General features: G+C 46.5%; 4 protein-coding genes and 1 pseudogene across 4 annotated transcripts in view; all 5 read right to left on the bottom strand.

The window, feature by feature from the left end:
- The window catches only part of DNAH6 (dynein axonemal heavy chain 6), a 247,355-nt gene extending 233,429 nt beyond the window's left edge, over positions 1–13,926 (bottom strand). Inside the window, exons 1-3 of the mRNA XM_048504422.1 lie at positions 13,911–13,926; positions 12,747–12,888; positions 10,685–10,853 (exon numbers count right to left, since the gene is read on the bottom strand). Coding sequence (XP_048360379.1) covers positions 10,685–10,853; positions 12,747–12,877 — 300 coding nt within the window. The 5' untranslated portion in view covers positions 12,878–12,888; positions 13,911–13,926. The remainder of the gene's footprint in view (positions 1–10,684; positions 10,854–12,746; positions 12,889–13,910) is intronic.
- Positions 13,927–16,238: 2,312 nt separating this feature from the next.
- Positions 16,239–28,233, bottom strand: LOC125437051 (dynein axonemal heavy chain 6-like). The gene is made up of 6 exons (XM_048504421.1): positions 28,203–28,233; positions 25,514–25,789; positions 22,754–22,930; positions 18,979–19,226; positions 16,627–16,894; positions 16,239–16,298 (listed from the first exon to the last, which is right to left on the bottom strand). The coding sequence occupies exons 2-6, from the start codon at positions 25,781–25,783 to the stop codon at positions 16,239–16,241; spliced, it is 1,023 nt and encodes a 340-aa protein (XP_048360378.1). The 5' UTR covers positions 25,784–25,789; positions 28,203–28,233.
- Positions 28,234–37,976: 9,743 nt separating this feature from the next.
- On the bottom strand, positions 37,977–137,332 carry TRABD2A (TraB domain containing 2A). The gene is made up of 7 exons (XM_048504474.1): positions 136,777–137,332; positions 120,113–120,673; positions 73,786–73,932; positions 70,582–70,756; positions 51,602–51,692; positions 47,039–47,305; positions 37,977–38,482 (listed from the first exon to the last, which is right to left on the bottom strand). Exons 1-7 carry the CDS (start codon positions 137,095–137,097, stop codon positions 38,266–38,268), a joined length of 1,779 nt encoding a protein of 592 aa, XP_048360431.1. The 5' UTR covers positions 137,098–137,332; the 3' UTR covers positions 37,977–38,265.
- On the bottom strand, positions 54,354–54,479 carry LOC125437322 (annotated as a pseudogene).
- A 79,535-nt stretch (positions 137,333–216,867) lies between the features above and the next one.
- On the bottom strand, positions 216,868–217,868 carry PFN1 (profilin 1). Its single transcript, XM_048502620.1, has one exon. The coding sequence runs from the start codon at positions 217,626–217,628 to the stop codon at positions 217,206–217,208; it is 423 nt and encodes a 140-aa protein (XP_048358577.1). The 5' UTR covers positions 217,629–217,868; the 3' UTR covers positions 216,868–217,205.
- Between the last annotated feature and the right edge of the window lie 41,270 nt (positions 217,869–259,138).

Raw genomic sequence — 259,138 nt, 5'->3', positions numbered from 1 at the left:
CCCCCCCCCCCCCACCCCCCCCCCCCCCCACCCCCCCCCCCCCCCACCCCCCCCCCCCCCCACCCCCCCCCCCCCCCACCCCCCCCCCCCCCCACCCCCCCCCCCCCCCACCCCCCCCCCCCCCCACCCCCCCCCCCCCCCACCCCCCCCCCCCCCCACCCCCCCCCCCCCCCACCCCCCCCCCCCCCCACCCCCCCCCCCCCCCACCCCCCCCCCCCCCCACCCCCCCCCCCCCCCACCCCCCCCCCCCCCCACCCCCCCCCCCCCCCACCCCCCCCCCCCCCCACCCCCCCCCCCCCCCACCCCCCCCCCCCCCCACCCCCCCCCCCCCCCACCCCCCCCCCCCCCCACCCCCCCCCCCCCCCACCCCCCCCCCCCCCCACCCCCCCCCCCCCCCACCCCCCCCCCCCCCCACCCCCCCCCCCCCCCACCCCCCCCCCCCCCCACCCCCCCCCCCCCCCACCCCCCCCCCCCCCCACCCCCCCCCCCCCCCACCCCCCCCCCCCCCCACCCCCCCCCCCCCCCACCCCCCCCCCCCCCCACCCCCCCCCCCCCCCACCCCCCCCCCCCCCCACCCCCCCCCCCCCCCACCCCCCCCCCCCCCCACCCCCCCCCCCCCCCACCCCCCCCCCCCCCCACCCCCCCCCCCCCCCACCCCCCCCCCCCCCCACCCCCCCCCCCCCCCACCCCCCCCCCCCCCCACCCCCCCCCCCCCCCACCCCCCCCCCCCCCCACCCCCCCCCCCCCCCACCCCCCCCCCCCCCCACCCCCCCCCCCCCCCACCCCCCCCCCCCCCCACCCCCCCCCCCCCCCACCCCCCCCCCCCCCCACCCCCCCCCCCCCCCACCCCCCCCCCCCCCCACCCCCCCCCCCCCCCACCCCCCCCCCCCCCCACCCCCCCCCCCCCCCACCCCCCCCCCCCCCCACCCCCCCCCCCCCCCACCCCCCCCCCCCCCCACCCCCCCCCCCCCCCACCCCCCCCCCCCCCCACCCCCCCCCCCCCCCACCCCCCCCCCCCCCCACCCCCCCCCCCCCCCACCCCCCCCCCCCCCCACCCCCCCCCCCCCCCACCCCCCCCCCCCCCCACCCCCCCCCCCCCCCACCCCCCCCCCCCCCCACCCCCCCCCCCCCCCACCCCCCCCCCCCCCCACCCCCCCCCCCCCCCACCCCCCCCCCCCCCCACCCCCCCCCCCCCCCACCCCCCCCCCCCCCCACCCCCCCCCCCCCCCACCCCCCCCCCCCCCCACCCCCCCCCCCCCCCACCCCCCCCCCCCCCCACCCCCCCCCCCCCCCACCCCCCCCCCCCCCCACCCCCCCCCCCCCCCACCCCCCCCCCCCCCCACCCCCCCCCCCCCCCACCCCCCCCCCCCCCCACCCCCCCCCCCCCCCACCCCCCCCCCCCCCCACCCCCCCCCCCCCCCACCCCCCCCCCCCCCCACCCCCCCCCCCCCCCACCCCCCCCCCCCCCCACCCCCCCCCCCCCCCACCCCCCCCCCCCCCCACCCCCCCCCCCCCCCACCCCCCCCCCCCCCCACCCCCCCCCCCCCCCACCCCCCCCCCCCCCCACCCCCCCCCCCCCCCACCCCCCCCCCCCCCCACCCCCCCCCCCCCCCACCCCCCCCCCCCCCCACCCCCCCCCCCCCCCACCCCCCCCCCCCCCCACCCCCCCCCCCCCCCACCCCCCCCCCCCCCCACCCCCCCCCCCCCCCACCCCCCCCCCCCCCCACCCCCCCCCCCCCCCACCCCCCCCCCCCCCCACCCCCCCCCCCCCCCACCCCCCCCCCCCCCCACCCCCCCCCCCCCCCACCCCCCCCCCCCCCCACCCCCCCCCCCCCCCACCCCCCCCCCCCCCCACCCCCCCCCCCCCCCACCCCCCCCCCCCCCCACCCCCCCCCCCCCCCACCCCCCCCCCCCCCCACCCCCCCCCCCCCCCACCCCCCCCCCCCCCCACCCCCCCCCCCCCCCACCCCCCCCCCCCCCCACCCCCCCCCCCCCCCACCCCCCCCCCCCCCCACCCCCCCCCCCCCCCACCCCCCCCCCCCCCCACCCCCCCCCCCCCCCACCCCCCCCCCCCCCCACCCCCCCCCCCCCCCACCCCCCCCCCCCCCCACCCCCCCCCCCCCCCACCCCCCCCCCCCCCCACCCCCCCCCCCCCCCACCCCCCCCCCCCCCCACCCCCCCCCCCCCCCACCCCCCCCCCCCCCCACCCCCCCCCCCCCCCACCCCCCCCCCCCCCCACCCCCCCCCCCCCCCACCCCCCCCCCCCCCCACCCCCCCCCCCCCCCACCCCCCCCCCCCCCCACCCCCCCCCCCCCCCACCCCCCCCCCCCCCCACCCCCCCCCCCCCCCACCCCCCCCCCCCCCCACCCCCCCCCCCCCCCACCCCCCCCCCCCCCCACCCCCCCCCCCCCCCACCCCCCCCCCCCCCCACCCCCCCCCCCCCCCACCCCCCCCCCCCCCCACCCCCCCCCCCCCCCACCCCCCCCCCCCCCCACCCCCCCCCCCCCCCACCCCCCCCCCCCCCCACCCCCCCCCCCCCCCACCCCCCCCCCCCCCCACCCCCCCCCCCCCCCACCCCCCCCCCCCCCCACCCCCCCCCCCCCCCACCCCCCCCCCCCCCCACCCCCCCCCCCCCCCACCCCCCCCCCCCCCCACCCCCCCCCCCCCCCACCCCCCCCCCCCCCCACCCCCCCCCCCCCCCACCCCCCCCCCCCCCCACCCCCCCCCCCCCCCACCCCCCCCCCCCCCCACCCCCCCCCCCCCCCACCCCCCCCCCCCCCCACCCCCCCCCCCCCCCACCCCCCCCCCCCCCCACCCCCCCCCCCCCCCACCCCCCCCCCCCCCCACCCCCCCCCCCCCCCACCCCCCCCCCCCCCCACCCCCCCCCCCCCCCACCCCCCCCCCCCCCCACCCCCCCCCCCCCCCACCCCCCCCCCCCCCCACCCCCCCCCCCCCCCACCCCCCCCCCCCCCCACCCCCCCCCCCCCCCACCCCCCCCCCCCCCCACCCCCCCCCCCCCCCACCCCCCCCCCCCCCCACCCCCCCCCCCCCCCACCCCCCCCCCCCCCCACCCCCCCCCCCCCCCACCCCCCCCCCCCCCCACCCCCCCCCCCCCCCACCCCCCCCCCCCCCCACCCCCCCCCCCCCCCACCCCCCCCCCCCCCCACCCCCCCCCCCCCCCACCCCCCCCCCCCCCCACCCCCCCCCCCCCCCACCCCCCCCCCCCCCCACCCCCCCCCCCCCCCACCCCCCCCCCCCCCCACCCCCCCCCCCCCCCACCCCCCCCCCCCCCCACCCCCCCCCCCCCCCACCCCCCCCCCCCCCCACCCCCCCCCCCCCCCACCCCCCCCCCCCCCCACCCCCCCCCCCCCCCACCCCCCCCCCCCCCCACCCCCCCCCCCCCCCACCCCCCCCCCCCCCCACCCCCCCCCCCCCCCACCCCCCCCCCCCCCCACCCCCCCCCCCCCCCACCCCCCCCCCCCCCCACCCCCCCCCCCCCCCACCCCCCCCCCCCCCCACCCCCCCCCCCCCCCACCCCCCCCCCCCCCCACCCCCCCCCCCCCCCACCCCCCCCCCCCCCCACCCCCCCCCCCCCCCACCCCCCCCCCCCCCCACCCCCCCCCCCCCCCACCCCCCCCCCCCCCCACCCCCCCCCCCCCCCACCCCCCCCCCCCCCCACCCCCCCCCCCCCCCACCCCCCCCCCCCCCCACCCCCCCCCCCCCCCACCCCCCCCCCCCCCCACCCCCCCCCCCCCCCACCCCCCCCCCCCCCCACCCCCCCCCCCCCCCACCCCCCCCCCCCCCCACCCCCCCCCCCCCCCACCCCCCCCCCCCCCCACCCCCCCCCCCCCCCACCCCCCCCCCCCCCCACCCCCCCCCCCCCCCACCCCCCCCCCCCCCCACCCCCCCCCCCCCCCACCCCCCCCCCCCCCCACCCCCCCCCCCCCCCACCCCCCCCCCCCCCCACCCCCCCCCCCCCCCACCCCCCCCCCCCCCCACCCCCCCCCCCCCCCACCCCCCCCCCCCCCCACCCCCCCCCCCCCCCACCCCCCCCCCCCCCCACCCCCCCCCCCCCCCACCCCCCCCCCCCCCCACCCCCCCCCCCCCCCACCCCCCCCCCCCCCCACCCCCCCCCCCCCCCACCCCCCCCCCCCCCCACCCCCCCCCCCCCCCACCCCCCCCCCCCCCCACCCCCCCCCCCCCCCACCCCCCCCCCCCCCCACCCCCCCCCCCCCCCACCCCCCCCCCCCCCCACCCCCCCCCCCCCCCACCCCCCCCCCCCCCCACCCCCCCCCCCCCCCACCCCCCCCCCCCCCCACCCCCCCCCCCCCCCACCCCCCCCCCCCCCCACCCCCCCCCCCCCCCACCCCCCCCCCCCCCCACCCCCCCCCCCCCCCACCCCCCCCCCCCCCCACCCCCCCCCCCCCCCACCCCCCCCCCCCCCCACCCCCCCCCCCCCCCACCCCCCCCCCCCCCCACCCCCCCCCCCCCCCACCCCCCCCCCCCCCCACCCCCCCCCCCCCCCACCCCCCCCCCCCCCCACCCCCCCCCCCCCCCACCCCCCCCCCCCCCCACCCCCCCCCCCCCCCACCCCCCCCCCCCCCCACCCCCCCCCCCCCCCACCCCCCCCCCCCCCCACCCCCCCCCCCCCCCACCCCCCCCCCCCCCCACCCCCCCCCCCCCCCACCCCCCCCCCCCCCCACCCCCCCCCCCCCCCACCCCCCCCCCCCCCCACCCCCCCCCCCCCCCACCCCCCCCCCCCCCCACCCCCCCCCCCCCCCACCCCCCCCCCCCCCCACCCCCCCCCCCCCCCACCCCCCCCCCCCCCCACCCCCCCCCCCCCCCACCCCCCCCCCCCCCCACCCCCCCCCCCCCCCACCCCCCCCCCCCCCCACCCCCCCCCCCCCCCACCCCCCCCCCCCCCCACCCCCCCCCCCCCCCACCCCCCCCCCCCCCCACCCCCCCCCCCCCCCACCCCCCCCCCCCCCCACCCCCCCCCCCCCCCACCCCCCCCCCCCCCCACCCCCCCCCCCCCCCACCCCCCCCCCCCCCCACCCCCCCCCCCCCCCACCCCCCCCCCCCCCCACCCCCCCCCCCCCCCACCCCCCCCCCCCCCCACCCCCCCCCCCCCCCACCCCCCCCCCCCCCCACCCCCCCCCCCCCCCACCCCCCCCCCCCCCCACCCCCCCCCCCCCCCACCCCCCCCCCCCCCCACCCCCCCCCCCCCCCACCCCCCCCCCCCCCCACCCCCCCCCCCCCCCACCCCCCCCCCCCCCCACCCCCCCCCCCCCCCACCCCCCCCCCCCCCCACCCCCCCCCCCCCCCACCCCCCCCCCCCCCCACCCCCCCCCCCCCCCACCCCCCCCCCCCCCCACCCCCCCCCCCCCCCACCCCCCCCCCCCCCCACCCCCCCCCCCCCCCACCCCCCCCCCCCCCCACCCCCCCCCCCCCCCACCCCCCCCCCCCCCCACCCCCCCCCCCCCCCACCCCCCCCCCCCCCCACCCCCCCCCCCCCCCACCCCCCCCCCCCCCCACCCCCCCCCCCCCCCACCCCCCCCCCCCCCCACCCCCCCCCCCCCCCACCCCCCCCCCCCCCCACCCCCCCCCCCCCCCACCCCCCCCCCCCCCCACCCCCCCCCCCCCCCACCCCCCCCCCCCCCCACCCCCCCCCCCCCCCACCCCCCCCCCCCCCCACCCCCCCCCCCCCCCACCCCCCCCCCCCCCCACCCCCCCCCCCCCCCACCCCCCCCCCCCCCCACCCCCCCCCCCCCCCACCCCCCCCCCCCCCCACCCCCCCCCCCCCCCACCCCCCCCCCCCCCCACCCCCCCCCCCCCCCACCCCCCCCCCCCCCCACCCCCCCCCCCCCCCACCCCCCCCCCCCCCCACCCCCCCCCCCCCCCACCCCCCCCCCCCCCCACCCCCCCCCCCCCCCACCCCCCCCCCCCCCCACCCCCCCCCCCCCCCACCCCCCCCCCCCCCCACCCCCCCCCCCCCCCACCCCCCCCCCCCCCCACCCCCCCCCCCCCCCACCCCCCCCCCCCCCCACCCCCCCCCCCCCCCACCCCCCCCCCCCCCCACCCCCCCCCCCCCCCACCCCCCCCCCCCCCCACCCCCCCCCCCCCCCACCCCCCCCCCCCCCCACCCCCCCCCCCCCCCACCCCCCCCCCCCCCCACCCCCCCCCCCCCCCACCCCCCCCCCCCCCCACCCCCCCCCCCCCCCACCCCCCCCCCCCCCCACCCCCCCCCCCCCCCACCCCCCCCCCCCCCCACCCCCCCCCCCCCCCACCCCCCCCCCCCCCCACCCCCCCCCCCCCCCACCCCCCCCCCCCCCCACCCCCCCCCCCCCCCACCCCCCCCCCCCCCCACCCCCCCCCCCCCCCACCCCCCCCCCCCCCCACCCCCCCCCCCCCCCACCCCCCCCCCCCCCCACCCCCCCCCCCCCCCACCCCCCCCCCCCCCCACCCCCCCCCCCCCCCACCCCCCCCCCCCCCCACCCCCCCCCCCCCCCACCCCCCCCCCCCCCCACCCCCCCCCCCCCCCACCCCCCCCCCCCCCCACCCCCCCCCCCCCCCACCCCCCCCCCCCCCCACCCCCCCCCCCCCCCACCCCCCCCCCCCCCCACCCCCCCCCCCCCCCACCCCCCCCCCCCCCCACCCCCCCCCCCCCCCACCCCCCCCCCCCCCCACCCCCCCCCCCCCCCACCCCCCCCCCCCCCCACCCCCCCCCCCCCCCACCCCCCCCCCCCCCCACCCCCCCCCCCCCCCACCCCCCCCCCCCCCCACCCCCCCCCCCCCCCACCCCCCCCCCCCCCCACCCCCCCCCCCCCCCACCCCCCCCCCCCCCCACCCCCCCCCCCCCCCACCCCCCCCCCCCCCCACCCCCCCCCCCCCCCACCCCCCCCCCCCCCCACCCCCCCCCCCCCCCACCCCCCCCCCCCCCCACCCCCCCCCCCCCCCACCCCCCCCCCCCCCCACCCCCCCCCCCCCCCACCCCCCCCCCCCCCCACCCCCCCCCCCCCCCACCCCCCCCCCCCCCCACCCCCCCCCCCCCCCACCCCCCCCCCCCCCCACCCCCCCCCCCCCCCACCCCCCCCCCCCCCCACCCCCCCCCCCCCCCACCCCCCCCCCCCCCCACCCCCCCCCCCCCCCACCCCCCCCCCCCCCCACCCCCCCCCCCCCCCACCCCCCCCCCCCCCCACCCCCCCCCCCCCCCACCCCCCCCCCCCCCCACCCCCCCCCCCCCCCACCCCCCCCCCCCCCCACCCCCCCCCCCCCCCACCCCCCCCCCCCCCCACCCCCCCCCCCCCCCACCCCCCCCCCCCCCCACCCCCCCCCCCCCCCACCCCCCCCCCCCCCCACCCCCCCCCCCCCCCACCCCCCCCCCCCCCCACCCCCCCCCCCCCCCACCCCCCCCCCCCCCCACCCCCCCCCCCCCCCACCCCCCCCCCCCCCCACCCCCCCCCCCCCCCACCCCCCCCCCCCCCCACCCCCCCCCCCCCCCACCCCCCCCCCCCCCCACCCCCCCCCCCCCCCACCCCCCCCCCCCCCCACCCCCCCCCCCCCCCACCCCCCCCCCCCCCCACCCCCCCCCCCCCCCACCCCCCCCCCCCCCCACCCCCCCCCCCCCCCACCCCCCCCCCCCCCCACCCCCCCCCCCCCCCACCCCCCCCCCCCCCCACCCCCCCCCCCCCCCACCCCCCCCCCCCCCCACCCCCCCCCCCCCCCACCCCCCCCCCCCCCCACCCCCCCCCCCCCCCACCCCCCCCCCCCCCCACCCCCCCCCCCCCCCACCCCCCCCCCCCCCCACCCCCCCCCCCCCCCACCCCCCCCCCCCCCCACCCCCCCCCCCCCCCACCCCCCCCCCCCCCCACCCCCCCCCCCCCCCACCCCCCCCCCCCCCCACCCCCCCCCCCCCCCACCCCCCCCCCCCCCCACCCCCCCCCCCCCCCACCCCCCCCCCCCCCCACCCCCCCCCCCCCCCACCCCCCCCCCCCCCCACCCCCCCCCCCCCCCACCCCCCCCCCCCCCCACCCCCCCCCCCCCCCACCCCCCCCCCCCCCCACCCCCCCCCCCCCCCACCCCCCCCCCCCCCCACCCCCCCCCCCCCCCACCCCCCCCCCCCCCCACCCCCCCCCCCCCCCACCCCCCCCCCCCCCCACCCCCCCCCCCCCCCACCCCCCCCCCCCCCCACCCCCCCCCCCCCCCACCCCCCCCCCCCCCCACCAAGTGTATTAAGGTGTACTAAGGTGTATTAAGGCAGGTATATTAAGGTGTATTAAGGCAGGTGAATTAAGGGGGATGCCCGGGGACATCGGTGCCGCTAACTTTAAAAATGCGCTCCCTGCAGGCCAAAAAAACACCAAAAATACCCCCCCAAACCCAAATACCTTCACATTTGTTCATATTTGGGCAGGACATAATCGGACAATTTTTGTCCAAATTTGCCCAAATTTGCCCAGATTCCAGCCAAATGTGCTATTTGTTTCATCTGAATCTCCAAACCTCAAAAGTAATGCTGTTTTAGGGTGGGGGAAAATCCACCCCCAAACAGCATCACTTTCAATTATGTTTTAACCGGGGACCCCAGATTCTCCCTTTAAGGTAGATTTAAAAGAAAAATCTGAGCTCCCTAGTTTAAACACCATTGAAAGTGATGCTGTTTGGGGGTGGATTCCACTGGAGGTGTTTTGTGAGAGATGATGCTGACATTTGTTTGGTAAATGTTTTGCTGGGGTAATTTGTGAGAGCTTTACATGCTTAATACCCACTTGCACTGGCTTGGAGTTGTTTCTCAGGCTAACAACCTACCTCATAGGGTTCTTGTAATTAGGAAATTAGGAAAAGAGTTGGTGGGGAGAGAGCCATATATGTTTTGATGGGAGTGGGAGGTGTTTTGTGAGCGGCTACAAAAAATCATTGTTTGGTCATGGTGGGGGAGGGTGGCCGCCCATACGCCAGGTGAGGGGGCGCCAAACTCAGGTTTTGTCCCCGGGCGCCAGTTTACCTAGGTATGCCCCTGCTTATTAAAGAGTTCAGCATTTTCAATACTGTACAGTTTAACCTGGTATCGAAGTATGTCAGCAGTGTAATTACAACTCTACAAAACGGTTTTTCTTCAAATAATACACTTTCTTTTCTCAACCACAAAATGTTTTCTATTTCCAACTTTTTGTTTTTTCTTGCCTCTCAGATGATAAAAATTAAGACACCTGTTTTAAGGTAAGATAGGGTGCAGCAGTTTGCAGTTCTCAAGCATTGGGTATATTTAAGTTTTGCTCCTAAAAACCGAAGCATTTATACTCCTTTCACAATATAATCCCCCCCCATGTTATATACACGAAGTTTTTTAATTGAACATAGCTGTAACTTATATGCAAATTTAAGACACCCCCTTTTCCTTTTAGCGGCATATTTAGAAAAATAAAATGACATATTTCATTTTGTTGAAGTAATAACATTTACTGTATATACTGGCGTATAAGACTACTTTTGAACCCTGGGAAATCATCTGTAAAGTGTGGGGTCGTCTTATACGCTGCGTACTCTTATATGGCGAGTATATCCCAAACTCTATATTTTAACTGGAAAAGTGGGGGGGTCGTCTTATACGCCCAGTCGTCTTATACTCCGGTATATACGGTATCTGGTTGTGGTGGGTTTTCCGGGCTGTGTGGCCGTGGTATGGGCTGGCATCTTCAGAGGTGTATCACAGATGCCACAGATGCAGGCAAAACGCTAGGAACAAGATCTACCAGACCACGGCCACACAGCCTGAAAACCCCACCACAACCAGTTGAATCCAGCCGTGAAAGCCTTCGGCAATACATAATAACATTTATGTTTGATGGGAAAAAATATCATAAGAACATAAGAACAAGCCAGCTGGATCAGACCAAAGTCCATCTAGTCCAGCTCTCTGCTACTCGCAGTGGCCCACCAGGTGCCTTTGGGAGCTCACATGTAGGATGTGAACGCAATGGCCTTCTGAGGCTGTTGCTCCCGATCACCTGGTCTGTTAAGGCATTTGCAATCTCAGATCAAAGAGGATCAAGATTGGTAGTCATAAATCGACTTCTCCTCCATAAATCTGTCCAAGCCCCTTTTAAAGCTATCCAGGTGAGTGGCCATCACCACCTCCTGTGGCAGCATATTCCAAACACCAATCACACGTTGCGTGAAGAAGTGTTTCCTTTTATTAGTCCTAATTCTTCCCCCCAGCATTTTCAATGAATGCCCCCTGGTTCTAGTATTGTGAGAAAGAGAGAAAAATTTCTCTCGGTCAACATTTTCTACCCCATGCATAATTTTGTAGACTTCAATCATATCCCCCCTCAGCCGCCTCCTCTCCAAACTAAAGAGTCCCAAACGCTGCAGCCTCTCCTCATAGGGAAGGTGCTCCAGTCCCTCAATCATCCTTGTTGCCCTTCTCTGCACTTTTTCTATCTCCTCAATTTCCTTTTTGAGATGCGGCGACCAGAACTGGACACAGTACTCCACATTGCACATTGTTCGCACTCCATATCGCACATTGTTTCAACATTTCCCCAAATTTCTAAATTTATTTTAGGGAACAAATGTGGGGAAACTATTTTCCACTGTTTCAAACATTCAGTTCAATCTTACATTTCCAGACAGAACCAACTACAGCAAGCCTCCATGTTCTAACACACACAGCGAGCATTACCTTCTTTACTGTCATTTCTGGTTCCTCTTCTGTATTCATTTTTTGTATGACATCCGAAGGAGGTGTCCTTTTCAACTTATCAGTGAGATAATTCAAGAGAGTAGCGACAGATTTCACTGCCAGGACATGCATTGTGTTGACTATAAGGTAGTCAGCAAGACGAATGAAGCTGGGACAAAACACAATTTAGTCACGATTTAGTCCTTGGGTTGAATTAAAAGACTGAATACTTTAATGGGACCTTTCCAGAAGTAACCATCAAGTAATAGCTGTGAAAAGTTTTCATCATTTGATGAGGGGTAAGGGGAAAACATAGCCATAATCTATAAATCAATCACAGAAGATTTTCTACATGTCCCCTGGCCCAGACCCTACAGGTAACTGCACAGACTTTCATGGTAAGGAAAAAATACTATTTTGGCATGACTTAAGCCAATTCCTTTCATGGATTCAGGAAGGTTTTAACTCCGCTTAGGACTGCACTCATTTATAGCTTGGGCCAGTGGTGGGATTCAGCCGGTTCACATCACTTCGGCAGAACCGATTGTTAAAATAGTGCTTGTATACAACCAGTTGTTAAATTATTTGAATCCCACCACTGGCTTGGGCCTCAGTATATGATCTATTAATATGATCACTGAAAATGTTTTTGAAATGTTACCATGTTTTTACACTTCTGCTCCCCGAAAGAATTACAACGTATAAATTGGAAGACATTTAAAGAACAGTTTTACAATTCAAAGGAAAGAGTGCCTAAAAGGAAAAATCACACGTGGTCACTGTTTGATAGCAATACTTAAGTTCAAATATAGGTTGCTATTCATGCAATAGTAATATATAACAATGGTTATATTGTTATATTTTTTTAAAAACCAAGGGCCTTTTTCATACAACCAAAATAAAACGTTTTGAGGTAGGAAATAAACGTTTCCTCCGAGGAATTTCACAACGTTTTAAGCCCAAAACATTTTATTTCGTAGCATGAGGCTTTTACGCATCGAAGTATCGTATACAGATACGTTTTTTAAAAATAGAACAAAGCACAAAATGGCACCCAGGAATTGTTTTGAGGGGATGAGTGCGCTCGAATGGGGGATTGAAAACGTTTTGAAAACATTTTCATTGACCTGTGCAGAAAGGACCAAGGATGGGCTATGATATATATACACAAACATGGAGAAATTTTCCCTAAGCTACTTGCCAACCTACAATATGCCACCTCTATCTGCCTGGCTCCAGCAGTGGTAGAAGCACCACCTGGCTCACGTGGCAGCAGAAGGTTGCTTCTCCCTTCTCCAAAATGGAAACCAAGATCTTTGCCTTTTCCTAAAAATGTCCTGCATGTTGTGGATTTTCCCGCAAAACAGGGGGTTCCCTGGGTCTTGTAGAAAAATTCCATCTGCACAGGGACCACCACACTTGATTATGTAACTTATGTAACTTAGTTTCAGAAAAATGTGAAAATCTTAAAAAATGGGGAGCAGGAATTGGAACAGTGGTGTCTGGTCATACACAGAAACCATGGGAAAATAAATCAGTGCTCCAAAAAGTGCTCAATTACCTGCCTGGAGGGTGGTTTATGAGGTCAGCTTTGGGTACTGACACTCGGCCCGAAGAATCTTAAGCAGTGGCTTTGGTCTCAAGGTGCACAGCATGTGCTTTCCATCCCAGTCTAGATCCCATGTGCCAACCATGGCTTGGTCGTCAGCCCCAAACTATAATTGATCATCTGGCCAGTGGCCAGCTCAAGGCCAGGGCCCCATAGGGGAGCAGCAAATGAGAATTCCTTTCCCCATTCGTATTTATTTATATTACGCCTTTCTCCCAGGGACTCAAGGAGGATTGTACTGTTCCTTGATATATGCAGGGGTCTGCAACCTGCGGCTCTCCAGATGTTCATGGACTACAATTCCCATCAGCCCCTGCCAATTGGCCATGCTGGTGGGGGCTGATGGGATTTGTAGTCCATGAGCATCTGGAGAGCCGCAGGTTGCAGACCCCGTATGCTAATATCATGTCAAGCAGATTGTTAGATTTACAAAAATGAACACCTGATACCAACCTTGTCAACCTTATACACTGAGCTCTTTTGCTGGCTTGTTCTGTATATGTCATTTTTTCAGGTTGTTCACCAAATGCATCTTTTTCAACATGAGGAACAGGCATATGGGCACTGGCTAGTCTTGTTACCATTGTTACCTGTTCTGAGAGAGGTATAAGTGCATATTACTGAAACTGTTGCAAGTATTCAGATAAATATATTTTTGATTAAAAGAATCAGCCATTTCTAATTAGCAATTACAAACAGAGATTAAAACCAGAATATTGGGTTTTGCTATAAAAGGCGCCTGTGAATTTGGTGCGAGTGAGTTGCTGATCGAGGGTGGGGGGTTAGAACGAGGCCAACTGACACTACTTGAACAAAGTCGGAACTGGAAAGGGAGCCACTTTGGGAAGGGGCAGCATCACCGGAAGAAAGGAGGAGCGAGCCAAGGCTTTAAAGGGGCTCGGCCTCCTTTGTTCAGGCCATGTGCTTGCCGACTGACGATTTGCCCACCCACCTCACCCTAATTTTGTATGTTAATGCATGCTTATTATGTCATAGCCTAGTGCACGGCGGTTTGGCACATGGGTATTGATCTGGAAGGGCAAGGGCAAGGGGGCTAGGGAGCTGCGCCTTCCCCTCGGGAACGCCAACAGCAACAAGAGGCGGCCACCCCTGCTGAACCAGGCCGAAGGGGAACATCTTTGGCCAGGAGCAGCCGCCCGGCAGAGCCCCACAGTAGAGCGAAGCTCGGGACCGGGCACCCGCCCTGCTGAGCTGTAGCACGTACCCGCATGACCAGATCCAGACCCATGCTTAGCCTCCCGCTTCTGCTCAATAAAATGGCTATGGCCAATTTATTACCCCAGCAATGGTGTGATGTGTGTCGTTATAAAGGGGCCTCACACAAGAAGTGATCCACCCTCAGACAGCAAACAGTAAAATACCCCACAATACTAAGAAATAATTGAAATGTAATATGCTCTAGGAGTATACATAGAAAGAAAGCCACAATATATTTGTTTTTTGTTCTAAACATTAACTAGCCCAATCTTCTACAATACCAAACAGAAAGTTGCAATCATTAGAATCTGTTAATGGTTTGAGTGCTGCAATTAGAACAAGATACGGATTAAAAATACATTTTTCCCCCCAATCATTTTCAATAGCTTAGTTTTCTACCTGAACTAGCAATCGAATAAAAGTAATCATCAGGGGTGAAACCAGTCTCAAGCAACGCAGTTCGACACGCACTTCTGACCACTTCTTTAGCTAATTCTCTGAACTCTGACAGTTGTGATGCCACCTGAAAATGTATGGCACAGTTAGAGAATCACTGATACAAGATCTTCAAAAAGACACATGCATCAAATCCTTCCATCGTCCCGTTGACACCCACTTACATCTTCTAGCTGTGAAATCTGAGCACCTTTAAATTCAACCAGTGTGTATAAGTAATTCTTTTCAACTTGACAAAACGCCAGGTCACCGATTCTATAACACATGTCTTGGATGTTAAGTATCGCTGGTCTCAAACACTGCAAAACAGTTTGGGATAAATTAAGGAGGCAGAACTTTGAAATACTACATCAAAACCAGTGAAACGAGATCCCGGTATTGCAAGCAACACTCAAATCCAGCTATAAAACCTTCTTTGATAATGGAAGCTGGGGATGGTTCTCCATAAAGTGTGACGAAGCACAGGACCGAGTCCCCTTACACAAGCAGCTGTATTTCTCTACAGAAGTGGATCTAAAAATTGTGTAACAGGTTGCTGGCTGGGCCATTCTTCTTAGGCAGAGATGGGCCACTGTGGTTAAATAGCTACGTGTCAACAAATTCAAACTGAATCCAAAGAAAATAAAGGCGAGGGTGGTTGGGAAAGCTGACGTCTATGGAAGCCATCATGCTTCCCGCTTTTGAAGAGGTCAAGTGACCCTCATTGGCTCAGTAAGCGTCTAGGGGCCGTTATTACTGGGGAAGTAAATGAATTAAATTGCCAAAAAATACTTTTTTCCATGTCATTTAGCCTAAAGCAGGGGTCTGCAACCTGCGGCTCTCCAATTGGCCATGCTGGCAGGGGCTGATGGGAATTGTAGTCCATGAACATCTGGAGAGCCGCAGGTTGCAGACCCCTGGCCTAAAGGATGTCTGACCCAAGTTGATCTAGCCATGTGGATCCATGCCACAGTCACCTTCAGCCGAGACTATTTTAAAGCACTCCAACTGAATCTGTCCTTGGAGAAAATGCAAAGACCACGTGGCACCGCATGCTGCAGCTAAACAATACATACTATATATATTCTGCAATTGTTCCATTGGTTAACCATTAGTTTCCAACTTCAGTCCTAGTACCGGCTATTACCCACAAAGTTGTCCATGGTCTAAGACAGTGATTCCCAACCAGGGTTCCGTGGTACCCTGGGGTGCCGTGAGCATGTCCCTGGGGTACCGCGACAATGCTACCAGCCCCCCTCACTTTTGCAGTGTCTTCCGCTGGTGCCAGCAAGGACATGGAGCTGGCCCAGGGGGCAGGACCTGCTGCAAGGTCAGCAGCTGCTTCTTGCCCCACAGTGCTTCCCTTTGCCCTGGGAGAAGAAGGGGGTGGGGGTGGCAAGCAGGGGCACTGGGAGGGGAAAGTGGGGGGTGGCAGGGGTACCGTGAGATATGAAGAGTGAGGTCAAGGGTACCGTGATGTCGAAAATGTTGGGAAGCACTGGTCTAAGAGCTGCACAGCTGCAGAACAGCTTTACTCAGCTGAGCAAGATCTGAAGATGCCATCAGGCAAAAGGATAAGATCCACAGTTGCCTACATCTGAATATTCTCTATTGTGGCTCCCTCTTGATGGAACAGCCTGGCAAGGAGATCAGGAAGACTCCCACCCTTCTATGACTCAGCACAGCGTGGCAAAAGGGAATTGCTCCGGTCAGCATTTCGACAAAGAGGATAGGGTTGCAGTTTTTCCACCCCATCGCTTATTTATGTACTACGCTGCCTTTACAGAATTGATCTTCAAAACGGAACTACTCTTTTGTTGCACTGTATACTGTTGTGTATACTGTTTTGCAGAGGCGTAGCTTCAAGGGGACAGGGGGGTTGCGACGGGGTGGGACGGGGGCGGAGGACGCACCAGTACACTGGGCGCTTTCCCCCTTGCTACGCCTCTGCTGTTTCGTATGATGTTGTGTATGCCTGTTCACGCTATCCTAACTCTCCTCTTTACTACAGCTGCATTCCAACATGACTTTTGTCCATGCAGGTCCCATGATCTTCAGTGTAACTTTTTGGGGTGGTCTAAGGAGGTGCCTCCCTTTTCTCAGTAGTTAAAAAACAACAACACAGACTGGAGCTAATCTGTCATACTGTCAGTTTTGTGACCTCTGATGTTGTAATTCAGTTTTTATGCACTGCTTGCTTTTATTGCATTTTTAAACAAAAATTATGTCATTTTCCTTGAGCCTCATCAAGAAAGGTAGACTATAAATGAAGCAAGGCAATAGATGTCAAAATCACAAAAGCTGCTGAAACATGCCCACATCACCAACTTGCGACTCTGCAGAGTCAATGCTCTGGAGATGTAATGCATGCGCAGAGCACACTAGTGCCACTGCAGTAGAAATCAACACCTTTAATCAGAGTCAATCCCAAAAGGTTGGTAAGACTATTCCATTGCTTAGAATCTGAGGATGTATGTTTTCCTCCATACATTTCAACACTAGGAAAATTATACTTGTAATATACTACGCATACCTTTAAAAATATGCTGACCTTTTCACTATTTTCTTTAGCCTTAAGCAACTATTGTTTCAAAAATAATATCTTTGCATTTGTACAGTGCTTTAGAATGTTCAACCGACTTCAGGTATATCATCTCAGTAACAAAATCACAATACATACAGGATTAACAATGAACAAGTTCTTCTGCAAAGCTCGGCGGCATGAATTAATTTTCTTAGAGCGGACGTTCTTTCTCCACACGTTAAATGACTTCCATTTGCGAAATATAGCAAATATAGGAATTTTGGAGAGGCTTCTGTGATATAGATATTCCTGTTCCCAGCGGGCCAGTTCCAGATATTCAACTTCTCCATTACATGTATGAATAACTGCATTTGGGCTAATTGTGTAGTAGTCGTTTTTATTAATGCAGTCATAAGTTACAATTCTAAAAAAAGAAAAGAAAATTAAACTGAATAAGGCACACATTAACAGAATTCATGCGGGTCCCAAGTTAGGAAGAAGACAGAAATCAATGACTAATTTCTCTGCCTGTTTTTTAATCTCTAGCGCAGGGGTCTGCAACCTGAGGCTCTCCAGATGTTCATGGACTACAAATCCCATCAGCCCCTGCCAGCATGGCTAGACTACTGATTGCCTGCACATACATGTTACGGTTTCCTATTTCAAAACAATATGCACACATAAATATACACATGTATACACACACACGCACATATCAGTCAGTTGCAGATACTTTTTTTAAAGGCATATCCAGGGGAAAAAGTACGGCAAAATTGCACAACTTCCCTAATTGCGTCAGACCTTCTAATATATGTCTGGTTTACACTTTGTGATTGTAATTATTAGGATATCTCTGACACCCTTTCCCAAACATCTGTTAACAGTATATCAAGACTGCTAATGGTATTAACCTACTAACTAGAAAGCTACATGAAGGCGTGTCTGCTATTTACCGTATTACCGTGTTTCCCCGAATATAAGACAGTGTCTTATATTAATTTTTGCTCCCAAAGATGCGCTATGTCTTATTTTCAGGGGATGTCTTAGTTTTCTGTGTTCTGTTCATCGGGCATGCTTCCAAACAAAAACTTTGCTATGTCTTACTTTCGGGGGATGCCTTATATTTCGCACTTCAGCAAAACCTCTACTATGTCTTATTTTTCGGGGATGTCTTATATTTGGGGAAACAGGGTAGCAGGCTATATCCATTTTTTCAGCCATAAGCAACTAAAGGTGACACTCTGGGTTCTTAACAATGACTATACACAATGCAAAGGTTAGTTGGATGGACTTGAACCAGAGAGATCCAAGTTCGAACCCTCACTCTGATTTGAAAACCAAAGAGTGACCCAGGGCCCGTCATTATCTCTTATATAACGTACATCATAGTATTGTCGAAGGCTTTCATGGCTGGAATCACTGGGGTGCTGTGTGGTTTCCGGGCTGTATGGCCATGTTCTAGCAGCATTCTCTACTGACGTTTCGCCTGCATCTGTGGCTGGCATCTTCAGAGGATCTGAATAGAGGATCTATCAGATCCTCTGAAGATGCCAGCCACAGATGCAGGCGAAACGTCAGGAGAGAATGCTGCTACCGTGTTTCCCCGAATATAAGACAGTGTCTTATATAAGACAGTGTCTTATATTAATTTTTGCTCCCAAAGATGCGCTATGTCTTATTTTCAGGGGATGTCTTAGTTTTCTGTGTTCTGTTCGTCGGGCATGCTTCCAAACAAAAACTTTGCTATGTCTTACTTTCGGGGGATGCCTTATATTTTGCACATCAGCAAAACCTCTACTATGTCTTATTTTTTGGGGATGTCTTATATTCGGGGAAACAGGGTAGAACACGGCCATACAGCCCGCAAACCACACAGCACCCCAGTACATCATAGTGTTGCTGTGAGGATGAATTTGGGGGGGGGGGGGAGAGAACTGTTCATGCCATCATCACCTCATTAGAGGAAGAACAGGGTAAAATTAGAAGAACAGGAATTAATAATAACTGTGCTTAGAGAACACAAAGTATTAAAAGGCAAGTTAAACTGTCACATCCCACCCTAACTGTAATCATGCCTGGGCTGATTTTGTAACACAAATGCAATAGCTAGTACTTTGTAATAATCAGAATGGAAGGCGTTCTTTGAGCTTAAAAACTGATGTTAGCCTGTCAGTTTTCCCTGGGCAGTTTGCAGCCAATTCCTTTTATTTCTTCCCTTTCAAAATAAGGAGAAAAACAGCAAGTAACAAAACTGCCATATTTTAGTGCCAGGGTAAATACGAAAACAAATTCAACCGAAACATCAATTACCTGCGTTCAGCATCACAGCTACTGAATGAGAAAATTAAATTAAGTGATGCAAGGTATGTTACATTTTATACTCCCTTGAGAAAAGGCTATTCGTGGCAGGACTGTCAGAACAGCAGAAGTAGATTTATAATTCATGTTAAATCAAAATGCGTTATATAAAGTAAAGTTGATCAACATAACAAATAGAAAGTAACTCACTTTAAGTTGTATGCATCATATTCAATGGATGACCGAGGCATTGCAGGAGTCATGTACAGAAACCCAAGATGTTTGTTGCCACATACTATTTTGATAATTTCTTGGGGTTCTGTAACATTAGCTTTAACCACATCTTGTGCTTCTTGAAATGGAAAGGCAGGCGGAATAGGGTTCGGGAGGCAAGCACTTATCTTGACCGTGCTACGAGGCTGTTTGGCGGGAGTCGGAAGGATTTTTGAACCCAGTAACTGAAAAGGTAAAAGAAAAGGAATGCACGCATTACGGTTCTTTCTAAAAACCCAAATCTTTTTATTCAATTGATTGATTTGTAACATTTGGATCTTGCTTCCCCCCATAAGAACATAAGAACATAAGAACTAGCCTGCTGGATCAGACCAGAGTCCATCTAGTCCAGATTCTGCTACTCGCAGTGGCCCACCAGGTGCCTTTGGGAGCTCACATGCAGGATGTGAAAGCAATGGCCTTCTGCTGCTGCTGCTCCTGAGCACCAGGTCTGCTAAGGCATTTGCAATCTGAGATCAAGGAGGATCACCCCACCCTCCCCGCCCAAATCATTTGTGGTCGGGAACGGTTTTTTAAAAATCCTACACTAACAACAAACTTAAAGACGAACAAACAAAAACACATGACCTTATAAGGTTATGAGATTGATCTAAAGTCTAGAATTTGCTCAAGACTTTTTTTTTGGAGGAGGAGGAGGAGAGTTATTTGGGGGAAACTGTAAGCATGAACCTGCCTTGTACTGCCTTGGTTCATTAAGCCCGGTATTATCCACTCAGGTTAGAGGTGGCCCTTCGGAGACTTCGGCAGAGGTCTTTCACATTGCCTATTGCTTGATCCTTGAAACTGGAGATGCTGGAAATTGAACCTGGGACCTTCTGTATGCAAAGTAGATGCCCTACATCTAAGCCACAGCCACTTTAATCATCAGCAGATTCATATACAGATTCATAATATGTTATAATGTAACACTTTCCTGTTGCTCCTGTAAAACTGGTGATGTCTCCACAGCATAATTATACCATCTTCGGCAGAGGCCAATTTGCTGGTGGTCCCCAGCCCCTCAATGATGCGGCTGGCCTCCACGCAGGCCAGGGCCTTTACGGCTCTGGCCCCGGCCTGGTGGAACACTCTCCCTCCAACTGTCCAGGCCCTGCGGGATCTTGGTGAGTTCCGCAGGGCCTGTAAGACTGAGTTGTTCCACCGGGCCTTTGGAGAGTCCAGCCGCTGAGTGAAGTGCCCCCTTCTGCTCCCTTACATCAGGGGTCTGGTAACATCGATGGGACCCACTGTTCCTCCCTCTTGGGGAGGGTTTTTAAACAATGGGTTTTCGCTGGACGCCATTGTATTGCATTAACTGCTGTTTTTAAAGGGATTTAGCTATGCTATTTTATAACTAGTGGAGCTTATGTAATTTGTACTTTATCTATCTGTATTTAGTTCTTGCTGCCCTTGTTCTGGTTGTATTTCTAGTGCAGGGGTCTGCAACCTGTGGCTCTCCAGATGTTCAAGGACTACAATTCCCATCAGCCCCTGCCAGCATGGCCAATTGGCCATGTTGGCAGGGGCTGATGGGAATTGTAGTCCTTGAACATCTGGAGAGCCACAGGTTGCAGATCCCTGTTCTAGTGGAACTTTATGTTGTACACCGCCCGGAGCCCTTCGGGGATAGGGCGGTATATAAAACCAAATAATAAATAAATAAAATAAATAAATGTTACAAATGAAGCCATTTTCCTTTTTTTTGTTTGCTTGTTTGCACAGTGCCTTTAGTAACTATCTGGAAGTGTTTGAAGCTCATGAAAATAATTTGGGTTGGTTTTCACAGGAAACACTTTTTATTTATTTATTATGTTGCTATATAGGGGTGGGGGGGAGAGAAAGCACGGCTTCCATACCTCCAGAACACAGGGCTTTCCCCCATTCTCATGTTTCTAATTTCTAAGTTCATGTGTGTTTGTTTGTTTAGGGGTCCAATTTCACATGTGCTTTGCTCCCTCTAGTGGCCAGATATAGGACAACATTAAATCTGGCACTTAATTTTTAAACCTGTGCTGAATTTTAAATATGTTTTTTATCAAGTGGACCACGAGAGGGTGTAAAGCATGTGCAGAACTGAAAAAAAAAGCACCTCAAAGAAAAAGGAACTTGAAAGCGAAGAAAATGAAAAATACACAAAAGCCCCCAATTTCCTGTCCAGTTCTGAGGATTCAAAAAATCTTATAGCCTAATTTAAAACAGTCATTTAAAAATTGTAAAAATGAAACACAAATATGGACCTAACAGCAGCCCACCAAGGACCATTTTATGGCTTCCAAGACATGTATTGTTTCAATCCCAGAGTGGACCAACGTGAGAGGCCACGTTCAAAGCTGTCCAGCTTTTATTTGCTTTTTCTTTGGCCCACTTGACGAAAACAGAAGAGTTATTACATCTGTCCCAGGCAACAGGTTTTTAAAAGTCACAGCACTGCCCTAGGGTACCGGAAAACCGTGTTTGCAATTATCAACCGGAAAAGTCATCTTCGCTTCCATCTGTGGCTGCACATCAGCGTAACATTCTTCTAGCAATGGCCGTTTCAAGCCACAGGCCCCACCAGGCAAGATCCTTGCCCATATCCCTGAAATAGGAGGCAGATGCCGCATGGGGGAACTGTGCTCAGAAGAGCTGCAAACGACAAGCCAAAGAACCACAGGTAGAGCCCAAGCCACTGCATCCCAGGCCTGTGCCAGTTATGCATACATCCCGTGGTGTAAGGGTCTGTTACTCCGGTCAACAAACAAGACTCGAGAAGGGTTCAAGAGCTTTACTGGAACCGTGTCAGCCCAAGGATCGATAGCCGAAACTAAAGTTTGGCTCTCTGGCTTCGGAATATACATGTAAGTTACAGAAAAGCTCAACCCATAGTACCCCCACCCTCGCATTCCCATAATATCAGCATTAGAAAGGACGGTGGGAACAGAGGCATTGTCTGGGACAGACAGTTCACTCCTTCATAGGAAGGCAGATAAGAATGAACGTTTAAGCTCCATTGACTAGTTATTTGCAAGCAGGGGGAGGCCTCCTTAGCCTCGGGCGATGATAATAGCAGAGCCATCGATGACCTTGGTGTGGACCAAGCTGCCAGCCCGAGCATGGTGCAGGCCTAACACGTGGTGATCTTACAGCATTTCATGCAAGTACTTCTGAGTATTACTAAACCCTTGTGTGACAATCAAAGACTTAAACAGGAAAGAAGAACCCAACTGCATACACCTGAATGTATCTATTTATTTATATGTATTTTTACCCTGCCCTACACCCCAAACAACTCCAGCCAGCTTACAACATAGGATAAAAGTCATACAGTCTGATAATCTAAAAGCAGTTACACTCTATAGCACTAAAACACATTTTAAATTCTTAAAACCTATTGACATTCATAAAACCTATTTAAAAATTTGTATTACCAGAAGGGGGAAAAAACCATAATAAAATCTCTTCAGCTGAAGGCCAGGAAAAATAGTTTACTAATTTTCTAAATACACAGAAAGAATCATAGAGTTCGAAGAGACCCCCAAGGGCCATCAAGTCCCACCCCCTGCAGTGAAGGAACACCCAATCAAATGCTTGATGCACCTTGAGGGGGAGGTTGTTCCACTGGAAAAGCCCTATCTTGGGTCTCCCCGTTTTTTTTTACCCTTCCGCCTGGGCAATATTTCATCAGCTCCAAGAACATAAGACCACTACAATGATATGTTTAGTCAGCAAGTACCTGGATTTCCCTGAATTCTTCTGGAATTTCTGGCACGAGTGTTTCCACAGCAACAGGCCACTTCATTTTCTCAGCTGAAGTGATTGGTTGTAAGACTCCACCAGCTAATAATCGTTCCCTGTTCTTCCGGTATATATATTCAGGTTGTTTATGGCTTTGATGAATCTTCAATGCAGGCTTAATTAAGGAGAAAGAAAGATAATGTGAGATCTATTTCGCCATCAACCTGGCAAATTCGGCAAATTAAATTAACAATTAAAAAAACTTAGTCCAGCAATGATGCATCAGCGGCTAAGAGACTGAGAACGTGAGAAAGAATGCACAGTCATGCAGACCCAGTGACTTTCTGATATTTATGACTTGGTCAAATCTCTCCTTTAAAAGATCCTATGGCCGTGGTGGTGAACCTATGGCACTCCAGATGTTCATGGACTGCAATTCCCATCAGCCCCTGCCAGCCAATTGGCCATGCTGACAGGGGCTGATGGGGCCAATTGGCCATGCTGGCAGGGGCTGATGGAAATTATAGTCCATGAACATCTGGAGTGCCATAGGTTGGCCACCACTGTCCTATGGCAATGGTCCAGGAATACAGACTTGACCAAGTCATAAAAATGCAAATAATAACATGGCCACTTTTAACAGCCCTCTCTACAGCTGAACTCCTACAGTAAACTTAGAAGCCAGTGAGGAATGTACAGTTGCCACCTTGTCAATTTCTACCCAAACACCAGCTGTTTCTTTTTTGCCAGAACCTGGAAATAAGCTGCTGCACTGGAGAAAGCAAGATATACCCAGACAAGCAACGGGGCAGTCTCTTCAACCCCCTCATCCCTACCTCTCAGAGATGACAACCCCCCCCCCCCTTAAAAATAACATTTGTATCACACAGTTTCTAATAAACATTTCGGATTTAGGATTACAACCTGGAAACCAGAACATCTACAAACACCTTTAGGAAGAGGCACCTTAAGTAGGGGATAGACTACACAGTTTGAAAATACCTTCATGTTTACATATTTCTCTACTTATCTCAGATATCTTATCTTTTGTTTTTATACTACTGACTCCCACCACCACCACCACTACCAAACACACACACACACACACACACACACACACACCCCAACACCATTTTCTGGTTAATATTTGTTCAACACAACAATTACATTCATCTTTATACATTCACGACTGCAAATATTTCACAATGAAACATCAAGCTACAATCCTTTGTCATGGAAAGCTGCAAAGTTGCAGCCAACTCCATACAGCTTTCAAGGCATGAGATGAACAGAGATGGTTTGCCACTGCCTGCCTCTGCCCAGTAACCCTGGACTTCCTGGATGGTCTCCCATCCAAGTGCTGACCGGGGGCCACCTTTCTTAGCTTCCAAGATCTGACCAGATCAGACTAGCATGGATCAATCAGATCAGGGCAATGTATCCATGGGTACAGCAGCAGTGGCGTGGTGGTTAAGAGCAGGTGCATTCTAATCTGGAGGAACCGGGTTTGATTCCCTGCTCTGCTGCCTGAGCTGTGGAGGCTTATCTGGGGAATTCAGATTAGCCTGTGCACTCCCACGCACGCCAGCTGGATGGCCTTGGGCTAGTCACAGCTTTTCAGAGCTCTCCCAGCCCCGCCCACCTCACAGGGCGTTTGTTGTGAGGGGGGAAGGGCAAGGAGATTGTAAGCCCCTTTGAGTCTCCTACAGGAGAGAATGGGGGGGGGTATAAATGTTGACCCATGTGTTACTATGTGCAAGGCTGCAGTCAAAAGGTAAGGAAAAAAATACAAGAGTGTGCTTGCTGATAGGTTGCCTACCAAGAACATTCCTGGCGCCTGCCAAGTACTTTTGGAAAGAGGATGGGGACTTGGGTTCAACTGTTCACACAATTTTTTAAAAACACGGCTTTGGCAGCAGCTGCTGTAACACAGGGATTTTCACTGCGCAACTGAAGGTAAGAATGCAACGTCACCTGCTTCCTGTGGTAGCCACTCTCTGGCAGCCATGCACCCACAATACTGTGTCAGAATTTCATCATAATTATTAACAACCTTTGTTGGCTTTGAGCATAAAAAGTTACAGAGTATTGCATTTTGAATCGCGTATTCTCATAGCGATTGAGAGAAACTTGGCTACTTCCACGGTTGTATAAGAGTACCGATCGCTTAAAAGGAAATGCACTGTATCCTTTTCAGTAAAAAAGGGACTCCTTTTACCTGAGGTCTGATATGTGTTCCCCGCTGGAGTACATAAAACTCACAGTGGAGCAACAGGTGTGCTATGATTTCAGGCTGTCTCTGCGAACAAGAGCAAAGTCTTTCGCTAGGAGTAAATACCTACCCCAAAGAGTGGCTGTGGGGAGAATATTAAGGCAGCTGACAGAAAAGATAGTCGGAGCTGAGGGGATGTAAGGTGGGAAAAATTGAAAAGGGAGAATTCCATGAGCAGAGCTTATTCCCAGATTCATCAGTGAGCAAAATTTCAAAAGTGCCCACAAACCCAAAAAGATTGGAAACCCTGAACAAGACCTTCAATGAAATTCGCTGAAATCCAGGATTCACAAATACCACCACTCATGCTCAGAGGCACAGCAAGGGGGGAAAGCACCCGATGCACCGGTGCACCCTTCGCCCCCGTCCTGCTCCCGAACGCCCTGGCCACATCCCCACAGGGACGCGCGCCTGGTGCGTCGCACACACCCCACCTGTCCCCTTGTAGCTACGCCTCTGCACAAACTGGTTTTAAAATCAGCCTACCAAAGGCTCCAGCTTTATGGGCTGCTGTCGTTCTCTGGTTCTTTCTCGTGCTTTTGTATTATGTATGAATTTCAGAGCTTGAGGACTTGCTGCCCCCTCATGTGCAGCCATGCTTGCCAGTCTCTTTCGTAATTCATTTCTTGAAGGAGAAATCCTCAAATCTGAAGAGGAAGGTTCTTCACTGCAGATGTCACAATTGCTTCCATCATTGACAATGTCGGGCCATTGTGGGCTAGTTTGTATAGACGGTAATGACACCCTTTTAGACATAATTACCTGAAAGTTTAAAAAAATGTTTTCAGCATAATTCAGTGAAACCATATCTGAATTTTAATACAATATAAAATATTTTTGCCTGAGCCATCAGCAAAAAACTGTCAGAAAGATAAAACAAAACCCAGCAACATAAATGCAGTGTAAAAAGGTAAACTTCAAAGGGACCGGTTGGGGTGGGTTTTCCAGGCTGCGTGGCCATGGTCTGGTAGATCTTGTTCCTAGGAGCAGCAGTGGCGTAGGAGGTTAAGAGCTCGTGTATCTGATCTGGAGGAACCGGGTTTGATTCCCAGCTCTGCCACCTGAGCTGTGGAGGCTTATCTGGGGAATTCAGATTAGCCTGTACACTCCCACACAGGCCAGCTGGGTGACCTTGGGCTAGTCACAGCTTCTCGGAGCTCTCTCAGCCCCACCTACCTCACAGGGTGTTTGTTGTGAGGGGGGAAGGGCAAGGAGATTGTCAGCCCCTTTGAGTCTCCTGCAGGAGAGAAAGGGGGGATATAAATCCAAACTCTTCTTCTTCTTCTTAATGTTTCGCCTGCATCTGTGGCTGGCATCTTCAGAGGTGCATCACAGAGAGAAGTCTGTTACATACTGTGTCAAAGGGACTGTTCGCTTGAGAATCTTGTTGAGATAACATATGATACTCTTCAAAGAAACTAGAATATTAGAAAGAAGGAACAGGCATCTCTAAATGCAATATTTATTTTCCATTTTTGTCTGTTATTTATTTACGTTAATGTATACAACAAAATAGAAATATATGCATATTTTACCATTACTGCTAGCAATTATTTTAATATTTATTTAGATATTTATACTCCACTTTTGTTTCTAATGACAACTCAAAACAGCTTCACAGCATCATTTCCCCTCATTAGCCCTTTTCCAATGTTCAAAGGACTTCACAATCTTTTACAGAGACTAAGTATAAAGCATGGTATCAATAGGATAGTAGTGCAGACAGGGAATCTGACACACGCACATATTTATCATAAGCATTACTCAAACAATTCATAAAGTCATTTGAACACACTGAAGTTCCATAAAATTATATTGCCAATTACAAGTTGTGCAAAGGCACTCATAATGAGATGTGGGAGAAAAAAATTTCAGACACAGTTTGCCAAGCAGTGAAAGAAGAAATACTGATTCTGCTAAAATTCCTTCTTCTACACCACTGCTTTCCAGCCTCAAAAGGATTGCACATTTTCTTCCTTTTCCCTTGTTTGTCTGGGATTCTTTTCGGCAAGAACAGAAAGCAGATTGAAAGAAAACAGAGTTCCTTTATGTTTAACAGCTGTACAGATTTTTTCCCCAAAAAACATCTTTAACGGCTGTGCGTTATTTTGGATAAGAGCGCGCGGCCTTTTTTTAATCCCGACATAAGAAATAACACCTGCAGGGGGGAGAAAACTCACAGCCGTTAAAATATACAGACACTCACACTTCTAGGGGAGCTCCCCCCTCTGCATTTGGCCCCCTGAAAAACAAAAAGGAAGCCCCTGAGACAATTTGGCAATTGAAAACTCTGTTCTACACAGGTATCAAAGGCACAGAGGAAGCCATCACATCCTTCTTTGCATCTTGTGTTTGTCCTACAAATGCCCTTTCCCAGCAGTTCACAGAATAGGCAATTTCCCTTTAGTGCTGGGGGTCGGTGGGTAGGGAGGAGCAGGTTGTAGCAATGGGGATGGGGGTGAAGATGCTGCTCTTGAGGAAGGAAAGCACCTGTGCTATGAAAGCCCTTTTGCTTGCTGCTGAATGGGGATGTGGATATGGAGGAGAATCACATATCCCTCCCCCCCCCCCAGCCTAACCACCACCAAGTTGCAGGATTTATTATTATTATTATTATTATTATTATTATTATTATTATTATTATTACAGTCAAAGACCAGAACAAAAACGTATACGGCAATTAAAACGTTCAATTTTAAAAGTAACATGGATATTAAAATAGCAAATATAGTTAATTGAATTAATACAGAGGGTCAACAGACCTATAAAACCTAGGGACCCTATCTAAGGCTCATGATCTAACAGTGGAAGGGAAACCTACAATCCCTTGGATCTACCAGAGTGTTTAGGGAGTAAGGAAATATCTAAGAATGACATAAAAGGGAAATACAGTAAATCGTGCTCAACTGTTTCAACTTCTCCACTTGCATAAGTATATACACATGCCTAGTATGGTACCCAATATATATTTGGTCTTGGACCAAAACATTTGTAGTACAATTTAAGATAAAGCAACTTAGAGCCATCTTAACAGTTGCAGGATTTGGAAAGAGAAGCAATGAAGGAACTAACTGCACGATCTCTTGTGAATTAAAAATCAGCATTTGGGGAGGTGGGGGGGAGAAGAGGGTGCGAGCTCCGAGGCCACCTGCTCCGCAAACTCACTTCGCCCTACCTGTAACGACACAAACTCTGGACCCTCCGGAGAGTCCTCCCGTCGCCTGGCAACAATCCCCCCACCCCCGCCCTATCCCATCGTTCCCCGGGCGGGACGCGAGGAAGGTGCGAGCCTCCCCCGTCTCCATGGTGACTGGAAGCGGCCGGTCGCGCTCCTTGTTTGCGACTGTCAATCAGCTGGCTTCACTGGCGTGGGCGGGCCAATTTCCCGACCCGAGTAAATGATGGACAGCCCGGCTCAAAAGCGCGGGAAAGGCTTTTTCTTTTTTTCGCTCGGGGATGTCCAGGATCGTTTTTCCCCCACTCACTTTGGAACGCCCTCTTTATAGCCTGTTTTCTTTGCTTCTGTGTTTTTGCGCATCATCCATCGCAGACCTCTTTTTTTTTTTTTTTTGTTTATCAGCAGTTGGTGCAAAAACAATTTTAGGTGTCTTACAGTGCAACCCTAAAGCCATCATTATAGCGTAAGAGTTCATTCGTCTCAATCAGTGGGTAGTTTTTTTTCCTGTGCAATTTCGATGCCGTCCAAGGCAGCAGAAATGTTAAAATTAAGTTGTTAAAATTCCACAGGGCTCTTTGTAATTTTTTTAAAATGCCACGAAACCGACACACTGACCCCTCTGTTACTATAAAGCCATTAACATTGATCTCAGACCTGACACTTTGTTCATTAATTTGGCAACACATTCATTTCCAAATTTACTATGTTAATATACAGACTTGGTGTCCTTTCTGAAAGCAAATATTTAGTAGAATGCTTCATCTCATTTAATATCATTCTCATATAATGAGGTATTTGCCGCTGCAAACACATTGAGCAACTGGTTACTGTCCTAGAGATAGCTTCAGAGAGTAGCTGTATTTGGTCCATAGAAGAGCGAGCAAGCTTCGAGTTCAGTAGTGCAAGGTTTTGAAGATATCAATTTTGGAGAGTATCAGATGAAGGTAACTTTGACTTGCCAAAGCTCATGTGCCTAAAATCTTGCTGGTCTCAAAGATGCTACTGGACTTCCATCTAGTTGTTACCAAGAGGTACAGGGGGAAGTGTTATCTTCCCTCTCCATTGAGCAAAATTTGATGCCTTCTTCCAACTGAAGTGATTCCTGCTTCACCCAGAAAAGCTACTTAAGTTGGAGTAAGGTGAAGTTTCTCCTGGCCTAAAATTGAGATTTGTCAAAACTCTCTGCAAACTGCTTTAAACATTTGACCTGCCTAGGTTAAATTTATATGCCTAAATTTAGCCAGAGTGTTACTTTTTGTTGCATGTAGACGGATCGTGCTTGCATGATCATTTTCCAGCCATTAAAAAATTCTAAATCGCTTGAGCGACATCTAGTGTCAACTGAGAAGTATACAATGTTAAAAGTGCAGAGACTACGTATAGGTATAGGCCGTTCACAACCTAAAAGACTTGAAATGACTGCTGCTGGAAGTTAGAGGAGAAGCAGAACTCCAGTTGAATATCAAGAAGACAAAAGTAATAACTACTGGGGAATTACTCGTCTTTAAAGTGAACGATGAGCAAACAGAAATAGTTCAAGACTTTCTGTTCCTTTGTTCTTTCTTCAACGGATCTGGAGACTACAATGGAGAAATGAGAAAGAGATCGAAACTGGGGAAGGCAGCCACAAAGGAGCTAGAAAAGATTCTTAAGTGTAAGGATGTGTCACTGGCAACCAAGATAAACTTGATTCATGCCACAGCATTCCCTTTTACTATGTATGATATCCAAACTGTCTCAACCAGTTCCTCTGGAGAAAATGGCTGCCCTGGAGACTGAACTGTATGAAATTATGCGTTACTGAGGTCCCTTCTCAAACCTTCCCCTCTCCAAGCTTCACTTTAAAATCTCCAGGAATTTCCCAACTCAGAATTGGTAACCCTTGAAAGAAAGAATCTGGTTCAAACTGAGGCTTGTGTTATGGCATAAACATGGATCACTTCAGGACTTTCTCCTCCCTGGGTTATTGTTCTTTGCAGTTTGCCATCACCTCAGGTCATGTCTGTCCATTCCAGTAGGCATATCAACAGCCACTAGGGTCGTTTCCCCACTTACCTAGACCACCCTTTGCTGCACGCTACTCCCAGCGCGTGTCATTTCTGGTGTGCTCCCGGGCTTCCCCATGACCCCGCGCAGAGCTGGGAGTAGTCATCAAAAGGCACCGTTTTCAGGAGCGTCAGGAATTATATGAGCTGAGGGGGCGCGACAGCGACAGCATCGGGACAGCTGCGTTGTCGCCGCCCCTGTAGTGGGGAGTGCCGGGGGACCCCGCACTACTTGGGGAGAGTGGCGTGCAGCAGCAGTTAAGTGGGGAAACGACCTAGGGCAGTAGTTCTTTACCTTTAATTCACTACTGCCTGCCAAGCAAGCACTGTCATCAGTTTATTTATATATTTATACAGTATTTCTATCCTTCCTTCTCTCTTTGAATTTAATGTTGTCATCACATCATCACATATGGGGGAGGGCAAGGCTCACCAGTAGAGAATCTGCTTTGCAAATAGACGATCCCAGGTATCCCTACTTTTTAAAAAGGATCAGGTAAAAGGGGGAAGGAGAGACATCCACCTGAAGCCCTGAAAGGCTGCTCCCAGTCAAACACAGGCTATTTACAGACTTGTGGTCTCCTTTGCACTGAGCATATATTCCCTTCTGAATGGATGCTTGGTTATGCATACATTTCTCCTTCTTTAGAACTCACTGCCCTGTTTCCCAAACCTGTTTGAATGAGACTTTTTCTCTGCCTTTGCAGAAAAGTGAAAAGAAATCCATTTGTATTAGGCTTTCTTTGGGTTTTCTTGCTCCTCCCTACCTTTCCCCAAACACACCGCAGCAACTCCTTTCACTCTTCAAGACACCAATGCAGAACAATCCAGAAGGGCTTTAAAAAATGCTGGAGATCTAATGCTGCAGCAATAAACTCAGTGAAACTGACATGAAATTGACCAGGGCCCTTTTTGTACAAATCACCAACACATTTCAAAAATGTTTTCAATCCCCTCCCACCTTTCCATGATGTATTTCTGCACTTATCTCCTCAAAATGATTCTTGGCTGCTGTTACATGATTTTTCTTTTCTTTTTTCCTGTGGGGCCGAGTTCTGTGTTGAGCTGATGTTTCAGTGCTTCAAAGCTTCTTGTTATGATTCTCTATTTCTCATATAAAAGAATCGAAGATTAGCCCCCCCCCCCCTAATGTAAAAAACTATCAGAAATGATATAAAACAGGCAAGGGTGAATGGCAAGAGCTCAGAAAATGGCGCTGAGGAGGAAGTCTAGAGAAGCAGAGAAGCATAGTAGTAAATAGCTTGCACAGCAACTGAAGACATTTCAAAATACTTTAGCCAGAGAAGCGTTTAAAAAGGGGATTCATTTTTAAACGTTTTGAGGCTGGAAACATTTTGTGGTAAAAACAATGCTGAACTCCACAGAGGAAGCATTTTCTTTCCTGCCTCAAAATGCTTTAAAAAGTGTGTGCGGAAAGGGCCCAGGTCTAGCAAAGAAATGCTATACCAAAGGCGGTAACCAAAAACAAATGAACAAAAAGGCAGCGGGCAACATCCCCAAATAGAGATTGTACAGAAACAACAAGGAAGCGGCCATCAGGTAAAATGGTGGTCAGCTCCACTAGAGACATTGTGCAGGAAGAGAATCCCCATTCAAACAACAACAACAAAAAAAACCACAGGAAAACCTCCCTGCAATACAAACAGCCATGGGGTAAGCAGTAAATGCACAAAAGGCCACAGTAGACCAATGGTCTGATCCAGTAGAAAACAACTTCATGCATGCTCCAGTTGATTAATTTAAATGCTTATTTCTACCTTCTCTTACCAACCACAGCAGCTCAAGGCAAATTACAAAAAGGGAGGGGGGGAGCCACATGAAACAATCACAAGAGAAAACAACTTTCCCACAAAATAATACTCTTATTAAATTAATGGTCAACTGGTTGTTGTGGGTTTTCCGGGCTGAGTGGTCGTGGTCTGGTAGATCTTGTTCCTAAAGTTTCGCTTGCGTCTGTGGCCGGCATCTTCAGAGGTGTATCACAGAGAGAAGTGTGTTAAGCACTGTGAAACATTAGGAACAAGATCTACCAGACCACGGCCACATAGCCCGGAAAACCCACAACCACCAGTTGAATCCGGCCATGAAAGCCTTCGACAATATAATGGTCAACTGCTCACCTAAAAAGAATGGTCTTAAGCTCTTTATGGAAGGCAACCACAAGGAGGGTATTTCAAACCTGTAGAGCCACTGCCAAAACAGAGTGGGGGTTTACTGTGGGTAGAGAACTGAAAGGGTGGATTTAACCAGAAAGCAGCTGGGACAGGGAGCCTGAAGTGACAAGCAGGCAGGCCAATTTTAAAATACTGGGTCATGAGAACAGCTCTACAAATAGGACTTTATTTATACATCTATACTTATGAAATATATATGATACACATGATATGTTCAGGAAGACCAAGGTGCCTGAAGGCCAGCAGCCAAGTCTGTAATATTAGGTTTGGCTCCTATTTTTAAGGGGATGGATAAGAAACCCAGGATCTGGGATTTTATCCTGAGGATGAACAGTCTGAAATTCTCCTTCACTTGATGTCAGAAGCCATCGTGAGAGAGAAGCAGCTGCCTTCCCCGCCCCACACCCAACTTCTAAATGCCTCTTCAAGATCATAGACTCCTATTCAACTAGTTAGTTGTTTAATAGCTGTTGTAATCTGCTGTTATGGATGTGCTTTGTTGTTTTGTCTTGACTGGCCTTTAGCTGTATTAAACTGGCCTTTGGCTGTATTAACTACTTATATTCTATTTCAGATTTCAGATCATAGACTGCCCCTTGGAACAGATCATAGACTGCCCCTTGGAATCACTGAACTACAGAATCTGTAATATTGGCAGTCTGAGAATTTCCCTGATTTCTGTACCATGAAACAATGTTTATACTGACGGAGTTGAGGAAAATCTGCCTACCGAGGGGTGGGGGGGATGGGGTTGGTGGGTGTCAGTATATATAACAGCATGACAAGCAGCAATGACAAAATTCCTTCATCTACACAGCTATTCAACATTTAGGAACCAAATTTTCCTTTGCGTCCAGCCACCTCAAGCAGTGCTTAATTCCTCATCTGGCTCCAGTTGCCTGCCCTTTCCCCATTTGAGTCTTTCCAAAATGTTTTCCTACAATAAAAGCAAAGCAGAATAAATTATGCATTTTCTTCACTTACACACACTCAACGTTCTCCTCCGTTAGAGGTCAAACCATGGGGCGGGGGGGGGGGGGCTCATAAGCTGGAGTTGTCTCAAACGCAAGCTTTCCATGTGATCGCTGCACACTCCGTGTAGCCACATTATAAAATCGATGATCAAAAGAACCCATAATAACCCAGTGAACTCAACCAGTATGTGTACCTTTTGCTCATGAAAGTAATTGCAGCTCTACAGGGAAGAGAACCAGTCCTTTGACTAGCCCCAGCATCTGAAGGGAAATTTATCACTCCCGTGTCTTGGCCCCTGAGCTCAGTTTGAGACTCCTGTACTCTTCTGCGGCATTCCAGTACATTGTGCCAAAAAGTTGAGGGGCGTGGAAAGGACAGGCTCAGCTAAGCTGGGCACAAAAAAAATGGTGAGAAAAGCCACAGTTGACTTCTTAGTGCATGTTTCCCACAATAGGTGGCTCTTGCCCTCTTTCTTTGGTCTTCCAGGCCAGTCTGAAGGTCTGTACTTAATGATAAAATAGTAATCTATTTTATCTGTTGCCCTTTTCAAAGAACACACCGAAATCCTAGCAAGGAGTGAACAAATGGGAAAGCAGGTAAACAAGTCAGATGTTTACACAGGGTTTTAGCACCCGGACACTCCCGAGTCAAATCTCCCTGAGAGATACCTCTCACACTCCACCCCCAGGACCATGTAAAGAGCAAAAACAAAGGCACAAACAAAAAAAGGAACAGAGAAAATTGTGTCGTTTTGGCTGGCAGGTGAACAGGTGGAACTGAAGCGCCGGCTTGTAAAAAAATCGAGGTAAGAGCTTTCTGTAAGAGCTTTGGTGGGAAGAACAAGCTGCTGATCAAAACAGTCTCAGCCACTTTATAGCCCCCTTGAAATGTTTCACACTTCGTACTTCATGCTCATCTGGAATCAGAAACCTGCAGCCAATACACTGGGCGCTTAGTTGAAGCCGGGATATGTGCGACATGTGGAGAAAGTTTCCGCTCAAACGCCCCCTCTCCAGGATTAGTAACATTCCAAGCAGACCCTTCTTCCATGCAGACCCTTCCTCCATGCTTTCGTACAACTTGGTCAATGTGCTCATGCCAAGTTCCCTCCCTGCACATTCAGTCAACTCATGGACATTTTGATTGGGAACAGAGCAGGGTGATTAAAGGGTGCCATGAGATAGCTATCTACAGTAGTGGGATCCAAACATTTTAATAACAGGTTCCAATGGTGGTGGGATTCAAACAGGGGTGCCGCTGCACCCACGCACATCAAGTCCCTATTGGGCAGGGAGGTTGCTTTAGTAACCCCTTCTCGGCACTCAGAAAAAATTAGTAACCACTTCTAGAGAAGTGGTGAGAAATGGTTGGATCTATCAGTAGACCAAAATGAAAATAATTCCAACACACGCATACACACCAAAAAGGCTGATCAACATAGGGGACTTCTCAGGCGCCTTATATTTGTATTCTACCTTTCTTTGCAATAGCATCAATCTCCAAGTGATTCACAGAAGCAATATAAAATACAAATGGGCAACACAGGTTAATAGAAGGACCAACTCCTGAGCATGACTGGCTGCAGGCTGAGGGATGGCTGGCACGTGAGCCAATGATCCAGTTTTAAGTTTCCACGGTCAAAGTTGTGTTCCAAAAATCAAGCACAAAAGTTCCAGCACTCACAGCAACAAGTCCAAGGGTAAAACAGAAATACAAGCCCAGGGATTCAGGCCAAGGTCAAGCCAGAGCAGATCATTCAAAGCAGGAGCCACAAGGTCAGCAGCGATTTGATGTGTTGCTTCCACGCAGCTTTGCCCTGTCCGGCTGCTTATAAAGGCAAGGCTACCAAGACAGCTTGTAATGTTGCGTACCTGCCGGCTACCTCAGGCCAACTTCTGCAAAGACTCCTCTTCACTCTCCACACAGCACCTGTCCTAGGCTGCAAGGTGCACACTTCATCTTCTGTTCTGTAGGGCCCTGCGTGGTCTCCTCCTCCTCTGTTCCTGAGGCTTTGGTGATGATGGAATTGAGCAGGCTGACATCTGGCTTTCCACAGCTAGCTCAGAGCTGGGGGCCACTACACTGGTACATAGCTGCGGGTTCATGTCTGGGCCCACAGGGGCTGCTTCTCTCCGTGCCACTTCTACTATTGGCTGTGGACAGGAGTCTGGACTTCCTGCTGATTCTTCAGAACTTCTGGATCCAGCTGGTCCATGACAGGGACTGCTAAACCAGAATAAAGTGGTGTAGCTTTGCATATGTAAGATGTCAGTTCTGTAGAGTTAAATGTTGGGTGGACGGAGTCTCAGAAAGCGCCTTGGCTTATGTTAGTTAACAGCTAACTTTGAAACGCCTCGTAGGGATCTAGAATCTATTGTGCTACGTAACGTCAACAAAATGGATTGTTCACAACAAGAGGTACTACACAGATTTTACTATTTGGATTCACATATTCCCTTTGAAGTATATCTATGTGTTAGGGTTGTGCTACCTTTAGTGTAAAAACTTTAGGATGGCTAGCAACCAAGGAGGACAGAGAGCCTGTACTTTTAACACTTGCCCGGGAAGAAGATACAGTGTGTCATGAGACGATGAGAAAAGTAGGACTAAAACCCTCTTTCCTACATCACTCTTTAAGGTAAGCAGTTCCATTTGCTTTTGAATCTGGTCATTCTAGCTGCCTTCCATGCAAATTGTTTCTCATGTTAAATCAAAGATCAATCAGGTCCAATGCATTACAACCTCATGAGAGTCTTCAAGAAGTTGCGAAGTTTCTTTTACAGGTATCTGCACATTCTTCAAAAGAGATATCACCATGAGCTTTTTAACACATATTTATATTTTTTAACAATGTAAATTTATGCTTTTATTCCTTTTTATATATATATATTTTACAGAAGACTTAACTTTTATTTCCTTTGGATAATGTGTTTGACTTTTGTCAATTTGTTGCCACCCGATTAGCAGTTCTCGATCAGATTGTAAACAACTTTTTAATATTTGCCTAATAAAGGCTACTGTATTGCATTGCAACCTTTCGCATCTGACAGCAGCCAGCCAGAAGCCACTGTGCAATTACCGATATTTTGTTTTGGGGAAAAAACTGCATGTGGGAGATAATAGGCAAAAAGTAGCTGGATCCCCCCTCCCCCACCCCCCAGATTACTTTTTGAATGATATGGTTGCCAAGACCTCCAAGGGTTGAAAATGGTTGCCAAGATTCTCCAAGGGTTGCAAATGAACACACTCAAAGCATTTACCTTCCCAGTTCAACCACTCGTCCTTCTTCCGCACTCCTCCCTTCACCTGCTATAGAGCAAGACTAAGATTCTACAGACTACAGGAGAAGGAAGTGAAATGAGTAAGTGACCCAGAAGACTCGGAACAGGTCAGGAGAGGAAGCCATGGTTGGAAATCATTTAAGGCACAGGGAACCATCTTATGGCAAGGATCTAGTGACCCTTCCAAGTAAAAGTACCAAACAGCACTTTATTGCAAACAAGTTTCCGCATAATTCGGTCCATACCTTTCAGCAAACCAGCTGGAGAAAGAAGATTTTGAGCTATCAAACCCTGAAGAGTAAGGTCACTACTTTTTTTTTTGTAGCCCTACATGTTTACCAGAAGTGAGGTACACCAATATCTGTGCTCTTTTCAACGTAAAGATCAAAGTAGAATTGTAATTTCATCTGCCACTTGCTGGATTGTTTTTTGTTTTAGAATGCTCTGCTTGGGTCCTAGTGCCTACCTAGTTCTGTTAGGTGAGAGCCAGCATGGTGAAGTGGTTAAGAGCAGGTGCACTCTAATCTGGAGAACCGGGTTTGATTCCCCACTCCTCCACCCACGTGGCAGAGGTTTATCTGGTGAACCAGATGTGTTTCTGCACTCCCACATTCCTGCTGGGTGAGCTTGGGCTAGTCACAATTCTTCAGAGCTCTCTGAGCCCCACCTACCTCACAAGGTGTCTGTTGTGGAGAGAGGAAGGGAAAGGAGCTTGTAAGCCACCTTGAGTCTCCTTACAGGAGAGAAAGGTGGGGTATGAATCCAAAACTCTTCTTCTTTATGTGGAAAAAAAGTTTAGCAGATGAACCTTTTCCTGAGAAAAGATGGTGGGAAATGCTTCAACTGCTACATTTCTGGGCTGTGTTGAGCTACTGATAAAGCAAGGAAAGAGGGCCAGCAGAGACATGGCAAGGGGGGAAAGCGCCCAGTGTACTGGTGAATCCTCCGCCCCCCGTCCCACCCCGGAACGCCCACGCCCTCAGAATGTCCTCACCACACCCCCATAGGGGTGCACACCCGGTGTGTCGCGGACACCCCGTCCCCGACCCCTTGGAGCTATGCTTCTGGGGCCAGCAAGGGGTAACTTTTTCAGTGTTGTTTGACAGGAGGGGGAAAGCAAGGCAAAATACACTGAACAACACGACTGTATCCACATTCTAGGCAACGGACGAAACTTCATTCCGGGCAATATAAACGGCAACCAAAACGGCTCTTTCCCAGCTCAAGGAACTGCAACTTTAGTGGTGCTCAAAGAGATTAAGCAGAAACCAGAAACCAACCCCCAAGAAAAACTGTATTCAAGTCAGTTTCATACAACTAAACGCAGCAACTATGTTACATATTTATCTCCCAAAAGCATTATGGGATAACATGAAATAATTCTTCTGCAAGAGAAGGGATAAATAATGGCTGTCATTAAAAATATCTTCTCCTGGATTGGGCATAGTCCAGCCAGTAAATCATGTTAATGGTCCAGATTCAGGAAAAGGAGGAGCCCTTCAAAAAAATTCAGCACAGACGATCTTCCGTTGGACAAAAGTCCTTGTTTCCCCCTCGGCATCCTTCACCAAGGGATGTGAAGTTCTGCTTGGAAGACAAACTCTGGCACCGTCATCATCAAGGCAGGCAGCACCAAAGTCAAAGTCAAGAGGGACGGAAACAGACCACTGGAGCAGCTGGTTTCTGTCTGGATGTGACTGGAACGCCCGTGTCCCCGTGGCTGGGGCTCCACAGTAATGTATCCATTAATTATTCGGATTCGAGGAGGTGGATCAGTAGCACTGAAAGGCAAAAGGGACACACACAGCAACTCTAATCAGAGGTTATTCTGAAAGCAAGAGCTCAAGAAAGCAGGTTAAGAAACTGAAAGGCATGTTCATGTCAAGAAGTATAAACGCAAGGACTTTTGCTGAAAATTGCAACCCTGCCACGAGTTATCTGCTTTTCCCTTCATAACAGGCAGTAAAATCAGTTCCGAAACTAAAGGCACAGAGCCAGGGGTTAAGACCAGATGCACTCTAATTTGGAGAACCGGGATTGATTCCCTGCTCTGCCACTTGAGCTGTGGAGGTTTAGCTGGTGAACTAGATTAGCTTGTGCACTCCAACACATGTCAGCTGTGTCACCTTGGGCTAGTCACAGTTTTTCAGAGCTCTTTCAGCCCCACCTAATAGGATTTTGTTGTGAGGGGGGAAGGGAAAGGAGTTTGTAAGCCCCTTTGAGTCTCCTTACAGGAGAGAAAGGGGGGATATAAATCCAACTCTTCTTCTTCTCTTCTTCACACTTACAATCCTCCACTCTAGCCAACTCTGTGCTCTACGCTACAGAGGTGAGGCAGGTGGTGACTAGAGAGAAGGGATTTCCAGTGGTGGCAGCTGGCCTTTGGAATGCCCGCCCCCATGAGGCTCACCTGGCATGTCTTACTGTATTTCAGATGCTAGGTCAAAATATTTCTTTTTACCCTGGCTTTTAATTAGGGGTTCCCTCTTTTCAGCTGTTCTGTACAGTCTGCTTCTAGCCTGAGGACTGTTTTAAAGGTAAAGTTTTCTCTTCAGTCATGTCCGACCCTGGGGTACCACTGCGAGCAGTGATTTCATAGGCAAGCCGTTTTTGTGGGGTAGTTTGCCAATGCTTTCCCCGGCTATTCTTTACCCCCTACCTATGAGATAGGCACTCATTTACTGACCAAGAAATGGATGGATGGCTGAGTTGACCATGAGCCAGCTGCCAGGATATATGACCCACAGGGGACTCGAACTCCTGACTGTGCGAGTGGCACTGCAAGCACTTAACCACTATGCCACACGGCTCCTAACGAGGACTGTATTACAATGATCTTATTGGGCTTCACCACATTTTAATGCTCCAGCTTGTTTTTAAGTGACTTGTTTGGTTTAATCATATTGTTTGAGTTGAGAGCTGCCCTAAGCAGGGCTCTGGGGAGGCAGCATGTAAATTTCCTCAATAAATAAAAAAAAGGAGCAAGGCAGGGTGCTTTATAGCGCAATCCTACATGTAGTTGCTCCAGTCAAAGCCCATTAACTTCAGACTGAAGCAACTCGGCACAGGATTATGGCCGTTAAGCACCCGATCAAAGAAAAGATCAAGACAACTTCTACGCCACTTTATGCCAAGCCAAGGGGATTGGACATTGAGTGCTGGGGAAGTAATTCGGTACCAACACTCAGTTCTGCTATGGCAGTTAAGCCTGATTAACTAGACCTAGACTTGGCTTGAAGAAGAAGAAGAAGAAGAAGAAGAAGAAGAAGAAGAAGAAGAAGAAGGAGGAGGAGGAGGAGGAGGAGGAGGAGGAGGAGGAGGAGGAGGAGGAGGGGGGGAGGAGGAGGGGGGAGGAGGAGGAGGAGGAGGAGGAGGAGGAGGAGTTTGGATTTATATCCCCCCTTTCTCTCCTGCAGGAGACTCAAAGGGGCTTACAATCTCCTTGCCCTTCCCCCCTCACAACAAACACCATGTGAGGTGGGTGGGGCTGAGAGAGCTCTGAGAAGCTGTGACTAGCCCAAGGTCACCCAGCTGGCGTGTGTGGGAGTGCACAGGCTAATCTGAATTCCCCAGATAAGCCTCCACAGCTCAGGCAGCAGAGCTGGGAATCAAACCCGGTTCCTCCAGATTAGATACACAAGCTCTTAACCTCCTACGCCACTGCTGCTCCTTGAGAATGGGGGGAGCCAATTGCCTAGTGGTGGTGGTTGTTTTTTAATGGTTAGAACAGGGGTCTGCAACCTGCGGCTCTCCAGATGTTCATGGACTACAATTCCCATCAGCCCCTGCCAGCATGGCCATGCTGGCAGGGGCTGAGGGGAATTGTAGTCCATGAACATCTGGAGAGCCACAGGTTGCAGACCCCTGAGTTAGAAGGTTTGAATTGCAGATTTTAGCTAAGTGTGGATTTAGCCAGGCTTCAAGGGGGGGTCACATTGCTCTGCTCCCCGGAGAGAAGCCCGAGTGACGTTCAATCCCTTTTAATCACCACTCATGTTCAATCACCTGTTCTAATCTCTCCTAATTGTAGCCTTGTGCAGTCTTTTGTAGCTGAGTCACAAACCCTTTTGTATGGCCGGGCTCCCTTTTCTCTAACTGGCTATAACAGAAATTGGGGAGCGGTTGCCCCAGGCCAATACGGAGCGGTAGCTTGTGCAAAAGCATCCACAGGGCCCCTGGAATCAATGCATCAGCAAAGAAAAAAAAGGTGAAGGGACCAAGCAAGTTAAATACCTGGACATTACAGTTTGTTTGTTTTTCCCTTCCCTGCAGCAACAAACTTAAGAACCAACTTCACACATTTTAAAATAAAAACTGAGCCTTTAAATTTTAAAAAAGGGTCCTAAAGGAAACACTTTTTTGAAAGGCCCTCAAATTGTACACCAGGGCAACAAAGAGAAATGAGAAATAGCCAGTCTGATAGTGCCCTTGTATGGATCTCTGTTGGCACTGCATTGACCAATCAGCATGCTTTCTGTAAAGCAAAGCCTTTCCCTCATCCGCTTTTGAGAAGGCTAACGCGTGGGTAATACAGCAGACATCACGTTCCTTACGCCATTTGGCAAAATACCTCCACAATGTTCCGGAGGAAAGGTTGAAATCATGGGATAAAGGGAGGGGCACCTTGCGAATTTGTAACAGAACAGAAATAGAAAGCAGGAGTAAATGGACAGTTTTCTCAATGGAATGAACTAGGCATTGAGGTTTCACAGGGATATGTTTGGCGAAGGGCACTATTTAATGTGTTCACACAAACAATCTGGAATTGGACATAAAGCGGCAGCCAAGCTTACAGATCACACCAAATTTGATGAAAGCCTCCTGTGTAGAATTATTATTATAATTATTATTTATTATATTATAAACCGACCTTCCCCGAAGAATAAAAGAATAAGAATTTTTAAAAAATCCAAACTGGTTGAATGAGCAACAACCTGGCAAATGAAGATTGATGGAAATCGGTGTAGAATAAAGCACCCGGGGGGGGGGGGGGGGGATCCAAACGAATTAGACACTGACAGGAGTCTGAAATAGCAACAGGTGACCAGGAAAGAGTTCTTGGGGCTGAGGGGGAAACAACAGAAAGCCGCTTTGGTGCTCCTGCCCTGCTTGAGGACTTCCTGGAGTCATCCAATTGTCCACGATGAAAAAACAGGATGTGGAAAAAGATCAACCTTTGGCTTGATAAAACTCAGGCCCTTTTTGAACAGGTAAAACATCGTTTGGGGGGGGATCCTTCTCACAGGCGGCACTGCGAAAATGATGCAGCGCCGCTCTTCCCTCCCCCCCAAACGATGTATTCTCGCTCAAGGAGCGAGGTTTTTGGAATATGCCAGCTTCCATCTGGTGCCGAGTGAATGGCACTGGATAGAAGCCGGCGTATTCCCTGCTACTGCCCCAAATGCCTCCTTACCTCCTCCTGGCTTCCATCGCTCTATAGAAGCCAGGCGACATGCCAAGCGGGCGGGATAGACAGCGGCGGGATAGACGATGGCAACTTGCACTTGGGACATGGCAAGCGCGCCTCCTTCCCCGTTCCTCCCTACCTCCGGCGTCCTTTCCCCTCCTTCCCAGGCGCCAGACGAGGGAGCCGCAGTACAAGGACGAAAGAGCCGTATTTGGCTCCGGAGCCGCGGGTTGCCGACCCCTGATCTAGTCAGATCTCAGAAGCTAAGCAGGGTCAGCCCTGGTTAGTAGCTGGATGGGAGACCGCCAACGAATACCGGGGTTGCTATGCGGAGGGGGGCAATAGCCAACCACCCCCGTTAGTCTCCTGCCTTGAAAACCCCATGGGGTCACCATAAATAGGCTGCAACTTAATGGGCAGTTCACACAAACACACTCACTCTTAGGCTTAGTTCTCACCAAAGTGGTTAACCTCAATCAGAACTATAAAGATTCAGACTACGGGTATGGGCTCCTATGATTACGAAACTCTTTCTCCTCAAAGAAAGCTAGCAGCTTGGGGAGAAAAAAAAATATACAGCATAGCTTTCCATGTACCAGTGAAGTTTTCAGTAGAGGAATGCTAATCTATTTTTATTCACCCTTTTTCAGCAAAAAATCAAATGATACACGGGAAAAAGAACAAAGAGCCATTAAATAAAAGCACCCTGTCTTCAAATATTCCTGTGAAGAACATCCAGTAATATTCTCATGGCACCGACATGTGGATTAATGCCGTTAGCTCAGGTCCATTCTGCTCCGACTACATAAAAAACTATGTTATAAGTTACTGCCAAATACTTAACTCTGCTACAGACGCTGGCCCAAAGGAAAAATTTTAATAACTGGCCAAATACTTGTTCTTGTTACATGAGGGGATGGGAAAGGAAGGAAGGCTTTTACATTGCTTGGGCCCGAGGGGAGTGCATAATGGAGGTCCCTGGCAAAAGAACATAAATCCAGAGTTGCGCTCCTACAACACTGTCTGGGTGCACACTTTGCCGAACCCCATTATATCCTCTTGCAGAATCTCCCCCCAGTGGGGTTTAGCAAACCTCATTTGTGACGACAGGCAGATTGTGTTGCTGATGAAACTCTACCCCAAGTTACCACTTCAGTTTCCCCCTCAGAAGTGAGTGAACAACAGCTCTTTACCTACGGCAGAAAGTAAAGAAGTTGCCTTATAAACAACATGAACAGAGAAGCTGCCTTACACTGAACCAGCTCACTGAATCTATCAAGGTCAGCATTATCTACTGCAGGGGTCTGCAACCTGTGGCTCTCCAGATGTTCATGGACTACAAATCCCATCAGCCCCCACCAGCATGGCCAATTGGCTGGCAGGGGCTGATGGGAATTGTAGTCCATGAGCAACTGGAGAGCCACAGGTTGCAGACCCCTTGTCTACTGAGACCGGCAGGAGCTCCCCGGGGTCTTATTTGGGGGCCCTTTATGTCATCTCTTGCCTGATCTTTTTAGTGGAGATGCTGAGGGTTGGTCATGGAACCTTCAGCACCCAAAGCAAATGCTCTAGAACAGGGGTCTGCAACCTGCGGCTCTCCAGATGTTCATGGACTACAAATCCCCTCAGCCCCTGCCAGCATGGCCAATTGGCTGGCAGGGGCTGATGGGAATTGTAGTCCACGAACATCTGGAGAGCCACAGTTTGCAGACCCCTGTTCTAAAACTGAGACGTGATTCCTTCCTCAAACATGGGATGGAGATTAAAACAGCTCCCTTGCCGACTCCATGAATGAAGGAAGAAAAATATGTAAATAGAGATTGTTTATCAATAGATGTCAGGGCTGCTGTGTAACAAATCAATCTTATTAGGTGGGCTGAATATGGGATGTAAGGACTGGACAAGCACAGTGTCTGTACACCACTCAAGTTTGTTTGTACATGATGTATTTGCCTCCATTTACTAACATTACTTAAAAGTTTGCTAAGGTAATTTAAATATTTGAAATTGATTTAAATTGGAAAAAAATTCCAGTTCAGTTTTTCCGAGATAACCCTGTGCTAACAACCTTGTTATATTCCGTTCTCTGTTTTAATAACAGCAACCCCAAGAGGCAGGTTAGGCCCAGAGAAAATGACTAGTCCACGGTCACGCTGTGAGATGTCATAGCAGAGTTGGGATTTGAACTTGGGTCTCTTAGATCCCAGGATGACGCTCCAGCCAGAGCTCCATACTGGCTCTCACAGTTCATCAAGGCCAGAGCTCTTCTGCCCTTTAAGAAAATAACGCTTCTCCTGGCAGCATTCAGAGAATGTGTTTGGAAGGAATACATCAGTGTGAAGAAGGAAGGAAGGAAGGAAGGAAGGAAGGAAGGAAGGAAGGAAGGAAGGAAGGAAGGAAGGAAGGAAGGAAGGAAGGAAGGAAGGAAGGAAGGAAGGAAGGAAGGAAGGAAGGAAGGAAGGAAGGAAGGAAGGAAGGAAGGAAGGAAGGAAGGAAGGAAGGAAGGAAGGAAGGAGGAAGGAAGGAAGGAAGGAAGGAAGGAAGGAAGGAAGGAAGCAAGCAAGCAAGCAAGCAAGCAAGCAAGCAAGCAAGCAAGCAAGCAAGCAAGCAAGGAAGGAAGCAAGGAAGCAAGGAAGCAAGGAAGCAAGGAAGCAAGGAAGCAAGGAAGGAGGAGTTTGGATTTATACCCCACCTTTCTCTCCAGTAAGGAGACTTGAGGTGGCTTACAAGCTCCTTTCCCTTCCTCTCCCCACAGCAGACTCCTTGTGAGGTAGGTGGGGCTGAGTGAGTTCCAAAGAACTGTGACTAGCCCAAGGTCACCCAGCAGGAATGTAGGAGTGCGGAAACACAGCTGGTTCACCAGATAAGCCTCCGCCACTCAGGTGGAGGAATGGGGAACCAAACCCGGTTCTCCAGATTAGAATCCACCTGCTCTTAACCACTACACCACGCTGGCTCTCATACAACACAAGGCCCTAATCACATGCCAGTAGTCTATACCCATTTGTTTTTTTACCACTTGGCTCTCCCACATGGATACTCAGAACTAAACATATTTATCAGCACAAAACTGACATTAGCTCTCCATCCCACCTGTCTCAAAACTCTCCCCTCGTCTTCCTCACTGAACATTCTGAAGCCTCCAAGACTAAATGGATTTAGTAAAACAAGGCATACAGAAAACAGAGAGCCAAAAGAAAAGCGCAAGAAGAGGCCAGTAAAATTAGAAGCAGACGCCTCTGATGTCTGAATAGCAAAAAAGGTAAGGGAACAGCCTCTGTCAAAGGCACAGGAGTCTCCTTGCACGGAAAGCAGAATCGAAGCGAGAAGCCGACTTCCTTCAAAGTTTTCCCTTCGCTCAAGAGACGCCATTTACACATTTCAGGTGAAGGAAGCACAGATGCCAACCAATGTAATAAAAAGCATATTAATATCCATTATTCTAATACCATCCGGCCGCCATGTTCTCTTTAAGCTGTTCATTGGCTAAGTGCATAAATCCCACCGCCCCCCAAAAAACTACTCTGGGAATTTGTAGGCAGTCAGTATCCCTTTTAAGCCCGGTTACCTCTCCATAGCTAAAAGCCCCCATAGGAGACTCATATGCTAGTGGAAAGAAGCCATCTGGCAAGTCAAACCAAAGAACGAACTTGACAGCAGGCACATTTATAGAGGAGCCAGACCATATCAACACAGCAAAACTCAGCAAAACTCATAGTGTAACTGCCAAAAGTTAGCAGCTAGGTCATTCTTTGTTCATGAGTTATTTAAGGAGCAGATCGAAAGCAGAAGAGGTTTAACTTCAGAGCTGGAACATATGGGAGAAGATGGTCCTTCAAAAACCCTGGTCCCAAGCCATGTAGGGCTTCAGAGGACAAAATGAACACCTTGAATTAGTCTCAGAAGCAGATCAGTAGCTTGTGTAATTGTTGTCGTACTGGGGGCATATGGTCCAGATAGCTGCAGGGGTGGGATTCAGCCGGTTCCCCACGGTTCACTAGAACCCGTAGCTAATTTTTTTCTAGTTCACAGAACCGGTTGTTATCCTCCAGCTTGGCCTCTCTGCCCCTCCCTTAAAACCCAGGCTCTTAAAGGGAAAGGACCCTTCCCATTCCCTTACCCACCCACCCAGCCAGCCTCCCTCCCCCCACCCCACTAGCTCAGCTGACATTGTTCTGAGAGGTGGTGATTTTGGGGTGACTTGGTGCAAAAATGATGAGGATTCATGAGGATCCGTGTTTTCCAAGCAGGTTTTTGCGCCACTGCTGTGCCACAGAGCATGGGATGTGTGATTGCTGTGTTCAGGCACATTGCCAAGGGCATGAGCTGGTGATTTTGGGGTGACCAAGTGCAAAAATCAGGAGGATCCATGAGGATGTGTGAGGTTTAACTACATTTTTGTGCCACTGTGGTGGCATGCAGCATGGGATGCAGGATTATTGTGGCTAATGGCTGGAGTGATGATGTGCTGGTGATTTTGGGATGACTTAGTGCAAAAATCACGAGGACCCGTGTTTTTCAAGCAGGTATTTTCCGCCCCGCCCCGTGGCGCCCTGCCCCCTTACCTTAGTGCAGGCTGAAGCCGGCCTGGTGGGAACTACACTTCCCATAACACCCTGGGGCTTGCAAGGTCTCCTGGGAAGTATAGTTCCCACCAGGCTGTTTCTGCCTGAAGGGAACAGCCGCTTCTCCAGCCTGCACTGTTTCACGAAGGTAAGTGTGTGTGGGGGGCGCCGCAGAAGGGGTGGCAGGAGGGGGGGTGCCGTGGGGGGATTCCCCCCTAAGCGTGCGCTGGTGCAGCGGGCCCCCCCGGCCCCCTGGTAGCTCCGCCTCTGATGCACAGCCACCCTACAGTCCACCTCCAGCAGCAGCGTGGCATGACTAGCCTCAATGCACATGCGCATTCAGTCTGCCTCCACCGGCTCATTACCTTTCTTCGATGCGTACCCAGAGGTCACTGAACTGGCGCAAGCGCTGTTTCTTCTGCTGCTGCTTCTTCTTTTTCTTCTTGTACTTCCTGTCCACTTTCTCCAGCAAGTCAATACTTTCAGGAAGCAGCAGGTGAGGCAGCAACTCTTCTTCCTCCTCCACTTTTTGCGGATGCTGTTGGGGAGGGTGGAGCTCTTGGGAGATGATGTAGGAAGCATATTCTGGGGAAGACGAAGAGAGAGCCGACAGCACCTTTTGAGTCTTCCCACTGGCAGAGGAAAAACAAAAACACAATTGAAAAGAACGAGCGAGAAGACAGACGGATGGGTGTTTCCCATATCTATATAAGAAGAAACAGAATGGACAAACTATATTATTCATTATTCATACAAAGCAAACATGCCACCACACTGAAAATGCTACCATCTGCGATGAGCAGGAGGAAACCAGCAAAAACTGGCCGTGGTCTGGTGGATCTTGTTCCTAACGTTTCGCCTGCATCTGTGGCTGGCATCTTCAGAGGTGTATCACAGAGGGAAGTCTGTTAGACATACCAGACCATGGCCACACAGCCCGGAAAAACCACCACAACCAGTTGAATCCGGCCATGAAAGCCTTCGACAATACAATAGGGAAACGGTTTGCTGTGAGGCATGACAGGGTCCTGATGAAGCAGGCAGAGAGGAAAATGATGCAGGCACAGGCCACACACACCGCAGCTGCATCATCTCTCTTGCAGTCGTTGATCCTTTAAAGGTTAGCACAATTTCTCCATTGAAGCTACTGGGCTGTATACTTGTTGCCCATAATAACTCCAGCTTGGGCATACCAGCATGATTGGGAGTGATCCAATGATCCAATGCAAAGGTGCAATAGCCAGTGTGGTGTAGTGGTTAACAGCAAGTGCACTCTAATCTGGAGGAACCAGGTTTGATTCCCAGCTCTGCCGCCTGAGCTGTGGAGGCTTATCTGGGGAATTGAGATTAGCCTGTACACTCCAACACATGCCAGCTGGGTGACCTTGGGCTAGTCACAGTTCTTCTGATCTCTCTCAGCCCCACCTACCTCACAGGGTGTTTGTTGTGAGGGGGGAAGGGCAAGGAGATTGTAAGCCCCTTTGAGTCACCTTACAGGACAGAAATGGAGGATATAAATCCAACTCTCCTTCTTCTTCATCCCCTATCCTTGAAAAAGACATGCTCTGAACAATGACTCCTGCTCCCCTGAGCGCAGATAGCTATCTTCTCACTGTTTACACTCTAAAAAGAATACTATTTGGGGTGTAGCAGTGACATGTGTCCCCAGTATTAACTGAGAAGAAAAGAAGTACATGTGTGGTATAAGAAGTTTGGGGGAAGTGCCAGATCCTTTTGAACTGCAAGTAAGCACTGTGGGGGTTAGGGGAGGGGGGATTTGCCTTGGGGCAGCCAACCAGCCGGGCCCCTGGCCGTACTGCCACCACAGTGCCAGCCTGTTGCTTCCAAGGAGGCTTCCCAGCAGTATGGGAAGGCTTAAAATTCAAAAATGCTTCCCCACTATTGGAAAGCCCCCATTGGGCAGCGGGGTCGCAGGGATGCTGGTGCAGCGCTGTGTCCCACCACGGGGGGGGGGGGGGGGGTTGGCAGCCGCATGGCAGCAGATTCACCACTCTGCCAAGTCAAGTGCTCCAGGGAGGGCAAATTCACCAGGGCAGCGACATACCACTCCCAAGGGCAGATTCCCATCCCCAGATGGGGCCGAAAGCTTTCCTAGTACTATGGAAAAGTGGTTAGTTCTATGGCATGTAGTCAGTTACACAATTCCAAAGATTAAAGGGCACAAGACTATGGAAGAGGGGTGGTGATTTCTACCAAAGGAGACTTGATGAATTCTTTGACTGTGTTGTCAAAGGCTTTCATAGCCAGAATCCTGGCTGTTGCAGGTTTTCCGGGCTGTGTGGCTGAGGTCTGGTAGTTTTTGCTCCTAAAATTTCACCCACATCTATGGCTGACATCTTCAGAGGCATGCCATGGTGAGAAGTGTTCCTTTCTGTGGCCAAGACATGCTTTCAGAACAGGGGATAGGGAACCTGCGGCTCTCCAGATGTTCAGGAACTACAATTCCCATCAGCCTCTGTCAGAATGGCCAATTGGCCATGCTGGTAGGGGCTGATGGGAATTGAAGTTCCTGAACATCTGGAGAGCCGCAGGTTCCCTACCCCTGTTCTAGAAGATGCCAGCCAATGACGCGGGCAAAATGTTAGCTGCAAAAACTACCAGATCATGCCCACAGCCCAGGAAACCCACAACAGCCAATTCCGAGAACACTGTGCAATGCTGTGATGTCACTTCTAGGTATGAACCTGGAAATGATGTCATGGCATTGTGCAAGTCACCCCCCCCCCCTTTTTTTTTTTCCCTAATGAGCAACGTTAGGATAAAGTAAGTCCTGCTCTGCAAGAATTCTGGATGCTTGGATATACATCTTTCTCTCTGGTCAATATTTAGTGAAAGGCCACATCTGTTCAGCTGGGATTTTCCATTTCCCTGTCATCATTGTTGCAAATGCAGAGGCAAAAAGACTATCTGCACCGGAGTTCCTTGTGCATTTCCCTCCTTTATACCACCAGAGGGCTCCATTTTTGTTTGTTTATTTTACAATCAACAATCGCTATATCACTATAGCATAATGTTGTGCCAATTTGTGGCCACAATACAGAAGCCTTCTTTTAAAAATGAAAGCTATGAATTCAGATGAAGTACAGCGCAGCCCGACAACATGATAATGTTATAGTGGGGTAGCAGTTACTGATTTGGGGAGCGGGGAGTCCCAGACAAGCCCTCCAGTGGTGCCAGCCGAAAAACGGTATGCCTGGGAGGCAGGTGGAAAGAAAATTGAAAGCAACAGGTGTGGGACCTTAAAAACATGACTTTCCCATTCACACACCATACAAAAGCACCTGCACTGAAATCTTTCCAAAAGACTGTATGACTCATAGTGTTGGAAAGATCAGAGCAGAACAGGGGGCGGGGGGGGGGGGGAGATGACAAAGTGGACCATTAAGGGGCATCTTCATATGAAGAAGAAAAGTTTGGATTTATATCTCCCCTTTCTCTCCTGTAAGGAGACTCAAAGGGGCCTACAGACTCCTTTCCCTTCCCTCCCCCCCACAACAAAAACCCTGTGAGGTGGGTGGGGTTGAGAGAGCTCCGAAGAACTGTGACTAGCCCAAGGTCACCCAGCTGACACGTGCTGGAGTGCAGAAGCTAATCTGGTTCACCAGATAAGCCTCCACTGCTCAAGTGGCAGAGCAGGGAATCAAACCCGGTTCTCCAGATTAGAGTGCACCTGCTCTTAACCACTACACCATGCTGGCTCTCTTAAATGCTTCTCCCTGAAAAAGCGTCCTTCGGTTAGTATGCCAAACAGGAGCAAAACCTCCAGGTGGAAGCAAACAAAACAGTGAAAAGTCATGCCCATTCTCCTCCAAAATATATGTTACCAGACCATGAACAACAGGAAGAAACATTTAGAGAACATAACATTTTACTCTTCCCTTAGCACTAAGCTGATTTTACAGGAGGGGAGAAAATGTAACACAAACAGCCCTCATGCCTTTAATTTTCGGCCAAGTGTACCCACTGAACCTGAAGTCAGGAAGGAGAATGTAAAGCAAATGTCAGATGGGCTGATCAACGACACACATGTGCAAAATTAGACGGGATGGCAGGAGAAAGCATCTCAGCACGTCACAGGTAGATTTAGGAATAACCCATGAGGCATCCCCCACCCCCTTCCAAAGAAAATGTAGCAGTGAAGAGCCCTAGGGCAGATTAAATACAAGTATGTGAGCTTACAATTCACTGACCATTAAAGACAGGGATAAATAATCAGTGACTCACTCTGGAAGAATGTTTGGGCTCCCAGGGTGAGGAATAAGATCCTTGAATATTACAGCAATGAGTAACAGAAGGTAAAGATATATTCTCTTATGTTTTGTGTGGAAACCTGGACTAATACCTAACCACTCCTCCTGCTCTGATTTGGTAAAGCTGTTTCACTTGGGACAGTGCTATTACAGTGGCTTCTTTGAACAGTGGCGTAATGGTTTAAGAGCAGGTGCACTCTAATCTGGAAGAACCGGGTTTGATTCCCTGCTCTGCCACTTGAGCTGTGGAGGTTTATCTGGGGAACGATGTTACCCTGTGTACTCCCACACACGCCAGCTGGGTGACCTTGGGCTAGTCACAGTTCTTCTGAGCTCTCTCAGCCCCACCTACCTCACAGGGTGTTTGTTGTAGGAGGGAAGGGAAAGGAGTTTGTAAGCCCCTTTGAGTCTCCTTACAGGACAGAAATGGAGGATACAAATCCAACTCTTCTTCTTCTTTGGTGTAACCAAGAGATCAGAAGGAGGTTGTACAACTGTGTGCTTTTCTCCTCCACAGTTGGAATGAATATATTCACAGATATGCCAATTCACCTACATTTGTTCCTGATGCAAAATAAAGGTTGACAGTTAAGTCTCAGGTAAAATGCTTATAGGTTCTCTCCTGTACCAGACAGAGACTGAAAATGCACATATTACCTGTTGACAGCTTGACCAGCAGGGGTGTGTCCTACTTCATACCCTTCTCTCCTCAAAACATCAATCACCGTATTGTTGCCCATGAAATGACCTGCGAACAAAGAGAAACAAAACCTCAAACCACTTGCCAAGCACTCCAGATAAGCAGTCAAAATCAAACACTTTCTCAGTTAGCCCCGATAAAAAAGTTTGGAAGCCACGAAGATCAATTAGTCCCCACTGACATTCATGAAATAGTTCTTACCCTCCTAGCTGAAACAACATCCAAGAACAGAGGCAGCTCCTCATTGTGTGTACACTATTATCTCATGTGCGCGCATCTATGTTTATATGCCCTTCTGAAAAATTATGGGTTGGATCCAGCAATGTGTGAGCAGAAAGGAAAATGTGCTCGGTGCTGTTCCACTTGAGCCAGCGGCAGCACAATGGCTGCAGTCAAGAGAGTGCTTTAATACAACTTTGAGCAAAACAATGATGTGCATCTGGAGCGATGGAATGTCCAACAGATGGTTCTGCGTGATTTTTATTTTAGTTGCCTTAGACATTGAATCAGAAGAAACATCACGTGCTGTATCTGCACATGGAGAAAGATTGCAGAGGCACAGTGGCCTTTGCTTTGCCAAGAGTGAGGTGTGATTTTAGCACTTCCCCTTGCGCCAGGAGGACTTAACGTGCACACAGAACTTTTTTTTGTGGGTCCAAAGGAGAGGTGAATTCCTGAGATTATGGGCTTGTTTTGGATTCAGAATTGCAGCTGAACCACGGAAGGGGATAGGACGTTAAAGTTATTCCAGGAAAGTTCAGGAGCTACAGAGTTGGACCTGGGTTTGAAGTCCCTCTGAACACAAAGTATACTAACAGTGTAATCCTAAACAGAGTGACTACTATTCAAATCCGATTGGGTAAGAAGGGTGTAACTCTGTTCGGTTGCACAGTGATAGGCCAGTAATGGATATGGGGTACGGTAAGGATAAAAGTGGAAGGACCAAATATGTTGCATTCATCTACTTGGGATGAATGGCGTGGCCAAAGTAGTGAAAGAAAGCAATCTTACGCTTCAGTTGGAATGGTAATCTCCCCTATTAACTGAGTAACATCTGTGCTGAGCATTGCTGTTCCCTTTCCTGTCTCTGGTATATTATAAAGCAGGGGTGTCAAACTTGTAACCCTCCAGATGTTCATGAACTACAATTCCCATCAGTCCCTCCCAACATGAGCACTGGCTATACTGGCAAGGGCTGATGGGAATTGTAGTTCATGAACATCTGGAGGGTCATGAGTTTGACACCTGTGTTATAAAGCTTGGGCACGGTCCAAGGCACATGAGCCAAAGAGCCTGTCTTCAACGTATCATTAATGGCTTTCACAGTCAGAATCAACTGGATGTTCTAAATGTTCTCAACTTTTAATCTATGCCTAATAAAGGTTATCGTATCGCATTTTAAGTTTTCTGGGCTGTGTGGCCGTGGTCTGGTGGGCTTTGCTCTTAACATTTCACCTAACATGACGCCAGCCATAAATTCAGTCAAACCAACAATTCCAGAACCAGCATGTCCTGCCTGTTTGTTGTGTTCTGGTTTATTTACATATTTTTGTGCCGTAAGTGGCTTTGGGTCCTTTCTGGGGATGAGCCGGATACAAATGCTTAAATAAATACCCCTTCGAAAACAGTGCTGCTACTTTAACAGTGAGCACTGCCACTTCTGCTTTACAAAACTGGATTTAATCTGTTCCTTTCTTTATTTGACAATCTGATGACCCAGCAACTCTTGGCTCCCAATTAGTTACACAGATTATACACCCTGTTTTCGGCAGGTGTTAATAAAGAGTAGCATCTATGGATGCCAGGAAGCTCTCCATAGGAACCCTGATTTCACACAAGGGGTCATTTATAAAAACAACAGAAAAGTCTGCTGGATAAAACAAGTTGCACATACAGTCCAGTATATCCTGTCTTACACAGTGGCCAACTGGTTCCACAGTGGCCAAGCCATTTCAACAGAGCATAGAGGCCAAGACCTTCAGAAGAACGTCAGAAGAGCCTGGCTGGATCAGACCAGTGGTCCATCTAGTCCAGCATCCTGTCTCCTGCAGTAGCCAACCAACTCCTCTGGAGAGCCAACAGCATTTATAAATAGGGTGCTGTGGGTTTTCCGGTTTGTATGGCTGTGTTCCAGTAGCATTTTCTCCCGACATTTCACCTGCATCTTCAGGATGCCAGTCACAGATGCAAGTGAAACGTCAGGAGAAAATGCTACTGGAACACGGCCACACAACTCAGAAAACCCACAACACCCTGGTGATTCTGGCCATGAAAGCCTTCAAAAATACATTTATAAATACATTTTCCTTTCCTTTATTAACAATAAGTTCCTTTGACTGAAGGTCTTGAGCCACCCAATAAAACCACAATTCAAATATCAATAATAATTACAAAGTGATTAATAAAAGAAAAATATGCCACTGGTGAAATGAGATTGTCAGGTGAGTGTCTGAAAGACACAATAGATGAGAATCTGGTCACAGATGGCATAACTGCAGGACGAAGGTCAGCCAACGAAAAGGAAACTACCTGAGGTTTAGTGGCAAGTTGGTACTTGCTCAATATGGGAGAAATCCAAAGTTCTCAAAATGTGATACCATATCAAAGGCACAATGGCATATTAGCAAACTGCCCCTTCAATTTGGCTGTGGGCAAAGCATTCGGACTACATAGCATAAAAGTGCAGTGATTGCTAGGAACAGGAAGATAATTTATATATGGAAATAGATTTGCAGAGTGGTCTAGGGTCGAGCATGAACAGAGAGTGCAATGGATGAGCCTTGCCCTGGGAAAACCTCCTTCGTGATCAAGGTGTCTCCCTTGCCAGGTAAGTATGCTGGATTGTGGATCTGCAAGTGTATTGGAAGCGTTGGCTAACTTTTTGTGCTCTGTCATTAGCAAACAATTATAACTGTACTGGAGATTGTATTTATTACACTGGTGTTGCCACTGTTGCTGTTATATTGTTGCTGTTGTTTTAATTATGCCATTAAAGGGTGTGTGTGTGTGTGTGTGTGTGTGTGTGGGTGTGGGTGTATACATATATACATATACATATACATATAAACAGAGAGTTTGAAACTCCATGCTAATACCATCAAGTTTGATTACACTCTTTTTTATCTCCCTTAATGCTTCATACAGCCCACATTTTGGATCATTATAACGGAAAGATTAGGATACTTGAATTTGCTATTGTGTTTCCCCAAAAATAAGACAGGGTCTTATATTAATTTCTGCACCAAAAGATGAATTGGGCTTATTTTCGGGGTGGGGCTTATTTTAGGGGAAATACGGTACCTTCACAATTCATTAAGGCAGGCTGTCACTGTGATGCAAGCTGAATCCTCATTGGCAGGGAGCACCCTGCTGGATCGCACCATCCTGATCTGTAACTACCAGTAGGGCTTATTTTTAGAGTAGGGCTTATATTTTAAGCATCCTCCAAAAATCCTGAAAAATCATGGTAGCGCTTATGTTCGGGGTAGGTCTTATTTTCGGGGAAACACAGTATGTACTAACTTCACCCAGATACTTCTGTAAGTCTCTTTTCTCAGAAGATGTAAAAGACCTCCACAGTAGCATAATAGTGAAAAAGGCACTTGAATCTCAGCTGAAAAACTCAAAGCCAAGAATCCAGTGAGAGTAGAATAAATTTCGTCTTTAGTGCAGTTTCAGCAACACAAGATGGTACTCCAGCTATTTGACAAAGATACAGTAAGAGTGGAAAATCAATAGAATCAGAGACATTATTTATCCAAACGCACGCACCATATACAATTGGTGGAATTATCTTTGCATTAAAAGCCTCAATGGCAGCAGGTATGCACTGCCCTATTTTAGGGTACAAAAAACATACAAGAGCATTTATCTCTACTTTGGCAATGTTTTGAGCTAAAGAAATATGAGATTTCCATGCCAAACTGTAATTGAATGTAACACCCAGATAGTTGAATGTAACTTCTTGTTATTTCCCTCCCATAGGCGAAGTGCATTTCATTCTTCTACTTTTTGAAAACACCGTTACTTTAGATTTTTTGTAATTAACAACCCCTTCAATTTTCAGTACTTTCCAAAGTCCAGCTACTGTTCTTGATAATAACGAAGTTATCAGCTGCATATAGTACAACTGGGATATCACAGTTGGCTAGAACCGATGCATGACTACCCCAAATCTGAAGATTAGGGATTATATCATTCACAAAAAGTTAAAAAGTAGACGAGCTAAAAAGCAACCTTGCTTAAAACCCTCAGAAAGAAAATAGCACAAATTGGCCTTCTAACAATTTCCATCCTCACAGAAAAGCCACTGCTCCTAGAAATTTAGCCAAAGTAATTAATACCACGATCAGGAGCAAATAGTACGGAAGACATATGAAGAAGGCAAACCTCAGAAGCTATCATTGGGTATATCCACAGATCTCTCAAAGGGACAGCCAACATACAATCAAAGAAAATGTGAGATAAAGTTTTAGTTGCCCCAACCCCAAATATATACCGTATGCACTCGAGTATAAGCCAACCCGAATATAAGCCGAGGCATTTAATTTTACCACAAAAAACTGGGAAACTTATTGACTCGAGTATAAGCCTTCAAACTTGATTCAGTAGCAGCTAAAAACAGAAGATTTGGGAGCAAGATGAGATAGAGTTGCTTAACAGAGTTTGCATTAGGGATGAGCAGCTTTCCAGCACTCTAGGAACACAAATGAACCACTGTTTTCCTCCAAATGTAGAATTATTCTGGGATTCATAGCCATGCCAGCCTAAACTTTGCTCCAAAGACAGTCTTTGTCTTCAGCAACATCAGTTTTTGGCAGTAAACTACTGTATGAAGAATTGTATTCACCTAGAATGCAACGCACCAATAACCCTTAGGAGAGAAATGCCTCAGTTTCCTTTAACACACACACACACCCTAGTTGTAATGCTATGCAGGCTGTCCTTGCAGCTTGTTTTTATGGCTCTCTGGTGAGTAAGAAAAAAAGCAGCAACATGCTTACTGGATCCCCACAGCAGCCCTAGCTCCGGCCGCCATCTTGGAATTACCGTATGTACCCGAGTATAAGCTGACGGGGGCTTATACTCGAGCATATATGGTATATAATGTATCTGAGATGGTTACTCCTTGGAATCTATCAACCAAAACAGCAGTAAGACAATTCTGGGATTTAAAAAAAGAAAATAAGGTGTGACTTTCTCCATTTCTATAACTTCCATGGGACATCTCTGACTGTCCAGCAACATGTTAGTAACCCCAGTTCCTCCAATCATAAAAGATGGGCAAGGAAGAGATGGAACTGCTGTCATACCTTCTTTTTACAAAAGATATGCTGCCACTGTACTTTTCGTAAGCACAACAACCTGAGATTAGAATCGCTCAGGAAACAATTGACAATCCATTTATGGGAAGCCAAGAAATTAGATAGAGAATTCATCAGGAGGGGAGCCCCTGCCCATCTCCATGGTTAAACAATCAATTAACAGACAATCAATGAGCAATGCTAATGGCAGTAAAATTCACTTTGCACTAGTTAGGCATTACACAGTAATAGAAATCCATGTGAGCACCATACCAGTGCTATACCTCTGTCAAGTCTAGCTTATTATGGCACAGGAAAAAAAATCAGAGGGGACCCACATAATTGGGTGCTTCTACATGTTTCCCTTGAAACATGCAGCCTAACCATGAGGGAATCCTCCCCATTCCTGCAACACCACCCCATTGGTATTTTATAAATTGGGCTCATGTACTCATTGGGATTAGGATCAGAGGTGACTTCCAGTTTCCGGCTCCACGAATGGCTGCTGCTCTCCTGAGGGAGAGATGCCCCTGTTGTTTCTTTTTCACTCAGGTGCTGTTGCTGAGCCATTGTTAACTCCATGGATTAAATGAAACTACAAGAGAGAAAGGCACTGTGCTCTGGAGAGATGGGAATGGAAAGGGGAGGGGCACCAGTTGACAGCCAGCAGCCCCATCCCTTTCGCCAATTGGAGCCTACCACTATCTCGGCAATGGGAAAAGGAGCACATTAAACTACTTTGAGCTTTAAGTGACACTGTTAATTTTCTGAAGGCATGAAATGAAAAAAGGGAGTCTCACCTGATACCATATACTTCACCCAGCAAGAATTTGCTTCTTGCAAACAGAGAAGTACAACTGAGTTATGTGCTGGGCTTATGAACTGCATCATAAATTTTGCCATGCTGGAATGAGAGACTTTGTCTAGAGGCCTGTTAATACCTCAATGTTGTAATGCACTTTCACAGTCTACACAACTAAAAGTTTAAGAAGCCCTCCTAGAAAAAGGATTTATATCTCATCCAGAATAAAGACGTGGTTTTGATATAGTCGGAAACTGGGAGAAAGGGAGAGGAAGACAACAAACTGTATCTTTAAAAACTGATATATATTTTTTAAAGGCACAGCGGTGAGGGCATTTAGTGGGGAAGAACTAGCGGAACAATGGCAGACTCAAAATGCAGAGCGAGGGCCATTTCAGATCCGACTATACCAGCTCTGCCAGATCAAATGCAGATAACTGAATCGATGCTTATATCCACACAGAATTTCAGAAATGAAAAATAAGATTGATAAAGTTGACAGATGTATGCAAGATATAGCAGAACTGAAGGCAGAGAAGAAAGGTCTGGCTTGAGGATTTGCAAAAAGTATCAGATGACTCTAAAACCATAAAAACAAAACTGGAAGTTAGCCAGAAAGAAACACAATGCCAGATTGAAAAATGAATTGGTCTGGAGTTAAGACAGAAGGAATCTGCACTGAGAATTTGTGCTCTGCCAGAATTAGAGGGAGAAGATCTTCATAAAGACTTTATATCAGAGCTAGCAAAATATATGTCTGTTCCTGTTCCAGAAATGCAAGCAAAGGAAGATGAAATATATCATGTGAAATCACTTACTGAACCAAAAAAAAAAGGTATCCCAAGACTGCATGATGTATTTGACATTAAGATCAACTAAAGAAGATGTACTTCACATGCATTTTAAAAAGAGAATGCAATATCTGGGGCAGGACTTGATAATTATGAAGGAGTTGCCAAGGGAGATATTGGTGAAGAGAGAAAAATACAGGTTCCTTACAGAGGTGCTGAAGAAGAAAAATAATATCCCCTTTAGATGGTGGCTACCAGAAGGACTGGTTTTTACTTTCATTGGAACTCAACAGAAGATCTCTGATATACAAGCAGCAAGAAAATTCATCAGCAAGAATAAAACAGACTTTTAAAATGTAGTATACCGATGGAAAAGTTAGAGGTTTAGAAAATATGATGGACGGGGGAGTTACTGAAACTATTTACAAAATATATTAAAAAAATAGTAGAGGTTATTTAGAAAACTAGGAAGAACAATAAAATGGATATAAAATACATATACATGCGTTGATATATACTAACAGAATTCTGGATAAAGTGGTAATGGTATAAAGTAGATCGTGTATGCAAGTATCTGTAATCAGGTCATAAAACAGTGCAGAAAAATATTCTTAGGAAATAGAAAGCTGGTATAAGACATTTCGATCATTTGATATAGAATATTCAATATATTGTATATGATGAAGGCAAGGGAGGAGTCATGTAGTTTTATTTGTCTTTTAATCTGTAGTATATGTTTTTCTTAATATTTACTTTCTTTCATTTTTGTTAACAGTTCATAATGGGATAAATCTTTGGGGGATGGAGGGTGACACTCTATGTTTTCCTGTTTTTCTCTGTTTACTGTTTAATTTTTAATAGGCTGGCTGGTCCACCATCTTGTAGCCTTGCAGCTATATAAAAATAAAAAATAGTAAAAAAGAGATTTGGATCAGAGCTGGCATGAAAAAAATCAATTGGCAGCCATTGACAGCAATTATAGCACCATTCTGTTGGTGGTGTGGCAGCTCTTTCCTGCACTAGCAGTAACTTGAGAAACCCAAGGGTATCTTGCCCTGGTCTTCAGGAAGACCAACTGCATAATTAAGAGGGGAACCCTAACATCCTTAAGAATTTGATTTGATTATTAAAATTCAATCAACAGCCCTCATACTTCATGTAATACCAAGTACACTCCTATGATGGACTAGGAACCTTCTTGCACAATTCTAAGGAGAAACAACCAAGATGTAGGGAATGCCACAATACTGTAGTCAAAGCTCTGTGGTTTCAGTTAGCTGGCTCTAGGATGATTCAGCCATCCATCCCTCCAAGGTCAATAAAATGAGTACCCAACTGACTGTGGGGGAAGTGTAAATAACTGGGAAAGATAATGGCAAATGGCCTTGTAAACATAAATCTGCCTAGTAAACGTTGGGATGTGATGTCACCCCATGGGTCAGTAATGTCCTGGTGCTGGTACACCTTTACCTTTTATGAACATAATGGATTGAATCCCACAGATCTGTTCCATTAGTGGATGACCCCCTTGTGTAAAAGGAAGGTATCATTGCTAGCCAAATGGATCTGTGGGATCCAATCTAGCGAACCACAAAGGGAGCAGACACCAGCAATCTGTGAACAACATCAATCCACATGACTGAAGATATGAAGGCTCAGAAAAAACCTGGAAACATCTGAGAAAAGAGGTTTCTCTGCAGCTATTGCTTGTTACAATATTGAGTAAACGTGCAAACTTACTTGTACAATACCTTTAAATTTCATAAATATGCCAACTACCACAATTTCATAAGCTAAGTTATACACAATGCATTTTATGTTGCTAAAGCAGCAAAAGAGTTGACTAGGAAGGTTTCATATGAAAGTATTACATATATTTTAATTTGTCCCAATTTTCTACACCCATAGAAAAACATGAAGTCATGTTCAATATTTCCAGATGTTTTCTATTTGTACACAACTGAAACAAGTGAGAAGAACCACGCTGAGTACCAACTCAGACAAAACAATGGCCACTTAGTTAGTAAACCAGCACAATTGCAGAGTAGCCATATTAAGTGGCTGTAGAATTTTTTTAAAAGTCTAATAGAATCTTAAAGATTCTAACAGCCTTTATTTCAACATGAGTCACAGCGCACTTCTTTAGACTGATTTATTAATTGTAGTCATTGACCAGAAGAAATACAATAGACGATTATGCTATAGCAGAATGCATAAAACACCTCCACAAAACATTAAAATGCATATTCCACATCCCTGCGTCACCCTGGTCCCCTTGTTCAAATATGATAATTAATTAATATTTTAACTTACAGTCATAGACCAGCATATTTATTTATTTACTTATTTACTTACTTATTTATTTATTTATTATATTTATATACCGCCCTCCCCCGGAGGGCTCAGGGCGGTGAACAGCAAAACATAAATAGAGCACATAAGACCAAGACTAAAACCATTAAATTAGTATATGCATATACCGTGTTTCCACGAAAATAAGACAGGGTCTTATATTAATTTTTGCTCCAAAACACAGGTGTCAAACTCGCGACCCCCCAGATGTTGTGGACTAAAGTTCCCATCATCCCCTGCCAGCCTGGCAGGGGATGATGGGAACTGTAGTCCATAACATCTGGAGGGCCGCGAGTTTGACATTTATGCTCCAAAAGACGCGTTAAGGCTTATTTTCAGGGGATGTCTTATTTTTTTCCATGATTTTGCGCCCCACATGTGACCAGATCAGCTGCGCCGGGGAATCTGTAACTAGGACTTATTTTTGCAGTATTTCAAGCATCCTCCAAAAATCCTGAAAAATCATGCTAGGGCTTATTTTCAGGATAGGTCTTATTTTCAGGGAAACAGGGTACATAGCCCACTGACTGATGTTACAAATACAAATATTGTTAAAAGCAGTACAATAAGAAATAGTTCCCTATTTACCTAAAATTATCAAATTACAAGTAAAATCAAGAGCGCTAAAATACGAATTTAAATAATTTTTCACTTCTTTAGATATGTGAACAAAAGCCATTTTGGGAATTCTTAGTTAAAATTATGGAAGGTGGGACCAAGCTGGGAGCCAGTTTCCTTCCACTATCAGAGATGACCGCTGTGATTACGGCTACTACCTTAAGTCCACACTTAACCAGGATTTGGCTGACAAATTCAGATGAAATGGGAAGTTGGAAACTTTCACCTATGGTTAACCTTGCTACTGATGTGCCTCTAAATGTGTAAAAGCTGGAGGAGATGATTAATGCTCTCCCATGCATGACTGTTATTCAAGTTATTCATGACTGAAATGGAACCAATGCTACATCTGCTCTAGGCCCAAAGAGGCCTAGAGCACCAGTTTGACCCTGAGGAAAGACTCCACACCACAAAACATGGCAAATCAACCATTTCTGTTATTCAAATATCAACTTGCGACTTTGCAGCACCAAGGTGCCCCTGAAGCAGCATCCCAAAAAACCATTAAAGCAACACCCGACAGGCAACACACAGAACATACAACAACCTGTTGTTATAACTTATCTCCTGCCTTTGTGAATTTGACAACATTCATCTGGGACAAGAACCTTCCACCAGAAGACATCCCCCCCACTCACTGCCTTTCAAGAGGCAATGAGTTAATACTTTGCTCCTAGTCCTTTAGATGCAAACACTGCTTGGCCCCTTCAGCCACCGGAGAAGCACTCTGTGTAAGAGATCCATCCATCCCCTTTAAAACCTTTAGAAAGACAAGAGAGAACTAGAACAACGAGTGAGGGGATTCACCCTCCCAAGCCATAAGATCAAACAGGCTGGCTTGATGGGAGAACCACAGAAGCGTGATAGGGGGCACAGGCCTCTTTCACCTGTTTTGGCCTCACACACTTGAATGCCCCCAAAAAGAAAAGCCCCGGGCCCTTGCCCTACCAGCAAGCCCCCGCCTCCTCTTTTTGTAATCAGCTCTCCATTATCCACATACCACTAGGTGAAGTGATGCATTTGAGAGGTCAATTTACTCTGACAGGGGGAGGGCAGCCATGAATCTCTATTCTTCCATCTTCAAACTTTCCAAAAAAATGTGGGTGGGGGAGACAACTGAGAAAGTCTTGTACGTATCATCTTCAGGAGATACTCCCCTACAGAATAAATAAGACCCCCAAGTTTTTAATCCAGGCTCAAAGGAAGAAGAGCAGTGCTCGTGTAAAACACATTATGTTCCAGATTTGGGGGGGGGGGGGGTATGGGCGGGTTATTTTCCAAAAGACCAATCATTCTGTGTTTGGAAATCTGCCCCCAAAAATCCATTTCCAAGTGCTCTAAAATTCAAGGAGTCCTGCATTATGCTATAGAAAGAAACAAAGCAACCACTAAAAAGATGTCAGCATCCCACTGTATTTTTTGACGTTTCATGCATTGGGGATATACTTAAGATCAGGATTTCTCTTGGTCCAGCTAGTCAGGGCTCACAGATAGGGTTGTGCTTCCTGGGCAGCAGGCACACATCTGAAATTCAGCTGAAGGACATACTGCCAACATAAGAGCCAGCGTGGTGTAGTGGATAAGAGCAGGTGGAATCTAATCTGGAGGACTGCTTTAATTCTCCTCTCCTCCACATGAGCAGCATAGTCTTATCTGGGGAACCAGATTTGTTTTCCCACTCCTACATTCCTGCTGGGAGACTTTGGGCTAGTAACAGTTCTTTGGGCCCCACCTACCTCACAAGGTGTCTGTTGTGGGGAGAGGAAGGAAAAGGAGTCTGTAAACCACTTTGAGTCCCCTTTCGGGAGTCCTCCTATTCCTCTTCTTCCTCTTCTTCTTAATTCTGAATACCACCAAGCATTTTGCTACCTCCAGCGTAATCTTGAAGTTCTTGTCTTCTAGCAGATAGTCAATGTAAGACTGTACTGAACTTCCTTTCAGATTTGTCCACAGAGGGAGAATCCTTTATTGGTGCTCATGATGGTAAAACTTACAAAATAAAAGAATGTGCTTCAGGGTTTCAAAATCCTGGAAATTACAGGGATAAAATCTAAGAGAGTATGGAACGCCTGTAAACCTTAATATCTTTTCTTTTCATTGCAGCTTATTTGCTTCATTTATACCAGGGGTCTGCAACATACGGCTCCCCAGATGTTCATGGACTACAATTCCCATCAGCCCCGCAGGTTGCAGACCCCTGATTTATACCCTATCTTTCCTTTCAGCTTCCATTGTTCCATTTTATCCACAAGATAACTGTGTGAAGTAGGCTGGGCGGGGTGAGCAGCCCAAAGTCACCCTGCAAGTTTTCATGGCAGAGTAGAGATTCAAACTTGGGTCTTCCAGATCCCAGTTAAGCACTTTAACTACTACACCACAATAATGGCTCACAGTTTCTAATAGCCCCTACTCCCCGCTACAGCCTACTTTCCATCAAAAGCTCTAGCAATTAAAACAGCCCTACAGCACCTCCTGTACATTTCCAGCAATGGTTCTCCTGTCACTTCCTCAGGCAAACCGTTCCATAAGGTAGGAGTGATACAACAGAAAAAGCCAGGCAGGCTACATTAAGTGGGGGAACAGCTGGTAGGTGGCACGCTGAAGACTGCCCTTGGCACACAGGGATACGTGCGTGTTATGTATTCCCATCAGCTAGATCCCACCAATAATGATGCTCTCATGTTCTGAACTACTAGTCGTTTCTGGAGAGTATTTGAGGGCAGCATGTTACAGTAGCACAGCCACAAGGTTACAAAAGCATGGCTGGGCATGCTGCTGAGGAAGGGCTGAATCGAAGGCCGATGAAAACTGAAGGCAATGAAAACCGAGGTTCCACTGCATTCCAATCACCATTTTTTTAAAAAAAAAAAGTCCACAAGAGGCAAGAGAGAGGGAAATGTGAGGTGTGAAGGGAAACCCCTGTCTAGAAGTACCACTGCTCTAGGAAATGCCTCTACATTCCCAGCAGCTACATGAGAAACAGAGGAATCCCCCCCTCCCCAACGAGGAAGCAACCCGCAATACAAACAAATCCGTTTCCCTCCCGCTAAACTGCTACCTAGCAATAAAAACACGCTGGCCACCTGACCTCTTAGCACTTCACCAAGTTCTGTGCTTACAACTTCCTTTACCTGCACGTTTGATGTAGGATAAACAAACAACAACATGCAAGGGAAGGGGGTTCTTTTGATGTAAAAACTAGGCCAAAAACCGACTGGGAAAAAGCCCTCATCCTCGTAATTTTCTTCCCATTCAAAACCTTCACTTTCTCCTCTTTTTTTGCCTGCTTTGGCTTTCAAAGACCCTCAAGTCAAGTTTGTCAAGCTTTGACTTTTTTGTTCAAGATGCCAGGTAAACCCTTATCTCAGCACTTTTCCCTCTGCAGAAATCTCCAGGCTTGAGTGGACTTTGGGTGAACTCTGGGACTCTGAATGCTGCATCTGTCTCCAAGTAGGAGCCTGCTTTGGGGTGGGGCCTGTCACTGTCATAATCCCATCGCTATCGTATCACTCTCTCGGAGACCGCTGAACAAACAGAGAGGAAAAAGATCTGACGCTGTGCCTGCCATTCCTTGATTATACATAGAAAAGCAAAACTTTTAAGGTATGACAGTCAGGCCTGGCCTACCTATGCTGCAGACTGAAGCAGGAGAGTCCAGCCATTGGTAACACTACTCCGGGTTGCAGGTGGAGGATCAGTTGTGCTTCTTGCCAGCACAAAACTAGACAGCCAGTGAAGTGTAGAGATTAGTGTGTCAGACTAAGACCGTGGTGGCGAACCTTTGGCACTCCAGATGTTATGGACTACAATTCCCATCAGCCCCTGCCAGCATGGCCAATTGGCCATGATGGCAGGGGCTGATGGGAATTGTAGTCCATAACATCTGGAGTGCCAAAGGTTCGCCACCACTGGACTAAGATCTGGAAGACCCAGATTTGATTCCCACAGAATCTGCCGTGGAAGCCTCCTGGGTGACCGTGGGCTAGTCACACACTCAGTCTAACCTACCTCACAAGGCTGATGCAAGGATAAAACGTTTGGAGAAGAGAAAAACAAAGTTATGGTATTGTGGGTTTTCCGGGCTGTATTGCCGTGCTCCAGTAGCAGAATGTTCCAGTAGCAGAACACGGCCATACAATCCAGAAAACCCATAAGAACAAGCCAGCTGGATCAGACCAAAGTCCATCTAGTCCAGCTCTCTGCTACTCACAGTGGCCCACCAGGTGCCTTTGGGAGCTCACATGTAGGATGTGAACGCAATGGCCTTCTGCGGCTGTTGCTCCCGATCACCTGGTCTGCTAAGGCATTTGCAATCTCAGATCAAGGAGGATCAAGATTGGTAGCCATAAATCGACTTCTCCTCCATAAAGCTGTCCAAGCCCCTTTTAAAGCTATCCAGGTTAGTGGCCATCACCACCTCCTGTGGCAGCATATTCCAAACACCAATCACACGTTGCGTGAAGAAGTGTTTCCTTTTATTAGTTCTAATTCTTCCCCCCAGCATTTTCAATGAATGCCCCCTGGTTCTAGTATTGTGAGAAAGAGAGAAAAATTTCTCTCTGTCAACATTTTCTACCCCATGCATAATTTTGTAGACTTCAATCATATCCCCCCTCAGCCGCCTCCTCTCCCAAACTAAAAGGAGTCCCAAAGCGCTGCAGCCTTCTCTCCCTCACTTAGGGAAAGCGTGCTCCAGTCCCTCAATCATCCTTGTTGCCCTTCTCTGCACTTTTTCTATCTCCTCAATATCCTTTTTGAGATGCGGCGACCAGAACTGGACACAGCACTCCAAGTGCGGTCGCACCACTGCTTTATATAAGGGCATGACAATCTTTGCAGTTTTATTCTCAATTCCTTTTCTAATGATCCCCAGCATAGAGTTTGCCTTTTTTACAGCTGCCATGTATTGAGTTGACATTCCCATGGAACTATCAACCCACTAGTGATTCTGGTCGTGAAAGTCTTCGACAATACAAAAATTAAGTTGTTTAGGGTCCCCAAATGAGGAGAAAGGCGACTTATAAATTAAGTAGTGCAGAGAAGGGCAACGAGGATGATTGAGGGATTGGAGCACCTTCCTTATGAGGAGAGGCTGCAGCGTTTGGGACTCTTTAGTTTGGAGAGGAGACGTCTGAGGGGGGATATGATTGAAGTCTATAAAATTATGCATGGGGTAGAAAATGTTGACAGAGAGAATTTTTTCTCTCTTTCTCACAATATTAGAACCAGGGGGCATTCATTGAAAATGCTGGGGGGAAGAATTAGGACTAATAAAAGGAAACACTTCTTCACACAACGCGTGATTGGTGTTTGGAATATCCTGCCACAGGAGGTGGTGATGGCCACTAACCTGGATAGCTTTAAAAAGGACTTGGACAGATTTATGAAGGAGAAGTCGATCTATGGCTACCAATCTTGATCCGCCTTGATCTCAGATTGCAAATGCCTTAGCAGACCAGGTGCTCAGGAGCAGAAGCACACAGAAGGCCATTGCTTTCTCCTCCTGCATGTGAGCTCCCAAAGGCACCTGGTGGGCCACTGCGAGTAGCTGGACTAGATGGACTCTGGTCTGATCCAGCAGGCTAGTTCTTATGTTCTTAAGTAAATAACTGGGCTAAAACATTTATGAATTGCTACTTTGTTGTTAAATTTCAGGGTGTTTGTGTATGTGTGTGAGTTTACATTTTAGAAGCCCTCGACTACAACTTGGAAGTGATATCACCCACTCTAGATTCATTCTAATTAATTTAAAGATCTGACCTTATCACGTCCCACTCACAGGCATGAAAATGGCCCAGGATCCCAAATACAAAGATAGGATAGAAAGTAGTCAGGAGACAGAGCAGAGATCTGGGTTGTAATTTTTGGTGGTGTTCTTCACCATGAAGTGAGACCTTTCAGAATTGCCCAGTGAAGCACAAATTCATGAGAATGCTCAATTTGACCTCTGTTCACGATGAGTTGATTTCAAATACAACTACTCTCCTCAAATCTCCCATGCACAGCTAATTAATACATTTAGAAATAGGGTGTGTGTGTGTTTTTTTCTTCCTGGGATTTTTTTTTTAAAAAGCAATTGTTTAGTAAAAGGATTTCTGCCCTGTTTAACACATTATTAAGATACTTGACCGTATTTAGCGGTGTCTCGGCCTTCCAGGCCTGAAGCTGAGTTATTTGTAAACTTTAAGTACTTCACTGTAAAACACCTGAAGCAATGTCTGTAAAAAAGAGATTTAAAACAATGCAACAGCTAAAGGCTAAAAGAGTATTTAAAGCCAGAAGCAGTTTAAAACAGTAATAAAATTTCCATTTGAAATAAAGTTTAAGTCAGCCTTCCGGCAACACATTTCAAGAACGGTGCCATAATAAAATGCTTTAAACTTGTCAAGGAAAGCAACAGAAGGGTAGAGCTAGTGGAACATCTTAGGGGAATTGAATTCTATTGGCCAGCTGCCAAAACTGCAAAAATCACCCCTCAAGCCCCCTTATTTTGAACTTGTGTATTGTAGGAGCATGGCTTGAACTGCTGACTGGAAGACCATTGTGGAAGGATGTACTCAGGAGAGCTCACAGATCCCATCCCACACAGGGTTTTGAAACACCAGAACTTGAAGGACGAGCTTTTCAGGAGCTGTGCCATCAACACAAATTTGTTTTTTAAGAACCAAATAAATCACACTGGACACCCCTGCACATTCACCAGAGTTACAACACCACCACAGGCATTGTGTTACTACCGACAGAAGCATCTCTGGGAAAGCTACCTCAAATCATTCACGGCGACAGCAGTTTTTAAAAGGTATTATTTATCTTTTTTTTAAAAAACAGCAACCGACTGGAACACAAATCTGAGGCTACAACAAAATAAAATAAGACACACAGGAAGAGAAGAACAGCGTTGAACTTACCTGTGTAGCAGTGATTCATGGAGTGGGCTTCTGTGCAGGCCCACATTGGGAATGCGCACGCGCAGGCCTGCCTCAGACGGAACAGAAAGTTTATTTTCTGTTCTTAACCACAGCTTTAAGAGGCACTCACTCCCCCTCCCATCTTTTAGGTGGGAACTTTCCGCCTAATTGTAGCATTTAAAAGGAGGGGAAAGGAGTACTGTCCCTTCAGTTCTCCTGCTTCTGCCACAGCTATAAGAAATATTGCAGAGTTGTGGTGTTTCAAATCACAGCCCATGGCAAAATAGAAGGGAGGGTGAGCGTTTCCGCACAGAACACCGCTTGATGAAACACTGTTACACTGTTAGGAGCAGCAGTGGAGTAGGAGGTTAAGAGCTCGTGTATCTAATCTGGAGGAACCGGCTTTGATTCCCCGCTCTGCCGCTTGAGCTGTGGAGGCTTATCTGGGGAATTCAGATTAGCCTGTGCACTCCCACACACGCCAGCTGGGTGATCTTGGGCTAGTCACAGCTTCTCGGAGCTCTCTCAGCCCCACCTACCTCGCAGGGTGTTTGTTGTGAGGGGGGAAGGGCAAGGAGATTGTAAACCCCTTTGAGTCTCCTACAGGAGAGAAAGGGGGAGATAAGTCCAAACTCCTCCTCCTCCTCGCAACGCTGTTCTTCATTTTCATGAGCCAACACAGTATCGTATAGTTAAGAGCAGGTGGACTCTAATCTGGAGAACCAGGTTTGATTCCCCACTCCTCCACGTGAGCGCCTGAGTCTTATCTGGTGAACCAGATTTGTTTCCCCACTCCCACATTCCTGCTGGGTGACCTTGGGCTAGTTACGGTTCGTTCAGAACTCTCTCAGCCCCACCCATCTCACAAGGTGTCTGTTGTGGGGAGAGGAAGGGAAAGGAGCTTGTAAGCCACTTTGAGTATCCCTAAAGGAGAGAAAGGCAGGGTATAAATCCAAACTTTTCCTTCTTCCTGGGTCTTCTGAGCAGTCCCACATCGGGAGATCAGCAAGTTTCCTTATCTGTGGTAGTGTGTGTGAGGCTGTCATTTAAAAAAAATGGTTACACTTATTTCATGTTGTTAGATTCAGAGGTTAGCCATGTTGGCCTGCAAGAGAACATCTAGATCAGCACCTTAGAAACCAACAAGATCTTTTCTTGGGGGGTATAAGCTTTTGAGAGCCAAATCTCGCATAGGGAGCTCAGACTCTGTAAAGCTCATACCTCAAAAATCTTGTTGATTTCTGAAGTGCTGCTGGACTCGAATCTAACCGTTAAGTTCCTCTGCCAACAATGGGCTAGATGCCAGAATGGACCATTGGATACTTACTGGGAAGTGTCCTTCTCCTGGGAGATAGGAGGCCATCTTGGTGGGTGATTTCATACCCCAATCTCCAGGAGTCAAGAACCTGAATTTTCAACTTCCTGTCTTGTCCTTGATCTCCATTTTGAGCCATTATTGTTCCTGCCTCAAACGGGAGAGTAAGGTCCTCCAGCCGTTCCTTGTTTGTTGCTCATTTGTGGAACCTTTGTCCTGTCTTCTGGTAGTTTTTTGTCTGGTCGGTCGTGTGTTGTTTCCCTGGTAGATCTCTTCCCCCTTCTTGTTGTGTGACAGTGTGTTAGGGAGAGCACTGGTGCATTGCTTTTTGGCACCTTTTTTGCCTTCTTCAAGATGGCGGCCCACTCTTTTTCTCCACAGACCTTTGCAAAAGCAGCCGCAGAAGGCACCAGAGTGGTCGCGGCTCGGGTAGCCGAATCCCCCGCAAGCAGCCACGGGGTTTACTCTGCCAACAATGGGCTTGATGCCCGAAGTATCTACTCAGATTAGCCCTTGTATTTAGATTATTCTGAACTGAACACATTTGAATGGGAACAATGCAATGTTCAGAATTATGCAGAACATTTTTCCGCAACTGTAGACGACTGGGAAGGTAGTGGCAAATCACCCCATAAACATAGTCTGCCTACTAAATGTGGTGATGTGATTTAACCCTGGGGCCGGAATGACCCGGTGCTTGCATCGTTACCTATAAAGAATGAATATTCTGAACAAGAAGAATCTATGGTTGCACATCTATCACTAAAAACCAAAATCACAATGGTCAGACACAGAAGAGAACCAATTAAACAAAGCGGGAGACGTGTCAATTAGATCTCAACACATACCGGCTCCAAATGCAAAGAAGAAGCTTTTGTCAGGATACTCTTCCAGGAGATCTTTCACTCTTTTGCCCATCCTCTCATTCCGCTTGTAGATCAGCTCCTGGCGGAAGTAGCTGTCGATTTCCTGAGCGGTGACGCGTTCGTGAGGAGGCAGAGTGGCATTGATGAAATTTGGGACCTGTGCCAGGAAGAGGCGTTTAAAGGGGGACAGAAACTAAGGTTAAATGGTGTAGCCTGCAACATCCTACAAGGGAATGCATGTCTGCTGCCGATCAGTGTCTGCTCCCCGATTACACTCAGCCAAATGCATTCAGAGCAAAATTACTGCCCGCAGCATTTCCTCACCAGCTACAACAGTTCACTGGCCATTTTTTTTGTTATGGGATGACATCAAATCGTGTATTTCTTCTGCTAGATATTCATAGGCCGACAAGAGTCAACAGCAACCAGGGATTGCCCAAAATATGTAGTGCAGTGGTGGCGAACGTATGGCACGGGTGCCAGAGGTGGCACTCAGAGGACTCTCTATGGGCACGCGCAAACAGAGTTCATCATGTGGGGGGAAACTGTCCCCCCACATCTGGCCTGGCCTGGTCCGCTGGGCTCAATTATTAGCATTAAACCTAAGACCTAGTTTTGGGGAAGCAGTGTAGGTAACCCGGTTAAGCTGTTAAACCTCACTGATTTTCATGCAAATAACTAAAGTGTTATTCTTTGCCTGGGAGTAAGCTTGGTTGCCAGCAATTGGACTTGCTTCTGAGTAAACCCTCCTAGGGTCATGGTTCACCCGTGGGAAGAGTTGCACGGCTGCTTCAAAGCAAAGCCACCGACTACCACCAAGCTTACTCCGGAGTAATGGACGCCTTGTAGCCAACCATTTTTTCTAAACTAAAACCTCAGTATTCAGGTTAAATTGCCATGTTGGCACTTTGCGATAAATAAGTGTGTTTTGGGTTGTAATTTGGGCACTCCGTCTCGAAAAGGTTCGCTATCACTGATGTAGTGTCTCTCCTTAAACGCATTAAACATAGCAGATTTACCTTAAGATTTGTTTTGGTACCATCACAGAGGAAGTTTGACACAATGCTTTGGCCTTCTAATCCAAACAGCCTCCCTTAACTGGTGTTGCTAGCCTCCCTTAAGCCCCCCCTTCCTTTTCGCCTCAGTCAGATGACAGAGCTCTAGTGAAATCCCTGCAGATATCACCTGTTCAACAACTGCTGTGGGCTTGACTCGAAACAAATATCAAGATGCAAGCTGCAGCCAATCCCCATATCAAAAGGTTTCATGAAAGAAATGCCACAGGTTGGATACTGCAGGATCATTAACATCTGTCTCCACGGTCTCCATATGGAAACAATTGAACACATTCTTTTAAATCAAATTAAAAAGCCATCTTTCAGAATTTGCAAAAGCAGAATTCTTTTGGTAGCTCATCGCACCCTTCCAAGTGCTTTCTTTATGTCAGCTGAGCACAAAGGAAGCCAATATTAAGTACAATTCAGACATCATGTAAATCTATAGTTTTGCTGAATTAACTATAGCTTGTATGATTCTCTGAATTGGGGTGCTGTGTGGTTTCCGGGATGTATGGCCATGTTCTAGCAGCATTCTCTCACGGCCATACAGCCCGGAAACCACACAGCACCCAGTGATTCCGGCCGTGAAAGCCTTCGACAAGACATTCTCTGAACTGGTGCTACAGTGAGTTACTTAGGTTCCATCAAACCATAATTTGAAATCAGGGCCTGAAGGAGATTTATTAACCATGTTAACACCGCACCAGTTCCATTAGAGTCAACAGACTGAGAAGGGCGTAACTCTGCTTTGGACTGCCGTGTTAATGGACTGCCGTGTTAATCTCAACAACAGTTTCGTATGACGTGTGGATACAGAATCATGGTTTAACCCTGATCTGTTTTCCAGCAATGTTCTCCCAGGCTAGAGGAAAGAAACGTGCTAATGCAAACCCAGTGACTAACTGGGAGCTGATTCTGTTTTCAGAAGTAACACAGCTTTTACGTAATGTTCAAACTGAGTCAAGAACTAAACACACTGATTTCATTTATATTAAAACTTCAACAGCAACAAGAGTCAAGACAAAATAATAAGTTAAAATATGATAATCAGATGAAAATTTTCTTCTTCTTTGCTGGGCAATAGTTTTTCTTTTCCCCTTCTTTTTTCTTTTTCTCAAGCATGAATAAAGAATGGAATTGTATTTAGTAAATCTTATATGAATATATGTTGATGCATGGAGATTATACTTTTGTAAAGGCTTGAGACAATATATTAATATTTGGAATCTTAGCCGGAGGTCGTGATATATTTCTTTTCTCTTTTTTCCCTCTTTCCCTCCTGTTTCCCCCTTATTCTTTTCTTTTCTCTCTCTCTCTTCTGTCTTTTATATTTTCTTATTCTTATTCATTGTTGTATACCTGTTGAACTGTTATAACTTAAATGTATTGTGAAATGATTTCTGAATAAAGTCTAAATTTAAAAAAAAACGTCCTCCTAGGTCAACTCCGATTCTGCCTGCCTAAGTAATCAAAAGCAACCAATGGCAGAATTTCAACAAAAACGTTTCAAGGAAGATGATCCTAAATATAGAAGACACCTCTTCATAAAAGTTACACACAGAAAGCTTTTTACCATTTTTATTGTACATAACTGTAACTTGTATGCAAATTCAAGATGACCCTCCCTCATTTTTTAATGACAGAGGTGGGAAAAAAAACCTGCTCTTGCATTTGAACAAATACAGAAAAAATGCGGACAGCAATTCAAAAACAACAACAAAGCGCACATCCTTATTTCAATGGCAAAGTGTACACTTTTGGATATAGAAGAAGAAGAGTTTATATCCCCCCTTTCTCTCCTGTAGGAGACTCAAAGGGGCTTACAATCTCCTTGCCCTTTCCCCCTCACAACAAACACCCTGTGAGGTGGGTGGGGCTGAGGGAGCTCCGAAAAGCTGTGACTAGCCCAAGGTCACCCAGCTGCTATGTGTGGGAGTGCACAGGCTGATCTGAATTCCCCAGATAAGCCTCCACTGCTCAGGCGGCAGAGCAGGGAATCAAACCTGGTTCCTACAGATTAGAATGCACCTGCTCTTAACCACTACGCCTCTGCTGCTCCTTTTCGAATCTCCTTCCCTTTGGAGTACTTGATTAGGAGGACAGTGGGGCCACATGGGAAGTAACTCACCTGTGATGTGTCGTGATTGAAGATGATGGAGTTGAGGTCTCCACAGTTGTAATGCTTGATAAGGTCCTCTGTCGTATAAGGAATCTGAAGGCTGCCTGCGCGGAGATTCTCTTGCTGTAAAAGAGTCTGATTCAATGCAAAGATCACCTAAGGTGGGGGAAGGGAAGAAAAGGAAGAGATCCTTGTCAGGCCTTCACTCGTTAGACAAGAAATCTTGATTACCACCCACACCTACACCGCTAATAACTGAAGCCTGAAATAATGAAAATGAATTTTTATAAACACAACACTGACCGGTCATGTTGGGTCAAAACCCTTTATGTTGTGCTGAAAGGAAGACTTAACTTTCTTCAACAATAACAGATTTTAAAAATTAAAATACTAGGATCAAACTATACGTTAAGCACCTGAGGATGTGCAATTTTGAAAAGCAATCAGGTTACATTTTTAAGGGACAGGGAAGAGGCGGCGTTCCCCTCACCAAGCTGTTTTCATCACACAAAACTGACAACCAGATGGTCACCTGTGTTTGTCCCCCCCCCCCCCCCACACACACTCTGCCATTACATGGGAAGAGCCATCAAGGGAATGTGTTTATAACTGCCTTAGTACATCAAGAGCGGTTCCAATAAGGGTTTAACTTGTGACGCAAAATTTCCCCTTTCCTGACCCTCATGACAGGTTGAACTTGGTCAGATCACCATATAAGGACCTCACCCTACACATTATTTTGTATTCTACTGAAGTCAAATTTTGCCTTGAGCACAGGTTCTCTGTGTACCCCCATGTCCCTGAAAATCTTAGAGGAAGGGGCGAATCTGAAATGGCCAAAAGGAAAAGGGTTAAACAGCTCCTAGGGCTCAGTTTGACTGCATGCTAGTAAGTTCTTTTGTGTGTGTGATTTTTTTTTTTCAAGGTTGAGCTTGGCTCGAAAAAACACAAGCAAACTCTTTACCCTATGTTTTCCATATAATTGCAGCCTGAGCCCTTTCTGATTTTAAGAAAGAGAAAAGATACACAATACTGTAAGTAAGCCTAACTTCACGTCATGTACAATTTGGTCACCAAACCTGCACTAGGAGGCCACTTAAGTCAATGTGCTTTAAAGGGTATATAACTCTGCTTAGGGATGACCACGTTCAATTACCTCAACTTCTTGTTGTCAGCTGACCTATTTCCAAATGGAAGTGGAGTTGGTTCCCGGTCAAGGAAGCCGCAGTATTAAAAACACACTGTAAAATCGACATCTAATTTGATAGTAAATCTTCTTTGCTCTAGTGGCATCACACAGTTTCTCTATTCCTCTGTTCTGTAGAATGGGCCTCCTCCTGGCTGGCATTTCTTAATAGGTATCCCTTCTAAATAGCCGCAGAAAGATAACAATAATGTAAGGCTACTTTAATGTGCATGAGGTAAAAACTTAAGCCTGCTTATTAAGGAGGTGAATAAGATTGCAGTTAAGAAGTCGATATTCTTTTAACGTTCTGTAAATAGCGGTGGCTTTATGACAGATGTACCGTTCAAGCTAATAGCAGTTATAAATGGAAGCCGTTTTCTGCAGGGATAAAAATCTAAATATAGATGCTGTCGCTAATGTTATCATATCAGGTAATTGTGATTACCAGGTGCAGCTTCAAACAGGGCGCCCTTTGTGCAAGGTTTATCTTTGGTACACAGTTAAGTGACCTACAGTCCCTACTTTCATCACTTGGGAAATTCCTGAGTGTGTAAATTTTAAAAGCCCCCCCTCCCCCCCCAAATGTCAGTAGTAACAGGGGGTGAAGGGGGTGGGGGGTGGAAAAAGTAACCAATGCAAACTTTTTAGGGAATGTTGGTCTCCAAAATACATTCATTTTTTTTGTATTAAAGATGGGAGGAGGAAGAGGAACAGCATTTATACAGACTTTTTTCCCCAGCATTCAAAGCACCTCAGTATGTGCTACATCAGCCCTATATAGGAGATCAGTATGAGCTCTACAGGTCAGATGGTGGTTGAAGCTGACAGTATCTCGCTCAAGGTTTTCTGGTGAGAGTTGATAGCTAGAGAGAGATTTGAATCAAGGACCTCTTGGTTGAATCACTGAATTACAGGTTTTTTGCCATCAAATAACAGGCGACTTATGGCGACCTCTGGAGGGGTTTTCAAGGCTAGGGTCATTCAGAGGTGGTTTGCCATTGCCTGCCTCCATGTCATGACCCTGGTATTCCTTAGAGGTCTCCCATCCATCTACTGGCCATGGCCGACCCTGCTTAGCTTGAGATCTGACGAGATCAGACTAGCATGGAACTATCCAGGTCACTGCCTCTAAATAATATACAAAGTACTACAAGTTGGGGACCCACTTATAACAACATTCTCGTGCCTTTTATGCCTCTTGTAGAACACTCTGCCCTCACAAGGCCCTTTAGGGATCTCCTGTCCATGTTTAAATTTACATTCACATGCTTCTGCATCAGTGAGTATGCAAAATTGCTTGGCTGCTCTGTGAGAAAACCTGGATTGCCAATTTTGTAATGCATGGTCAACGACTTTGCTGTTAGACACAGTAATTATAATTCTAGAAACATCATTTCGTAAGGGCTGCAGCCCCTAACGAGATCCCAACACCCGGTATACCCTTCCTCGCTCCTTTGGCACATGTGCCAGTCATTACACAGAAGGAGAGGCTGGCACATACATTCCCTCGCACACCAACCAACCTAGAGCCCGAAAGCTCCTGCTGTGTTTGAGTGCGACTTAGTCCCAGATGGGAGAGAGGCTGCTTTGTGACAGGACGTAATAGTTGATATAAGTTTTGTATTTCAATGTTTATATCCCCCTGCCCCTTCAATCAAGTGGTATTCTGGGAAAATTGAGATGGCAGGGAGTAAACTTCAGCACTGCAGTGATCTGGGATCTGAAAGTCTTTTGGATCATTTTCTGTGTGTTCTTAAGAAACAAACATCAAAATTTTTCTACGTGCCCTGCCTTTTCCTCTGAATGGGATGTAACACTTCACCGCTGCCGGCCCCCCCCCCCCCCCCATTTTCTCCTCTGGAGGCTAGAGACCCAGGAATTGTAAAGAAGTCACCCTCAGCCTTTGCCGGTGAGGGCAAAAATGCTCTCAAGCCAACCACAAGAGAGGCTTGTGCCCATAATGGTGCGAAGTACAAAATGCCACATACACAGTTGAGTGCAAAATTGTGCTAAAGATGCTGTGTGGAGGCTGAGCCCGTAATGTTTATTCAAAAGGAAGTCGCACTGAGTTCAGCTTCATTGGGTCAAAGTTAGATATTAACATTAATATACACCAAATATATCATTACCAATACTGCCTTTTGCCATTTCCCACTGTCTGGATCACAAGAGAGAGGAGCAACAATAATATTTCTTTGCTTATTTAAAGTCTTTATAGCCTGTCTTTCTCCCTGAGGTCTTAATACAAAAATAACAAAAATCAGATTAAAGGTAATCCCGCTATATAGATTTAAAAACAACAACCACAAACCCATGCAACAAAGTTCAAACACAGAAAATCCCCATCAGTATGAACAAACAAATGCACGAAACCATCCCCGAAATGTTCTTCTACAAAGAATTGGTCTGCCACACTTCCTAAAAGGCTCTCAAGGATAGTGGCTTCCTCAGCACCCTGAGAACACAACTGAGAGAGCTAGAGATGATCAAACACTGCTAAGGGGCGTCACAGCAAAAAGGGGCTGACAGAAAGTGATCCACTGAGACCAAGGCCATACCACCCAGGGGTCAAATGTACCCAGGCTGTGGCCATTTAGTGGAAAAATTGCCCCCCACACCCCTCCTCCTTCCCCCCAAGTCAATATACTGACTTCATACTCCATACACTGATGGGGGAGGGCGGCCGCCCATACGGGGTGGAGGCGGAAAACTCAGATTTTGCACCAGGGTACATTTTCCCTAGATACGCCATTGACTGAGACGTGGTCCATCCAATAGGCAGATCGCAGGCCATAAAGGAATTCAAAAAAGCTAAGAATCAGTACCTCAAACTGAGCCCAGAAACAAACGGGCAGCCAAGAACAGTGGCTATAAAACCACTTTGGTAGGTTCACACTGGTTTGTCCCAGATAACCCATGGATGACCACTTTTTGCACAGAATAAAATTTCAAAGCTATCTAGTAGTCTACTCTGGAGGTTACAAAGCTTTGGGGATCGGTGTGAATAGATGAGTTTGAGTCCAGGAGAAAGACAACAGCTGTGCAAGGTGGATTGAATTAAAAAAATAAAGAACTCTTAGAATCATAGAGTCATAGATTTGGAAGAGACCCCAAGGGCCATCAAGTCCAACCTCCTGCAATGCAGGAACACCCAATCAAAGCACTCCCGACATATGCTGATCCAGCCTTTGTTTAAAAACCTCCAAAGGAGGACACTCCACCACTCTCCGAGGCAGTGAATTCTACTGTCAAACCGCCCTGACGGTCAGGAAGTTCTTCCTAATGTTTAGGTGGAATCTCTTTTCCTTCACCTTGAATCCATTACTCCGTGTCTTAGTCTCTGAGGCAGCAGAAAACAAGCTTGCTCCCTCTTCGACATGACATCCCTTCAAATATTTAAACATGGTTATCATGTCACCCAGAGGTGGGATCCAACCAGTTCTCAAAACTTCTCTAGAAGTGGTTACTAATTTTTTCCGAGAAGGGGTTACTAAAGCAACCTCCCTGCCCAATGGGGACTTAAGAACATAAGAACATAAGAACAAGCCAGCTGGATCAGACCAGAGTCCATCTAGTCCAGCTCTCTGCTACTCGCAGTGGCCCACCAGGTGCCCTTGGGAGTTCACATGTAGGATGTGAAAGCAATGGCCTTCTGCGGCTGTTGCTCCCAAGCACCTGGACTGTTAAGGCATTTGCAATCTCAGATCAAAGAGGATCAAGATTGGTAGCCATAAATCGACTTCTCCTCCATAAATCTGTCCAAGCCCCTTTTAAAGCTATTCAGGTTAGTGGCCATCACCACCTCCTGTGGCAGCATATTCCAAACACCAATCACACGTTGCGTGAAGAAGTGTTTCCTTTTATTAGTTCTAATTCTTCCCCCCAGCATTTTCAATGAATGCCCCCTGGTTCTAGTATTGTGAGAAAGAGAGAAAAATTTCTCTCTGTCAACATTTTCTACCCATGCATAATTTTATAGACTTCAATCATATCCCCCCTCAGACGTCTCCTCTCCAAACTAAAGAGTCCCAAACGCTGCAGCCTGTCCTCATAAGGAAGGTGCTCCAGTCCCTCAATCATCCTCGTTGCCCTTCTCTGCACTTTTTCAATCTCTTCAATATCCTTTTTGAGATGTGGTGACCAGAACTGAACACAGTACTCCAAGTGCGGTGCACCACGTGTGCTTTATATAAGGAGCATGACAATCTTTGCAGTTTTATTCTCAATTCCTTTCCTAATTATCCCCAGCATAGAGTTTGCCTTTTTCACAGCTGCCATACATTGAGTTGACATTCCCATGGAACTATCAACTAAGACGCCCAAATCCCTTTCCTGGTCTGTGACTGATAGCACTGACCCTGTAGCGTGTATGTGAAGTTTGGATTTTTTTGCCCCTATGTGCATCACTTTTACATTTTGCTACATTGAACTGCATTTTGCCATTTCTTAGCCCACTCACCTAATTTATCAAGGTCCGCTTGGAGCTCCTCGCAATCCTTTGTGGTTCTCCACCACCCTACATAATTTGGTATCATCTGCAAACTTGGCCACCACGCTACCCACCCCTACTTCCAGGTCATTTATGAATAGGTTAAAGAGCACTGGTCCCAATACGGATCCTTGGGGGACACCACTCCCCACATCTCTCCATTGTGAGAATTTCCCATTTACACCCACTCTTTGCTTCCTGTTTCTCAACCAGTTTTTAATCCATAGGAGGACTTCCCCTCTTATTCCTTCATTGCTGAGTTTTCTCAATAGTCTCTGGTGAGGAACTTTGTCAAAAGCCTTTTAAAATACAAGTAGACAATGTCCACTGGTTCCCCTTATCCACATGCCTATTTACATCCTCAAAGAACTCTAGTAAGTTTGTAAGACAGGATTTGCCTCTGCAAAAGCCATGCTGACTCTTTCTCAGCAGGTCTTGCTTTTCTACATGTTTTATAATTTTATCTTTAATGACAGATTCTATTAATTTACCAGGAACAGATGTCAAACTGACTGGCCTGTAATTTCCCGGGTCCCCCCAGATCCTTTCTTAAAGATTGGTGTGACATTGGCCATCTTCCAGTCTTCAGGGATGGAGCCTGATTTCAAGGATAAGTTGCATATTAAAGTGAGAACATCAGCAATTTCATGCTTGAGCTCTTTAAGAACTCTTGGGTGAATGCAATCTGGGCCAGGGGATTTGGTAGCATTTAGTTTATCAATGGCTGCCAGAACTTCTTCCTCGTCTACCACTATCTTTGTTAGTTCCTCGGATTCGCCTCCTAAGAAGCTTGGTTCAGGTGCAGGAATGTTCCTCACCTCATCTTGGGTGAAGACAGATGCAAAGAATTCATTCAGCTTCTCTGCAATCTCCCTGTCATCTTTTAGCACACCTTTTGTTCCTTTGTCATCTAACGGGCCTACCGCTTCCCTTGCTGGCTTCCTGCTTTTGATGTACTTGAAGAACTGTTTGTTGCTGGTTTTGATGTTCACAGCCATGCGTTCCTCATAATCCTTTTTTGCCTCCCTTACAGCTAACTTGCTTCTCTTTTGCCACCATTTGTGTTCTCTCTGGTATTCTTTATCAGTTAAGTTGGACTTCCATTTTCTAAAAGACATCTTTTTTTTCCTAATAATTTCCTCAACGTCCCTTGTTAACCATGGTGGTTTTCTTTTGGACTGGGTGCTGCCTTTTCTAACCTGTGGAACACATTCCAGCTGAGCTTTTAAGACTGTGTTTTTAAATAACCTCCAAGCATCTTGGACATTTTTGACTCTCTTGATTTTCCCTTTCAGCTTCCTGCGCACTATCCCCCTCATCTTTGAGAAATTTCCCTTTCTGAAGGCAAATGTAACTACATTAGTAGTTGTCACTTGTTCGCATGCAGAGATACTGAATCTGACAGCATTGTGGTCGCTGTTCCCTATCGGCTCAACAACACTGACTTCCCGCACCAGGTCCTGGGTCCCACATAGAATTAGATCTAGGATCACATCTCCCCTGGTTGGTTCTACAACCATCTGCTCTAAGCCACAGTCATTTAGCATATCCAGGAATGTTCTCTCCTTACTATGACCTGAACATGCAGACTTGAGGTGCGTGTGTGTGGCGGCGCCACTGTTTGAATCCCACCACCATCGGAACCTGTTATTAAAATTTTTGGATCCCACCACTGATGTCACCCCTTAACCTTCGCTTCTCCAGGCTAAACATCCCCAGCTCCCTAAGCCTCTTCATAGGCATGGACTCCAGACCCTTTACCATTTTGGTTGCCCTCCTCTGGACCTGCTCCAGCCGGTCAATATCCCTTCTGAGCTGCGGTGCCCAGAACTGTTCACAATATTCCACGACAATATTCTTCACAACAATACTAATCTGTTTGCAGGACAAAAATGGGTCCAGGAGCATCCCTACTATTTCTGATTTTTTAAAAAGAACTCATACATGTTGATCCTGAAGAAACACTTTCTTCAGGGCAAAACGGAGAGTAGGCTTTTGCGCTGGTGGAAAATTTGCTCCCACTCTCCTTGTCCAAAAAAAGTCAGCGTGTCACGTCCATGAAGGCAGAACTATTATTTGTTATTACGGAAGGTGGAAGTTAGCTGAGAAGAGGGAGCCAGCTGGAAAACGCGCACCGGCTAAGCAGAGTACGTCCACGGCTGTTGGCGTTCGGCGGGGTTATTTTGCCCCTCGCTGACAAACTGTGTTGAATACCAATTTCTGCTCCCCTGCGTTGCTCAGTGTTTTTTTGTTATTCCAAAAACCTTCCTCAGGATGGCTTGCAGGAAGCCGGGCCAAGTTGGTCACCCTTTCAAAAATATTTCTCAGCCCCCTATCGCCCACACCAGGATGCCCAAGCCGCGCTCAAAAGCATTCACGCCCAACATCAAAGCACCTTCTAAAAGGATGTAGCTGGAGAACAAAAGTAACAACTTTATTGGAAACTCCCTCACCACTCTTAGCATACCATTTTCCAGTGTTATTCCCACCCCCACCCCCATCTCCACTACACACCTTCACACCGATTTTTAGTAACATAGAAAAAATTGATTAAGCTCTGTAGTCAACGTGTTGCTTTGGGCCTCTTTCTCCTGTTTGAAATTTTGTTGGCTGTCAGGATAGGGTGGGTTTTTTTTGGGGGGGGACCCTCGTCCCCTTTGCCAGCATTGTTGGAGCAGCCTGCTAGGCAGAGGGGGTGGGGGTGGGGGGGCTACAGCCCGGCAGATGCCTTTTTTGTCAAAGACAAAAGACCCCCAGCCATCCTCTCCACTTTTCACCACTTTCATCCGAGCTGGATCAAAGCGCTGCTCTGCATATGAAAGGGATCTGGCATTATGTGCCTCAAATTAGCCTATCGCCACCCCGCTAGCCTCTGAGGCCTCTCAACAAAAGCGCCCACATCTGTTCGATCCATTTGCCTCATCTTCTGTGTGTGTGTGTGTGTGTGTATGCGCGTATGCGGTGTTTTTGTGTTTGTTTCTTCTCAGCTCTCAGTTTGGAGAGGCATTCAGGCCCTTGAATTATAGCTGAGGGAGAACATCTTCCTTGCCTCAGGAGGACTGGCTGGGCAGACAATTTGTTTTTAATTGTTCCCCCGGCATAGCTTCGGATTGCCATTCTCACTTGAGCCCTTCAGTCTGACAGACACTCGCACAATTGATTCGTTACTCTATTCCCCCAACCCACCCCTTTCACCTGAAGCAGGAGACCCGGGCCTTGTGTCTTGCAAAGAGAGGCTGCTGCCCTGAATCAAAGCGATCCTCGAATCAAAGGCAGCATGGCTATGAAAGTCAATAATCCCCTTTTGTCATGGTAATAGTTCGTGCCCAGAGCCCAAGAAGAAAAGCAGGACTCTTCGCTTAGATGCTGTACACTTCCTTGAAATGTGCCATGCCTGACTCTCAGCAGCTTTTAAAACTCTTGTCCAAGCCTACATATAACCAGAATTACAGCAAGGGACCCAATAAAGACCCGCCCTAAATATGAATCCCCAAAAGAGCTGGGCCAGACTTTCAGGTATTTTATGCACGTCTGTCATGGGCCTTTGCTAGTATTTTTATTTTACAGATTTTATATCCCATCCTTCTGCCCTCACAAGGGCCCCCAAAGCAGCTAACAGTTTAAAACGCACACCATGAAATCACATTTTAAAACCATTAAATTCAACCTCCCCAACACACACACCAATAAACAATTAAAAATAGATCTAAAATATTTACAAACACATAAAAATAGCAATCACAACACGGGTCAAGAAGAAAGGATCACTGAGGAAATGCCAAACGAGACCAACAAAATCTTTACACACTGGTGGAAGACGGCAACAGAAAGGGACACATTACTGTCCCTTGGGGACACAGTTCCAGAGCTTTTGTGCCATGACTGAAAAGGCCTTCTCCTAGGTTTGCACTTGCCCAATGTTCTCTGTAATTGTGGCTGATGTTTTATCTGTACACCGCCCTGAGCCCTTCGGGGATAGGGCGGTATACTAAATTTAATTAATTAATTAATTAATTAATTAATTAATTAATTAATTAATTAATTAATTAATTAATTATAATAATAATAATAATAATAATAATAATAAGAAGAAGAAGAAGAAGAAGAAGAAGAAGAAGAAGAAGAAGAAGAAGCCACCCAAATGAGCAGCCATGCAGCCACTGTATTGGTGCCGTGCAGATAAGGGGCCACCCAGTAGAGGGAGCTCTCCCAGGTCCGCTCAGTAGTTGGAGAGTCCCGCTCAGTCTTGGGGAACTATTAGAGGGACTATTGCACCTGCCCATTGTCAGACAGTGGGGGCATGTAAAACAATACATCAATATTTCCAGCATCTTATTTCCTCTTTTGATGCACAATTCTGCTTTTACTAAGAAGTAATCACATTGGTCTGATTTGGTAAGAATATCTTAAAGAAGAGCAGATATATTGTGGAATGTTCTTTATGAGCTATGGTCCACTTTACCACATGCATGAAGGGAAGGGGAAATGAAAATGCAGGAAGCCAAGCTCACCCGTTCAAAAATATTTCTCAGTCCATAAAAGCCTTGAGCCCACAAAAAAGCTATAAACAATACACATATTAGTCTTTAAAAGAGCCGGGATATTATTTATTTTTTAAATTCATTCTCATTTTCCACTGAAAGTCTTTTATTATAGTTACCAAGGGGTTTCATTTCCCTCTCAAAATTCCGTTCTTTTGTGAAAAAGTACCTCCCCCTTTATATGAGACATATGACTACCGCAGATACAGTAGATCTTCCTGCAGTAAAAATACACACGAGAAAACGTGACGCACACATTCTCAAATGTATCTGGAGACTCTCAACCGGATCAGGGCTTCCGGTGACATACATACAGTCATTTAAGGATTCACTTTCATGACTCACCCTTTACAAGTTTCCTGCAGGAAAAAAAAGCATGTTCACTAGCTCAATTCACAAGTTATTGCAAATACATGTACAATCTCTTGATTTTTCTTCATAGGTCCATTGAATAATTTTCATTTTATATTAAACACCTGCATGGCTGTTTCTTATAAGCAGATGTATGCATATACACGCAGGGTGTCTGTACAGTCACTACAGCATGTGAACAGAATGTGAACTGATGAGCCCTCAGCAAATATGAGTGTTTCATTAAGTATAGTACCTTTCAGAGGTGGGATCCAGCAGGTTCTCACAGGTTCCTGAGAGTAGGTTACTAATTATTTGTGTGTGCCGAGAGGGGGTTACTAATTGGTGATTTTGCCACGTGATTTTTGCCTTAGTTACGCCCCTCCTCTCAGCAGTAGCGCGCAGAACTTGAAGCAGTCTAGCAGGAGGTGCACCGGCGTGCGTGGCAGCCTGCGCCTGCGTGCATTCGTTTCCCGCCCAAGGACCGGCGCAGCGGCTGCGTCCTTGCCACAGCCCCACCCAGGAATGCCCCGCCACGCCCCCGTCATGCCCCACCCAGCCCCACTGGCGCTACGCCACAGTTTGAATCCCACCACCATGGGAACCTGTTACTAAAATTTTTGGATCCCACCACTGGTACCTTTCCCACTTGGAGAATTCTGTCGTGATTGTGATAGTATAAATTAAACTTCACATCACTAGTCTCTACACCCGCTGTCTGCAAACTGTTACAACTAACAAAATCAAAATTTGGAAAAAGAGGTAACAAAACAGCAACATAACGAAAACCATCAGTTCAATCTGGTTCCATGCAATTAGTAATACTAGTTGTAAGGAAAGCCACAGGTTCTCACAACTGATTTGGGTTCCTGTCAAAACAAAACTCAACGAAAAACAAAACTGAACGAACATAGATAGAAGATGGCTGATGAGATGCTCTTTATTTCAACATGCCCTTGTGAAGTCCCGGATCTGAGACCAATTCAGACTCAGTAACGGTAGGTTCGAAAGATTTTATTGGCAGACAGCAGCAGACAGGAAAACGAAAGCCGATTCTGAAGTTGTCTTTCCCAAACCCCGATGGATCGATCCCACAGCCACACTCCCCCCTCCCATCTTCCCGCGCTCTCCCCAAACTACACAGCATAGCTGGAAGGAATGTAAGACCGACTCAAGGCCAAGGCACAGTGAGATAAGGCAGCCACCTGACCCTGGGCACCCCTACTTGGTTTCCTAGCAAAATGAAAGTAACAGTCCATCATTGTCCTCCCCTCCCCCTCCCTTCGTTGCAGACCCAGTTCCCCTGGGTACTAGGCTCCAGCCTGACAACCTTTTGACCAAGGCAAAAAACTCCCCTAGCAACTTCAAAAATTCCAATGAAAATACCATGTCATACGAAAGGGAAAGCTAAAACTTGGCAGGGCTTTCTCCATGATGGCCCCCAGGTTCTGAAACAATCTCTCCTTAGAGATTCACAGGGTGAAGATTTTTTTAGCCTCCCTCGAAGCCCCTCTACAGCTGCTGGCCTGGGGAGTGGGGGTGAGGGACTGGGGGTTGGGGTTAATATCCGGGGGTGGTGGTGGTGGTGGTTCAGGATATTTTTATCATCTTGTTTTAGTGTTATTGTTTTATTTATGATGCTTTTATTGAACGTTTTATTGTTTTAACTTTACTGTGAGCTGCCCAGAGACCTCCGTATAAGGTGAGGTTAAAATATTGACAAATAAATAGAACAGTCAAAACACTGTCCACTATACTTCCACTTCTTAGGACACTTCCAGCAACAAACACACCAAGGTTTCCTGTCGAAAGCAATTCCAACCTCTACGGCTGTCCAAAAGAAGAGTTTTGCTAAGCTACAAGATCTCGGCTCATCAACTGGCCTAGAGACGGGACGAAAGGTGTTCATGTCGCTTTCAATATTGCGTCAAGACTCACCACAAATATTGCAGAATCTGATATCACAAAAAAGAAATTGGATTCCTGAATATCTCTGCATACCAGACAATTTGGGAGGTAGGCGGTAGGATGCATTTTTCTGCCCCTTTCCCCACAATATTGGCTATTATAGGAGGGAAGAGAGAAACATGAAAGGAGGGCACTATATTGTACCTTTCATTACTATGCTATAGGGGAGAGGAAACTATTGCTAACAACAAGAGAGCTAGCATGGTGAAATGGTTAGAGTGTCAGACTAAGATCCAGGTTTGAAGCCCCATTCTGCCATGGAAGCTTCCTGAGTGACCTTGGACCAATCACACACTCTCAGTCTTAACCTACTTTGCAGGGTTGTTGTGCAAATATAAAGGAGAATAAAACAGAGGAGAGAAGAATGTTCGTTTTTTGGGTCCTCACTGGGGAAAAAGGCAGGATGTACATGAAATACTTTAAAAAATTAGTTCTGCCTACAGACCATCTATCAACTTCAGTTGGCTTACTGATTCTGGTCCACTGGCAGATGTCACAGAATCAGTTTGTCCATAACCCACCCACCCCTTAAGGATCTCTGTACTGGGGCAAGAGGAAGGCTTTGATCCTGAAGTCTATGCACCTTTTCCTTAGAAATCACGGGGACCCTCCTGGGCTTTCTTTCTTGGTCCCACTGAAATATGACAGCACTTTCTGAAGTGGCGACATGCATGTCATAATTGAGTGAACAATGTCCTAAAACTCTGCTCTTATCCTCTGAAATATTACTAGTTCTCTCCGGTCCTCTGGTGTCTCACCTGTTCTCCATGAGGTTTCAAAAGTCATGGCTAGTGATCCCGTTGTATCCTGTGCTAGTTCCTTTAGAAGCCGGGGGGGGGGGGGGGGGTCATCTGGTCCTGCCGATTTAGAAATATTTAATTTTACCAAGTATTATTTCATCTCCTCCGTTTCAAGATGTTTCCTGTCTATCCAATATAATTTGTTCTCAGCTGGATGTATACTTGCAGGAATTTGACAGCAAAAAAAAAAAAAACCTATGAAACATTCTGAGACATAAGAATACTTTTCTGCCAAAATGCTTCCACGCATATTCTTGATCCTGAAAAGTGAAAGAACATGTGGTGTGTAGAGATACAAAAAGTGTTATTCGTGAACCTTGTTCATCGGACCACTTTGCCCAAAACAACAGCACAGATTCAAACATGGGTTGAAAACGAGGGTAAATTGTTATCTGGACCCCAAAAGAAGGCTGGGAATTGTCACTCCATTAGGGTAATACAATTTGTATGTAGGAGCTCCCTCTATATTCACTGAGCTATTATTTACTGAGCTATAGTTCCCAGAGTTGCTCCCTCAGCCAGGTTTATAAATCTGTACTGCAATTTCCTTTTGAAAGGTACGAAATACTAAAGGCTGCTCTTATTTCTATTTCAGGTACAGCATGTTTCATTTCTATTTCTTCATTCCACTTTGATGGGGAGATCTAAGAAAGTTCTCAGTCACACTTATCAAACGGGGTTGTTTACAACAGTTTGGATTTTGTCCTTTATGAAAAAAAAAATTTTTCACTTGGCGTACTAGGGAAGACTCCGGGCTCATTCACGTTTGTCAGTGTTGCCACGTGTCTCAGTGCTGTGACAGATTATACCATCTATGTTGCTGATTTCCTCCCTAATTTTTCAACATCCCTCAATACCACCCATTGAAAATGTAAAATCTGAGATTTTACTCAGAAGCAAGCCCCATTGCCAGCAACTGAGCTTACTCCCAGGTAAAGGATCACGCTTTAGTTCTTCACATGAAAATCAGTGGGGTTTAACAGGGTTACCTACACTGCTTCCCCAAAACTAGGTCTTAGGTTTAATGCTAATAATCAATCCCAGTGGCCCAGGCCAGCCTAGATGTGTGTGGGGGCACTCTGTTTGCACGTGCCCACAGAGAGGGCTCTGAGTGCCCACTCTGGCACCCGTGCCATAGGTTCGCCACCACTGGTATAATCTGTCACAGCAATCAGAGAAGATCATTAAACAATTGTCAGCTGACTCCAGAATCACTATTAAGGATGCAGACAAAGGAGGGCTATTGTAATTCTTGACTCCATTGTTTATATAACATAAATTGACAACTGAAGAGCACACTTATAAGCAAGCAGACACGGATTTGTTTTGATATCCTATGATATATTCTTATGGACTGTTGATTGTATTGTCGAAGGCTTTTATGGTTGGAATCACTGGGGGGGTTGTGTGGTTTCCGGGCTGCATGGCCGTGTTCTAGCAGCATTTTCTCCTGACGTTTCACCTGCATCTGTGGCCGGCATCTTCAAAGGATCCTCTTACAGCCTGGAAACCACACCACCCCCCAGTGATTGTTTATTGGTTTGTACTAGGGGTAATTTATATGGACACTACTCTAGAGTAAATTAGGTATTTAATTGCCATGAATTGGAATTACTTTTGAGTAAGATGGTCATGTGATTCTACTCCTGAGTAAACTAGATATTCAAATGCTATGCACTGGTACTACTTACGAATAAAATTGACTGTATAACTTTTTGTGCATGCTTACTCAGTTTCCCCCTTTTTGTGGCATTTTGTAATTGCTTGTACCACGTGCCCTCTCTATTTCGTACCTGTATGAATTTCAGTGCAGCAGGAATATTACATCTCACCATTGTGCATCATTAAACTGCTGTCTGCAGAACTTCTGTTCAATAATTAATCTGACACTTCCAATTTTAGTATATCTGCTGCCAAACAAAGGGAATCCCTTTGGCCCAGCTCAAACATTCAGGGTCACTACTGAATTTCTTTGAACAGCTGTACAGGGCTAGGGCAATCATTCACAATTATGTGGAAGAAGTCGTGTGTCTCTTTGCCTAGAAATTCCAGTGGAGGATCTTCAGAGTAGTCGAAGATGGGGCCACATAGAAGCATCTACTATTGGGCTCTTGCTAGTTTATGACAGCAAAAGAAACCCAATACAATAAATATGGCAACTCCAGCTAGAGACCAAAATCATATTTCCTATTTAGATTGAGCCTACTGGTAAAGTCAGATATCTACTCTCAAAAGAAGCTATACAAAATAAATGACCTTGGATTGTGCAATTCACACAATGAATGTGATGTGTGCATTTCTAATATTCCTCTAACATTCTTTTATGGAACAACACCTCTATGTACACAGACAATGAGCACACTAGAAAGAATGTTAACCACAACTCTTCCTGATCCACTCTAGGAAGCATGATCACATGGAGCTGCATTATACTGAGTCACACTATTGGTCTATCCAGCTCTCCAATTGAGTTATTTCCTACACTTAGAACATAAGAAAGAGCCTGCTGGATCAGAGTCCATCTAGTCTAGCACTCTGCTACTCCCAGAGTCCATCTAGTCTAGCACTCTGCTACTCCCAGTGGCCCACCAGGTGCCTTTGGGAGCTCACATGCAGGAGGCGAAAGCAATGGCCTTCTGCTGCTGCTCCCAAGCACCTGGTCTGTTAAGGCATTTGCAATCTCAGATCAAGGAGGATCAAGATTGGTAGCCATACATCGACTTCTCCTCCATATATCTGTCCAAGCCCCTTTTAAAGCTATCCAGGTTAGTGGCCATCACCACCTCCTGTGGCAGCATATTCCAAACACCAGTCACACGTTGCGTGAAGAAGTGTTTCCTTTTATTAGTCCTAATTCTTCCCCCCAGCATTTTCAGTGTATGGCCCCTGGTTCTAGTACTGCGAGAAAGAGAGAAAAAATTTCTCTCTGTCAACATTTTCTACCCCATGCATAATTTTATAGACTTCAATCATATCCCCCCTCAGACGTCTCCTCTCCAAACTAAAGAGTCCCAAACGCTGCAGCCTCTCCTCATAAGGAAGGTGCTCCAATCTCTCAATCATCCTCGTTGTCCTTCTCTGCACTTTTTCTATCTCTTCTATTTCTATCACTACCTGATCTCCTTTTATATGGTAGATGTGCTACCGTTGTGCCATGGCCTCTACCTAACATTCAGCATACTTTGTTGTCTCCCATCTGCTGTGTGAATGGCATAACCTATGAACACGCTGCAGTGCATGATTATTCTGAATTTGTCATCAAATGGCTGCTGTTCTTGTTCTTCTACCAAGGATGCAGTGACATACAAAGTGACCTGAAGGCCCAAATCTTTAAAAAATAGCGTGCCTCTTCTTCCAAAAAGCCTCAGCAATCTAAGGAAATCCAAGTGAAGTTTCATATTATGTTGAGAAATCCTGAATTCTCCCTCACCCCAATCTCAACCTTAGGGATGAGCCAATGTTCCCTAAAACTTTTTAAAATATTGGTTGTTTGATCTAGTTCAGGGGTCTGCAACCTGCGGCTCTCCCGACGTTCATAGACTACAATTCCCATCAGCCCCTGCCAGCATGGCCATGGATTTGTAGTCCATGAACATCTGGAGAGCTGCAGGTTGAAGACCCCTGCTCTAGTTCTTCATTCCCAACTTCCTTCTACAGTTTTTAAAAGATAAATTTATGTTATGTTCACGTGTTTCTGTATACAAGGCAGACATGTCTCTTACACCATCGACTCATACAATAATGTTGAGTTATTTTAACAATGTTGAAAGACATGCTCGTTTTATGGGAACATGCAAGTGAAAGAACGATTCAGCAGCAATTAAAAAACCAATGGGCTTGATTTGCACATGTGAGAAGCCAAGTTGAAAGAAGGATTTTCAGGACAAAATGAATTGACGATTCCAAAACCTTCCCCCACTCCATACAAGTTCAGCACCGTCTCTGGTTTCTTGGGTAGAACTATAATTTTCAAAGTACAGACCTCTACTGGGTCTTCCTGCCCTCCCATAATGTCTGCTATAGCCTACTTCATCCCCTGTTGTCATTATTACTTCTCCCATTGGCTGCCACAGGTGACAGAAGGGAAAATCACATTGCAATGGCATCAAAGGAAGAGTTGGTTGAAACTTAAAAGGAGTGTCAAACTCAACGTAAGGCTGGGTTTTTTTGGCAGGGGGGAGGAGGGTTATGTCAATCTCACAAGTCACTAAAAGAGACAACTCCTGGTTGCCAAGAAGCTTAACACGACACAACCTTCACTTTAGTCCTTCCTTTAAAAACTCATTTTCGTTCTTTTTTGTGCATAAAAATTTTTTAGGAAGGATGGGAAAATGTAAAGGTGTCCTTGAGTGAATTATGAATCACTTGGACCAGAGCGACTGCTAACCAAGTTAGCGAGCCAGGTAAATGGCAGACATTGTGAAAGGTTCCATCAAAACATCTTCTGCCTGGGCCAGGGCACCTGCAGGCACTTAACACCCTCTGCGCCTCAACTACGACACATAAACCCAGCGTTAGACATGGCAAGAAAAGCAACCTTGACTTAATCACGCCCTCCTTTAAAATGGAGTAAAGGGGCGTAGCTCAAGGACATTCGCGTCAAGACCTCTGCAAAGCTTTCAACCAGCAAAATCAGCTGATGCGCCGGCACCTCTCTTGCCCAACACCCGATGTAAACATGCATTTTTTCTCCTAGTAATCTCCTTATAAACGATCTTCTAGTGTCAATCACTTCTCTAATTTCCAACACAGTTTGATTCCTGCATCTGCTATTTCTCCCTTTTCAGAAAGAAGTGGAAAGGAAACTTTGAATGGCACGTTACAAAAGAGACTCTTACACAGATCTCTAACAATCAAAATCAAATACCTATTTTCGAGAATAAAAGCTTTGGAGAGGATGAAAATAACTAGGGGGAAAACCAATGGCATTCAAACTTTTATTCAAAGCAAGGCTACTAAAGACACTCAAGGGACTGTCAATTATCATATCTAGCCTTTTATAAATATCTATTTACCCAGGACTTTAACAAGTTTAAACCTCCACTGTCAATTAAGCAATTTTTAAAAAAATGTTTTTTAATGTTTTGAAATCTCAATTGTTAGCAAAGTTCTTAGTACAACTAGAACAATGAGAGGGAGAGAAATTATTTCTTCAGTACTGACTGGTGAAAGTTCTGTAATACGTGTAATATTTATAGAACCCAACCACGCAAAGAATCCATTTACTTGGGAAAAAAATTACATTCTCCTGGCTGATACACACTTTGTGGTCCAGTGTTGATGTAATGATTTACCGTATATACTCGAGTATCAGCCGACTTTTTCAACACAATTTTATGTTGAAAAAGTCCCCCTTGGCTTATACTAGAGTACATACAGTAATTCAGAAAATATAACAATAAATGAAAATAATCCCAAAATACTTAAAATAAGCAGAAAGCAATGCAACCACAATAAGAGCACGGTCCTTTATGTCTATCCCTTTCTACTCCTTGCAAACATCTTCATGGGATGCAAATCATAATGCAACTTTACTCAGGTATGCTCACAAGAACCCACCCAAAAATGATCTCTCAAGCACCAGACATTCCGTCAACAGAAGTTCACCCACAGCAGAGAGGTGGGCAGTGGATTCCCGCCCACAGACTTGCCAGCCACTTAAGATCTCCCATACATTTACTGCTGACCTATGTGAGGATATACTCTGCTAGTACAAATGTGTACAGAACAAGCATATCTCTTGCCTCTCGTTACATGAATGCTATGGAACAACAGCAGATCAGCAAGGCTAGGTTACTCCAAGAGCAAGTGAGTTGTAGGGTAGAAATGTTAACGTATAGAAAATGTGCAAGAGTGAGCCGAGAACAGCCAGGCTCAAATGTCACCTTGGCCAATCCTTCTCTCTACCCACCCCATAAAGAAATAATATTGGACTGTTTTACAAAATGATTGTAAGGGTTACACAGATAGAATTCGTGAAGTTTTTGGAACACTTAGTACTGGAAAGCCCTATATAAATGCCCGCTATATTTGTATGTGCTTTCAAGCAGGCTGGGCTCATCTGGTGGCTTAAGCCAGCATAATGCCAGTAATGGATGTTTCAGAGTCAAGAGATTGTCACAGTACCGTTTTGTAAGGAAACCCATTCATAATCGTAACTGTACATCAGTGGTGGTCCTATGATATGCTGCAGGTGTCGCTGCAGGCATGAAAATTCATACTCTCCTCTAATCCTGGGTGAATTTTACACTTTTAAAAATATAAAGTAGGTGATGTTTACAGGCAAATCAGTTTTGTCTGTTGCAGTTAAGTAGATTGGAATGTTGCACTTTAAATATTATAGCAATGTTATAATAAGGCTTCCTCATTATATGCTACACAAACTCAGCCAGAGACAAGATTTTGATACCCTCGAAAGAGACAAGATGGCAAGTCAGGAACAGAACCCAAAACATCGCAAGACCAGAGAAAGTTCTCTCTTTAAGACACCCTGGCAACCATAGAAATATTACAAAAAGTTCTAGCTGTTGATCGACAGAAGGGGCTGTAGCTGGTTTAATCATGTGCCACCCAACCAGTTAATCCAGTGATTCTCAACCAGGGTTCTGTGGTACCCTGGGGTACCATGAGCACGTCCCAGGGTACCCTGACAATGCTACCGCCTGCCCCCCCCCCCAGAATCAAATGGATTTTGAAGGGGCGGGGGGAGGGGGGTTTGGAAACCTCATGGGCTTCCTTTAAACAACATTTAAAACAGCATTGTTTTATTTGCCTAAATGTGGTGTGGATTGGGGGGGGGGTAGATTTAAAGGAAGCTTTCCCTTTAAATCCCCCCAAATCCATGTCGAATTTAGGCACAACGCTGCTTTCCCTCCCCTCCCCCTGCATGCCACTCCCCCCACCTACAGGCCAAAAAAGGAAAAAACCATTTTAAAATGCAAAAAAAATTCAAATGAGATATGAGACATGAAGAGCAAGGTCAAGGGTACTGCGACGAAAAGGTTGGGAAAAACTGAGTTAATCCATAAATAAAATGCGGGTGATGGTTGTGTGCTACCACAATCTTAAAATTAAGTACTGTTTTAGTGACACTGAATAAAACAATTAGTTTCTTAGAAACAAAGTCTCTTCAAATATCTTCTTCTTTAGCCTCTGTACAGCACCATAGCAGCAGCAGCAGAATTGTTTATATCCCACTTTTCTCTACTTTTAAGGAGTCCCCAAGCAGTTTACAATCACCTTCCCTTCCTCTCCCCACAACTAACTCCTTGAAAGATAGGTGGGGCCAAGAGAGTTCTGAGAGAACTGGGACTAGCCCAAGATCACCCAGAAGGCTTTTTGTGGTGGAGCTGGGGAAACCAAACCCAGTTCACCAGATTAGAGTCCATCGTTCATGTGGAGAACTGGGGAATCAAACCTCATTCTCCAGACTGAAGTCCACCCCTCTTAACCATTACACCACATTGGCTCTCAGGATCAAGGTGGTCACAGGTTCTGCCACAGCTGAAATTTGCTCTTACCTGCAAAGATTGCTTGTACCAAATAATCTGTAGAAGGTCCAGTCAACTTAAGCTCTTCCAAACCCAGTATCTAATTCTAGGCCCTGTACTGGATAGCCCAGGCTAACCCAATTGTGTCAGATCTCAGAATCTAAGCAGGGTCAGTCCTGATTAGTATTTGAATGAGAGACCATCAAAGATGTCCAGGGTCGCTATGCAGGTAATGGGAAACCACATCTCAACTTCTCAAGCTTAGAAAACCCTACAGCATCTCCAAAAGTCAGTTATGACTTGATGGCGACCAAAAAAACCCGCTAAGTCTTGAAAGAAGACCTCTTCCTGTACACACCTGTGCAGTGACTCCATTCCATCCATTTCCACCCTTGCATGGGCATAAAACAGTTACCCAGACAGAGGCTTCTCCTCTGGTGCCATCCGTCCTTTGGAGTGGCCTGTGGTGGTGGTGGTGGTGGTGGTGGTGGTGGTGGGGAAGACTCCCAAATTGCTGGCATTCTATAAAGCTTGTAAAATCCACTTCATATAGCAGCGCTTTCAGAGCTAGTTGATATGGTTTCTGGACCTACTGATGTGATATAATTGTGCAGCAGGGCCATCTTCCACACAGCAGATCTTTCTCCTGCTTAAGGAATTTTGCAGATGCTTTGCCCAGGAGGAAGTCCTATGTGCAATCCCTAGGATTACCAGCTGAAAGAAACTAAACTACAGAGCAGAAGAAGATTTGTGGCTAAGACCCTGAACAGGCTCTGACAAGCAGAGTGCACAACATTGGGATGGACTGACCAATGGTCCTACTAAAAAAAAAGCCAAACACAATTCAAACAGCAATGCAAATTGCTTCATCTGGAGACTGCCCTCCCCGCCCCCCGCTCCACAGCTATTAACAACAGTTAACAAGAAACTAGCATTATATCTGAACCACTCATGCAAACATACATAGTCTTATACTGAGTCAGGCCATCATTCATTAAGGTCAATATAGTCTATTCTGATGGGCAGCAGTTTCCCAGAGTAAAAGATCATGTCAACCACTACATGATCCTTTTAACAGGAGATGCCGGGGGTTGAACCTTCCCCACACAAAGCAAATGGTCTACCACTAAGCCCCAGCCCCTCCCTTCTGACAGCTGCTTACTTTAAAACTAATAAAACCCAGAGAACCCCTGCTTAATATTTACCAGAGGTTATAACTAAAGATCTTGCCTAAAGGGAAATTTATTGATTGCATAAGATATTTTAAGGATGTTTAGTTGTTTTTCTCCCCTTGCAAATAAGTCAGGATGTAATAGAATTTCCAGGCAGCCTCCGTTGGCAAAATTCACCCCTGCTCAACTTCAGCAAAGGTTCAGACAAGGCCCTAGACCACGGGTGCCAGAGGTGGCACTCAGAGCTCTCTCTGTGGGCACGCACAAGCAGAGTTCATCATGTGGGGGGGAAATCACTCCCCCCCCCCCACACACACACATATCTAGGCTGGCCTGGGCTGCTGGGCTTGATTATTAGCATTAAACCTAAGACCTAGTTTTGGGGAAGCAGTATAGGTAACTCTGTTAAGCGCTGTTAAACCCCACTGATTTTCATGCAAAGAACTAAAGCGTGATCCTTTCCCTGGGAATAAGCTCGGTTGCTGGCAATGTGGCTTGCTTCTGAGTAAACCCTCCTAGGGTCATGATTCACCCGTTGGAAGAGTTGCACGGTTGCTTCAAAGCCAACAACTACCACCAAGCTTACTCCCGAGTAACGCATGCCTCGGAGCCAACCGTTTTTTCTAAACTAAAACCTCAGTATTCAGTTTAAATTGCCGTGTTGGCACTTTGCGATAAATAAGTGGGTTTTGAGTTGCAGTTTGGGCACTCGGTCTCAAAAAGGTTCGCCATCACTGCCCTAGACTACTCGGACTGTAACTTGAATGTTAGTTTCCAACAAATTTGCACCAAATAGCAACGAGGAAGTCACAATATTCTAGAAATACCTTGGAAACAATTTTTTAAAATATTTGCCTCTGATGAATCATATCCACGGCTGGACACTTCTTTGATGCTGAAAAACTGGACACAACAACATCCAACTCTGATGGAAAGGGGACACGTAGAAGGAAGGGGCAAACATTTATCGATATATACAGGATACTCGTCGTGGGATGAGACCTCCTTCTGTAGCTTGCTTTCTTGGATACGTTCACTATTTGCCCCATGCACATTCCAACCCAGTGAAACCTAAAACGAAGCCAGGAAAAGGACATGCCCCCTTGCTTAATGATCTGAAGAGTTTCAGCACAAGCAGTAGGAACTGGCATTGAGCCAATTTCCAAAGAGCTCCCACTGATTGTTCCAAATGCCATTTGGATGCCACAGGCTTTGTTCGGAAGCTCTCCAACATCTCTCTCAACCACCCCAGCAGCCAAAGGTAGGTGCAAAGTGGATGACGCTGGCATTTTTAGCCAACGAAGTTTATTGGGGATTTAGATTACAGCGTTAATCACTGTTAGGACATCATCTCAATGTTGCTGTTGTATTATTGTTATGTTGTTTGAACTATTTGGAATAGTATGGTATTATGCTTGTCCTATGTTATTGTTATGCTGTCGCTGTATGGAATATTATGTCAACGCTCATTTCTCCATTGCTCCAACTAAACCAGTGATTATATTTTTGACATTTCCTGTTACTTCGCATTGAATTTCCTCCATACAGTGTTTTACGGTTCCCATCTGTATAGTACAGGGGTAGGGAACCTTTAACACTCAAAGAGCCATTTGGACCCGTTTTCCATGGGAAAAGAAAACACTTGGAACCGCAAATAATTTTTGATATTTAAAATGAAGATAACACTGTATATATTGGGTTTTTTTACCTTTTACTCCGCTCATTCTGAGAAGCGCATGGATGCGTCCGCCCTGCTGCCTGCAGGGCAGGCAAGGATGGGGCCAGCGGCTCGGCCTCGCCGGCTGCCGGGAAAGCGCCCACCCTGCTCCAACAGGGCAGGCGAGAGGGGAAGCCCACGGCGCAGCCCAGCCGGCTGCGGGCAGTTGGTGCGCCCGCCCTGCTGCCTGCAGGGCGGGCAAGGATGGGGCCAGCAGCTCGGCTCGTGGAGCCGCAGTGCAAGGGCAGAAGAGCCGCATGCAACTCTTGAGCCGCAGGTTCCCTACCCCTGGTATAGTACTATATTTTTTGGAATTTGTTTTTGTATTTTGCTTAATCTGTTCTACTTATTGATGTTTTGAAGTGTTTCCATTGTAAGAATTGATTTGCTATTCATTGCTGCTGTTGCTGACGTTACGATTATTATCATTGTTATTGTTATTTATATTGTATCTTTATATTGTTGTGCACCGCCCTGAGCCCTTTGGGGGAGGGCGGTATAGAAATTAAACATGACATTACATTATTAACTGTTAACTGTTATTGAATTGTTAACCTGATGTATAATGATTAAGTCTTTATTGGACTGTTGTCTCATGTGGGGGCTGTGCAATTGATATTATTATTGCTTATTTTGTTGTATTACTATGTATTGTTGATGTAGTATGATGTGTACCGCCCTGAGCCCTTCGGGGGAGGGCGGTATACAAATTAAATATCAAATCAAATCAAATGAAGCTGATAGCAAACACACCAAGGTTTCTAGACATTCCGGATATTCTTCAATAGCAGTATGTTGCTTATGTAGATTTTCTCTCTTCCAGCACAAAAACATAGGGGTGATTAAATATACACGTCCACAGAAACATTACATATACATAGAAAGTTAGTGTCTCTTTACTAAATGGTGAATAAGACAAACAGAATTAACAGCAGCCAAGAAAAACAGACTCACATAATATTAACCAATACCTGCCGGTAAGAAGAGGGGTCAGCTCCCATCTAATCAGTATGCTCATAAAAGTTGTAACTGGTGTAAGAAGGAATGATAAAGCAAGACCGAAAGGAGTCTCAAGCACAGACACCAAGGTGGAATAAGTTCATAGTAACACCCCGCTCCCCGCCCCCAGATGTTACACTGATTCACATGAACATGACTTCTGTCTGGCCTCCTTTTAAATGCTACAACTTAATTATCTGTTGAGTGAAAAGTACTTTCTTTCGCCTGTCCGGAATCTATTGCCCATCAACATCACGGAAGAACCGTATCGCTATATTTCTCCTTCTCCCTGGCTCTCCCAGACTCCACGCTATGCCCTGCCAGCTATTATTCTACTGTCTTCCATCTTTGACTCATTAATTCCTTGCTATTGAGCAACTGCTACAGATCCAGCACCTAGGACCACTGTTCCGCTGGCTCAGGAAGTAGGACTGTTTGAGAAGGGCCCCGGACAGAGATTACTTTGCACATTTTCTTGTTATCAACTCTGGCATCTTTAACCTGAACACCACTCCCCCAACTAACAAGAACATAAAATGAAAAAGTAATAATATAATGGGATGAAACTGCTATATACTAAAGCACAGAGATCAGCAAAGCATTTATTGGCTTGGTTTTGTTGTCGTTGTGTGTGTTTGTGTTCAAATTTTAAGTAAACTTGCATTTCTACTCCTCCCAAAAAATACCTTCCGGGAATGCAATTCACTAGGACTCTGACTGCAAAAGCAAGACTTCTCTACTTTCTCCTACGCTGCTTATTGGCTTTTAGGACAAAAAGTATTCCAGCCATCTTTTCCCATCCCAGCTCCAGCATGACACCAACCCAGCAGAGGAGGCACCACAGGATCTTGAGACGTCACAATGAATAATCCCTAGGAAAGTACTGGGAGGGGGGGAAAGAGAGAGAAGGACCAGGAAAGAATCTCATGTTTGATGAGCAGTTGTTTGTGATCACACGCCATGACCAATGGCAAACTGAGGGAGACAAGAGTGTCTTTATCAAGGAGCCCTGAGCAAGCTCATAATTACTGGAAGTTATGAAAACATTACACTCCAGCTAGCAGGAACTATGGGCCACTGTGCAGATGGCATGTCTTTGCTAATCCAAACTGACAGTCTCCCCGACATGCTCAAAGCAGCCCTTTAGAGGATCCTAATAGTTCTGAAATCTCAGCCACGTTAGAAGTGGCCTGCAGAGGCAGAATCGCCTTGCTGGTCAGCTGCCGCTGGCTCACAGTCCACTCAAAACCTGGACAAAAATGTCCCAGCTCAACCATATATAACACTGCAGAAGGCCAAGACTAATAGTGGCATCCAAAGCACAGTTCCACCCCTCTTAGCATGCTGACTTTGATAAGCTCCGTAGAATATAAGTTAGGATGGGACTGCAAGTTTTGCAAACCAAACGTTGCTTACCCACCAACAACGGGGTTCTAATACCACCCATCAGTTTAGCACTGCAATATCGTGCAATTCTAAGTTTTTGGCCAGCACTAAATTGGAAGAAGATTAGGCTGCCCCAGTCAGAATCATAGCAGTGCTACTGTCTGAACTTAATTACTCTTTAGAGCTTTGAATACAGTGAGGCATCAGTTTCTATGTTTGCCATACAAAAATCATTCACTTTCACACATAGAGCTGTGACATTCTTCCAGAAATATAAACATTGATCTTACTGGGTGCTAGCGAATGTTATTGTTCTGATTGCTTTGGAAAACTATGCTTTACAGGAACAGAACAAAGACAGGCTGCATTTCCCACAGTAATCAGACGCAATGCGCTAGGTAATTTCATGTACTCAATTTGATCAATTCAGAAATGGCTCAGAGGTGAACAGCAGCCTGAGTTTACGACTCCACTTTTCTTTTTAAAGTAGTCTGCCTGCCCAAACATAATCAATAGTTATCTATGGGTAGGGCTGAGAGAGTAAGCTGGAGAGAAGGTTATTGGAGAGGGGTGCATGAAGTGGCACCGACATCACTGAATCATTTCCCCACTACAACCCGGAAGTGCTAGTGGGCAGCTATGGGAATCGACAGAAACTCTATGATAAAACCACCAATTTCTAGAGCTACCCACCGTTACCTCCAGATTGCACAAGACGTAATGGCACAGAGGCCTCTTGCGGCCATTTTGAGCAGTGGCAGGCAATACAGATGACCAGTAGGAGCCTTCTCACCATAGCAGTTGGTCTGGCAAACTCTATCTGTGGGACATGGAAAGCAAAAAAGAAAGTGGGACCTGCAAAAGGAAGTGAGAGTATCTGCTTTTGCCATTTCTTTCCACAGCCCTCGATAAAACTATGATCTCAACTTTATGTATCATGAAATTCTATAACCAAACAAGGAATCCAATAGAAAAGAAATGGTATGTCTTGTTTCCGACTAGCAAAATCAAAGTGAATCAGTACGGAAAACAAGCCGAAAGAAAGCTCAGTTGTGACATTTCTTCTCCTATTCAGTTTCACTCTAACATCTTCCTTGGATACGGTAACACTTTTCTCTCATATATCCCCTGCACTTCCCGAGTGGTCGGAGAGAATTCCAGTGTTGTACGCAAATCTGAGGGGTTCTATCTTTGCAATGATAGTTTCATCGGAGAGGTTGGTCTCCATCAGAACAGCTAAATTTAAGTCCAGTAGCTGCTCGGGAACTGAGTTTCAGTGTGTAAGTTTTTGAGTCAAAGCTAACATCTTGAAATTCTTGGCCTCTCAGATGCTACTAGACACCAATCTATCTTTTTAAAAGCTGTTTTTATGGTCTGCTTCAAGCCTGAAGTTGGAGATCATGTTAGGCTAATTTCAAACCCGGGCTTGTTTTCAATTGCTTGAATGTTGGCATCTTATTTTGAACAGCCTGAAGCAGGCTTTTGGAGAGGCAGGAGGATGCATTTTTTTCTGAATAAATAAATAGATAAAACTTTCGACAAGAGTTGTGGTTTATGTTTTACAAGCTGGGTTCAGCCCTCACCATTTTTAGCAAAAGGATTTCTGGTAGTAATTGTGGTTAAAGACGAAGAGACTCTGTAAAGATGTCGCTTGTCATGGTACGGCCACACGGCACATTTATATCAGATCTGCACCAGGTTTAGTTGGCATAACTTCACAGAAAGAATCCAAGAACTGCACTTGATGAAAGGGCTGAACCTCTTCCCTTAGGTCAGTGGTTCTCAACCTTCCTAATGCTGTGACCCTTGAATACAGTTCCTCATGTTGTGGTGACCCCCAACCATAAAATTATTGGTGTCTCTTTCCTAAGACCATCGGAAATATGTGTTTTCCAATGGTCTTAGGCGACTCCTGTGAAAGGGTAATTCGACCCCCAAAGGGGTCGTGACCAACAGGTTGAGAACCGCTGCCTTAGGTGTTCCTTAGAACATAAGAACTAGCCTGCTGGATCAGACCAGAGTCCATCTAGTCCAGCACTCTGCTACTCGCAGTGGCCCACCAGGTACCTTTGGGAGCTCACATGCAGAATGTGAAAGCATGGCCTTTTGCTGCTGCTGCTGCTCCTTAGCACCTGGTCTGCTAAGGCATTTGCAATCTCAGATCAAGGAGGATCAAGATTGGTAGCCATACATCGACTTCTCCTCCATAAATCTGTCCAAGCCCTTTTTAAAGCTATCCAGGTTCCTTGCCCCTTCACAGAACTACAATTCTCAAGAGTTCAGCATGCAGGTGGAATGATTATTAGAACAGATAAAGTCTGCAGTTCAGATGTCCTAGCCTGTCTCAGTCGCAATTCCATATAAATGTAGAAGGATTTTTTTTTCCAAAGAAGTTCCCTGCCTCCCTGAGGAAGGGTTGGAAATCGCCCATCCAAGATGCGCTAAGTCGCTTCCAGGAGAAGAGAGGAGACCGGTCCATTGGTTACTTACCGAGAAGGGTCCTTCTACTGGACGGCAGGGGGACATCTTGATGGGTGTTTTCCAACTGGATCTCAGGGAAGCAGGAACTAGAATCTTGTCACTTCCTGTAGACCGGTTGGCGCCCATCCTGATCTCCAGTAGACGCCTGTCGAAGCAGTAAGCACTCCCTTTTTCTTATTAAACACAACTCGGGAGAGCTCAGAAAATAGGAAGTAACAAGTAACATATTAACATAACTGAATAAGGCAAATAGAGTGCCAACCAGAGCTCAACTGTATCTAGGAACTTGAGGTATAGACAGTGCTGGATTCATACTTGGGGACTGATGACAAACGCGGGAGGGCCAAGATGTCCCCCTGCCGTCCAGTAGAAGGACCCTTCTCGGTAAGTAACCAATGGACCGTTCTACTGGAGGCGGGGGACATCTTGATGGGACCTCCTATAGCAGTGTCCCTAAAAAAGGGTGGGTTCGTATCAGTCCCCAATGATGTGCTCCAGCACTCTCCTACCGAAGGCCGCTTCTGAAGCTGCCATGGATTGGAGCTTATAGTGTCGTACGAAGGAGGAGAGTGATGACCACGTGGCCGCTCTGCATATGTCTAGCACTGACACCTGACTTCTGAGTGCCGCGTTGGTGGCGGCGCTGCGTGTTGAGTGTGCTGTAATTCCTTGGGGAATGGGCTGATTGGAGGCCTTGTAGGCCTCGATGATGCAAGCCTTGATAGTACGGCTAATGGCGGCTTTGGACATGGCTCCCCCTGCATTGGGGGGGGCGATGTTGATGAATAGACTACTAGTCTTGCGAATAGGCTCGGTCCTAATGATGTAAGCTTTAAGGGCTCTACGTACGTCCAGATTATGCCATAAACGTTCTTTAGGATGAGATGGATTTGGACAAAAATTAGGTACTATAATGTCTTGGTTTAGATGGAAGGCTGATCTGACTTTGGGAATGAACGTCGGATCCGTTCTCAGAACTACTCGGTCTTTATGGAACATGCATAAGTCCTTGTCGACTGAGAGGGCGTTGATCTCGGATACCCTCCTGGCCGTAGTGATGGCTAGTAAGAAGACGATTTTCATGCGTAGCCATTTCATGTGGATGGTTTGAACCGGTTCAAAGGGTGATAGTGTTAGAGCTGAGAGAACCAGGTGTAAGCGCCAGGAAGGGAATCGGTGTTTGATCGGTGGTTGAAGTTGGAGCACCCCTTTAAGGAAGCGAACAACGTCCGGATGTTTGGAAATTGGGTAGCCCTGTGCGGAAGGCCAGATAGTGGAGAGTGCAGCCACCTGCCTCTTCAGTGTGGCGCTTCTGAGACCCATGTCGAAGCCCTCTTGAAGAAATAAAAGAATCTGAGGAAGGCCTGGCGATTCGGGGTCGATGGAATTTTTCCCGCACCATCTCACGAAGGCCTTCCAGGAACAGTTGTAAATGTTATTGGTTGATTTCCTGCGAGAAGCAAGAATGGTAGATGCGACCTGTGCTGAGTAGCCTTTGTCTTTCAGCATTCTCCGTTCAACAACCAGGCGGTCAGTCGGAACCATCCTGGGTCCGGGTGTAGGACTGGGCCCTGCGACAGCATATCGTGTGGTGTGGGAAGCGTCAAGGCTGGCGTGGTCGCTAGTTCTATGATCGCCGACAGCCAAGGTCTCCGCGGCCAGAAGGGAGCGATGAGGATCACTTGTGCCTTTTCCTGGATTATTTTCCGGAGTACCTTGGGGATGATCGGAGTGGGTGGATAGGCGTAGAGTAGAGACTTGGGCCATGGAGACGTCAGGGCATCTACGCCGAGAGCTTCTGGGTGATGGAAGCGTGACATGAACGCTGGAAGTTGACGGTTGTGGATTGAGGCGAAGAGGTCCACTTCGGGAGATCCTAGGGATCGGCTGATGAATTGGAATATTGCTGGTTTGAGTTGCCATTCCGCTTCCGATACTGTTTGACGGCTCAGCCAGTCCGCTGTGGTATTCAGATGCCCTTGTATGTGTTCCGCTGAGAGTGAACTTAGGTACCGTTCTGCCCAGGTGAGAATCTGCATCGCCTCCTGGTGTAATTGGGATGACCTTGAGCCGCCCTGGTTGTTGATATAGGCTTTGGCCGATGTATTGTCCGTTCGGATCAGCACGTGGGTGCTGAGGATCTGAGCTTGAAAATGTTGTAAGGCTAGAAAGATGGCTTTGGTCTCCAGGATGTTTATGGGAAGAAGAGCTTGTTCGGTGGTCCATTGGCCCTGAACATAGAGGCCCTGTGTGGTGGCTCCCCAACCCTGCAGGCTGGCGTCTGTGAAGATCTCCCTTCTGCTGAGGTGCAGGTACACTTTCCCTCCTTCCAAATTCGATCGGTGAGTCCACCATCTGAGTTCGGCTTTCAACTGGTGTGGTAGGGTCAGAGTGCGATCTTTCTTTGCCATGATCTGGTGTTGAAATGGCCGGAGGAATTTCTGAAGGGGTCGCGCATGTAGTCTTCCCCATTGAATCATGTCGAAGACCGACACCATCAGGCCGAGGAGGCTTGCCAGTTGCAACAGCGACGGTTTCTTGGCAGACATAATGAATATAGTTAACTTCATGATCTTGTCGATCTTGGATGGGGGCACGAACAGGGCATTCTGGGAGGTGTCTATGATGGCCCCTAGGTGTTCCAGGCGTTGGGATGGAATTATGTGGCTTTTGGCGAGGTTGACGAGGAAACCGTGGAGTTGGAGGGTTTCTTGGGTTCTGGAGACATCTAGGGTCGCCTGGTGATGGGACTTGGACCTGATTAGGATGTCGTCCAGATATGGGTGCGTGTGTATGGATTGTTGTCTGAGTAGAGTGATGGGTGCCAGAAGCACCTTGGAGAACACACGGGGGGCCGTGGCGAGGCCGAACGGGAGGGCACGGAATTGGAACTGATCTAGACCCACTGCGAATCTGAGGAACCTTCGATGTGCTGGATTGATGGGCACGTGCAGGTACGCCTCTGTCAAGTCCAGGGACGTGAGGTAGTCTCCTGGACGTAGGTTTTCTGTGATTGATCTTAAGGTCTCCATGCGGAATCTGTGCAGCTTGATGTGCTGATTGACGAATCTTAGATTTAAGATGGCGCGCCAGTCGCCGTTCTTTTTGGGCACAGTAAAGAAGTGAGAAAATACGCCCAAGGATCTCTCCTGCCGTGGGACTGGTTCTATGGCCCTGATGTTCAGCAGGTGTTGAATGGCCAGGTGAGTTCTCCTGGCCTTGCTGATGTTGGAGTTGATCGGGAAGGTTCTGAAACGGGGAGGTGGAATTTTGGCAAATTCTATGACGTACCCTGTTCGGATGATTTCTTGCGTCCAGCGGTCCACATGGTCGCCCGTCCACTGTCGCTGGAACAGGTGGAGACGTCCTCCTACTGGTGGGGCGTAGTCAGGATCTGTTGTTGTTGTTGCGGTCCGCACCAAAGGATTTGCCCTGCTTGGGGTGGGGACGAAAGGAATGATTGAAGTTATTGTTGGGATTGTTGGTGTTGCGTTTGCGAAATCCCTGAGTGGATTGCCAGCGTCGGCCTTCCTTGGGAAATCTGGGTAAGGTTCGGTGTGAACGAAAGGTGTTGTTGGGTTTAGATGAATTGTGGTCTGCCCTATAGAATTTAGGCATGGCCTTCTTATGGTCCCTTGTCTCTATCAGGATACGTTCTAATTCTTGGCCGAAGAGAGAGGTTCCTTGGAAGGAGAACCCGGAGATTAACTGTTTGGAATGGTAGTCTGCCTGCCAGGAGCGTAGCCAGGCTAGACGTCTGGGAACTGATGCCATGGCTAAGGATCGAGATACCGTCAGGAAGTTATCGAAATTGGAATCCGCTAGGAAGGACAGAGTGAGGAGTAGTCTCTCGACTCCTTCCCTAATTCCTTGTTGAGCGGGTGGAATTAGTTCTAGGAGTCTACGCCCCCAGACGATGCCGGCTCTGGCCATCGTGGCCGAGGAAGCTGCGATTTTGGTGGCCATGGCTAGGTTCTCATGAAGCCTTTTAAGGATAGTATCGGCCCGCTTGTCTAGGGGGTCCTTGATGTTCCCATCCCCGTCTTGGGAAACTAGTCCTCCTGACTGGAGGGTGGCAACAGGTGCATCCACTGGTGGCACCTGGAGAAGGCGAATGAGATGTGGCGGTGGAATGTAGAGCTTCTTGAAGCTGGCCGGGAAGCCCTTGCTAGAGGATGGGTTAAGCCATTCCTTTTTCATTCTTTTTTCGAAGTATGCTGGCAATGGGAGAAAATCTTTGGTCTGATCATCCTCTGGGAAAATGTCAGTTTTCCCTGGGGGTACGCCTTTAATCGGTTTCTGAGAAGAAGAGGACTGTGGGGCGGAGTCCACGGCGTCTTCAGGGTCCCTCAGTTCCAAGGCGGCAATGGCTTTGGTGATGAGGAGGGAGGCATCCTCAACCTTAAAAAATCTATGTGTCTTTTCCGTGTTCTCTGGGGTTTTTTCCTCAGGCTCGGAAAAGTGATCAGATGGCTCACATTCCCCTTCTGTAGAACCCTCCTCCCCTGGGAAGGTGGTGGGATTGGAGGAGTGGACTGCCCTGGGAGCCCTGGATCTGGTGGGCGAGGGTGAGGAAGAAGAGGAAGATGGGGACCTTGTTCTCCTGTGGTATGATCTATGATAAGCCCTGATCTCCTCCCTCATGCTCTTCCTGAACATTTGAACCAATTGGTCAGGGGAAGCTTGTTGCCATGTTCCCTGCTGAAGGGGCTGTGTTGGCACTAAACTAGAAACGGAGGCCTGATCTACCCCCCTCTCGTCGCGATCTTGCCTGCTCTGATGACTTGATCCGACGCTAGGGGGCGCTGTGCGCAATGGAGGATCGCCCTCCGCGGCCCTCTCCGGGACGCTGGCGATAACCTCCTCCTCCTCCTCAGGTTCTGGTGGGGGAGGGCTGAACGGTCTGCCGGGGTCTCCGGCGTCCGATAGCAGCGGACTGGGGTAGTCCCCCGCGGTCCGGGAAAAATCCGTGCTCAACACGTCCCTGTAAGGGGCGGAGGCACTGGCGGCCGTTTTCTTCTTCTTTTTTGGGGCAGGCGCCGTCTCTCCCTCGTTTCGCGCCTTTTTCTTCTTCTTTTCGGCCGTCTCCGCGGCCGCGGCCGCGGCCGCGGCCGCGGCTGTAGCAGACACCTTGCCTGACGGCTTGGTCGTCTGCGTCTTGTCTCGCTGCGTCGACTCCGGACCTGCTGTCGACGCTTTGGAGGAGGATCTCGTCCTCTCCACGGAGGACCGGGAAAAGGTCTCCCTCGGCGGGGAGAAATGGCGGCACTCCATTTTGCCCGGAGGCAAAGAGAGAAAAAAGGGGGGGGCGAGAAGAGCGGAGGGGGAGAGGGAGGAAGGAAAATCCTGGCTTGCGCCAGGAAAGCCTCCTTGAGAGATGATAGAATGAAGAGTTGGATAGTTGAAGGATTTTAGAGGATTTAAGAGAATTTAAGAGAATTTTTTAGGAGCTCTGTCTAAGTGCTGCTATCCCTGATGAAGCAGGAACGTAACTGGAGATCAGGATGGGCGCCAACCGGTCTACAGGAAGTGACAAGATTCTAGTTCCTGCTTCCCTGAGATCCAGTTGGAAAACACCCATCAAGATGTCCCCCGCCTCCGGTAGAACAATCCTAAACAGGTCCAGTCAGACTCTTATGCAGGTCTGTTTAATGAGCTTACTCCCAGGAAACTGTTCTTAATATAGCATTAATTGTGTGAGTGGTAGTTATTCCTAAATACAGCTCTTTAACAGATATGTTCTAAAGTGCCTATTTTCTCAACTCCCTTTACCAGGCAGGCCCTGTACAAAAACCTAAAGCCTGCAGTTGTTCACCTTTAGAGATAATCCCAAAAATCTGGCCCAACGTGGCAACCCAGCTAATCCTGTTATAACAGGGTAACGAGACTCTGAGAAATTTACAAGGCCAGCTACATAAATCTGCCCTAACACCATTATATGACAGCCCTGAGATTACAATAAATCTCTAAACTAAACATTGTTACGCACTCAACTTTAATTGACCAGATTGGATTTAAGTGGGAGCAGATCACCTCGCCCGCCCCTTTCTCTGGCTTCAGAATTCACTGTCAAGCCGAGAGAAAACACCCCCCCCCCCCCTTTCTCCTCCCCAGATATTCGGCTGTTCAACATTTGACCTTCACACTGTCAACAAGGGTAATAATAAACCCAGTGCAAAGATTGAGCGGCTGCACATTCCGAAAGTGTACCTTCCAACACAAATCTCCGATTAACTCACTGGCTACTGATCCGGTTCTAAACGTCTCATTTCCCAGTTGTTACACTAAGGCAAGTCATACGCTTAAGAAAAGTGTCTTCGCTGTCCCCAAACATAGGCTTATAGATATGCAAATGAGATTTAGAACTTAAAGCACCACAAAAAATTTACACACAATCGTACGCACTCAGCTATGTTTATACATCTATGCGCACGTGTGCCTGAGTTATGTGTGCCTGAATGTCAAACATGGAGACTGTTAACGATAAATGAATGTATATACATTTCAGTGAATGTATATTCAAAATCTCCTTTTTGGGTGGCAATTAACTCCTATTTCTAACATTTGAAGCTACATGCACACCCCCACATCCCTCTATAAACAGAAATATAACCCGTGGAAACATTTCTTTCATCAGCTGAATATGATTGCAGGACAAGTTCTGAATCAAGACTTCAAAAGGCTTGCTGTTCACGGGTTGGATTCACTGGAAGGTGCTGCTGGACCGGACCTTGCTTCCCCCCAAGTAGCTGGCCATTTGTCCCAAAACTTTTCTGTGCCAACAGAACAGAGAGGACGACAATGACCCAAACCAATTTTTGAAAAAATGTCACCGGCCTCAGGTGGCTATCCATTCAGTTCTAAAGCAAAACAGGTGTGCCAATGCTTTCACCAAAAAAAAAAAAAAAAAAAACAGCTTCCTGGCCCTCTACAGAGTTTTGTGTTGTCGTCTTTACCAGAAGTGAGCTGGGTGGTAGGCACCAACACCCTCTGTTCCCTTAATCTCATGAACTCCTTTTTTTGTTCGGTCCTATCCTACACATCTACTCAGTTGCATATACTAAAAGTTGGGCCATTTCCTTGACTTCAGGTGGGTTCATCAGCGTGCTTGATAGTGAACCTTTATCCAGGTACAGACTTTGGGGCGCTCTATCCTCTGGTACCTTTTGCTCATGAGTCCCTTCTGACCATCAGAAAGGAGCTTTGGAACAAACAGCAGGCTCCTTGATGGCGAGGGAAGACGTGAAAAGATCTAGTCCACTCATAGCATCTATGAATTTTTCTGGTGGACCCAACTGGTGAATAAGGATGGCGGCAGGATGGAGAGGGAGAAATCCCCTTTTTCCTCCTGCAATATATGGCTCCTCCTCCCCCCCCCCCAAAGATGTTTCTCAAGCAGCAAAAAAGTAACAGGGAATACTCCGCAGGCGTGGGGGCAGGGAGGTTTTGTCCAAACGGAACATACAAGTGTTGTAATTTTGTCTAACATAATCACTCTGAAACCTGTTACGGATAATAATAAAGGGTTATAGCTAGGCATTAGTGACCCGCTTGCCAACCCTGTATTTAAGCATTCAAATATAATGTTATGGCTATGAACCTATGATTATACTGCGGTCTCAATAAGCAATTTGAGGTCTTTGTGGCTCTGCCCCGTTAATATGGACTGTCCCTAATTTGCCATGTTCAAGCTTCAGTTCTGTTCCGCGTGGGGAGGGAGACAAGGGGAAGCCCTTTCGAAAAAGGGGTACTGAAAACTATCCCACCCAGAGGAGAGCCTCGGCTACTGCAAGATGTAATGTGCTGCCATCAGCTCTGCTGGAGGGAAGATTCAAGAATATGGAACGTTCTAAAAGAGTTTGTTCATGTGATATGACTACGGTTGAAACACTTGACCATTCTCTGTTTCTATGCCCTAAATACAATAAGATGCGCATGAAATACATGAATTCCATTTTCTTGCAATGTTCTCAGTGGCATGAGTATTATAAGACACCCAATCTCCTGAACAGCTCTGATGTGCTCTTTTGTGAAACTGTTGCAAATTTTATACGGGAAATTAGTAATTTTAACTGCATTTCTTAACCTTGTTTTGTTTTAAAATTTTGTCCTGTTTTGTACGCCAATAAAGGCTTGTGTTGATATTTAGGGTACTGAAAACTGGTGCAGAGGTTAATTTGTGCAGGAGACAAACACGGGGAATTGGGGGTGGGGGGAAGAGACAATGGAGCTTTCCCTTTTCTATCAGAATCGCCACATTTTGGTCAATAATTTCCGGCTATTTTTTAGGAGTGCTCGACAAAGGATGCTAATATTTAATGCAAAAAATGTTTAGGTCCATTGATCAAAACCGGCCCTAATATCACTTTGCATTATCTACTCCAAGGGTCAATCGTCCTCACATAAATCCCTTTGCCATCCAAAGTGAAAAACATGGGGGGAAAGTGTTACAGGCAGACAATCAATCATTTAACATAGCAAGCACAGTAAATTCAGCAGCTACTAAACTGAGAATTTTTAAGTACATTCTGCCTGGCAAACATCACTCATTCGTAAGGACATTTAAACCATCCATAGTGAAAAGCATGGGTGGGAAATGTTAGGCAAACAATCCATCATTTAGTACAGCAAGCAATAATAATTCAGCAGCTCCTAAACTGAGAATTTAAGTACACTCGCTGGCAAGAATCACTCGTTTATAAGGACATTTAAACCACATAATAGCTCGAGGGGGGAAAAAACCAAAGGAAGAAAAATCTATCCAAAGTTTTTTTTTTCCTGATCAGTCTTACAAGGTCTTGAAAGTAGTTCATACATGCATGTTGAACACCAAAACATGAACTTCTACAACTCATCACTTCAAACTTGACTCTTGGTGCTGGATTCACTTCACAGCTGTCCACGTACAGAACAATCAAGAGCAGAGAGATCTAGTGATCAAATGCACGAGTGACCCAAACCACAGACACAGGTACTACCAAAGACCAAGACATCTCATGACTATACAGTGCATAACACTCCAGTGATGCCCTCTTGTGTTCACAAGGAATGAACTCAGCCTAGAAATGGTAGTAGCTCTTCTTCAACTAGAGGGAAGATGTTCGAAAGATTTCTTTTCCTGTCATTCCAAAAAAAAAAAAAAAGAGGGCACCCTGGCCTTCTGAAATGCCAAAGGGCTGTCACCTGCTCCAATCGATCAAAACACGGGTGGTATTCTTGCTGTAATGTAAATTTTGAACCTAATCACTGGTTTTCAAACTCGGTTGTTGTAGCTTAGTGATGGCGAACTTTTGAGAACCGAGTGCCCAAATTGCAACCCAAAACCCACTTATTTATCGCAAAGTGCCAACATAGCAATTTAACCTGAATAACCCCCTCGAGCAGGGGCCAGCCTGTTGTAGCCTCCAGCAAGTCCCACATGCGCCACTCTGCGCCTCTCTAGCATCTCTGCCGCCTCTGCCCCCCCCCCTCCCCGGCAGCAGTCACCTGGAGCACAGGCACCAGGCCCACCAGCCGAGTCCCCCCTGCTCGCTGAGGTGCACGCACATCAAGTTCAGCGGCCCAGGCCAGCCTAGATGTGTGTGTGTGGGGGATTTCCCCCCACATGACGAACTCTGTCCGTGCGTGCCCAAAGAGAAGGCTCTGAGCGCCACCTCTGGCACGCGTGCCATAGGTTGTAGCTGGGGGTTTTTTTAAACTGTGACTACTCAATGGAAAGATTGCTAATTACAAAACTATAAAAATTGTTTTCCCACCCACCATTATAGATCTTCTCCTCTGTTCAGTCTCAGAAATGTAGATATTATTGCAGAGCAGATATACATGAAGTTGCCATATACTTATATCAGACCTATCAATCCATCAAGGTCAAAACAGTCCACTCAGACTGGTAGCTGCTCTCCAGAGTCCCAGACAGAGGTCTTTCACATCACCTTCTACTTGGTCCTATCAACCGGAGTTGCCATGGACTGAACCTGGGATGCTCTGCATGAAAGGTGGAAAGGAAGAGATAAATTTTTCTCTCTTTCTCACAATACTAGAACCAGGGGGCATCCATTGAAAATGCTGGGGGAAAGAATTAGGACTAATAAAAGGAAACACTTCTTCACGCAATGTGTGATTGGTGTTTGGAATATGCTGCCACAGGAGGTGGTGATGGCCACTAACCTGGATAGCTTTAAAAGGGGCTTGGACAGATTTATGGAGGAGAAGTTGATCTATGGCTACCCATCTTGATCCTCCTTGATCTGAGATTGCAAATGCCTTAGCAGACCAGATGCTCGGGAGCAGCAGCAGCAGCAGGCCATTGCTTTCACATCCTACATGTGAGCTCTCAAAGGCATCTGGTGGGCCACTGAGTAGCAGAGTGCTGGATTAGATGGACTCTGGTCTGATCTGGGAGGCTTGTTCTTATGAAACTCTACCACTTAGCCATGGCTCTTCTCCAAAGGTAAGTGTCAAAAGGCCTGGCCAAGATTCAGAATAGCTGCTGTACTGCCATTGGGTTAGTTGGAATCTAGATAAGTGCCAACCTCGTTAAGAAACTTCAAGGCTGCTAAGTAGAATTGAGATAAAGACTCTCAGGGTAATAACAATCGGAATCAATCGGACTGCGCTCTGCCAGTTTTTTCCTGCTTCTCGCAAATGTCAAGAAGAAGAAGGAGGAGGAGGAGGAGGTGGTGGTGGAGGAGGAGTTTGGATGTATATCCTCCCTTTCTCTCCTGTAGGAGACTCAAAGGGGCTTACAACCGCCTTGCCCTTCCCCCCTCACAACAAACACCCTGTGAGGTAGGTGGGGCTGAGAGAGCTCCCAGAAGCTGTGACTAGCCCAAGGTCACCCAGCTGGCGTGTGTGGGAGTGCCCAGGCTAATCTGAATCCCCCAGATAAGCCTCCACAGCTCAGGCAGCAGAGCAGGGAATCAAACCCGGTTCCTCCAGATTAGAGACACGAGCTCTTAACCTCCTACGCCACTGCTGCTCCTAAGATAGAAGCAGTTGTTTCAGCCTGCTCGGTACATACCGGTATTATCTCTTGTTCACCCTGTCGTTGTGTTACCTTCCCCTTTTGCTCACTATGGTGCTATTGGACAGAGACAACTATTGGGTTCTGTTGGAGAAACAGAACTCTTCCAGGACTCGTTTCCTCCCCTCCCACCACCTAAGGTAACAGCATAGATGTCAGTCACTGATCCAGCCTGGCTGCCCATGTCAGCTGGCATGGTTGCCTGCTCCCTACCACTATAAGAGATGCTCCAGATCACTGACCCTTACAATTGCCAACCCAGTCTTTGGAAATCCCTGGAGACAGGAGACCACTGCCTACGACAGTGAAGTTTCAGAAAGGGAGGAAGCTCAGCTGGAATGTAATTCCATAGTAGGTGTCAAACTCACAGCCCTCCAAATGTTATGGACTTCAATCTCCAGCATCCTGCTGGCAGGGGATGATGGGAACTGTAGTCCACAACATCTGGAGGGCCGCGAGTTTGAGCCCTGTAGAGCATGCCCTTCAACACTGCCCTTTCTTCCCGGGGGCACTGCTCTTTGCATTCTAGAGATCAGCTGTAGTCTGGGAGAATTCAGGCACTACCTGAGGTTGGTCACCTGAAGCTCAATGGAGAAGCTCCTCCCTTTCCAGGGCAGTGTCTTTTCAGTGCTGCCAGCCTCTCCCCAAGCAATTAGCTCCTGCCATCTGTCATGTACTGGTCACCCACTCACCGTCACTGAAAGTCAGGAGAAGTACACTTTCTCCTGTTCCCCTGCCGGAGGGAACACTGCTGTCATTCCTTCTCCTCATCTAGGCAGTTGCGGCCGCCCCTGGCCTCCTGTTCTCTGCGTGGAAGGTCTGGCCTACATCAACAATGGCTTACCAAGCAGTGGGCTGGTACAGCAGCCAGGGGAGAAACACCAGTCCTGGAAACTGGATGAGGAGGATGCAACTGCTGAATAGACAGATAATAAGATGCAAAGAGGGGTGGGAAGCAGGGGTAAGAGGAAAGGAGTCATAGTAAGTAAGGGGAGACCAACCAGAAGTCGTTTTGCCAAGATTTCTCAAGTCCAATAGCAAAAGAACTGGCCCTCTGTATGAACTGACCAGGCCCCTAAGAACACAGTCTGCAATTTTTGCTTTGATCGTGCGTTCCTGCATGGCAGGGGGTTGGACTTGATGACCCTCGTAGGTCTCTTCCAACTCTTTGATTCCATGATTCTTCGGCAGCACATGAAACTCAAGGAGGGCATGCAAGGGCTCCTGAGATGACATCTCACCATGGACAGACTCCCCTGAAAGCCATGGCCTAGCACAGTGGTGGCGAACCTATGGCACGAGTGCCAGAGGTGCCACTCAGAGCCCCCTCTGTGGGCACGCATGCACAAAGCTCATCATGTGGGGGGGAAATTGCACCCCCACACACACATTTAGGCTGGCCTGGGCTGCTGGACTTGATGTGCGTGCACCTCAGCGAGCAGGGAGGACTCGGCTGGCGGGCCTGGTGCCTGTGTTCCAGGTGGCTGCAGCCCGGGGGGGGGGGGGCGGCAGAGGCAGCAGAGATGCTAGAGAGGTGCAGAGCGGCGCATGTGGGACTTGCTGGAGGCTACAGCAGGCTGGCCACTGCTCAAGGGGGTTATTCAGGTTAAATTGCCGCATTGGCACTTTGCGATAAATAAGTGGTGTTTGGGTTGCAATGTGGGCGCTCAGTCTCAAAAAGGTTTGCCATCACTAGCCTAGAATGACAGTTCAAGCCCCATCAGATTCTACATCAAGCATTCAGTTTCGTTTTAAACCAGAGCTGCAGTGCTGATAGTTTAATCAGTTTCCAGAGGACCAAAGTACTGGTACTAGTAGCCAGCAACCAACATCTTGTCTCCTAAAGATCATATCAATGTGGCCAAAAACACATATCGATATTCAACAGAAAACTCCAACTAAAATGAATTTTGACATGCAGATCTGCTTAGATCTGGACTAAGAGCAGGGCGGCAAACAAAAGCCTGTAGCCATACGAGCCAAACTTTGCAGCTGAAAATAAAACGTTGCAACCCACATCAATGACCAAAAATGGGCATATTTGGGGATATTCTGCATAATTTATTTTGAATTTGCTCGTCAGGGGAACAGGGAAAGGAGGTAGCAGGACACTGAAGCCATCCTACCAAAAAAGTGGAAATCTTTCATTTTCTTTGGAGATCTCACTAGGTATCCTCCCACACTTTCAAACACATCTTTACAGATAAGGATTAGGAGGAGGAGGAGGAGGAGTAGTTTGGATTTATATCCCCCCTTTCTATCCTGTAAGGAGACTCAAAGGGGCTTACAATCTCCTTGCCCTTCCCCCCTCACAACAAACACCCTGTGAGGTGAGTGGGGCTGAGAGCGCTCCGAGAAGCTGTGACTAGCCCAAGGCCACCCAGCTGGCATGTGTGGGAGTACACAGGCTAATCTGAATTCCCCAGATAAGCCTCCACAGCTCAGGCGGCAGAGCGGGGAATCAAACCCGGTTCCTCCAGATCAGATTAGAAACTTGATTTTTAAAAGAAGAAGCCAAGATTCTCAAAATAACTGAATTCTGCGCCCAAGGTTCAAATTCTGAGATTTATTTAATTTTTTTTTTGCACTCTTTGAAAAAGGCAGAATCCACATAGCAGTGATTAGTGGTTAAACTAATCGCAAGTAGGTGGGGCATTAAAAGACCAGACTCTCTCCTATTTGCATAGGAAGGGAGCCCCATTACCCCCTGTCTCTGGACTGCTTGCAAGGTTATAGAATGCCACATGGGTCATACAATCAGTCTGGGATTTATTAGCTGCGCTGCCGCCAGCAAAGCTACCAGAATCAAACCACCTCCTGGATTTTTGGCCAGCAGTTTGAAAAGCACTGGAAAATCATTACAGTCAGTGGATATAAAGCACCTGCATTTAGTGTGGCCATAAAGCAACCTTTATGTCTCTTTCCTAGATGACTAGAAACAGGAGCACATTCCTAGATGTCTAGAAACAGGAGCACCAATACAAAAATCTCTCTTTTCTCTCTTGAAAGAATAAAAGGACTCTCATCATCAACCTTCCTAGGATTTCAACAGATGTAATAGGCATTTGGAAGAGGAGGTGGGGTTATATTTCTACTATGGGATTGCTGAGGGAGAGAAGAGTATGGGCATGAAGCAGGCAAAGTAAGGCACTTCAAATCTCGTTGTTTTCTATAGAAGAGATGGAAGAAGAGTTTGAATTTACACTCGGCCTTTCTCTCCTGTAAGGAGACTCAAGATGGCTTCCAAATTCCATTCCCTTCCTCTTCCCACAACAAACACCTCGTGAGGCAGGCGGAGATGAGAGAGTTAGGAGAGAACTGGGACTAGCCCGAGGCCACTCAAGAGGTTTCATGTGCAGGAGAAAGAAAACAAATCCAGTTCACATATAAGAGTCCACCAATCATGAGAAGGAGTGGGGAATCAAACCCGGCTCTGCAGCTTAGAGTCCACCGCTCTGAACTACTACATCATGCTTAATCACGACACCATGCTGGCTCACCACACTTCTCTCATACACACTGAAATCAATGAAAATGTGTTCAAAATTTTGGCTGGATTGTGTCCTAAATTAATAAAGTTGGTGGAAAGTGCTGCCAAGTTGCAGTCAACTTCTGATGACTCCATAGGGCAGTGGTGGCGAACCTTTGGCACTCCAGATGGTATGGACTACAATTCCCATCAGCCCCTGCCAGCATGGCCAATTGACCATGCTGGCAGGGGCTGATGGGAATTGTAGTCCATACCATCTGGAGTGCCAAAGGTTCGCCACCACGGTCATAGGGTTTTCAAGGGAAGAGACCAATGGAAAGATGCAGACAGAGATGAATGAACCACAGAGCTTCTTCCTCAGCAACAAGGCTCATAAAAGACAATTCAGGTACAGCTGTAACCCTCCAGCCACAAAAATACAATATTTTCTTGCAGATCGAGTCACACAGAATGGTTGAATGCTGGTCAATCTCCTCAGACTAGAGCGGCCAACTCTGGGCTAGGAAATTTCTGGCGATTTGGGAGTAGAACTGGGGGAAGGCGGAACCCAGAGGTATAGCTATAAGGGGGGGTTGCGTCGTGCACCGGGCACATACAGGTGGGGGCACCCCCAACCCCCGTTCCCCCCACTTACCTTACTTTAAAAGCAGCCTTTAAAAGCAGCCTGGTGGGAACTACACTTCCCAGGAGACCTTGCGTGCCCCACTCCCTGCAGGAGTTGGGGCTCACAAGGTCTCATGGGAAGTGCAGTTTGCCCCGGCCGCCATCCCCACCCCCCAGGAGAACCTCAGCAGGATATAATACCATAGAATCCATCTGCCGCAGCAGCCATTTTTTCCCAGGGGAACTAATCTCTACAGTCTTCAGACAACTTGGAACTGTGGGAGATCTGCTGGATGCTGGCAAATCATAATTCAAACAGTAAACTGGCAAAGCACCCAATTGGGATTTGGACGAGATTTTAATGAATTGTTTTGTGGCCAACGGTTCTACCTTCTGGGTAAGGCCTGTAGCTATTACTAAGAGGACACAAATCCCACCTTAAACTCATGATCCGGGTTGTCCGCTCCCAGGTGGGGGCTGGAGACATCTCAGAATTACAGCTGATTTCTAGACTACAAAAATCATATAGTTATTCATTTATAGCTTTTATTCTGCTTCTTCTGGGAGAAAATTACTGTTTTGAAAGGTGGACAGCAGGGTATTATATCCTATCAAGTTTCCACCCAGCTCCAAAAACCCAATTCTCTAAGGCCCTACCCTCAAATATCCAGGCATTTCCAAAGGGGGCAGCTCTACTCATTATGCCTATGCAATTATTTTAAATATTTTTTTCCTAAAGAATTGTAACTATGTGGACATTGGCGGGCATGCCTATAAAAAAGTTAGAATATTTATTTTTTTATTATATTCAATTCAGTACCGTGCCCTTTTCTAGCTAAGGCCAGGCTCAGAGCGGCTTATAAACATAATTTTAAAACATAAAATCAATTAAATATCATAATATACATCAATAGCTTTTAAAACACTATAAATACCAATCATGGCATGATCTGGGTACCCATAAAGACTCTTACATAGTCTATGATACATTATCAGCCCCGTCCCATTCATATCTCTAACCATTAGCTCTCAGGAGGGGGTGGGGGAGAAGGTCGGGAGTCCAGCAGGTGAAATGGACTCAAGGCTGTCCCAACTGAAGGTACGGTGGAACATCTCCATTTTCCAGGCCCTGTGGAACTGAGCAAGATCACCAAAAGTCTCATGCAAACAAACACATCAAAACATTTTCCAAGTAAAGCAATGCTCTGTCAATAGGTAAAGCAATGTGTGTTTAAATATGAGCAATTTTGTTAATAAATAATTTGCTAAAATGTGTATCATTATAATGTACTCCTGAAGAGTGCAAGGGTTTCATTTTAATATCAATATATGCTGTCAAATGTCCTTTCCAATTTCAGATTTAAATTGCAGCCACTTACAAAGGAGGAAAAAAATATTGATTAAGTCCTACTACACAATCTCAGAAAGCAGGTGAGGACCCACTTCAGATTGGAAAAGCATTTAACCATTTATTTGAAAGACCCAATGTCACCCAGCAGGAATGTAGGAGTGGGAAAACAAATCTGATTCATCAGATAAGAGTCAGCCACTGAAGTGGAGGAAGAGGGGAATCAAACCCATTTCTCCAGATTAGAGCCAACATGCTCTTAATCACTACACCATTGCTTGATGCGAGTCCAGTAGCACCTCAGGGAGAGCAACAAGACTTTAACAGTAAAAACATGTACAAAGTGTGGCTATTGTTGTAACTTTTACTGGTCTTTGACTGTAATAAAGTCTAACTGACAGACACAGTAGAAGCCTCTGAGCATCAAATCTCCCTTCATCACATATATCAGAATGAAAATCTCCAAGTTCTTATATCCCAGTCATGACAGTCCTCTGCTCTAATCAAGCTGAGCAGACCGTGCAAGTTACCTCTACATCCTGAGTTCCTCTGCAATACCTGCCCATCTTCTGACGGGAATACCGTGTTTCTCTGAAAATAAGCCCTATCATGATTTTTCAGGATTTTTGGTGGATGCTTAAAATATAAGCCCTCCTCCAAAAATAAGGCCGACCGGTAGTTACCGATAAGGATGGTGTGATCCAGCAGGGGGCTCCCTGCCAATGAGGATGCAGCTTGCATCACACATGACGGGGAAGCAACGGGGCTGCCGACAGCCCGCCTTGATGAATTGTGAAGTTATCGTATTTCCCCTAAAATAACCCTACCCCGAAAATAAACCCTAATGCATCTTTTGGTGCAAAAATTAATATAAGACCCTGTCTTATTTTCAGGGAAACATGGGCATGATTCAGAGATGTCCATTCTGACGTATCAGACCAAAGGGAGCTTTGATCCTTGAAAGCTTATACCCAAAAAAATCTTATAAGTCTCCAAAATCTAACCATTCTACTGCAGACCAGCAAGGCTACCCTTTGAAACTATAGGCATTTCTTGCTATTGATAAGCATGGAGCAAATGTACAGAATCAGTCTCCTTGTGGTTAGAAGGAAGGTTGGTCTATATCTGCTTCTTTCATGATACTAAAAGACTTGCCATAAGTTGTCCCCCCAAACTATAGAAAATACTGGAGCAAACACTGTTCTCCTCTTTGTTTTCTGCCTCCCTCTAAAGCAGGAACATGTGGATTGCCCTGAGAATTACAAATGCACAAATAGTTTCAGCTTGCTTACCTGAGAGAAATTTAGACCATTCAACGGATGGCACTGTTCCTCTACTTTTTCTACTGCCCCAGTCTGTTTTCGAAGACGTTCGGCTTCCTGGGCAAGATAGAGATCCAAGACAGGAACACCACGGGATTTTATGTCCACCTCTGTCAGAGAGTTCACCATCAGCATTACCCACACAGGTCTTTTCCGCTCCCAGTTGCCTGCAATAGCGTTGAAGAGATAGTCAGCATACAGTCCTTTGCCCCGCTGGTCTGGAGTCATCCAAGATGGCATCATGAGTTTGACATATTCCAAGTGGCGCTTGAGCCGACGATAGATGTCCCTGGGGAGGACGTCCTGAAGGTTCTCGCCCTGGGGCAGGAGCTGGCAACTGGTTAGGGCTGAGATCGTGTATGGGTCTGTGAGGTCCAGCTCAAAGTAGACAATATGGCTTTGCTGGAAAGCTTTCTTGGAATTCTCGGGGATAAAATCCCACACCCGAGTATACGGGACGTGAATCGTGCCAAAAAAGTAAGATGGTGGATCTCTCTTTATAGTCCACAGGAAGGAGTTCAGCTCACTTTGCTGAAGAGAAGGAAGGAAACACAGCAATGAAAATAAACAAGGACATATTTATGGCAAGATGATATTGGCGGGGGGGGGTCAACAATAATCACTGGGACAGAGTGGATGAATTCCTTGATCTGCTTTCTGTAAGAAAACCTAGGACGGAGCCAAACAAAGTTTTCAGTAGAACTTAATGTTCCTGCCCCCACCTCCTACTAATTTCCATGATATACTATTCACTGGACCCCAAAGGAACAAGAGGGGAATCTACAGTGAGAAAGCAGAATTGTAGGAAATTGACAGTTCCGTCTGGATCCAACATCCTAGTTTCACTGAAGTCAATGTAACTCTCAGTGACTTTACAGTCAAGTGGAACTTGAGTGGCGCAAAAACTGTCCAAGCCATTTTCTGGAAAATTAGCCACTGCTCTGTCAGTGATTGAACAGCCATACAAATTTTAGAGGCTGCAGAAATAGGAACATTTAATAGATAAGGTAAACAAAAAGAATAGCCTACCAGTTTCCTAGATTCAGAAAAAATGACACTTCATTTACAATTTGCTGCGATATTTAATCTACATTTATCTGGTGGAAGGGGAAAGGGTCTACAATTTTGTGCTATTTTAAAAATATACTTATCTAGATTGGTAAATTGATCAATAGAGTTAAAATATGTTTTTCTTTTTGAAAGAGAACGAATACATCGTCTAACATTAGGCAAAAAATGGTATTTCAGTAACTAATTGGCATAGGCAGCAGTACAACAATAATAAAAACAGATTAAAAAGCATATACAATACAGGATATACATGTTAGGACGAAGGAAATCCAAGTATGTGAATCTCACTCCTTTACATTTACCCGATCTCCCCAATTTATTTAGATTACACTACTTGTTGGACAACCCTGATCCTTCTCTCTGTATGATAGTGGCAGACTTTCTCCTGGAAATTACTAAATGCCAGTAGATTTCCTTCGTCCTAACATGTATATCCTGTATTGTATCTGCTTTTTAATCTGTTTTTATTATTGTTGCACTGCTGTCTATGCCAATAAAGGCTTGCTTGCAGTAACTAATTTAACCATTCTAGTGGGGCAGCAGCGCATCTAAGTTTTACTGCCTCAAAGTAAAACAGAAGTTCAGCGGTAGCTCAAAGACTAATATTTATTCCACCATAAGATTTCATGAGTCAGAACTCAATTAATCAGAAAAAAATAAATATTGTGAGCTCTTAAGGCGCGACAGAAACTTCTGATTTTATTTTGCTATTTTTAAATGTCCATCTGCAGCACCTCCCATTAAGAAAGAAGAATGGACATATCTTTTATTTTACCGTTTGAAACATCTTTCATTGTACTGTTTTAACCAGCATTAAAATGATTAAAATTTCATACAGAGAGTAGCCTAACTTAAAGATAAAGGCAAAGCAATTAAAGAAAGAAAAATCCCTCTTTTTTCTGTGGCGACGAGATGAATGAGGATAACTGGAAATCCAGAGAAGCACGAAGTGTCATCTACCCGCTTAAAGGCAAACAAAAGGTCTTGAAAGCGGCCACAGGCATGGAGAAGGTTGGAAGGTCAACACTCCTTTGTTTTAAACAAGCCTGATCTTTATGTGACAAAGAGCACACATAAGGATCCAAGTCTATCTAAAAGGCATCTCTGAAAGAAAAGGTATTGCCCCCTGGCCCACTCAGAATTTCATTATCCCCCTCCCGGTTTTCAACTCTAATGTACTGAAGGCCCCATGAGGGGATAAAAAGAGGCCTGCGTTTTGTATGAATATTGCACACAGGACATGGGAAGAGGCCGTTGAAACTCTGAGCGTGGCAAATTTTAAACCAAATTGGGGGGGGGGGTGTCACTTTATACTATGCCCCTCACTACGGCTTCTTCTAAACCCTGTGTCTTAAAAAAAGGGGCAGGGGTGGTTTCCACAGGAGCTATAGGAATCCCAAGCAGAGAACTTGCTGTGTACCATATCAGCATATTCTCCAGTACTTTGAGGCAGCTTAAATTGAAACCCACAAGAATTCTAACGCTACCCTGCTCCAGTTTAGGGCATCAAAAGAGAAAAATAAATAGCTTTAAGGTTATAATGTGAGAGTTGGGAGATAAGCCAATTAACTCTGTAACTGTGTTGCAAAACAAAAAGCAAGTTGGCTCAAAGAGAGCATTGGGGGATAATGAAAAGGTTGCCAAGCCTAGCTAACCTTCTATCAAAAATGAAAGGTGGCCAGTATGGGCCAACATCACTCACTAGTAAAGAAGTGACTGCCAGGAGCTTGTGCAATTCATAAAACAGATTAGGTTTAACAACAGTACGAGCAGAATAAAAAGTATTTCAATTACACGTACTTTCAATTCTCAGCCTGTACAAAGTAAAATGCTGTGCTTCATTAGTTTTCACCTCCGTCAGATCCTCTTCAAACGTCATAAGTCGCAGAGAAATCCACGCACAGAGAGAAAGGGGGGTAGGTTTGCCAGATCCCTGCCAGGACTGAAAGATCCCCCACCTTGGGGTCGCTCCCCCCACACCAGCCACTCCCCAGGGGGACTTGCCAGCAACAAAATGAGGCCTTGGCCTTTGTTGCTGGAAGTGACATCATCACTTCACCAGTGTCTTGGAGAGGCGCTGGTATTGAAGCCAATAATAGACTTCTAACAGAGGTTTTGCCCAAATACCAGAGTGTCTCCATATTGTCAACAACATCACTTCCAGCAAGCACCAAAAATGACATCGGCACATCACTGGCGACAGAGACCTTGGCTTCAATTTGTTACCAAAAAAGTTCCCACTCACTACCTGGCAACCCGGCGAAGGAGGTATGATTGGGCTGGCCCTACCTGGACACCTGACGGCTGACTCATAAGCGAGGCACGTGCCAGAGTTCCCAGCCCCTGACATTCATTTCCCACCACGTGGCAGGAATTAGTTATATATATATAACTAATTAGTTATATATATATATATATCAGTTATATATATATATATATATAACTGATAGTGTAATGTTACTTCCTGGGAAAATAAAAAAGTGCTATCAGACTCCTTTAGGACTCACTGAAACTATGGATTTAAGTTGCTGCCAGTTGCCCCAATCTCCACCCCCTCCCCGGTCTCTGACTGGTTGCTGAACCATACTTGGCAATCCTAGCATCTACACATGTATAAAAGTGCGCACACGCAGGCTTCCTCCCACCCCCATAACTGGAAGTGCCACGTCCACTTGGTACACATACAGCCCCATGAGCTGGCAGTCTTGCATAGGCAAGGCCAGGATGCTTGCGCACACTTCTCCACGTTGATTTCTACATGCCTTACACCCGTGGTGGCGAACCTTTGGCACTCCAGATGTTATGGACTACAATTCCCATCAGTCCCTGGCCATGCTGGCAGGGGCTGATAGGAATGGTAGTCCATAACATCTGGAGTGCCAAAGGTTCGCCACCACTGCCTTACACTGTTTGAAAAGGGCTTCTGTGGAAAACATTCACATAGACAAGAGAAAGGTAAGAAACAGCAATATGACCATGCTAGCAAGAAATTTAACTTTATTCCATTCATGCCTTTTAGTCATAGGCCTAGTTCTCACTGAGCTGGTAAACTTGGGTCTGGGCTACACCACCTCAGACTCCCAAGTAAAACAAATCAGTTCTTCACACAAAAAACTAGCAGTTCAGGAAAAGATCCCTAGCCTAAACTCTAGCCTTTACATTCACGGCATCAGAGTTCTGGAACGCTCTCCTCAGGAAGATTTGCCTGTCCCGTTCTGTTGTCATCTTCCACTTCTGTTTGTTTGTTTGGTATTCCCTCAATGATCGCTTCTTCCTGACGTTGTAATTGCTGGTCTATGTGTTACATGTATTTTAATTTTGTTTTTTAATTACTTTAATGATGCACGTTGGGTATTGATTCTAATGGATTTAAAATGTAGTTTTATATTTTTACGTGCCTTGATAGCCCTTGGAAAGGCAGAGAAGCAGTACACACATCTTGTAAATTTTTAACCAACTTTTTATCTGTAAAGGGTTTGCAGATGGGAGGAGGAGGAGATGAAGAGTTGGATTTATATCCCCCCCTTTCTCTCCTGCAAGGAGATTCAAAGGGGCTTACAATCTCCTTTCCCTCCCTCCCCTCCACAACAAACACCTTGTGATGTAGGTGGGGCTGAGAGCTCCAAAGAACTGTGACTAACCCAAGGTCACCCAGCAAGCATGTGTTGGGAGTGCACAAGCTAATCGAGTTCACCAGATAACCGTCCACAGTTCAAGTGGCAGAGTGGGGACTCAAACCCGGTTCTCCAGATTAGAGTGCACCTGCTCTTAACCACTACACCACGCTGGCTCTCTGAATTATGTGAGCTCTATAACTGCAGTCCAAACTCAAACAGAGGTATTTCACCATCATGGTGACAACCGGGCCATAAACAGAACAACATGCAGCAAAGGAAACAACTATCCCCCGATCAATCAATCACAACGTTTTCATTTTTTAACCTGCTTTTGTAATACTTTTAAGGGTATTAATACAACATTTTTGAATGTATACATAAAAGCTTAGGTGCATTGCTAAAGCACAGTGCAGAAAGTTCTTAAGATTATCTACATTGCAACCCTAAACAGAATCACATCCTTCTAAGTCTGCTGACTTCAACAGAAAGGTGTATATTCAGGATTGAATCGGGGTGTCTTCTAACTGCTGGAAGATGAATTTGGACACAGCCCACCCAAAGCTTATCCCATTAAATTACTTCATTGGAAATATACAGGATATACCGCGTCCAGCTCATTTTAATTGGTGTTCCAACAGAAGCTTTGGGGAGACTTATGGTCTTTGGCAGCGGAAAAGTGTTGTTAATTCCTTCAGGGCAAAGTCAGCTTGGCTGGCTCTCTAAGAAGTGTTATTTTAAGGCATTAAAAATAGATACCAGCTTCAGATTCAAGCTATTTTAAAAACAGCTCAAGAGTTTAGCGCCTCTGCCAGGGCTTTTTCCTCCAGACGGGAGAAAGTCGTATTTATAGGGCCAAAGCAGGAAGTAACAGTCCATTTGGAAAAGATACACTTCCTCCTTCGTGTTAGCAAGGACGCTGGACGTTGACAAAAAAATGCTTCAGAAACTCTGACCTTCACACACCTTGTCATCTGCCATTATTTTCACCATCAAAAACCATTTGAGAAAGCTTAATCGAGAACATTAGGGCAACGAAACCGGATAGAGAAATAATACAGGCCAAGGACTCATGTAGCAAAGAGGCTTGGGTCCCACTCATTCATTTATTACACTGCAAAGCATGGAGTTGACTGGTGATGCCCTGAAATAACTTCTTACCCTGCTCTGGATAGTAGTTATGACAGACATGTGCTAAGGAGCCACAGCCTGGGAGGAAGGGCTCCATTTCTTTCACTGGACGACACAGCTGTAAGCATATGCTTTCAGTGCAATGTAGTGGTTAGAGTGTCAGACAACATCTAGAACAGGTGTCTGAAACCCTCGGCTTCGGAGCCGCATGCGGCTCTTTCAGCCTTATACTGCGGCTCTACATGGCCTGGAGGTCGAACGGTAGTGTGGGTGTGTGCCTCCAGTCCTTCAGAGCAGCGGTGGAAGGAAAGGTGAGTGGAGGGGCCGAACCAGAGGCGGCTCCGTGTGTGAGGGCGCCGCTTTTCACATCCCCTCCACTCACCTCTCCTTCCAGTGCTGCTCTGGAGGGCTGGAGGGACACGCCCACGCTGCCCTCCGACCCCTGCAGTCAGAGGGTAGTGTGGGCATGTCCCTCCAGAGCAGCCGCCATCCCCCCTCTGCCATCCCCGCAGCAACGATTCCCCCGTCGAGCAGAGGGGCTTTCCCTGCCCGGCGCCACTGCCTCCCGCAGAGCAAGAGGCGGCAGCACCAGGCAGGCTTCAGCCGCCATCCCCCCGGTTTCCCTGCCCGGCGCCTCCGCCTCCCAGCACTGGAAGGAAAGGTGAGTGGAGGGGCCGAACCGGAGGTAGTAGATCTTCGGGCCCGTGAAAAACCGGTCCAAGTGGCTCTCTGGGTGGTAAAGGTTGCTGACCCCCGATCTAGAAGACCAAGGTCCAAATCCGCACCCTGCCAAAGAGCTCGGTGGGTGATCTGGGGTCAGACAATCTCAGTCTAGCCTACCTCACAGGTTTGTTGTGAGGATAAAATGGAGGAGGGGAGGCTGATGTGTCCCCCTGCTGAGCTGCTTGCAAGAGCTATGGGATTAAAGTGGACTAAGACCCTAAAAGCAGAAGCCAAAGAAGGAAGTCTCATTACTGGAGTTGTTTGAAATCCCAGTGGCTGAAACATATTTAAAGCAGACTTGAAGACTGCTCAATATATATATAAATATATATATATTGGGTTGCCAATATCCCTGTGTACTTATCCCTGTGTACTATAGGGCTCTTAGATGTATATGTACCTATTCTTAAATGGCAAAGAAGCAGCTCCATAACAACCAAGGCATTTTTAAAGAGGCCAGGATCTCCTGTTAAACACACACACCCCAGAAGCAAAGATAAGACGACCGCCACCCACCAGCCACATTTAGAGCAGGGGAACCCACCTGTTTAATCACATGGATCTCTGTCAACTGATGGCATTCACAATAGCATATATTCTGCCCTTTACATTAAACCAGTCTGTGTCATGGTTCAAAATCTATGATTCGAAACTGGGCCTGTAAACCCTGAAACAGGTCACTTTGGGGTCCAGAAAGAAAAAGACAGTTGCAGGCCGATACTATGCATACCATGCTCAGAAATGCAACCAAAGTAGTGACCATACATGGGCCTTAAAAACTAAAACTGCGAGAATCAACTGGCTAAACAGCATCGTCTTACTACTGGCTGAGTGGCCCCAAATCAAACATTCCATCAGTCCATGACCCAGCACAAGTTAAGACCTTTTCATTTATTCATACGGAAAAGTTAAAGCAGGCACTGAATCCTTTCCCTTCTAAAAAGCGATATCCCTTTGAAGGTTTAGTTTCTATAATAAAGTGTGACTCTGCCCTGTGGCGCAGAAAAGGACGTTACGCTACTGAAGTCAAAGCTCTGCCCCCAACCTGAATTTGGTCCCAAAAGAAGTCGGTTTCAGGTAGCCAACTCAAGGTTGACTCAGCCTTCCATCTTTGCACATCGGTAAAATGAGTACCCAACTTTGGAATGGCTTAGCACAGTGGGTACGGAGGGCGCCTTTACTTGCCACGTTCAGGAACACATCTAAGGTCGTCATATTCAAGAGGGCATCTGGCAGAAGGAAATGTATGCGTGTTCATGTACGCACTGTCAAATCGCAACTGACTTCTGCCAACCCCGTACGGTTTTCAAGACAAGAGAAGTTCAGGGGTCATCTGCCATTGCCTGCCTCTAAGTGGGCTGAGAGAGTTCCAAGAAAACTATGAGTGGCCCAAAGTTACCCACTAAATATGTGCAAAGGTATTGCTTCTGTTGCTTTCAACACAAAATGCCATCTTCTTGCACGTGTACTCAAACATTTAGCAGATAACGCTTGCCTTTCCTTCCACTATTTCGATGCTAGGGAAAACTTTCCCTGCTAAATTTCCACATGCTAGCTTGCTACTAAAAGTAACAGAAAAAATTAGTAAAACAATTGCCAATCTTAAAAATTATATTATGAACCTAGTCAGTTCATCACGGTCAGTTCATCACTAGCAGTAGATCTCTGGAGTTTTAGGCAATGGTCCTTCTTACCACCTCCAGCCTGATTCATTTTGATGGAGATGTCAGGGATCAAACCTGGTACCTTCTGTCTGCCAGGCAGATGTTCTTCCTCTGAGCCACAGCTCCTTCCCCCTCAGGTCTGCCTGGTGTTTCCAAGAGAGATAGAGCCTCAGTCAGTCCCCTGTCCTGATAAGTACAGAACTTCAGTACCTGTACAGTTCTTCTGCTGGTCACTACTCATAACTTCTAACTGTAGAGCTAAGCAAACAGACAAGAAAAAAGGTGAAAATCAAGGAGGAGGAGAATCAAGGAGGAGAAGTTGAGGAGAAGAAAGGAAAAGAACTGAGAAGAAGAAAAGTTGAGGAGGAGGAGAGCAGAATACTACACAGCTCTTGAGTGATGTCCTTAAGTGATGTTTCATAGCCAAGCTTTAAAAGTGTTCATGCAAGATCATTTGAGCTTTCTTCAGCATACAGTCTATTAGCTTGGCCACTCTTCAACCAGCATCCATAGTTATATTTTAACTATAGCTTCAGACAGACATGGACACATGAAGGTGCCGTGTAATGAATCGGATAATCAATCCTGATGATGCTGACGATTCATCTCTCCATGATAGGGGAAACTATCACCTATGCAGATTTCAAAACATCAAGCTGCTGTTAAAAGTATTTTTCTGGTCAGTTGACAAAAGCCAGAAGTTGATAGTCTAAGGGTGTCAAACTCATGGCCCTCCAGATGTTCATGAACTACAATTCCCATCAGTCCTTCCCAACATGAGCATTGGCTATACTGGCAAGGGCTGATGGGAATTGTAGTTCATTAACATCTGGAGGGCCACAAGTCCAGGATCTGAGAGACCCAGGTTTGATTCCCCAATCTAGTGAGCCACGGAAGTTCACTAGATGACCATTGGGCAGTTACACAATCTCAGTCTAACTTATCTCACAGGACTGTTGTAAGAAAGATCACAGGAGGAACCCTACCAATAGCTCCTTGGAAGTAGGGGGGATAAAAATGAATGAAAACATAAGGCCTACCATAAATATGTAAGGCTTACTGGCATGTAAAATACAGTCTCCAAACTTCTTAAGGAAACACATTACCCACTTTTATCTAGGAAGCTTTTCAGATCCAAATGATTAGTCAGTCCAGACTAATAGCGCAGAAATCTGCTGCATTATACTATAGAGATGACAAGAAAATTATTCAGTTCAAGTTATCTAAACACGTTTTAAGTTCAAAGACATTTTTTGGGGAGAAAATGGTTTCAAGAATTAAATGTACATTCAAAATACACTGGAAATCTTGGGACTGCAGAGATCTAATCGCCCGCAGAAATGAAGCTGCAAATCTACTGTTGCTTTCATGCTATGCAGCGCAGTGACCTGAGCTAACAATGTGGCCAATTATCACCTTGTCTCTAATTTGCCCTTTACGGGGCATGGTGATTGGGAGAGTAGCAGCGGCCCAAAGCCAGACTCCCTAGGATAAGTCATGGGCTCTGGAATCTTTTCAGTCTGGCTTCAGGCCAGGCTGTGAGACAGAGAAGGCGCTGGTGGCTTTAGCTGATGGTCTCTGTTTGAATGCAGATAAAGGCCATGCCTATTGTTGCTCCAACTGGATTTATCTGCAGCCTTTGATACAGCAGACCACGCTATCTCTTTGAAACGTTTGGAGGCAAAAAGGCACCAGGAGACTCACTTGGGGTTGGCTTAAATTGTTCTGTGCGGACCAGACGCAAAGGGTTGCCGTTGGAGACCAGTTATCATCAGCGTGGTATTTGTCTCATGGGGTTCCACAGAGTGTAGTCTAATCCTCCACCCCATTCAACCTTTATGTAAAGCCTTCAGGAGAAATCATTTGTGATTTTAGAACTGGATGCCAACAGTGGCTGCGTGACCCCCAGCTCCTTCTCTATTTGCATCTCCTGGGGATGGGGTAGAGGTCTCGAGCCACTGCTGACCGGTGTGGTTGAATGACTGAAGTGAACAAATTGCAACAGAACCTTGCCGAGATGGAAGCAATGCTGGTTGGGAAGCTTGATGTCTTGAAGAACACTCCCCGCTTCTGATGGGGTTCAGCTGACCCTCGCCGACTCTAGTGTGGCAGAACAGGCCTGCTCTGACTTGAAGGCCCTAGTGGTGGCGAACCTTTGGCACTCCAGATATTATGGACTACAATTCCCATCAGCCCTTGCCAGCACGACCAATTGGCCGGGCTGGCAGGAGCTGATGGGAATTGTAGTCCATAACATCTGGAGTGCCAAAGGTTCGCCACCACGGTGGGTTTCCAACCCCTCCCAGAAGGGCTTCTCTCTCTGCTGCCACCACCTGACCATTGTAAGAATTGCCCGATGGGGAAAGTCAGGACACCCCAGCCTCCTTTCTCTCTCCAAGTTATTCCGGACCCAGGTTACTGCAGCAGAAGCAAATTACTGCAGTATAGCTCAGCCTGAAAATGGCCCTCTACCTTGACTCAGTGGATTTGGCCACCTAGAGAAGAAGAAGAAGAGTTTGGATTTATATCCCCCCTTTCTCTCCTGTAGGAGACTCAAAGGGGCTTACAATCTCCTTGCCCTTCCCCCCTCACAACAAACACCCTGTGAGATAGGTGGGGCTGAGAGAGCTCCGAGAAGCTGTACCTAGCCCAAGGTCACCCAGCTGGCGTGTGTGGGAGTGTACAGGCTCATCTGAATTCCCCAGATAAGCCTCCACAGCTCAGGCGGCAGAGCGGGGAATCAAACCCGGTTCCTCCAGATTAGATACACGAGCTCTTAACCTCCTACGACACTATCATAGCATCAAGGCAAGATGCTGTAGTGCATTTTATATAGATCTCCCCTCCAAATCTACTTGGAAGCTCCAGTTAGTGAAAGATGCCAGTTCAGTTATTATTAGGAACTAGCAATGCATTCATATTACACTTATTCTGCAGTTACTCCATTGGCTGTCCATTAATTACTGCGTTTAATTCAACATATAGGTTATCATAAAGAAAGTCTTTCATGGTCTCAGTCCTTCATATCTGCAGGAGTGCCCCTGTTCCTATCTCCAGCCACAACTACTTGGCTCATTTCCGGAGGGCCTTCTACAGGTGGCACCCTGCAAGATCAACAGCTGCCTGAACACTGCCTTCTCTACTGGCCCACACCCTATTCCAGGGAGTACCTTATAACCCTCAGATGTTATGGATCACAATTATCAGCCTTCGCCAGCATGGCCAATTGGCCATGCTGGTAGGGGCTGATGGGAATTGTAGTCCATAACATCTGGAGTGCCAAAGGTTCGCCACCATGGCCCTATGGAATGGCCTACTTGAGGATTTCCACAAACAATGTAAAACAGAACTGTTCAGAACAGCATCTGTATAAAGGAGGCAGAGCTACATTTTAATAGCATCATCTAGGAAGAAGATTCAATAAAGGGGTACAACTGCGGACTACCTTACTACATTTATTATCCGTTGCTCTCACTGCATTATATCTCTGCGTACGTAGTACCATTTCTTGCACTGTTTAACGTGTCATGTTCAATATTTACATTTTGTTCCTGATTTCTGCAATCAGAACCTTATTCCATTGTTTATTAGATGTCACTCTGTCCTACTGGTTGTACTGATTTACATTATGTAATCTGACTTGAGTGTCAGTGAGAACTGTGGGCTCTAAATAACAAATGAATAATCGTACCAGGCCTGGTTGACGCATGCAGGAGAGCAAGAGGGTAGAAAGGAGTGCATCATTCATAACAAGGGGGAGCTGCATTTTGGAATGCAGCTCAATTAGCAAAATCAGGAAGAAGGTTTTGTCTCTGGTCGTGGTCTGCAGTGCTACAGTTCCTACTGATATGGAGGCTTTATCACAGGAAAATTCAAAGCTGCAATCCACAACCAGCAGCCCAGTCTGTTCTTCTGCAGACAGAGCCATGGCTAAGGTTGGAATCAAAAGGACCAGCATGCAACAGTGAGCAGATACAGAGGTGCCTAGAAGAAGGAACTCAGCTAGGCCAAAAGGGAACAATGCATCAAAAAGTCCTTGCAGAACCAAGTGACAGTATGCAACAGCAATCATGACTAGCCCCACCCACAACAGCTTGCCCTTTTTGGTTAGCCGCCCCCAAAAAAAAAACTGGAACCCAAGGGGTTGTTACTCAAGTACACCGATACTTACTTCATGGCTCACAGAGAGCACATCCACCTTTTTTGTTATCGAATCACAGCTTATGGTGACCCCATAAGATTTTAAAGAGAAAAGACAGTCAGAGGTTGCTTGCTATTGCCTGCCTCTGAATCATGGCCCTGGCTTTCCTTGGTGGTCTCCCACCCAAACACCAGCCAAGCAGTGGTGGGATTCAAATAATTTAACAACGGGTTCCGGTGGTGGGATTCAAATAATTTAACAACTGGTTGTTTACAAGTACCATTTTAACAACCGGTTCTGCCGAAGTGGTGCGAACCTGCTGAATCCCATCACTGCAACCAGGGCTGACTATGCTTCTATTCTACGATCTGACAAGATCAGGCTAACCTGGGCTATCCAGGTCAGGGCACATTCACAATTACCATAGGCTAAAAGAGCCACATTACTGAAGCTGAGAGCACTTCCGTGAGGCTCTCAGCTTACGCATTCTTTCACAGGTAACTATTTCAAGTTGGGTACCACCAAGCCTCACTGGACAAGGGCTCTGCCCACTTTCCCAAAACATAGGGCTAGTGCAGGGGTAGGGAACCTGCGGCTCTCCAGATGTTCAGGAACTACAATTCCCAATTGGCCATGCTGGTAGGGGCTGATGGGAAACAGTGGGAACAAGCCTCGGAAGAGCCATAGGAAGCATGCCAAAGAGCCACTGAGTGAGAATCCCTGCAGTAGTATTTCTGTCTCTATGGCCCATTCCACACACGCAAAATAATGCGTTTTCAAACCACTTTCACAACTGTTTGCAAGTGGATTTTGCCATTCCACACAGCTTCAAAGAGCACTGAAAGCAGTTTGAAAGTGGATTATTCTGCATGTGCGGAATGAGCCTATGTTTGTTCCCACACTCTGCATTCAAACCTGCCCCAAACTTCAGTGTTACCCTTTCACTGGCTGTGTAACCAAGTCAGAAGGTGTGGACTCCGGCAACTCTGGTCCCAGTTTTTTCTAATCCTCATTGCTTCTGGGCGCACAATCAATTTAACTCTGGTCCTGTGCCCATGCATCTAGGACATCCTATTTATTTAGATAGTTATAGCCTGTTTTCTTCCTACAACAAATACCCAATCACCCCTCTGGAAGGCCGGTTAGACCAAGAGCGTGTGACTTTCACGGTCAAGTGGGAATTCCACTGTCAAGTGGAAATTCAAACCTGGGTCGCTCAGATCTTAGCCCAGTGGTGGCGAACCTTTGGCACTCCAGATGTTATGGACTACAATTCCCATCAGCCCCTGCCAGCATAGCCAATTGGCCATGCTGGAAGGGGCTGATGGGAATTGTAGTCCATGACATCTGGAGTGCCAAAGGTTCGCCACCATGGTCTTAGCCTAATGCCACACTGGTCAGTTTTGCTCTCTTATACTGACACAGTATCCATAACAAAAAAAACCCCAGAAGCATTCTAAGGTTGCGCTTCCCTGAAATCCTGAATTATTTACATGTGCCCAACCTCCCTTGCATGTGACCAAGCTACCTGCCTCAAAGCCCACTCTCCCCTCGCCAGAAAATTACCTAAAGCAACAACCCAGCAGAGTTCTAAATCCAGCATTTGACATAGATTTGCTTTTAAAAGGTATGTGTTCCCTTTCCATTAGCAACTGGTTAGTAACTGCCAAAACCAAGGGCATGAATCAGTACATATACAGGTCTGTATGGAGGCACGAATTGATTCGTACATACAGCTGGAACTGAATGGAACATCTGTATGGAACATCGGATGGTTTGGCTAGTGCCAGAACTTTCCAGTGCCTTTACATGCTGAAAACTGAAGGCGGGCAGTCAAGTCAATGGGTAAAGAAAATCTATTGGCAATCCCAATGGAATGATCTTAACTGTGATGAACCAACTCCCATTGGTTATGAAGGCATTGCTGTTGCTATTCCACTCAAATCAACACTCCATTTCTACATACGAAGCCTCAATTAAAAGGATAGGCATCCACTCCTTCCAGGTTGCTGGCAACCTGATACCACACCTGTTAACTGCTAGTAACTTTTCCTAGATTGGGCCCAACATTTTTACAATGTTTAATGGCAAGTTTTATTTTAAATGAGTGTTTCCAGACCACTTTACTGGGAACCACAAATCCATCACAACATACTGCTCTAGGGTTCCTCTTTTAACTGACAGTCCCTGGTCCAGAATGGACTGTATGATAAGTAAAAGAGACTTTCTTGCATTAAAAAAAACGCATTTAGGATTAGAATGCTATTACCATAATTCTTTACACGATTCCTTCCCTCTGATACTTACAACAGTTGCAATCTTGCACACCACTAGGTTATTGAGGCTGCAACCAAAATACCACTTTTCTGGGGGTACGCCCCAGTTAAGAAAATGGGGGTTACCTGTAAGCAGACTTGCTCAGGATCGCTCTGCAAAGGCCTTGGTTCTTTCAAAATAGAGTTAAACAGCCTGGCAGGGTGCGGGTTTACAGCCACTCTCTACAGCCTATTATCTCCAAGGAACTAATGAGAATTGTGTGATACTGGCACGCACCACCATCCTGTTCACGTTTATTTGGAAGTGAATATTTCAGCGGGCCGCTCTTCCAAATAAGCGCAGGTTTGCAGCGTTAGAGAAAACACGCTCCGAGCTTGACATTTCTGATTCAAAGCTGCGGTGGGAACGTGCCAGCACATTCCAGCCCTATTTGCAGGAATGGTTAGATTAGGAGGACTGGAATAACACTTGCCGTTGCTACGAACTACATTTTAAAAGCCAGACCAACCCCCAGTCTGACCCAATGTGGCTTTACTTAATACTTAACTTTACTCACAGCCTGAAGCTGCAATCTCACACAGTTCTACAGATGCACGCAGCGTTTGAGCTCGTCCTGTTCTTTCAAAGACAACTTTCCACAATGTGTGGAATCTTGTCCTATTCCGGGGCTTCTGATGTTAGCGATTCTGAGGCATCGGGTCAAAGGGGTCATCTCCAACCAGCCCGACCTTTCCGATAAACTCCACGGTGGGACTAGAAGAAGTAATCTGTCAACTGTTGGGTCTTTTCTTCCCCCTAAACTTTTTGCCCAGAGATCTTGATAGTCTAAAGGGAGCCAAACAGACTGGCAGAGAAGAAGGCTTAGTTAAACCTAGACTATTTAGCAAGCTGCAAAGCCAAGCGTCTCTCTTAGCAGCGGCTGGAGATGATAAAACAAACAGCATAAATGAAGGGCCGGGGAGGGGTATTTGGAATGCAAGCCCCCCCCCCCCCCCGCACTAAAGGCCAGGAGAGATTGGCAAAGGGGTGAGAAGTGTTAAAGGTAAACACAGCTCCCCCCAAACAGAAGACCCAAACAAACAGCAGGCTGGCACCTCCACTGAACCTTATCTCCTCTCCCGGCTGGATCTCATTAAAGGCACTCTAAATCCCATCAAGGGCCAATTTACACCCCAGCCTCCCTCTCTGGTGTAAAAAAAGAAAAGAAAAGAAAGGGTAACTTAACCTTTCCAACAGAGACTCTTTGAAGGTGTTCTTCTTTCTCCATCGTGACTCAGGCTTGAGTCCCCCCCTCCCCGCCCCATCCAGAATTCAAGAGGGTTTGGGATCCAAAAAAATTAATAACAGGTTCCAATGGTGGTGGGATTCAAACAGTGGCGCTGCTGCACACACGCACCTCCAGTCCCTACTGGGCAAGGAGGTTGCTTTAGTAACCCCTTCTCGGCACTCAGAAAAAATTAACTGGTTGGATCCCACCTCTGGGTTTGTTCCTAAAAACCACAGTGACTGCCTACTGTTCCTAAGGTGGTCTTTGAGACTGCGTTCGTCTTCCGCAGCCGACAGCTAAGTCTTGGAGGACGGTGCGAGAGTACTTGCGGAGCAAACTTTAGGATCCGAGAACCTCTCTCCGTTAGAAGAGCCCATGCAAGGGCGGGACTCCTGAGGGGGATCCTCGTGCAAACCAAGAGAGGATGCGCCGCAAAAGCTGGCAGCCAGCGAGCGCGCTTTTGCGAGGCACCCCTTCCAAGTTCCTGGCGACTGACAAGCCTCTCCAGAGTCTTACAAGCCGGGGGGGGTCACAAAACCTTTCCAGCAAGCACGGGGGGAGGGATGCAGCCAGGGTCGCCTACGCGCCCCCCAGGAATCCCCAGAGGCGCCCCTTCCCCAATGTTCCTTCTTCAGGCCTCCTGATAAGCTAGATCGCCTCTTTGAAACTTTCCTCCACTGCCCCAGGGTGACTCTTCCCCTCCCCCCCACCCGGCAACCTGCCCTCCCCCGGGGGCCGGCACTTACTTTCCTCTGGAGCTCGCAGCTGGTTGCAGCGGGGTCCCGGCTCTGCTTCGCCCCGGCTAGCAGGAGCAGGAGGTAGTGGAGCAGCAAGCAAGCCCCGCCGTTGTGCACCACCATCCTACTGCACTCCACGCCCGGAGGAGCCCAGATGGGGAGGGAGGGGGAGCCCCCGTGGGGAAGGAAGCGGGGCTCGCTCCGGCACTCGGCGGCGCCTGCTAGGAAGTTGGCCAAAAGTTTCCTCCTTTTTTTAAAATTACCCCCCTCCCTCCAAGTAACCCCCCCCCTTCTCTTCGCTCCTGCCCCGGCGGCCCAATCCGGAGTCATCCCCTGGCCAAGCCTTCCAGCCGCTGCCCCCTCCCCTTAAAGGGGCGTCCGGGCGGGGGGGTCGCCATGCCACGGATCGATGGGTGTCGGGGGGGAGGGGTGCGAGGGCGGGGGCTCTCCCCTTCTTCCTCTCCTTCTCCCTCGCCCGCCTCTTGCAAAGTTGCAAGTCCTGCGAGCAGGCCCGGGATGGAGGAGCACGCACGGAGGCTCCCTCTCGGCGGGATTGGCCGCAGGAGGTGCCTAACCCTAAACTCTCGCCCGCCGCCCCACCTCCTCCGCTCCTCCTCCGCCCCCCTCGCCTCCGCTGCCCGGAGCCACGGGGGCCGGCCGGCTCCCTCCCTGCTGCGCTCGCGGGAAACTTTCCCCCCAGGGGTGACACCCCCCCCCCCTCACACCCCACAGCCGAGCAAACCTTTGCACTGCAGTGAGCCTCGTTGCAAAAATAAATCCTGACCACGACGCAAATGCTGCAAAGTGGGATTTCCGCACCGATGCCGACCTAGCAAGGCACCGTGACTTCCTCGCTGGGTTCGTAGAAAACAGACAACCGTCGCATAATCCTTGTCCAGAACCTGATATGGGTTATTAGGGACAGTCCCGACTGAGAGGAAGGGCAGGCACGCCCCACACATGTCGTTACTGACATGCCATTCTTGTCCTCAGTTCGGACAGCGCTGCTCGGCTCTCCCTTTCTCTGTTTCCTCACAACAATCCTGTGAGGTAGGTCAGGTTAATGTGTTATAGGCCTAGGTCACCTGGTAAGCTTCCATGGTGGAAGGGAGAGATTCGGACCCCAGGCTCCCAGGATCTTAATTCAACTGTAGCCCCTATGCCAGCAATTCCCAAACAGGGTTCCGTGGTGCCCTGGGGTGCCGTGAGCATGTCCCAGGAGACCTTGGCAATGCTATTGCCCCCCCTCACTTTTGCAGTGTTTCCCGCCAGCACCAACAAAAATATGGAGCTGGCACAGGGGGCAGGGCCTGCCGCAAGGTCAGCAGCCACTTCAAATCCACCCCCACCTACCCCCTGCTTCCCTTCACCATGGGAGGGGAAGGTGGGGGGTGGCAAGCAGGGGAACTGGGAGGGGAAGGTGGGGGGAGGATGGCAGGGGTACCGTGAGATATGAAGAGTGGGGTCAAGGGTACTGTGACGTCGAAAAGGCTGGAAAACACTGCCCTATGCAAAGAGAATGGGCACCTTGGCATTCACCAACACCTTTCTTGGTGCCCACCAAAATGCTTGCCGAGTGGGTGGGGCTTGTCTCCACAAGGCTTCTGATTTGCTGTGCAGCTTGAAAGATATCCTTTTAGACAGAGCTGCTGCCGGAAATGCTGAACAGTCACTATTAGAGTTGTATATAACCTCCACTGCTCACATTTTATGGATGGCTCCATTTCCTGTGCCAGCCATTTTGTGATTTTGCCCACCACCCTTTCACAGAATTATAAAGTTCCGAAAAGTTGGGGACTCCTGCCGTTTGCCGCGCCAGCTCTCAAACTACACCTGCGTTGCTGGGATGCTGAAGCTCGCTTTCAGCTAGTCTTGATAACACTTGTTTGATGGATTTTGATGAGTGCGTTACCAAAAGTTGCTTCTTGTTTTAGTTTGCTTATCATATTGAGTTCCTAAGTTGTCATAACTTTGCAACAACTTTACATTTGTCAGATCACACACTGGGGATTTATAATAAGAGGCTTTTATAACACAAGAAGTTCTATGGAACCTATTTGCCCTATTATAATTATTCTGCTTTTTCCAGCTGGGTGTTGGGACCATCAATTTTATAATGGTATATAAAATCAGACAGCAAAGATTATGTATGTGGGGAGGAAAGGAAAAATGTTTTTAGGGTGTCCGACCACCCACGCTTCATTCCTATGCAAGCTTACTTGGAAGCAAGTCCCCCCTGAATTCAATTGGGGTTTACTCCCAAGGGCATGGAATTGCAAGCAGACAATGCCAAGTTACTCGAATCTAAGCTATTTATTTACTTTTGTATACTCCCCTTCTATACTCCCCACAAGAGGGATGCAAAGTAGTTTAAAGCATTGCATTTGCTCCTTCATGTTATCCTTACAACCACCACCTTAGAAAGTAGGTTAGGCTGAGAGTGACACAGCAGAGTGAGGATTCAAACCTGGCACTCTCAGATCGTAACCCAACCAGTATACCATGCTGACTATCTGAAATCAATGGGCTTAGATAGGAGTACCTCTCAACGGAATAGTTTTTGTACCCATTTGGTCATTGACCGTAAATAAAGTATTCTATTCACATGTCCTGGCCTGCCAGGCTCCCAGAGAGTCAGGTCCCAGCTAATAGCATGCACAGAAGCAAGAGGGGGAAGAGTGAAGTCTTATTCTGAGTCCAGAAAAACAGTCCAGGTCTGGTAAGAGGCAGTCAACTGTCCAAGTGAGGTCAGGTGAGCCAATCTGGTCCAAGTCAGATGTTCAAGGAATCACTCTGCAAGCAGGCGTGGAAGAAAGCTGTCAGGCTTCCAACAAGATTGCTCCTGCAACTTCCACTTCCTGAAGCAGTCTCTTATAAACCTGTGCTGTGGCTCAGTCTTGATCCTGAGCTGACTCACAGCATTCTCTGCGCTGCCTTAGGACTTCGAAGCGTGCACTGCGCTTTTTAGAGTGCAGTACCTGCCAGATGTGAATCCTCAGCTGCCTTACAGGCTCTGGTGAGCTGGATGGACTGCTAGGCTGGCCCTCAGTGGCTGGAGGTGATTCTGCAACCACTCTGGCTTCCAACTCTTGACTTGGGCCAGCTGTGTCTGCATCCTGCGAGGCTTCTGGCTGTGCTTGAGGTTCAGTTGACTGGGGTTCCACCATATTGGGGTCGTCTTGCAAGTGCTCCTCATCAGGGGACTGCAGACTGGCTGATTCTGAGCCTATGACAACATAGTTCATGGTTCCTCAGGAAGCGTGAGCAGAGTTTGAGCATGCAGAGTACCATCAGGAATAACAATTAAGAACAAAGTACTTAAAAGATATGGTGCACTCCCTTTAAAAGCTAAGTACACCTTTGTTATATCTACTGCTAGTTGCAGTAACTATGGTAGTTATGACTACTGGCAGTATAGATGTTTTATGGAGTCCCCTCTCCCCAGGAGTCCTAATACTACACTCTTTTCCACCAAAAGATCTAAGTCAAATTTTAACTTCACCCGCCACATGTTGCACCGTCTTTGTTTCAGAGTATTCCGCTTGGGTCCCAGTGACTACCTAACAGTGTTATCAAAACTTCTAATCCAGTGGTTCTCAACCTGTGGGTCGTGTCCCCTTTCGGGGTCAAACGACCCTTTCACAGGGGTCGCCTAAGACTCTCTGCATCAGTGTTCTCCACCTGTAAAATGGATAAATGTTAGGGTTGGGGGTCACAACACGAGGAACTGAATTAAAGGGTCGCGGCATTAGGAAGGTAGAGAACCACTGATGATTTGATTGTATTTAGAACCTGCCTTTTTTCCATTGAGGAACTCAAACCACTTTACACGGGATCCCCCGAACATCTGCTATCCTAGTTATCAAATGCTGATTTACGACTAGAAAGCCGCTGTGGTCTAGTGGACAGAATCTCAGGCTACGATGCGGCTGAGCTCTAGGCTGAGATTCCTGTTCGGCCATGGAAGCTTGCTGGGTCACCTTGGACAGGTCACGCATTCGCAGCCTGACCCACCACACAGTGTTGCAGTGGTAACAGGGAGGAAAACTGAAGGATGTAAGTTGCTTTGGGTCCCCACTGGAGAGAAAAGCAGGGATATAAACAAAGCAAATAAACAGCGATGGCATAAATAACTGCAAAGCACAGGGATGCTGGAGAAAAGATGAACAGCAGTTCTGAGCAGAATGTAAAGTTTTGGATGACTCCAAATAATTGACAGAAATTATCCCAGTACTTCTAATGTTAGGCCCCTTCCGCACACACAAAATAATGCGTTTTCAAACCACTTTCACAAATGTTTGCAAGTGGATTTTGCCATTCCGGACAGCTTCAAAGAGCATTGAAAGCAGTTTGAAAGTGCATTATTCTGCATGTGCAGAATGAGCCTTAGTGTTAGGGAGTAGGTATTAGAAACCCCCCCCCCCTTTTTTTGAGAGAGAGAGATTTTAAGAGAATGCCTAGGCCAACTTGTGGGGTCAGGGTACAGGTGACATATGACCTGCGGCCTTCCTGGCTCACAGTTGAGTTTCAGCCAGTCCGCCGTTACATGATCTCTCTAAAATTAGACTTATTCTGGATGCTTGGCAGCAAGAAACAGAAGCATTATAAGCAGGAAACTGCTGTCTCAGTGGTGAGCTAGAAGGACCTTAATATGGGCCGTCAAAGCAGAGCCAGGATAAAAATAAAGTCAGTGAGCAGAAGCGAAGAACAACTAAGTGTTCACAGAAGGAAGAAATCAAAAAGATCCGTCCTGGTCATATTTACATTTGAGGGGGAAATTGTGAGATTTTCTGTCCATTGAGCATACTCGTCTGAGCACGCTCACTCCCCCTCATGCTATTTTGTGATCATGCTATTTTGTGAGTTATCTCCAAAAACAACATTACATCCAAGATCTGCCAACTCCAATTTGGGGAATGCCTAGAGATTTTGGGGGCAGAGCCCAGGAAAAGCAGGGTTGGGGAAACAGAGAGACCTCAGTGGGGTATCATGCCATAGGTTCTACCCTCCAAAGCTGCCATTTTCTCCAGAGCAACTGATCTCTCTCCCCTGGAGATCAGTCACAATCCTGGAAGATCTCCAGCCCCCACCTGGAGGTTGGCAAGCCTATTACAGCCATATACTGTAATATATGTAATATATTACATACTGCATGCCTCCTTTGACTCTGACTGGCTACTCTGGAGCAGCAGTGGCGTAGTGGTTAAGAGCAGGTGCATTCTAATCCGGAGGAACCTGGTTTGATTCCCCGCTCTGCCGCTTGAGCTGTGGAGGCTTATCTGGGGAATTCAGATATGCTCCCTGCCATGCCCCCGGAATGCCCTTGCCACAGCCCCACAGGGGCGTGTGCCGGGTGTATTGTGCACCCCCCTGTTCCCTTGGAGCTACACCTCTGCAGTTTAGAACTGGCATCTTCAGTTGTAGGCCTGGTGGAACATTTCAGTCTTACAGCAGTGGCGTAGTGGTTAAGAGCAGGTGCATTCTAATCTGGAGGAACCGGGTTTGATTCCCCGCTATGCTGCTTGAGCTGTAGAGGCTTATCTGGGGAATTCAGATCAGCCTGTGCCACACACGCCAGCTGGGTGACCTGGGGCTAGTCACAGCTTCTCGGAGCTCTCTCAGCCCCACCCATCTCACAGGGTGTTTGTTGTGAGGGGGAAAGGAGATTGTAAGCCCCTTTGAGTCTCCTGCAGGAGAGAAAGGGGGGATATAAATCCAAACTCCTCCTCCTTTGACTCTGACTGGCTACCCTGCTGATAGGCTAGGAAAGTAGCAAATGGTTCCACAGTCCCAAAGCAAGTGCAAATAGACGTCTAGAACACTGCACATCCCAAGGTTTACCCCGCAAGTTAAAGGATTTTGAGAACCTTGACTCAAAGGGGACTTCAGTGCCTCCATACGTGGCCTATATCTCTTCGCTTGAAACAAATCTGACCGATGTGGGGGCAGGGGAAGTCTGGGAATTTCGCAGGTCATTACTTCCAACTGCATTGTCTCCCCCACAAACTACTGATCCTGACAAATTCCACAGATCTGTTGACACATTTTCTGAAGCCTTGCTCGTCTGATGGAACACTCTGGTTGGTTTTTTTTCGGCCTGTAGACAGCACACATATTTGGATAATGGAAAAAGAGACATTGCTTCAGACTTTTCTTTCAAAACGGCTCAAGATCACACACCAAACCATAACTTGGATTTTATCTTGCAAAACAGGAAAAAAACATTATGCATATTTTAACGTATTTACGCAATGCTTTTTTTAAAATGCTCAAGAGAATGATGTATGAAGCAGAGTGGCCAAACAGCCATGAAACGGCTAAAATGACACAGTTCTTTAAAAAAAAGAAAAAGAACGGCGGAAGAAATAACCCCTGCTTGTGCCTAGCAGAGCACAACCCAATCAAACATACAGAATGACATCAGATCCCCAAAGCCTGCTAATCGCTTAGCAATATGCTAGTTAGCGTGTGTTTTTTTTATCCCCCATATGCATCTTGGACAAAGTGCCCTGACCTGGATGGCTCAGGTTATCCTTATCTTGTCAGATCTTGGAAGCTAAGCAAGGTTTGCCCTAGTCCAGTGTTTCCCAAGCTTTTCAACCTCACGGTACCCTTGACCTCACTCTTCACATCTCACAGTACCCCTGCCATCCCCCCTTCCCCTGCCACCCCCCCTGCTTGCTACCCCCCACCTTCCCCTCCCAGGGAGAAAGGAAGCACTGGGGGGGGGGAGTGGCTGCTGACCTTGCAGCAGGCCCTGCCCCCTGGGCCAGCTCCATGTCCTTGCTGGCGCCGGCGGGAGACACTACAAAAGTTAAGGGGGTCTGTAGTGTTGCCACGGTACCCCTGGGACATGCTCACGGCACCACAAACAACAAACGCGCTGCATCAATCGCTATTTTATCAATTGCGCTAAGCCCAATTGGATGTTGGATGTTCAATCGATGGACTTGGCCCAGACCGGTCCGCATTGCCATATAGACTTACTTCTACTGACTGGAATGCAGTATATGCAGCTACTGATAAGTGATTGATTATCTCCAAAGAAGAGGTCCCGTCCAAGTACCTGTACGGACGAAGACATAGGACTGAGTGAAGAAGACATCATTTAGTCACCTTGACTATGTTATAGGGTGATGTGACATGTGTAGTATTGTAAGAGTCTAGGCTCTGATGTTTGCACTTTTCACTGGTTGCACTTTATGTATTGCACTTTATATGTGGGCTTAGCGCAATTGATAAAATAGCGGTTGATGCAGCGCGTTTGTTGTTTGTGCAGTTGTTAACGTTGCATCCATTGAGAAATTGATACATGCTCACGGCACCCCTGGTTGGGAATTGCTGCCCTAGTCAGTATTTAGATGAGGGAGACCAGACCTCCAAGGAATATCACAGTTGCCCCCGCAGAAACAAGCAATAGTAAACCACCTCTGAACGTATCTTGCCTTGTAAACTTGTGTTGTGTTGTTCTGTGCCTTGTAAACTCTACAGGGTGGGGTATAAGTCAGCTGTGACTTGATGGCAAAAAATAAAAATCGGTCAGTGTGTTTCTAAACTGTGTTTGTGGGAACACGACACTCCTTGCAAACTGACTTGAGCACAAGATCTTTAAGGTTCCACAATAGACCCTTTCCCCATCAGGACCGATCTTCCCCTTCAGTAAGTAGAAACAGGGAAGTGATCAGTGTATTCTGGGGTACCTTCTGAGTTAGCACAGACTGTTGGTGAGACCTCATGAACCCGACCCATACCCAGAGTGTTCTGAGGTCAAAACAGAGTTGCTGACTGACTATCTGTGAATATCTTCCTTGTTATTCTTTGCATTGAACATAGCAGCTTTGGTGGCTCTCAGGTCTGATCAGTGTTGTGGCACCTGGTGGAAAGGAGGTAACCTGCTGCTTTCACTGTCTCAGTTTCTCTCCTCCTTCCCAGCTGCTATTTGCCCTGCAAGGAGGAGGAGGAGGAGAGTAGCAGCAGCAGTAGTAGTAGTTGTTGTTGTTTGGATTTATATTCCCCCTTTCTTTCCTGTAAGGAGACTCAAAGGGGCCGACAAACTCCTTCCCCCCCCCCAAACAAACACCCTGTGAGGTGGGTGGGGCTGAGAGAGCTCCAAAGAACTGTGACTCGCCCAAGATCACCCAGCTGGCATGTGTTGGAGTGCACAAGCTAATCTCGTTCACCAGATAAGCCTCCACAGTGGCAGAGTGGGAATCAAACCCGGTTGTCCAGATTAGAGTGCACCCGCTCTTAACCACTACACCACATTAGGAAAAACAAATGGTACAATCCATCAAGATTCTTGTGAAGGTAAATGAAGTTGTCTTATACTGTATCAGACCCTTGGTCAGACAAGCAGCAGCTCTTTGGGGTCTCAGGCAGGCATCTTTCGCATCACCTACAACCTGGTCCTATTAACTGGAGATGCTGGGGACTGGATCTGGGACCTTGTACATGCCAGGAAAAAGCTCTACTACTGAGCCACAGCCCCTCCCCGAACAGAGGAGAAAGCCTTGTATGCTGCCCTGAGCCCCGTAGAGGACAGGCAGGATAGAAATGTACTAAATAAAAAGTTCATAAATAAGAATCAGTACTGATTTACATAGATGACTGATTTAGATCATGTACGTTTTGCTATGTTTCAGCCAATGTTTAGCAGTCTTTTGTTCCTTTTATTTTTTTAATTGCAAACTTGTTATGACCTAAAGAGATCTAGGTACAAGCTTTTAAAACTATCACACAAAAAATTTCAGTACGATCAGGGGCGGAGTGAGGGAGATCTGCACCCGGGGCACTTGTGCGCCCTGCGCCCCTCCACAGCCCGGCCACATCCCCGCTGTGGCACTTCCCAGGGCATTGCACCCCACCCCCCATCCTGTTGGTGCTACTCCATTGAGTACAATGCATTCAATTTGTGTTATTTTATTATAGGGTTGGCAACTTTAAAAAAAACTAATTTAAAGTGTGAGAACAGGCTCTAGTCCTACACCTGCTTTAAAACTAGCTAACACTTGTGAAATAACTTGCTACACATTGCTCAGATTTGCAGTAGATGTGCTAAAGGGTGGGTGGTGGAAAGTCACCATAATTCACAGATGGCTTATGGCGACCCCATAGGGTTTTCAAGGCAAGAGAAGTTCAGAGGCAGTTTGCCATTGCCTGCCTCTGCATGGGCTGAGAAAGTTCTGAGACAACTGTAACTGGCCCAAGGTCACCAAGCAGGCTTCATGTGGAGGAGGAGAATCAAACCCAGTTCTCCACATTAGACTCACCACTGTTAACCACTACAGACTACACATGCTGACTCTCATGCTAAAGAGGGCGGGGAATAAGGAATTTCCTGAATAATAAGGTATTGAATAATGGGGAAATACAGGATTCCTACTTTGTCCCACCTTAAAAAAAAGATGTTCGGTCCTTCCTCACTGAATAAATAGAAGTTGAGTATTTATTGAGTATTTAGTGTTTCAAGGTACAGGTGAAACGTACATCTTCAAATATTCAGAATCTTCCAGATTTTTTAACTTTTATGCCCAACATTTTAATGTAATATTTTGATCTTGAATTTAGCAGGTACAATATGACATTTTACTTCTAACATTGAGATCATTAAAGTTAATGGTTTCACTTAATTGTTTTGGCAAGTATCATATATAAAATCTCATAAATTCCATAGATTGTTGGCTGATCAGCACTATCATTTTTTTCATTTCTGCACTCAAATACTATCAAGTACTAACTTTCATGCATATGATTTAATTATTTGATATTTAGCAACTTTTGATAGATGGCATGTAATGGTATTTTGAATTTTACAGTAGAAAATTTTAGCATCTGACAGATCTATAAGGTATTACACATCAAATACTGCCATCATAGTAAATTAGGTACCATAAAGGTTGAATACAAATCCTGCAAAAATGAATTAAACCAAAAAAAATCAATGTATTGTACAATGCACTCAAATTAAAAACACAGGCCATGAATTTAGCCTCTAGACTGAAACCACTGGACTGAACAGCGCTGAGTGTACATTATACAATACAAATTAATATCCACAAGTTGACAAGTTACAAATAAGACCACTAACATAGAAAACAAGACTGAACACATTTCGGCCTTGTATATGGGAGCGTTTAGAAAGTCTAATTACAATAATGATCAAAGTAAAGCCATGACAAATACCTCAGATGTTCAGCAAATATTTAAAGCAATCAGAGTGCATGTGCAAAATATTCGACATCACGGTTCAGGAAAAAATTAGGGCTTCAAGTTAGTTTAAGCTCTAAAGCAGGGGTAGGGAACCTGCGGCTCTCCAGATGTTCAGGAACTACAATTCCCATCAGCCCCTTTCAGCATGGCCAATTGGGGCTGATGGGAATTGTAGTTCCTGAACATCTGGAGAGCCGCAGGTTCCCTACCCCTGCTCTAAAGCATCATGAAGACAGGGCTGCAGTACAAAATTCAGTAGTCAACGAAAAGAACAAGATGTGGAGAGGAAACAGACAAGCAGAGAAACATGCAGCGTGGAGGTAGAGAGGAAGGAAGTTAGACAGCCAAACAGTAAGATGTAAAACTAAGTCCTGCCCAAATCTGATATAGAAACACAACCTGACAAACAGCCTGACAACCACTACCGTGTTTCCCCGAAAATAAGACAGTGTCTTATATTAATTTTTGTTCCCCACGATGCGTTATGTCTTATTTTCAGGGAACGTTTTATTTTTCTGCTCTACAGCTGCATGCTCTGGTGTTCTGTTCAACAAGCATGCGTCCAAACAAAAACTTTGCTACGTCTTACTTTCGGGGGATGCTTTATATTTAGCACTTTAGCAAAACCTCTACTACGTCTTATTTTCAGAGGATGTCATGTGCGACGTCAGTTCTCGGAAAACATGGAAATGACATCATGCTTCATTAGGAATCTCTGGAAACTGTGTGATAATAACCATAGAGTCTCTGCCAATTCCTAGATAGGATTGACATCACTTTTGGATTTTCTTCAGAAGTGATGTCACACCGCTGGCTCTATGGCTATTTTCTTTCAGTCTAGTCCGAAACCAGGAGTGGGGGATCTTTTACCTCCACTAGGAACCTGGCAAGCCTAATTTATACCAACACCTGGATAGGGAGTACCAATAGGCTCTTCGCAGGGGGAGCCATTCTAGAGCCTGGGAGCAATACTGCCCTTTCTCAGCTCTTGAGTGGCCCCAGCTGGATTTTTGCACATTAACCTGCAGTTTGGGGCCTCAGATTAAGAATGGCTTCTGCAAAAAAATTACTAACCGTTACTAAAATTGCCATTGTTTGGCAACGCTTCAGATATAGGGCCTCGGCATGTCTTAATCTGTCCCTAAATGTGATGATTCCTCATTAAAGTTCCTGGCTGCTCCTGACAGATTGAATGTATCTGTAAGTATGTGTTGAATGAAAACCCACAGATTACATTATTTGTGCAGTGAGTGAGAAAAGGCTTGATGACCTTCACTCTAAGGCTGTTTCTGCAAAGGCAATTACAGCGTTGTGCCGTTGGTGTTATTGGCAACACTGCAGCAACGGAGCGGGCGCATGGACGGGTGCTCCGTGGACAGGTAGTGCATCGGATGAACTGCAGTGCTTTGCACGGCTGCTCTTTGCAAACGGCGTTCTTTTTCCCCCAGGGTCACAGGTGTCTGGCACCAGGATTGGCCAGTGTGGGCCGCCATTGTGGGGGGCGGGCTCTGCGGCACCGATTCCTGGTAGGCGCTTTGCACAGTGTCGGCTGTGGAGCGCCACTGTTGAAAAGACTCGCTTGTTGAGCGATTTTCAAATACACCATTGTGGGGCCGCTGGAGCGTTGCTGCATCATTGCAGCATCGTTTCTGCAGCAGTGGCTGTGCGAACTCCCTGCCCATATTGCTGTTTTTACCGTTGTTTTTCCGGCTTTTTTGGCCTGTGCAGAAATGGCTAGGAGTTTTCAGCACTAAAAGGAGAAGGACACTGGGTGTATCTGCCTGCAGCCTCCTGGATGTTTGCAGAGAGTTATCCCAAAAAGAAATGGCAAGAGAGAACCCTGCAATAACACACAGCCTTGGTTTCTACCAGAATCTCACCACATTTTCCTTATCCCAAAGATAAAGCAGAAGCCTTTTAATGCAGGGTGTGAATGAGCCACACCCCACAAACACCCACAAAACCTTGCTGAAACTTTCAGTCCTTCAGAATTGAATGGAAGCAAGAAACACAGCACCAATAGCAGCTCAAGATGTCTGGCTACTGCAGACTATCACTCAAAGGGGAATGCATCACTCAAAGGGGATCATCATCTTTGAGAACTAGATTGGGTAACTTTTTTAACCCCTTTCCTACAAAACAAATAGCACTAATGAATCCCTAGCACTAGCCTCATGCGTGCCACTGTGTAATTCACGTCTGCCTTGGCTTCTAAGTGCATTCAATTGCAGGGAATTAGTTAACTGCAAAGTCAATCAGATTATCAGAACCAGGAATTAGGTTAACTATTATGGCAAACAGAGGCAGACAACACTTCTTTCTCAAGAGTCAGAACCATTGCTTAACAAACTCTAAGCAAAGGAAACAATTTTAAAAATTATTTTACACCTTCATTGTATTACTGGAAATAAACAGACAACCTCTTTCTCAAATTCTGCATCGAGAAAATTTGAAAGGAAAAAACCCTGCAAATTCTGTGCTGTGAAAACTCAGTCAAAGTGATGCAAAAGAAGACCATAAGAATTAATTATGCATGTTTAACATGCTATTTCTAATTGTGTACGTTTTGAAAAACAGTTTATAAAAAAGGTTTTATAAGAATATAAATTTAAAGACAAAAGCAAGCCACTGAGATTTTCATATTAAACTAGAACATTGCACTTAGCTGTAGTAATTCCTAAATAAAACATTATCTAGGTACAAACCAGTTCAATTCAAATCCAAGGGAGATGTGCCATTTACTTTACTGGAAGATCAATTCAAACATCTTGCCAATGTTTTACATTCACTATAAATAAGACACAACCAGTGGTGGGATTCAGCAGGTTCGCACCACTTTGGTAGAACCGGTTGTTAAAATGGTGCTTGTAAACAACCGGTTGTTAAATTATTTTAATCCCATCACCGGAACCCATTGTTAAATTATTTTAATCCCACCACTGGACACAACCAATGAAAGGTTGTGCTGAGCAGAGTTGCTGCACAGGCTCATAGAGATAGATGCAGTCCAACACACATTCAAATATTTGGTGGGTTTTAATGGTAAGCACCAGCACTCTGAGTTGAACCCCAAAACAAACTGACAACCAATCTGGTCACCATTTTGCCCCATACAACAGCTCCCTGAGACAGAAAGACCACTTGGGCCAAAGTCAACACAGTGAACTTCAGGGCCAAATGGGGATTTTAACCTGGCTTTCCTAGATCCTTGTCTGGCACTGACGGCATGAACCAACTAAATGCTAAAATAGTCCATTTACTTAAAGTGACAGACCTCATACCAAGTTTCCCTGTCACTACCAGCAGCAACCAAAGATATATAGCGGAAGTAGAGAAAACATGTATGAGCATCATTTATTTACACTGTGTGTCTTGTTTACTTCACACTGTCAGAAAAACTGAAAGCACCAATGGGGAGCCTCCAGTGTTTTCACTGTTTTCAGCTGAATTCAGTACCAGGTTCAGACTGTCTACAAGACCAGGCAGACAATGGAAATGGTGCCATTTGAAGTTCAAGATATCTGGCAGCCTCTAAAAAGTAGTCCAGAAAACCACCACACGCTAATCCCACCCCAAAACTCAAGGTGTCATTAAACTGACTTTTTTTTTAAAAAAAGCGCACTGTTATTTTACAACAGAATCATAGAGTTGGAAGGGGCCATACAGGCCATCTAGTCTCAGTGCAGGATCAACCTAGAGAGAATTAGAGTTCACCGCTCCTGTGAAAGAGTGGGGAATCAAATCCAGTTCTCCAGATTAGAGTCCAGTTCTCCAGATTAGAGTCCACAGCTCTTTACTACTGCAGGATGGAAGTAATGTGACTCTTTTGGTCTATTTTTTTTTGCACATTCATTTTTATTATTGGTTAATAAACATAAATAACAGCATCAACAAAAAGCATATAATTAGTTACATAATCTAATTTACATCTAAATAATTGCATAAAATTGATGCATTCATTGAATAAGTTCATTCTAATATCTAACTATTTAAAGGTCGACTTCTCCTTCAAAAGACATCATTTATTTAATAAATATTGTAACATTTCTAGCTGATTATTATCCTCTGACATTATTATCCTCTGGTCTATGACAGAGGTCTGCAACCTGCGGCTCCCCAGATGTTCATGAACTACAATTCCCATCAGCAGGGGCTGATGGGAATTGTAGTTCATGAACATCTGGAGAGCCGCAGGTTGCAGACCCCTGGTCTATGATAATTGTGAATACAGCTCTCTGTGGGTAACGGACTGAGTATCTGCGATCTGTGGGATTCTAATGGACCAGTAAGATTTATTACATTCAACTGGAACAGAAGGAAGGACACTCCATCCCTCACACTTATTTGCCAGCACAAAAAGTCTTGGGATTGGGCCAGTAGGCAATACTCTTGAAAAACATTCTACTCAGCAGTTGGTGTCTTCTTTCTTTTCTTTTTTCAAAACAGAGAAAGCACAGCTTCTTCCAAATTAACATGTTCTGGTAAACAGAACCTTTGGACTGAGCCAGAAGCATAATTTATCCACAGTATGTATTCTGGACACTTACCAAATTAGTTGAAAATGGAGTTGCTAGTGGTGAAACGGCATTATTAGAAACCTATGGAGGGAAGCTTGGAATGGGAACAGCCTGGCTGCCTAATTGGAAAGAAATAGGCATGAGAAGAGGGGGGTAGGTTTAGAATGGTGACTGTTTCAACTACAGATTGCAATCAGCCGCAGAGTCACACCTTTCCAAGCCCACTGATTGCACAAGCGTGCATACAGTTTATACAATGAGGTGGGGATGGGAATGTTGTAGGGACTTGCCAAGACTTGGCATCCCACCAGCAGGAAAGAGGCTAACTCACGCAGCTGGCCCTACCCAACATGTTCCCATTATTTACAAAGACACCGCCGGATGCATGACTCGCATCATGTGATCAGAGCATGTGTGAAAGAAATTGGTGTTCCAAGTAAATATGCTCAGGCCTAGGCAGCAAGGGATGAATCCTATGCATAGTTTTTTGAGAATCAGCGCCCTAGAACAGTGGTGGTGAACCTTTGGCACTCCAGATGTTATGGACTACAATTCCCATCAGCCCCTTCCAGCATGGCCAATTGGTCATGCTGGCAGGGGCTGATGGGAATTGTAGTCCATAACATCTGGAGTGCCAAAGGTTCGCCACCACGGCCCTAGAACAAACTGTGCAAGTGTAAAACTGGACTGATCACAGTAAATACCTTTGGCAGGACTAGGACACCATATTTTTGAAATACGAATCAATATTTCAGAGATGGGCAGCCCAATCCAAAGTGGGAGTGGTTGAACAGTGGCCAGGGATGGCGCTGCCACGCTGCCTCCAAAGCGGCAATTGGCACCAGGGAGAAGGGAGAAACTTTTTAGTCTCCCAGTGACATGCTACACTTTTTGGTGGCATAGGTTTGCACTGCTGGGAGGGGGAGTCCCCAGTCTGAAAGTACATTGGGAACCCCCAAAAGCACCCCATTGGCATATGCGGTGGAAGCCCACCACCGTAGGAGCCAGCTGGGTTTAGCTGCTATGCAGCTGTACTGTAGCTGAGGTACGTGGCCCAACACAAGTGTCCATGCAGGGATGCACTGCATCGACCTAAAACAGTAGCTTAGAGCTGGGTCCAAGCCTGACTCAAATGGGCCCTTGCTACTCCCATCTCCACATGGAGATTGGGTATGGAACACCCAACCTCCGTGTGGAGATAGGGGGAGGGCAAACCCTGCTTTCCGGCCTTTAACTGTGCTCCCAAATAGGAAGTTCCTGACCGGGGCGCAGTTGAGGTTGGGGCACGGCCACAAAATGTGCCCCCCAGAAATGGTGCATGGGGCTGAAGACCCTCCCATTGCCCCCTAGATACGCTATGCAGTGCAGTGGGCACCAGAAGCGTAGCTAGGCCAGAGTGCCCCCGGTGCCCCCGCCCCCACATGACCAGAATCGGTGCGCCCAGTGCGTTGCGCACCCCCCATCCCCTGGTGGCTTTGCCACTGGTGGGCACTGACATTGGCATATGGCTCCTGCCACTTCCATTTTGGCTTCAAGCCCCTCCTTTGGATTGGACCGTTAAGCACTTAGAAATTACAAACATTCAGAAAAATATATGTATCAGGATGTGGAACGCTCCGTTTTGCCACCAAGTCACAGCTGACTTCTGGCTACACTATAGGGTTTTCAAGGCCGGAGATATTCAGAAGTGGTTTGCCATTGCCTTCCTCTGCATAGGGACCCTAGTATTCCTTGGAGGACTCCAAATTCTTAACAGGGTCAAGGGTGAGCCTGTGTGACTGTCCCAAAGTCACCCAGCAAGATTCCATGGCAGAGAGGGATAACCTGAATTTCTAATATCCTAGTCTGACATTTTAACCACGACACCAAGCCGGCTCTCACAGAAACATCTTATTTGTTTAAGCAGAGGAAGCAGGTCTACCTGGAAGTAAGTCTCATGTTATTCAGCAGGACTTACACCCAGGAAAGTGCCCTTAAGACTGTAGCCAGAACCTTGCTCTATCCTAATTAGCTGCAGGCCAATCTGAACTCTCAAAAGGCTCATTACGCACATGCAGAATAATGCACTTTCAAACTGCTTTCAGTGCTCTTTGAAGCTGTGCGGAATGGCAAAATCCACTTGCAAACAGTTGTGAACGTGGTTTGAAAACGCATTATTTTGCGTGTGCGGAAGGGGCCAAAGTTGACAGGGAACTGTAATGACCAGCAGCGACCTGTTTTCCAACTCTTATTTAATAACCAAACTAATTAAAATGGTGTTGCCAGGTGCTCACATTTATACTGCAGTCGCCACAAGCCCTTCGATGTCCTGCTAATTTTGTCTAATAACATGATAAATGGCCGGACTGTTCATAATTCACCAGCATAGAATATAGCGAGTCTAAAAGTAACATTTGTGTTTTTGTTTAGCCGGAAAAAAAGTCAGGGGCACACAGACAAAATTCTTTCTGACGCTGGGAAATGGCCAGAAGCCTTCTGATCTGAGGCATCGTTGTCTGCTTTCATTTTTCTGCCCTCCAAAAAGCAAAAGCAGCAGAGGAAAAAGAGGATACCTCAGCACATATGTTCCTGAGAGGGTGCTCTCTCTCCCCCTTCCCCTTGCTTGCCCCACCCCTGTGCTGTCAAAGAGGGGGGAGTGCCTATGAAAATGGGGGGAACTTTCCCCATCTTCACAGGCCCCCTGCTGGCTCTCCCCCTTTTGCAAAGCCACAATCTCAGCTTTGCAGAGGGTGGCAGCAGGGCGCCTGTGAAGATGGGGAAAGTTCCCCCATCACCTTAGGCACCCTTCCCCCAATTGCAACGCTGGATCCTGGCTTTGCCAAAAAGGGGGAGCCAGCAGGGTCAAGGGGGGACGAAAGGCAGAAGGAGTTGCCCTCCTAAGAGGGCACCATTTCCGCCAACCGCTTTCTAGAGCCCGTTCATACAATGGGCTTTACTGCTAGTAGCTACAATACTAGAAAAAGAAGAAGAGTTTGGATTTATATCCCTCTTTTAAGACTCAAAGGGGCTTACAATCTCCTTTCCTTCCCACTCCTCCACAACAAACACCCTGTGAGGTGGGTGGGGCTGAGAGAGCTCCGAAGAGCTGTGACTAGCCCAAGGTCACCCAGCTGGCATGTGTTGGAGCGCACAAGCTAATCTGGTCCACCAGATAAGCCCCCACAGCTCAAGTGGCAGAGCGAGGAATCAAACCCAGTTCTCCAGATTAGAGTGCACCTGCTCTTAACCACTGCACCACGCTGGCTCCACTAAAAGTCTTGCCTATAGAACAGAGATCTTCTTACCCACCTAAAACGTGGAGGAAAAAAATCCTTAGCTGAGAATTGAGGTTGCCAACCTTCTAATGGAAGCTGGAGACCATCTGGAATTGCAAGTGATCTCCAGACAACAAAGATCTCTTTCCCAGGAGACAGCGGCCGCTTTGGAGGGTGGACTCTACGGCATTACGTCCCACCGAGGCTGCTTCTCTCAATAAACTTCGTCTCCCAAGGCTCTACCAACAAATCTCCAGGAATTTCCCAGTCTGGAGTTGGAAACCCTAAGGAAAAAAGGAGGCAGGAAAAGGGCAGAGTCTATGGGGGCTTTCAGGAAACAGAAAGAGGAAATACAGGGATAGGGGAAATAATATTTTTTCCTTCAAGGCCTAGCTGGTTCTCATTTGTGCTATTCTGTAGTTTACTGCTCTGAAACTTGAGAAGGTGGAGATCATGACGGACACTGGGTAGCCCAACTTCAGTGGGGCTCAGCCGGCCACTTCTGACTCAGTTAAGAGTCTTGTACAGCACTCAAGATTATTTTGAACAGGCAAGTTAATGCAGCTGCAAAAAAAGCTTTCTTCCAACTCAAACTAGCCCTGAAGACGCCCCCTACCTTGACTCAGCTGATCTGGCTACCTGCAGTGGCATACCAGGCCTAAATGGCGCCCAGGGGCATGAGTCCCCTGCCCCCAGGCTCCTGCGCCCCATTTACGGGAGCCAGCAGGGAGGGTGGGGCTCAGGGGGGTGACTCAGACGGGCACTGCAGCGGCAGACTGGCCGGTTCCTGGCCTCCTGGATCAGTCTGCGCTACAGCACCCATCTGGGCCGCTGAGCCCTGCCCCCTGCCTGCCCTGCAGGTTGGCTCCTGGGGAGGGCAGGAGAGGGAGGGCCTGGGGAGGGTAAGAGCCAGCCTGCAGGGAGGTTGGGGGTGGGGCTCGGTGGCGGGTGACTCGGGCATACACTGTTTTGCATACACTGGGCATACACCGCCCGGCACCCCCATGTGACAAAACAATGAGTACCCAGGGACATGGGATACCCCATGTCCCCATTACTGGTACGCCACTGGCCAGCTGCATCCGCATCATGTAAGTATCATGGGGCAATGCATCCTACATAGGTCTCCTCTCAAAATCAACTTGGTTATTCCAGCTGATGTAGAATGTCGTAGCTCAGTTATTATGAAGAGCCAGAGGGAACATGCATATCACTCCCATGCAGCAGTTGCTTCATTGGATGCCTATCAGTTATTGGGTTAAATGTCAAAGTATTGATTATAACATACAAAGCGTCATCACCCTGACAAGTTTGCCCAAGTATTTTTCCCCTCCCTTTGGCAAGTATGAAGAACTACAGCTGCAATCTGCCTGGATGATACAATTCAGTTTAAAAACTCTGCACATATAAAGTGGGAAAAACCATTGTTATGTTACACTTCATTAAAAAGTTGAACTGTTTGTAGAACAAAAAATAGTACCAATACTATTCATACACCTGTCTAGGCAAAAACATAATGCAGCACTTTTGATGAAATCACTAGTGTTTAAACATACTCTTATCTTAAGTAGATGCCTTGTTTAGAAGAAGAAGAGTTTGCATTTATACCCCCTTTTTTCCTGTAAGAAGACTCAAAGCGGCTTGCAATCTCCTTTCCCTTCCCCCTCCCCCACAACAAACACCCTGTGGGGTAGGGCTGAGAGAGCTCCAAGAACTCCAAGGTCCAAGGTCATCCAAGAGCTCCAAGGTCACCCAGCTGGAATGTGTTGGACTGCACAAGCTAATTTGGCTCACCAGATAAGCCTCCACAGCTCAAGTGGCAGAGCAGGGAATCAAACCCGGTTCTCCAGATTAGACTACACCTGCTGTTAACCACTGCACCACGCTGGCTGTCTTTAGTTAAGGATGAACCTGAAATTTGAGTATTGAGAATCTGATATTGTTATTCCCCACCGCCTAATGAGGACTTTTATAATACTACTTTGATTTTAAATAGCCTTTTCTAGTATTCAAAATATTTCACATGCATTCTCTTAATGATTGTAACAGCAATTTTGTAATCTAGATCAACGTGACTTCTTCCCACATTGTGGATAACAAGCTGAGCCAGTGGCTTGTTAACACCACGTAGGGCTGAGTCAAGATTCAAACAAGAGACAGCTCATAACTCAGACTCTTAGGATGAGGAGAGATGTTGCATTTCTGAAAAGTGTAAGAAATTGAATACTGATTCAGTCAATTGGTTCTCATGCCAAGGACATGTATCAGATTTCAATCTGACTCTTTGCCTTGAGGTGATCAAACAGGGTGACCAAATTCATTTTTAAAGAGGCATGCTGATACCGGTAGATGCCCTGACCGGAATAGCCCAGACTAGCCCAAGATCACCAGATCTTGGAAGATAAGCAGGGTCAGCCTTGGTTAGTGATTGGATTGAAGATCAATCACCAAAGAAGTCCCAAGTTACTCTGCACAGGCAGGCTTTGGCAAACTACCTGTGAACATCTCCTGCTTCGAAAACCCTGTGGGGTTGGCTGAGAAATGACAACAAAAAACCCAAAACCAAACTGATGTCTATATATTTATCTTTTACTTTTATTAAAAACTAACTGTTTCAGGGACTGGAAGAAAATAGGAATGTTAATGACAACACAGGCACTAGCCAATGAACACCCATGACAATTCTTTTATTCATTCCAACGTAAAGTGTGCTAACCATTTACAGAAATTATTTTTTCAGAGACCCCAAAACAAAAGAAAAATGTATAATTTGAGGGCAATAAAACTGCTTCCACTTCTCCTAAAACATCACGTGTGTCAATACCAAGATGCTACGTTGACTATAATACACACATACTAAGCATACATTTTGGAGTAGGCTGTATTCAAATAAGAGACACCCCCCACACACACACACAAACACACACGGTAACAAAGTCCAAAGGATGGTATGCAATGTGCATAGAAGGACTGCAGTTTTTAATTAAAGTAACTAAACAGATACTATGCAACGTACACTAAAGAAGCAAATGAGCTTTTCCCTTTAGACTGAATGGTGAAATGGGGCTGGGGGCCGGGGATAACGTGGAGAAAAGTCCTCTACATTATCTGCATTTGAAAAGAAGTTTGCTTAGAAGGGACAACGTGGATTTCAAAGATTGCAGAAGCAACAGAGGCCCATTTGCGTTTCCAGATAAAAAGGGTGAGTGAACTTTGTAGTATGTAACTGTATGAAAGCGTTAGGTCAGCTGGAAGGGAAATATGGGGAAGAAGTGGTTACATGTAATGATCAAGCGTAGTCATCCAGAAGCACCAAATAAAGAGGAAAGAGTGTACTCTAAACACATCTTAATAATAGTCACCTCATCTGAATGGAGAAAGAAAGCTAAACAAAAATAAATCTCTTCAGCCCTGAAAGGACATAACCAGACAGTACGCAACCAAAACAAGGAACTGCTGAATTGCATTAACCCTCTCGCCTGGCTCTGCCGGGCTGACAAAACCAGAGCCGAGTCTCCAAACATCAACCCACAAAGAGTAATGGGAGAAATAAGGGAAAAGAAATCTTATTTTGCTTGATCGGGAGGGGGAGGGGGTACTTGTAGAATAAACAGGTGTGCCTGAAGATGATTTAAATGTCAGCATGATCCAGGAAAGCATTACTGTACATTCCGAAAAGCAGAATCAGCAGATTTTTGAACTAAAAGGCAGGCTTTTAAGATAAATATTTGTCAAAGTGAAATGATACCTTCAGTTTTACATGTCAGTTCATCATTCTCTGTTTATTTGCAAGAGGTAGGATCCGATGGCATCTTCCGTGAGCAGAAGGGCATGTCTGATTGTGGGAGGGGGATGAATCGTTTTTGGTAATTCCCACCTCCCGCTGAAGATACCCACACTGTACCTGGTGCTGTTCCCAAGACTCCCCTGACCCCCAGAAACAAAATTGTGGAGAGCTCTGTGTTAGCAGGAAAATGGAGGCAAGGAAGATCTGTTCCAGCAATCCTTTGAATAGCTGCAAATCTTATCTGATGCATGAGATAATGGAGTGAAATCTAGTAAGTCTGTGCAGAACACAGTTCTAGCCTGCAAGAACAGCTCATCCTTTTGCATCCATTCCAAAGAAGGAAGGGAAATAAAAGTCAAATGCATTTTAATGGAACATCTGTTTTGAAGATTGAAAGGTCAGGACACAGGCATATGGGGGGATGGCACCCGGGGACAACCTCTGCTCTGGGCGCCCCCCTGCCTTGCCTTACTCTCAAAGTTGGGGCTTGCCGGCTCCTGAGCTGGCCTGCTGCTGCAGCACCCGTCCGAGCCACCCCCCACCTCCCTGCAGGCTACCTCCGTCAGTAGCCAGCCTGCAGGGAGGCGGGGGGGCAGGGCACCACAGCGGGGGGCCCAAGAGGTGGCCTGCCACTGCAATGCCCATCTGAGCCGCCTCTGCCTCCAAGCCCCGCCCCCGAGGACCTGGGGAGGGAAGGAGGTGGCTCGGACCGGCGCCACATACCACCCACGGGGACGGGGTGTGTGTCAAATGACCCCTGGGTTGGTGTGGGGGAGGAGGGGGTGGGGTGATTTTGCCCCCCCTTCGGGTCGGTGCACCCAGGGTCATTTGACCCCCCTATCCCCATGGGCAGTATGCCCCTGGGTCAGGATTAAACCTGGTGTGCATGTTTAAGGATACGATTCTATGCCAAGAAGCCCCTGTCTGCCCATCACCAGGCCTACTCTTCCCTCCCGCATGCTTCTCCAGGGGCCTGTGCGTCCTGTTTGTAAACCTTCCCATCGCCATGTCTACACAACCTTTTCTCAAAATAGCGGTGGCGGTCTCCGGGTGAGCCCTGACGATCACCCAGAATTACATCTCATCTTCAGGCTACAGAGAACAGCTTTTCGGGAGAAAATGGACGAGTTGGGAGGTGGACTCTATGGGATTGTACCTCACTGAGGTCCTCCCATGCTCCATCCCCAAATCGGTTTGATTCCCCACTCCTCCACCTGAGTGGCAGAGGCTTATCTGGTGAACCAGATGTGTTTCTGCACTCCTACATTCCTGCTGGGTGACCTTGAACTAGTCACAGTTCTTCGCAACTCTCAGCCCCACCTACCTCACAAGGTGTTTATTGTGGGGAGAGGAAGGGAAAGGAGCTTGTAAGCCACCTTGAGTCTCCTTACAGGAGAGAAAGGTGGGGTGTAAATCCAAACTCCTCCTCCTTTTTAAGGCTGCCATATGAGTGCACAGCTGAGGCAGGAGATGACCCAAAGATTTCTCCCACTCAGAGTATGCTCATTTAGCCCTTAACACGATTCATGATATAAAAAACTTGCTATGCTTCTTGCACACATTACATATCTTAAGACTTTAAACTTAAAAGCAGCATATGAATTTCTTCAGGTGCAGAACAGCAGAGGCAAGATATGAACTCAGGACATACATTCCAGCTAATCTCACTCACTCCTTTTAGCTGCTGTGCCAAACAAGCATGATATAATGCACTGTTCGTTATGCTTGGATACTCTAAACACTTTTATGACTGATATGGCCACTGGAATGGCTTATCCACTGTCAAGGTCCACACATTCTACTTTGACTTAATCTTCAGCTAGTGATGGTGGGAATTGCCAAACATTGTAGGATGGAAACTCTGGTAATTCCATCATTTTAAAAAAATCAGTTTTCAAATCTGAACATGAAGAAGAAGAAGCAAGCCTTTACTGGCATAGACAGCAGTACAACAATAATAAAAAACGGATTAAAAAGCATATACAATACAAAATAAATGTTAGGTCGAAGGAAATCTACTGGTGTTTAGTAATTTCCAGGAGAAAGTCTGCCACTATCATACAGAGAGAAGGATCAGGGTTGTCCAACAAGTAGTGTAATCTAATTAAATCGGGGAGATCAGGTAAATGTAAAGGAGTAAGATTCACATACTTGGATCTGATTTCCTTGAATCTGAGACAGTGAAGTAATTGGTGGGCCAGAGATTCAACTGAGCCATCGTTATATGGGCACAATCTTTTAGCCTTTTCTTGCTTATTAAATCTGCCATGTAACAAGGCAGAAGGCATAACATTAAACCTGGCGAGCATTATGGCTCTCCTTTGAGCAGGGTTTGTTAAGCAATACAGGTAGTGTGCCAAGTGGCCCCGTTCAAATGGGAGAGAAAAATCTGAACATCTGTAAAAAGGTAAAGTTTCCCCTTCAGTCGTTTTCGATCCTGGGGTACCACTGCAAGCAGTGATTTCATAGGCAAGTCGTTTTGGTGGGGTAGTTTGCCATTGCTTTCCCCGGCTATTCTTTACCCCCTAGCCGTGTGCTAGGTACTCATTTACCGACCAAGGAATGGCTGGATGACTGAGTTGACCATGAGCCAGCTGCCAGTATATCTGACCCACAGGGGGCTCGAACTCCTGACTGTGTGAGTGGCAGTGCAAGCACTTAACCACTACGCCACGTGGCTCCTGAACATCTGTAGTCTCCCATTGACTTGAAATGAGGTGGTCAGGCCTCAAAGACTACCTCCATTGTGCTCTGCTTGAGGGCTTCCCAATGGCATCTGTAGAAATGCTGATAGATTTTCGTTCTGCTCTAAACTATGAGCGAGCAACCTTTTTATGATGACAGAGCTCAAATTATGTCAAAAGTCAGAGCAAGAGGTCAACAAAGAGCCAGTATAAGGAAGACCACTTGCATAGCTGTAAGTATAAACTTGCCATGACCAGCATTAGAAACCATAAAGTTTCGGCAGCCCAAACTCTGGTTGTTGTGACTTCTTTTTAAGGCAATGTCGCACACGAGGTCTTACAACATGTACATAGGAACATGCAATGCAATTGTTTTAATGCATTGGTGAGAATGTGCACATAATTTGCACTTGGATAACTGGCAACTGTGCACACCTCTCCCTTACCTATCTTTCAAAGAAGCCCTTTATGGTAGGGGAAGGTGCCACCAAGTTGCAGGTAACTTATGGTAACTCTGTAGGGTTTTCAAGGCAACAGAGGTTCAGCAGTAGTTTGCCATTGCTTATCTTTGCATAATGACTTTGCACTTCTTTGCTGGTGTCCCATCCAAGTATTAATCAGGGCTGATCCTGCTTAGCTTCCAAGATCCAACCCAACTGAGGTAGCCTGGGCCATCCAGACAGAGGCATAGCTGGGCCATACTGCACCCAGTGCGCATTATGTGTTTTCCGCCCCCCCTCATAGCGCCCTACCCCCTGTCTCCACACACTCACCTCACTGAAACAGTGCAGGCTGGAGAAGTGGCCTGTTCCCTTCAGGCTGAAAATGGCCTGGTGGGAACTACACTTCCCATGAGACCTTGGGGCTCGCAAGGTCTCCTGGGAAGTGTAGTTCCCACCAGGCCATTTTCAGCCTGAAGGGAACAGGCCACTTCTCCAGCCTGCACTGTTTCAGTAAGGTGAGTAGGGGGTGCCACAGGGTGTGTGTGCCATGGGGGGCGCCACGGGGGGTGATTTTCCGCCCCCCCAGGCACACCCTCAATGCAACATGCAGCCCCCTGTCCCCTGGTAGCTACGCCTCTGCATCCAGATCAGGGCAAGAAGCACTTCAGTCCCATAAAAATCTTTGCCTGTCATTCCCTTCACATACTGGTTATTCTAGCATCTCAATTGCCCCTCTAATATATTTCATCTTCTACTTGGTCCTGTACTAAGTCACATTTAGCTATGATGCTATAAGCTGCAATCTCCTACTTGCTTTTTTATTTATACATTCCTTGCAGCAAGTTCTGTGTATATCTGGGCATGGGCATAGACATAATGTGTGCATAAACACAGGCTCACGGGGAGAAATCTGAACTGCTTTGCAAGAAACTCCCTCAAGATGGATAACCTTGCTTCTCTGATAATCCTGTTTCCCTTTTTTAGATGGAGACTTCCTTCCTGCAGATGAGGAAATGAGCTGGGTACATACCATGAGACAAACACCACAGCAGTGAGGCACATCTGACTTAAAGTCAACAAAATTATACACATGCTTAACACTGAGATTGTGTCTAAATGCTTTGTGTGGCTAAGCCTAATAACTCATTTCCTCCCCAGCTCCCCACTGAGCCCTTTTCAAACACTGTGGTAGGGTTTTTCCGGTTCCCCACAACAAGTAACCGGAGCTCAATCAAAACAAGGCAAAGCTCAATTACTGCTTCTCATCATAACACACCACAGTGCTAAAAGGATTTGGCGAAAAAGATTTCTAGGGGATCCTTTGGCATCCTGTGGATTCCCTTCTACTATGACTGAACACCTCACCATTACGCCTCAGAATTCATGTGGGTACCTAAACAGCTTGGGTGCCACACGGAGACGTAAGAGTCGTCAAGGAGTACGGTGTGCCTCAGCATGAACACTCTTCAACCACTGACATGGACCCTTGGCTAGTGGGGAGAGTTAGCACTCTAAGTGACAAGCAGACATCCTGCTCACTTGCACCTAGGATAGAAAATGGGTCATTGCTTCCTTTTTCTCTCCTCTGAATTCTGTAAACTTTAGGTCTCAGGAGAAGTTAATGTATTTGGTGAAAAGAAACCCAGAGGAGGTTGGACCTCAAATGGTACAGCTGAGGAAGCAGAGTTTGGAGAGATCTCCAAAGCCAGGTAGACTCACCTGACTGAGGGGGCCTTCATTGTGAGGAAAGGAAGTCATCTTAGAAGGAGAGGAAGAAAGGGCCAGTTTTGAGGGACCCGGAAAACCAGGAAAAATCCCAACTGTAGAAGGCAGCAAAGGCAAGTTTTACCATCTGCCTCACAGGAGACAGATTGTTTTTAATAAGATATAAATGATGTTCTTAAAGCTGGTCTCTAACAAGGTTTGAGGTAATAAACTGAAATAGCAGAATTTTGGACTCCATCATTTCATACTGTATGGGGAGGAGAAATAGTTCTGTTTTGAGCACACCCTCGTATAAAAACACACACCCTCTCTCTGCATATAAAACAACTAATAGCACGTGTAAAACAATTACTAGCAAATCAGGTGAAACTATTCTATTAGAAGAAGAAGAAGAAGAAGAGGAGGAGGAGGAGGAGGAGGAGGAGGAGGAGGAGGAGGAGGAGGAAGAAGAAGAAGAAGAAGAAGAAGAAGAAGAAGAAGAAGAAGAAGAAGAGGAGGAGGAGGAGGAGGAGGAGGAGGAGGAGGAAGAGGAGGAGGAGGAGGAGGAGGAGGAAGAAGAAGAAGAGGAGGAGGAGGAGGAGGAGGAGGAGGAGGAGGAGGAGGAGGAGGAGGAGGAAGAAGAAGAAGAGGAGGAGGAGGAGGAGGAGGAGGAGGAGGAGGAGGAGGAGGAGGAGGAGGAGGAGGAGGAAGAAGAAGAAGAAGAAGAAGAAGAAGAAGAGGAGGAGGAGGAGGAGGAGGAGGAGGAGGAGAAGAAGAAGAAGAAGAAGAAGAAGAAGAGGAGGAGGAGGAGGAGGAGGAGGAGGAAGAAGAAGAAGAGGAGGAGGAGGAGGAGGAGGAGTTTGGATTTATGTCCCCCCTTTCTCTCCTGCAGGAGACTCAAAGGGGCTTACAATCTCCTTGCCCTTCCCCCCTCACAACAAACACCCTGTGAGGTGGGTGGGGCTGAGAGAGCTCCGAGAAGCAGTGACTAGCCCAAGGTCACCCAGCTGGCGTGTGTGGGAGTGTATAGGCTAATCTGATTAGGGTATTACTGTAAGCAGGGAGTTTCTACATATGATTCCCTGCACTTGCAGGATGTGTAGAACATTTTTATCCCATTCTTTCTTTAAGGAGCTCAGCTTCTCACTTTATCTTCATGTTAACCCTATGAGGTAGGCTAGGCTGTAAGAGTGTGGCTTGGTGAATTTCATGGCAGTCTGATAGGATTCGACTAGATTTCAGACTAGAATTCTAAATCCCTACAGGACACTGTCTCCCCAGTGTGGATCAGAACAAAACCACTTAGTAAGTAGAATGTCCAGCTCAGGGGTAACCAAAATATGGTCCTCCAGATGCTCATGGACTATGATTCCCATCAGCCCCTGCTCACATGGTCAATTGGCAGAGCTGGCAGGAACTGTAGTCAAGGAACATCTGGAGCACCATAGTTTGGCCACCCCTGATCCAGCTTCTTACAATGGTGGCAATGCAAGAACCCTAGGTGTTGAGGGGATAGTTTATGCTATGGCTCTTCCCAACACCACTGCTGCCCCACAATCTATACTGATCTCCAATGCAATGTTTTTCTCAAAAGCAAAGAGATGGTCCCAGCTTTTCTACTCTAGACTAGGAGATTCTTTAAAGAGGTCTAGGAGATATTACCTGTGCATTTGTAGAGAACACCTACTTGGAAACTGCTGTCTATATCGTAGGAGGGTGCTTGGTTTGGGACTCCTTAAGATTTTATGAAATGTACCACCTTCTGGCCATTGGAATGAACCCTGAAGGGTGGCCATTTTGTAATTGGTTCCGCCTCTCCCTGGCATCATTTTGCTATGGCACTGGCTATCTGTCCTCAACATTCTAGAAGCACCCATTAATTCAACAAGGGTGAGTCAAGGAGGTGTGACTTCGCTGTGGCCATCATCATCCAGTGTAGCCCTGAACTTCTTATGTAACTTGAGCCATGTGGAAAAAAAAGGCACCAGAGTCACAAGGGTAGGGCCAGTGATAAGGGAAAGAGTCCCCACCACCACCAGGGTAACATTAGATGTCACCTGATCAGACCTGAAACAAAAATTCCATAAAACAAAAACGTTAACGTTGAGAAGAAGAGTTTGGATTTATATCCCCCCTTTCTCTCCTGTAGGAGACTCAAAGGGGCTTACAATCTCCTTGCCCTTCCCCCCTCACAACAAACACCCTGTGAGGTAGGTGGGACTGAGAGAGCTCCGAAAAGCTGTGACTAGTCCAAGGTCACCCAGCTGGCGTGTGCGGGAGTGTACAGGCTAATCTGAATTCCCCAGATAAGCCTCCACAGCTCTGGCGGAAGAGCTGGGAATCAAACCCGGTTTCTCCAGATTAGATACACGAGCTCTTAACCTCCTACGCCACTGCTGCTCCATAATTTGCCAAGGTGGGACCAACCGTTCCTACGGTGAGTTGGATACAAAGACTGTTATGGAAACTGATGTGCCTCACGAAGCAGTAACAGCTCAAAACTATGCTGGATCCCACAGAACGGATGCAGCACGAGGGGAAAGCTTGCATTACATGGGCATCTGGATGGAAAAAGAAATGGGAGAAATTTTCAGCTATTTCCTTCCTCCTCCTGACACTCATTTATATGAAATGAATATAAATATAGCCAGCGCGGTACCAAGGAGCCTAGGGAATCCTGGGCGAGTTTTAAATAGCCTTTTAAATTCCATCCACGATTATTCTTTTTCTCACTCTTTACCTCCCTCTCCCCATGGGCTCCAACCTGGATTTCATCCACTTTGCAGTCATCATAAAGGATTTCGTGATAACTTAGCAGTTAGCAGGGAGCTGCCAATCAGACGCAGCCGCCTGTTCTTAGCACCTTCGAGCACACAGAGAGTGTGCAATGGAGCAGCCATGACTTCATAGGTTTGGCAGTCGACCATCATTTTCTAACACAGACAACAGCACTCCCCCCCCCCATCTTGCTATTTAACAAAATAGGTCCAAATTACTTGTTCCAAGTGCCCTTAAGAAACTGTTCCTGAAGCAGCACAGATTTCCAACACCATTTTTCAAAAGTGAAACTCTGCAATCTTAAACAAGGTAAAACGAGCAAGTGAGGCCAGCCAAAGTTAAGACTTTCACGTCCTATTGCGGTAAGCACATGAAATCAGTGGATTTACATTGGAGTAACTCAGCACAAGCCTGCACTGCAGGAGTGCTTGGCTCGTATTATGTTATCTTCATCCTATTCGTATTCTGCTAAGGGAAGATAAAATTTTAAAGGGCGCACAGTCAAGATCCAGGAAATTTAGTAGAGGCCCGCACGTGCAGAATAATGCACTTTCAATCCACTTCCAATGCACTTTGCAGCTGGATTTTATTGTGCGGAATAGCAAAATCCACTTGCAAACAATTATGAAAGTGGATTGAAAGTGAATTATTCTGCATGTGCGGAAGGGGCCAGAGTTAAACGACTAGTAAAAATAGCTCTTTTCAATCATTATGTCCATGCCTACTAAGGGCTCAATAGCTGAGCATATCTGGACTACCCATGATGCTCCTGGCATGTGTGGTTGCCATGCTCTCTGAGTATTTTGCATGTGCATAAGAAGAAGAGTTTGGATTTGTACCCTCTTTTTCTCCTGTAAGGAGATTCAAAGAGTCTTACAAACTCCTCCCCTTCCCCTCCCTACAACACATACCTTGTGATGTAGGTGGGGCTGAAAGAGTTTTGAGAGAACTACAGGGACTGAGTGAGTGGAAGAAGTCGCCTACAGTGTGGCACATAGCCTTGTATAATGCCTCTCCAAGCCCCCATCCCGCTTCCTGGAACGCATGGAATGCTGCCCCCCCCCTCCACAGGGGTGCATCCCCAGTGGGTTGTGCACCCCCTGTCCCCTTGACGCTACACCTCTGGAGAACTATGACTGGCCCAAAATCACCCAGTACGGGTTGGTCATAGGAGCAGGGAAATAAATCCAGTTCACCAGATAAGAACCTGCTGCTCATGTGGAGGAGTGGGGAATCAAACCTGGTTCTTCAGATTAAAGTCCGCCTGCTCTTAACCACTATACCATGCATACAACCTCAGTACATCAGAACTAGAACTTGAGAAAATGTGGAGGTTATGACAACATGGAGGTGGCCAGTACATGAGGCTGTAATGTCTGCAAAAGGGTTAAGTTAATGAAAGATCTTTGATATTTGCTCAGTAAATCACTAAATAATAATACAAGACCATTCTTAATATTGATTTAGTTTTATTTCTCACCACTACATATCAGTACTGTGGGGGAAAGTTTAGTACCCCTCTGAGGAAATCAGTTGAAGCCAGATCAGTTGAAGCTGGATGGTCCAACGATCACTGGCAGAGATTTTATGGAGTAGTGCAGCATACAAAAACATTCTCCATTTGGCTCTGAAACATGATTCCTTCCTTCATATACAATATGTGCATCATAAATAACAGCAGGCTTTTAAGAAAAGGTGGATAGTGAGTGAATGAATGAGGGCTCCAACTGATAAATGGAAGAAAACACAGATGCAGTGGTTAGTTCAAGATCAGTGGGATGCAATGGTTAGATGAAATTTGGGATGGGTTTGCATGTCATGACTTTCTAAATAAACTGTATTTCGAACACGAGACTCTAAGAATGGGTTTAACTAGGGTTGCTACCGTGTTTCCCCGAAAATAAGACAGTGTCTTATATTAATTTTTGCTCCCAAAGATGCGCTATGTCTTATTTTCAGGGGATGTCTTATTTTTCTGTGTTCTGTTCATTGGGCATGCTTCCAAACAAAAACTTTGCTATGTCTCACTTTTGGGGGATGCCTTATATTTCGCACTTCAGCAAAACCTCTACTACGTCTTATTTTCAGGGGATGTCTTATATCCGGGGAAACAGGGTAGCCATAGCAGACAACCTGGTGGGATCATTTTGGGAGCAGGGGACAGGGAATATTATCAGCATAGAACTACTGTGGGTCATCACTTCCAGTGCAAAGCCATTACATTGGGACAAGGCTCTAGGATTCATCCCAAACTCTAGTTCTGGGCGAACCCTGGAGTGTCATCCTGATACAATGATGTCACTGGCAGTTTTGCAATGCAAATGATGTTGTATATGGCACCTTCCATTTCCCTGTGAAGTGATAAAGGGGAGTGAGGGGTGGGAACAGGGGCCAGGTCAGCAGGCCTGGCTCCTCTAAGTTTAATGCATATTTTAAAAAAATTAGACCAAAGAAGTCTTACTTACAATACTAAGTCTTACTTACAATACTAGAACCAGGGGGCATCCATTGAAAATGCTGGGAGATTAGGATCTTTCAATAAAAGGAAACACTTCTTCACGCAACGTGTGTTTGGTGTTTGGAATATGCTGCCACAGGAGGTGGTGATGGCTACTAACCTGGATAGCTTTAAAAGGGGCTTGGATGGATTTATGGAGGAGAAGTCAATCTCTGGCTACCAATCTTGATCCTCCTTGATCTCAGATTGCAAATACCTTAGCAGACCAGGTGCTCGGGAGCAGCAGCAGCAGAAGGCCATTGCTTTCACATCCTGCATGTGAGCTCCCAAAAGCACCTGGTGGGCCACTGTGAGTAGCAGAGACCTGGACTAGATGGACTCTGGTCTGATCCAGCAGGCTAGTTCTTATGTTCTTATGAAGTCAGTCAAAGTCTGCAGTCCTTTCCCTGGAGAAACCCCTACTGAGTACAATGTGACTTATTTTTTTTGCACAGACCTGCTTAGTTTGCTTCCTAAATATAGTTACAGTGCAATCCTAAAAACATCTTCTTGGGAGTAATCTCCACTGAATAGGGATTCTGAGTAGACCTGGTTGCAGGGGCATAGCTTTATCAAATGGTGGCCAGGGCTAACTCTAGTTGCTGTGCTGCCCCTTGGCCCGAACTCCCCTTGAGTTGCGAGGGGGGTCGTGGCCAGTGGTAGGATTCAAATAATTTAACAACCGGTTCTGAAAGGACTCAGTGGTGGGATTACAACCAGTTCTCTGAACTAGACAAAACATTAGCTACCAGTTCTACCGAATAGGTGAGAATAGGCTGAATCCCACCACTGGTCGTGGCCCTGCGATGTGCCCCCAGAAAGTGGTACCTGGGGCTCCCTCCCCATATTCCCAGAGCTAAGCGAGTGCCTGCTTAGAGTTGCTCTCTTATTTTAAGGTGACCAGATTTTCATCTTTAGAAGCGGGGACATGTCACGTCGCAAGATGCGTCATGAGGCATAATGTCGCCTTCTGGGGCGCTCCCCTGTTTCCTGCCTTGTGACAGACCGGAAAAAGGGGAGCGCCCCAGAAGGCAGCGCGGCAGCCTTCCAAAAATCGAGACATTTAAAAAACCCCTTGGGACAAATTGGTTAAAAGCGGGACTGTCCCACCAAAAGCGGGACGTCTGGTCACACTATCTTATTTACCCTTTTCTCCTTTCCTCTCCCTTTCCTTGTTTCCTCTCTATGACAATTTAAAGTGTCTTTTGCTTTTTTCTGCCAAGCACCCCCTACAGTGACAGTGATTTTTTTGAAAATGTGTTTTCTTGCAAAACATACCAACAAATAAGGAAGCATAAAAACCAATCACATCTTGTAGTGAAAAAGTGTTTTATGTAAGAGTACAGTAATGGCAATTAAAACAAAAATTCTCACAGCTATCCTGGAACGCAAGCCAAGCAGAGAATGTGAGATTTTCTCACGGTCACACACAGAGCAATCCAGGGCAGAGCTGCTCCGGTCTAACCCCGCTGTTTTCAGTGGGCTGAGTCTGGAGTCACTCTTCATAGGATTGCCCTATGAGAGCCTCAGAGCTAAGGATCTAAAGACATCTGTCCTCATTCAAGTTCAGCAGGCCAGCCACTACTGGGAGGTACACATTTTTTCATGTTCAGCTAATTTGAGTTGTATTGTTGTTGTTGTTTTAAACTAGATGTGTTCAATTCCTTGCTTGTATTCATTATTCATTTCTATTGTTTTCAATAAGAAACACATTTTCAGCAGTTAACCCCCCCCCCCGCCCCAATTCCAACTGGGATAAAATCCTTGGGAATTGTGGCCCTCCCTCATCGCTTCCTCCCTGCCCTTTGAGTCTGATGAGAGAAAACATCTCTCTTCTATAAGTAATGAAATTTCTCGCTCAGACACTGGGCAGAGGCACACATTTGGCAACCCAAAAAAACAGGTGGGCTGAAACATACTAACGCCCCCCTCCTCTCCTGCACTCTCACCTTTGTGTATTCTGGGGCTTGAAGAATTTCTCTGACTGCCTGATTCCAATAACAGAATCCGGTCGGTTGGGGAGAAAGATAATACATGAAATGAGGCACAGCTAAGGAGACCGGAGGGTTCAGCTCCCCTCACTTGCGTGTCCTGTTGTAATTTCTCAAATTAGACACACACAAGCCACATGTGAACTGGGTGCTTACCTATCTTCCCTTCCCATTGGAGTCAATAACAGCAGAAGGGGTCAGTTTGTATTAGGGGTCTGCAACCTGCGGCTCTCCAGATGTCCATGGACTACAAATCCCATCAGCCCCTGCCAGCATGGCCAATTGGCCATGCACTTGTTCTCATCTGATATTCAGTGGTGGCGAACCTTTGACACTCCAGATGTTATGGACTACAATTCCCATCATCCCCTGCCATCATGGCCAATTGGAATTGTAGTCCATGAACATCTGGAGAGCCGCAGGTTGCAGACCCCTATATTAGGGAAACAGTGTGTGTGTGTGTGGGGGGGGGGTAATCAGGGCTCCAAATCAGGGTTCCCCACAACTCTTTTTTAATTACTGATTTCTTTCCTCTCATCTGGACTAGGACCCAAGTGGAGAATTCCAAAACAGTCAATTCCAAGGCAGTCCAGCACATGGTGGATGAAGTACTCAGTTCTTTTTGTTGAAAAGGGTATGATGAAGATATTTATACCTCGCTTTTGTCACCAAAAGGGATCGGCCACTTACACTGTATTCGTTTCCTCCATTTTATCTTCATCACAACAACCCTGTGAGGCAGGTTGCACTGAAAGAACAGTGGCTGGCTCAGCGTCACCCAGTGACCTTCCGTGACCTAGCGGGGTTTGACTCTGGGTCTCCCAGATCTTAGGCCCCTTCCGCACAGGCAGAATAATGCACATTCAATCCACTTTCACAACTGTTTGAAAGTGGATTTTGCTATTCCACACAGTAAAATCTAGCTTCAAAATGTATTGAAAGTGGATTGAAAGTGCATTGTTCTGCATGTGTGGAAGGGACCTTAGACATACATTCTAACTTCTATAACAGACTGCACTGGGCCACCGTGTGTCTCCTCTTTGTATTACTAATTAATGCACATCTCCATAATGATGGCAGAGAGGTCACAGTCTATTAGCTGTGGCGACAAGGATGGCATTTGCCTCCATTTGCCATTAACTTTCAAGTCTGCTGCAGCATCTACCTGCATCCCAAGACATGCAAGCAAAACATCCGTCCCTGGACCTAGCAGACACAACCTCTCAAGAGATAAAAACAGCAAGCAGACAGGAGAATGGTGCTTAGTTGGAAGCACAATCAAAGTCTTCCCCCACTACCAGCTGACAACAGGATTGAAAAAGACAGACCTACATAATCACAGATCTATTCAATGGGAAGATCTGTGTGGAAGCCTGGTGAATGGAAAGCATCGCTGGTACTTACATACCTGCTGAGCCATTCCCTTCTAACTAACCCCTCCTTCTGATCTTGAACTCAAAGCTCAGGTTGATAAAGTAACGGGAAGATCTAAAGATTACCATCTCAGCAGAAAAATGGTACAAGAAATACAGTAAAGTAAGGTGTGGGAACAGACAGAGTTTAGATTCCCTTACCCACAAGTCCTGTTTTTCTTTAATATTAGACACTTCTACAAACCCTGCTTTATTTACACACAAATGAGAGACGAGTGCCTGTGGGGTGAGGCTGTGATGTGTCCTCAGCGTCAGAACCTCTGCTAAAGATGCAGAAAAGTCTCAGTCCAATCCTTGGCCCCTCCAGCTAAAAAGCTAGATAATAGATAATGTGAAAGATCTAAGAACCTAGTGAGCCAATCCGGGTAAGATAATATAGATCTGGATAGATGGGCAGTCCAATCCAAACGGGGTAGAGCAGTGGCCAAGGATGATACCCCAGCAGCGTACCCACACTGTTTTCAGTGGGGTTTCAGGCAAAAAGAGAAAGGGGGGGTGGTGGAGAAAATTCTGCCTGAAAAATCCCTCAGGGAAGACAAACGTAGGCTACACTTTTGGGAGACATTATTTGGCTGCTGGAATAGGGGGTATTCCTGGACTGAAAGCCCTTTGGGAGCCAACTAAAGTCAGCTCTGTCCTGCAAACACCCCAGGAACACCCCCCGGAATGTTGGCGCAGCCTGCTGTGGTACAGGAATAATGGCATTGAGAAACACTTCTTTGTTCCTGCGCCACAGTGCCCCACTGCCACAGTAAGTCTCTCTGCACCAGAGTTCGGGCCACTTTGCACAGTACTGACGGCATGGGCGCCGGCACTATCCTTCCACCACTCCCAATGAGGCTTCACCCTCCTCACTCCCCACCCTGGATTACACAGGAATGGTCAAGATTCAGGAAGATTTATATGTCGTTAATTGTCATAACAACAATTCTTTAATAGAACAACAAGGGTATATTTGGTTCCGGATACGACAGCCTAGTAACTAATGCACATTACTTCTGCCTTTTAGTTTGGATTGCACCCAATATTATATATTGGATTGCACCCAATTATATTTATTTAGCTCTCTCTTCATTTTTCCCACCACAAAGAAAGGGATGTAATGGCTAGGGCCCCTCACCCAAGGAGCCAGTGGATTCATTTCCCTTTCTTCTTTATCCATAGGTTACCATTTGTGGTTTGCTTCTCCCAATGTTGGGAGATGCATTATCATTCCAAAGCATCTTCAAAATGGAGCCTGTGCGCACCTGGACAAGGCCCTGCATTCTATTTAAACTGTGGCGCAACCCTATGGCCCTTATGGGATGTCAAGGGAACATTAAATATAAATAAAAGAAAGATCCGATACAGCTGGCCCAAATACAGCTCTCATGCAGAGAACAAACAATCATTACTCAATTCTGCCAGAGAAATTACATTTGGAAAACATTAGTGGCCTGTGCATTGTGCAGTGCTTGTCCAAACTTAAATAAAATAGGTTTGTGACATCACTTCTTGGCAATCAAGACAGTCTGCCAGCCCCATCAAATCGGCTGCACCAGTTTACTGTATATTGTAATGTCTCCCCATCAGAGCTTGATAACGGTCCAAGAATCCCCTTGCTATTTTACTAAGCCAGCCAAAGAGCAATTTCTTAGATTTTGTTTATGGACCCAGAAATGCCTCCAGCAGAAGGAAGGTGTCAAGCCTAATTCATGTTATTTTTATCTACCAGGATAGCTTGTATGAAGTGGAACGTTTTGGGCTACCCAGCATTCAAACAGTGGGACATCAGGTTGGAAAAAAGCAGGGGTTGTTCGCTACTAAACAACCTTTAATGACAACCTTTAAGGCTTTGAGCGCTCTGGAAATGTTGTATCCAGTGGTGGGATCCAAAAATTTTAGTAACAGGTTCCCATGCTGGTGGGATTCAAACTGTGGCGTAGCGCCAATGGGGCTAGGCGGGGCATGACGTGGGCGTGGCCGGGCATTCTGGGGGCGGGGCATTCCTGGGCGGGGCTGTGGCAAGGACACAGCCGCTGTGCCGGTCCTTGGGTGGGAAACGAATGCACACAGGCGCAGGCTGCCACGCACGCCGGTGCACCTCCTGCTAGACTGCTTCAAGTTCTGCGTGCTACAGCAGAGAGGAGGAGTGTAACTAAGGCAAAAATCACATGGCAAAATCACCAATTAGTAACCCCCTCTCAGCACATACAAATAATTAGTAACCTACTCTCGGGAACCTGTGAGAACCTGCTGGATCCCACCTCTGGTTTTATCTCTGGAACTGCATCTCCCCAAAATGCCCACAGAAGACCATCCAATCCTCTTTTAGTAATCAGAGGATGCCCCAGGGACATTCAGATGAGTTCGACCAGATCTAGGGCCTTTTTGACTCTGTTTCCCAGTTGGTGGAACTCACTCCCAGAGGATATCAGGGCCCTGTGGGATATAAATCAATTCTGAAGGTTCTGTAAGACTGAAATGTTCCACTAGGCCTACAACTGAAGATGCCAGTTCTAAACTACAGAGGTGTAACTCCAAGGGGACAGGGGGTGCGCAATGCACCAGGCACACGCCCCTGTGGGGCTGTGATAAGGGCATTCCAGGGTGGGACAGGGGCATTTGGGGGCAGGGCAGGGGCAGAGGACGCACCAGTGCACTAGGCGCTTTCCCCCCTTGCTACACCTCTGCTAAACTGTAACATTTTGGCCTCCAAGTTCATACCCCTCCTCGCTCACCCTTAAGATCTAGAACTGGGGTGGGAACAGAGTTAATATGGGTAAGGTGTTTAAATCGCTATCTAGGTATTTGTTGTACATAGTACATTTATTAATATGGAGCAATTTGTTTGCTTTAATCATGTGTGTTAGCCATGTGTGTTAATCATGTGAGTCTGCCTCTGGCAGGGGAGGGCAGGATATTAAGTTAAATAAAATAAAGCAGAGATAAATAGAAATAAACAGGAAGAGTTTGGATTTATATCCCCCCTTTCTCTCCTGCAGGAGACTCAAAGGGGCTTACAATCTCCTTGCCCTTTCCCCCTCACAACAAACACCCTGTGAGGTAGGTGGGGCTGAGAGAGCTCCGAGAAGCTGTGACTAGCCCAAGGTCACCCAGCTGGCGTTTAAGGGAGTGTACAGGTTAATCTGAATTCCCCAGATAAGCCTCCACAGCTCAGGCGGCAGAGCTGGGAATCAAACCCGGTTCCTCCAGATTAGATACACAAGCTCTTAACCTCCTACACCACTGCTGCAAGGGACAGAGAGAGGGGTACAGAGGTTGTATGATAGATTCTAGATCAAACCAAGCCTGAAGGTGCCCCCTTTTTGCCCTTCTACATCTGGGTAACCCTCCTATGGAGAGGTCCAGCCGCCCCCCCCCCCTTTTTGGTGAGGGTTTTTAAAAATGGGTTTACTGGGTGCCTTTTATCGTATTAACTGCTGTTTTAATGGAATTTCAGCAAGTTTTTAATGAATATCGAAATGGATGGAGCCTATGTAATTTGTTGTGTATTTGTATGGTTTGCTCCCCAATCTAGTATTGTGTTGATTTATGTTGTACACCACCCGGAGCCCCTTGGGGATAGGGCGGTATAAAAATCTAAACAATAGATGGATGGATGGATGGATGGATGGATGGATGGATGGATGGATGGATGGATGGATGGATGGATGGATGGATGGATGGATGGATGGATGGATGGATGGATGGATGGATGGATGGATGGATGGATGGATGGATGGATGGATGGATGGATGGATGGATGGATGGATGGATGGATGGATGGATGGATGGATGGATGGATGGATGGATGGATGGATGGATGGACGGACTGTCCCTAGAAGCTAAAATGGCTAAACTCCGGCGATCATACTTTGATCACATTGTAAGATAAAAGTCATTGGGAAAGACAATAATGCTAGAAAAAGTTGAAGGCAGCAGGATAAGAGGAAGACCCAACATGAGATGGATTGACTTTACAAAAGAAGCCATGGCCCTCAGTTTGAAAGACTTGAGTAAGGCTGTTTATAATAAGACGTTTGGGAGGACCCTGATTCATAGGGTCGCCATTAGTCAAAAGCAACTTGATGTCACTTAACATACACACAGTCCTCTCTGGCTTCCTCCATTTAGAGGAGCCTTCACTTTTCTAAATTCAGATCCTGATTTACATGGAGTTACTTATGAGATGAGTGTTAACAGAGTGAGGTTCCGAACCTCAACCTATGAAAGAATATACAGCATGAGTAGCTCTCACTTACCGGTAATTCATTTTGGCCCATTTCAAATGTAATTTTCCCTACCTCACAACTTCATCCCACAAATACAACTTTATGAGTCTTGAAGAAAAATAAATGTTTTATTTCAGAAAAGAGATAGACTATATTATGATATTATGATAATTTGTTTGCAGACTGGACCCCACAGCGAGAGTACCTGTTCCCACACTCTGATACTTCAGCCCTTGGTGAAACACAAGCCAGGTCAACTGGAGGGCCAAAGCAGAGGTCAGTTAGGGATAACCAAGAGAGTAGAGAAGCAAAGCAATATCTGAGGGAAATAAGCCAAAATCATGAAAAGCCAAGGTTGGGAGTTGTTCATCCCAGAAAAAGGAGAGGGAACTTAATACTTGTAAACTCAGACCTTGAGGGAAAGTGAGGAGTACTTGCTGCTTAAGACAAGCACTCAGGAGCATATTTACAGAAAATGGCACACAGGGCAAACTCTCAAACTGCGCCCCCCCCCCCCAACCTCTTCTGATCTGGATCTTATGCCCTTATTGTTAACCCCAAGATTGCATTATCTTTTTTTGTTGCTACATCACATTGACTGCTCATATTTAACTTACTTTCCACCTGCACCCCAAGATATAGCAGCGTATCCTCAATGCAGAGAGAAATTGGGGGGGGGGGGAGAGAAAGAAAAAGGGGGAAAAGAGACAGAAAGAGGGGGCAGAAAGTGAAAGAAGAAGAGAGGGAAAGGGGGAAAGGGAGAGAAAGGGGGCAAAATGGAGTGCGTTTCGGGGGTGGTAGAGTGGAGGTTGCCCATGCTTCGCACGCGCACACACACCGCACCAATGCAAAAAAAAAAGGCTTCTGGTTGCTTTAAAATTAAGATTAACTTACTTTCAGGTGAGCAGCGCTGTGCCTGGAGGAGATCGGGAGCAGGGACAGGCTAAGGAAACAGCGCCCTCCCTGGCCTTGTTTTCACCCCCAATCTCCTCCCAGCCGCAGCACCACTTGTGTGAAAGTAAAATAATCTTAATTTTAAAGCAACCAGCTTTTTTTTAGGCTGCAAAAATGTGGGGCACTTTTCTCCTCCCTTGCCACTCCCACTGGCCCCACAGCCCCCACAAAAGCCTCTTGTTGCTTTAAAATTAAGATTAACTTACTTCCAGACAGTGAGGCCAGGCTAGATCACTCAGGGTGGGGATTCTTCCTGACCCCTCCCCCACCCCATGGAGTGCCTGAGGTTCGAGCCTCCCTGCCTTTCCCCTCAGTTATGCATCTGCAAGTACTCATGCCTGGCCTGGAAGTACTTGTATCTAGACTAGGTCAAAAGGAATTGGAGATTAGCGGATACAGCCAGGGCCTAGAAGAGCAATATTGCCATTATCTTTGAAGATGCCAGCCACAGATGCAGGCGAAACATCAGGAGAGAATGCTGCTAGAATACGGCCATACAGCCCAGAAATCACACAGCACCCAAATATTGCCATTTTCCCTCCCTTTGGGTCTCAATTTTTGAAATGAAACCCAATAGCTGTCCTGCAGCAGTTATCAAACGATCCTACATAAATATGAAAAACTTCATATTCTGATTCCTTCAAACTGGTACCTCAAAGAACCTCAAACTGGTAAAGGAGCAGCTGACTTATGGTGACCCTTAATGGGGTTTTCAAGGCATTCAGAGACATTCAGACATGGTTTGCTGTTGCCTCCCTCTGCATCACGATTCTGGACTTCCTTGGTGGTAGTAGGCTCACCCTACTTAGCTGCCGAGATCTAACAAGATCAAGCTAGCCTGGGCGAGAACCGACTAGGATAGGTTTTAACCCCAGCCACTTGCTAAAAATAAGGAAGCCATGACGTCCATCTCCTTCATTTGTTCTAACCTGAGTCTCTCTAGCTCAGTGGTTCTCAACCTTCGTAATGCCGCGACCCTTTAATACAATTCCTCATGTTGTGGCGACCCCCAACCCTAACATTTATCCATTTTACAGATGGAGAACACTGATGCAGAGAGTCTTAGGTGACCCCTGCGAAAAGGTTGGTCTACCCCCAAAGGGGTCCCGACCCCCAGGTTGAGAACCACTGCTCTAGCTCAAAGCTTACATCTCTCCTTGGCATCCACTCCCCAGGATCTTTCTCAGCCCCTGTGTTGGTAATCTTTTCAGTCAGAGCTCCAAGGCTGGAATTTCAGGCCTTCTCATCTACCATTGATGTGATCGGCGGATAGAACACCACCTAAGGTGATTTGCAAGTCACGAGCTCAGAGAGGAAGGTACGATTGTATGTGCTGATGGTAACGTATCAACTGGTATAGATAGCTCCTCAAGATGACAAAGGTATAGATTATTCTGAAAAATGGAATCATAGGGAAGCGACCGTGAACGATATTATCGGTCTCGCCTTTGTTTTCCTTATCTTTGGCCTCTCACCCGCTCCATTTCCCTTCATATCCTCATCCCCAAGCTTCTCTGACCTCCCTGTGTCCAGTGCAATTTTACCATGAGGTTGTTAAAGTTAATTACATCAAGGAAACAATATACTTTCATCTCATTTCAGACTAGCCTTAGAGAGATTTGCGGTAAGATCATCTCATGTAATAGGATTCTAAGTAAGGAAACAAGAGCTTACCTAGGATTTAGGAAACGCCGTAGTTTGCTTTAAGTAGCTAAATGCAAAACAACAAAGAAAATACTGGGTTTAAAAAATACTTGCTTAACAAAGCTCTAGTTATCCCTGGAAGTAACTAGACCAAGGCTTTAATTAGAATCCTACCTGGTGACATTATCCATAAGTGCAGGCAGACTAATTAGATATGGAAGTGGATTTACATATGATTCTGCCGCATTCCCCAGACATTAAGCCCTATGGAGAATGCAGCCAATACGTACAAATCCACTCCAGTCATTGTCGTGAGCTGTAATCCTATTTATGTTTTCTGCTGGAATCCCAGTGACCTCACAATGTGGTTCTATGCACAGGTAAGTATACTTTTTTCTGCTGTTTTTAAAAAATTTATAGACAATAATTAATGAAGCAGAAAAAAAGAGAATGGAATCAAATACCAGTTCATCCTAATGTCTAAAAGAGGAAACAAAAATATAAAATTATGCATATGACATAAAAATTAAAAAGCAATGCCAATAATGGCAATTACTGATGAATATTCTAATACTCCAAAATAAGTTTTAAAAACTCTGATGAATGATTACTATTACAAGTTTCTAGAATTCTTCTCAAAAAATAAAAGTTGCATTGGAACATTGTTATCTTTTATTGTGTGAATTCTTTCTCTATTTCTTTTTTAAAACCTTTTCAATAAAACATATATATCATAAAATTTATTAATAATTTAAGAACATAAGAACAAGCCAGCTGGATCAGACCAGAGTCCATCTAGTCCAGCACTCTGCTACTCGCAGTGGCCCACCAGGTGCCTTTGGGAGCTCACAAGCAGGATGTGAAAGCAATGGCCTGCTGCGGCTGTTTTGCGTCTCCAAGCACCCTGGACTGGAAGTTAAAGAGCATTTGCAATCTCAGATCAAAGAGGATCAAGATTGGTAGCCATAGATCGACTTCTCCTCCATAAATCTGTCCAAGCCCCATTTAAAGCTATCCAGGTTAGTGGCCATCACCACCTCCTGTGGCAGCATATTCCAAACATCAATCACACGTTGCGTGAAGAAGTGTTTCCTTTTATTAGTCCTAATTCTTCCCCCCAGCATTTTCAGTGAATGCCCCCTGGTTCTAGTATTGTGAGAAAGAGAGAAAAATTTCTCTCTGTCAACATTTTCTACTCCATGCATAATTTTATAGACTTCAATCATATCCCCCCCTCAGACGTCTCCTCTCCAAACTAAAGAGTCCCAAACGCTGCAGCCTCTCCTCATAAGGAAGGTGCTCCAGTTCCTCAATCATCCTCGTTGCCCTTCTCTGCACTTTTTCTATCTCTTCGATATCCTTTTTGAGATGTGGCGACCAGAACTGAACACAGTACTCCAAGTGCGGTCGCACCACTGCTTTATATAAGGGCATGACAATCTTTGCAGTTTTATTATCAATTCCTTTCCTAATTATCCCCAGCATAGAGTTTGCCTTTTTCACAGCTGCCATGCATTGAGTTGACATTCCCATGGAACTATCAACTAAGACGCCCAAACGTCCAAATTTATAAACATCATTTCTGCATATCCTTCACATTTCACCATTATTCTTTTCTTTGGTTGGGGTGGTGGAAGAGAGAATATAAATAATATGTTTTCCATTTATTTTGAAATTCTTTGATTGATCGCTTATTCACAAAGTTAATTCATTTGCCATTGTTGCATATTCCATTAGTTTATTTTCCCAATTCTCTTGGTTTGGCCATTCTTCTGCTTTCCATTTTGTGGCAAATTCGGGCAGCAGTTCTCAAATTTCAGAACAGTTCTCAAATTTTTGGAATATGTTTGGCAATAAGCCTCGTGACAGTCCATTCCAAATTTGATTTTTAAAATGTTCTGAATTTCTTCATGAATTTCTTTTCAAAACTTTTAAACTTTTCTACATGTCCATCACATATGGTAAAATGAATCATCCACTATGTTTCCAGCATTTTCCTTTGTAATTCTCATCAAGTAGGCATATTTGACCTCACTGTTTTCTATAGTCTCAGCCATGTTTAGCTTGACATACACAAGCAGACTGCTAGAGGGAGCTATTTCCAAATCATCATGCATTGGAGTGATACCAGCATACCAGAATCTGGCATAGTTCCAACCCCGGTTTATTTTACAAGCTGGTTCACATAACTCTGCAGCCTCCATGCCATCGCTTGCATGCAGTGCTTCTCGGGCATTCCCAGTGTCACATGAAGCTGTGCAAAGCTGAAATCCTGACTATGAAATCTTTGGTAGGCCGTTCATAATGAACTCATTTCCTTATAAAGATTATGGAGATATTCACTCAGCTCAAAAATATGTTTTATTTTGACCATGGTTAGTTTAGGATTCCAGGATTCTGCTCACAGACAAGGACTGAATCCTGGATCCATTGTTTCACTCCGTAGTTTGGGAGGCTGTCGCCAGGGCATAAGCCATGATGTCTGTGTTCACACATCACATGAGTCTGTACTTAACTGCACACAGTGACGTAGCGCCAAGGGGGTGGGGAGGGGGTACATGATGCACTGGACACGCGCCAGTGCAGGGGGATGGCAAGGGTATGGAGGGGGTGTTCCGGGGCGGGGGCGGGCAGGGACGTGGCAGGGGCACAGGGTACATGCGTGCCGCAGGCGCAATTCCCCCTCACTCTGGCCCTGATTGCACAGTGTCTCAACTGAGCCAGTGTGTGTGTGAAACACTGAGCTCTTGAAACACATTATGCAAATGTGTGAAAACAATCATCACAATTCCAAGTCTTCATCTCACACCACATAGGACATTTTTCAGCAAACGCAGCTTACACAGTCTGCTTTGAATCCTCAAGAAGTAATACTACTGAAAAAAATCTGATTATATCCATGAAAGTGCAAATCAGCCCTTAAAGGTTTAAAATCCTGCTCAGGAGCTGAACAAGGCAATCCTATTTACTAGCATAGCAGCACCTTGTGTCATATTTCACGGGACATAGGGCACTAGAAACATCAATCCCACTTATCGGCATAGCAGAACCTTGTGTCATATTGCAATGGATATATTGCACTAAAACATCAATCCCATTTACTGGCATAGCAGCACCTTGTGTCATAGTGCAATGGATATATTGCACTAAAACATCAATCCCATTTAATGGCATAGCAGCACCTTGTGTCATAGTGCAATGGATATATTGCACTAAAACATCAATCCCATTTACTGGCATAGCAGCACCTTGTTATTAGAGTAGTGCAATGGATATATTGCACTAAAACATCGTCCATTTGTAGCATAGCAGCACCTTGTGTGCGGTAATTGCAATGGATTATATTGCACTTTAAGAGCATCAATCCCATTTAATGCTTAAGCAGCACCTTGTGTCATAGTGCAATGGATATATTGCACTAAAACATCAATCCCATTTAATGGCATAGCAGCACCTTGTGTCATAGTGCAATGGATATATTGCACTAAAACATCAATCCCATTTAATGGCATAGCAGCACCTTGTGCCATATTGCAATGGATATATTGCACTAAAACATCAATCCCACTTATCGGCATAGCAGCACCTTGTGTCATATTGCAATTGATATATTCCACTAAAACATCAATCCCATCTACTGGCACAGCTGCACCTTGTGCCATATTGCAATGGATATAGTGCACTAAAACATCAATCCCATCTACTGGCATAGCAGCACCTTGTGTCATAGTGCAATAGATTATATTGCGCTGGTATCAATCCCATTTTACTGGCATAAGCGGCACAGCAGTAATGGAAGTAGTGCAATGGATATATTGCACTAAAACATCAATCCCATTTAATGGCATAGCAGCACCTTGTGTCATAGTGCAATGGATATATGCACTAAGGCAAATCAATCCCATTTATTGGCATAGCAGCACCTTGTGTCATAGTGCAATGGATATATTGCACTAAAACATCAATCCCATTTAATGGCATAGCAGCACCTTGTGCCATATTGCAATGGATATATTGCACTAAAACATCAATCCCACTTATCGGCATAGCAGCACCTTGTGTCATATTGCAATTGATATATTCCACTAAAACATCAATCCCATCTACTGGCACAGCTGCACCTTGTGCCATATTGCAATGGATATAGTGCACTAAAACATCAATCCCATCTACTGGCATAGCAGCACCTTGTGTCTTTTTGCACTAGACATTTTGCACAAGAAACATCAGAATATGGAGATTCCCCCACTGTTTCAACTGCTGTTACCGATTTAACATCAGTGTTAGCAGGATGAATAAGGCTGGGTGTAGGGTAGAATATTGAGGGAGCTCAGAAGCTGGGCAAAATGCAAACTGGGAATCTCATGGTGCAATCCTGAGCACAGTTACACTCTTCTTAAGCTTGTTGACTGCAAGGTGAGCCAGAAAGATGATGGAACAAAATTTCCATTGCTTATTGGGTGTTTGGGGTGTGTGGGGTGTGTGTGGGGTGTGTGTGTGTGTGTGTGTGTGTGTGTGTGTGTGTGTGTGTGTGTGTGTGTGTGTGTGTGTCCTCCTCACTATTATCCGAACTGGATAATAAAATATAATAGTGATGTAAGTTTCATAGAATTCAAATTTGTCTGGTCCAGACTGTGGATGATGACCACTTTATTTTGTTTAAAACGGTGCAGAACACATACAAGTCCTGAATGTGAACTCTGTTGACTCAGAAAAGTGACCTGTATTCCCAAGAGAGAAAGGGAAGGGTTAATTTTCTGCAGCTGATTCAGGTCTGCGTATAGGATGATCATAGCTAGCCACACTGTCTGAACTAGAGCCATGATCCAGCTTAGACCCACTCTTCCTGTGCTGGCACAAAGCAGACTTCCAAACATTTCTTAAAACAGCCTGCAGGCAGAACTACTGCTAGCTACACACAGCAAGGCTGTTTCAGCTCCTCACGGGATATGACAAGAAGGCCTCCAAAAATGACAAACGGTACTCTCTAAAGTCAAGATCATTTCAAATCTCACCTGGCCCGTCCCCAAAGAATCAGGCCTGAAACAAAGGAATGCAACAAAGACAAGACTGGTCAAGATGTATCAAATCACTTATAGGAATTGTGTCTGTTACAAATATAGTTTCTTCTATATTTGGCAGGGGCTGATGGGAATTGTAGTTCCTGAACATCTGGAGAGCCGCAGGTTCCCTCCCCCTGGCCTACACAAACTGCTGGTGTTGTGATGTTGCCCATTTCCCAACACTCAAATCACAATTGATCTAATTGGGATACAACTGTCAGCATCACCACTAGAACAATCTCCACTGATTTTCTGTGGAGATAGGGACTACAAGACTGTCCCTGGCTACTTTCTGGACAGTGCTTGAATTTCTGATATGGGATTTTTCCAAAGAAAGATTTCTATTGTGCTTTCAAAGAATCCAGCCTAACATGGAGGAAAGCGCTAACAAACTGAAGTCAACTCAGGGTGACCCTGTAAAGCAGGGGTCTGCAACCTGTGGCTCTCAGATGTTCATGGACAGCCATCCCCAACTGGCCATGCTGGCAGGGGCTGATGGGAATTGTAGTCCATGAACATGTGGAGAGCCGCAGGTTGCAAACCCCTGCTGTAAAGTTTCCAAGGCAAGAGACAGGTGGCTTGCCATTGCCTGCCTCTGCATAGCAACCCTGGTTTCCTTGCTGATCTCCCACCACACGTACTAACCAGGACTGACCAGTGGTGGGATTCTATTACTCTATCTACCAGTTTGGTAGATTCCCCATGCCCTTGCCTCACATTTACCTGGCTGCTGAGGAAGGGGATGGGGTTCTATCACTGCAAGGCTTCTCCAGGGGTCTGAAAGGCCCCAGGGCAGGAAGCAAATGGCCTTTCAAAGCCCCGCAGAAGCCTGGTGTCTCAGCAGAAGGCTTCTGCGGGGCTCTAACAGCCCCCTCGCTCCTGCTGCCAAGGCAGGAAGCGAGGGCCTTTCAAGACTCACAGAAGCCTGGTGCCTTGGCTCCAGGCTTCTCTGGGGCTCTAACAGTCAACTTGCTTTGCCTTCCCTGAGGTGGTGGGATCAGAGGTGGGATCCAGCAGGTTCTCACCAGTTCGCGAGAGTGGGTTACTAATTATTTGTGTGTGCCGAGAGGGGGTTACTAATTGGGTCTGCTTTTCCGTTAGAAATCCATTAGGTCCAAAAATCATAAAGTCCTGTTGTTTCCTATGTGGCTGGTTAGTGAAGGTAGAAAATGGGATCATTCTCCCTGTTGGGCTGTTTTAAAAACAGGTTTTAGAAATATGGTAAAGTTCCTTGTTTAATTAAAGTATACTTCTTTTGATTTCTAGAAACAAAATTAAGTATTTGAAAGTATTAAGTATTTGACAGGCAGTCAATTAGAGGAGAAGTAGTTGTTTCTGTTGGCAGTAGAGGATAGGACTTGCTATAATGAGTTTAAATTATGGACAGAAAGATAGCAGCTGGAAATTAGGAACTTTTTTTTTACAGTAAGAGTTTTTTACAGTAACAGAGAAATTATTAATGCCCCACCCCCGGAATGCCCGGCCACGCCCCATCGAGTGGTCTTCACATGCCAAGCCCTTGCAATTGGCGCTACGCCACTGTTTGAATCCCACCACCATGGGAACCTGTTACTAAAATTTTTGGATCCCACCACTGGGTGGGATGCAGCTGGTTTGGCAAACTTAGCTAAAGTTTAGCTACCGGTTCTATAAACCGGTGCGAACTGGCTGAATCCTACCTCTGGGACTGACCCTGCTTACCTTCCAAGATCTGACCAAATCAGGTTAACCTGGGTCATTTGGGCCAGGGGATGCGCCCTAATACTTTCCCCCAGATCTATCCCAACAGGGCTTACATAATTGACATTCAGTACATAATTGACATTCAGGAGCAGTAGCTCTCTATTGGTATATTTCAGATAGCAATAAGGCTTTGATTTGTGAATTTTCTTTACACCTCCAATCAAAGCAGCTGTGAAGAAACTAGGAAAGATCTTAAAGCGTAAGAAAATATTGCTGGCAACGAAGATCCAAGTGATTAATACTATGGATGGATGTGAAAGTTGGACAGTGAAGAAAACCGACAGGAAGAAAACTGTTTCATGTCATTTACAGATATTATGAACTGCCAAAAAGAGATCAAATCAAGGCTAAATTCTAAAACAATTAAACTGAAGCTATCAGATCTTTGCCAAATCATGAGAAGAAAATAATCACTAAATAAGGCAATAATGGTAGGAAAAGCAGAAAGTAGCAGAAATAGAGGTAGACTCAACATGAGATGGATTGACTCAGTTAAGAAAGCCACAACCCTCAGTTTGCCAGACCTGAGCAAGACTTTTGACAATAGGAGACATTAGAGGTCAATAATTCATAGGTTTGTTGTAAGTTAGAAACCACTTGGCCGCAGTTAGAAACCACTTGGCTGCATGTCAGTTTTTGAACACACCATAGATACCTCATGAGGGGGCAGAGTGAATGGTCCAGGACTAGGAGATATTTCACATCACTGCAGCTAAACAGGTGAATACCCAGTTAGCTAACTGGATAGGAAATTCCAGAGGGCATTACAGTACAATCATTGGGCATCTGAAGTCAGGCGTGGCAGACAAAAACCCTTTCTTTCCATGGTAGTTCTTCAGAAGGTCAAGCACGTGTCTTCAAGAATTAGCAATGAAAGGGCCTTAAACCACTGTAATTTCAGAGATCCTCTGGTGCAATTCCGCCAGTACAGTGCCAGAAAAGGTGGGTGTTAGATTGTGTGAGGGGAGACACAGAGCTTAGTTGGTATCTTATACTCCCTTCAATCGAAGTTCCTTCCTTGTTGAAGTTACTCTGGCAAAAGGGATAGGATGGATTAAAACATTCCTAGTGAATTTAAGGGAGAATCAAGAATACTGCCCTAACCTTTTCCTACTCCGCCTCTATGGTCACAACAGAACATAGGATTCTGACTAGCTCTGCAGTCAATAATGGCACATCCACTGTACATACATTCCAGGCAGTGGTGGGATTCAGCTGGTTCACACCACTTCAGCAGAACCGGTTGTTAAAATGGTGCTTGTAAACAACCAGTTGATAAATTATTTGAATCCCACCACTGATTCCAGGCATGCAATTCATCTCTCAGACAATGTGGCACATGGCTATTACCGGTAGTTAAATCAATCTGGACTTATGCAGTGCTTCAAGTTTAGAATCCACAACCCTGTAGAATCCACTTGAAACTTAGGCAATGGAAATTCTAGATAAAGGATACTTCTTACAAAACCGAGCACTTTACACGGACAAAACACAATTGCTAATTCCATTCAGTCTTGCTTCTGCTTTCCTAGTGACAGTCTTCATATCAGCTGTGATAGATTGTTTACAATCCCAGATACTTCCCCATACCATAGAGAATAATGGCTCTTCCATAAAGCCCAGCAAATCACAGACCCAGAACCACAAGACCCATCTTCTGCTGAGACCAAACCCCAGTCCCAATGTCCAAAGTCTATTCTAAAATGACCACGGTCTGTTCCCAAATTTCAACCACAAATGTGTCCCTGTGGAACTCCAGTTCACTTACTAGTTCACTTACTTAGGCTTCTCATTATTTGTTGTGCTCCCATTAAGAAGGTCCATATGGGTCAAAGAGTATTGCCGGGGTTTGGGTGATATGATGACATCAGATGCATCTAATTGGGATCGGGAAAAGAGTTGGCCAGTCTCCGGACAACCTCTAGTGGCCAATTGCTTGACTGCAGCCAAGTCCTCTAGCACATGAGAAGTCTTGGGGTTAGAAATAGCACAGCTGTGAAAAAATGGTGTGACAATTTAAGGGCATTTCCACACATTAAAATAACTTCACAACACACTTTAGTCTCAGATAGTTTTATTAAAAAAAACAACTTGGGAACTGCAGTCTGGAGAGTATGTTAATAATTCTCAAATTCCCTCCCCTGCACTTGAATAACTAGAGTTCCCAGGTGTACTTGAGAAGGAAATGGCAGCTATAAAGTGTTTAAGCTTTCAGTCTCTAAACCTTGATCTGTAATCCAAATACAAAATCTGCACAGACTAGAATACATTTTCCACATCTTCTCTCATATTAACAACATATGTAACAATAGAACAAATTTTGGAATATATGTGGAGTTGTCTTGGGAACAGAACTAATGAATAATACTCCAGGCACTGGATATCGCAGTACAAATAATAGGCAGGTGAGCTTTCCCTCTTAAAGGAGTCTCACAGCCCCATCCAGAACCCTAAGTGGGGGAACATGGCGCCACTGCTGCCACCTCCAAGAGGGCTTTCTAGCAGTGCGGGAAGCAAAAAATGCAAAGAACACACACACACACACTGCTCACTGCTGGAAAGCTCTCTATAGCGTTTTCAGTACTTACGCCACTGGGCTGGGGCACTGGCCTTCTGGCGTTAAACCCAGGATGAGAGCCGACTAATGGCCCAGACTTCCAGGTTTTGCTGTAGCAGAGCTGAGGGGCTGGTGACCACTGGCATGTCTGCCTTCTCCACCAGAGTAAGTGCTCCGGGGAGGGCAAATGCACCAGTGCAAGACTGTGCCACTCCCCCAAGCCCTTTCACACACTCACACACACACACACACACCAGTGCAAGACTGTGCCACTCCCCCAAGCCCTTTCACACACTCACACACACACACACACACACACACACACACACACACACACACACACACACACACACTCCAGATGAGGCTGAAAATTGTCCCTTAAAATCCTTGCCAGTGCAAGACTGTGCCACTCCCCCAAGCCCTTTCACTCACTCACTCACTCACTCACTCACTCTCTCTCTCTCTCTTTCTTTCTCTCTCTCTCTCTCTCTCTCTCTCTCTCTCACACACACACACACACACACACACACACACCAGATGAGGCTGAAAACTGCCCCTTAAAATCCTTGGTGGTGTGTCAGAGGTGTAACGAGAGACTGAAAAGCACACGCGCAGGTTTCACCCAAATTTCACCCCTAAGATAGTGACCTTGAAGTTGAATCAAAATAATCCTTCTCACATGAAGCTGCTGAGTCAGAGGGCCTTTCCCCACTTACCTGAAGCCTCGCGCTACTCTCCTCAAGTAGCACGGGGTCCCTCTGCACTCCCCACGACAGGGGCGGTGACAGCACAACCGCCCCGACGCTGCCGCTGTCGCGCCCCCTCAGCGCGCAGCATCCCTGGCGCTGGAGAAAAGGGCGCCTTTTGATGACCCCGCGCTCTGTGGGAACCCCGTGGGAATGCCCAGGTGCGCGGCATAGGGGGGATCCTTGTGAGTGGGGAAACGCCCAGACTGTCAGTCCATCAATCTCAATATTGTCTACTCAGACTGGAAGCAGCTATCCAGGGGCACAGGCAGAGGCCTTTCACATCACTTACCCCTTGGTCTTTTTCACTGCTGCAGAGGCTCTTCCATTGGGCCACAGCCATGGTTCCCATCATGGTTCCCTTTTCATTCCACTCTCCCAATATTCTATTGTTGTTTTTTTGGAGTGACCAAGAAAGACATTACAGGATGGGGCCATGTAGGGATGTAAGGACAGGCTTGATTCTCAGTGCCAGCAACAAGCAAACTTAGCCCCCTCCCACAGATCCATCCATACAGAGCCAGCGTGGTGCAGTGGTTAAGAGCAGGTATACTCTAATCTGGAGAACCAGGTTTGATTCCCCACTCTGCCACTTGAGCTGTGGAAGCTTGTCTGGTGAACCAGATTAGCTTGTGCACTGCAACACAACTGGGTGATCTTGGGATAGTCACAGTTCTTCAGAGCTCTCTCAGCCCCACCTACCTCACAGGGTGTTTCTTGTGAGGGGGGAAGGAAGAGGAGTTTGTAAGCCCTTTTGAGTCTCCTTATAGGAGAGAAAGGGGGATATAAATCCAACTCTCCTCCTCCTCCTCCTCCTCCTCCTCCTCCTCTTCTTCTTCTTCTTCTTCTTCTTCTTCTTCTTCTTCTAGAGCAGCCATAGATTTCTACCCTATTCTTCCTTCAAGGAGTTCAGTTTTATACCCTTCCTCTGTTCTTATCCTCAAACAAACCCTGTGATGTATAGGTTAGGTCAAGGGAAAGTGACAGGTCCAGGGTCATACAATGATCTTCAAGGATGAGCGGAGATGTGAACCTGAGTTGAACCCAGTCCTGGTAAGACACTACAATGCGCACTTCACAACATAAGTTGAAGAGTCGTAATTCACTCCTATGGGAAAAGTAGACCTCAGTTTGGAATGCTGTCATGAGGTGGACAACCTGCCCTCTATCTCTCCTTGACACTTGGTAACCTATTACTACAGAGCCCTGGATACTCATATATGTTACCTTTGAAATGACACCTATGAGGAAAAATGACACATATGAAAAAGGCCTCCCAACAGAAAATAACATCAATATATTAGAACAGCAGCATTTAGTTGATTAATCAGTCAGAGGGATTTTTAAAAACCCTACATAGTCTGGGACCATCTTCTTCCACACAGATAGACAAAGACTCTATTTTTTTTTTGGTTTTCTGATTTTTGGAGAGTTATTTGGTAGAAGAAAACTGGAGTATGGCATGTGACCGTTGGGTAATTGCTCTTAAAATATACTTTTTAAATCGGGAGTCTTTTTTTTTTTTTGCAAATTAATTATTCATTTAATCTCATTATTCGATTTATAACCCGCCCTCCACCGTAGGGCTCAGGGTGGCAACCAACAATAATATAAACAACAAACATCATGGGTCATAGTCAATCAACAAAACATCAATAGGTATAACGTTACAAAATAGTAAGAACATCAATAAACATAAGCAATATAAGCAGCAAATAACAACAATCCTAACATTTCACATGGTAGAAATATCATAAGCATAACCTCACTAATAAAAACATCAATAAACGTAGCATAATAGCATGAAATGTGACAGTATAAACAAGATAACAATAGTCACAATAGTACACCTGGAAAAGAATATCAATAAACATTACATAACAGCATAATAATACCATCATTTACAAAAAACATCCAATAACCACAATCTAATAATGAGCTATATTATGGGCTAGATGTTCTATTGGTATAAATAAATGTAATCTGGATGCAGACCAAGCTAATGTGATTTGTATTAAATGAAAATATTCAATCTGTGTTTGTATCAAGGATAAAAATTAGATATCTGGGATTCTCTGAATTTAAGCACCCCAGAACTTTAAACAAAAGCACCATATAGCGGCAAGACCTGTAATGAGATGATGAGTTTTGGCCACAGTGGAGTCAGTACTAGAACAACCTGTGCATCCTAATGATAGCACCAGAGGAAGGTCTGGGGCCATCTTCGCCCTCCTTTCTGCAAATCCAGTGACTTTACGGGCATCTGCAGCAGGTATAGGTTCTGCTGCTGGGTTTTATTTGATGTCCATTCCTGGATCCTGTTACTATCGGCAGTCTGTTAATTATCATCGACATCTGGTTTCCATACCTTCAGCAGTTGCCAAAGCAAAAGGAATTGCTAGTTCCACAAAACACGGTATGGGGAGCAGCTTTGGTATGATACTGCTCAGTGAAAAATTTCAGTCCCCTGTCAGTTGAATTCACACAGCAGTGGTTGAACTCAGAGCTAAAACAGACCAATAAAAACTCCTATGATATAGCTTTTGTGCAGCAACACCACTTCAGGCAACAGTTCAGGTATCTGGATGCTCCTACACATCAAACCTACTAACTGTATATAGAAACTGAGTACACCAAAATCAAGACGAGCCAGAAAATGTCTCCATGACCAACTGTTTTCATATGTACAAGAAGTTTTGAGCAGCTAAATTTTAAGTCGAGCAGCCCTTTAGAGACTAACAAAATTTTTGAGATATATGCTTTCAAGAGTCAAAACTTTCTTATGAGAGCAGCAGTGGCGTGGTGGTTAAGAGCAGGTGTACTCTAATCTGGAGGAACCAGGTTTGATTCCCCGCTCTGCCGCTTGAGCTGTGGAGGCTTATCTGGGGAATTCAGATTAGCCTGTACACTCCAACACACGCCAGCTGGGTGACCTTGGGCTAGTCACAGCTCTTCTGAGCTCTCTCAGCCCCACCTACCTCACAGGGTGTTTGTTGTGGGGGGAGGGGAAGGGAAAGGAGTTTGTTAGCCCCTTTGAGTCCCCTCACAGGAGAGAAAGGGGGGATATAAATCCAACTCTTCTTCTTAATAAAAAATGAGTTGCAATGGAGATCACAGAGTCAGCCTGCGGGCGGGGTGTTGCAAAGAAGGAACTTAGTATGCAGAGGTACAATGGGAATAGTAATTAGCTTGATTATAGCAGAGGGGACAGAAAATTAGCATATGTACTGAGATAAGAATCCTACACGCCTATTCAGCCCTGGGGAGGTCCATTGTTCTGAACTTGTGATTGAACTCAAATTCGGCAATCTCACATTGTAATCTCTCCTTGGAGCTTCTCTGTTTGAAGTCTGCCGCTCTTAAGTCAGGAATGGAATGATCAGGAAAATTAAAATGTTCCCCATGTCGGATTTATGCCTATATATTCTTTTGCAGAACTGACCTGGAAGATGGACAAGTGAATTAACCTGAGATGGTAGGGCAGGTGTTGTTAGGTCCAGTAATTGTGTTACAGTGAATATGGAGACAACATTGACATCTCAGTTTATTGCAGGCCCTTGTCTGTGTCCATTTTGGAAAGGGCATTTTAAGAACATAAGAACATAAGAACATAAGAACAAGCCAGCTGGATCAGACCAAAGTCCATCTAGTCCAGCTCTCTGCTACTCGCAGTGGCCCACCAGGTGCCTTTGGGAGCTCACATGCAGGATGTGAAAGCAATGGCCTTCTGCGGCTGTTGCTCCCGATCGCCTGGTCTGTTAAGGCATTTGCAATCTCAGATCAAGGAGGATCAAGATTGGTAGCCATAAATCGACTTCTCCTCCATAAATCTGTCCAAGCCCCTTTTAAAGCTATCCAGGTTAGTGGCCATCACCACCTCCTGTGGCAGCATATTCCAAACACCAATCACACGTTGCGTGAAGAAGTGTTTCCTTTTATTTTGTGAGTGAGAAACTGTTATGGTTAGGAGGCTGCGTGGGGGCAATTTTTTGCTTGCTCTCCCCCAAAGTGATATTAAAATGCTTTAAGAATTAAAGAATAATGGATCTTTTTCATAGATGGTGGTTATGTACAGAGGCTAAATCCTTTTGGGACATAATACTCAAAGAAATACAAAAGAGACTGAAAATAACAATGGTGAAAAAACCCTGCAGTTTTTCCATTGGGACTAATGGGAGATGGCATCCCAAATCAATACAGACTGCTTTTCGTGTATTTGTCTACTGCTGCGGGGACACTGTATGTGCAGAAATTGAGAGATTAAAAATCTAACAAAGGAAAACTGGATACAGAAAGTCACAGAATATTCCAATATAGCAAAATTAACAACTTTTATCAAGGGACAGTAATATAGAGAAGTTTTCAGAAAACTGGAAACCTTTTGCAGACTATATATTCAAAAAATACAAAAGATGAGAAATAATTGCTGGATTTGAGATTTAAAAGAAAACAGCAGATAGAATATTGGAAATGATACTGTGTGTAACTGATAAATTGTTTCATTTCAAATAGATGCATGAACCTAGAATGGATTAGAATTCAACAGTGAGATAGCGGGAAGTCATTATTTGGTGTTATGATAAGTAGTTTAGTTGGTTATAATAGGTTGTCTAGTTATTGTATGAGTTGTTTTAATTTTCTGTGTATTTTCTTCTGTATTTCATATCTGTGCTTTGTATTCATGTTATAGTAGTGTGAAAGTGTATTTTTTTTGTATGCTGAGAAAATAAAAAAATACATAAAAAGAATTAAAGAATAAGGGGTGAGGTGCTCAAGAGACCAACCACATCTCAAGCACTCAAGAGACCACAACTCGATCGCAGTGGTGTAGCGCCCGCGGGAAAGGGGGGCGACATCCCGGGTGGAGCAGCAGTGGAAGCGTGGCAGGGTCATTGAGGGGGCATGGCGGGGGCGTTCCAGGGCAGGGCGGGGGCAGGCGACGCCAGGGCAGGGGCGCAGGGCATGCGCGCGCCCTGGGTGCAGTTTCCCCTCGCTCTGCCTCTGCTCAATTTCCACCTTGCAAAGTAAAATCACAGTACATTTTGTTAACCTGTCAAGTGATGTGCAAACCTTTGCTACTTTTGTTAGAAGATTAAAACAGCTACTGCTCCTGCCGTTTGTCATTCCTTGTTGCAACTCCGGGAGTCTGATGTAACATTCTAGGGTGGCAAAACCTCCATGTTCAAAGAGGCCATTTTGCTTTCTGTATAACTGTTGGTTAGCAATTGGCCCTTTCCGTACAATTCATTTAAAACATTTCAAGGCAGGAAATAAAATGTTTCCTCCAAGGAGCTCTGCATTGTTTTTACCCACAAACGTTTTATTTCCAGCCTCAAAATGTTTTAAATGAATCTCCTTTTAAAACCATTCTCTGGCTGAAACATTTTGAAAACATCTTCAGTGGCTGTGCAATCTATTGACTATGTTTCCCATGCTTCTCTGTTTCCCTGAAGTCCCTCCTCAGCACCATTTTCCAAGCTTGCTCGTCTATTTATCTACAATATTTCACTGGTTCTTTCATTTGGAGAGGGGCAGTCTTCGAACACCAGGTATACGAGGAGTATAGAATGTAGTGTGAGGCTGTGAAGAACTGAAGCATAGATTCAGCACAGAACAAAAAAAAGGAAAAATCACAATGTATTGTTGAAGGCTTTCACGGCCAGATTCAACTGGTTGTGGTGGGTTTTCCGGGCTGTGTGGCCATGGTCTGGACACAGTGTGTAACAGACTTCCCTCTGTGATACACCTCTGAAGATGCCAGCCACAGATGCAGGTGAAACATTAGGAACAAGATCCACCAGACCATGGCCACACAGCCTGGAAAACCCACCACAACCAGAAAAAAATCACAAAATGGCAGCCAGGAATCGTTTCCAGGGGCTGAGTGCAGTCAAAAGGAGGGAATTGAAAATGTTTTACAAATGTTTTAGGAGATTTGAGCAGAAAGGGCCATTGACGGTGGGATTTGAATTCAGCTAGTCCAAAAGGAGTACTTCTGGTTCCATAGTTATTGGCAAGGAGATCCATACTTACCAACTGAGCAAACCTAGGTGCTAATGTTTAAAAGAAAACTTCAGTTTATTCCTTGACGAAATGCATCTGAATATATTTTGGGAATATTTTAACGTGTTGAAAAGCTTTAATAGCTTTTTATTTAGTTGACTTTTCTACATTATCTTTCCATCTTTTGTCAGACTTGGCCCGCAGCAATTTTGAATGCATTTGCAATACCAACCTGCTTGGGCAAGGTCTGTCAAAGTGACTGGCTAGAGGAAGTTGTTGCTGATCTGGCAAAAGTCCACCTTTCTGATTTGTTTGCCTTGACCACTTCTTTATGACATCACAGTCTTTTTGTGTTCCGTAATGTGATAACTGAATTTTGTAACAAAAGAAAAGGAAAAATTATTTTTGCTTGCTCTTTTAGATCAGAAACATAGATGGCGGCCTGAGAGTCGTATGAGATAGCAACACTTGATTTGGGAACGAGCTGTGATTATGGCTGTGAGCCCCTACAGAGAGGCAGAATTTTAAAAAAGTTTTCTAAATGGATAAATAAATAGGTTTGGGTCAAGTGTCCAACTTACTTGCAGCTCCACCACCATCAATGGCAGCGGAGAAGGTGAGCAGGGCAGTTTCAAAAAAATGAAATTGATTTTATCGTGCAGCTGCGGAAGAGGAACAGGTGACAGTCGGAGACTTTCCCATACTAGAATTCTAAATAAACACCGAGAGGCTGTAAAATTAGAATTCTAAATTGATTCACCTGGCAAATAGTGCAACGTATCCTGTGGGCTGCACACGTTCTCCTGGAAATCCTTTTCCTGTCATGTAACTCAAGAGGCTACTGGCCCGGTCCCATCTGCATATTTTGCACAATGCAAGTATCGCACTGAAACTTAGGATGGTGTCAGTCTAAATGTCTTCTCAGAGACTGAGTGAATAATTTATCCTAATCTTTCAATATTCTTCATATGAAGCTTAGTACTTTGCCTCCGTGTTTTCCTCCCGAACAACTCTGGTGGCTTCTAATCAAGCATAAGACCCACTTTAACCAACTTTACTGCTCAAGTGGCCGTGCAAAAATATGAATAAGGCAGGGATTTGACTTAAGATTGAGGTCCCCTACTCTGCTGATCATACTTTCAAAAACAATAGCAATCTATCACTGAAAGAGGCCAGAAATTTTATTGGAATGGAACCGAACAATATGGCACATTAGCTGAAAACTTCATGGCCACCATGCCAATCAGATTCAAAACTGTCTTCTGTATTTACAACTTGTTAATGGACGCTATTTATTTCTAATGGGGTTTGCTTGGATTTGCATGTAAGCCACCTTGTGCACGTTACATTTAAAGGCAAAATATAAATATTCTAATTTATCAATAAAATTTCTCAAGCTAGAAACATGATCCAGCCAAATAAAAGCAATTTTTTTTGCCACAGTTTCAATGAGAGTTCAAAATGTGCTCAAATGTTTCTCACGGAAACCACAGTGTAGAATTAATTAATCAGCCAAAACTGTAAGGTTAATAATATAAGCGCATAATCCCATGTGGTCCAAATACTGGGGAGAGAACGGGAAAAGAAGTAACTCCACGGATTCCGCAAATGGCAGCCACGTTTTTGGCTGGAGCGTGCTCGTCCCCTTTTCATGTCTGCCTTTTTGAAAAAATTGGCTCCTTAATCTTTTATCCATGTTCAAAAGCATAACTGTAGCATGCCAAGGGAACGAGAAAGAAAGAAAAGCATAAAGATGAAAAGAAGGATGGAAAATGAAAGCCTTTTGTACGGCGAGGAGTAAATCCTCCCAAACGGTGCTGTGGAATTTTGATTCTTCTTCTTAATATCCTACCCAGCCCAGCCCAAGTCAATCAACGGACTCTTGATGGGTTTTGCAGATGGATCCGCAACGGTGCATGTCTGACACACAGATGGCTTGACTTGCATTTCTTAGCTGTCCAGCAATCAGACTAAATTTCGAGGCTGATCACTTGCAGATGTTTCTTGAGGGAAGTGAGCGGCCTGTCCCTTTTGACTAAATTTATTCCTTCTTCGGTAAGCCTCAGCTACGCTACTGCCTGCGAAGCACGCTGGTCCCGTGGGCAGGATTTAGCTGCTGCCAGCACTGAAGCTGGTCTTACTGTCTTGGCTGGAAATTGATTAAGGAGTCATGGAAGCAAAGAATGGGGAAGGGGGAGCTTTTGTTTGAGTCATCATCTTTCAATATTGCTTGGGCATCAGAAAGCATTACGAAATTTAAAACACAAGGTCAAAAACAAGAACGATGGCGAGGAACAAGAGCTACCAGGCATAATTACTGCTTGGATTGAAATGAATGCAGAGGGAACAGAATTGTGAGGACAGCCAAGACTTAATCAAAGTCAAGGACTGGAGGGGGGATCAACAACACAACACACCCCCAGAATAAATAAAGCAGCGTCTCTCTGAGCATGCACGAAGTGCCCCTTTCCCCACGGCAGATCAGGCACAACCAGATCTGACAAAGCTGTAAAGATGAGGCAGACTGGATTTAAGACAGGAAGTTATCTTTTCCTGAGCTAGAGCCAGGGGCACAATTCTAGTTTATTAATGGCAGTAGCAAATAGCAACTGGTTCCATGTTGGGATGGATGAGAAGAAGAATCTTCTTTCCCAGCTCTCCTATTCTCTCTGTTATTATGCTAATACCATCAAGCCAGCAAAGAGATAACCGTTTTTTCTGAATGTGGTCCAACTGCAGGATACAATCTCAAATTATGCGCCAATAGCAATATTGTAAAGGTGTCCAGAGGAGGCCACAAACCAGAAGAAAAGCATAAAGCATAAATGCTGGCTTGATTTCACCACAGCCATTAATGATGGGCAGAGAGTAGTGGTGGAACCAGGGGGTGGGAGGAGGCTGAAGCCCAGGCACGACTTGTGTGAGTTACATCAGGGATGCTTTTAGAGGTGGGATCCAGCAGGTTCTCACAGGTTCCCGAGAGTAGGTTACTAATTATTTGTGTGTGCCGAGTGGGGGTTACTAATTGGTGATTTTGCCACGTGATTTTTGCCTTAGTTACTGCCTCCTCCTCCCAGCAGTGAGCAGTGAACCCCAGGTGAACTTTGAAGCTAGTCTAGGGCAGGAGGTGCACTCCCCGGAGCTGCGTGGCAGCCTCACGCCTCTGGAGTGCATCTGCTCTCCTGCCCAAGGACTCCCATGCGAGCAGCCTGCAGGTCCCTTGCCACAGCCCTGCTCCAGGGAATGTCCCTGGGCCCCCTGGAATGCCTTCGGGCCAGCTGCTCCCCCCGCCGTGTCCCCGGGCCTTCCAGCCCCCCATTGGGCGCTTACAATCACACAGTTTGAATCCCACCACCATGGGAACCTGTTACTAAAATTTTTGGATCCCACCACTGGATGCATTTGGCCACCCACCCCTCCCTCCCCACCGTGGGCTGCCCAAGCGTGGTGCCAGCCTACCCCAAGAGGCCACACTGCAAGGCCAGAGGGGGAACAGGTCTTCTATTATGGCCCAAGGTGCCCCACGCCACCCTCTAAAACAGAAATGCAGGCAAGATGGGGACACCCTGATGGTGGGCAGGAGCCAGCCGACCAAGGCAAAGGTGGCAGGGACCGGGCACCTGGGACAGCTCCAGACATCTGCAAACCCTCACCACCACACCTCCTCTTCCTGCACGTCCCGCCAGCCTCCGCTCAGCTGCTGCAACCGCCTTCGGCTCTTCAAAAGTAAAAAAAAAAAGACGGAGAGTCACTATGTAGCCTATATTTTCTTTCAGGTACCTTTTTAGTTAACCTCAAGGTAGTTTTTTCTCACTTCAGCCCCTCAGATCCAGAAAGGGGGGGGGGTGGTTTACAGAAATATCCAAAGGTTGGGGTGGGGAGAGGTAGGTCCAGAGGATGGAGGGTGGAATGATAGGCAGATACAAAAGTTGATGAGGGAGGTGCAGATCCAGAAAAGGGGGGGGGGGGTTTGCAATCTGACAGCTTGCCCCCATGCCGTTTTCTGTAGATATGCCCCAGCAGTAGCTGGTAACTCCAGACTGGGAGTAAAGACTGCAAGAGACCTCAGCAGGGTACCCTGCCATAGAATTCACCCACCAAAGCAAACCTTTTCTTCAGGGGACCTGAAGATCTGGAGATCAACTGTAATTCTGGGACTTCTCCAGGCTCATTCTGGAGGTTGGCAACCTGAGCAGTGCTCAACTTTCCCTCCAGGCATCCTAAGTGGAATGCTCAGCACAGTTTTACTTCTTTGTGTAAACCGGCTTCTAACCTATCTGCGGACGGCTTTGAGCATTTGCAGAAAGGAACCATCCCTTCTGTTTGCCATTCTTTGACAAAACAGGGGGAAAAAAAGAAGTTCCCTCGCATTCCCCAGTAGAGCTATTTTGAGGGCTGTTTTGTCAAGAAAGCTCAGCATTTTAAAATCTCCCTGGAGTCACGTGTGCACACAGCCTTCATATTAATGGCGCATAACAGCCTCTTCCCTTTCCTTTCAGCCAATGAAGGGTGAAGGTGCATAAACTAGGAGGTCAGGAGGTCATGCGCTCAGAGAGCCTGTAGTATGACATATGCTTCCCATTTCTTTGAATGCAGCAAAACAGAAATTTGCCAGCGGGCCTTTGGGGAAGCGCTGGGTGTGTGTGTGTGTGTGTTTTTTTTTGTCTCAATAACACTGTTCAAACTTCCTTCACCATCACAGAAATTGTTTCCTTCACTTCCAGGGCTGCTTTCCATAGAGTTGCAAGCCTACAGGTGGCAGCTGGAGATCTTCCACTATTACAGTTGATCTCTAGATGACCAAGATCAGTTCCCCTGGGAAAAATGGCAGGTCTGGAGGGTGGACTCTATGGCATTATACCCTGCTGAGGAGGTTTTTTGCATGTTTAAAATGCCCTGTTGTTGGCACGGGAAATGCCCTCGTGCAATGGGGAGTTCCCCACAGCACCTGGCGCTGCAGCATGTCTGCCACGCTGTTGCCTCGGTGGCTCCCCACAGCAGTGGCTTTGCTACGGGACTTTCCAGAACCACAAAGATTGAGGCAGTGGTGGAATCCAAAAATTTTAGTAACAGGTTCCCATGGTGGTGGGATTCAAACTGTGGCGTGGCGCCAATGGAGCTGGGTGGGACACAGCAACGGGCGGGCGGCATCTGGGCTGGGCATTCCTGGGTGGGCTGTGGCAAGGGACGCAGCCCTCCAAGCAAGCCAGTCCTTGGGCGGAAATCGAATGTACACAGGTGCAGGCTGGCCACGCTATCGCTGGTGCACCTCCTAAGCTAGATCTGCTTCCAAGTTCTGGCGCAAGGCTGCCACTGCTGAGAGGGGAGGGGCGTGAATCTAAGGCAAAAAATCATGCGAGGAAAATCACCAATTAGTAACCCCCTCTCGGCACACACAAATAATTAGTAACCTACTCTCAGGAACCTGTGAGAACCTGGCTGGATCCCACCTCTGGATTGAGGCTCTTTTGGAATGCCCCTCTGTTGCTCCGGTGGCTTCTGCTGCCATGGAAACTCCTCCGCAGCAGAACGTAGCCATTTTTCCTGCCTCACTGTTCTGACCCCCGCCTCCAATGAACGAGCGCCTCCCCCCCCCCCTTGCAGTGGAATAAAAAACATGGAGGGAGAAACCTTGCAAAACCTTGAGAAAACCTTGAGAAACCTTGCAGAAAAGCGCCGTGTGAAGGCACTGCAAATAAGAGGGTGGCGATTCCCTTGCACACGCAAGGAGTTTAGACGGCGGGCTGTGGGTTGGAGTACCATGATACCCTTGCACATGCAGGGATTTTAGATGGGGTAAGGGCGCCAATTCTCAGTGACTGTTTTGTGCAGAGTCAACTAAATTGGTGAAAGTGAGTGGGAGGAGCGGGGAGGGGGGTTTCAGCCAATCAGAACACGGGAAACGGAGGTTGCCCGCGCATGCCTAGAAAACATTGCTGAAGACCTCACGGTGCAAGTGAAGGAGAGCTGGGGCGCAGTGCGAAGTCAACAGCAGAGTAAAGATTGCGTGGCAGCTGCGCTCCCAGATATAGCACGGTGTGTTTTTGCTGCGCGAAATCAGCCAAGGTCTCTCCCTTCCATAAACCCTGCCCTCTTCAGACTCTATCTCCAGATCTCTAGGCGTTTCCCAACCCACAGCTGGCAGTCCTAGCTTCACAGCTACATATACATTTTTGGATTTCACATCACTTTGGCTGAGTCACATATTCTAGCAGCTCCTAAAAGTCCTTAAGTTGATAAAAAACATTAGAAGGTCATCAGGCAGTCACTTGTCATTCCACTGTACTCCTTGCAGCAATAAGGACAACTTAAGGAGCAGCAGTGGCGTAGGAGGTTAAGAGCTCGTGTATCTAATCTGGAGGAACCGGGTTTGATTCCCAGCTCTGCCGCCTGAGCTGTAGAGGCTTATCTGGGGAATTCAGATTAGCCTGCGCACTCCCACACACGCCAGCTGGGTGACCTTGGGCTAGTCACAGCTTTTCAGAGCTCTCTCAGCCCCACCCACCTCACAGGGTGTTTGTTGTGAGGAAGGAAGGGCAAGGAGATTGTAAGCCCCTTTGAGTCTCCTACAGGAGAGAAAGGGGGATATAAATCCAAACTCTTCTTCTCTTCTTCTTCTTAAGGCACGTTCAGACATGCTTGATTATGATTGAGTGATAAGTCTGCATGGGTGAATGTGCCCATGGCCAGTTACCCAGTGGCGCTTGGGCATGTGATGGGACTGTAATCTTGTCCTGAGATGCTTCCTGTGTGCAGACCACCAAGAGAAAGGGAGCGTTGAAGCAAAAAATCTTGCCCCAACATGTTTCTTCTTTACGACATGCCAAGAGAGGAGGCATGTTGGGGCAAGATTTCCTTTCAGCCAATGAAGGACGGAAGTGCATAAAGGTTAGGAGGTCATGCGCTCAGAGAGCCTGCAGTATGACATATGCTTCCCATTGTTGGCATTTGTTGTTGGCATTTCCCATGCCAACAACGGGGCATTTTAAACATGCAAAAAACCTCCTCAGCAGGGTATAATAGCAGGGTATAAATATATAGTTGGGTATATAAATATACAGCAGGGTATAAATATATAGAGAATAGATAAAGAGAGAATAGATAAGATTTCTTGCCCCAACGTGCTTCCTCTTGCCCCACGCATGCTTCTCACTTTCCCTGTACTTCTGGTGCAACATTTTATACCAGAGCAAACAGAGGCCCGGGGGCAACCAGCAGTGAGTAATTGACCAGTGTGTATCTAATGCCATAGATAGAAATGAGACTGCAATTCTCTGCATAAGATTCTGAGGCTACTGCCTGGCTTGCATACAAGAAATACTTAAAAAAACCTTTTTAATCAAGGAAAGGAAAGGAAAATACATTCCAGGACTTTAAAGTATTTAAGTTTTACACCTTCATGGTGGAGCAAGGGTATTGCTCTGCCACTGCAGAAATGAAAACCAGCAACCCTACATGCCATTCCTTGATCCTAGCTTTGTATTTTAAATTTTAGTTTAACTTTTAAGAGCCCTGCGACACAGAGTGGTAAGCTGCAGTAATGTAGTAAAAGTGGTGCTCACGACCTGAGTTTGATCCAGACAGAAGTTGGATTCAGGCAGCTGTCCCAAGGTTGATTCAGCTTTCCAGTCTTCCGAGGCTGGTAAAATGAGTATCCAGCTTGCTGAGAGTAAAGTATAGATAACTGAAGGAAGGCAGTGGCAAACCACCCTGTAAACATAGTCCGCCTAGTAATGTCACCTCATGGGTCAGTAATGACCCTGTGCTTCACAGGGGACAACCTTTCCTTTTAATTCTGTATTTATATCCTGACTTTGAAGTCCAGTATTAAAACTGCTGACATAAAATATAGAGAGAATAGATAAAACATATATTTTCAAAACCAACACGCGTACCAACATGAGAAAGCAGTAGTGTCAAAGTAAAGTTAGCCCACTTCAATTCAACCATTGGGTTTCCAAATACCCAGAGGAATAAGTAGATCCTATGAAATTAGCTCATTGGGAAGAGGCCACTATGAAAAAAGATGGGCATGCAGCAGGGCATATAAATGTGGCCTAAAAAGCAAGAGACATCCAGTGCATGTGATATCGGACCATGGGCGAAACCTGGGGCATGCACACGCCCTACACCCCTGCTGCAATGCTATTTGCCCCCAGCCTGCAAAGCCCCGGAATGCCCCCTCCATGGCCCAGCCATGCCTCCTGTGTGGCTCCGCTCGGGGCGTCGCATCCCCCAACCCATGGGTGCTACGCCACTGTATCACACCATATCAACATCCATAAAGGGAGCTCCTATCTTTCAGAGAAGTTCAAATGGAGTTCCAGCACAGCATTTTCCCCAATATGACAATAAGGAAGCAGCTTGAATACTGTGCCTGAAGCACTTCTAATATAACAAAAGGAAAACAACCTGAATAGGAGTTGAGTGACTCAGTCGCTTCCCCCTTGAAAAACACAGGCAATATCTCAATGATAGGTGGCAGTCATCCCTATCTTAAGCCTATTGGAAAACAATCCTAAAAACCTTTTCCTGGGATTAAGTTTCACTCAATAAAATGGGATTTACTTCTGAGTAGACCTGACTAGGATTGTCTCCTTGGTTCCCCATCCAGTTCACATCCAGTTCTTTATCTACCCTCTAGACCAGCTGGTGCCTGATTTATTCCAGTCATCCTCCCCACCAACCTTTGGTATGTTATTTTTGCATCTATAGACCTCCCATATAGTAGTCACTCAAACTGGCCAGTAGGATCCAAACTTTTTGGCTCCAAAACAATTCAGGCCCTGGAGCCTACTTGATGCACACCTTTTAACAGTATGAATATAGATAGCCCTCTCAAACTTCAGAATTTTGTAATAGCAGTCACCCCTTGAACTTCCTCACTATGCCCCAGTGTAGCTTTGAACACATGACCTTCAGAGATCAGGAGGTGACCTTGGTACCTACTCTGCTTCATCTTTCTTCATGCTGCTTTCTTCCAGGATCCCCTTGGACTCTTTCATCATGCTGGAACAGATTGTTTTGTTTCCATTTGTACCACACCCCTTATCGTATGCCTTTATGATTTGGGGATGGGGGGAATCAAATGACCTGCAGAACCATCCTGTTTAGGCACTCACACAGAGAAATTCTATCCACAGTCCAACAGGAGAGGCTGTTAATTAGTAGAAGAGCATCTGCTTTACCTACAAAATGTCCCGTCTTCTCTGTCTAAATCACAGGTGTCAAACTCGCGGCCCTCCAGATGTTATGGACTACAGTTCCTATTGTGATAAATAAAGAAATATTGCTTTTTCAATATATATCATTAAGAATGAAATATGGGTTTATATGTAGTCCTATAGCTTAGTATGTGGCTTTTTCAGTATCTATATATGTATATCATTTAAGCATGAAATATGGATTTATATGTATCCCTATAATCTAGCATGTTAGGGGCAAATTGTATTTTTCTTTCTTGCTTTATGAAAAGCTAAATAGACTAATGTTAGGAGGTCAAACGGGCAAAGAGTGGGTTGTGCAGTAGGAAACGCCAAACTGCATAGCCAGCTTATCTAGTAGGTACGTCGAAAAAAATGAACAAAGAAGTCGCAAGACATGTTAACCACAAAAGTATAAAAAAACAAGTCTTAGACTAGTAGAGCAGAAGCTGTGTGCTGGGGAAGGGGGTGTGAAGGGAGTTTTGAGTGGGTGCTAGAAAAGAACAAAGGTGACCTTTCCAACAAACAGATAGAAGAGGTAATAAGTGGAAAGTTGAGAACAATTCTTGGAAGCAGAAGGCCAAATATGGTATCAGGAGGAGACAATGTCTTGAACAAAGGAATGTAATTGGACCATGCCTTAGTCTGTAAACCCTTGGCCCTCCCAGTGAGAGTCAAGGGGAGGGAGAACGCCCACTCATCTGAAGGGAATATATGCATGATGTTTGTGACTGTTAGGTGCGCCTCTCTCTGCTGACAGACGCCCGTTGCTTGCAAGAAACGTATCTTAAATAAACTTTGCTGATTCCTCACCAAGCTTTGCCCAAATTCTTTAAATGTCTTAGACATGTGTTTCTGACACCATCATCCCCTGCCAGCATGATGCTGGCAAAGGGATGATGGGAACTGTAGTCCATAACATCTGGAGGGCCACGAGTTTGACACCTATGGTCTAAATCATAGGTGATGTGGAAGACCTTTATTTGAAACGCTGGAGAGGCACTTCCTGTAAAAAAAACAAACCTCATTAATAGATCAGTGGTCTGACACAGTAACGAGGCACTTTGCATATTCACACAAACATTATTGTTTCCTTTTTAATTTATTATTTAATTCATTTATATCCCACTTTTCTCTCCAATGGGGACCCAAAATGGTTTACATTCGTACTCCTCTCCTCCATTCTATCCTGCGATGTAGGTTACCCTGATCCCAGCAAGCTTCCATTACAGAGTTTTGAATCCTTATGCATTCTCTTAATTCACTATATAATCATCGCTTATATCACTCTTGGCTTCTCTTACTCAGACATTATCGGCCCTCTGTTCCACACAGACACTTTAAAAAAAATTGGGACAAGAAAAAAAAACATTTCCTCCAAGGTCCTGCATTATCCCCAAAACATGTTATTTTCAGCCTCAAAACATTTTAAATGCCTAGTGTTTTCTAGCAATTCTTTTTACTGAAACGTTTTTTTAAAAAGGCTTCATTTGTTTACCGTCCCTTTAAGACGCCATTTTGTGAGTTTGCTCCTTGCCTACAGAAGCCACCTGCCCTATTTTTGAGATTTCTGGGGGTTTCATCTGAACAGCTCTGACTACAGGAGACTCAGGGAACTGCAGCATGAGGCTGTGAAGCATTAGGGGCCACTCCGCACTTACCTCTTCTGATTGCAACCCCGCAGCGACCCTGCATAGAAAAGCCTCCGTGGCTTTTGACCACGGAGACATTTGTTTCCCACACTCAGGCTCCCTGGCTTAGGCGAGAGGGGCGGCGGCAAAATCTCAGAACAATTCGAGTCAGCTGACACGTTTTCCTCGGAGCTCAAAAGCGTATGGAGCCCACACAGAGGATCGTTCCAAAAGCCCTGCCCTCCCCTTCCCTCCTCCCGGCAGATCGTGATCCTGGAATCAGCCTTTGCAGGGCTTTGTGGAGAGAAAAGTGCTGAGATGAGCCTGATTGAAGATTTGTGACCCCCCCCCCTCAAGCAGCTGATAGCCTTAGATGGGGAGAGAATTCCTCTCCGGAGGGGCTTCGAGGTAGAAGCGCTCCCCCAGACCGTTGCTCTTATGGCCGCTACAGCCAAATCCCAGCCCAGCCTCACTTCGCCTGCCTGCCCGCTCCTCTTGCTCGTCGCAGCTCCATGCAGCGCCCGGAATTTGCCTCTCTCCCACCTCCTTGCCGCGGGGTTTTTGAAAATGCTGCTCTTTCTTGAGGACCTAATTTGTCACGCGGCAAGGAGGTGGGAGAGCGGCAAATTCCGGGCAGCTGCGCAGTGGGCGCTGGTGACGTGGGGAACGTCCAGGATCCCCGTGTCTTTTAAAGAGGTGACCCCGCAGCTTATAGTGAGTGGGGAGCGGGCCATTAAGAACTGATTTTCCCCATGCATTGGAGAAAAAAAAAACAGGGAAAAACAGAAAATGGCAGCCAGAAAGTATTTCAAGGGGGTGAATGCAAATAAAAGGTGGCAGGGGGGCGGGGAAGGGAGGGTTTGGAAACATTTTACAAATGTTTTACAAACATTTTAGAAGATTGGTGCAGAAAGGGCCACTGAAACATCTGCATTCAGGGTTTGGTTTGTTAAAGTCTCCTAAACCGCCTTGAAAATTCTAACTAATTGAGAGCACACATTTATGCAGTTGGCAAGAGATACTTTTCTGATGCCACTCTAACCAAAATCCAAAGGTGCTGAAACAATAAGGAAGTACCTTGCCAAAGAGAGTTTTCTTAAGGAACGGTTAAGAAGAAATTGCACTACCGTTGTAATCTGGTTGGTCGCCTTCGGAAAGAGGATGCTGGTCTCTGTGGATTTTTAAGCTAACAAATTAGGGCTCCTAAACAGACCAGCGTTTTGGGTATAGCACTTCTCAGCCAACAGTTTATCTGTTCAGAAGTGCCGGACAAGAGAAGTGATATTAGACAAAATTGTTGGGTTTCTGAATTTCTGATTCTGAATGACTCCCCGCCCCTGAGTATCATCTCGGCAGTGCCAGCTTAGCAATACTAAGCTGGCAAAGTAGATGGCATGGCCTGCCCAAATCATTTCTTTGCTGCTTCAGCAAGTTCTTGGGATCAGCCCATTAATCTTTAATCACTCTCAAATAAAATATTAAGTGTCGGCCTCCAGATTCAGATTTAAGGAGCCTAATCTTAAAACAATCTAGCTTTTCTAATCTTTTAAATTTTAAAGCTGTCTCTCGGTTTTCTACGAAGTTTAAGCTTGGTGGACTGCAGACTCTGGGCAAAATTCCTGTGAGCAGTCATCATCAAATAAGTCTTTTCATTCTTTTTTTGGGACAAAGTTTGGATGTTTTTATAAGTGGTATTTTAAAGATCTGGTAATACCTTCCAGTAACACAATATTTTGAATATAATCCTCTCTCTCTTTCTCTTTCTGTGTGAAGTGCTGTCAGGTCACTTCCAATTTATGGTGACTTTATGAATCAGTGACCTCCCAAATGTCTTATTGTTAACAGTTATGTTCAGATCTTGCACACAGAGGGTCATGGCTTCTTTTACTGAGTCAATCCATCTCATGCTGGGTATTCTTTCCCTGCTGCTTTCAGCTTTTCCTAATATTATTGCCTTTTCCAGTGAGTCCTGCCCTTTCATAATGTGACCAAAGTACGTTAACCTCGGTTTGGTCATTTTAGCTTCTAAGGAGAGTTCAGGTTGATCTGATCTAGATTCCACTAATTTATTTTATTTGGTGGTCCCTAGTACCTATAAAACCACCCTCCCCCTCCACATTTTAAATGATTCAACCCCGGTATTCAACATTCCTGTCTGCGTTCTTCATTGTACGCTATTTCTTCACTGTTTACCCATACATCGTACAGTTATCCCTTCGTAGTTTTGATATTCCATCAGAAAGTAAATTGGAAGTTTTGTGAAAGCCGCAAACATGCGAAGGCCAGTAGATGACACAGAAAAAGTTCAGAAATGGATAAAATATATGTATAGTATTGTATAATGTCAAAATATTTTTTCTTTTAATACCATAAATATACACAATTTCTTTTTAAACATTAAATAACAGAAAAAGAGAAAAAATCAGACTTTTTCTATAGTTCAAAGGGAGGGCCAAAAAAACTTTATGAGGATTTCTAGAATACCGGGGGGTAGGGGTGGGGGGACGCTTTCATTCATCATTGAAAAGGACAGCCCAATCCACAAGCCCCCATTTGGCTCAACGGAGATCTTTCAGGTGGTGTGCGGAGGCAGTTAAAACACTGAAAGCCCTGCACAGTGCCAAATGGAGTTATGCCAGCTAGAGACCTTGTCAGTGGTGTGAGTCTGTGGCCCTTTCCACATGGGCAAAATACAGCGACCCAGGGACAGCAAAAACGCTGTCCCTGGGCTGCTGTTTGCACAGGAGGCACTGCTGCATCGCAGCAGCCCAGTCCTGGTTGCCCCAGAGCGGCATGAAGCCGCCGCTGTAAACCTTGCTTGTTGAGTGAGGTTTTTGCAAAGCGGCGTCTTCCCGTCGGCACGGTGCGAACCGCACCGCTGGGGAGACGCCACTTTTCCCGTCGCCTCCACTGACTTCTTCTTCCAGCGTCACTCTGGAGGGCTGCAGAGACCCGCCCACACTGCCCTCTGACCCCTGAAGGTCAGAAGGCAGCATGGGCAGGTCCCTTCAACCCTCCAGAGTGACGCTGGAGGAAGAGGTCAGTGGAGGGGGCCAAGCAGGAGCTGCCTCTCCAGCTGTGGGAGAAGTCGGGGCCGATCGCACGCTAGTGTGTGAACAGCCTCCGAGCCTCCACCGGCACAATTCATGCTGGTGGAGGTTAGTTTCCGTGTGTGTGTGGAAAGGGCCCAAAGCCCTGGCTGCCACATTCCCAGTCCTAAAGCCCAGGTGGAAGCTGGATAATGTTGGCTCCGCCACCTGGAATGGCCCGGCTTGCGCTACCTGCACTGACGTCCAATTTGATACAAGAGCTCATCCGGGGTACTGCCCAATTCCAGGTTTCACCACTGCAGAGCTGAGGGAACCCAGCTGCCAGCGCCTCTGCCCTCTCTGCCACTGGGGTGCCCCTTACACCTGTGGAGGGAGCAAACACACCGGCGTGGCTCCACGCTGCCTCCATGGGCCTTTTCACCCTTCCCCCATAGAACTGGGCTGTTAGGTTGTACTGTAACAAAATTTGAGTCAGAATATCATCTGTAAAAACTCGATGTCAGTTGTGAGTACTGTCAACAGAATGCTTCCTGGTTTGCACCAAACAAAGAGTGTGAATGCAGTCTTTAAAAAATCATATTTCTACAGTGGCAACAAACATGAGACATTTTTAAGGCATTCCCAACTTTAAAATCATCATGCAGCCAAAACTGGCACCAACAAGCTACCCTGGTCACTACAGTACATACTTACTTCTTCCAGTACAAATGTCAAGAGACCTTAAAGTCAAGATTTCTTATAGGGGCAAGTCAGGCAATACAAAACTAAAAAGATGAAGTGTGAGTTCTCACATTCCAAGGTTGCACTACCGTCAGCTTTGTTTTCTACCTAGCGTGCCAGAGACCAAGTCTCCTGGTCTAAGTTCAATAAAATCACCCTTGCAAAGTAGGATGCTCACAAGGAAAGTTTCAGAAAACAATCTGGTTGCTGGACCCAATGAGGGTTAATTTGGCCTGGAGCCTCTTGAATTAAAAAACACCACAACATTTAAGTTACTATAAAATTGTGCAGGAATATTCAGTAAAGGAGCAGTGAAAGTGAGTGAGGATAAAAATAATAAAGCTATAACTCAAACCAAGCACATTTACAAGGACTGGTTTAAAATCCAGATGTTGCCTGTAAGCCAGAATTCAATAAGGTTCCAGAATCTAAGACAAGGATTCCAGTCAGTATAACCCACACAAAATCAAGAAGTGTCCCAACATCAAATGTAATTCAACCATGTATTGGCAGTAGGCACCAAAACACTGATATTTTAATGTGCATGGCTAATCAGTTCTCCCCTAGCCAATCAGAAGTTCTGCTGAGCAACAGGCCCACCTGGCCCCACCCAGAGGTGGGATCCAGCAGGTTCCCACAGGTTCCTGAGAGTAGGTTACTAATTATTTGTGTGTGCCAAGAGGGGGTTACTAATTGGTGATTTTGCCATGTGATTTTTGCCTTAGTTACGCCCCTCCTGTCAGCAGTAGCGCGCAGAACTTGAAGCAGTCTAGCAGGAGGTGCACCGGCGTGAGTGGCAGCCTGTGCCTGCGTGCATTCGTTTCCCTCCCAAGGACCAGCGCAACAGCTGCTGCCCCTGCCTACAGCCTCACTTAGGAATGGCCCGGCCACTGCCCCCTGCCATCGTGGCCCGGCCCAGCCTCTACTACGCTACGCCACAGTTTGAATCCCACCACCATGGGAACCTGTTACTAAAATTTTTGGATCCCACCACTGGCCTCACCCATATTCTAAATATGTTTGGTGGTCACCAGGCCACTCATGGACCTAACACTGAGGACCCCTGAGTTAGCTAAGAAGATTTCTTGGAGGTAGGTCCAGTCCTCTTCAGCAGTTTCATAAAGAAGGTGAAGAAGGCAAAATACAATTGTACAGAAATATTCAGTAAAGGAGCAGTGAAAATGAGAATAAAAATAATAAAACTATACGACACATTTATAAGCACTGGGTGAAAATCCAGAAGTTACCTGTAAGACTGAGTTCAATAGGGTTCCAGAGTTTGTATTCAGAAAATGATTTTAGTCTAGAAGGCATTGGGTAAACTGGTTTGACAGAAGGGGCTGTATTTTTTAACCAGTTTTTTAAATCTTGTGAATGGACTGATATATTTTTGTGCCCTTGCCATTTTTTGTTGTTTGTTGTGCTTTCTGTCTAAGGACACGAGACTAAGGACACGAGATGAACATGTTAAATTAATAATTGCATATATAGACCAGGCTTAACATCTCTGATTCTTCCTGCACTATATTTTTTGTTACACTGCTCTTGAAAAGACAGACAATTTTCTTTTGTGCTCTAAGAATAAACACAGTTGAACCCCGTAACTTATCACTGGACTCTAGAGTGTTTTTCAGAAAGGCATCTGGTGTTGATTTAGACACAGAGCAATGATAACCAGCCAACCACTCTGGCTTTCTGCCTTTTATGTGTGTGAAAAGGGAATCCCAGACAACAGTTTCTCTCTAATGCCAAGTAAACCTGACAATAGCTGGGATCCACTGATACACAAGTAGAAAGATAAATGTTCTTAGTGTCAATCCGCTTGTGTAAGACCTTGTACAACACCTAGCGTTTTCCTTCCTCTAGTGCCCAGAAATTGGTTGCACAAGAATGCATGCAGAGAGAAACACAAGAGGTAATATAATATGTTGGACTTAGTGTAAATAACTACTTAGTGTAAATAGCTACTTAGTGTAAATAGCTCCTTAGTGTAAATAACTTTTTTATGCTTGTGCAAATGCTCTAAAACAAGTAGAAATTCTTTGCTGAATCAAATCCTTTGTAAAGGTAAAGTTTCCCCTTCAGTCGTGTCTGACCCTAGGGTACCACCGCAAGCAGTGATTTCATAGGCAAGCCATTTTTGTGGGGTAGTTTGCCATTGCTTTCCCCAGCTATTCTTTACCCCCTAGCTATGCACTAGGTACTCATTTACCGACCAAGGAATGGATGGATGGCTGAGTTGACCATGAGCCAGCTGCCAGGATATCTGACCTACACGGGGCTTGAACTCCTGACCGTGTGAGTGGCAGTGCAAGCACTTAACCGCTACGCCAGCGGATCTGTTGTACATGTGACTAATCTTCCCTTCATTATAATTTAGACCGAATGGCATAGAATCAATATATATCTCAGATTTCAAGTAAAAGAACAGGAAAACCTTAATGTGCAATTATGAAATTCTATTCGCATTCCAAGACCTGCAAGCTTTGGAAAGCGAGGGAGGGGCATGATCCTGCTTATGGGAGGGAGCATGCTCCTTCCTGCAAGCAGGATCATGCTGCCCCCTCCCTCCCATGTCTTGTACCTTCTCCCCACAGACGTGGGGAGACGTGTGTGTGGGATCTTCCATGCTGGGCTACTTAGCCTGGCATAGAAGATCACAGTCTCTCTCCCCACATTTGCACTGTCTGAAAGCTGATAAAGCCGAATCATGTTGATAAGCCTGGGTTTTTTAATTGGTAATGTAAAAACCCGAAAAAACCCTGATAAGGGATTTACCGAATCACCAAGCCTAGTCACGACTTTATCGGTAATATTTGTTGCCAAGATGATTAGCTGTAACAACGGTAAGAATCACAAGCATAAAATGAAGTCATAATGGAACAGATTGTCGTGTCATGCATCACACACAAAAAGTTACAAATTCCATTTTGAGTTTTTGATGTGTTTGTTCTGTTCTTTAAGGGAAAGACAAATCTTTCTGGACAACATCCATATCTCTATAAACAAGCAACAGTTGGATTTTTGGCTGAAATGGCCAGTGATCCTTTCCACAAAGAAAAGTGTGCATGTAAGTGAGTCATCACAGACTTACAGCACAAATACAGCATCGTTTAGCATTTCAAGGAGGTCTCCTGACATATCCCATTTAATTAAATGTAAAGTCATCAATCCCTGCCCATTCATGTGTGACCCAGACTGCACAGGCCACTCTTCCTTAAAGCTTATACTGCTGTAAGCTTTAGAGGGCAGACATGAAAAATCAGTGCCTTTCATAAAAAAAAAAAAAAAATTCTAGCCCCTGCTGTTTTAGGCCGTTTTCGCACGGCACAATTAGCTTTTTACTGTAGGGTCAAAATTCAGTTCGTTTCTTTATAATGTCTATCATATTTCCCTCGGTAATCTGGTCTGGCCGTTTCCTCCCCTAGTTACTCTCTGCAGAAGATCGAGATGTTTTGGAGGGTCTGCAATCCCAGTTTCCCCTTCGGGTGCCTTTGGCGATTGCTCTCCCACCACCTTCTTAGTTTTTGCACCTCCGTTGGGTTCAAAAATTTCTCCCCCACCCCTGGGGGTTGTTGGGATTTTCTGCAGGTTTGTCCCCTTTGTTCTAGAGACTTTCGGTGACGGCCATAACCAGGCTGGAAGTTTCTGCATGGCACAATTATACCAGGTTACAATTGGTATCTTACAATCCGGGTCTATTTTATCCTGGTTTCTCTCTTCGCATTGCTGTATTTAGACCATGCAGAAATGACCTTAATCAGCTTTAGATTCAACATATTTATGCCTCCAGATTGCATAATAAATAGAACCTTGAAATGCAAGTTCAAATGGCAAGTTTGGAAGGTAATCTTATGGGTTTTGGAATCTCTGGTTTTATCTGTATCAAGGAAAGGCCACAACCCTTCACTCTGCTCCAGTGCAAATAATATTAGGCGATGATCAGTTTCTTTTTATTTTCCATTTTCTGTTACATGTTTTAGATCAGTGATGGCGAACCTATGGCACGGGTGCCAGAGGTGGCACTCAGAGCCCTTTCTGTGGGCACATGTGCACAGAGTTCATCATGGGGCGGGGGGCGGAAAATCACCCCCCCACACACACACACATCTAGGCTAGCCTGGGCACGATCCTTTACCTGGGAGTAAGCTCGGTTGCTGGCAATGGGCCTTGCTTCTGAGTAAACCCTCCTAGGGTCGTGATTCACCCATTTGAAGTGTTGCACGGTTGCTTCACCAAGCTTACTCCCAAGTAAGGTGCGCCTCGGAGCCAACCATTTTTTCTAAACTAAAACCTCAATATTCAGGTTAAATTGCTGGTGTTGGCACTTTGCGATAAATAAGTGGGTTTTGGGTTGCAATTTGGGCACTCGGTCTCAAAAAGGTTCGCCATCACTGTTTTAGATTGTTGCATTTTTACAAAGAATAGCTTTCCATCCCCTGATTCCACTTGCGTGTATGTGGATATAGTTTCTTTGCCTGATGTATTTTCATAGTCGATCTTAGAGAATGAATGTTATTTCCTCAGACCACTCAAAGAGGCGGTTATCCATCCGCTACTTTAAAAACTGTCCCTACAGAAAAATAATGTGGCCAATTATTGCCCAGTCTCTAAGCTACCCTTCCCGGGCAAAGTGATTGAGAGAATAGTAGTGAATCAACTCCAAGTCTTCTTGGATAACTCATCTGCCCTAGACCCTTTTCATTCTGGCTTCAGACCAGAGTATGAGCCAGAAACAGCTCTGTTAGCATTAGTTGATGACCTCCATGTGAGTGTAGACGATGGCCAAGCCTCTCTGTTGCTCTTATTGGATTTATCTGCATTCTTTGATATAGTAAATCATGTCATCTTGTTGAGGCATCTGGAGACCGAAGTAGGTATACATAAAGCTATAGAAAACATAATAAACTACAGATTCGAGAATCAACCGGAAACTTACCTTCAAGGCATATGGGACTATAACGACGTTAATCTACAAAAACACAAAAAGTTACTCTATTACACCGGTGTCAAACTCGCGGCCCTCCAGATGTTATGGACTACAGTTCCCATCATCTGTGGCAGCATGATGCTGGTAGGGGATGATGGGAACTGTAGTCCATAACATCTGGAAGGCCGCAAATTTGACACCTATGCTCTATTACCTGGCAACAGCAGCAAGAACTGCCATAGCCATGACCTACCAACTATTGAGGAATGGTTACAGAAAATTCAAGACTACAGAACAGCAGACAGACCCTCCTCAACAAGAAATGTCTTGACTGCTATTTCAAAGTATGGGATCTAAGGCTGAGATACCTATATAGTAATGAGCCTCACAATAGAGCAGTAATAGTAGCAATGTAGAAGTTACTCAACAGCACATAGTTGTATGGTGTTTTTGTTTCTTGTATTTTGGTTTCTATCACATACCGAATGATATTAACAACAATGTAAAATCTAAACAATAATTTTCTTTTGAAGACATTTAGTATTGTCAGGATGCCTAGTGGGAGCTGGGAGCTGCTTCAGCTTTTTGGGTTTTGGGGGGGAATGGGAAGATATATTATAGGACAGTGATGGCGAACCTATGGCACGGGTGCCAGAGGTGGCACTCAGAGCCCTCTCTGTGGGCACGCACAGAGTCCCCCCCACCCCCGCCCCTACACATCTAGGCTGGCCTGGGCCACTGGGCTCGATTATTAGCATTAAACCTAAGACCTAGTTTTGGGGAAGCAGTGTAGGTAACCCTGTTAAGCGCTGTTAAACCCCACTGGTTTTCATGCAAAGAACTACAGCGCGATCCTTTACCTGGGAGTAAGCTCGGTTGCTGGCAGTGGGGCTTGCTTCTGAGTAAACCCTCCTGGGGTCATGATTCACCTGTTGGAAGAGTTGCATGGTTGCTTCAAAGCAAAGCCACCAACAACCACCAAGCTTACTCCTGAGTAACGCACGCCTCAGAGCCAACCGTTTTTTCTAAACTGAAACCTCAGTGTTCAGGTTAAATTGACGTGTTGGCACTTTGCAATAAATAAGTGGGTTTTGGGTTGCAATTTGGGCACTCGGTCTCGAAAAGGTTCGCCATCACTGCTATAGGAGTACTATGTGATGCTAACTGTTTCTACCACCAGGTGCTGGTCAAGGCCAGCTCCAACGGACTAATGCTCTTATCATACTATCTGCATTTTTTCTTGTATTGTTCACATGGGGGGGGGGGGTGTGAAACCCTCAAAGATATTACTGCTGTATGCTCGGGAAAAGTCAATTCTGGCTTTTCCAAGCTGTCCTCAGGACTTCTGATCTCTACAAGGTGTTGTTTCAATCACTGGGGATCTGACAAGTATATATCATATTTATTATTTATTTTATATTTTATTTATTTATACATCAGACCTAATATACCGCCCAAGAATTATACTTCTCTTCAGTTCTTCTCATGTATTATATTGAATTATTCCTTCATATCTAACTATGTACATTGCGGTATTTTAAAAAAACAATAAAAATACTATTAAAAAAAGGAGACGAAGAGTTTGGGGATGTGTGTTGCACTGGTTCAAATCATCCCTCGTGGTTCCAATTCAAAGGGTTGCTATTGGAAACCAGTTGTCATCCACATGGGACCTATCTGGTGGTGTTCCACAGGATACATAATTTCATCCCCCATGTTTTTCAATCTCTATGTAAAGCCACAGGACAAATCATGCATTTGTATTGTCAAACGCTTTCATGGCCAGAATCACTGAGGCGTTGTGTGGTTTCTGGGCTATATGGCCGTGTTCTAGTAGCATTTTCTCCTGACGTTTCCCCTGCATCTGTGGCTAGCATCTTCAGAGGATCTGATGCAATGGCGAAGCCACCAGGGTATGGGGGGTGCATGACGCACTGGGTGCACCGATTCTGGTCATGTGGGGGGAGGAAAAATCCCCCGCCCCCCACGCAGCGCCCCCCTCGCCCCCCCACAGGGCACCCCTCACGGCACACCCCCACTTACTTTTAGGAATGGAACATCCCAGAGGAAGCCTGCCTGCGTTGCCTGGGCCTGGTGGGAACGACATTTCCCAGGGGCTCCTGGGAAATGTAGTTCCCACCAGGCCCAGGCAATGCAGGCAGGGTTCTTTGGTCTGCTCCTTTACTAAAAGTAAGTGGGGTGGGGTGCCACAGGGGATGGGGGGCAAAAAAGCCAGAGTGTGCACTGGGCGCACTCTGGCCTAGCTACGCTGCTGATCTGATGGGAGTAAAGCAAGTGGAGTATATATACCTGTGGAATGTCCAGGGTGGCAGAAAGAACCATTTGAATTCAATTTATTTTTATTGTTCCAATATAGTTTTCTTAACCAAAAAACTACACCTTGTAACAACCAGAAAATTTGGCAGCAATAAGGATTTGTGATAGAAAAAATGGCAAAGGGGAGGAGGCGTGTGAGGGCCGGGGGGTGGGGCTAGAAAAAAACCATAGAAAGGGGGCAGGGAGAGGCCACAAGTGTGGCGAGGGGCTGGAATAGGCGGCGATCCGGCCCCGGGGGCAACCCCCTGGTGGCAAGGGCGGCATCCCCGGGCAGCCACCGCCAACTTGGACATCCTGACACCGTTCCATCAGTACTACCGCGGGTGGGGCTGCGCAGGAAGGCACGTCAATACTGGGACCTCCGCAAGTGGTTGGCCATCTCAAAGCACTTCTTGTTGACGCAGCCCCCGTAGACGCCTTCCTTCCCCATCACGAGGACTATCGTCTTGCTGGTCAGGGCGGCTGTGATGTTGAAGGTGGGGCCCCCCCCTGTGCTCTTGGTCCGCAAGTCCATGGTGCACTCCCCGTCCGTGTGCAAGCTGTCCCGGATGACGGAGCACTTCTGGCCGCCCAGCGTCAGGCCGTTCACAAACAGGTTGTCTCGGTCCTTTCCTACCAGGACGTTCACTTCTGCGGGCGTGATGCCGGCGAAGGTCTTGCCCGGGGCGGCGGCCCAGACGGAGGGCGCGTCCTTGTAGCCCACGATGGCGGCGTCCTGGCAGGTGCCGTCGGCCATCAGGTTGTCGATGTAGCAACTCCAGCCGCTCATCGCTGCTGCCGCTGCGCACGGAACCGGTGGGCCGGGGGGGGGAGCTCTGCCGAGGGGGGGCGGGGGGGAGCCTGCTGCGGGGGCCGGGGCGGGCGGGCGGAGGGCGCCTCCCCTGGAAGGAGCGAGCAGGCGAGCGAGCGCGGGCGGGCGTCGGCGTCGGGGTCGGGGCTGCTTCCTCGGCACGCGCCACGAGCTACTCCCGGGCGAGGCGGGCGGGGCGGCCAAGAAGAAGGCGAGCGCCGGACGAAAGAACCATTTGCCTGTTAACAAGTGTAAAGGGTGCAATTAACAGGCAAATGGTTGCCCTCCACCTGCAAAGCAGGGCTCAAGATGGCTTACAGTGATAAACATAATGCAATATAATTTAGACTGTTAACAACACAACTATAAAACTCTTTTCAGCAGGAGGCACAGGTCAGGTGAGAGAGTCAGGCGAGAGAGTTTATACTGCATTTGTCTCACTCAAGCCTTTAAGTGTGTTTTTGCACCGCAGTAAATTTTTGTTCACATTTTCTTTGGGTTCACGTTTTGAGGTTTGTGTATGTTTTTTTTAAATAGTTGAGCCTGTTTATGAGCCAGGGGGCATTCATTGAAAATGCTGGGGGGAAGAATTAGGACTAATAAAAGGAAACACTTATTCACGCAACGTGTGATTGGTGTTTGGAATATGCTGCCACAGGAGGTGGTGATGGCCACTAACCTGTATAGCTTTAAAAAGGGCTTGGACAGATTGATGGAGAATTCGATCTCTGGCTACCAATCTTGATCCTCCTTGATCTCAGATTGCAAATGCCTTAGCAGACCAGGTGCTCAGGAGCAGCAGCAGCAGAAGGTCATTGCTTTCACCTCCTGCACCTGAGCTCCCAAAGGCACCTGGTAGGCCACTGCGAGTAGCAGAGTGCTGGACTAGGTGGACTCTGGTCTGGTCCAGCAGGCTAGTTCTTATGTTCTTATGTTCTTATGTGATTTGGGAGAGTGAGATTGCCAAGGTGCCCAGAGGACAGTGAGCTGGCGTTGGAGAACAGAGAACAAAATCCCCACCATACCACTGTGGCCAGCTTGCCTGAGGCCTGCACTTCAGGGAGGCATCCATCCCTGTGGTGACAGCTGTTCCAAGGTGGGAAAAGTGTACACAAGCCTTTCTCAGTTTCCTGGAACATGGAGCCTCATTGGGGAATGGTATTCAGAAAAGCCAAAGATGGTATGTCAAAGAGCTCCGTCTGGCTCCTATTTATTTTTATTTATTTATTGCATTTATAGGCTGCCTCACCCCCGAAGGGCTCGAGGCGGCTCACAATGTGGCTGTTCACTAGGACAGCAAATCAACACAACACAATTGACCAAATCAGCACAACACAACTTAAACCCATTAAACCCATTAAAAGCAGCAGTTACTAGTCATAAATATAAATAAAAATTAAAACAGCAAGGTTGTTTAAAAACAGGTGCCCGATCTTAAAGGCAAGAGGGGAGGGAGAAGGTGGGGCCCCAGATGGAATCAGGGCCCAACCAAGATGGAAAAAAAACCCCTGAGTATTCTTTATTGTATTGTAACTGAGTATTGCTTCTTTAGAAAACACTGCACTGTTTTTGAGTTAATCTCCTGTGCAGCGCCACATTGAGACTGTGTACACGCAGGCCTAATGTGTACTTGCACAGAGGACAAGTCAGTAAACAACAATTACAGTTAAGTGCTACCCTGTTGGACAGAAAGATGATAGATTTACTCTGTAAAAACCAAACCTTTCCCCTTATCACTCTGTCATTTCATGGCAATACATCCACAAACTTCTGAACATGACAAATAAGTATACAAATTACTACTTTCCTTTAGGGCCCCTGAGAAACACAAATTCTCTTCCAGTTTATAAAAGTGTCCTTACCTTGTGTGATTTAACTATTTGATAGCTGCGTTGTGAATGATCACCGCTTTAAGATATTTCAGAAATAAATAGCTGATAGTATGTGGTATAGAGACCAAACTGGTTTCTCCTTCACAAACCTAGTGTACAAACGATAAGTTGTTGTTTTTAAAGCCAACCATGAGAAAATTAGCATGTGGATTCTCCCTGAAACCGGACAGACAGCTCTAATATTCAAAATCTATATTCTGACTCTGCTTCTAGGGTGGCAGCAGGGTGCCTGCTTACGAAAAGCTCCTTTAGCCTTCCTCCCCGAGATTGCTTTGATTAAGATGCTAATATACAACAAAGATTGTATGCTCATGAATGCCAAGTATTTTTAGACTTATAAATAGGAGAGACATCCGTGGTGGAAGCCCAAATTGTACTGAAGAGTTATGTTTTAGCACTTCTTGAGGCACTGTAACTAAAACGAGAAAGAGCATCCATTTGGGAGAATCTGCTTAAGCTCAGCATAAGCCATTTTTGGAAACTTTTAGATCCACAACGAAAAGGTTTAAGCCCAAAAAAATACAGAAAATGGTCTGGTATGAAACTCCATAAAGTGAGGAAATCCCGCTCAGAATGGAAAATGTCATTGAGTGAGAACAAAAAGGTGATATTACAAACTATAAAATATTCTCTGCTAAGTCCATTTGAATTATTCAGTCCTCATCAGTTCCACACAGGCCATTTGTTACATTATATTATTTAAGTAATTAATTTTTTAAAATTTATCTGAATTACCTGCCCAACACTGAAGTCCCCTTTACAGCTTATTTAGTCTGCATTTACAGATCACTGGCTATTGCGCTATCATTGGCGATTTCCTCACTAGCGATTTATCCCAGGATAGGCACCCGAGATATCGAGGTTTGCTCTTGACTTACCCACTGCAGAGCCTTGGAACACAGATAAATCCTGGCTCTTTTGCCCCCCCCCCCCCATCCCGTGTTCCCCCAGAACCTGGGTGCTTGTGCAACTTTTCTGCAGAGAATGGTACCAATCCAGATTCGTGGGGTGGTTCGGGCGTCTGATTTGCTTTTAAATTTCCCACTGTACACAGTGATGCAAATGCTTCCAGCCAATCAGAATGCGGCAGCCAATCCGCGACGCACACTCAGTTTTTTTCTGGTTTCGTTTTCTTTTCACTCGGCTTCTTATGTTCTTCGGTCTAACGCTTAACTGCTCTGACGAGGAAATGAGAGAACGGGAACACTCAGCAACAAGACTCCCTAGTTTTTTGTTTCTCATGTCTGACCGAGATAACGACTAAGCGAGAGGACGTGCACCACTATGAAGAGGGACGGGAGCGGGACTCTCCTGTTCCCGCCCCAGCATGGCACGACAGCCAATCAGGAGATGGAAGGCAAACAGATCGCACGGCAGTGGAGATAGTTGCATTGCTGGGATAGGCACAGATGTCTTCAAGAGAAACCTGGTGCAGTGAAGACAATGAAACCACGATTAAAAGGTGTGGTTTGCTTTTAAACTTGGATTCATCTACATTTAATTTTCAGTGGGAAATCGGCCATTGTCCCATAGTAGTAATTTGCAACCAAACCATCTTGTCCACACAGGACAATCCAATTGCAAACGATTGCTAAAGTCCAAAGATTGTACAATACCCAACAATGATATGGATATAGCTTTAATTATCATTTTGCAATCCCTCCCACCCCCCCACAAAGAAATCCTCAGCAATGCGTTGCTCTGCATCTGAAGAAAAACAGCTGTTGGGGGAAGCTCAGTTCATCCTTGCTCTCAACCCAATCAGGGAATCTGCTCATTTATTTCCTTTGTGAGAACAGAGCACAATATGGAGAATGCAGATTTTGAGGCCTAACATTGCACATTCATTTAGTATATTTTTAAGTCCTGCCTTTTCTCTACAGAGCTTAGGGTGGCATATACCCTTCTTCCACTTTACTATAAAACAAATCTGAGAGATAGGCTAAACTGAGAGAACTTGACTGAGACAAGATCAATCAGCACACTTCATAGGGATTTGAACCCTATCTAGCACTTCATCTTTTTTTGGTGGTGGTGGTGTTAAGGAACATATATAAGGCATTTATACATATATAAGGCATTTATACAAAATACCCTTGTTGGCTGTGTTAAGAAAACAGAAAAGCCAAAAAAAAAAGAGGCAAACTTTTTGAACTTAATGGCCAACAAAGTTGGTAGCAGCTCTGACAGTCATCACCAACTTTCATTTCTTTTACTACTCCCTGTTGTAGTTCAAACGTCTCCACAGCAAGTTCCAGAAACCAATAGCTACAAGTGCTGAAATAAAACTATGATTTGCAACATGCATTTCAGCCCAGATCAATTGCGTAGATTTTAACCTCAGTGATGTCATTTTACTTCCGTGTTCACTACATCTTTGCAATCTGCTGTATTCCTAAAAAGGCTCAGAGTAGATGCCGAGTGACATCTTAATAGCTCCTGCATTAAAATGCACAGATCCGATATTAGGGCTCTTGTCCTGCCTGCACAGTCTTCATTCAGGGAGTGAATGAAATAGTTTGCACAGGCCACCCTCTGCAAAAGGCCAACCGTTCCTTCTTGAAATAAAGATGCACAAATTCAAAGCATCTCTAAGGGGAAACGAGCTTGGAGATCTTTAAGCGAAAGATAGAATAAGCTGAGTTGTGTGTGTGCATTGGGGGGGGGGGAGTGGAAGGTAATTGCCAGCTAGGATCCGGTGGGAAAGAAAGAAATCCTGGAAAGGAAGAAGCACTCTGGCTGGTGGAAATCTCAAACAGAATGTCAGAGGAAAGTATTTGATATAGGATATTCCTGAGTGGCATATTGTAGCCACAGTGTTTGAAAGTGATTTGGCTGAGAGGGGAGAAGAGCAGAGACTCAGATTCCCCTCACGGCAGTAGCTTAAACATGGTTCAATGCATCTTGCCAATTATTTCTGCAACCTACCAACCCCTTTTATCACCTGAAGCCTCCCCGCCCCTCCTGAGAGTTATAGATGGGCATGAAAAACTCGCTTCAAAACCCAGCCAACTATTGAGCAGGGTGTTTGTCAGTAAACATTATGGATTCCTAGGTCAGACTTCTCCCCGCAGAGCTACTTGAAGGAGCTGGACAAAATTCAGCAGATTCACTAATCCCTCGGACCACCTTTCTCCAGCGCTGTCCCCCACCTGTCCCATGCTCTACCTGAACAAGTCTGATGGGAGAAGACACAGGGTAGGCAGCAGAGACTGGGCTGGACTGGATTACAACTGCAGGGGCTGGATAGCAGGGAACTGTCCAGGGCTACCACAGGCTAGGCCAGGGGTCTGCAACCTGCGGCTCTCCAGATGTTCATGAACTACAATTTCCATCAGTCCTGCCAATTGGCCTTGCTGGCAGGGGCTGATGGGAATTGTAGTTCATGAACATCTGGAGAGCCGCAGGTTGCAGACCCCTGGGCTAGGCTAAAGAAGCTAAAAAAATCTGAAGGGCCAACTTCTGCGTGAAGCTGATAACCTCTCCCCTTCCTGTAGCCAGAACAGAGTCCTACTCACTTCCTGTATGAGAGTGGATCCTCTGAAGATGCCAGCCACAGATGCAGGCGAAACGTCAGGAGAGAATGCTGCTAGAACACGGCCATACAGCCCGGAAACCACACAGCACCCAAACTTTTGGGTTTCTTTGAAAGTGACATAGCAGCACATACGGTGCCATGTTTCCCATGACCCTGATCCCAAAGTATATAGCATGGCCAGGCAACACAAATGGGAAGGTCTTGGTTCTACATGTGTTGGCTACTGTCTCCCAGGGCGTGTCTCAGGTGTTCTTTATCTGCAAGTGTCCTCTCCCAGTTGAGACTGTAGGATAGAGACTAGTTGTCGAAGCTGCTGGAGTCTCCCTGTCTGGTGGCTACTTGGCTACTACTCAGCATGATTGAAGGCTGATCAGAAGCAGGATCGTTCAGCTCAACCCTGCCCACTACACCTCAGGGATGATTATTGTCGGGCTTCAGCTCTGGTTCTCTGCTTGGTTTGTTTCTGTGGAAGTCTCTGGCTGCTGAAGGTAGACAGAACCACTCTGGGACTTCCTGGTGTACTTGTTCCACTGTTCTTCAACTGGACTCCTTATGGTAGGGAAGGAGGAGGGGGAATTCCCTTGGAAGCTCTGAAGTACAGGGAATCTTGGGTGTCCCTGGCACTAAGGAGGCACTTAGACATCTTCCTTATCCTCTGAGGAACCTTCCTCCCAAGTTGTGGCTGGGCCAGGGCACGACTTGACCCTGAAACATACTTGGCTCTGAACTTCTGCAGTTTTCAACTCTGCACACTCCAGTTGACTCTTTTAAACCAGGGTCAGCTGAGATTTGGTCGTACCAGATTGCCTCTAACTCCTGGGCTACTAAAAGGTAAATCTTGAGCAAGGGTGTGTGTGTGTGAATAATCTTGAGCCATACAAGTTTGTAAAAATGCATGCACAGACACCGAATGACAGTGCACCGTTTCTCCCCCGTTCAACCATTGCATAATGTGTTTTGAATTGCCTCAATTTCACCCCTATAATAAAGTGTAGAGCCTGTAAGTCTGATCCCCTCAGGATCTTATTCAATGTTCTTAATTTTTTAACACAATGAAACTGTCATGGTTACTTTGCAATTTTACTGTGCTTCAGAAACCAGAGGCTAGGCTATTATAGAAAAAATGAAGATGAGCGCACTGCAGGCAAACAACAGTTTTCTGCCATGGAAGGAAATAATCCTTTGGGCTGCTAGATTAAAGTCCAGTAGCAGCCCAAAGAACAACACATGACTAGGGGCTATGAGCTTCCCAAGAGTCCTTATGATGTGCAAAGGAGTTTTGATTCCTCAAAAAGCTCTTTCCTATTGCTCAAATGTTGGTCTCTAAGGTGCTACTGGACTCGAATCTAGCTGTTCAACTGTAGACCAACATGGCTACCCTCTGAAACTATCCTTTGGGCAGTGATTTTTAGTGTGTTGGGCCAGGATTTGTTTTAATCAAGATGAACTGGACTATACATCCCAGTGCAGTGGTTAAAATTAGATTTGGCAAACTTAATGAGTTGGGCATTTCCTTGGAGGGACCTTAAGCTAATGCTAACAGAGCAGGAGGTCTATGGGGGCTATCAAGAAAGAGACTTTTTTGACAGAGAGTTCTTCCAACGAGATGCTAGAGAGGAAGCTTACATAAAACCTGTTCCCTGATCTCTCTGGGAATACTCTGTGAATAGATTTCAATTGCTTAGCCCAGTACCTTTATCTCCTGGATTTGAGGCCCCAGTGGCTTAGGGAGCAATCTCTCTGTAGCTTGTGAGATTGCCCTGCCTTCCTTTGAATAGCCTTTACGCAGCAGGCCTTCCCTTGGAATCCCACATATCAAGAAAGGAATGCCCCATATGGCATGGGATTCTGTGGAAACAGCATTATCTCATATGCTGTTGAGATTGTCACCCCATACCTATGAGATAGGTAGGTAAGAAGCATAGCCATAATCCCCTTCCTGCATGGAAGTAGAAGGCATTACAGATAAACAGAAAGTTATATATCTTTTAAAACAGCCACAACTACGAAGCTGTTGGAAGCAGTGGCTATACAACTTTCTTTAATGAATTGTTGGTACTAACTCGTCAGAAGTTGTAAAGTTATAAAGGCCAAGTTATTATCCTTGCTAAGTTAATCTCTTAAACTATTTCATATGCTGCCATTAAAGAAATGGCCTCAAGAATTGATCGATTCCTACCTTTAGTGTGAGTATAACAGTTGAATCATTTCAGTACAACTATAGGGCCCAGTACAAGAAGGGGTAAGGCAAGGGTGCCTTCTAGCGCACACCCTTCAGCACTTTTTTACATTGCGTCAACTCCTTCATGGCAAATTAGATTTGCAGGATAATGGACGTTCTATGCCCACACGCTTTCTCAGGGAAAAAACTTCACCCATTCTTAGTAATGTATGGAACGGATTTATATTGTTGCCCTCTCACTAACCAAAGTAGGGATTTAAGAGAGAGCCCTAAATGCAATAACCCAAAATGTGCTGAGGGAACATCTAATGAATTGATTCTATTCGAAACTTCAAAATAGTACATTTTAATGCCAGGTTCTAAGAGAAGAAAGGATGGACCAATCGAAGGGCATCCAAATACGACTCAGGCTCAAATGCTTCAGATACTTGGGGGTAATTTTTCAGTATAATGGCAAAACTCTACAGCTCATATCCAATCCCTTTGTCCAATCTGCCTGCCTCAAAGATGTTTCCAAGCAATACTGAGATTCCTACTGCATTACCTAGGGGGGGGAGGATACATTCGCAGTTGCATGTTAAATTGTTTACAGCACAAGCCATTCCACAATCAACATATGGAGCCCAACTAGGTAAATATATCCAACTTTACACCTCTGGAAAAGTTACAACAACACATTCCTTTAGATCTCTATCTCAATGCACTACACCCAAAGAGTACACGTCTAACACTGTAACATTGAGACATGAAGCTGGGAATAGCTAAAGTGGGAAACTAAGTAGTCTGGAAGAGTAGAGCCATCAAATATTGGATTAAAAGTCCACCTACGCCCCTAGGGCCTATTATTACCAGCATTTCTGCTTCAACATCCACCATACTCCAATCTGGTCGGAGGAGAAGATTCATCCTGAAGCTTAAACAGATTGGAAGCACCCTATGACCTCTATGCTGATGCTTGATCAATGGGACTTGGCCCTTAGCTCTTTAAGATGGCGTATCTCAACGACAATTGGGTGACATTGACTACCAGTTAAAGAATGATAAATGCCTCATTTCCTGCCTCTACTTATAGACCCATTACCGGAAATCTGGTAGTGGGTACAGTAATGGCCCTCACATCTGCGCTTATATACCATAGCCAAATGCGATGGGCCTTTTCTAGCACGCACGGTTTGGACAGCATTTCCATCATCTCTCCATGAACTTATAGGCAGATTTGGGAAAACCCCTTGGCATTTGAGGAAATGTGTGCCTGTAACTCTAAGGGACGATTGATTCTGGCGATGATGATACATATATCTTGTTACACTCGCATGCTGTATAAGAGCCCAGAAAGAGAGCTCTTTTATTTTACCTCTGCTTATTGTGCCAATACACAGCTATTGATAATTGCAAAAGGATCCTGCCCAGAGAGATTAGGAAAAATGCTGTTGGAAGACATTTTAGGATGCAACCATCCATCTCCCAGCAGGTATGCAAAGTTCTGTGCATTGGCGTGCAATCTAAAAAACGTATGCAAGGCTCTAATTTCTTAATCGGGGATGAGCTGAAAGCCAAACGATCTGCTATGTAAAATGGTTAGCTGTAATAGTGTTGTTGTAATTCTTATGCACCATTGTGAATGTGTGCTGTTGTTTTTCTATACTTTTGTCTTTGCTTGGCTCTTTGTACGTGATTAAACTATCTATCTAGAAGTACAAACAGGTTTTACTGTTTGCCAGATCTGTGAAAGCTAGCTAATCATGGTCAGAACAAGGTGTGGACGCCTTTGCTTGAAAACCCCTGGAAAGGGACCTCCTCCCCCAAGAGAGAGGGGAAAAGGGAGCAAAACCAGGTCACTCTCTACGGGGGGGCTGCAAGGGCTGGTCCAAAAGGTATGAGAGGATTTACTGGCCCTGGTGGGAGAAGGCAGCCTCCCAGGCCTTCAGCTCCCCAGTATGTTTCCCAGCGGCTTTAATAGCCAAGCCACTCCTGGATCAGAAGCATAAGGGTCATACAATTTGAACAATGCGACATAGGAATGTCAGTTTTTGGGGCCACGTTGCCTACACTCATTGGCGGAAATCCTCTGGACCTTTGGGGTTAGTCCCAATGCAAAAATAATCCCTCCCTCCCTCCCTCCTACTTCCTTGTGTACGCTTTTGTTAAAGCAGAACGATTTCACTCTAATTCGGTCTTAAAGGGCGGGAATGACAAAGCTATTTCTAGGGGTTGTTGTTCTGTCGTTTCAGCTGCGACAGAGTTCGAACGATACCATCAAAGGTTTGAAATGCGCCTGATAAGCAAGCCAAAAGTGGACTTGTGCAGACCTGATGCTGTTTCTCCAGCAGATGGCGCCATTTGTTTTGTACTCCAGTGAGACCCAGACAGGGCAAAAGATAGGGATAAGGTGGCGGGGGGAATCAGCGGTGGTTTGTCTATCTGGGAGCCTCTTCCATGCTGCCAATCAGGAGCAAGGGAAGTGATTCCATTCTGACCCCACTTCACCCTTCCTCTGAGGAGTTCAAGGCAGCATTGATTACCTTTTCCCATTTTACCTGCCCCATAACCCAGGGAGACAGATCTTCAGAGCTAGAAAAGAGGAATTGATTGGGCAAAAATTATTGACGATGTGGATCTTGAAAAATACCTTTGTGTCCTGGAAGTGGAGCCGCATTCCATAAAATCTGAGTAAGAGACCCAAGCTTGGTCATTCTTCCTTCCTAAACGAGTCTCTCTGTGTTTAGAAGGCCACTCAAGTCGCTCTCCAACTCTAAGCAGAATTTAAGTCCTGGGCTTTGTAGCCAATTAATCTCACAAAATGTCCCCTACTCCACTCGGTCATTTTAAAGCAAAGGAGTAGGTTGGAGGATTGTAACCCTGATCTCCCCAGCCTTAATCCATTCTCCTGATTACTGCGCCATACATCTCCAGAGAAAGCCCAATGATCTCATTAGCCTCTCCTGACTGGAAGCTGTCTTGGTCCGTTGCAGCAAAATACAAAAAAGGCGTCTTGCGATACCTCAAAGGCTAGCCAATCTATTGTGGATAATTATCCTCAATTTCCCCCTCCTTTCCTCTCTCTGCTATTTCTGTTACATCCCGAGAGAAGTTTCCCTTGGCGACTGGCATGTTACTTCACGTAAGCACCCTATGGAAACCCGATAGCATACTCAACATAAAGGTGACAGCCATCATAACGTATATTTATAACACCCTCTCTCAAAAAATGTTCTCCTACATTTTATTCCAATGGATCTATTTGAAATATCCGTTGCATACTTGCTATTCTATGAATTCTTGATGTTTCCTGATAAGTAGTACTTATTAACGCTGGCAGTATGGGGATAATTGACATTTAACAATCTTTAATATTTGGCTGGTGGCACACAAAGGTACTTAGGACTTGAAAATGATTATTAGATCTCTAACAGTATTTAATAAAAGATGATGGCACTTAATCACAGTCCTAAGGGGGTGGGGTGCAGGAAACTGAAAATGTAAAACACTCAGATTTCACATTTTGACAGAGGTTGAATTCAAATCACACAAAATCACCATTTTTTCAAAATTGCCACCTGCTGTTTGTATCCCTTATTGCTTATGTAATAGCCTACCTGTCCTATTACGGCACTTTTATATTACACATGTCAGCTTTAAGCCAAGATGCGGCCGGATTGTAATATTTGGATGGGAGCCACTCACGAGGAAGCCCAAAGTTTTTTTTTTTTTTTTTTTATGAGGGAGGCAGGCAATAGCAAACCCACCTCGAATGTCTCTTTTGCTTGAAACCCTGTGGGCATGCTTTGTAAGTCGGCTGTGACGACAAGCAGCTTTCCTGTAACTGAGTCCTGAGCTGCAATTAGTAAGTATCATGTGCTTGGTTTGAGGTAACAGGGTCGAGGAAGCACCGCTAGTTGAACACTTTGTCTAACAGCACAAGCCTGAATCTCTCCGCTTCTTTGTATGGCTATGGTTGAAAAAATGCACAAAGCTTAGCAACTAAACCCCCCCCCCCTCCTTGAATCCCCAACTTCCTGCGGCCCTTTTTTTTCATCTTCTCTGGGCCTTTCTGTCTCCACCTCTCAAGAGGGCTTTTTGAATCAGGGTCTGGGCGCCTGTGCTTTTATGCTGGCTGTGATTTTAAATGGTCTTAATTATTTTTTAATGTTTGAGAGCTCCTATATTTATATCAGTGGACTTACATTTTAAATCTTTAATGAGTGCTCTTTTGTTACAGTTGTGGTTATGTTGTTGTAGGTTGTAATAACCGCCTCAGAGCCTCCTTTGGGGGTGAAGCTGACATAAAAGTCAGATAGTTAGATAGACAGACAGACAGACAGACAGACAACAATAATAATAATAAACAAGAATTACAAAAGATGGAGACTTTCTACATCCACAGATTATGAACTGTCCAACCCACAGGTCTCAATGTCAATCTGGATTTTTCTGCCTTTTTGTGACTCAGATTGCTAGTGCTGTCTTGCCTCAAGGATACTTTATGACTTGGGACAGCAGCACAGAGAACAATATGGTCTTCACTGGTTATTTTCAGATATTAAAAACTCTCCTAGCTCGAAAAGGCATTAAATGAGGATAGAGTTTTTGCTATTTGCCTATGCATCAACCAGTGGCATCATATCTTGTTTTTTAAGAACTGTAAAAGAATGCTCTATGGGACAGAGCATAGGCCATGCCACTGCATTAGTAAAAGAAAAAAAAATCCACAGGCGCTTCCTGTCACCATTCTGGACTTTTCTTGCCTCCAAATAACCTTTGCCCCTAATTGTTAATTGCAAACACCTGCACTCAGGTGTTCTTTTAAATGACTGCCAGCACTCTCTGGATCACGGTCATTTTGCAGCAAGAGATAGCAGCACACAGAGTAACACAGTTCGAACTGGTAATTAGCTGACATGAAATGTCTTGGTTCTTCTTGTTGTTACCTTGCAGATATGAAGACAGACTCTCTATGTTTAAATAGGTGCTATGATGGTATCTACATTTCTCTTTCCAGAACTATAAAAATGTCTTTCTTTACAAGATTTTATGTACATTGTAGGTAAGATGGAAGCCCCCTACCTTGGTCTGGATATATTCATGTATGTAAGGTTTTACTGTTCGCGTATGATTACGCTTTGTAGATAGCATGTATTACCCACAGAAGCTAATCAAAGCCTTTTATTAAACCTTCGTAGAAACTACCTTGATATTTGCAGCTCTAAGCTGTGGATTTTCTATTATGCTAAGAGGCCGGCTTTCATTGATGTGAATCTCTGTTGAACAATTGGGTATGGATTTGACATATATATTTGTGTGGAGACCCGGTGCATTAGTTGTCTCCACAGCCCCACTTGTACACACTAGTGGTTGAATAAAGTATTAAGCTATTCCCAGTGGTGGCGAACCTTTGGCACTCCAGATGTTATAGACTACAATTCCCATCAGGCCCTCCTGCCAGGATGGCCAATAATGGCACATGATGGCGGAGGCCTGGATAAGAATTAGAGAATCCATAACATCTGAGTGCCAAAGGGTTCGGCCATAACGGAACTTCATTATCCGTTCTGCATGACTGCTAGCCATTGGTTTCCAGTGCATTGCTCCTGCCGTTTGGAGTTCATTACTGGTGCACAAACCAGAGGGTGGGTTCAGCCGGTTCGAGATGGTTCGGTAGAACCCAGTCTCGCAGAACCTTGTTGGCGATTAACTCCATGTAAGGGACAAGGTATAAGCAAATCTCTGTCCCTGGGTGCAACCTAACTCATCAAGTAGGGATGCAAAATCACTTTGGGGCCCCCACCTGCCCCTCCATGGCACCCCCTGCCCATCCCATGGCACCCCCACTCCCACCCCCACCTGTTTCCATCCCCACACTTTACTTTAAGTTTTCTAGAGCAGATAGGAATTTGCAGGCGATCCTAGCAGAGTCTCTTAAGTCTGCAGCCTGCTGCCTGGCTGTTCTCTTCAGGGCCTCTGGCCCTCCCCGCTCCACAGCTAAGCTTGGAGCAAAGCAGAGGGGAGAAGCAGCTGGCTGCCAAGGGAGAGAAGTCCAGGAGTACGCAGGGTTGAGAGGAAAAAAACAGGCAGAGGGGCAGGCTGGAAACTGCTGGCAGGGCAAGCAGAGTGAAGCCAGAGGACTCCTACACCCTAGAGGAGGAGGTGGGAGGAGGGATAGGCGTGAGTGGCCTCTGAGTCCGGGCTAAACAGCACTCTAGAGACAGGGGGGTGGAACCTTTTCCCCTCAAAAAGCTTAACCATTTAGCTCACCACTCCCGCTCCCCTTCGCCTGCAGGCCGGGCGTAGTCCCGGCAGCTCGGCCTGGCCGGCAGAGGCCAGTAGCCTCCCGCCCTGCTCCTTAGCTGAGCAGAAGAGGTTCAGTGACTCTGTGCAGCGGCCTTGAGCATAGAGGCTGAGCCAGCCCTGCAAGGATGTTATTCTGTTACGAAGTGATAAAGTCAAAGAATGTAATTAAGTGGCGCCCTGCAAGGATATTATTCTCTGTTACAAGTGATAAGTCAAAATCATACTTAGTTTAGACTTTTAATGAATTTAAGATGGATGTTTTTAGCTTCATCTGTGTTTTAAATAGTGCATTTAATGTGATGATTTTATTGCTTCTATTATATACTGGAAACTTCTCTAGACCTGGGAGTGAAGGGTGGCATATGAAATTGCTAAAATTAAATGCATTAAATGAAGCGCAGACTGGAATTAGCGAGTAGGCATTTACTACCAGGAAAGTTTCAGTATGATGGAAGTGGTTAGGATCTGGAGACCCAAGTCTGAATTCCCACTCTGATATGGAAACTGGGCCTGTGGCACCGCTGTCGAAGGGGATAATGTCGTAAGGCTACTTTAGGTATCCCAAGATCCAACTGGCAAAAACTACACTCGCATATCACCTCTATAAGCTCTTTGAAAAAATTTAGTGGCCTTTGGGCTATCTCTAAAATCTCATGTTTCTGGGCTTGTTTCCTTGATTGTATGCCAAGCAAGATTGTCTTGATAGTCTCTTGCGCAGCGGATACAAAAAAATCAAGGCTGTTTTCACATATGTGTGTGATGAAGGTATGCCAGAAAGGAGTGTCAGTTGATGGGCAGGAGTTTAAAAGGTAGAACCTTCTGGAAAAGGTGCAGTTAGAGCCTATAGGACTAGAGGATTCAAGACTACAAACGTTGCTGCCAGTATTAAAATTCAATGTGTGCAACTTCTGTGAAAACACTTGACTTGAGAAGTTTGTCCCTGTCTCCTCCCTCCGCCTCCCTGGCTCTGTGCTGTGTTTCTACGTGTTGGGGGGGGGGGAGGCAATTGGGGGTGTTGGATATAATTCCATAAAAGCGTTTTCTGGCAGTAAGCCAAAACATCTTTGAAAGCATTTTTGAAAATGTTGTCAACAATTTTATTTTTTCTGTGTGGCACATCGACTATCATTGCTGTGTCTAGATTTTGTGAGTTGGGGGCATGCTTCTATAATGTGATTGGTGGACTTTGATATGACCTGGGGGCAAAAAAATCATTGTTTTGTTCTCATGGTAGGAGAAGGCAGCCACCCATGCAGGGGTGGGGGCATAAAACTCAGATTTTGTCCCCTCGGCTCCATTTTCCCTAGATAAGCATCTCTCTGTTAAAAGAAAAATATGACTCTTCTACTTCTCAGTTTTGTAGAGGCTAAGCCCGCTTCTGCCTCATGAGTGGAGGGGCACTGGGCTTGAAAACTGGTGAAAGTACCAACAACAGTACTGGGAGGGGTGAGGTACATGAAAAAATCCAGAGTGAGGTAGCAGGGAACTGCACACAGAGGCGTGCAGGTGACCCTAAGCCCTGCAGCAGGCACTGCCCACCCTGCTCTGGAATGCCCCGCCCCCAGAACGCCCAGGCCACGCCCCCACCGTGTCACTCCCCTCCTGGTCCCGTTGGCCCCACCACCATCGGAACCTGTTGTTAAAATTTTTGAATCCCACCACTGTGCACAACCCCCTCATCCCCTCTTTGTATCTTCTATCAAACCAAATCTCAGCTGTTCTTGGGACTGCAACCTTCTTTCAGAGCTACCCTCACGTGGGATTTGAGCCAAAGGCCTTGGGTATGTGATGTCCACTGTGTCATGCCTTTCCAGTTCCTCACCAATCTGAAAATACAAAAAAATTGATGCTCACCCCTTGCCTTTACAAAGTAATTTCCCATGTGGCATGTACTATATAAAACTGCTAGCTGAAATTCCACTAGGATGTGCACTGCATTGTCCCTGCCTAGAAAAAGACATTTCTTCTTTTTTTTGAGAGGGGGAGGGAGAGAGAGAGAGAGATCTGATCAGTCTGGCAAGAAAAACAGGCCTGCACTCCAGAACAAGGATGCTATCTCCAATGAAAGGTTGAGAGCATCTTGATGCAAACGATTAATGTAAGTTTTTGGACAGAGACAAAGCTTGGGCTATTATAGGAAGCCGATGAAAAGTATTTAAGTCTGCCATTCTATACGTACTTACTGGAAATCAATGGACTGTACCTCTAAGTTAACATTATTAGAATGAGCCGTAAGTAATTCTGATGCTTGATATTTGGGTCTGACATTGTGGCAGGTCATCAGTAACGGTACCATTAGGAAGGCTGTTATAAAAGATAGCCTGAGTTATAGATTAGGAGCAACCGCACGGGCATGAAACAAGGATGGGAACTGAAGGAATGAAGTCACCCTAGCACGCAACAGGCTTGATTTTCAATGTCAGGGATTAGTAAATTTAAATTTTAAAAAATGCACATATATATTAAAACAAATTATTTACATGCATTGAAAAGTAATTCAGTTTTTTTCATTTGATAGACAGCTGAATAATAAACTGGATAATGAACGAATTTCAGTAATGCTACTAATTCACCATGCCTGAGCACACAACACAGTTTTCAGACAAGAGACAGTAAGTCGAGGGCGAAGTAGCAACAGTTGAACTTTAACATGATTGGTGAATTCAACTGTGACTCTAGACCAATGAGAGGCTGTTGCCGGGGTGGGAGGAAAAGTATCTGATTGGATGTATAAGAACCAACGCCAATTGTATATGCTAAGTTCAAATTGAGTCTAAGTTCAGCATGTGTGTTCACTGTGTTCTTGCTGAAGAGTTCTGTATAGTCTTATAGTCTTGTATAGCATAGGCTTGTGTAACCTTGCAACTGCTAAAGTAAAACCTTCCTATGGAAAGAACATCTTGTGTGGAGAGTATTCCTTTCCAAGAGTGGTAGGAGGCTGCAGTGAGTGCAAGAAGACTACCAGACCTTCTCATCTTACAGAGTGACTCCGCTTTAAACTCTGCTGATACTCTACCCATCCTGTAACCCTTGGGGTGCCTAGCAGTGCTGTGCCAAAATGGGAAGCCCAGTTTCTGCATCAGGGGCACATTAGGAGCTTGTCTGGAATTGTCCTTGCCCATATTTGACTCACAAGATACATGCCTCACACCCTTCCTAAAGGGACTGAGAAAAAAAAGAATGCTTCCGAATTAGAAAGCATTCCCATCTCCAGCCCTGGACTATTCGCCCTGTGAAGACAAAGGACTTGTTTTAATGTATTTGTCCCAAGTGTTTCTGCCAGTATTGCATTAACCAAAACTTCTTCCTCTGGCTAATTTCTCTCTAATGACCACCTTATTTACATTGCTATTGTTTTACATCTCTGATTGACTCTGCTCACCTCCAGGCACTCCCAGCTTAGACCTTCAGGTTAAATACTCAGACCATTTGATTAACGACTCAACACTTAAAGTTGGTCTTTCACTGGAAAGGAAGGACTCTCCTAGGAGATTAAGGGAAACTCTGCATAGCCCTGAAGGTTCCTTTCTCCCTATAAGAAGCCCCGTCTCTCAATAATCAGTGTTCAATATCTCTGGAAACCACTCTGTCTGTTGATATTGTCCCCAGCGCATTGTCTTTTCTTCTACCAGAGCTAGCGCTGGCTGCTCAGCTCTGTTCATCGAACCTTTCTGCTTCAAGATCATATGACTGTAACAATTACTCTCTAATTTCTTCTATCTACTCCAAACCTTTCCCCTCTGCTTATATCCTAGGACTGCGTGTGTGTTCTGCTGCTTCAATTATTGAGTTCTTGTATCCTTTTCCCTTTAATAAATTTGTGAAGCTTATTTCGCTCTCCTGTGGATTTTTTTTTCTGCAAAAGCTAACTTCTGTATACATAGGCAGCAAAGACCCCAAGCTTGCTCAACCTTTTGCTAATCTAAGAGTCTACTGTAGCTAATTCTCCATTGTAAAAGGGACAGACTTCCACCATTTTGGATAACAGGACTGTATCCCATTTGGGACTCCCTGAAATATGCCATCACCCACCTCAATGGTGGGCATATTTTGTTATTTCTAATTAGCATTCTGGATAGAATAGAAAGGATTGGTGTGTCATTCTACTGGCAGGACCAAACCCAGTTTTCTAAGCTGATATACAAGCATCCATTATACCTGTTTATTCAGGCAATTGTTGCTTAGTAATAGACCGCAGCATCACCTGGTACGTGCAGAACTGTTGCATTGCTCAGAACTAGGTAGAATGGCGTAGAAGTGATCATCACTTCTATTCTTCCCATTTCCAGAGTAGAAAATATACTTATGCAGCCTCATCTGATTGGCCCAGCACCACCTTTTGATCAGCCAATACCCAGCATCCACCATCTACTTTCAACTCCTTCTCCTGGATGAAGAATTCCTGGTAGATTTATATGTATTATATCTGGAAACGGGATAACTGACATTACAAGACTCTTAGGCCCCTTCCGCACACGCAAAATAATGTGTTTTCAAACCACTTTCACAACTGTTTGCAAGTGGAGTTTGCTATTCGGCACAGCTTCAAAGAGCACTGAAAGCAGTTTGAAAGTGCATTATTCTGCATGTGCGGAATGAGCCTTAGAGAGAGAATATTCAGAAAGCAATACTCCAAGGGCCTAAACAGACTGAAAATCCAAGATATTTGATCAGATCTCCAGTTCTGTAAAGTGTGTTTAAGAGCAGAGAAAGAGTCCCTAATTTCAGATTAGGGTTATGGTGTTTGCTGGGGGGAGTGGGGGAGAGGTATCTTTCACCCTTGTCTGCTGGTAAAAAATTTCCCCTGGGGATGCTATTGGCCCCAGTAGGAAAAACAAAGGCAAACAGTACCCTTGGTGAAAATTTAAATCAGCAAGAGAAGACACAGAAGAATGAACAGATCCCAATCCAAATCAGGGTCCAAGCTGTCACAAGTTAGCAATGTTTAAAGAAACAGGAGAACTGATCATGAATCTCTACTTCCACCTCATTTTCTAGTTTTGGCCTAAAATGCACTACAAACGATTAGTTGTATTTTCAGGTCCCAAATTTGTACCTGCCTACCATTTACAGTTGCCAAAAATTAAGTACCAGAATCTGAAATCCTACCATTTGCAACAGAAGAATCATGAATAAATTTGTGCAGTTTGTGGCCCAATAAAGAAGAAGAAGAGTTTGGATTTATACCCCACCGTTCTCTCCTGTAAGGACACTCAAGGTGGCTTACAAGCTTTTCCCCCTTTCCTCTCCCCACAACAGACACCTTGTAGGGTAGGTGAGGATGAGAGAGTCCCAAAGAACTATGACTAACCCAAGGTCACTCAGCAGGAATGTAGGAATGCGGAAGCTCATCTGGTTCACGGGGTAAGTCTCTGCCACTCAGGTGGAGGAGTGGGAAATCAAACCTGGTTCTCCAGATTAGAATCCACCTGCTCTTAACCACTACACTACACTGCGCCTCAAGACTTTGGAAAACCATAAAAGATCAGTGTGTTGCATTGTCCTTCTAGACCCCCTTCATACACACTCAGTAAACTTCATGGGAGCTGCTTTTCTGGAGCTTCATCTGAGGGTATCACTCTAACATCAAAGGTCATTGCGCCCTATGGATGTGGTCAGTCACCCAAAGATCACTATTGCAAGCTGGTGACAATCCAATGGGATAGATATACTTGGTTGGATCAGCCTACACTATGGCAGTCTATAAACCTTACAGGATCATCCTGGGACAGAACCAAAGAAGAACAACCACAACTGTGAAGAAACAGCTAAAGGGCATCATGATTGATAGGAGAACGAATGAGACCGTGACTGTATTTTACAAATACTGCTGCCTGACCTGAATCTTTGCAACAGCATAGGCTATCATTACACAGAGATAAATAAAACCTTCCCCCCAAGCAACTGTCGTCATGAAACAATCAAGTGAAGCAGACCTTAGCCAGATTTTTCTGAAGGGCTTTTAAATATCACATGTGTTCAGACTCTGTTCACTCCTAAAGTCCAGGGCTTCTGTCAAGATAATGTAAACTTATAGTGAAGTGCCTCCTCCTTTCTCTAGAGAGATTTGGAATAACCAAGCCATCTGTGTGACGCCATCTGCTATTCCTTTAGAAATCAAACTGGTAGGGTCATTTGGAAACAAGTTTCAAACAAGCCACTGCTCTGTGGGATGGCAGGAGCTCACATCTTCAACAATGTGTCCACAACTCCTCAATAGACCTGTTTTAGCTCTTGTCTTGGACAATGTGGCTGGGCTCACAAAAGCCTGTCCCAAAACACATTTGTTAGACTTTTATGGTGCTATAGGTTTCTTGGTTCTTTTAGTAGGCTACAGGTTAACACAACTTTACTCCTCTGGAAGCTATCATTTGAACAGAGGTCTTCAACAGATGGTAAGGTCTGTAGGTGGAAAATGCAGTCGATTCACAGGATACATACGGCAACCCTAGTTTTCAAGGCAAGAGACAAACTGAGTGGTTTGCCATTGCCTGCCCCCCGCAACCCTGGCCATCATTAGTGGTCTTCCATCCAAGTCCAAATCATGGCCAACCCTGCTTTGCTTCCAAGATCTGATGATATAGGGCCAGAGGTGGGATCCAACCAGTTCTCACCACTTCTCTAGAAGTGGTTACTAATTTTTTCTGAGTGCCAAGAAGGGGTTACTAAAGCAACCTCCCTGCCCAATAGGGCCTGGAGGTGCGTATGTGCGGCGGTGCCTCTGTTTGAATCCCACCACCATCGGAACCTGTTATTAAAATTTTTGGATCCCACCACTGTTAGGGCTGGCCTGGAGTTATCACCACATCATAAGACACTCCATGCATTTCCTAGATCTCCATGTAAATGCACTTAAACTTGGACTGCATCCTTCTGCTCAATTTTATTTGCAACATTTTGTGTTCTGAAACTTTTTTGGGTGGTGAAAATGCTACAAAATCAATCCATGAACACTGATGCAGAGATGTCATTATCCAGTACCAAAACATAGAAAGAGGAATGTAACAGGAATGTAAAGAAGCAATTTAAATGGTCTTCAGCTTTTGCTTAATTGCTCGAGGTCACCTGTAGCAGGCTTGAAAAGCATTCCAAGGTTGTGTTATTCTCAGGGATGGTGCTGAATCATGGAGAATTAACTATGCACCAACAAGAAGAATTAACTATGCACCAACAAGACTCCATGCTTCATGTTTGTTTTATATGTAATGCACACACACCTTCTCTCAGCCTCCTGAAATACAAATGTTTAATAAATAACACGAATCTTCTCAAGATTCTGCAGATGAATGTAATAATACCTGAGCAATTGGAAATGAATTGATTGAAGAAGAAGAAGAAGAGGAGGAGGAGGAGGAGGAGGAGGAGGAGGAGTTTGGATTTATATCCCCCCTTTCTCTCCTGCAGGAGACTCAAAGGGGTTTACAATCTCCTTGCCCTTCCCCCCCTCACAACAAACACCCTGTGAGGTAGGTGGGGCTGAGAGAGCTCCGAGAAGCTGTGACTAGCCCAAGGTCACCCAGCTGGCGTGTGTGGGAGTGCACAGGCTAATCTGAATTCCCCAGATAACCCTCCACAGCTCAAGTGGCAGAGAGGGGAATCAAACCCAGTTCCTCCAGATTAGAATGCACCTGCTCTTAACCTCCTACGCCACTGCTGCTCCTTAAGGAATATTATTACTCTGAAAAGGTTGGGCCTATACACATAAGATAGCAGGAATACAGAGGTGTAGCTGCAAGGGAATGGGGGTGTGCTGTGCACCGGGCATGCCCTGGTGGGGGTGGAAAATCGCCCCTGACCTGACCCCTTACCCCTTCATCCGTCCCACCTCCCCAGGCCTGGCCCCGCCCCACCAGCCTGGCCCGTTTTCAGCTGACAGAAAGCTGTTTTCAGCCAGCAGAAAAAAGTATGTGCGGGTGGGGCCATAGGGGCGGGGCCCGGGTGCCATTTTGCCCCAGGTGCCATTTTCTCCCCCCATGCCTCTGCAGGAATACATGCACTTCAGGAGACAATGAGCAACAATAAGGTTGCAAAATCCAACAAAGAGTGGAATTTTCAAGGATTCAGCTGGTGGCATGTTTACCTATTCAATACAGGCAAGCAGAAAAGGGTGGGAAGGAAATACATGGTGTTTTGTTGATGTGACATCATTTCTGACAGTATAGCAAAACCTTTGAGTTTGGGAGGAACGCTACAGCATTGTGCCAAGCCAGCAATGTCACTTCCAGGATCATGCCAGAAGAGATGTTGGGATGCCTGCTTGTTTACATTACATTGTTTACGTTGTTTACATTACCCATGTCCACTTACTGCGATTACCAGTGCTAAGTTGTAATTTACATTTTTTTTCTCTTTGAAAGAAAAAATGTAGATTACCAGTGTTGGGCAGGCAACCCTAAACCCCTGGTCTACAGTCTGAAATCAGCTCAGATTCCTTCCCCCGTGTTTGCTGGAATATGTTAATTGTCTAAATATCGATATTAGTAACTTATTTACCGCTGCAGCCATAGGTCATAACATCATTTCACATATTATTATATTATATTATATTACGTTATGTTACGTTACGTTATGTTATGTTGTTATGTTATTATATTATGATTCCCTACTAAGTCAGGCTGGGTGTGCAGAGTGAATTTCACAACCAAGGATCACTACAGAAAAGATCCTGGTTGCAGTACCCACTATGGGCCTTTCCCCACTTACCTTAAGCCCCGCGCTACTCTCCTCAAGTAGCGCGGGGTCCCCCAACACTCCCCACGACAAGGGCGGCAACAGCGCAGCCGCCCCGACGCTGCCGCTGTCGCGCCCCCTCAGCGCGTGGCATCCCTGGCGCTCTTGTAAATGGCGCCTTTTGATGACCCCGTGGGGTCGTGGGGACGCCCGGGTGCGCGCCAGGGATGTTGCACCCTGAGAGCAGCGCGCGGCATGGGGGGGATCCTCGAGAGTGGCGAAACGCCCTGTGTTACCTTCTGGACAGCCCTAGAATACCTGGACCATGAGCCAAGCTCCTGGAGGAAGTTCATCATAAGAAATAAGATTATGCAGGGGGAGGTGTTCACCAACATAGGGTTGAAACTGCCTCCCGCAATGTACTTTTTTGCTCTCAGTATTTATTCTCTGTCTGAAACATTCTATCTCTCCAGCTTTTTCACCCCAGCAACCCCTACCGGAATCACCTGCCTGCCACTCTGGATTAAAACTGATTTGTCGCTCCACAGCATTAAGAGGCTGTAGAAAGGTTTTAGGGAATCAAGAGAAGGGGTGAAAACCAACCCATAATTGAACTTACTGAGAAAGAGGTTAAGAAGTGGCTTGATTAAGGGTTGGAAGTCGTACTTCCATGGGGAGAAAGTATTGAGCACTGAAGGGCTCTTTATGCTATCAGAGGAAAGCGCAATTGGAACGAATGTCTGGAATTTAAACTGGAAGACATTCAAATTAGAAATGAGGTACTTTGTTCTTTTTAAGGGAAGACAATTAACTATTAGAAGAGACTGCTAAGACTGAGAGCGGGTCTGACTTGAATTTCTTTCTTTAGATCAAGAACAGACACCCTTCTGAAGAAATACTTTAACTAATTACAATTTAGCAAGCCTGATGTAATAATGTAGATCTCAGGAGGCATTCTTGACCTTAAACACTATTAATTATAACACTGGAGTCGCTGCCCCAGGTGGTTTGATGTTAGGTTTTGTGATTCAGTGAGAGAAGACAGTCTAAACCTGCTTTAAAAACTTCCAAGCTGATGGCAAACTAAATGCTAATATAACCCTCACAAGATGCAACATGGAAATCATGTTATTTTAAAGTGCATGGGAATCTCTTGCCTTTCTAAAGTTTTCCATCTATAATCCCCATGAGATGCAATATGGATGTCACATTGATAAAAAGGTGTATGTGCAGAGCAGTGGTCCCTCTAACCATGGTAGGGAACTGCATGGAAGTTCCTCACCTCTTTGTGGAAGTGAGCCACCTGTGGGATCTCCCCCTGCCGGCAGCCACCCGAGCTGCAGGGCACCAATATGGCATCTGTGCAACAGCACAGCTTACAGGCTACCTTGGTGCAGAGTTTATTATGCATAAACATATCACTGTCAACTTGGGAATGTGACATCACTCATACCCTGGGTCTAAATATTTAAACCTTATGCATTTAAAAGATGGTTATGTTGTCTTTCCAACTGATCAGGGTCCACAAGTTGGGAAACATTTAAAAAAAATTAAATATTTGAGCATTATAAGCATATTTAAAATTATAAAACAATTCGATTAAAAGCATTTAAACAAAAAACAGAAGAAGGACCAGTAGCCATTATTGGGTTATGCCAAACACAACCAAAAAAAAGTATTCACGTGCTGGCAAAAAACATAAGTAGAGGGAGACAGACAAGTCTCCCTGAGTTCCAAAGTTTTGGTGCCACAACTGAGAAGGCCCTTTGTCAGGTCACCACCTCTCTAGCATCAGATGACAGGGGAAACTGAAGAGGTTCTCCAAATATGACCACAATGCACAGGTAGGTTCATATGGGAAAAGGCACTCCATAAGGTTTGTCACTTCCAGGCCATACAAGGATTTAAAGTTTCATACCAGCACCTTGAATTGGGTGCAAACTGGAATTTTACCCTAAGTAGGCAGTTTACACTTTAATTGGGGGAAATGGCCACAGAAAAAGCTAGTGAGAGCAGGTAACTGCAACATGTAACCCATGTTTACAAGGACTGTCCGGGTTCAGCACTCTTAAATAAACAGGCCGTTGTAAAGTTTTACAAGAATTTTTATTAATAAAGTAATAAAAAAAACAAAATTGTGTACTTTTAAGCTAAGAACACACACACACACACACACACATACACACACACACACACACACACACACACGACATTCAAGAGCTAAGCAGGATGAAAGTTTCAGGTATGGGTCATGGTTACCAGTCTTGCAGAGGGGATGTCCAACAAAGGTAGCACTGAATTGGGAAAAGGTCAGTGCTTCCAAGAGCAAAAGGATACAGCCCACATATAAATGAAGTGTGTGCACACAAACACACACACTGAATGGCCAAAGGACCAACATTTATACCCACAAATGGGCCCTGAGCTGGAAGGAAAGCCAGAGACAAAGAATGTACCGGTAACTAGAACCACATCATGGTAAAGGGCCTGTAGGCCAGATTATATCTCCTTGGATTTGTAGACCTCAAAACCCATGACTAGATTCCCATCCCATTCAATTCATGGGCACTGGGTGAATGCTGTGAATTTGCTTCTCTAGAGATAGATAATTAAGAGGATGAGCTTCAAGCCCTCCAGTTTTGTCTTCTGGAGTCAGATAAAATCCATGAAAAACTACTGGTGGTGCTATTTCCTTAGCAATCGCAACGTTCAGTTATAATGGTTGTGTTTTTAGACAGCACACTACTTTTAATCGGAGCTTATTTATATGAACTATTTTTATCTGGCAGCTCTCTGTCTAAAAAGACAGCTTCCGATATATAGAAGGCAATGTCAAAACAAAATAAAGCCATCAATAGGTACAACAGTTAATAATAGAATTGCCATAAAAAGCAGTTGATTTTTAGTTCCTTAAAAAGCGTTGGAAGTGCTGCTTGCTGGGAGCTGTAGTTTGAGAGCAGAAAAAAAAAACAGGAAATAGGAAGGAAGGAGAACTCTCTGGACAGAGAGTGTCAGAGCTTGTATCCTTTCCACACAGCAGAAATAAAATATCCTGCAGATGTTTCAAAAAGATCCGTTTTGGTTTTTTGGTTTTCCACAGACCGTAGAACACAAGAATTGCCAGCCAAAATGGTTCTTTTTTTCCCGTCTGCTGGCTGATGGAGCTCTGGACAACTTCAGAGTTGTGCCACCATTTTGTATGCTACTGCAAAGATTCTCCTTTCTCTGCCATTTGGTGAAGGTTTTCCACAGAGGTTTCCTCTGCTTGCAGCTCATCTGTGTGTGATTTCCATATAGAAAGTATATGAATTAAGTTTGTTTTGCCTAGTGATCCCATGCACAAGTTGTTTTTCCTTTTTTTGTTTTGAGGGGAATGTCTGAGAAGCTATGATGACACAAATATGCACATATTGCAGCTTCTCTAATCGTGTCATTGTAGATTTGCAGACATACCCCTCAAAACAAAAAGAGGGAAAACGACATGAAAATGAGTGGGATTGCTAAGGGAAAATGAGTGGGATTGCTAGGCAAAACAAACTTTATTCACCTACTTTTTACATGGAAATTGCTGAATGAGCTGCAAGCAGAGGATACCTCCAGGGGAACCTTCACAGAGAATCTCTGTTGCAGCGCACAAAATAGAGGGTACAAATGACAAAAGTGAAAGTAAGAGGTTTGGTCAGGAGAAATAAAATGCTTCCTGCCTGCTTTTACCCACTCAGCAGGCAGGAATAGTCTTTAACCTGAGCTGGGGGTGGGGGTGGGGGGAGATAGCTAGTTTAGCGATTTTTGAAAAACCCAAGCTGAGAAGAAGTTTTGGGAGAAAGAGCTGTGTGAACTTCTCCCCCAAAACAGTTTTTTAAATGTCCTCAAGACATTTTATTTCTGCTGTGTGGAAATCACCATTGTTATTCAGATTCTCTTTGTTCAGAAACATCTCTGATATTAATTGCAAGCAGGGATTTCGAACATCTCCTAGCCATGTGCGTTTGTTGCAGCAATAATAAAGAGTGGTTTTGTGACGCAGGCAACTCCACCCGTGAGTCAGACACCTGGCCACAGTGCTGCAGCCGCACTTAACTGTCACCCCCAAAGAGACTTCCCGGTGGTGCAAGGAGGCTGGAAAAGCCAAACAGTCTCCCCTATGCTGAGAAGCCTCAATGGGCCACAATGGGCCAGTGTTGGTAGAACACTGTGTTGGTAGAACAGTGTTGGTAGAACACTGTGTTGGTAGAACACTGTGTTGGTAGAACACTGTGTTGGTAGAACAGTGTTGGTAGAACACTTCTATCTGTTGGTAGAAGCCTCAATGGGCCAGTGTTGGTAGAACACTGGCAAAGGCCAGGAGGGAGATGACTAATGTTGGCTCCTCTCCCAGCCCTGCCCCTGGCCTGCCCCTATGCTCTCAGTGGCAGCAGGGGTGCTGGGATGTTGGCACTGTGTTTGGTGCCACATTACTGTGCCGGGGAGGGGGGCAGCAGTGGCCACATGCTGATGGAATCAAGATAAATGCCCCAGGGAGGGCAAATCCACCAGCACTGCCAGCGCACTGCTCCCAGAAGCAGATTCAGGCCCCACACCTTTCAGTGAGGCTCTTTGACATCTAACAAACTTTTATATTATCACAAGCTTTTCTGGACTACAGTCAAAAGATTAACAAGGTGTTCCCCCACTTGGAAACCGTGCATAGGTGAGGTTATGATGACAAAGGTTAGACACAGCAGGGTTAAAAGACAATTAACATAATTATGTGACATTCAAACCTAATCTAAGCAAATACAGAGACCTCTCACAATAGAAGAATTGATGGTAATGAAGTTTTGCTACTTTTGCTAAGTTTATGAATGGATATCTGCAACAGCTCAGGAATTCTATGTCTTTGTTCAGTCCTTGGGAAACACTATCAAACTTTTTGGCGAATTGTACTTTGGCAGTTTCATGCTGGAGCCTCCCTTTGAAGCTATCCTGTTGGAGAACACTACTTTTTTTAAAACATAGCAACGACACTTCTAAAACACTGCAAGTGAATTCAGAGGCAGAAAATCCACTTTCATTGCCACAATGTTATGTCATGTAATGGAGAGATAAGTTAAGTTCCAAGGTGTATTTACAAGACAGAAACAACTGTTGTATAGATGAAAGCCCTTTGACACATTATTCTTCCTTCTTTCCTCCTCCTTGTTCTCTCAGGCTACAGTTCCCTTTCTTAAGAGGGCTACCAGCCCTCTTTCTTAAGTACTGAGTGTCATTAATTGCACTGCTCGCTGGCTTTGACTAAGTTCTTGGCATCATGAATGCCAGCAACATTTCAACTAATACATCAGAATCCTTTGTCTACTAGTTACCCAAACTAGCAGCTCAGGAATTTTCAGGCCACATTTGGGATAAAAGTCAGATTTTGGCATTTGCTTTATCATCGGTGGTCTGTAAAAAAGAATAGATGCAAAAGTTTGCCAGGTGCATTATTAATCTGAGATAAGGCAGCCTGGCTCTGCTTTAAAGGAGGCATTTTAAATGGATCGTGGAAGGTGATTGGTGTTCTTTTTTGTATTTTCTGCAATATGGGCGTTGTTTTGAACAGAGCCATCACTATGGTATCCACTCTTTGAAAGGTCAGAGTCTCCAACACTACAGTTTGAAAAGCATCTAATATTTATGGACGAGCACCATCCACAACTGACCTATTGTTCTTTACAGCTTGTGAATTTAGCTGCAACGAGGGATCAATCTGTCTGATCTTTAGGAGGCTTCATTTTTTTTTTCTGTGTCAGTAGGGCAATCAGAGATGGACAAGACAGGTCTCCTGCCAAAGGTAACGTGGAACCCGTGCTCTTTGAAAGTTCAGCTGGTAGAGGAGAAGAGTGTGACAGGTGTTCTATTTCATTCTACTCTTTTCAGCTACATTCTTGTCTGTCTAATAGCTTGGAATTAATTGATTGATTGTGTTTATTATCAATTTACTTAGACGATTTATATACTGCCTCTCCAGAGTCCTGTTCAGCTTTGTCTTTTGAGATTTCATTTTTTTTACCTTTATTATTTACCTTCCTAAAAACAGAAGTGCGCCAAGTGTGCTCCACATTGCGACGTTACACCAAGAGATCACCCTCTGACCTGTGGAGGAATTAGGCTGTGCTTGAGAAGAACCAGCTGCTCCTTGTTAACACTCAGCAATGATTTCTGCCATTGGCGACAGCTTCAGAAAGGACCTTGTGATTGAGGAAATGGTGGCTGAGTGCATCCAGCTGATTCACAGCGTACATCTCTCCCTGTGCTTTTATTTATATCATGCCAGCAATGTAGGTGGTAGTTTAGCTTGATGTACATAGGAAAGACAAGCCCCTGGCTCAAGGAGTTTGCAATCTACACTTGATGGGGAAGGGAGAGAGGCAAAGGGAAGCCACGCGAGGCTGCAATTCTTTGCACTTTGGCTGAAACCTCCAGGAGACTGCAGCCCACAAGGCTCCAGGTTTTATTAGGGAAGGCATTTGAAGGAAGAGAGACAGGAATAAAGGACATGATGTAGGTATCCTGGTAAGAGTACCAACTCATAAGGGAGTACAGCTCAGGGCTACAGCATCTGCTTGGCATAAGGAAATCCCAGGTTTAACCGCCAGCATCTCCAATAAGGACCAGGTTGTAAACGATGCCAAGGACCTCTGTCTGAGAACCTGGGAAGTGGCTGCCAGTCTGAATAGCCAATGCTGACTTGATAGACAGACAAGCCTTTATTGGCATTCCAAAATACAATAAAACGATTGTCCATAAAAGACAGATAGATACAACAACCATTCAGAGTCTTATCAATAGTTTAGTCCAAATGGACTCATCAAAAGTGCCATTCCCATACACCTCTCCACAGACCAGACTGAAGACCCACCAACAGAGCCCAGGCATCACAACAGCATACAGTATCAACACTCCACTATAAAACACAGAGTTTGTTAGAGTGGCAATCCTGACTTGGATGGACCAGAGTTCTGATTCAATACGAGAAAACTCAGTGTGTTCACACAACAGTTTGTGTTGCAAGTAAAAAGCTGCTTGGGATGGATAAAAGACCAGGTGAGGGTTGCCCTGCCCAGGTAGAAAGCCGAGCAGGTTAGGAGGCCCTTGGGCCAGGCTTGTGGTGTGGGGAGCATTTTAGAACTCTGTTCCCAAGAGTGCATTTTATCTGGCAGGCTCTCCTCTCACCTGAGTCTGCCGAGCTGGTTCATGTTTCCCTAACCTCCAGGCTTGGCTACTGCAATATGCTGTTTGTGGAGCTGCCTTTGAAAATCACCCAGAAACTACAGCTGATGCTTGTCTTTTCTTGGCATTGGCTGGCACGCTCCTATCTCCTATTTGGCAGCAACTACACTGGCTGCCAACTGGCACCCAGGTTTGCTTCAAAGGATTAGTTTTTACCTTCAGGGACTCCAAGACCCACATACGTGGAGGACCGCATCTTCGCACAGGAAGCCATGCATAAATTTGAACAACAGGCTTTATTAACGGTGCCATCCTCTGTCGGGAACATGACCTAACGGAGGGAGAATGCTTGCACAAGATCCAATCTCACTCCTGAGCAGCAGTGGCATAGGAGGTTAAGAGCAGGTGCATTCTAATCTGGAGGAACTGGGTTTGATTCCCCACTCTGCCACTTGAGCTGTGGAGGCTTATCTGGGGAATTCAGATTAGCCTATGCACTCCCACACACGCCAGCTGGGTGACCTTGGGCTAGTCACAGCTTCTCGGAGCTCTCTCAGCCCCACCTACCTCACAAGGTGTTTGTTGTGAGTGGGGAAGGGCAAGGAGATTGTAAGCCCCTTTGAGTCTCCGGCAGAAGAGAAAGGGGGGATATAAATCCAAACTCCTCCTCCTCCTCTTCTTCTTTTTCTTCTTCTTCCTTGGCATCTTCTGTTAAGAGGATCAAGGAGCATGATGGGATAGACCTCAATTTGAGGTGCTGGAGAGATGCTGCCAGTCTGAATAGGCAATTCTGGCCTGACTCCATATAAAGCAGTTTTCAAGCATCTTATAATGGAAACAAGGAGCCATATCAGTAGCCGACTCCACTCTTTGGAACAGTTTGCCAGGAGAGGTTCACAAAGTACCTTCTCTGACATTTTTCCCACAAGAGTTACAGAAGTTTTGTGTTGGGGCATTGATTGGACTTATTGTTTGATCACCTTAGAATAAGAGGAGGAGTTTGGATTTATACTCCCCCCTTTCTCTCCTGTAAGGAGACTCAAAGGGGCTTACAATCTCCTTTCCCTTCCTCCCCCCCACAAATACCCTGTGAGGTAGGTGGGGCTGAGAGAGCTCCGAAGAGCTGTGACTCGCCCAAGGTCACCCAGCTGGCATGTGTTGGAGTACACAGGCTAATCTAGTTCCCCAGATAAGCCTCCACAGCTCAAGTGGCAGAGCGGGGAATCAAACCCAGTTCTCCAGATTATAGTGCACCTGCTCTTAACCACTACACCGCTATTTTTTATGGTACAAGGCTGTGCACAGAATCATATTCATGACTCTTGTAAACTACCTCAAACATTTTGCAGAAGAGTCACATAGATCTCAATAAGTACAATGACCTGTGAGTTGTAAGCTATACTGATCTTGTACTAAAGCAGATTCACACAATCCGCTCTCTAAGAAATCTTGGAAACATAATAATTGCAATTTTGGGGGTGGTTATAGCTGAAGTGCCCCAATTTGGACGGCCCAATCTTGTCATCTTTTGGAAGCTAATCAGGGTCAGCTCTAGTTAGTACTAGAATGTGGGACCCGGAGGAAGTCCAGGGTCATGATGCAGAGGCAGGCAATGGAAAACCATCTCTGTTTGTTTCTTACCTAGAAAACCACATAAGGGAGCACCAGGTCAGCTGTGATTAGACAGCACTTTTACACTCGTTTTGTATCAACCTTGGGCACAGCACAAAGTCAACAATACTATTGATTCCTAATGGGAAGCATGATATAGGCCCAGGTCATGCCAGGCCTCAATGCTCATATTTCTGGACTAAACACAGTAACTGAGTGGGTTCTGGGACTAGTCCAGAAATAACCCTATTGCATCCGGAACCTGGGATTCTGGGCCACATTCCAGTTGAGTCACAACTCAAAGGGTCTTACAAAAATCCTTTTCCCATACTTGTCCCACAACAGAAACCTTGTGAGGCAGGTGAGTCTGAGAGAGGTCTGAGAGAACTGTGACTAGCCCAAGGTCATCCAGCAGGCTTCATGTGGAGGACCAGAGAATCAAACCCAGTTCTCCAGATTAGAGCCCAGCTACTCTTAACCACTACACCATGCTGACACTATTCCTGCATAGCACTTACAGTGCAGAAGAATCCCGTACAATCCTCACCATGCAAACTGCACCCAGTATAAATGATGACACTTGAATCAACAAGGCCCATAATTGCGACAGGGGGCAGGGCACGCGGTGAACTCCATGCCCGGAGTATGTGTAGCCCTGGGCGGCCGTACGGCAGAGCCTTTCCACCTGGCAATGTCGTGCATTACGCATGGGGCGATGTGTGGAGCACGCTTCCTATATAATAGGCAACACGCAGTGGCCTTGGCCTCTTTTTGGCGCCTTTGGTGAACTGACCCACCCTCCTCCCTTTTGGGACGGGGTTGTTAGATGTGCTGCCACTTACGTCACAGCTCTAGCGGCTTGGGCAGAGGAGCGCATCCTTGCGGGGAGGACGAAATCACACAACAGACCTCCCTGCGGTTCTGGGCCTCCGAACGGGGCTTGGGATAGGTCGGGCTCCAGGAGCATGCCGGGAAGGCCTCTCCAGGGGAGCCCAACGACCCAGCAGTTAGGGGGCCACAAGGGGTGAAGGCCCGGCGGCCTGAGACCTATCTGTTCACCCCAATAGGGATTGAGGTTGGTGCCGGGTCAGTAGTGATGCAGTCCAGCTGTTGAGATGGGCTCCTCTCGTTTGCTCAGCTTCAGCATTCAATAAAGGGCTGTGGCCCAATTCAATCCAGAGCGTGTCCTGTGGTTCTTCACCTAGGAAAGTATCTGCACATCTGGCCGCAATTAACTACCCCTGTCCACAGAGCAGTTGCAATGTACTGAAAAATGAGCCAGGGAGGTGTGCATTGGTGCACCTACATGTCACCAGCGTGGTGCACTACTTACAGCATCAGGCCAGGATTTGAGAGACCTAGATTCCAATCGCCACTCTGCAGTGGAAGCTAGCTGGGTGACCTTGAGCTAGCCTTCCTCTCTTCGCCTAGCATAACTTGCAGGGTTGTGGGAGGATAAAACGGAAGATGCTGCAAGCTACCCATTGGGGAGAAAAGTGAGGCATCAGTATATTAAAAAAAAAAATTAGACAGACTTTATCAGGCCTTCTTATGTCCTAGCCTGGCTCTTGGCTTCCTCCCTGATCAGATTTCCATAACATGCCCAAGAGAGAATATATTAATCAGAGCTCCCTTCCTTGTGCCGCGCTCTCTCACCAAGTGGCATCATCGCACACTGCTAATGACTGTTAACTCTCCCTCCCCCCCCCCTTTGAAGTCAGCTGTGAATGTGGTGCTTTGCCCGGGGAATTACACAAAAGAACTTTAAATGCCTTTGTTTTATTTCCCCCCCTCTCTTGATGGTTGTTCTGTCATGTTCAGATAAACAACTGCGACGGAGAGAAGGGAGGAGTGAATATTTAACAGAACAAAAGTCTGCTTCTATTTTTTTTATTTTTTTTTACTGTCTCCTTATGCTACCTGTCGGAGTCCATCTCCGCTGGGACCAGTCTGGGAGGTTATGGGATGTCAATTCTTTGCTGAATCATGGGACAAAGCTGTGTTTTTATTGTGTGCCAGGGACAAAAGAGAATTGTTTGGAAAGTGTGTGCATTTCAGACAAAGACAGAGATTCAGCAGCACAACTACATCTTCTGGTACCTGCAGCAGGGATGCCCAAAAGACACATCTGGTTAGCAGGGTGAATTCGTTTTTGACTGTCTAGGGATTCTGAGATCAGATGCTTCTTAGGGTAGAGGCTTAGTTTCTTCCTTATATTATTCTATAAAACACCATGTGGATTGATAGAATTTTGATAACCCGGAATCAGAACTGATTTTTTTCTTCCTTCTAATTCCTTTATAGACTGTTGTCTTCAGCTGTATGGTTCTTGCTGCCATGTTCTTACAGCAGCCATTCTCAACCAGGGTTCCGTGGTACCCGTGCCGTGAGCATGTCCCAGGGGTACCAAGGCAACACTACCCCCCCCCCCTCATAATTTGTAGTGTCTCCCACCGGTGCCAGCAAGGACATGGAGCTGGCCCATGGGGCAGGGCCTGCCGCAAGGTCAGCAGCCACCCCCACCCCCAGTGCTTCCCTTCACCCTGGGAGGGGAAGGTGGGGTGTGTGGCAAGCAGAGGCAATGGGAGGGGAAGGTGGGGGGGGGTGGCAGCAGGGGTACCGTGAGATATGAAAAGTGAGGTCAAGGGTACCCTGACCTCGAAAAGGTTGGGAAACACTGTCTTAGAGCATAGTCCAGATTTGGGCATATTTGACACCTGAACCATATGGCCAGTTCATGCCTGCTTTTGCTACATTAGTGTGGCCTAGTGGGAAAAGGAGCTAAAAGTTCAAATTTCATTTCAGCCATGGATATATTTGCCTTGTGAACACTCAGATTTCCCAAGGAAATTTTAGGGTTGCATAGGTGAGGGCCAGAGAATTTTGGAAGTGGTTAGAGCAAGCATAAAGTTAGGGATGCATTCCCCAATTGTATGTGTAGCAGATGCCATGGAGAATTTCTGTACGTATTTCTGTACCCTCTTCGGATTCCCAGTGAATAAGCCTCTCAGGTCGTTGAACCAATAGTTGCACTATGACCAAAAAAAGCCTCTAAGCATATATGCAAAGTGCATTTCTCTCCTCACTACTGATTAAATCGAACTGTGTTCTCAGGACAGGCACCCCAATCCCTAAAACAAGACACTTTCCAGGTTTCCAGTAGCATAAGAATAAATGCAGCATGTTGCAACGTTTGCTGAAGACATTTGCTCTTTTGCCATCTTCTTCCTTTGACTGCAGATTTAGAACTGCACACATTTCTCTTTACTGCACAAATCTGATTTAGGCTCTCCTGGGTGCACAAATGTGATTTAGAATCGCACATTTTGCATACAACTGCACCTTGGATTCCACCCCCCCCCCCCTCTACCGCCTCCAGGAAAACTAGTGTTTCTTAAAGGCTGGTTCACATACGCCTCACGTACTCTCCGCTCATTTGATTATTCAGTACTTAAAAGCCAGCAGCTGAATACATGAAATATGCCCAGCGAAAAGCATTGCGTTCGAGATGCTGCCCGGCAGTATGGACCTTTCGTTTGTTTTCTATGAACTTTCTGAAGAACTTTTGTTGAGAATATTGTCTAAACACACACTTACATTAATACAACTGGAACATTTATTATTAATTCCACCCATTTCTAACCTGCTTTTCTCCAGGAAGGAGCTGAAGTAAGTATATCAATTTTAAAGAGAAACAAACAGTATAACCACAACACAATAAAGTTTGAAACTGAATCAAACAAGGTGGATTAAATTAAAAATAACTCTTTTTTTAGCTGTCAAGGCATAGCCAGCTTACACTCACCCCATATGGTTACGCAGAGGCGCACCATGGATAAATGGCACCTAGAGACAAATTGTCTCCAGGATGCCCTCCCAGGCTGTGCCCCACTGCCACCCCGGCTCCACCCCCTGATGCCCCCAGGCTCCACCCCCACTGACTTTGACCCCGCCCATGTCACCATGGACATGGGCAAGGTCCTAAGTGCCCTGCTCCCCTCCCACCCGCAGGCAGGGCTCCCAGCAGTCTCTTCTGAATGACTGGGGGGGAGGAGGAAGAGAGGGAAGGGGAGTCTGGGGGGGTTGAAGTGCTTGGAAGCAACAGGAAGTCACTGCTGCCTCATGGGGCCTTTGCATACAGAGCTGACACAGATAGGTTGGGGCACGTGAAAGCAGCGAGGGTAGCGCCAGGACTTTCCCTCAGTCTATCGAGAGAGACCAATTTTGCGCCCCCCACGTGACCAGAAGAGTGGCGCCCGGGGACAAGGGGTACCCCTTGTCCCTAGGTAGATACGCCACTGCGGTTACGTAGGTTTCAAGAAACACTGGACATTTCTGCGCAGATAAACATTTCTCAATTATTTTCAGTTACTCCTTTACCACAATGTATGCCCACACTCATCCCCTCGAAATGATCCACGGCCGCCATTTCCCCCCCTTTTTAGTTAGATGTTCAATCGATGCTTCAGTGCTTCACAGGCTTATGCTGTGATTCTCTATACCTTGTACACTCGATGCTTTGAAGATCAGCCCCTCCCCCCAATAAAAAACTCCAAAAAGAAATGGTGCAAATAAACAGGCAAGAGGGAACTGAGTGAGCTCAGAAAATGGTGCTGAGGAAGTTTGGGGATGGCACAGAGGCATGGAAAACATTGTAAATAGGGCACACAGGTCACTGAAGATGATTTGAAAATGTTTCAACTACAGAATCATTTTAAAAGGACATTCATTTAAAACATTGTGAGGCTGCGAATAAAACATTTTGGGAACCAAAACAATATGGAACTCCATGGAGAAAACGTTTTATTTCCTGCCTCAAAACTTTGAAAAAGGTTTGGGCAGAAAGGGCTACTGTGGTGGCTGTCAAGATGTGTATCTTACGGCTAACTACCTGATGTACAGTCCGAAAGAGCTGCCTTGCATATGAAACCATTTGCCAATTCATCCACCGAGCTTTGCTTTTACGCAGGGCGCTGTGCCGGGAAGTCCACAACTACAAAGATGCCAGTGGGCCAGGAATCTCAGGTCAACAGCTAGGAACCAAAGAGACCATGAAAGGCGCATCAGCAACCCTGCTAAGAATTGGTAGTTGAGCACAAATAGCAGCTGTAGTCAGAGTTGCACCCATCACAATGCCAGTGCCTGCTAGTGATTTAGGTGCAAAATACCCTTACTAAGGGCCTATTTAATTCTCTACCTCATGCCGGCATAAATCACTGACCTTTATACAGTCTTCCATGTACTGATATGTTTAATCAGCAGGGAGCTTTGATAAGTCAGGAAGGAAGAGTAACCGAACAAGCACTTGCAAGAGTAAATTTCTTGAACAGATGCAATCTACAAATGCGTGACATTGAATGGAATGTTCTAAACACCTTCCCAGCGAAGCAGCAGTGGACCAATATGTCAACACTGGTGATTTTGCCTCACTGATTGCTCAGGTGAGTGTGACCAAGTGCCATTTCCATGGGTGGGCTTTGAATACTTGATATGTAAGCAAATTGTACCAGTTCACAATGGCAGCCTGGGAGGGCTTCTATTCTGATTGCTAACATGACTTCACAGCCAGTAGAATTCCCTCCCAGGAACGAAGATCCAGGCTTGTTCAAAGACAAAAGAATTCTTTGGTTTCCATAGAAACTTAAAGCCAACGCTACAAGGTGCAAGATGTACATTAAAGCAGCCTCCTCACCATCGGAAGAGGTGAGAGCCCCTGATAACACGGCTCTTTGGCACCCTGCTGTTTCCATAGATATGCACAGCTGTCTCAGCTTCTTATGTTCATTGTATAGTCATCTCCATTTTTTAAAAAAGGGATTAGGAGTTACAGACACCATTAACCAGAATGTTTGCAGTTTCTATGACAACTGTCTGTCTGTCTGTCTGTCTGTCTGTCTGATCATGCAACCATCCATCATATGCATGCTACAACGTAAAAGTGTGGTCATGTGGTGGTGAACCTATGGCATGGGTGCCAGAGGTGGCACTCAGAGCCCTCTCTGTGGACACGGGCAAACAGAGTGCCCCCCCCCCACACACACACATCTAGGCTGGCCTGGGCCGCTGGGCTCAATTATTAGCATTAAACCTAAGACCTAGTTTTGGGGAAGCAGTATAGGTAACCCTGTTAAGCGCTGTTAAACCCCACTGATCTTCATGTGCAGTTTGGGCACTCGGTCTCGAAAAGGTTCGCCACCACTGACCTAGGCAATCCTAAACAAATTGCCAAGTAAAACTCCAAAAGAAAGGAAGCACAGCCCCTATCAACAGTTGATGGCTCAGCCATTGGCTTCCACACTGCAAATAATGCTTGAATTTCATGCACATGGGTGAAAGCCCAACATCTGCAAAGATTGATAATCTCATGCAAATTCCATGAATGCCCAAACACTGGTGAATGTGGACAGTCACCTAAATGTAACTGCTGCAATTCGCTTTAGGGCATTCAAATAGAGAGAAAATATGCGCCCAGGAGCTCAAAAAAATCAATTTGGGATTGTCTGTATTCATATGTCAAATGTTTGACATAACTAGATTGTGGACTGTCACTGAAACATAAAACAAATTATACAGGAAAATAGAAGTGCATTTTATGCCTGGCAAATGGCAAACGTGGAGCCAATTCAGAGAACCATGAGTATTGGAAAAAATGGTGTTTGAGTTGTGTTCATGGAAAAGTAGTTGTGCAATTCACACCAACACGACCCAAACCATATTTACAGGTCCACATTCAGCAAATACATTCAAATGTGAGTTCCGTTGAGTTCAGTGGAAATACTTCCTGATAAGTATGCCTATGATTATGATCTAAATGTGCTGTTGCTCAAACTATATTCATTCAGTTTGTGACTTAAATAGCAGAGATTGTCCAATTACATAACCACAAGTCATAAAGGCCTGAGTCATGTAAGTCATGTCCAACCCATTCTCCATATGCTGGTTTAATTGCGTGAACTGGCCTTCGGTGACTAGTATCTGATTGGTATCTTTATGGCTCTCCCAAAAATATAACAATGTCCAAATGGATTTTCATCCCTACTACACAAATATTCAAAAAGGGAGAGGTAAAGGGTCACCACCTGTTTGGGATACAAATATGGCATACACAAGCAATTTGAAACTGGTCAGCTATATCAAAACATCCTACGTGATTCAAATATCTCTCTGCTTCCCCACCCCCCTCACCTGTACTCTTGTGTGGCAGGGGTTGGATTTGTATGACTGGTGGCCCAGGCCACCTAGATGTGTGTTGGGGGGCACTCTGTTTGCCCGTGCCCACAGAGAGGGCTCTGGGTGCCACTGACTCCCATTTGTATGACTGGTGTATTCTAGCAGTGGCCACTAAACCCAGTGGGTGGGGACCACTCAACAGGTCACAAAAGGTTATAGTAGATGATAAGAACATAAGAACAAGCCAGCTGGATCAGACCAGAGTCTAGTCTAGTCCAGCTCTCTGCTACTCACAGTGGCCCACCAGGTGCCTTTGGGAGCTCACATGCAGGATGTGAAAGCAATGGCCTTCTGCGGCTGTTGCTCCTGAGCACCTGGTCTGCTAAGGCATTTCTCAGATCAAGGAGGATCAAGATTGGTAGCCATAGATCAGGGGTAGGGAACCTGCGGCTCTCCAGATGTTCAGGAACTACAATTCCCATCAGCCTCTGTCAGCATGGCCAATTGGCCATGCTGGTAGGGGCTGATGGGAATTGTAGTTCCTGAACATCTGGAGAGCCGCAGGTTCCCTACCCCTGCCATAGATCAACTTCTCCTCCATAAATCTGTCCAAGCCCTTTTCAAAGCTATCCAGGTTAGCGGCCATCACCACCTCCTGTGGCAGCATATTCCAAACACCAATCACATGTTGCGTGAAGAAGTGTTTCCTTTGATTAGTCCTAATTCTTCCCCCCAGCATTTTCATTGTATGCCCCCTGGTTCTAGTATTGTGAGAAAGAGAGAAAAATTTATCTCTGTCAACATTTTCTACCCCATGCATAATTTTATAGACTTCAATCATATCCCCCCTCAGACGTCTCCTCTCCAAACTAAAGAGTCCCAAACGCTGCAGCCTCTCTTCATAAGGAAGGTGCTCCAATCCCTCAATAATCTTCATTGCCCTTCTCTGCACTTTTTCTATCTCTTCAATATTCTTTTTGAGATGTGGCGACCAGAACTGAACACAGTACTCCAAGTGTGGTCGCACCACTGCTTTATATGAGGGCATGACAATCTTTGCAGTTTCATTATCAATTCCTTTCCTAATTATCCCCAGCATAGAGTTTGCCTTTTTCACAGCTGCCATGCACTGAGTTGACATTTCCATGGAACTATCAACATTCCCATGATGCCAGAGCACACTGAATAGACTACATTTCATCTGTGTTTCTTTTGCTTATGGATAGTTCATTCAGAATTTACTCCCATAAACTACATAGTAAAGAAACTGGGAACCACTGTAAAAGGAAGTTCAAGGTACTATGACCTTAGTGACACTATCCAAGTCATATTCAGCCTCAGTTGCAGGGGCTTAGAGTCATCAAAATCGCATCATGCGAAATAACATGAATTACATGCAGAGGCGCAGCAAGGGGGGAAAGTGCCAGGTGCACCGGTGCGCCCTCCGCTCCCACCCCCAACGCCCCTGCCCCAGAACACCCCCGCCACGCCCTTGCCACACCCCCACAGGGGCGTGAGCCTGGTGTGTTGCGCCCCCACCCCATCCCCTTGGAGTTACGCCTCTTATTATATGCCCATGAATTGATGTGCTCCAATGTTCTACACCTGAGGTCTATGGGTATTGAGGACCCTGAACAAGATTCAGGATAACCCAACAGCCATGTCACATTAAAAAAAAACCCTTGATTCCCTCCATAAACCAGTGTCATGGAACTCCATTGCCACATTTGACACTTGCTCTTTGAGGAGAATGTAACTGCACCAAAAAAGGAGTCAGCAGATTCTACTTTAAGCTTCCCTCACTGGAACAGTTTGCTAGAACTAATCTTGGTAATTAAGGCTCTGTTTTTGTTCCCTGTTTGTCTAACCCACTGTGAAAACATATTCTGAGCGTTCTGAAGCAGACTAGTGCATCATTGGTCCTTCAGGATTAATTTGCAGGCTCCATTTTGTTCAGCTAATCGCTTCTACCTCACAGAAGGTGGGAACTCTAGAACGAGTCTGAAGCGGTACCCTGAAATGAGAAAAGCCTCATTGTCTTGTTACAATTCCAGAGGCTGTTCTGAGGGGCTGGCAAGTCTGTCACTCAGGAGAAACGAGATGTATCATTCCAAGCCCGCTGTGAGCAAATGTGGCTTTGCTGCATTTTGAGCATTTGTTTTCAGGACTGTGAATCTATGTTCAACCAGTTCCAGCATACTTAAAATGTGCCTTCCTTTGCCCTTAAACTGCAATCCGAAGCATATTTCACTTGGCAGTAAGTCTTACTGAATATATGGGACTTGCGCACCACTGAACTGTTAAAAGCACTTTTGACATTTAGGATCAGACATGTTTCAAGAATACCTACAAATGCCAAAATCAAGAGTAGCTTCCCATCTATTTCTTCATATCTGTGGTTCCCGGGGATCCAACTCAGCTATAAAAACAGCTGCACACCTTTCACATTTAGGAAAGATCTCAATCCAGCCGTAAGTGGCCCCACCAAGCGAGGAAGCTTTAATTTGGGCGACTGGCCTTCATGTCTGAGGAGTCTGCAGTGATCTACTGCTCTCTGGTTTTTATAACAAATGTTTATTTTCTCAACTTTACACTCCCACATCTACCACTATATTAATACAAAATAAAAATACAAAATGCAAAAAAGAACACAGGAAAAATTAAAACATAAACTTCACAGTATCTAAACACAACCTATTATAACGAACCAAACACCATAACAACATAAAATGACTTTCCACTATCTCATTGTTGAATTCTAATCCATTCTAGGTTTGTGCATATATTTAAAATGAAACAATTAATCCAATACGCACTGTATCATTACTAATATTCTAATTCATTCTGCTGTGTTCTTTCAGATCTCAAATCCTGTAATTATTTCTCTACTACCATATTTTTTCAATACATAATCCATACAAGGTTTCCAGTTTTCTGCAAACTTCTC

Source organism: Sphaerodactylus townsendi, linkage group LG07 (assembly GCF_021028975.2).
Source record: "Sphaerodactylus townsendi isolate TG3544 linkage group LG07, MPM_Stown_v2.3, whole genome shotgun sequence".
NCBI lineage: Eukaryota > Metazoa > Chordata > Lepidosauria > Squamata > Sphaerodactylidae > Sphaerodactylus > Sphaerodactylus townsendi.
Note: the sequence above shows the minus strand (reverse complement) of the source record. Positions and strands in the feature narration are given on the sequence as shown.

What these genes read in the sequence shown, in the direction of transcription:
- LOC125437051 (XM_048504421.1), bottom strand. Translation starts at nt 25,783, where the DNA reads ATGTCTAAAAGGGTGTCATTACCGTCTATACAAACTAGCCCACAATGG. An exon ending in TATGATGCATACAACTTAAA is followed by an intron (nt 16,895 to 18,978) that starts GTGAGTTACTTT and finishes TTCTTTTTTTAG; the next exon opens with AATTGTAACTTATGACTGCA. An exon ending in ACTTGTTCATTGTTAATCCT is followed by an intron (nt 16,299 to 16,626) that starts GTATGTATTGTG and finishes TTACATCTCCAG; the next exon opens with AGCATTGACTCTGCAGAGTC.
- TRABD2A (XM_048504474.1), bottom strand. Translation starts at nt 137,097, where the DNA reads ATGACTCCGGATTGGGCCGCCGGGGCAGGAGCGAAGAGAAGGGGGGGG. An exon ending in TCAATCACGACACATCACAG is followed by an intron (nt 70,757 to 73,785) that starts GTGAGTTACTTC and finishes TTCCTGGCACAG; the next exon opens with GTCCCAAATTTCATCAATGC. An exon ending in GCTGGTCAAGCTGTCAACAG is followed by an intron (nt 47,306 to 51,601) that starts GTAATATGTGCA and finishes TTCCTCTGCCAG; the next exon opens with TGGGAAGACTCAAAAGGTGC.
- PFN1 (XM_048502620.1), bottom strand. Translation starts at nt 217,628, where the DNA reads ATGAGCGGCTGGAGTTGCTACATCGACAACCTGATGGCCGACGGCACC.